The 288,358-nt window shown below is 44.0% G+C and overlaps 1 protein-coding gene across 3 annotated transcripts; it reads left to right on the top strand.

Annotated features, from left to right (window-relative positions):
- The first annotated feature begins 33,704 nt into the window (after positions 1–33,704).
- GLI2 (GLI family zinc finger 2) lies at positions 33,705–224,211 on the top strand. Of its 3 annotated transcripts, none has more exons than XM_048309894.1 (14): positions 33,705–33,923; positions 82,333–82,495; positions 155,510–155,615; positions 182,205–182,407; positions 184,085–184,276; positions 194,626–194,827; positions 196,928–197,141; positions 198,701–198,814; positions 202,212–202,343; positions 205,953–206,102; positions 209,720–209,884; positions 214,332–214,613; positions 217,667–218,003; positions 219,046–224,211. In XM_048309894.1, exons 2-14 carry the CDS (start codon positions 82,363–82,365, stop codon positions 221,400–221,402), a joined length of 4,587 nt encoding a protein of 1,528 aa, XP_048165851.1. In that variant the 5' UTR covers positions 33,705–33,923; positions 82,333–82,362; the 3' UTR covers positions 221,403–224,211. The 3 variants fall into 3 exon arrangements, with proteins under 3 accessions (XP_048165851.1, XP_048165852.1, XP_048165854.1); XM_048309895.1 differs by lacking the exon at positions 33,705–33,923 and adding an exon at positions 75,779–75,918; XM_048309897.1 differs by lacking the exons at positions 33,705–33,923; positions 82,333–82,495; positions 155,510–155,615 and adding an exon at positions 179,870–179,902.
- Positions 224,212–288,358: the final 64,147 nt, after the last annotated feature.

Consider the following 288,358-nt stretch of genomic DNA (forward strand, 5'->3'; position numbering starts at 1 on the left):
AGCTAACTTGGTGCTTGGGGAAGTTTTCAATCGGTTTTGCCAGGGTTTCCCTCGGTGGGAAGGCACGGACGGCTTTCTCCTGCCCCCTCCTGGTGCAGCCCTCAAATGTGGCTCTGGAAGCAGTAGGCTGGAAAAATGGCACCTTCATTTTCCAGGGGATTCGCAGTTGGCGTACGTGGCAAAGTTGGTCTGTTTTCATGGCACGAAAAGGAGGTGTTATCATTATTTTTATTTTTTAATTTTTTTTTTTTTTTTTTTACTTCTTGGCATTGTAAATCCAACTGAGCTCTGTGAAACAGAACTGAAGCTGGGTCTGGTCAATGCCAGTCAAGTGGAAAGCAAAATTTAGAGTATTTCAGGTATATGATCTAATGCCCTTCATCGTGGCAGTACACTACCTTAGGAAATATTTCTAGATTTCTTTTTTAAGATGGTGTGATATTTAGCCAACCAAAGAATAATGTAGTACAAACAATTTAAAGAAGGTAGATAAGATTATGTAGTCCCTATATCAGGGCTTTATTCTAGGGGATAGCTGCAAATCCAAAATTTCTCCTCAAGGGTAAAACTTGGCAGTGGGTGCAGTGCTCCCATCCTGCACTTGAACAAAAGGCAGTCCCTGGGCTCTGCACTCCATGGAGGGACGGGGCTGTTGGCTGGTGCCCAGACTCCTAAGGTCTGCAGCACCGTCGGGTGCACAGACCAGTGCAATCTTTACTTTTGTAATGGTTGCCCACCAGTAAAGCAGTAAATCAATGTCTAATAAGTCAAAATAGCTACTGTATGGAATTGTTTCACACTTAAACCCTTCAGCCTTTTGGATGGAGCACAGTTTGAATATGGTTGAACACAAACTAAAACAGAGCTGCCTAAAAGTGGGCATCTTAAATCTATCAGTCTCTCTTCATATATGCATTAACTTATTTAATTTTTCAAAATGATTATCATTCACAAAAACAGAAAAAATATATACAAGGATTTTCAGGCCTTTTGGTTACCGTAGTTTGAAATAAGTCTAAGATCTTCCTGTCAGTGGACTCAAAACTGTGTTCTGCTCTGGATGTAAGTTCTCTGGATATCAGTATGTTTCTGGAAAAAAAAATAGTCACAAACTGAGAAATTTTAATCACAGAAAAAGAACTGATGAAGAGTTTCTGACTGTTCAGTTAAGTATCTGTTCCCTTATCATGCCTATCATATGCCTATTGCAGAGGTTGAGTCGTCTGAATTTTCTTACGATTTGGAAACAGCTTTTTATATATATGTAAGTATCAGCCAGCTGTGATTGTGCTGCATTTGCAGAAGCTGTTTATATTTCCCGGGAAGGTGTTGAACTTTCCATCAAGTCCCACATGGTTGTCCAAACTGTTGGGAGCACCCTTTCTGCACAGCCATATCCCAAGCTGAGCTGAAGTAGGTGCTCAGGAGGGTGTTATCTTTCTTCAATATGTGTTTGAAAAACACATCTTGTAGCACTAATGATATAGATTTGTCTCTTTTAAAAAGAATACCCTTTTCTAGAATGTATTTTGGCTGAGTAATTTCCATGTGAAGTTGAGGAACTCAGCTCCCTCTGGGTACCAGGCTTACTGTATGGAGTTGGAGAAAGGTGAGCGACGCTTTGTGGTGCTCGTGGCTGTGTAGCTGCAGCATTGGAGGAGGGACAGAAAACCACATCATTTCTTCTACATGGACAGTATCAGAGACAGGAGAAAGATGCAGGACTTCCCATTTTGTTTTATTCATGTCCAGTAGTTTTAAGGAGAAGGTCTGGCTGCACAAAGCTCTCTCTGCCTGAATGTTGTTTTTTAGGGAAATTTCCAGAGAGTAATTCCTTTCAATAAGTTTCTCTGGATTTTTCCGTTGCAGGTTGTATCTGGCCAGTTTTTGAAGGGTTGTAACTCTGATCCATTTTGATACTATCTGGATCCATCAGTGTAGCCGTTAAAGCTGAAATGCATAAAGAGATCTGAACAAAGCCACAAAAATTTTGGGAGGTGAATCATTTGTTCACCACTCAAAAATTCTGTCCTGGGTGGACTTTTGAAGAAAATTTTCCATAAATTTATGTTTATATGCAACAGACCACAAAGACAAAACAATTTCAAATCAAACAAAACAGTTTAGTCAGACTGATGAAAATAACTTTTTTTTTCATAGTTCTTTTCATCAACAAACAGATGTGAACTTCACTTCAGGGCAGTGTGAATGTTTTTTCTCCCTTCAAGTTCACCTGGCAAACTGAAAAATTAGTTATTTGTACAGGCTTGGTTGTGAATCATCTTGACTCAGATGTGTCCCTGCTGGGGAGGACACGTTAGCCTCTGCCACCTTTGCATGGTGCTTTGAATTTTCAAGTTCACCATAATCCAGTTTGGCCTCAGATGACCTGAAAAATACCATTTCTCAAAAAGCACTTGAACTGCTACAGGGCTTCAGGGCAGGTAAGTACTGAGATAGGTATTAGATAACCAGAACCTCCATTTCTGATCTCTCTGACACTGGGATAATGAAAAGCAGGCAGATGTACCTCCTAGAGTAACTGAGCTGTAGAAGTTTTGTAACATCACGTAATGTTATGTTCAAATTTTCATTCTATTGGACTTTCTGTGTAACAGAGGCCCTACCTATGCTCACTACTTTTAGTGTCGCGACCATGACTTTTACTTGACTCATGTAGAGAAATGATAGCAATAGGTAGGACCTCAGGAGGTAATGTAGTCCTATCCCTGGCTAAGCAGAATTAGTGTGATAGAATCGAGTATTCCAGTTGAAAGGGACCTACAATGATCATCTAGCTCCTGACTAGTCTGGAGCTGATCCTTGTGGGTTCTCATTGCCTCCCAACTCAGAACATTCTGTGATTCTGGGGCCAAAAGTTAAAGCCTGTTAAGGACATTGTCCAAATACCACTTAAACACTGACAGTGTTGGGGTATTGACCACTTCTCTAGGAAGCCTGTTGCAGTGTTTGACCTCCCTCTTGGCAAAGAATTGCTTCATAATGTCCTGTCTAAACGTCCTCTTGCAATAGTTTTGAAGGATTCCCATGTTTCCTACCCCCGGATCTCAGGGAGAAGGGATCAGCACCTCTCTCTCTGCTTCCCTTCCTCAGGAAGCTGTACAGAGCTATGAGGTTGCTCCTTAGCCCCCTTTTCTCAAAGAAACTGAAAGTGTTTGTGTAAAGAAGTCTTAAAAACTTCAGTGATTCTACAACTTCCCCAGAAAATTAGTCTGCAATGCTTATAACTAGAAACAATTATTTCTCTGTCTCACATGTGGGGGTGTTCAGTTTTTTTCAGTTTTAAAAAATTTATTTTTAAAAATCCATCCTAGATGTACAGTTGTTGGAGTTGTAGTACTATCAGCATGTCCAGTGGTTAATTAGAGTCACTTTATTATTAATTTTTAGCTCACTTTCAAGTTTGGTTTAAAAACCTCTTCCTATACTAGATTGCATTGCTCTACCAGATTAGAGGTAACTTTCTTGCAGACATCCAGAGATTCTGCACTCAGAGAAGACCACGCAGTCATCACATTTTCTCTCCCACATGTCATAGACTTTTATATTTCATGCTGTTACCCAATACTTTGCATTTGAATTAAGCATAGCTTTTATTTTGGCTAAAATATATTTTCTGGAAAAGCATCTAATTTTGATATGAATACATCAGGAAATGGATAATCAATCATTTCCTTTAGAAGTTTGTCACAGTGGTTAATCGCTGTCACTGTTTGAAAAATTGTGACCGTTTTGAATTTCTGATTTCAACTTCCAGTTACCGGTTCTCATTATGCTTTTCTCTGCCAGATGTAAGAACCCTTTAGTATCCAGTACGTTCTTGTCTGGAAGTAACTACACAGTGTAATCAAGACATCACTCATCTTTTTCTTCACAATAAACTTAGTAGATGGGTCTTTAAATCTCTCATGGTCAAGTGTCTCCTTCATTCATCAGGTCAGTCTAACGCTTGTTCTTTCTTGCCATTTCAGTTGTTTATAGAGTTTGGTAAAAACTGGACCAGGTTTCTGTGAGATGTTGTACTGTGAGGAGATAAAAATACATTACTGCTCACTGCTTCCTTTTTTGTGGGTATATGGATCATGGGAACAACTTCTCCTTTTCTATAGTCTTTCTGGTATTTGTATTTTCATGCTGTGTTACTTGCCCACTGTGATTCCCAAACCATTCTTCAGAATCACAGCTTTCCAGGATCCATGGTCCTATCAGGTTTATTTTGCTCTCTGCCTTATAGATCACCTTTGTACCGACTTCATTTCATTCAAATGGGCTCCCTTTAACAAGTGACCCAAAATACTCTCAGCATTAGTATTTTCTCCTCATCGTTATTTATCAGGCTGCTAATATTTGTGTCAGCCATCTGTCTATCAGTGCTGACTTTATATTCCCTTGCAGAGCATCAGTGAAAACGCTGAATAGCGCCGAGTATACTTCAAAGCCCTGCGGAAAGCCAGTAAAGAATCCTCATTTGATGATGATCTGATTGACGCAGCTGGGTTTTGAGTTATGCTAAATAGCCATCTCTTAGCCATTTAACATAAGTTTTCTTCATGTTATATAGTGTTTAGCTAGTAAGTATGTTATGCACTAAGTCTAAAGCCTCGAGAAAGCCTGCTACATCTGTACAGTTGGCTTTTTTTTTGCAGGCAGAACATGAAACCAGTTTTATTTGAGCTATTTTCCATAAACCCACGTTGACTGGCAGTAATTAAAATCTTGTTCTTTCATGTTTTAGCAGTTCAGTCCTGTCTCAGTTTTTCCACTTTTTTTACCTGGGATTGATGTGAGGTTAGCTGCTCAATAACTCCCCTGTAATTGTACTTGGTTTCCTGTTCTCCCTCTCTCCCCTTCTCTCACTTTATCTCTACCTCTTGCTTTTTTTTTTTTTTTTCCCCAGGTTACTACCCTGCTTGCAGTCACCTGGAATCCCTCTGATATTAAAATTTATTAAAAATTAACATTAGCAAGCCAGAGTTCTCCTCAGTCAAATATTTTAGGACCCCTGGGTGTTATTTATCCAGGCCTGCTGATTTAAAAATGTTTATCTCTACTGGATGATGTTTAACATCCTGCTTATTTCCTAATGGGCTGGAAAGTACTTATTCAACCTTGGTCTCATATAAACACCATCAAGATATTACTTTTCAAAATACCAAACGGAAACATTATTGAACAAGTCTGGCTTTTTGTATTGTTTTTCGCAATTTTACTGTATGCAATTCAGACACTCCTCAAAATATCCTGCTCAACATTGCCATGGGCCAGTTTTCCACAATCTCTTTATTTTCCAGTATCAGTTTCTCTTCACTTCAGACAGTTGCTGTATTTTCCCCATTTGTTGAATCTTTAAAACACTTTTGGTTTACCACTGGAGTAGCTGAGCCTTAGCCAGTCTGTCCTTGATGATGCTGATGGACTGACTGTTCTGAAAGAACTTCTGATTTCCATTCATGTTTTCCTCTCTGATTTCTTCCTCCCACTCACCGTTTTCTCATAATTTTCCTCAGCTGGAGGATATTAGGCATTGGGAAGCACCAGCTACAATTGTCTTAATTTTGTCCACTTTTAATTACCAGCTTTTACGATAATGTCACTTGCCAGCTGTATGACTGCTACATTCTCTGTTAATCAGAATGAGTTGCAAAATGAGTAGTTCATGTTGGATGCAGTATTTTTTCCTGATGTAAATGCGTAAGGGCAGGTTGTCATCCCATCACTTCCTCACTCTCATTTGGATGAACTGCACTGCACTCAGGTTTAACAAGATCGTTAAGATTTCTCCAGAAACACGGGTCAGGTCTGGGAATTGTGCACAGGATTCAAGCCTGAACCTCACCTTCTCCGTAGGATAACAGACATCAAGCTTTGCTTTTCATTTTGGCCTTATCTCACATTCGGTTCATTCCACTCTGCCTAAATTGCTCCATATTCTGATGCCTTCCTCAGGGCTCACTGCTGCAGATGGTGTATTTATATTAACTTAAAGATCGCATTCCATTCCATCTTTCAAATGAGATTAATATATTTTTCAGGCCATTGTGGTTACCCGACCTGACCTCCTATAAACGCAGCCTATAATTCTTCACCCAGATTCCAGCATCTGGTCCTATAACTCATACTTGAAACACAGTATGTCTTTTTTAGAAATGCATCTCGTGGACATGTAAAGCCTCTGTCACTTGGATATTTTTCCTTATTTAGAATAAAATCCAGTCTCTTGATGGTGTATAAACATCGCACTACCTATGGCTGTTTACAAGGTGCAACAGTGTCATACCTCTGTGTTTCAATACCTGCCTTCTATGTACCTAAAACACTGCCCTTAGTTTCCTCCACGTGGGTGTTGTCCTAGCCATGAACATGGGATCTGGAAGTCACCGAGAGTTACAGAGGCTTAATGAAAGATGAATGATAAAAACCAAAATAATCCAATTATTTATGGTGCCATCCTTCTTAGACACATGTGCAGGGGTTGACTGTCTGTATCTCTGATTGCTATGTTTTACATTTCTGTAATGTCTTTCAAATGAGGATGGAGATACAGCTGCTGGAATTAGGAGGGCATTGTCATTTGCTCTGTGAAATGGACACACATTTTTGTATGTGTGATTAGTGTCAGAAAACAGGAACTGGAGTAGAGTGTTCAGCATCTTTACTAGTACTCTTGGGGTTTACACTTATTTTTTATTTCATTTAATTTCTTTTTCTGCGGTGAGATTTTACACTGAACCCTAATATACTCCTGCAGAATGGCATTCTCCTGGGCCTATTTGAAATTCTTGATCTTTTCTGCATCTGTTTAAATCCTGCATTCATGCACGTACAGTACAAGGTCAACCCTTTTGTTTGTTATTTTTATGGAGTTTAAAGAAAGTCCAAATACCTGACCGAGGTACCTGTCTGGTGCAGCCTTGTGACAGTTGCAAAATCCTCAGGCTCGGAGAGTCACCTGATTAACTGTTTCTTGAGGAACACAGGGAGCCATAAAATCAGGGGTGCTCTTTGCAGCTAACGGGTGGTTCAGGCTGGCTCCCCACTGATCAGAATGCAGAAGGTGCTGACTTGCCTGCTCAAAGGAAACCAGCCAAGAATATGTTGCCGACTTGTGCTCCAAACAGAGCCCTGCGTACAGGGAGGTTAAGAGCTCACAAACAAACCACAAAGCTTAGCTCTTCCTTAGGTTTATCACCTTCAAATTCGATCTTACCCCACAGCATAGCTGACCAGCTTCAGAAGATCAAAGGGTATGCAAGTAAAGATGATCTGCCAAGAATATTTTGGGTTATTTCTGCAGAAGTTACACTTGAGTCCAGGACTGGCACTTTCCAACTCAGTATTGAACCGAGCCTCCAGTTCAGTGTTATTAGAGGTGTCACACTCCTAGGGGGTTGTTGCTCATCTCAAACACAAAGCTGTGCTGCCTGTTGTGCAACTGTCTGCACTGCTAAAATCCCAAGAACTTGCTCATGAAAGGTTTAGTTTTGGAATGGCTACAGTTAGCCCTGAAATTATAATTCCTTACAATTTTTATCTGCTTCTTTTTGTTTTTCTTTCCAAAAGAGAAACTCCCTTCAGACGTTAGAAGGGATTTTGTTATATTTCTGCTACATTTTATTGGTGTGAATCTTTGGGGAGAGGCTGATGTCTAAAGGAAATTTATTATTAAGAACTAGCTATACTGTTTCCCAGCAGTGAGCTTGTTACTGACACATCTTCGTCTAAACTCTGTAATTGGTAATTATATTTGTCTGACCTACATTCTTCCACGTAATTGTACTGAGATATGGTATCTTTCAATTCCTCAGTAAAAATGTCCACACCAGTTGTGAAGTGTTGCTGGGCAGAAGCTTTCACCCTCAAAAGGCAGTAGTATTTTTGTGGTAGGGGGTGCATTTTTTTTAAATGTATGTAGCACTAGAATCCTATGGGGGTAAAAAGCAATGTTGAAATAAGTTAGATATAATGACATGATTTTTCAGAACCTAGGAAACTAATGGTCAATTAAGTCCCAGTGGAGGGTGTGTATTAGCTTCCTAATTTGTTTTGGATCCATGACTGGAATGTGTACGCACATGCTATTCAATCCGGAGCATTCATGTGAAAGATCCTTTGGGTAATTTAACAGCTACAAATGGTACTTCCATCTAAAATTGTTATGTGCTGTGTTTCTGCACCAATTGAGCCTTCAGTAACAGATCTGATGATCAGGTTAGAAAGTTCCCTCTCCTATTGACTTTATCATCAAAAAAAGGAAAATTCAGATTCCTTATAAGGTTCTTCAGAGAATAAAAAGCCTTCCTTTCCACTTAACAAAAAATTTTATTTCCCATAGATAACACGGGAAATATCTTCCTTACTGCTTCATCTCAGAAGTTTTTCAACATTTTGCACCCATGAAGACTGGAGGAGCTAGTGGATTATTAGCATTTTCTGGTATGTGGACCAGATAATTTGACCAAAAACCTTGTTACTGAGCCTTTCACTCTCTGTCTTATTGACCCAAAAATTTTTCATCTGTTCCTTGAGGGCTACTGAGAATTCTGATATTTTCTCCATCTGTTTCTCGAAATTTCCCTTGTGAGCACTCGGCATGTTTCCCTGTTCCTTCCAGATGACCCTCTCTTGCTGTTCCCACTGGGTGTCATAAACTCCATGACTCCTTCCAAGAAACGTTAAGGTGAGTCGCATTTTATTTATTGTGCTGAGTAATGCCATTAACACGTTCCAAATTGATCCATCAAAGAAGTCAGCCTGGAGAGCCTGCTCAGTGAGCAACTTCAGGTCAAATATTTAGGTGGGGCACTGCCGCTCACCTGAGCACTCTGTGAAGTTGTTATTGAAGTGTATCACCCAAAATACCCCTTTGGACTCTGCTGGAGTTGCTGGTCTATTCCATTAAGTCAACCAGCTGCTCCTTTTAGAGCACCCCTCTGAAATGTGAGCACAGGACAGGGAAATTGTTGTCCCACCAGATCATTCATCTGGAAGAGACATTATTAATAAAAGGTGATAGACTTCCCATTGATTTGATATGAAGGGATGTCTGTTTTATAGGTGGTTTGTTTTCTCGTGTTTTGAGCCTAGTGCTGAGCCCCTGAACACAGCCTGGCAGAGGTTGAATCTTGCTTTGGGGGAAGTGCAGTGTTGACACTTCCAGTGGCTGCAATGAATGCAGTCTCTTCGTCTGAGGGAACCCAACAAAGTGAAAAAACCCCAGAATCAGATAATTCCTCGCTATGTATTAGAAATATGCAAGCTGCCATCCAGAGAGTCTCAGAAAATTGCCTATTTGTCCTCAAGCTGTCTGTGGGGGACAAGAAACAGATATTTGTTCCCTAAAAACCCAAAGAGGTTAATTGAATAAAAAGTTACACTAAACCTGTTTCTCCTTACATATTTTGCTAGGTGACTTCACTGAAACTGTGTTGTTGCTCTTGATCCTGTTCTCTTCCAGCTGTGCATCCACCTTAGTCTGCACATACCATAATGTTTCATGATCCACCCTTTGGGAGAGGGGGGAGCAACCCTAACAGGAGTCCCAGCTGCAGGAGTGCTGGGCAAGCTGGAAGCCTGGCACACGGGGGAGAATGGGAAGAACAAGTCCACAGAATGACAGTGTTCCTGGTTACCAGGGAAACAATCCTAAATTGGAGCATTTTTTTTTCAATCAGAATATTTGTTTTCATTTGAAATATTTTGATAAGGGGTTTAGTATTTGATTTAAAAATAATTTTCATGGGAATGTCTGTTTTTAAATTCTTACCTTATTGAAAAATCATTATTTATAACATACAGATTTCAGTTAGAAAAAATTTGGTGAGCTAAGTCATTTTCATCTTTTCATAAACACCTAACCTTGAACATAACTTCATAGAAATACAGAGATCACTGATGGGGCTGGAGGGACTTAGAGGGGTCCACTGCTACAGAACAGGATTAACCACACCTGAATTTCCCCCAGCAGGTATTTGTTTAACATGCTTGCAGGGAAGCTCCCATGGTGGAGATTCCTCAGTCATCTTAGGTGATCTTACAGCTTCCCTACCCCCACAGTTAGTAAGTTTTTTCTGATATCAATCTAATCTTTGTTACAACTTTAAAACAGTTAAACACAAATGTTGACTTCACTCTGCAAAGCAATCTTTTGCATGTTTGCAGACCATTATGTATCCCCAGCCTCTTCCAAATACAGTAATGTCAACATTACTTTCTTGGTCAGAGGTCTATAAATCCATGACCTCTCATGCTTGTTCTCTTCATGCTTTGTATCTTTCTGGAAGCGTCATGCCCACGGCTCACATGAATGGTTTTATCCCAGCATGCACATTTCTGATTGCAGAAAGGATCCTACTTTTTAAGCAATATCTGCATCTTTTCCTTTGAGCTGAACAGATATCTCACTATATCCAAAACTGTGTGTTTAAACATATTTTACCCTTCATGCCTATATAACAACAATATTTTGACAATGTAATTCGTCAGTAGCATCCTCCTGTTAAGAGCTATCATCTATAATCTGAAGAAGTGATACAAATCTTAAGTACTCATAACCCTCTTGACTTGTTCATCGAAGATGATCTTACGTAGCCTTCACACCTGCCATTTCTCTGGCATTTTCCTCCACAGTATCCATTTGATGCTCATTAGGTTTTCAAGTTATTTTCCCAGCTTTTTAACTATGTGTGCAATCTTGTATTCTAAATAGGGTTGTTTATGCCCCATGTGTTTCAGTGAGTATTTTGGTAACAGTACACAAGCAGGCGATATATTTGTCCTACACATCTTTGTCCCAGCATTCTGCAGTTCCTTCCCACTCGTGCCTGAAAATTGGAGTACACTGGTTTTTTTCCTTCATCTCATCATTGTTGTTGTATTTTTTTTACCCTTTAGCATTTTTAGAACATAACATATTTTCATGTAAGTAGTGTTAATTATGTAACAGTAATTTATCTCAGATAAGATCTTTTATTTTTGTTTCAATTTGGCAATTAGAATGCAGAAAATTTCAGGCTTTGAACCCTGCCTTTTATGTCAAGTTGTCTGCCCACAACTGATGAGTATAAGTATCTTATTTGCTTCAGAAAAGGAAGTGAAAAAAGTACCATCTGCAAATTTATTGGGAATTTAAATATCTTGGAGGTATGGCTGAAGAAATAGATCATGGAGTAGTCAAAGAGTTGTTCCGTAATAGTGACCACAGAGTACTTTGATTCAACATCCTAAGAATCATTATCAAAGAACATCAGGAAGAAATGTAGATATTGCTTCATACACATCAGGTTAAAGCAACTGGCCAGTGTCTGATGGACAGAGAACTGCATGGGAGGGAACCTAAATGAACCTTTTTTGCTCAGGCATCACAATTTATTGGGGTTCTTGGAAGAGGTCTGCAAGCATGTGCATAAGGGAAAGCCAATACATACAGGCTACCTGTATGTCTAAAAACTGTTTATAATGCTTTTGTGGGAACTGAATAATGGTTGGAGAAGAGGAAGGACTGTTGCATGAATTAAAATGGCTTAAAATGTGTAAAATGGAGTAAGTGGCAACTCTGACAGTGGACTGCTACAGGGATATGTAGAAATGTGAATGGCAGGTCTCACAGTTGAATACTACACAGATGTGTTTTAACCTCTGATCTTATAACCATTCCTGTGTTCTAATTTAGTCAGTGCACCACGTGCTTGATCCAGGACTCTTGACTGAATGGTCAGTCTTACCTCATATGTTCCAAATATGTTGCTTCCACATGAGCTCCTTCTTTAATGTGACTTCATAGAGATGGTGTTTGTTAGGGAACCAAAACCAGTGGGGACTCAGTACTCTACTGCTTCGTTAAGAAGCTCAATTTCTAACTTCAGTATCAATTACAGCAGACAATTTAGTGCTGGGTACACAGAAGAGTTTGATCCAACATTCCCTGGCTGCCTTCCTGCAAATCTGGATATTGATGTGGTGTCATCTTTAGGACATGGATGTTGTATTATCCTTAGGAGATCTTACTGTGGTGGTACAGAGCAAGCACACTAGGTTTCCCAGTAATGCTGGGATGATCTGTCGTGCTCTGCTTTAATCTTATGGAGAGCATCTCTAGATATTCATCTATCTCTCACCATCCCCCAGGATACCTTAGTGACAGAATTATCACAATCACAGACCATGATTTAGGAATTCTTTCCGTGTTGGTAGAACACCCTAAGTCCCATGTTCTCTATGAACTGCCACGGCACTGCTGTGCTATGGAGGATGTTACTCACTGCACTGTATCTATTGCTGGCAGATTTGACTGCCCTCATCAAACCGATCAGCTGACAAATAGAATGTATTGCCTTGAACGTCAGAGTAGATTTTTCTAACTAGGTCTAGCTACTGAGCATATGCAGGAGCCAGAATAGCAGTTGCCTGCCTTTATTTCATCCTCCTCCTCTGACAAAGCTAAACTAGCTGATGCTCCCTACCCAACGTGATCTTTCAGGCCTTTTAGCATCCTCTATTCAAACACTTCTAACTCTCATAAAGAGAAGTCGTAGCTCCTTCAAGCTTGCTGGGTGGGGATGGCGAAGAGGAATTATTCGGGGTGGGTAGACCCTTGCACACATATGACTCAATGGATATCATGCATAACCAAGAAATATAACCTCTAAATATCTTCAAATATGTACCTTTCTGACCTTGAGCAACCACAGAACAGTATTCTCTTGACAATCTAGGCTGTGCATCTAGAAAGGAGTGTAACTTCATCAGTGTCCAACAAAGCAGAGTCTTTTGAACTGTTACTTTGAAATGCTAGCATTGCTGGCTCTCTGCTGATCTGCAGCAGAGCTCCTTGGTGTATAGAAAGTCCTAATGACACAGAACCCTGATGAGCATCACTCTTACACGCAGCTCAGCATGGCAAAGTTTTGTTTTGGGAACTGAGTTTTTCGGAGAGGGGGACACTTCCCAGGGGTACACAGTGCTGAGGGACATGAGAGCAGTGTAGTGCTCTGAGTAATGCATCTATTTGGTGCGTTTTCTTCACACAGCCAGCCTTAAATCAGTCCCCAGATTTGGGCTGAGGGAAGAGCATTTCTACAGCAGGTACCAACACCTGTCTCTGCTTCCCGTAGTTTAGTCCTTTTCTGCAGCATGGTGCACAGTCCATTTCCAAAGACTGTATGTTCCAAATCTTGTCCACTGTATCCACCTATATTAAGTGGCCAAATAACAGTTATCAGCATTACTAATCTGAGATCACCCACACAGTTTCACCTACAAATGCCCATGAGTCACAGTGAACCACCCCCCACCCCCAACAGGCTGTGTCATTAATTTATCCTGTATTTGTCATTTTGCATGGTCCAGTCTTGAAGCTTTAGATCTTCAATGCAGAAGTTTATATTGGGTTTTGAGAGCTGGTTTGTGATTAGAGATGTCTAGGGCTGGGGGGAAGGTAAAGGAGAAATATGTATTTCTTTCCTTACTCTCATATACCATGGCAGGGACTGTAGAAACCTAGTCCTGATGACCCAGCTACAATGTTCCAATTTGCTTTTTCCTCTCCCTTGAAGGACTGTAGCTCTTCAGCAAAAGGTAAATAACCCTTTTTCCTCTGACCCAGAAATACTTATATGAGTCATAATGTTCTAAATGTGCCTGTTGGTGTAAAACTACATGCTGATGTGAAATCATTCTTTGGCTTTCAAGGTTGTTTCAGAACAAAGTGGATTATAATTCTTCACGAATGTTTTACTTTATTGTCCTTAGAACTGGGGATGAAGGGACCTATATGTGATTTTATTAACACAGAGCAAATATCTGACTGTTTACTCCCAGTCTCGTAACTGCACCCTGGCGAGGAAAGGAAGGGGAGATGAGGAAAGGAGACTGCAGAGATTTAAGCAATTCTGACAAGGACAGAAAAGAAATCAATGCTTCTAGAGAGGCTCTGTCTCCTAAATTTCTCTATAGTGCCTACTGTAATCCCCACAGAGCAGGATCTTCAGAACTATTGGAGAGGCCACTGAGACTTGAAGTCTTTTATAATTTGTCTTCCTGAGCCAAAGAGATTCCCCTCAAGTACCTTAATGTTATTCAGAATAATGTTATTCTGACTCAGTTAAGCAAAGGGAGCTCACCTTCTAATGAACTCAGGTGGACACAATGCCATAGCTGAAACTTATCTTAAAACCTCAAGTTCCTTGAGACAAACTCCTTTGTGAGTGGAATTAGAGTAGGAGAGAAGGGGGCAGACCAAACTGAACAATTGCTGGGAATATGAAAATTATATAGGGCCAATAATATGTTTATCATAAAGAAGAGCTGGCTAAAAGCTGTAGGAGGACAGTGACAGCTTGCCAGGTTTTCTTGTGGGTTTTTTTATCACTATTTTAAAGTTTCAGAAAAATTATCTGTTCTATAGAAATAACACTTTGAGATACTTTAAAATATATGGCAGCCAGAATAGCCTCTTGCAACTTTGGAGGTGTTGTTCTTTCTGTCTCTGGAGAAACTGTGACCCTGCAGGTCTCAGGTGAAACTCCTCTGTAAGTACAAACGTCTGTCTCATGTGGGCTTTACAGAGTTGGGAGATGCTTAGCTAGCTTTGGCAGCCTGGATCTGAACCTTGAGTGAACACAGGAGGAGAGGAGGAGAGTAAAGACACTGTCATAATTATTCAGGAGGTATTTAAGGCAGTGCCATGGACTCTATTGCCTTGTGTTCCTCTTTGTAAGCACAGCCATGAAAACAGGAGTTCCTCATCCAGCTGCAGATCTAAACTGGAGTTATGAGTACAGGTAAGCAAAGTGTGAGGCAATCCTCAGTGCACCAAGAAATTAGGACTAAAAAAACAATTGAATCATGACAGACTGCAAAAATTGCAGATGACCATGTTCACACACATGAAGGTTTTAAAGGTTTATATGTTCCTCTTTCCTCCTGTATTGAAATCCACATTACAGGCCATAAAATGACTGTCAGAAACTTAAGAGCAATAGCAAAGGGTGTGAAACAAACTATAACATATTTCTGGCTAAGAGCAAGAAAAAGACAGTTCTGCTGATGTCCAAGGACCCTGTGATGGCCAGAAATCTCCACTGGAGAAAACTCACCAGTGGCTCCTGGGAAGCAGATTATGGTGCAGACTACAGAGAGGGAGGGGAACCAGCAGCACCCATCCCAAAGAAGTTCTCTCCACATTCAAGTATGGTTGTCAGGTTGAAATTTGGGGCTGTGCGTGGATACCCTGACTATGAACCAGATTTAGCAGTTGGGAAGACAGCAGTACAGGATGTTAATGATCTGCTTCAGGCATGAAGCAGAGATGAGGAGATCCTGCTTCCTAATTCTTGTGTTGATTTTCTAGAATAGTGAATTGAAGAAGAAGAAGAGAGAAAAAGTGATCACAGAGAGCCTTGAATTGTGCCTACACCTGAGGGTGCAGGGATCTGGGTTTTGCTATGGAGAAATGATCATTAGAAAAGATGATTTTGAGCCAAGATCAAACAGAAGGGCTGTAAGCAGCAAGAGCAGTGTGATTTTTTTTTCCCTTGCAACTGTTCCTGTGCATACTGTAACTGCTGTACATTGGTGCCATCTACTGCCTGGCCTGGGGCTGTCCCTGCCTGGATCTCTGAGGGCATCACCAGAGTTAGGTGTAGTGAAAGTGCAACATAGGCTGGAAAAGCTGTACAATTCTCTGTTGATGCCCTGACATAACAAGAGAAATCCTAATTACCCATCCTGATGAAAGCTGCACTGATTTAAAGACAACGGAGCTGTAAACCAGTGATACAGCCCACTTGCCTTGGAGGTAGGACAGAAACCATGGGTGAACATCTCTTTGGCCTGAAGGAAACATAAAGGAATCAGCTGGATTCCTTAACTATGTCCATGTACTATGGCCCAATAAGTCTCATCTAATCCCATAGAGATGCCAACAGCAGTGAGACACTCTGAGAGGCAGGGGAGGAGATCCTGCAGCTTTCGCAGTGCTGATGGTATATGGCTGCTTTCCTGGGGTCAAAGCAGAGGTTCATGTGGCATCCATGCCAGGAGACTGGCACTAGAGCATAGCCCCCAGCTCACACGCTGCAGCCACTGTGATTGTCACCACGAGCAGGCCACTGTGCACTTCTGAAACTCCTCTTTGCATGTCAGGGCTTTTCTGTAGTCTATGTCTCTCTTTTAATGTCATTACTGTAACCACCCATAAAGCTTTCCTTGTGATCTATTAAGCTGCTGTTCACAGTTGCTGTAAAAATAATACATGTAAGGGGTGTGTCCATCAGCTGGTCTGAGCTGCATAGCACAGTTCACATCATCACAGCTAACTCAACTGAGGCTACTCCAGAAAACTTTGTCTGTAGGGAAGGTGGGAGAATGATGCTAAAATGTGAGAGAGGTTTTGGTTGCACATAGGGTTATGCTATCAGGGAACTGAATAATGAAGCAGCTGCTCACATGTGTCAGATATTGGCTCCTTAAGTAACCATAGAAATTGTGAAACCTCTCTTACTCTAGCAAAATAATTCAGATTAAATTTTAGTAATCTTCATGTATCTTGAGTTGACGTATAGGATCCTTATTAAGAGCCTGTGTGCTGCCTCACATTCAGCAGCAGTGGTGTTTTCAGTGAGCAGTGGCATCTGACAAAAAATCCAGAAATTCTGGCAAGGACAGAGAGAAGCAGAAAGAGAAGCTGGAAGTTTCCATGACAGGAAGAGTCTGACCTAAGAGGATGGAAATTCAGCAGGGTATGCTTTGTGCCTTGTATCCTCAGAAAATCTTACAGAGGAATGCTTCATAAACTTCAAGGACTTTAAAATCTGAAATTAAATGCCTCTATATCACATATTATTGATGTCATTCACTGTCCAAAGAAGTTTCTGAGAGATTGAGAGGTTATGACTGACAGTCAAATGACTTAGACACTCAGGTGTGCACTGCAGCATCCAAATCCTCAGGAGCTGCTCAGGCTGGTAACAGTGCTCTCTTCAGGTGGGACAGCCACAGGGATCAGGAGCAGGACCTGACATCCTGCCCTGGTAGAACAGGAATAGGGTTAATATTCCTCTTAGTCCAAGGCATTTGTTCTTATGAGCCATCAAACTGAATATTTACAGGGCCCTTAGCACCACTGTGGTTAAGGGTTTCATCAACACCCTGTGCCCTCTTTGTGAGTGTGCTCTCCTCCTTTTACAGGCAACAGCAGCCAAAATCCCGAATCCCAGGTTTGTGACCAGCCGCCAAGTCAGTGCCCAGGCAGCAAGAGCAGAGCCAATAGCAGGAGAAAAATGCCATCTTCCAATAGACCTGCCCAGAGGAAAAGAGGAAGAGTACTTGAAGACAGACATGGTGTTTGCCTGACTCCAGTTCAAGGTGAAGCCTCATTTAATGGCACAGGTCTCTGTTTACTTTGTGACAGAGATTGTCTGGAATATTTTCAATCTGTGGGTAAATGCTGACTTTTCTAACATGTCATTCTGAAGCCTCGTTTGATCATTATGTTTACAAGGTAGTCTCATAACTAAAGATTCTTTTAAGTGCTTATGGAGTGCCTGAGTTCCAAAGGATCTCTCTTAGTTTCCTCTGCTTCAAATGAAGGTCAATACCCCTCATAAATATCCTAAAGGCAGTTCCTATCCAAGGATAAAAACTTTTGTAGGTAAGAATGTATATATTTGTTATTATGGAAATTATAATTTAAAACCACACAAATAACAGGGGTTTCATTCTCTTCTTTAGAAGTTATGGAAAATTGCCTTTCTTAATAATTCAGTTTTATACAAACTGAACATAAACTCTTTCTGAGAACATGAGAAAAAAGAAAGAACGTTTTCTCAGAGCTGCAAATCAGTGGAGACTGCCTTTCAGGAGAAGAAACTTGAGTTTCCCACTGGGAGCTGATCCCACATATGACTTTTAGGAAGACCAGCCATGGCCACCAACAGACACACCGTCAGAGCCAAACATAAGCCTTCGGGGGAACGTGATCTGACAAGCAGCTGCCACTGCTGAAAACTTTCTCTGTAGACCCTGACATCTGGCTTCTTCAGCTGCCAGGCTTGGCCTCCTCCAAGGTGCCACAGGAGACAGGTTGCTGCAGCAGGTAGGAAACTGGGAGGACAAAGATCACAATTTGATGTGACTGGGAAGTAGGAGATCAGCTTGGCTGGATGTAAGGCTCTAATTTGCAAGCCCTTTGTGTCACCTTTTATTTTCTACGGGTTTGCTTATGAGTTTGCAGTTCTTTATGTATAAATTATTTTAGTAGAAGAATGGAAAGGAATGGGAAGGGCTACGCCAGAACTTTCAATCTATGTTTGTATATTCAAAAGTTTGATATAATTTGATGTGGCTTTAAATCAGAGCTCCAAATGCAGTACCTTGTTTCATCTGAAAAGGATGTGCATGCCAGCATTAAAGGTGTCAGCAGAACAAAATTAGATGGGACAAATGTGTTAGTGGTGAAGGTTGACAAGGTGATGGTCTCTTGAACCACCTGAATATTGTGGACCTGGTGACTGGAGACTCTGCTGATCTCAACATGGCAATGTTCTGGTCCACATCTGGAGCTCAGCTCCCTGCCAGTCTGAAGTGGCTTCATTTGACACACAGACCATCAGCACCTCAATCCTTTATAAGGTGTGGGGGACACCAAGATGAGGCTTTTTCAGATACTGAGTAAGTCAAGATTTCATTTCAAGAGGGGGTCACTTGAGACCTGGATGGCGAGACAGGGTGAAGGGAAGTTCATGTTGCTACACTAGGTGTGACTGCAACGTCACAGTGAGAGCAAGGTGTTTGTTTTCCCTGGCTTGCCAACTGCTGGCTGTACAGGGAAGGAGGAAAAGACCAAGATGAGTCACTCTTTGAAAGCAGGATTTCTTACTTCTTCCTCTGAAGTGCCTGTTCCCAGTGTGGGAGACAGGCTAGGTCACTGGTTTCAGAGAGGAAACTACTTTGAGTTGAGTCCTGGCACTGTGCAAATATCAGTTTTCCAAAAAGGTTTAAATGGTTCTGTGCTTTATAATAATTTTTGCATATAATTGACTGTACTGCTTTGTTCAAAACTTGGCTCCTACCTAGACCTCAGTGAGGAGAAAAAGTAATTGCCTGAGTTTAAATACTCCCCTGTTTATAATCCAAACACTGCAGTATGGAACCATTGCATGAGAACTGGGAAGTAAACCTGACTACAAGCCAGCTCCTCGCAAATGGGAAACAAATGTCAGCCTTTCATTATCCAAGACAAAATGTAAAGCAAACAGCTTCAAAGGTAATTCACTTTTTAACCTATCTCATTGAAGGATAGAGGTATTCCTTGCAATGCAGAAGAGAATATTTACAATAAATACTTTATAATGGCGAAATCATAGAATGGTTTGGGATGGAAGGGATCTCAAAGATTATCTAGTTTCAAGCCCCATGCTTTGGACAGGGACACCTTGCACTCGACCAGTTTGCTCGGGGCCCCATCCAATCTGGCCTTGAACACTTCCATGGATGGGGCATCCAAAACTTCTCTGGGCAACCTGTGCCAGTGTCTCACGACACTCAGGAGTGAAGAATTTTTTCCTTTTATCTAATTTAAACCTGCCCTGTTTCAGTTTACCGCCATTGCCCCTTGTCCTATTACTCCACAACCTTGTAAAAAGTCTCTCTCCAGCTTTTTTGTAGGCCTCCTTCAGTTACTGGAAGGCTGGTACAAGCTTATGGGCCTTCAGCAAACATATTTTATATCCAGAATACAGCATTATCGCCAGGAATTACAAAAGGTTAAACAGTACCTTTTAATGTCTACCACGAGATGGCAGAGTTGGACTTAGAACAATTACATTTTTGTGTGAACTAATAACTCTGAAACTTCAGACTAAAAAAAGTCTTTGTGTCCTGTAGAAAAACAAACAAACAAGGGCCAGTCATTAAAGAAACATCTTCCCATGGCATGGAATTGCACATCTGTATAAAACCAATAGTGGTAAACAAACAAATCATATCTGACTTGACCTGAAGTTGGACAATGAAATATGGGCTCCCTCCTGAATACCCTGCTCACACTGGAGGGAATTACCTGGATGGTGACATGTAAGAGAATTGAGGAGTGATTTGGTGGTACCTCTTTGTTTTCCAGGGTCAGGCAAAGCAAAAAGCCAGCCAGAAGCAACTGAAAATTAATTCCAAAAATGCCAGAAATGCACCTGATGCAAACATGCCAGTGTTACCATTAAACTTCCAGAAATACATTTACCATAAAGAAAAAGTTGCTCACTTCTTGAGAAGTGCTGACCCTTACAGATTGTCTCTCCTAAGCAGCTCCCTCCAAAAATAGTGTCATCCTACAGATCCAGTAGTGTCTTCCCCACAGAAAAGTTGCTGTCTTCAGGGGTATCCTGAGAATCAGATTTCCTGTGCTTCAAAATGGTGGTATGTTCCCCAGGATGACCAAAAGAATCATGCAGAACCATATGGGGAAATTTGGCTGTGTATACACATTTTAGGGCTTCGTTGAAGCCATGTGCAGTCTCCCTTAGTTGTGTGACATTTTGTTGCTGGGTAGCTAGAAGGTGACTTGGGCTGTGCTCAGTTATCACATCGATGGATGCTACATGGTGACTTTTAACAAAGTTCTGTCTGGTTCTGTTGTATGTGTACCAGAGCACACACACACAAGAGTAATGTTATGAGCATCATATTTGGTATAAACACATTATATATTAATGTTATACATTTATGGCCAGATGCACTGCCCTTGGGAGGTTAAAATGCCAACAGAGGGTTACTTATGCACGGAGAGTCTTGCCTGTGCATCTCCCACTTTTCTGAAATAGGTCGTTCCACTCTTGCCAGGCTTCACAAAGGGTTTTTTTAGACATTTAAGTGCGTGGTTAAGGTGCGAATTTCACTTTCCCACTAGGTGGCAGATTGTCATAGTTAAAATCCTCGTTCTGGCCCGTTAATTGAGCATCGTCTTCTTGCCAGCTTTGTAGTTGAACTGTTTCAGGTACAAATACATTGGCACCAGAATAGATATGGTGATGTGCTCTTCACCAATTTGTTTAGAATTCAACAAGTTCATTTACTTACTGATGGATCTCACCTGAGCTCAGTCTGACATTGCAGTACCTGCACAGCACGACACATGGTTCCTGAGAGATGATGTGCATACGTCAGATGCGCTTTGCATCTCCACAGGACCTGCACAGCTCCTCCGGGGCTCTGCAGGAAGGAGTGTGTTGGCCAAACCACTCTCCTACAGATCTAGGACGTGTGGTGTGGCTCTTTGGAATTTCTAGACACAGGACATCTCAAAAAGCCCAGCACTATGACACAAACCAATTTTTTTTCCCTCTCTGAATGCTAAAGGAATTGAACACTTTCTAAGAGCTGGTAGCTCTCCTGGTTCCATATTCCAGAGTTTTTCAGTTCCCTTTTCCTTTGCAAGTGATGAGCTCCTTTCATTTGGCCAGGTCCAGGACTTCAAAAAGTCCCAGCAATAAAATCTGCAGTCCTGTGCTTGCATGAGGTTCTCCAGGTTCCAGTTCTGGCTTCAAAATTCAAAGCAAACTTTGCTATAACTACCAGATTTTTCTTGTTTCACTCAAACCCATAAATGGTTACAGATTCCTGGGAAGGTAACTTTGACTCACAGGACACTTCATCTGGGTGCAGATTTTTCTCCCCTGGAATTTGTTTTTTATAACCTTAAGAAATTCTGCTGGGGCTTGTGCTAGTGTCATTCACTGAGTTTAATAGAATTTTTCCTGCTTTACTTAGGTGCAGCATCAATGACAGTTGGTCCTGGTGACTTCTCCCTTACCCATGGTTAAGTTTGCTGTAGCGCTCTCCTGGCTCCGCAGTCTGTGCTGAAGAAGAAGATGAGCTGCTTAAGGGTCAAAGTCTCTCCAGCTAAAACTACAGCACAGATTTCCCCAATCAGTGTTGGGGATTTAAGGTCCATTAGCCTCAAAGAAGCCATTGGCACCTGAAATTTCACTTCTGAAGGAACATGTGTGAGCTTTGCATACAAAGGCAAATAACAAATTACACTTGTGGATGTGTCAACTTTGTCATGTGCTGTTGCTTCAGCAGTGGGGGCCTTTTAACAGTCCCGGAGAGGTGTAATGTACTCACACCTATCTGTATCTGTTTTCCTAGCTCTAGTGCAAGTCTTTCAAACTTTCATTTGAGAGGATCAATGCTTCCTAATAGGTTTTCAAGGGCATGGAGCAATCTCTCACTTTCCTGTGACCTAGGTAAGGACCTTGGCATCTCACAGAGTTGATTGGAGCCTGTTACAGCTGGACTGACCTGTTGTACTGTAACAGCATCAGACACATAAAGGTCACACAATCTCTTTTTGAGAGGGGGAACAACGCCCCAGACTGTCTATGTCCTGGAAGGTGGTGATCTCACTCTTCACACATGTAATTTGAATTACTCCTGTTGTGGTGGATTAGCACTGATTGGACACAATCATCAGGGCACTTCTGGTGCCCCATGCTGCTGGGAGCTTCCTTGCCCTTGTTACATGGTAATCTTTTCCATGCATTTTGCAGATGTCAAGTTGCCAAAGCAATTCTGTGAGTTTGTTTGTTCTTTCCCTGCCCCAGAATCCTACTAGTTTTTCAGTGTAAAAGGTGGATTTGCAGATCCATCTCTGGGGGAGGGTTTGGCTCTTCAGAGAGCTGTACAAGTCCAGCAAATACAGCCGGGTGGAAATACTTCATTTCCCCCAGATGCAGCCCTTCCTTCGGGCTCCCAGCCTGCTTCAAGCCCATTCCCATTTGTGTCCATCTGCAATTTGCTGCAAGTCTTTTGTTGCCAAGTATTTTTTGACTGCATACAAACAGAAGGTCCCTAGAAACTATCTGAATTGATCTAATGGAAATCTGAAGACCGTGGCAATGAAAAGCCCAGTTATATGGCAGTGACAGGTTTTCTGTGCATAAAAAGCTTGTGACTAAAAGTCCAATACTTCATAGACTGCAGTAGTGGGAGCTTTATATCATTTCCAGCTCACTAATAGTGTTGCCAATTCTCATGATTTTATCATGAGTCTCATGATATTCTTCTTAAAAGCTTAGTTTCTGAAGTCAGGCAATTACATGAGAATCTTTCTCTCTCTCTCTCTTTTTTTAACATTCTTTTCTTAGCAGCAAGTTTCTAGCCCTGATGCTTCCAAGGGGAAAACAAAAAAAGAGGAAAGAAGAAAAAAAAGAGAAAGCTTTGAAAGATGACCAAGGTTTGTCCTGAAGACTCAAAAACACCACGAATGCAAACCAAAAGAGGTACACAGATATTACTGTTTGCTTGTTCCTTTTTAATCTTGTGGGTGTTTTTAAAGCCAGCCTTATGTCCAACTCATGATTTTTGAATGCCTGGGATTGGCAACTCTATTTTGACATACCTAATGCCTATGTGTAGCACTGGAAGTCCTGTTGTGGTATTTATTTTTAGAAAGGCTATTTTAGCTCATTTGGCACATTTTTTATAGCTTCATCTACCTCGTGTAGTTAGACTCATGGGGCCAGATCCTTTGCTGGAGCAAATTAGAGCAAGACCCGTGATTTAAACCATCTGGAGATCTAGCTCATGGTGCAGTCATCTGGCTTTACTGGCAAAGGGATACAAAATATAGTCCCAATAACATTTTTAAAAACTCCATAAACTGTGCCTAAAATAGTCTTCCGTCGTTCTGGAGCAGATGTGGTATATACAGAGAACACAGGATGGAAAGCTTCAGAGGACTTTCTTGATGCTTGTGAGAGTGCATCCCCGTAGCTCACTCCATCAGGTCTGCTTCTCATGGGTTTTGTACTCTCCCCATGCACTGCGCCGCAACTGAGCTGCTGCTTAAGCATGTCTGTGTTGGGTGCTGTAAAATCACCTTCACAAATGTGATTTCCATACAGGGAAATACCTACTGCACTTCCTTCTCTTCATAACCTTTTACTCATTGCAGTGGAACCATGTAGCTTAGCATGAATGAAGGAGCCCCTCAGAGAGTAGCTCACATGGAAATTTCTTTGTGCTGGGCTCCCAAAACCCTCTGAGGTCAGACAAGGTCAGTGCCACTCCGGAGTTGGATACCTCAAGGACCACAGAGGAGCTGCAGGAAGCGGTCTTGGTGACTCAGCTGATGGCAGTCCTCCTGCTGGGTCAGCATTGAGCTGATGCCCAGCATGACATGAGAAGGCAGTGTTTGCTTGGACTTCCTTCAGATAAAGTGCAAGGTGGGGTCTCTGACCATTTCTTTCCAAAAGATCTTACAAACTATTTCATAGGAACAAAAATTGGTGTACTCTTTCAGGAGACTGAAGTAGTCAAAGAAATGTGATAGCTAATTCAAATCTAGGAAAATGGATTTAAAAAAAATATGCAACTCATTTCCAGCCCTTTTTCCAGATGTTCTGCAGTAAAACTCCCCACAGCACCATGCAGACCTCCTGAACGTCACTAAACCCTTCCCCTTTGCTGGCAGCACTTCATGAGGCTGAGCTCCCCTTGCTGAGCTGTAACCAGTGTTGACTGGAGTTGTTTCAAACTGCTCTTTGACTTTGATTTCTGTGACTGTGTTGTCACTGCACTAGAAGCATGTGAGCCCCTCTCCTACTATTCAGTGATTCCAGTGACAGTCTCTGAGAAAATTAAACATCAATGCTCTGAGTCTCTGCTGTATGTTCTGCTCACTGTCTCCAGTTGCTTCGTGGAAGCTGACTGCTTTGCAGCTCACAGGAGCTCTTTTCAAAGGTGGTGTGGGAAGGAGGCCACTGCTCAGCAGCTCAGTTGCAAATTGTGCAATCCCTGAACCACACTTGTGGCTGGAACTCTTCGCTGGGATGTAGGATGGCCTGTATCTAGGATGGCCCATTTCCTCAGGGACTGTACCCATGCAAGGCCCAGGGCTCACTGTGGTCTTCTGAGCTGCTGGGTTTGTTTATTGTGGGCTTTCTTGTGGTTCTGCTTATGTCACTCCTTGATTGAGTTATTCTCCTACAATACAGTTTGAGCTTTCCACCTTTTGACTACAGCGTGTGCACTGTCTCAGATTATATCAGCTCCAGCCTTTTTCTATGTTTGCTTTGAGTTTTTCTCTGGACTCTTCAGAACCTTAAATGGCTTTGTCCTGGGCAGTTAACTTTTTAGAAAAGCTGGACAAAAAGGGCATTGGCTAGAGAACATTTGGAAAGGAACTGAGGTGGGCTGTGCCTAACACCCCTGGGAGAGTGAGGGACCTGATCCAGGCTGGTGGAAAGTGCTCTGCTGTAATACTTTGTAGATTCACCCTCTTTTTGTCATGGTCTTCCAAAGTGTCACCACTTCAGATGCCAGCTGTGATGTCCTGTGAAAGCTGAGGAAAAGGCTGGACAAGGACAATCCTTCAGGGTGTACCTGATTACTTTTACCACGATTTATTCTTCTGCGGTTGGAACAGGGAAATGTAATTTAGTGGTGTAAGAAAATGTTGACTGGGTTAAGTGTGTTCATTTCAGAACGCTGTGGTTTTCAGACAATTTGGGGGGAGTGTGTTGAGAGAAGTCTCAGGATGTGACAAACTGTTGGGCTGCACTAGGCTCCCATGAGCTACCAGCCCAGTTCTGGGGAACCCTACTGCTCTTTAGGGATGCTGCAACCAAATGACAGAAGGACTTTAAACAGTATTCTTTCTGATATTTGGAATATATTCTTAAATTGGGACTACTGGGCTGTACTCTGTGTTTGTCAATTTATTTAGATGATCTTTGAAGAGAGGACTGTTCTTTGCATTGATTAGAATCTCCATGGTCAGTATGGATGTGTTCATGCCATAAGCTCCTGGCTGGGGGAAGCTTGGCTCTCCTTGGGGCTGTCTGGGTGAGTCATTCTCACTATGTTACATTTAGCTTTTGGGTTATGTTGTATCAGCTCTGCCAGCTGGAATTGAGAAATTTGCAGTGATACTAGAAGATTAATTGTCTATTAAGAGGTCATATTATCAAAGAGCCAGATTTACCCCATATTTTTATATCAACATAATATAATGGGGGTTTTTTTCTCCATGTTTTATGTTAAATAATTATTTGATTGCTGATTCTGAGGAAATCAAAGATTGATAAACTACACATTAGTAGTATAACTTCTCTTCTTGTATGTAAAATTGCTACTACAGTATATTTTCTAGGATTTGTTCACTTCAAATTTTGGAAGTCTTTAGGGATGGAATTTATTTCGTCTTGGTTTTTTTATTAGTATAAATATTGTAATTTTCATTCTGTTTTGGAAAACTTTATTTGAATCCATGCATCCAAATGACTGGATGGTTAGGAGGTGGTAGAAATTAATTTCAGACTTGTGGTGAAAGTTTATATGGTCCTTGCTAGTCACCTTCTGCTGATGCCACTGTTCTGTAAATATATTAACAGATCTAAATTGTATTGGATAAATAAATAGCTACTGCACTTAAGAGAAAGACACTTAATATTGCAGTGTGATTCCAATGTACAGAAGTTGCATGTTTATCCCACTTATGATTCTGGGACCTAGTGTGTACATTATGTTCCACTGGAACTTTATCCCATCTGCTTAGCCCATGAGACATGCACAGATCACCGGCTGTGTGTAAAGCCAGCAGGACCTAGGCTGTTTTGGAAATGTTTGGGATATTTCTGGAAGAGAGAAATCATATTAGTATTTTAGAGCTCCCTTTCTGTGCATTCGATCCTAAAAACCAGGTGCTTTAATTCTGTGGAAGTTTGATGCTATGTGTGTTGCAATGGAAATAACTTTTGTCTCTGTGGATGTGTAACTTCATAGCATCAGTCCCCTAAGTATATGTAACATTCTGCCTGTAAACCACTTCTTGTACAGTCAATATGCATATTTATTGGTAAAACATATGCACACTGTCATCTGTCGAATGTTTTACATGTAACCCAATTTCAAATAAATAGAATAAAACAACTGCATTAGGCTGCAGTACATTGGTAAAAAATATTTATTCTCATCAGAGGGAGCTCTGAAGCTCACGAGTGACTGTGGTCCCTAACACCAAGCCCAATTAAATAGGGTATAGAATCTTGCCACGGTGGCAGTTTGGGTTGTATTCCCCCCATACAGAGCACAAAGTAACACATTAAGTTCAGCAGCGAATCCAGAGAAAAGGGGTATCCAAGCATTAATCATTCATTGCAATGCTTCATGAAAGAAATCGCAGTGAAAACAAAAGCAGGAAACTCAACTATTCTGAGAAGCACTTTGAGATAGCACTAGTTTCAGCTGCCAAGTATTTGCACTATCAATCAAAATATATTTATTTATCAGTTGAATCATATATTAGAACTCCCAGCTATGCAGAATAAGAGGCAGAAGAGAAATATTGAATGTATACATACAAAAATACTGAAGCCTACACTTTCTAGAAATAATACATAAATGTCATTTGCTGACAGAAAAACAGATTGTTGTAAAAGGAACTCCAGCAATGACCTGACATCAGAATCACAATTTCCTGTGTCACAGGTTAGTGAGAAATTGCTTCTTTACAGCCTAACAATTCAAGGAATAATGACCTAACATTGTTCCACTGTGAATTGGGGCAAAGATATATATTTTTGCAGGTAGCAACAAATAAGAACAAACCTTTCAAAGAACTAGAATGCATAAATCCTAAAGCACACCAGAGAATTCACCAGTTTTGACGTAAGCAATCTATAAAAAATATAACCAATTTGAAATATATTAGGTATGATTGCAAATGTTCCTTGTCTCTTCAGCAAAACTGGGCTGGACCTCTGTGGGCAGTACATAAGAGTGTTATTTAGAGATTTGGGGTCCTTCTGATTCCAGATGTCTGTGCCACTCATTTATTCAACAAATGTAATGGAAATTCACATTGGCTTGATAGAGTTTTCAGACACCTCCCGCTGTTCAGCCAGCAGTTTCGTATATCTGTGTCCACATTCTTTGCTCATCATCATTAGATGTTAGTCAAGATTTACAGTAAAGGATGGGTATTTTGGATGCTTGACTTGAGATAACTCACAGACGACTCAGTTTTGAAGAAGGCAGGCTACCTCCGAAAATCTGAGTACTGAAAAATTGGAGCCTTTTCCGAAACTCTTAGTATTTATACAACTTTGGCTGTTGTTCTGCAACCTCTGGAGGTGGTATCTGGAGAAAGGGGCTCTGAGATGAACTCTGAGATGTCAATGATATGGTTATACTCTTATTTTTAATCCTTTTATTGCTTTACAGCCCCCTAAAATGAGGACTAGCACAAGAGTTCATGCTTTTGCTGAAGTGCCATCCAGCATGGAAGATTTGTAATTCCTCCAAAAGACTTAAAAAAATTGTTTACAAAAGCAAATAAGATGAGATCATTTTGAATGCTTTATATCCCCTTAAAGTCAGGACAGAATAAAGCAGACTGAGCTCTGGCAAAGGATTTTTTTGGGAGACAGCATTATCTAGTAGCCTGAATTTGGGTCTATGAATTGGGATTTCCTTTCCAGGTGTATCAGGGATTCTTTATCTGGCCTTGGATTAGAAAAGCATTAGAGATCCTCATTAATACTTATAGAACTGTAAAGTTTAAATGGATAAAGTTTTTTGGCTGGGGGAAAGCACAGACTTATTACAGACACTGGCCACAGTAGATAATGCTTCAGCAGTCCAACCTCAGGACAAATCACTGCAAATTATTCATCAGTATATATACACTGTGTGTACGCAATCCGGCATCATGTGTACAGCACCAGGTTATACATTTTGTACCGACAAGGATTTCTATTTTTCTGCAAAACCTAACAAATTTTCTCTTCCTGGAGCAGAATGAAAAGTCTTCTTGTTAGTTTTCCCTCACAAAATATAAATATAGCTTCCAACAAATCTCATTGTCTTCATATCAGTGTCCGAGTTAGCTTTCTGTTCATTGCCAATTCCAGTTGTTTGCAGTTCTTCACACAATGCCATTTACAGGTATCTCAGTTACTATTCTGTGCATTCCTGTGCCTGCTCTCTTCTCCTCCCTATAAGCAGACAACAGATTTCAAGTAACCCAATCAACCCTGGGCAAGAGAATTGTTATCTGGGTCCTCATCAAATCAAGCCTTTTGCTGGGGCCAGATGAATCCCAAAGGAGCCCTTCGAGGCTGCTGTGCTGCCCTGCTCCCTTCTCAACCCCCCAGGCAGGCAGAGCCCTGTAGCCCATCTCCTGGCTGGCAGAGGGGACTGCAGTTAAGAGAGACAGGGAGAAGAGGAATAAAGAATGAGAAACTGCAAAGGATTATGAGAAAAGACCATCCCTCAGAAGCTGAGGATTTTGTTTTCACATATATGCCAAAGAACAGTGCTTCTGCAGGGTCACTTGTTTTCCTTTCCCCACATAAGCACAATGCACTGCTGCTTTTCTACAACTGGAAACACTGCAAGAGGCATAACTTATCCCTAAGCTTTTCACATTAAACTTTCTGTAGTTTGAGCTTGGAGTTGCCAGTCTTAGAGCAAATTGTGCTTCCTTTTTCAGACCTGAGTGAGAAGGGACCTCTCACCATGTGACAACAGGCTGGGTCTGTCAAGAGCAGCCACAAGTGCAGCACTTCTTGAAAACCATGCAGACATGATGGGCTCTGTGCACTTTGAAGAAGCTTTTGTCCTTCTGCTAAGACAGGTAAGGATGGTGTGTGTATCCCTAGTCCATGGTGAATGCCTGTTCAAATCATTCACCATGGGGAATGCTCATTTGCTTATCATTTTATAAGCAGAAATTTCAGTGTGTATAGTCATGTGAATAAGGTCTTGTTTTAGCAGGGCACTTCAATTTGAAGTTGGATAAGATCTTGCCTGGTCTCTGAAATGACAGGCGGGCTTCCAGGCCAGCTTTGCAGTAAATAAAAGTACCACCTTCTTTGCTGATGTAGCATAGAAGTATCATTGCGAAATCACAGAAAACTCTTAGAAGAATTTATGGCATTAGTTCAATAGTCATGATCCAATATAGATTAAACCTGGCAAAAATGGAACCTTCCAACGCAGAAAAAACCTCCCAACCCCTGCCCCGCCCCCCCCCCCCCCCCCAAACCAAACCAAACCCAAAACCAACCAATCAACCAAACAAAACCAAAGCAGTGACTATCAGGAATTTAGCATTGAAGTTATAGTTTGAATATACTGTGAAGAGATTAAAAATAAAATAAGGTTTAATCACAATGTAGAATGTAGAAAGATGGCACCTGCCTTGAGAAAGTTAACACTGGAGCTTTAAACAAGAGACAACACATACATGAAGGCAGATAGGAATCAGAGCTGCATATCATCCCCATGAGTATTGTCTCACTGTCTACCCACAATTATGATTTCCCCCAGGTAACAGGGCGACTTTAAAAAAAAAAAAGGAATTTACTGTGCCAAAAAGTCTTTCCCATTCTCTTAGTAAAATTCTGAGCCAGCATTGCACATGACATTGTTAATTCATTAAATATCATTGTGATTAATTACATTCGATAGATACGAGGTGCATTCAGGTTCAGTGCAACTTCATTGACCCCAGAGCTGGTACAGCTGTTTAAATCAGGGCAGAACTGATCATGTACTACTTCCCACTTGGACTTAAACCAGACATCATAAAGATAGGAGTTGCATGAAACATGGTTTTAGGCTTCTATCTCCTAGTGATCAGCCCACATGTAATTATTTTCTACATTCTAAAAGAGAAGCATATTTAAATGTGATTTTTTTTTTTTTCTGGTAGCTTCTACCTGTGAGTATCCTTTGGAATACTCAAATGGGCCTTTTAATTTATCATAAGGATTTATGAGGATTTATAGAAATAAGTTTTATAGACACGAACAGAACAGAATGGAGCATTCCCCGTTGGTTTTTCAACAGTTTTCTTTTAAGATGTACTTTAATAAAGAATTACAGTCCTTTTTCAGAGCTATATCAAACATTTTAACAGCCACGTTTGTGCCTTTTGAGGCTAGTCTAACTTCCACATTCTTTCCATTGACCTAACAGAATTGGGACAGATCCCAGATTAGCAATCCTGGACCTGGTGGTATGTCAGTCTTTTATCATTGTGAGGGTTTTTTTTTTTAAATTGTGATTAAAAAAACCTCTTTCCTTAGTCCTGAACATTTTGGAATGTGTCTTCTATATCCACATGATCATGCTACAGCAAGATATAGTAAGTGCACGTTGCCATATATCTTTACATCCCTACTTGGTTTCATCCCTATATCAAGTTGTACAAGAGCAGGAGGGAAGACCAGAGGGAAGGTTTGCACTTTGACCCGTTGTTCATATTTTGGTTCTTTTATGTGTACCAAATGTCAGTCATTCTGTCATCTATTTAATCTCGGACACCTATGGAAGATTAAGAGAGGACAGTTCAATGAGCAGAGCAGGAGAGGGAAGGATAGATGAGCTACAGCAGGCAGATAATGTAAAAGCCGACTCAAAGTTCTCAAAAAACTCCAGCCGTCGCCAGCCATCATCCTTCAGACAAAAAGGAGGAGTTTCCATTCAGGCTTAAAAATCTTCATATTTTAAAGGATTGACATGTGAGGATTCTAGAAGGGAAAACTGTCCTTCTTTACACAACTCTGAATTAATCCTTTAATTCTTCCTTCTTTTGATTTTAAGTATGTTCTTGGCCAACAGTCTGGATGTACACATGTTTATAACTGTGCAGCAAGAATTTAGAACATACCTAGTGTTAATGTTTTGCCAGCTTGTCTTTTTGATCCGTCCAAAACCCCCTTATTCTAACCAATCTCCCAAGCTGCCAGGTCATCTTTCCCAAGTAAAGTAACCTGGGAATAAAAGTGGGCTTTGTTTTTAGGAGATCAAAGACTTTTTTTGATCCTACTTTTGGTAACCAAAGCCCCCTCTCTCTTGCGTGGTGCTCCTCAGTACAAGGTGCAATGAAACTCCTCTCAGCACAAAATTATCCACTTGGAAGGGGTAAGGTTGTGCTGCTGTGCCAGCATGGACTGCATGTGTTCCATGGAGAGAGGAGGGAATTTCTTTGGATAAAACAGTGGGTGCATATTAATGCGAGACTTTGACCCCCCAAAAAAGTTGCAATATTGGTGGTTGGCAAAATAACCTGTTGCCACACAATCCTTCCCAGCCTATCTGAATGGAATAAATGGGATTTGGGAGTGTATGGGGAGCCAGTTGTCACCTTCAAACACCAGCCTTCTAATGCCATCCAAAAAAGAAAAAAAAAAGAAAAAAAAAGAAGAGAAAAAAAAAGAAGAAAAAAAAAAAGGTATGTGTGCAAATTTTCATACAGAAGGCACCCAAATTGGTAGCTGGTTTTTAGGATTAAGACTGTAGTGTGGACCAGTCCAGCCAGGTCACTTTGCACAGGCTAGAAGAGGAAGATTTCTGAGTGGTTTGTGCTCATTTTCCACTTGCCCGGACCTGGGCTGCGTGTCGGGCAAATCCGCTGGCAAATGTTAACTCTGCCCAAGGGACTGAAAGTGAAGCTGGGGGCTGATGTGGCATGCGGTTGCCATGGTACTGGCCATAATCCTGCCGGAGTCAGATACCCTGATGATACAGCGAGTTTGAGCTTGCTCTGGAGTACAGTGCGGTGACCCTTCCCAACAGCATCTGGTTGTATTTTAAACTTTTGATAAATTCCATAGCCAAAGAAATCAAAACAAATCAAATAACAAGCCCAGCCTGGCCAAAGTCCAAGTTCAGGCTGCTGCGTTTCTCATTGGTACTGCTGTTTAATATAGATCGGAGCAAAAGCAAAGATATTCGGGCTGGGAGCGGGGCACTTTTTGGAGATTCTTTCTCCCCTCCTCGTAGCCTCGGTCCCAAAACACGAGGATTAAACTAGGTTATCGCGCTCCGGTGAGGTTGCTTATCGCGTTTAGGGAAGAGTCTTTAATGAATGCTTTTCTCCCCCTAGATGTTCCTGGCGGGTAAAGCTGCCCGTGTGCGGAGATGTTCCGCGGAGCTCTGCTGCTCCAGCCCTGCTGGGGCGGGGGCTTGAAAAGTCGCGCAAACTCGCGGGGAAAAAGCAACCACCAAAGTTGGAGGAAAACCACCCCCAGCTCCATCCCCGCCTCTGCGCGAGCAAATCTGCACAGGCCGAACTTCTGCTGTTTGGGGACGAGGGGGGCGGCTTTCCCCGAGGAAGGGGGATTTGTATGGGTTCGCTGCAGATGCGCTCCAGCTGAGCGGGGTGTGCGGGGGCTCCCGGCGCTCCTGAGCGGCGCGGCGGGGCCGGGCTGGCCGGGCGGATCCCACCGCGCCCCACAGAAAGCCCCGCACCCAAAATGGTGCGGTTCGCCGAGGCGAGGGGGCGATCCGGGATGAAAGGGGCTGGGGGGAGGAGAGAGAAGATCCGGAGCGGTGCGCTGCTCCCGCGCCGAAAGGGTGGGAAGGTTTAGATTTCCCTATTTTTTTTAAAGGGCGGGTGGAAGAGAAAACAGACCCTAGAGCCAGTTTTCCTCTTGTGTCAGGGCTTGAAAGCGTTCCAGCGTCTTCCTGCAGGCTGCTCAACTTCATCCATCGTGTGTGTGCATGTTTGTGTATATCTATTATATATATAAAGTACGTGTACGTGTGCGCGCCGTGTCCCGCCGGCGGCCCGGGCAGATGGGCAGCAGGAGCTGCCCCGCAGCGCCCCGCACCTCTGCACGCCGCCCCCGGCCCTCCACAGCCCTTCCTCCCTGCCCGCCTCCGCGGAGCTGCTCCGCGGCTGCAGCCGGGAGAACACCGCGCCGCCGCCGGGATCCGCGGCAGCTTTTGGCGAGGAGCGGAGCGGAGCGGAGCGGGGGAAGAGGCACAAAAGGGAAGGACGGAGGGAAAGTCCCTCCCACGCCCCCCTCCCCCAAGTTTATGATGGGGGTCCGGAGGAGCAGCGCTGCTCCGCGGCAACCGCTCGTCTGCTGAAAACTTGCTGCTCCGCTTTTTGGGTAAAGTTGATGCTTATTGTGTCTTTTCATTGTGCTTTTTATTCTTTTTTTCCCCTCCTCTTCTCCCGCTTTGGTTGGAGCTGCCCTGCGCCGGTGGGGGGTATGTGTGAGGGAGGGTACAAATTTGGTGAGGGTCTCTCCTCGCAGCGGGTGCCCGAGGGGGGCCCGTCCCGTGTGTCCCCCCCACCTCGCAGGTGAACGGGGAGGATGGGGTCGCGCGTGTGCCCGGTGTGTGCCCCCCTTTCCCCGTCCAGACCCCTCCGGGACCGTGCCTCCATGGCCATTGTTTTTCCCGGGGGCTGCGGTGACAGTCCCAGCCCCGGGCTGCTGCCAGGACCGCCTTGCCCTGGGTCCCGGAGGACGGCAGGGCTCCCCAAAGCCAGCATTGAGTTTGTCTTTTTTTTCAGAAGAAAAATGAAGTTGCCCCCTCGCCTCCTTGTCATCCCCCCATCCGGGAGGGGCAATCTTTCGACAAGTATATTTGCTGAGGAATTTAAAAAATTCCCTGCTGCAACTTGATCCCTGTGTGATGAGGAGCGGCTTGGAGAGACCCGGACTCCAATCCTATTAAGGACTTAGAGAGTTGAGAGTTTTTCCCCCGGACTCGGTGGCTTTAAAACAATCAAGGAGGAGGGGAGGGAGATGGGCTCATCTAGATGCCTTTTCTGTCTCGAGTGATTGCCATCATTTCCTGGGAAACCTGACTTTTCCAGCGCGGGGGCTTAGGATGATTTATCGGTGGTCCTGCTGCCGGCTTTTCCGAGGTTTATGGGCTTATTTATTTATTTATTCATTTACCTAACCTGCAGCCTGGGCTTCAAAACTTCCCGGGCCGGGGCTGCGGCGTAGCCGCGGGCGCGGTGCGGTGCGCGCAGAGCGGTGCCCCCTCCGCGGGGCCGGGACCCGGCTCGGCCCCCGGTACAAGGGCAGGGTGACCAAATGTTCAGGCGTGGGGGGTCACCGCCGGCCGGGCCAGCGAAACTTGTGTCTTCCTATAGCTTCCCTCGCATTTCATACTGCCCCAGGTGCTGGAAAACTTCGTGCGTACAGAAATTAGCATTTTATTGGCGTATCGTGTTTATATTTTTACGGCCACAGATAAAGGCACTAGTTGTAAAACCTTGTCCACCCCTGCCAATCCCCTTTTCCCTTTCTTTTGGTGTTTTTTTGTTTGTGGCTTTTTTTTTTTTTTTTTTTTTTTTTAACAACTGAGGCTCTTGGGATGTACAAGAATTTGAAAGTAAGCGTTTGACTAGCATGTGCATAAAACAGCATTTAAACAAATATTGTATTGGCATGTGCTGTGGAGTTGGTGCCAAAAAAGTTAAGTAAATAAGCCATGAAATTCAAAATACACACAAGTGGAATAGACTGATTTGTTATAAGACTTGCTGATTTTATCTGTTTGTTCAAGCCACCTTGCTTTAAGAAAAACTTTGGAGGTCTTTTTGGTTTTGTTTTGGGTTTTTTTTAGTTCTAAACCTAATATACTTCGTTAGAAAAGAAACTACATTCACCTGGAAAAGAGGATCTTGCTAAATAATTAAATAATTGTTTATGCTGCTGGGATGTTTGAAATGCCTGATAATTGCTGCATCCAGCAACTAGAGTTGGTGAATTGATTTGGTTCAACTTTTCTGATGGGTGGATATGGTAATTTGTATTTTGGCTGGAACGTCAGGAAATGTTGACACCTGTCAAACTTTGAATTGCAATAAAAATGTTGTATTGAATGTTATTGCAAAACTGACAACTTTTAAGAAGAGAATAAAATTCATTATGGCTTTTCCACTGTAAACAACTCTTGGAAATTTGTCATTTGATTGAAAGCATGACCTATCTGCAGCACTGAAAAGTGCCTGATTCACTGAAGATGAACTTGTTAATCTATGGTTATGTGTATATCCAACCTCTGGTGTGTGTTTGGGAAAGAGTTGATCTTTAAAGCAAGTTGAGGTAAGATTCACTTCATCTCAAATGTTGTTATTGCTTAAAGTATGTGACTTTGAAGTGCCCAGAAATGCAACTGCTGTTCTTCAAAGGAAAACAGATCTCGAGGACTGTTTCCAACTTCCTTTCAATGTCTTTCTTTTTTTTTTTCTCCAGTGTGTCAAAAGGGATGTATACAGATGGACAAATACTATTTGTGTTAGGTCATTCAATTAGAGAAAAATTAGAGCCATAGAAGAATTTGAACTAGATGCATATGTCAATATAAATCTAGCATAATTTCATTGAAGCTGCTCCAGGTTATACTTGGATAAAAGAGAACAGAACTTGACCTCAGACATCCAATACATAGGAGCTTGCATTCCCAAATGTTACACTGAAGTCACATTTAGAAAAGACAGCCTTCTGGATGCATATATTTAATGAGCTGTATTTTTTTGAAAATGAGCAGCATTGTTTTGAAAACCAGTTTAAACTTTTATGTCAAAGAACCATTTTTGTTTATTCTTTCTGTGATTCTAATGATCTTACAGGTTTATACCACGACTTCCCTTTCAGTGGCACAGTTGTATAGAAGCTGCACAGGCTCTAGGGCTGTGTGATCAGCTGTATACAGACAGGGTTACGTGATCGCTACAGTTTTGTCTGACTTGAAAATATGTTTTCATGATCCCGATACTTAATTTCTATTGAGAACCTTTGAATTTTTCAGTCCTCTGGACCCATCTTGTTTTTATTTAAGGATAGGGTAGAGCATATGACCTAATAGCAGTTGCATTATTCTCATTCTCTGTTTGCAAGTACAGAGGACACTCGGTTAACTGCTTGCTCCTGGTTTTGGTGGCCTACTGTAAGCCAGTTGTTTGCCCTGTAGTCTGAAAGGTACACAGATACTTCATGCTTTTGTATTCTGAGAAGTGCTCTGTTCATAGTGAAGTTTCCAGTGCAGATTAGTGAAGGCAGTGGATTCAGTAAGCAGTCACCAAAATCTGTATGTATTTGTGGAGCAAACACCTATCTATTGCCCCATCACAAAGCCTCCACTCAATAATCTGGCCAAGGATTTCAAGGCAGTGAGTTTTTTCAAAGAAGCTACTTAGGAACATTAAATGTGACTATAGCATCAAACTAATTAGTTGCCACTCCATTTCTATGAAGCTTCTAGGGCTTTATAGAAATGCAATATTTGCACTTCTCACTTGCTGCTAAGGCATTGAGGTTAAGCGGTCTCTGCTTTTTGTCCGCTTTCTTACTGATGGGAAAGATTCCAGGGCATTGTTCAAGAGCTGCACAGGTAAATATTTTAAACAGTTGCACATTAGGACAACTTGCCACAAAGCATTAAGTGGTATTTAGGGTTTGCTTCAGCTCTGTTGCCAGGACCCTTTTAAAGAAAACCAAAACAACAGGAGGTATTTGGGAATTAATTAATACAACACTAAATAAAATAACAGCAGACAATGAATCCTTGTATGAATGACAGCAAGAAGGCGTTGTGTTAAAAAGGCAGATAATACATATGTGCCTATGCATATCTACATATATGTACACACATTTGTGCATGTGTGTGGAATATGCACAGTTCTCAACCTGTGCATACAGCAGATCCCATATATATGCATCTTCTAGAAACTAACTGGTGTTTGGTGTAAAAGTAATGGGAATTGCATCTGGCATGGCAATCTTGATAGTTTAAGAGGCAAAATTGCAGGTTTCCCTTGTGAACAAGTGACTGGAATGGAAATAGTGGGTAATCAGGTCAAATTTTCTACAGACCAGTTCCAGTTGGGAACTGGTAGAACTTTGTAGAAAATGTTAGGTGTGCGCAGTCCAGGACAGGCCACAGAATTTTTGTTCATTCATTCTTGGCTACTGTAAAACCACACCCCATACCCTTTAACTTCTTATAAACGAAGTGAACCCAAATACTAAAGCTGAAATGTGTTGCACAAAGGTAACAGGAAAGTTGTCCCATAATTCAGAAGGTCAGAGCTGTAAAAATTGTTTCGGATTTGTGAATATTCAGTACTACAGAAAAAGAGGCCTGGGTGCCTGGAAGTGGACACCCAAGTTAGAAATAAAATGAAAATAAGCTCCCTTGGGTTCCCATTGTAATGAGTGGAAGCGTTTCTGATACCGTTATGGGCATGACTGCCCAAATACATTAGTCACTGGTGAATCTTTTCTCATCGTTTCACAATTATTTGCGATTGGCTGACACCTTTCTGCAATTATAAATATTCTAAGAGGAAACAATACAAATTAGAACTGTAGGTACCAGGATCTTTGTACTGGATGTATTTCTTTTTACTTTCTAAGTGTTCTTTTTCATATGAAAAGAGTCTTGCAGCTTTATCCTTATTCAAGTCTTTTCTTTTTGTATCTACTGGGGAGAAAACCATTAATTTTGAGGAATGGTGAGAGTAAGCCTTAAGCTGTCTTTGACATTTTAGTTTAACTTGAATAGGTTAATTTTTTTTTTTTTTTTTTTAAGAAAACAAGTTGGTGGGAAGTGTGTTTTAACTGTGAGCGCCCGATTTCGACCATTAGCATAAGAAAAAAAGTTTTAGTGCATTTACTATTGTATTGAATGAAGAGTTCCAACAGTCAGGGAAAAGAAAGTAAAAGGCTGTAAAGAAATGATGGTCTATTCAGATTATTCAGCAGCCCAGAGCTCTGGTCATCTGCCTCTGAAATCTGTGATCGGGATATCACTTTTATCTTCCTGTGCCTTTCTCTCGCCTTTTTCACATGTTCACTTTTGTCAAGGTTTATTGATCACGTTTTCTTCTCTGCAAATCTGTGGAAAATTTAATGAACCAAAAACAACTGAGAAATAAAAGGAACTTTTTATTCATTAGCCACTAGATTGAATTTTGTTCTATAGTCACTACCCTCTTGCCTCTCATGTGCCTCATTGTGTCATTCCTGCAGTAGTTACAGTATGTACAGTGGGGATGGCCACATTATTAATTCTCTTCCAGGGAAAAGTTTGTTTAAAGTTGTGAACTCATGGCAGCCCCAGCTCTGCTCCTTGGCTTTTTTCTGCCTTCCTGACATTCGGATTCTTGACTGTGGTGCTTCTGTCACTAAACCTTTAAGTGTGTATTTCGTAGAGCATTTACCTCTTCAAGAATTAAATGTATTTGCTGCCTAGCAATTAAATCCAAATTTAAATGATTGCAGATTAGTAGTAGTTATTTACAGTCCTGATTGTTTTGGTGCTGTGATCCTTGTTCATTACACATCTGCTTTGCCGTGGTGCTGCCCCAGAGCGCTTTGTGATGCAAATGCTTTTGTTAACTTACAAATAGTTTCAGTATCTAGATCATCTCAGGTGACATATTTAAGTCGCTTCTTTTTTCCCAGATGGACTTAAAAAGCTGTAATTAAATGTGGCTTCCAGTATGATTAAGCTTTGCTAACATTTTCCATGGAACGATTTACTTGAACTCTGGCACTTTCTGAACCTGTCACTGAAGATTTTTCAATAAACGCCCCTTTTAACATTCATTTCATTTCATTTAGTGCAGCTTGTAAGTGTAGGGAAATGAGTCAAAATGAAGCATATATCTGCCTGAGAGATTACTTGGGTGTTTCTTGATTCTAAAGAACTTTACTGCTACTCCATGTTAAATGCTAAGTCTAAATCCCAGGGGAATCAAAACCATAGAGTTCTGTAGAATAGTCCCAAATACTCTCCTAATGAATAGTAGCATCAATCCTGATACTTCTAAGGGATGAGCTAAAAGCCACAAAAGGAACTCTGGATTTGAGCTTGTAATTTCAGCTACAGTGATGGCACATCTGTGACTGCATCTGTTTTCCTGTGCATGGAGTGACTCTGTTCTGTAGGAGTACACAACTGCAAGCTTAAACTGCCTGTAAATCCAGAGAGAGGACTTTGTGCCCAGCAGAATGAACCCTGCTGGGAAAATCTGGGCTTCGGGGGGTGGGGGGGAAGGGCGGGAATAGTAATAAAAAGTCTTCTATCCCCTGTGAAATGTAGGATTTTAGTGTAGATAACTCATTCAGATGGAACTAACGTAATCTCTCCAGAGGAAGACACCTTCTCTGGGATGCTCCGCTACACTGCGGAAGCCGGTGTGGGTCCAGCCCCTCAGAGATGAGCACCCTGTGGCCACAGTCCGTCACCCCCGCCATGAGGTGGCAAATACCCCCAGCAGGGGACCAGCTCGTTCTTCCCAGAGTCTGCAAGGGATGGTCAGCTGCACATCTTAATTCCTGCAAATGCAGTGGAAAAACTTCCCGTGTTACAAATGCAATTCAGAAGAGTGGAGATGCTGTAATATTACAATGCTGTGGCTTATATTCATCATTAGGAGCTTTAAATACCCTGGAAGTTAAATCCTGTTTTGTTTAAATGTCCTGTAGATTTAGTGATTATATTCTATTCGAGCAAGTGGATCACCTGGAAATTGTTTAGCACTGTGTTAAGCAGTTCGATTCTGTCGCCAAAATTCATTGAAACCTCCTTGAAAACATCTCACCAATTTTTTTTTTTTTTCAGCTTGGAAAGTGGCATTCCTAGCTAGAATCAGTGTATTGCTCCCCTCCATGCTGACCTGAGGAGCTCTATTAGAGCCCTTTTATCACACCGTCTTTAAAAGCAAGGTCTGTTGATTGCAGCGGTGTTAAAAGAGCATCAGTTCCCAACACCAAGATCGCTCCTTTTCAGAGCAATGCTCAGCAATGCTCCTTTGTGCGGTGGACAATGCAATAAGTCAGACAGGACTTTCTGAGCCACCTCTATAAGGAACTGTAAGGGCTGCTGAAGTACACTTGTGTTAAGTTGAATTGATTGAAATTTAATGGCTGTTAGTAGCTATGAATGGTAATGATTTTCTAGAGTATCTTCACCATGCTTGACATTAATAACTGGAGAGTGTGTATGTGTGACGCTAGTATGTTATTCATTTTTAAAGATGCTTTCTCCCAGTCCTCTTTCCCATAATTTAGTTGTTTTGATGCTTCAGAAAAGAAAAAAAATCTGGGCTTCGAAGAGCACGTACATCTTGTCAACATAATTTTGTGCTCAAGATTTTTATTTTTTCCAATTCTAACATAAATCAGACTACAATATAGTGAGAGTGATGAATTTGTTTTACATGCCATCATGAATTAATGTTATGCAAATAAAAGCTTTACAGGTGCCTTGATTTACTTAATAATTTCAAGTTCTAATATTTAAGCTCATTCATTATGTTTGAGTAAAAAAAAAACCACAGCATGTTCATATTTTAAAACGTGAAATGTGAGATTTGTGTGCATTTGCTGTGTGTAGTTGCTGTGTAAGCACATTTGATGGCTAAGAAAGAATCAATCAGTGTTTGCATTCGGCATCCTATGCCTGTAGATGTTACAGAGACATTTCAAAGAGAATAATCAAATATTTGTATGCAAGGAGAGGAAGGTGATGGTAAAATATCCTTCATGGATACAAAGAAGCAGAAAACTGCCAAAGAAAAGTTTTTTGGCCTTCAGAATTTGAGCAGGGCAGCACGATTTTGCTATGCAAAGTGGCCTTTATTTCATCCTGAGCAGTTTGCTGCCAGACCTGCTGCCTTTGCCGCATGGTGAAGATGAGCTGAGGAGGTGGTGAGAGCTGTAGGCATCCTGGGTCAAAGGTGAATGCGAATGTGATCGCAGGGTTTTCAGGCTTTGATATGATTTTTAGTGGGCTTCCCAAAGGCTAAGGACAAGGGGGAGAAAGTTTGACACGCAAATACATCTTGAATCTCTGAAGATAAGAATAGATTTTGACTTTATTTCTCAAAAATTGAGGTCACAGTGGTCTGATGACAGGCTGAAAGCCCATCACTCAATTTTTTTGTTTGTTTCTTACTTTTCTTTATTTTTTTTTCCAAATGAACAGACAGATTCTTATTTTTGATACATTGTACACATTGAGTTAGTGACAGCATATCCCGGTTTTGAAGTTTGTGGCCCCAGGATCAAGGTTTAGCACCAACATTCAGGCCTCCCTGCCTGAGTGGCAGTAATTTTACTGATAATGCCATGGAAGAATCAAGCCTCTTAAATCTGGTAACAGTGAATTAAAAGTGAATTTTTACAAAATGCATTTGCTCCATGCAACAGGGTCACGTGTCTCTGTGATTGCTGCAGTTCATAGCTGTGGGAGTAGGCTCAAAATTGCTCCTTGACCTCATCAAGCCCAGGGGACCACTGGCCAGGGAGCAGAGTGGTACTTGGCTTTTAGTAATTTTGACAACTTCTCCTTTTGCTCTGTGTTCTTGAGGAACTCAGAGGAGAAATTCATTAGGAGGCACCATTCAAGCCAAGGATTTATCTGGGTGTTAAAGGGCCATTTGGGAAGTGGCACACAGTGTATGTACCGTGATCAAGTTAATTATGTTGCTTTGGCAACCCCAGCTTTGGTATTTCCTGGCTAGGACTCGTTGATGGAATCATATTCCAATATCTGGCGTCATCAACACTAAAATCCTCTACAAAACCAGGTCAGTGTTGTAAAAAAGTAGCAGAAAAGAGATGGAGGATTTTTCTGAAAGTGTTAACAATTCATTGTTTTACAAGCTTTGTGTTGAAGTAAGTTTCTGTTTAGAATTTTAAAGTATAATTCCATTGTAGGAAATACAGTAGCAATATAATTTCTTTTTCAGTGGACTCCAAGTAATTGTTTTAGAATTCCTTTTGTGGAGAATTTCAGCATTTTGAGGTTTTGTTTCAATTCACAATAAGTCAGATTTGGAAATCTTAAATTTCTTTGTAACTGCAGTAACTGTATTCTTAACTTGGCTCTCTGCTTCTGAGAGCTGTAAGGGAACACAGGGCTGAGCACAGCACATGTGTTACTGAACCACATCCATGGCCAATTTTTTCATCTTTGATTTATTATGTGTGCTGTTGGGGGTCTTTCCCCCATTTTTTTCAGAGAAAAGGGAATGAGGGGGAAACACTGTGTGTATTGGGGTTGCATTATCTCAGCAAAGCTTGCACCAATTTACAGACCCTGCTGCAGCCCTCTAAATCTCCATTTTCTATTTGAGAAAACATTCCTACTTCTGCATTTTACTCCAAGGCCTCTGGCAGGGCTTGGTAAAATTTAAACTGTATGTTGGACTTCTTCTGAGAAATTCACTGATACTGGAGGTGAGTTCATCCCTCTGGGACAAAGCACATGGGGGAAGTGGGCGGTGAAAGGCAGGTCTGGATCTGTGTTGAGAGGACGGGGATGAAACAGGGCAGTGCTGGCAGCTGCTGGAGGTTGCACCATTCTCCCAGGGGCATGCAGGGTGAGGGATCTTCCTCTTCTCCGTTCCAGAGGGCATTTCCAAGGTGCAGATGGCAGGGGGATCTTTGCCAATGCGTTTATTTCCTTTAATCTCTTCTCACAGTAGAGAGACACCCAAGAGTCAGACTCCATCCAAGCTGTTGAAGGTGGGAGATAGATGGGCTTTCTTGGTAGAGAGGAACCCACAGCTTGTGAGCTGCCCACTTTGGGCTGGCCCGTTTCTGGTCACTATGGGTTCCTCTGCACCAGTTGGTGGCTTGCCAGGGAGGAGCTGCCTCAGATTAGGCTGGAAACTTTCAGTGCATTGGGTGCAGTCAGATGATGACATGCTCCAGCTGTCAGGCTGAAGGAAGGGGGCCCAAAACAGCTTGGGACCCCTAACCTTGGTCATTTTGGTGTCTTCCTTCTTTGCTGTTGAAGATGCAACTTTGCAGCCTAAGGGGACCGACCTCCTGGCATCACCCCACTCCCTCCTCCTGTTACTGCATGTGGAATAACTAGTGCCTTCATGGGATTTACCAAAATCAGATCTCCAGTGAAGTGTAGGACCCGCCAGTGGAAGTGAAGAAGGCAACCACTCAGGATGTCTTCTTCGAAGTGACTTCTCTCTCTTTTCATCAGCCATTCTCTTCTCCTGGCGTGGTGCAGCCCAGCAGCTGCCACCTGGGACTGGCTGGCTGTTAGCCCTGCTGTAACAAAGCAGGAGCAGTTGGGGTTTTTTATCTGGTTTATTTTTTTCCTCTCTTGCTGTGTGTTGTTGGTTGCTAGGATGAGGTCTGTGGTCCTGGTGTGCTTTCTGGGTGTGCTAAACCACTTGCCCCACGAACCTCCCATGTAGGCTGGACTGGGAGTCCTTGGTGCAGCAGTTCAAACAGAGTGCAGTGCTGCAGGTGCTCTTTTGCTGGCTGATTGCTTCAAATGTCACACCTATCCTCGGCTTGATGTCTGCACTGTTTCAACATCTCATGTAAGCTAATGCAGTTTAGGCATCACCCGTTTCTCTCTCTGTCTCCCTGGAGGTTACAGATTTCCAGACACCCTTGAGATGGAGTTTTAAGGTCATCAGTGGCATTTTTAGGTCACAGAACTGCAGGACCTTGTCTTCTTGCCAGCTAATCAAATGACTAATTAGTTTGTATATCACTGCTGTTATCTTTCTCTCTAGCTTTGGTTCAGCTCTGCAGGATGAAGCCTGCTAGGAGATGACATCTGAGAATTATTTGATTGGAAACTTAGAGGCAGATATGGTCAAGAGACTCCATATGAGCAATCACTGGTGCCTGTGTTAGTCTCTGTACCCCAATTCATCCACGTGTGTTAAAACATCTGCCAAAGCACAGTATTTAAAAACAGCCTTGCTAGAAGCCTTTTTATGATTATGGCAGTGAATACACAAAATACACAACACTCTTAATTCCATTGTAATTTGAGTAATTTCCACAAGACTGTATTTTTAACAGAGGTAGCTGTGTACATATACTTTAATTTATTTAAATCTATGAGCATTTTTACATCAGGGCACTTTATCCTGCACCCTCTAAAATGCTCACAAACAGGGACTTGGGCAGTGCATGCCTTTGTGTGTATCACAGCCACATTAACCCACTTTATTTCCCACTTTTCTCAGGTGTTGATGGCATCTGGTTGTGACAGATGCTTTCTGATAAAGCCTTCAGATCAACATGCCTTGGGAGACACCAGTGCTCTGTGTTGGTACTTGCAGACTGTTGTATCCAAATACTCTTCTTTAATTGTCTTATTAAGTAGAGAATTAAGCTGTGTGCTTTGACTGTTTTGGTGCCAGTGGTTCTTATTGCAGGCTTTGGCACGGCACCACGTTGTGTTTTAAAGAGACAGCATCACTTTAATGATGTGGGAATTGAGTTGGAGGATAAAAATCCGCTGAGAAAATGGCTGACTGAAAGTACGGTACGTAAAATCTGATTTTATGTTCTTCCCCTCAGACTATTAGGTGGGGGGTTTAGTTCAAATGCCTGTGATGATTTAAGAAATAAAAAGCAGAAATTCTCCCTGCTGCCAGACCACAGGCTCCTCAGTGCCAGACTTGCAGACGAATGTCACATGTTGCTGTATGTTTTGAAAGCATACCATGTGTTATTCTTTAGCTGTCTCAGTCTTCCCCCCCAGCTATATCATCTTCCCCTAGCCAATCTCACAGAAAAACTTTTAATGGAAAAAACCTTCCTCTTCCCCCCCGTCCGGCACAGACCCCAGAATGTGTTCCCCTGTACCTGTCATTCCATGGGAAGGTTTCTGCCTGCAAACTTGCAGAAGTGATTTTAACTTGACTTCATTTAACTCTGCCTCTTATGCTTTAAATCAGGCACTTTTGACACTGATACTGCAGCTTATGTTGTGCGTTAGGATCAAGAGCTCACAAATGACTAAACATATGGTTAAAACTTTTTTTTCATGAAATATAATATGTTTCAGTTTAACTCAGCTGTGGGTCTAGATAAGAAACCTCCACAGTTTGCCATTAGAATAATTGCATTTCCAGAAACAATTTTTTACTCCTTCTTTTCTACTGTCTTGGATTAACGTTTCCTCCAGCTAGTGACAGGACTGGACATGCAAACTGGATTACAGCATAGTGTGAGTAGTATGAGCTGAAAGTGCTGGCATCTCACTCTGTTGCCTACAAGGTTAAGTGGTTTACTGTGAGGTTGCAAGAAGTAAACTGAAAGTTAAAAGGCAAATTAATCCGGGTCTCTTGGGTTCCTCCAGTGACGAGAGCGGCTCCCAGGGCATTTGCCTCTCAAATGTTGTTTTGCCCGTCCCCCCAACCCACAGCAATGGAGCTTTCCCACTTATGGCCAACTTGTGCTTAGATGGGAGGTCAGAGTCCAGCCACCCATCAGGTACCTGGCTGTCACTCCGGCAGTGTGGCCACGGGATGCCGCTCCTCCTCCTGATCTGCGGTGCCAGGATGAACGTGGCAGAAAAGTTGGCAGCAGCAGCCTGGTGCTGTGACTCTCGTGAATGGTAAAGGCTGCTTCGCATTAGAGCTGCTCCCTGGGGCTGCCTCCTGCGGGAGGTCTGCTCCCAATTTCAGCAGGGGTAGGAAGCAGCCAGTGCTTGTGCTCGACATCTCTATTAAGTTCACTGCACCAAAAAAAAAGGGCTACTCAGGAGAGCTGCTGCTTGGGTTTCTGCAGAAAAGACATTGAGTTGGTCCAGTGGCAGAACTTCAGATCACATCTCTGATAAGCAAGAAACTGCTGGAGAGTTGTGTTAGGATAAAGGATAGGGCTGGGAAGACCAGAGCAGATGGTGCAAGGGATCATACATGCATCACACCTATATGTGCTAGCTAGACCTCTGCTGAAAATTCATCATACTTTGTTTGTATTCCTTCTGTTTTTCCTTTTTGTTTTTTTTTTTAAACACTGCCATGAATGGGATTTATGCAAGCACCTGTATCCAGCTATACCGTATAATTGTAGGTGGTATTTCCACCAGCCTATGAGCTTAGGTGCTGGGTGTGCCATCTGATGTCCCAGTTTGCAAGTGTACTGGTCGTACTGGGGACTGAATGTGTCTGCTCACTTACTGTACACAAAAGCTTAGATTTGAATCCATGTTGAAAGGCTGGACCACAGCCTGTGTCTTGAGTGTGTTGGGCTTGTAATTCTCTTTTCAGTAGAAATGAAAGATTTATTGGTTTTCTATGAAAACAATAATAGAAAGTTTGTGTTTCACCTTTAGGTATAATTATGAGTGTGATGCTTGAATGATGAGGTGTACTGTGTTCAGAAAGAAACCTGGCACCATCCCACATGAGTGCAGGGTTTCCACCAGGCTGTGTTTCTGACAGATCAGTTTGACAAGTCCTGTTTGGACTGTGACCTCCTTCCTCACCAGTCTCTCATGTTTGCTGGGGAACTGCAGTGCTCAACTGTACTCAGCAACCCAGCTGTGTTGTAGTGGTAGAAATATTGCTGAGACATGGCAAGTGCCTGTGCTGGGACCACCAGCCTAAGGGAGAATGACTCTTGTGTACTGAGTTGACTGTATAGCTTATGTCTGTGTGGAGGAAAAATAGGTAATATGTTTCCCCTCTTGCACTCACTTCACCAGAGTGCCACCACTTCTCAAATATGGTGGACAGTGGCTTAGCCACTTCATCCACCAGCTCCCTCAGGACCCACAGCTTAGTCCCTTAGAAATACCAGTGAATGTTGCAGCTCTGGCCCCCCTCACCAAGGGCACATGGCTGCTCCTTGTATCCCAGGTTCATGGCAAAGAGCTAGTGAATGATGACTGCTTTGTGAGACCAAGTGTGACCAGGAGGGCACTTCCTGCCTTGTGTGTTACCAGTTCCCTGTCACGTGGACCCCTGTGACCTGTTTGTACTAACGTACAAATGTAATTACTAATGTAATGATCTGGAGCTATGCCTTGAAACCATGCAGAGCTTCTGCTGGAACAGAATGGTGACTTACCCTGCAGCCCTCCACAGACAACCAGTGATACACACTGTGCTTCACTGTGCTTCATCTGCATACAAGTAGGTAGGGGCTGTTCAAGATAATTGCTATAAACTGGAAATGTCCACCATGCTTGGGATTTGCATGCTTGGGACAGACCTTTCCTTTGTAACGCTGTCATGGTGGCACATGAGAAGTTACCTGAACCTGATCCCTTTGATTTATGAAAGAACTGGTTGTAAGTTTGAGTATTTCCCATGGGGCTTCTCAGAAAGCAATGCTTTCCCTGCCCTTTCCTTATCTGACAGAGCCCTTCCTGTGGCCTGCAAAGATCACCTTACTTTCGGGGCATTTGTGGGACATGCATGTATTACAGTTCTAGTTGGTAACAATGCCTGTGTGGATTATCTTAGAAAAACTATTGCATTACTATGTAGGAAGTTCATTGAACTTCCATGGTCTATTTTTATAAGGGAGATCTTTGCCCTAAATTCATTGCTCTTTAACAGAAGATCCAATGCCCCAATAGAAGAGGAGGGCTGGAATGTGAAGTTATCAGCCCTCTGCTCTGCTAGACCTGTGGGCTGGTACAAAATCACATTTAGCTCCCAAGCAGCCACTTGGCTCACGTGTAGTTAAGGGACGTGAAGGTGTCCCAAGGAGACAGATGCACAGACAACCTGGTTGCAGCTGGGAAAATACTGTGGGGGAAAGAAGGGATGTAAGGCACCAAACCTGTAGGAAACCAGTCTTCATTAGTTCTGCAACTTTTCTGACTACTTGTGCTCTTTTATTAACTTTTTATTATGGCAAAAGTGACTAGAATAAAAATAGTCTAGGTGCCAAGAGGATAAACAGTGAATTAAAGGGATTAAGTTCTGAACACTTTCTTGCTTTTAGAAAGATGTTATAAGATTTACTAGCTTAAGTTAAATTTACGTGACTGAATTACTTCTTAATTTAATAATGAGTTTTGTGGGGTAAAAAATCCGATCTGTTTAGGTGTTTTAGAAAGTCTTAATCCAGAATACATCGTAACTCTTTAGGCCACTATGGGAGAGTAGAGCAGCTATCCTTTGTGTCATAAGCTAAATGAGTGCTGACTGGGATTTGAGTCTTCTGGAAGTCAGCATGACCTGCACGTGGTGTAGGAATTGATAGCAACTCAACATGTAAGATAGCAAGGGAGCTATTACTAATGTTGTGTTAGTTATATTGCCAACAGTGATATTTCTGATTGTTTCAGTTTTCATAAACTCTTGAGATACTTTTAGATAACTTGTTGGAGTTTTTTAAGATATGAAAGTCTTTGTTTTCTAAAGACAGCTCATGGAAAGCTGATGACTGACAGTGGCAATTCTGTTTGAGGTCACCTGCAATAAACTTCTCTCCTGACACCCGTCGATGTAGTCAAGCCAAGCTCCTGCCCTTTATAAGGGTTCAGGGTTGCTGGCAGTTTGTGTTGGTTTCCTCTGAATCCACAGTGCTTGTGTGTGGCTCTTTCTTCCCCCCACAGCTCCTCACACAGCACACTTGCATGTTGGACAGAGTCCAAATTTCCTCCCTCCTGGGGATTCCTTTGCTGTTAATTTAAGTGATGGCAAATGCAAACTTCTTGCCAGAGCTTGCTGTGTGTTTTTTGGATGCTTTTTATAGCTGTTCCCTGAGGGGTCAGCTTTTGTCCTTCCCCACCACGCTTTCTGCTGTGGGGAGAGAGGCCTTGGCTTGGAGCTGATCAGTCCCACCTGGCTTTGAATGCATCTCTGACATGGCTTCAGGACCTTGCTGTCTTCCACAGTTTTCGAAGACTTTTGCTTTGTTGTTGTTTGTACAGAGCTGAGCTTTATAATAACTTGAGTGGATATGTAATCTTAAAAGCAGAATAAATCATTCATGCCTATAATAGAGTGCGTCTAACTTGTTATTAGATGCTTTTCTGCAGCACTGTGACCTGATGATTTTAGATGCTACATGAAAGTTACAATTAGGGAGAGAGATAACTATTTTTAATAGGTATGCAAAATAGCTTTTCTCTTCAAAAGTAATGTGGTGAAGACATGGTGCTAATATGAGACAGAGTGAATGTGTTGAAGAGAAATGAGTGCCCATCTGCTGTAAGCCTGAACTGTATATTTATGGGATATCTTCTCAAACTGGGGATATTCACATAGATCAGAGCACAGTCTAGAAAAGCACTTGGTCTCCTTCCAGGTAGACCAGCAGCAGCCAGGAAAGCTGAAAGGCAGGTCTTCAGTTTGAAGTCATCTGTGCCTCTGCTCATTTCCCTTCAAGGGGTCTGCCCTTGTCACCAGAGGGGACTTCAGCGCCTCCCCCAGCCACAAGTTCTGCTTCCCAGGGTTATTCTCCAAGGCCTTTGTCCTGCTGCGAGGTTTGTGCTTGCACAATTGAGAATCCGTTTAGTTGTGGTTTTAACCCCTGTCAGCTGTTTTCAGCAGTCCTCCTCCGATTTGTCCAGACAGTTTTGTTAAAGGAGCTGTGCAGCAGGACATGTTCACAGGACAGGGAGGAGCAATGCTGGCTTTATGGAGATGCACATGTTGGAGGAATGTCATCTGTTTATGCTTCATTTTGCACTGGGCTTCTGCAGGACACTGTTTTCTGTGATCATCTGGGCTGTTGTAAAAGGCAGAGCATTTGGTTTAGGACTGAGGTTTGTAATGCCAGTCACTGCATAGGCTTGGTGTCCCATTTCCTGTTGAGTTGAAAGTGTCTAGTGGAATCAGAGAATCATAGGAATGCTCTGCGATGTCACCTGGTAAGCTAGTCAAAATGATGGTGAAGGAGTTCTCCTAGATGGAGAAATAAACCTTCGAGTCTGGAAACAGTGTGGTGGGCAGACTCAGTGTTTGGTGAAGGTGACTTGTGGAGAGCATGCAAGAAGCAGCACAGGACTTCAAAATAGGATTCAAATAGGAAGAACACCAAGATTATCTAGGAGAAAACATCCAGAGGAGTGGACATCCAGGATGCAGCATCTATTGGAATACTTAGGTCCTCAGGCATTAATAACTGAGCATGAAGATCTTGCAAATTTGCTGCTTTTGGTAACCTAAAAAGACCCCCCCAAAAAACAGTTTGGTTGCTTGTCCTGTGCTGAGACAGCAGATGGGACTGAGGACATAGCACTAGTAACTGCAGAAAGTGTAATGCATTCAGGTCTGCTTCACTCCATTACAATAGAGGTTGACAAATTGGAGAGAGTTCAGGAGAAAAAAGAAGTAACAAGAGAGCTTGAGGGATTGACTTACAAGAGAAGACCGAAAGAGCTGCATATAGATAACTTGGCTAAAGGATGACAAATGGGGTGGTTGAGATATAAATCTACAAATATCTGAAGGGTGTAAACACCAAGGCTATGAAGAATTATTTAGAGTGGTACAATGGGGTGTAACTAGAAGTAATGGGATGAAATTTAAGAGAAGGCAAATTTCAGTTGAATAATGGGAGAAGCTTTTTGACAGTGTGATGTATTAAGCCGTGGGCTGCTTTTCCAGCAGTAGTCCTGTTGCTCACTATTTAGGGCACAACCCTGTTTGCTTAAGAAGCTAGAGTTTTCTGGAGTCTTTATTAAGGACAGTTTCAAATCATGCCTTTTGTGTTTTATGCATTTGATGCAGAGGCATGCAAACCATACACCAAAGCTGCTGTGCCTCTCCACACATGCACCATGTCTGGGTGTGACATAACAGCTCTCAGTGTTGTGGTGGTGGAGGTGAGGGCAGGGGTGTGAGCAACCTCTTGAGCCATAGCTCAGCCCAGATGGCCCCGCTGGCATGGCAAGCTTGGCCAGGTCAGTAGTATCTGCTCTTTGATCAGGACCTTCTTTTACCTCCCACTCTGCTCCCATCCAGATGCTGTGGTGTTACCTTTTGGGGGTTAGTTCACTTACGGTTTCTGGAATAGATATCAAAGTTATGCTGCAGCTCTACACCAAGAAATCTCCTACTTCGCTACAAAGAAATCAGGACAAACAAGATCCCATTGATGCACGTGGTCTATGATCTTTTATAAATCTACAATACTGTACCTTAACTTTTTCTTTAGAAACTCCCATTTCTTCTTCTGCTTTTCAGTTCACTTGAAATGCAAACTAAGGTCAGAGGATCACTTTCCTACTGGCAGAACACACTGCATTGTCTGTCATTTTAAAATGTCCTCCACAGTAACTGAGGAAAGGTTCATTTCTCTACTCTTTATGCTTAAGAGTGACTCTTAAATGCATTTTGCTTGTCCTTATCTAGAAGGGCTAAATTAGAAAATTAGGTAAACTAGCTGTGTAAATCAAGTTAGAGTATCTCAACTAAAATGGTAGTTTATCTTCGGCATGGGGAAGATGGCAGATTCATGTGAATAGAGAAACACATGCAGCTGTAGCACTTAGCACGCACTGGCAACTTGGCTATTTTGTTGAAGAGAGGGAGGACAGAAAACTTTAAAGCATTGGCATTCTTGGAGCATAAATGAGACAAGAGCTGAAAGTGTCTTTTATAATTGTTCTTAAATGTGTTTTGTATTGCTCGTGCTGTCCCTGAAGAGGTCTGTGTCGGTACCCTTCGGGGAAATTTCTGAATTATATCCTCTCTCAGTCTGTGGGAAGAATGAACCGCTGAAGGGTTTCATTCTCCTCTACATGGGAATGAATATTTTTCTTGCTGAAAAATGCAGTTTTGGTCGCTTCAGAACTGGATTAATTTGGTGGATGCTTTTCATGGGGAATTTTGTATGTGGGGAAATGTCAAAACAATTGTGTCTTCATTGCATTCCCATCACTGAGAGCTGTGGTGAGAGCACACTTCTGGAGAGGAGAGCTTTGCTTTGAACCACTTTTCACATCCAGACCAAGAGTGGATGTGTGCTCAGGCCCCATCGTCTCAGGAGAGCAGCATAACCACTAAGCTACCTCAAGCTTGCCACCTTAATCTAAGTGGTTTCCATTCAGCAGAAATAAATCATTTATGTCAGTATGACTCCAGAATTATTTTTAAAAAATTGTTTGGTTTCACTGCTGTGCGGGAGTATCAGTTATCCTCCCTACCTTATTTCTGAGGCCACTTTAAAAAGGAATTTTAATTATGCAGCTGGGGGTCTCTAATAGCATTTGCAGGAGACATCATTGGTTTTTTTTTTTCCCTGAAGATTGATTGATGATACTTTTGCACCTCTATTAGTAGACTTAGGCCCAACCCATTTACAAGGCAGACTTTCCAGGCAGGCACTCCTCAAGAGGACAGTGCAAACCTGGTCAGGTTTCTTTTAATTGTTGCTGCAAACTTCTCTGAACCTTGCTAGTGAAAGACATCTTTGCAAAGCCAAGCCTAGAGCAACTGAGGGAAGTGTTTGGGGGGAAAGGGTACCCCGGAATAAACTGCAACAAATTTTGGGGTCACCATAGCAGTCCGGGCCACTTTTAACTTCACAGCAGGGCTGGATTATGATCTGGAGCATTCGGAGTATTCCCAGCCTTGTTGGTCTGGGTTGATAACCTGCAGCTGAAGGGCCAGGGAGATGGGTGGGAGCCATGAAGTCCCAGCAAGAGCAGCAGAAATTCATCTCCCAGAAGCCCTGGCTTGCAAGAGCCAGCCTGTGCAGTGTGGCAGACTACAAGGCACAGCAAGCATACTTTTTTGTCAGTATAAGAAAGGAAAAAGCTGCCCTCCCTCCTTATCTGTTGAGGGCAATGAAAAATCTTGAGCCAGTTTGTGCAGTGAAAGGATTAATTTGCTGTGGATGTTTGATTAATAAAGCAGTGGTTTATCTCATTACATTTCTCCATAGTAACTGCAAAAGAGTTTCAGATGTGCGTGGCCTTTCCCGCTCTCCTCCTACTATGAAACAGATGTCTCACTGACTGCCCCTGAAAAGGACAGATCAGCACCCAAACCCTCCTTCTGGTAGGACATGAGGAGAAGCCAGAACTGAAGGAGGGAGTCAGCCCAAGTGCAAGGAACATGCCTTTCTTTTTCTGCTGCTGTATGAGAAAACACATAAATGTGTGTGCATGAAAGCCAGGCAATGGAATCAGATTATTTTGACTTGAAATACAGTATTAGTTTTCTTCATCAGCATTTAAAGGTTGGAAAGTTTTTAGCTAATTTGACGGGGCAGTTGCACAGTTTCTTTACTGCCTTTTGTCATTTTCCAGGGCTTCTATCCTTCATTACTCCCATATTAGTGCCCTGCCTTTATCTCTTGCAAGTCCTGCTCCTCAGCCCAACACCGTGGGCCTCCAAGAGTAAATGTTTATAATGTCCATTTAGCTTTCAGTGAAATCTCTTCCAGCTTTCAAAGAAAGCTCTTTAGTTTGGTCTGCACAGATGTAAACTTTTGATAGGAGAAATTCCCTGTGTTCATCTAATGGCTTCAGGACTCCAAGTGCTGCTGATGTGCTATAGCTCAGTGTCCTTGTAACTTAATGTAAAAACAATGTGCTACCTCTGATTTTGAGTTTAAGCACTCCCTAACAGTGGATTTAGGCCTTCTATACGTGAAGCATATACTAACAGTACCTTATTTTTGTTTATGTATAAATAAGTTGTCTCTCCGCAAGATCTGTTGGAAGCCAAGTATGGGGTTTAAAAAAGGAATAAATAAGCAATGGAACAGTAATTCTGTCATAAGATGCATTGTGTCAACAGAAGTTTATTTACCTCTTAGAGTAGGAAGTGCTCTGACTTGTTAGAGTTTGTTGTTGCTTTCTGATGTGTTGGGTTCTAACATGGTTCTCAGTGACTTTTGTATTCTGTTTTCCCAAGAAAAGCCTTATATCATAGTTTCAGTTATTTTCCTTGGCAAAACTTAGTATTTTATTTATTGTTAGCTGCCATAGGTTACAGATGAACTAGCTTATACTTAGAACGTCATAGTTCATTCACTTACTTTGCACATTAATTTAAAAACTGAGGAGATAGCACGAGCCATAGGTGATGGAAGCTTTTCCCCGATGCATTCTCCTTTCACAACAAATCTAGCAGTCACTGAAGGGCTCAGGGATGTTTCTTTCCATCAACACTCATACAAGTATTTTCCACTCATATATCTCAAAGTGCTTTAAAGAAATGCTTGAATATTATATACCAAGATGCTTGTGTTAAGAAGCTGAGTCACAGATGGACAGTCAGGGGTATCAGCCTGATAATAGTGTCAGAGAATGGGGACCCTTGGCTCCCTAGGAATTAGAGCACTGCTTCATGGTGCCCACCTGTGTCCCACTGCAGAAGTGACTTAAGGTCTGCCAGCATTTCAGGATCCTGTATTCTAATGCAGAACAGATTTCCCAGGATTTATTAGGATGTCCAGAAAATCAGCTGTCTTTGCAGTACGTCCACTCTGGATGAATCATTACTTGTCACTTTTCTCTGACAAGATGGGAAACTGAGTGGCCGTAACTCTGAGCTTTGTCCTCCACGTCTCTCCTGAGGGCCAGGAGGAAAGGGCAGTGCTGGGACTGGGTTCATTGGTGTGTGCTGTGGGGTGAGGTGCAGCTCAGCACCTCTGAGCTAGCATCAGATAAGCAAGTGATAAGGCAGGCTTAGCAGTGTCCTGGCATCTCACTGACGAGGTTGAGCAGCCCAGTACTGGGTTGCCTTGGACTGGACAGTCCCAGTCCAGAGGTGCCGTAACGTGCTTCATACACAGCACAGCCATGTCTGCAAATGATTTCCAGAGCTAGCAGGCTGGGGACTTTCACTAGGTTAAAAGTCCCTTAGGAATGTAGAAATAGAGGTGAAATAATTAGCAACCAACCAGTGCTGGACCCCTGAATTGGTCTACCTCTGTTATGATTTACACCCATAAATTCTGATAGCTGTTGTAGAGACATGTGTGTATGGGAGCGGGGAGAGGAGGGGAGAACTGCTGGTAGTGATCAAACTGGATCTTAAACTCTGATTTGTGTTGAGCCAGAAGGGTTTAATTATATATATGTAACATGCAATGAAAAGCAACATGGGACTTGGGTAGACCATATGTCTTAAGTGCTGCTTGGGATGACTGAGAGCTGCAGAACCAAGCTTTAGATTTTGGAGATGTGGTTCAGACACAGAATTGTGCTGGTGTCCCTAAATTTTACTGGTTTTGAATAACATTTTTGTAGCTGAGGTTTGGCAAGTATGAAGCCTGAAGCCAGCTTAAGGAAAGTTTATGATGTGAAAATTAAGTTTTCTCTAGTAAGCTGCAGTTTGTCAAAACAACTGCACACATTCCTGTTGGGCTACAGTTTGGCAGGATGCGAAGATTGCATCTCTCCCTTTGAATATGCGAAGAAAATGGAAACCTGGCATTTTAATCTTGCATGGCTTTCTACACGTCTCTTTCAACAGCTGGGATAAGCTCCTCTGCTTTATCACACGTTTTCCCTTGTGTTATGAATCACCACCTTCTCTTCAGGCAGTTCACATACAGGATTCTTCAGTCTTTTGAAGTTCATGTGTTTGACTAAGGGGAGCAAGAAAAGGTTGTAAAGGGACTTGCCCAAGGATAAGATGAATCTCAAATTTGGTTGTCTGACAAGAAATGAATTGGAGCTGGTACTAACTGATATTTCTGGTTTTGGGGGAAATAGTTTGGGAAAATTCACTCAGTTTCCCAACAGAGCTCTTAAAAGGGTCTCACAGAAAGGAAATTCCATACATTTTTTTGCTCTGGAAGGGAAAAAAAAAAAAAGAAAAAAACCAAAACAAAACTGGTTTTAGCAGATTACTCTGAAATGAAAGAGAACAGCTGTCTGCCCCAACTCCCGAATCCCAGGGAAGGAGGGCTTAAAGCCGCCCTTAAGCTTCATGTAGGGCTTGGACTCATGGAGCTCTCACAAGCTTTGTGCTCCTGCCAGCAGCCTGGGATGGGCATCCCGGCTCCCAGGTGCAGAAGGCAGTCCGTGAGGTGGGAACAGAAGCTGGGGAGTTCGAGTGTCTGCCTGGACAGCTGCTGAGCAAAGAGGCAGTGTTCTGACCCACCCCATGAGCAGTTACCTCAAACTGGTGCACAGCCACAGACATTTCCAGTGTTGACAACCTGATGCTTTCCATTGGAAATCTCTTGTGACAGGAGCTCCTGAGCTCTGTTACACATGTTTTGGTGTATATGCAATGTGTAGCATATCGCTGATAAGGTTGTATAGTGCCATTAAGATTTGGAGTATTGCTGGAGCAGAGCTCAGTTGGGGAATCTGCTTTGGAAGGTCACTGTTTGGATAGGAGCTTAATGGTGGTACCCAAGCAGTTGTAAGCAGGTGATCAATAAACCAGAAACATCTGAGCTATTCCCTTTGCTTTGCGACCTCACTATTTTATGAAACTTGCCCCGTGTGAATTTGCTCACAGCTGTAAGAGCAATTTAGTTCCACTCATTAGTGATGAAGCAAAGGTCCATAATAAAAAAAGAAAGGATAATACATCACCTAATATATTTTCTTTCTGGGCTTGATGCATATGGAGCACTTTAAAGTATTAGTTGTTTTCAGATATAGTAGAAGTATTGTGTATTTTGGAAAACTTAACTGCCTAAGTAATAGGAGACCTCAGCCATACGCTTCACTATTAAATCTTTTCTGAGAAGTATGGAGAAACGTGTTTGCTCTGTGTGTGTTTGTGTGAGTTATGGGCTGTGCAGATCAGTGAAATGCAAATTAGCAGTCCTCTACTGTCCTGTCATATCTCGACTCGCAATAGCAGAGTTCAGAAGTTCATTGCTTGGGGGAGGCAAAAAAAGGAAAAAAAAAAAAAAGGAAAAAAAAAAAAAAAAAAAAAGAAAGTTTGCTCTGACTTACTTGTGCTTTTATGAAGACTGTCTGGAGCTAAATAACCCCTGGTGAACTTGTATCCTCCACTCCAGCTGCAGCCTTTCAGCTCCAACAAAGACCACTCACTAAATCCAGGAAATCGAGCGGCGCGTGGGTGAGTGGCTGACTCCGCATTCACACCCTGCCTGTGTTCCGGGGGGAGCCGCTCTGCCCGGCCCTGCGAGCAAAGCCTTCTGCATGTGTGCCTGGAAAAAGTAATTCCTCACCATCCACAGAAAGCTGCTCTTTCCATTGAGTTTTTCCAGCAGTGCAGCTTTGTAAAAACCACAATAAAAACACGAGGCTGCAGGATTTTTATTCTTTACATTCCTCACTGCACAAAAAGCAGCACCAAATGTTTTTCTGGAAGCAGGATTTCCAGCCGTGGAGCAGTGATTTAGGAGAGTAAGAATATCAGTTTCCAAGAATGTTTGGTTTGGAAAACTTTGAGATTTACTTGAGACATCTCCAATCTATTTCCTCTGCTTTGGTTACTCCGTTTCCACATACATTTATTTAGCCACTGGCTGTTGTTCTTTTACCTTCGAAAAATCTGTTTTGATGCCCCTAAACATCGTCTTCTTTGTTATGCTAAGGCGGGAGATAGAGCGGCATGCAGAGAGAAAGATAAAAGCAGTGTTGTTTTATGGATCCTACGCAGTGTACTTTGCAGGAACTTTAAAAATAATTTGCACACTGCTCCTCAGTGGGATAAATGTTCGCTAAGACCATTTACAAAACACGAACAAAAGAATATTAACAAAGACGAGTAAGCACAGATTTCCTCATTTCACAGGTGAAGAAACAAAGCTCTGTAAAACTTATTTGTTGATACAGGGCCTGCTCAGGGTTAAAAAGGGTGAGGCTCAGCCTGCAGGGCCGTCATGTCCATATGTGATAGTTGCAGTGAGATGGTGGTTTGAGGTGGCTGATTAGCAGTTTAGTCATTAGACTTTGCTTCGTGTGTAACATGACATGTTGGAGATGCGTTTAGGTGACATGGATTTTCTATCACTGGGGTGTAAAGACAACCCAGAACCTCAGCTGCCCCTGCCAGATGCTGTAAGATTTTGTATTAGGGAACTTTATATTTTAAACAAAAAATTAAATTTTCTGGTTCTCAAAGACCAGAAGTTTCCTTGGGAACTTCAGCACTGCAGCCTGAAATGAAGCAAGTGGGCTGTTGTGCCAAGGGGGAGAAGGTCCCCAAAGGAGCAGCTCTGGGGAATGCCTGACTGGCCCCGGTACTATCCATGTGCATTTTTTGTTAAAACCAGTGATTAGTGATTTAAAAATAGTTACAATAAAGCTTGTGAGAAGAGGTTAATGCGCAGTAGTTAGAACTTTGCACATCTCCTCCTGACTGTGCTGTTCTCCAGCTGCTGCCTGGTAGCCTCTCTTTGGAGGCAGACGATTTTCAGACTCGCTGTACTCGGGGCAGTGCTCTTGGTCAGTGGCAGATTCACAGGAATGCCATCAGCATAGGACCCAGAGCCCACATGCTCTGTCTGGAAACCATCACAAGTCCACCAATGCAAATGCCTGCCTTTGAGAGGCTGAAAAACTGTCCAAGGGGCCTTGTGGAGCCACATGCATGGACTTTTCTGGCCCCTCCACTGGCACCAGGATTCCCCAGTCTCTGCTACTTGTGAGAGAATGTATTTAGAATTTTTCCTCTGTAAGGTGTTGGTCAAAGGCAACTTAAACTGATCCAGCTGTTACAATCCTGTTTCCGTCTTTACCACTCTGGCACTCGTGTAGTCATACAATATACACATTCACATGCTGAAAACTGATCCTTTTTTTTTTTTTCCTTTTTAAATTCCTCCCAGAATCATGGTTTTTGGCAGGATCAGTTCCCTGAACTGATTGACACTGTGATTACATTTATGTGAGCACAGGAGAATGGGAGGGAAGATGGGGGCAGGCAGGACAATGGGTTCACAGCATCCCAGGATCAGTTTGGTGTAGGCTGTCTCCTTGGTTGCTGGAACAGGCTGCATCTGGGGTGTCTGGTGAAGCATAAAAGTGAAGATAATTTGTGCAGGAGAGTACAGCAAAAAGATCTGTTGATTGACCTCCCAAGCCAGTGGAGGTAATCCTGTACGTCAGCTACTACACAGCCTAAGTAATGCTGTCTCTTAGATTTTTTTATTTATTTATTTTTAATCAGTTGGTTTTACAGTGGTTTCACTCTACGTCATCCATGCTTAGTCTTGCTTCTGCAGTGTGATCCTGCTTATCAGTAACTGGGATTATTCTGCAGCTGGAGCTGAATCTCTCATTGAGCAGCTCCAGGAGCAGGGCTGGTCCCCAGAGGCTGGTCTGACCAGATGTACACCAAGAGTTTTGCAGCCTGCAAATGTCAGGCTGATGTTTTTTCCTTTTCTGACTGGACGTCTTTATGTCCTCATAGCTGTAGGTACAGCTGCCTTTTCTTCAACTGCCTACAGCATCAAGACAAAAATTACTTTGGCTTTCAGTGCTTCTGGCTGGGTTGCTATTCTCCCTACTCGTGTTTGCACGAGCATCCTGGGACACAGACTGACTGTCCTGGCCTAGCCTGTCTACGAGCAGCTCTCTGCACGCTCCTAGCTGTGCTTCAGTCATGTCTGCCAATGGGCTTGACAGTAAACTGGAATCATCTGTCTTGCAAATGGTCTTGCCTTTAATTAGAAAATCTTTAATGTCTTCAAAGTCACATGTGGGTGCCAGAGTTTGCAGCTCTGTAATGTAAGTTCCGTTGGCTTGCTGGTTTTAGGTGTAAAGTTTTAAAAAATAATCTCTTGAGCCTTGGGATAGCAGTTCCCATTGAACCCTGCTAGCAGATTTTCATGAGTTAATTCTGGCCAAAAAAACACCCCCTCTAATTCATATTTTTCCACCAGTGAAACACTAAAAAAGGTTTTCAATTCATTTTCTCATCTTCATCCCCAATGGCCAGCAGACTATTTATTGTCACTGTCTTTGTACAAGTGCTAATGTGTTGTGTTGTGTTGTGTTTTTCTGGTTTTGTCCTGTAGTTAGGTATCCTGAGCCTGTTTGTTCTGTGTCAAGCATTAGCTTGTTTTCTATTAATGACATGCTCTTCCTGGCTGCAGCTTTTTGTGGTCTGGCTGCTGCCACCAGGTGTTGTGTATATCGTGTGCTGGGTGGCACTGAGAGATCAGTATGTGACCCCAAACTGCAGCCCCTTTCTGATGAGAGGGCTCTGTGGGCATGCTGTGACTGGAGCCAGTGCAGAAACCATATAGGCTCCTTGGTGTACCCTCCCAGTCGCTCTCATCCATGTCCATCCCGTGTTATGGGAACCTACCTTGCTTCAGGCTCTGAAGGAGCTGTGCCAAAGGGCAGGACCTTGGTCGAGTTCTTTACCAATAAAGCCCTTGAACTTTTTTCCAGTTTTGTAGGAACTAGAAAAGCACAACCATGACTTAGCTCATGGGGTTGTGGAGGAGAGACATAGCCCAAGCCTAGATGGACCACAGGTCTCCTGTTTTCTTTTTCATTGCTATAAATTGTTCCTAAATATTATAGCATGAGGAAAGGATGCTGCTTCTTTCCAGAGACTAATATTCCCAACTTTGGAAAGCACTTTGTGGACAAAGCTTGTTGAGTTGTGCAGAGAAAACTATTAAAATTTATTAATGAAATAAAACAGCTTCATGAGAAGCAACACTTAGTGCTTTGTCTGTGAAGGAATCAGCCTTTTATGAAAGACTTTGTGTTCCCTGATTTATTTATTTATTTTTCCTTTGAATGAGCAAGATTGTTTAAAAAGGGTGGTGGGGAATGTCACTGGGGAAAAGCCCCCTCCTCTACTCACTCATCGATTCTTATAATATTAAAAAAATTAATTTAAATTGCCACTTTCCTCAAAATGAAGTGTAAAGCTTCCATAGTTCTGTTGTTTAATTTCCCAACTGGATATGAAATTAAGGAAATTGTAATTGTTTGACCTCTCGCATCAGGGAGTCTAGGTATTTTTTCGTCTGTTTCACCGGAGTACATCTATATGAGAATAATGGCTTCCCTAGAGGCTCCATTTCTCGTAAAATACAATCTAATGAATTAAAACATATCTCCTCTTCTTGGTGCTTTTTCACGCTGTGACCTGCCTTGGGTTTGAGTTCGGGGTGGCTCCTGTTGAATTGTCTGAAGGCTCTCAGCATACTTTCTCCTACTGAATTGTTCTTCCTGAAGTTTGCCCACTGATTACATCCCCTGGCTTGGGTCGGTTGTCTTTCTTACACGGTTCACTAATTTTTCCTCACTAAGCATTGCTAATGTGCCTTCCACAAACTTGCAGCTTTTTGAGCTTTGATACAGGAACCTTTCCGAATTCAGCAAAAACAACTAAAGAAGCAGGACTTTTTTTTTTCCCCTCCTTTCTTTGTGTCCTTTGTTACTGAAGAGGGCTGCAGATATTTAGCACCGTTTAAAGCCAGACAAAAAAATCCCTCTCATTTGGTGATTTCTCCAAAACACCAGTTGATTATTGTTGGCAAGGAGATCACACTGGAAAGGACTAGCTGTTCTGTGTGGTTTTGAGGCCAGAATACTGCTGGGATTGTCCCTGGTGGCTGGGTGGAGCTCGCTGGGTACCTGCCTGAGAGCCACAGCGTCCTCATGCAGCAGATGGACCTCTCTTGGAGGGAGGGAATAGATTGACACCAAAGAACAAAGCTATTCTCCCCCAAAAGGTAAAAACCAATACACTGAATATCACTGAGGAAGCAGCAAATACTGGTCTTGAGATCTCTGTGCTCTGTATGTCTGACCAGATGGATGCAAGATTTTTCAGGGGATTTAATATACTGTCTTTTAGAAAATAGCTGAGTATGTCAGAGTGTGAAGTAAGGGAAAATTCAATTCAAAACTGAAAAATGCATTCATTTTGAGGGCTCTTACAGAAATTTTTGTCCCAAAATCAGCACTGGGAGAGGTCGGAATGGAGGCTGAACTGCCTTGCCATCTGAGTAAGTGTATTTTGCTCTTGAAGAGAGAAGGTGAGCAAACATCAACTTCACTGATCTATTTAGCTCTCAGTGATTGTAAGGATGAGTTCAACTGGATCCATAATCCCTTGCTTAGCTCTTATTTCCCAAACAGGCCACACAAGTGGCCTCATGCACACCCATAGCAGCTGGTAAAACAGCTCTGCTTGCGCAATGGAAGAAGTTGGCAGGAGAGGACTGTCAGGAAGGTTTTGCCAGGATTTCATGGCAGAGAGGTGATTTTGTCAATACCACACAAAAATTGGTCCAGATCCAGTTAGAAGTCAGGACCTACTCTGTCTCCTTTCAGGTATTAGAAGCTCTGATTTATGTAGTATATGCATCTCAGCTCTTAATATGTAAAAATCTTGGAATTTATTTCCCTTTCTTCAATCTCATTGCTGTAAAAGGAGAGGAACTTTTCAGCATGCCCCAAAGAAGAAAGTGACAAAAAGGCCGGCTGTGGTTCAGGGCAAACCCCTCCATCCCAGGCCGGCAGAGGAGGCTCCTGGCAGTGGGGTGACAGCCGGGGTGCTCCATGTGCTGCCAGACCGCAGTGGTGTGTGCGCCGAGCCGAGCAGCAGGATCAGAGCCCTGTCCGTGGCCCACAGGCAGCTGCGAGGCAGCAGCAGCAGCAGCCAGCTCGCTGCCAGCACGGCTCTGGCACCGCAGAGAATCGAGCCCTTTGTATCTAACCATCCAGACCTAATACACTGACATGGTCGTCATCAGATACAGTTGACACATGTTTAAAGGGTATATCTCGCTGCTTTGAACAAGTGGGAAAGTGTTCTTGGACTGCTTTGCTCTCCACATTTCTACGGAGTTTCCCACTGTCCATTTTCCATAGTTACTTACAGCAATTAACTGGAATCCGGGGCTGTGGCGGCTGCACGCATAGTCTCTCAAACCACACCTGTGGCTTTTTTGTGTCACATATAATTCATGACTGAGTGATGCTTCCTGCCTTGTCATCTTTAGTCCTGGATGAATGAATGGTGTAGCTAAATCAGCTTAGCGCCGAACTAAAGCGGTGGTTCATGTTTAGCTGTGGCTCTTACACAAGTCGTGCAGAAACTTTATTTGTGTTGGTATGGCTGGGTGTTCACTGGAGGCTCCAGCTCTTTTGATATCGGATCCACTCACAGCTTGCGTGTCCTGCCTCAGCTTTATTTTCCCTTCCAGAGGCATAGATACTGCATGAATCATTGTGTCTTTGCAGAGGCTCCAATGGGCGAAGGTATTTGTGCTGAAACCTCACCAGGCTGTAATTAATCTGTAGACGAAAGGAAATGGTTTTGTGACAGCTAAATGAAGACCAAATAATGCGATGTGATGAAAGGTATGCTCAGCAGTCGGATTCAGGATCTGAAGTTATAAGCATTTAGCTTTATGGTGAGCTGAAAAGTGTTTGAAAAAAGAATTGCCTCAAGTCCCACTTAGCAGCAAACAAAAGCAGAGGAAAACCTGCATATAATTATATATTAATATGCAGAAAACTGAGCAGAGATTTAAAAAATTACACTGTATTATTCAGGGTATTTGAAAACATTTGGGAAACTTACACATAAACTATATGTGAGTGCTGTACACAGAAAGGCATGTGCTTTCTGCGTTAGATCTGTGAGATCAGCATACATGCCAGTAAACAGTCTGTCTTTTCTTTGGGCCTTAGTTATGCTGAGATAGAAGACATCTGATAACCTTTACAAAAATATTGCAGACTTTTGTAAATTAGTCTGAGGGTTTTGTTTGTTTCTTTCCCCCTCCTCCCAGACTTGAAATGTTTTGCAGAAGGAAAGAAGTTGCTGATCATCTTGTTTGAAAGTTAAATATTTCTCCAGTGAAAAGTTTGGGGGTTACCTTTTATTTGTCTTTAAAAAAGGAAGTAATATTTTAAATTCATGTTTCAGCTTGTTCATCATCAGTTACACCTTTGATGCAGATTCTCTCACATTACTTCATGTGTAGCTGGGATTGGTTTTAGCAAAAAGGCACAATAGTAAATGTGGCAGCTCCCCTGTAGTTTGCTGACTGTGACCTGTGGAGTAAACACTCAGACTGGTTGATGCTGAACATTTCAAGCAGCAGCAGCAGTGAATCCTTAGCTAACTGTATGATCTTCCAAAGCATTGAGATTTCTCAACTCCGCTTTTGTAGGATCACAGAATCCCAGAAATTTCAGGTGACAGAAAGCTGAGGGGGGCTCTCCATCCCCAGCTTCCAGCCCCAGTAGGGCCTGCCACCAACACTAGGTAAAATTGGTCATGGCTTGTCTAGTGGAGTCTTGCAAAGCTCTTTGAAAAGAGGTGCTTCAGCCTCTTGGGAGTGGCCTGGTCCAACACTGCTTGGCCTTCCTGGAGAAAACTTTTCTGAACATCCAGCCTGAACTCTCTAGGGAGTGTTACATCATTTGCCACTACCAGAAAAGATTTGGGTTCATTAGAGTTATAACTGCAGACTCTTTTATTACATCATGTATACATGCTTATTTTCTCTTTTATAGGCTTTGATAATGAAACTGCAGTTAGACTGTCTGTATTTAAGATAAAGTGAGATTAGGATTACCAAATTTTAATGAAATCTTCATTTCACTATGGCTATATCATAACTATACCTTAGCAGCATTAAGACTGTGACAGTATTGTTATTAGGACTATGATTGTTATCATCACTATCTATCTCTATATTCAATAGGAACATACCATTTTAGGTTGCTATCCCTAATTTTGATAGCAAAAAGCAATGATTTTTATGACTGGGCAGAGTTGCATACTGGTAGGAGAATGAGTTTGATTCTGTTATGGCTTCAGCATCATCAACAAAATTATCAAGTACTGTAAATTTACATTATAATTATGACGTCAAAAGCAATATAACTTGGTTTTCAGGTTGACTGAGAATGTGCCCTGGGAATTTGGAGGAAATATATTTTTCTCATTTGGAAGCTGAATAAGTCCAAACAGAAGTATTTCAAGAATATATATGTAGTTCAATGATGTTATACTCAGCAAGTATTTTATAAATAGCTGAAGTTTTAAAGCCAGAGCATCTCATTTTTGATTCCCATTTTATTTCCTTGTCATAAATGAACTCAGGACTCTGCACCTTTTGGTTTTTTGCTTCAGTATGATTTGCATCCTATACACCTACAGCAATGCTCACTTTTCTCTGAGGTGGGAATTACTCGTTTAAGTAAGCAGGTTGTAGATAACTCGAATCTTGAGAAGTGAATGTTGAAGGAAAAGCTATGTTTTCAATAATTTGGTTAAGAATAGGACAGTATTTTCAAAAAGTATAAAGAATTGGCTGCTGGAATTTTAGGGACAGTCCAGAATACCCTGTATGTGCAGAGATGAGCCAGGTATCTTAACTCCCTCTGGCTGTGTAATTTCTTTAAACCATCTTGTAATGGACATCCAAAATCCTCCAGAAGTGAACAAAGGTGATGCCTGGGTCACTCGTTGTTAGAGAAGATAATCCAAAGCTGTACAGGACACTGGCTGCTTCTCCAAGTCACCTGAAGGGGACTATTCCTCCTCAAACCACATCTTTGTACCTCTAGTGACTTAGAGCTTCAGAAGGGCTTCGTCTTCAAGATCTTTCTGGTTCTTCCTTAAGGAAGGCCCTTCTCAGTCCTGCCTTAGGGGTTTTCCAGGATGACTTTGAGGAGGTGGTGAAAGCAAAGGGCACAGTGGTGTGGAGAACGATGCCATCTCTCATATCACAGTGGGTATGTGAGTTCATCTGCTGTGATGGGAAGCAATAGCCCTTCCAGCAGCTGGTTTTGCTCCTGTTGTTGCTAGTGTCCAATGCCAGTCACCTGCTTTGGAAACAAATAGCACTCATTGGAGCTGGGCATCCTGGCTGTGCAGCAGCACGACTCTGTGGGTTTGCTTTCTTACCTTCATGCCTCTCTCCTCCCCTTCCCCCACAGTTTCTACTATGCTTTCTCTTGTAGGCGGCAATATAGGATCAGACTGCTTTTCATTTCCATCACTTTTCCCTGCTGTGACTGAATCTGTTGCAATTAAATTTTAATTGAGACGCACACTGCTTAAATAGACACAAGACAGCGACAGCTATCGCTAATTAATTTTCTTCCAAAATGACAACATTTAATAATTATATTCCTTGTCACTTACATTATTTATACAAGTTTAACTCTGGGAATTTTTTTAAAGACACGTCAGCTGTGAAAGTGCTTTATGGTGTTAATCTCCTGTAAGGCAATTGTGATTAACTTCAGAAGTGGAAGTATGTTTATGATGCATTTCCTAAAATAGTGTGTAGGTCTGCAAGTTTCAGGAAAGATTGAGGTATTTCTACAATAAGGTAGTAGTGTTTCTGGTTTCAGTATTCAAATCTAGAGAAGCCCTAATGGTAGTAATTTGTGCTCCTGTATTATCTCTGAACTGATGATCTCTAGGCACTTTCTGCCTAGAATGAACAAGCTCACACCTTCTGCAGAGATCCCTCCCCAGTTTCTCACTTCACCTGACCTAGCACAGAGCGATCATCTGCTGCCCCAGCTTGCAAGAGTCCTTGCCCTCTGCTACCTTGCTCTAAACCTGGGCAAAGAAAATGACCTTTTCGTATTTTAGTCTGAAGAATCCATCACTGGTTGCTGTCAGACAGGGTGTTGGATGAGTGGGACCATTTGTCTGTTGCAGTGTGACAGTCCTTAGGCAGTGCTGTGCCGATTTGGGGATTCTGTCTGTGTTTGAATACATCGTTGCTGCATCATGGCATGACTTCGGTGTTTGCAGAGAGGTGCATCATCAACCTCCAAACTTCAAATATTCACAAAACAGGTAAAAATTTCTTGGGACAGCAGTGAGGAGAATTATTCCAGCCTCTCCTGTGGGGATGTATGGTCGTAATGTTCCCTCTGCAGAACAAAGGAGCTGGCTATTGAAGGTGAGATGCAACAGCCCTGGGGTTTTACTGGCAGATCAGGAAACTTTGGGAATGACTAAAGAGTCTGAGAGTGGTTTTTTTTTCTCAGTGAGGGTCCTGTCTAGGGTGAAAGTTTAAGCTGGAAGCTGCAGCAGAGGGATTTTCTGGGTCAGAGAAATAAACATGGGAGGGCAGGGCAGGTTAGACTTGGATCTCTCGGAGGGCCCAAGACCAGTAAAAGTCAAAACTAGATGTGAAAAGTGACTGCAAGTACCTGGGTGTGCATATTTTCTCTACTAGCATAGAGTAACTCTTTAGATATCTTCACACCTTTCTGGTCACTAGCAAAGTAAAGCTGCTCTGGGAACAGAACTCTGGGAAACTTTGTGTTTGCATTTATTAAGGATGTTGGGGATTAGTACTGATGCTGCAGAGCAGAATGAGCTGGATGATGCAACCCCATTCCAGGAAGGCTCAAGAGAGAAGTTTTCCAAGGATGGCAGGAAAAGCAATTGTACTGTGTGCTGCTGTGATCAGAGGAGGCTAAGATGGTGTGGATCTAGAGGGCTGATCAACTGGACATTTATAATGACTCAGCCAAAGGAAATTTGATTATATGTGTTAAATGTGTGTATAATGAATCTCTTTTGTTGAACATTTGGGACTGTCATAATTATTACATAATTTCAGCATTTTTTTGATGTTATTTTGATTCATTTTATAGTGAATATATAGAAAAATATCCAAAATCATTTTCCTCTGTATTAAGATGGGTTTGAATGAAAAGTTGTCTGGTCATCTGTCTATCCTCATGTACTGTCACAGCAGCCAAATTGCATTACAAAAGCTTTTCATTGTCACTTCACTTTATTTTCCCCTCATCCTTGACAATAGCAAAAGAGACTGGGCAATATTTAGTGCTATTTTGGTGTCTGTTTGGTTTCTTGTGCAGTGTTGCACAATGGCAGGGGTAGGTAAGCCAGGAAACTGCATTGAGGATTTCTTAGAAGCAATGGAACATTTTTGCACCTTTTTTTTATCACATCTCTCAGTAGGCTGTGGTTTCCTACTCTCTTCTTAAACAGGTACTGCAGTTAATTTATTTTGTGCTTATTGGTAATACAGTCACAATGCTTGTCAGAGACACAGGTCTTGGTGGCACAGTGAGGTGGGACGACAGTGTGTTCCTTCCAAGTGGGCCTGTTCTGGGAGCTGAGGTCTGCTCCGTTGCACCTGAAGGAACAGGAATCATTTATTCCTCTAACAGATAGATCTCTTCCTATGTGTGTTTTCCCTGAAGTTATTTACACACGATGTTTGCTTTGAGGTCTCGCCTGCTCTGTAATTTGCATGTGGTGCTGGAGTTGCTGACGGTTCGTTCCTTTGGTTGCCGATTCTCACGGTCTGAAACAGGCCTTTAGCTGCCAGGGCCCTTGGGTGGCTGGGGGGGCTGGAACCCAAAAGGCCACAGGTTTGGTAAAAGCTGTAAGTTCTCTGCATGACACACAGTATGAGTGGTTGTGTCCTGGTCCCAGCCAAAGGGCCAGGCAGCAGCCACGTGACCTTGGGGCTGTGTTGTATCATTGCACTGCTCAGCAAAAGGGAAGGCCTAAGCATTAAGGAATGTTCACAGCTACCAGTCCTGTATTCTGAAAATCTCAGTGGACTGCAGCCATGAAAAGCCAGCCCAGCATGTGCTTCAGGTCTGTTTCTCTGAAGTCATCTGCCTGGACATATTCTCTAAATAAAGACCAGTCTTTGGTTGCGAGAGTGGTAAGGAAAGACATCTACTGTTTTCTCAGCATGCCACTAATGTTTGGGGGATGTCCAACAACTTTTGTTGTCAGAAGATACATCTTCTCTGGGTTTTTTCAATTAACATTTATAAACATTTATTGGCAATAAACCTATGAAACTGAGTTTGCAGTGAAGATAATGGCTCCAAAACATAAAGTATGTTGAGCTGTCTCACTTATAATACATGAAAGGCTGGGAAATGCCCAAGAGGACAAAGTGGTACCAGATGTTGGGTAGCTATGGATATGGTTTGGAGACAAAAAGTTGTGTGGTCATCTATAGCTGATGATAGGTCCTCCATCCTTGTGCCTTCAGTTCTATGAAGGTTTGGACTCAAAAGGATGACTGTAGAGATGGGAAAGAATAAATGTTTAATTGCTTCAGTGGAGAAAAAGCTAACTGGCTTTTCAGTTGAGTGCTAGGTTATGACAGCAATTAAAATGCATACTTGAAGAGGTTTTTCAGTATTTCTAGTGTATAATTTTGAATGTCAAGATTCCATGTCACTGTGTGTTGTGCAGAGAGCAAGTGGATATAAGTATAATCTTTCTTCTGGTGAGGGAAAAGCGAGTTATGATTAAATGAGTTATGCAAGTGATTATTCCCTTACAGGAGGAAAAATAGAGTTAACTGTGGAACCATAGTACTTGTAAAAACAGAGCAGGTGTGTTCACTAGTTCCTGATTTTCTGAGGGGATCTGGTTCTTAACTTGGAGACCTGTAAAAAAACAGAAGGCAGCCCAAGTTAGTAGTTTCAGTGGTGAAAACTAGTTATGAATGAGACTGGGAGTGGGCAGATATGACCAAACCCACCCAAAGAACACATATTTAGGCCCTGATGGAAGCAAGTGCATATGCATTTGCTGAAGTCTTCCTGAAGCCAATGAGATTGAAAGCATAGTGTGGTAGGCTTTGATAGGCTTTGAAAGAGGAGACAATGGCTGAGGCAAAACAAAAGAGCATGCCATCAAAGGATGTAAAGCAAAGTGACAGGAAAAAAGTGACAAGCTAGGAAAATGTTCTTTGTTCCCACATTCTGAATGGCTGTGAAATCAGCTTTGTGCTCATTAGAGCCAATGTAAAGGAACTTGCTGTAAATGAAAATGAATGGCTTAGAGGCTGGTGTTTTGAGTTCAGATGTGTAGGTGAGTGGCAGGAAGCTCAAGGAAGAGCCAAACTCTGAGACACTGTGCAGAAGGAAGAAGCAGGAGTCAGAGGTGGCCTAGAGGTAAAATCTTACAGTGGGGTTGGAGGCATCTGAGGACCACCCCAGGTTTCAAACTTGGATAACAAACAAGATGCTATCCACTTCTACAGCATTTGGCATCCTTTGCTACCTTCTAACCACGACCAGACTGCTATGAGAGATATTTGAGAGACAGATTGAAGTTTCTGTGTGGTTGGAAGGAATTAGGTCCAAACTAGGTCAATCTGAGAGTAAAATGTAGGTAAGATTTAGTGGAGAGAAAGCCCGGAGGCAACTGGGCTTTGAATACAGCATAGCTGTGAACAAGAAGGAAGATTGAATGAGTTATAGACACAAGTGGGATTTTGGGTTTAAGAGAGAGGCAGACCAAGGCAGACCAGGGAAAAGAGCAGAAAAAAGAGAGAAAGAGCAAGGAGAGCAAGAAAAGTGGCTGTGACATGGTTTAGGATGGTTGTGGAGGAGTGAGGTAATTAGAGAAAAGAGTAGAAACTTTAGGAAGAGGGAGGGAATTGTAGACAGGAGGTGAAAGAGTTATCTTGTTTTGACTGTTTTCTCGAGGAGGAACTCTAAAAGCCTGCATGCAGAAAAAAGATATGGACATAGAATATAATTATCATGTGCATTGATATACGACAGAAATAATGTACAGCAACTGCAAAGTAAATTGTAATAGTTTCAGTAAATAGTTATATATTACTTATAACTGGTTTAGTTATAACTAAACAATAACTATAACTAAAACTAGATATATGTGTGTGCAGACACACATGCTTCTATAAAAGAGTTCTGTCCCGAAGAATTAATATGAATCCTTTGCATTTTGTCTTAAATTAGAAAGTAGCAAGGAACAAAAGCAAATGAGGAGGCAGTATTTACAGAATCTTCTCAGGCTTGCCTTAATGATTTGGGTCTTATGTAATGAAACAGAATCTTTTTTGTGTCTAGTGGTCATATCAGTCACTGGGCTCTGAAGTCTGGTATAGCCTCTGAAAATCTATGGGGACTCAACAAGAGCAAATGCAGTTTCCATTGCTCAGCCCCTGGCCTGGCTACCACCAAACACAGTTCTTGTGCTTCACTTGCTTCCGCTGCGCAGTCGTGTACACACAACGTGGTTCCCGAACCTTTCCTCTGAGCCATAGCAACCTGCTGACATTTGCTAAAAGTTCACTGCTGGTCTGTGTTTTGTTCCAGTAAGTTTTGGGGACATGAGATATTCCGGCTCATCAGCCCAGCTTGTTTTGTATGTGTAGCAGACTCTGCAGGGCTGCGGAGGACCCGACCTCCTTGTATTTCCAGTCTTCTTTAGGTTGTGGAGACTCCACTACTGAGGTTGAGAAGGGAGGTTTTACCCTTAGCTTTTCTAACAAGAGAATGAAATAAATTACAATGTTGTTTCTTTCTTTTTTTTGATGCTGGCAGCTGCTTACCAGATCAAGAAACAAAGTGAGTTCTTACAGGCTACAAAGTGAAGATTGCATGATATTCTGTTGGTGAACGGTTTTATAATCTGTCTCAGTAATCAAAATACTTGTAGCACAGTAGACATAACTGCATAGTGAAGGAATGTATATTCTGCAACATTGCCATTGGCAGGACATAAACACCTGTCCTAAGTCCTTATCACAGAAGAAAAAAATAGAGAAGTTGGAAGGTAGAAATTAGTTTGGTTGTCAGCAGAGACATACATGCTAAAATTTAATCCTTTTAAATGCAGATGTTTTGATCTGTGAAGGTATGGCAAACCAACCATTAATAATACCCTGATACATAGGTGCACAGAGGATCAAGGTGCTGATCTAGTGTAACCTTCTTAAACCCACCCTGTACTTAAAACCCATGTCCTGTGATAAGTCTTAGACTACAGCAGATCTCCTGGAAAAATATCTGAACACGATGTCAGCTCTGCCGTGCTAGAAAGTCTGGCACCAGCCTGAATCTAGTTCTCTTTTCTGTTGAAACTGGGAGCCTTGTTTCTAATCTGAATTTCTCCAGTTTAATTTCTGTCTCTTAGACTTTGCAGTTGTGTATGTGTTAATATACTGATCAAGTCATCCTGCAAGTGCTTCTCTTTAGACCTCTCTTTCATTTTTCTCATGTGAGGCACAGGAGCCTTTGCAATTTTTATCTCTCTGCTTGGACTGTGGGCACCAGAACTGCACATACTGTCAATTCAGGGTTAGGCAGAGGCATTACAGCCTCCCAAACTCTGTGTAGACAAACACATATTGCTTTAATCATTTTAATATTGGTACCCTCCATAGAGCTTCTCAGCCACTGTTTGCCTGCCACAAACTTCAAGTCATCTCCAGTCAGCGTTTCACACAGTCTTCATTTTAATCAATTATTTTCCAGATGTGTGGCCTTGTATGTGGTTGCTTTAGAACCTGTAATCTTTATCTAGGCCATCTAGGGATGGAGAGCGTCTCACTGGTACATACCAATCATCTTTATTTACCTTGTCAACAGCCATTTGTCACTGACAGGCTTCATGACTCTGTATTTGTTTCCAGTTCCTGATACACAAAATGATTGTAACTCTCCATTCATATTAATGTTTCCACCAGAATCAGTAATACCAGTCAGGACTAATTTGTGTATTAAAGGAGCTATTCCACTTCTTGTTTATTACTTGTGTTCATAGTGTTACAGTCTACACAATTAAGGAATCTCTTCTCTTTGAGTCCCTTGGTACCTTGATTAATTTTAATCTTGACATCTTGATTTCTGGCTAAATGAGTGCTCATTTTCACCCTTGTCTTTTGTCATTAGCTTAATACCCTCCTGAATTCTTTAGCCTGTCTCCTGAAAGACTTATTCCCATCCACTGAAATGACAGCCAGCCACATTGTAGTCTCTTTTCTCTGTAGAAGATGGACCCGTGCTGCTGAAAACTTAGGGGCTCTGCCATTCAGTACTTACTTAACTGTTAATTTCTGGAAAAATGTATCACCTTAAAACTCAAGTCACAGCTCGCAGAAATGGAGTACTCTTCAAAGTGTTGATTTCATTCTCCCTCATATAATCCTTGCAAGAATTCTTGGTTGTTCTAGAATTTTTGTTTACCAGCATGCTTGTGTCCTTGCAGACTAGGCTTTGTTGTGGTTCATGGGTACATCCCATATAGCTCTGACCTCTCCTGCTACAGCAACTTTCAGGTATTTCAACAGTTTGGGGATTTTCAAATGCTAGTTGTGAGCATAAGGCTGACCTTGATGACCTCCATGGGTCCTTTCCAACCCTGAATACTCTTATGTTCCTCTGAGAAACTCTTCTCCCATTCTCATCTGGATGAATTTTTCTCCATTCCCCAGTTTATGAACTGCCAGCCATTTTATGTGGTCTGCATCCTGCCTTCAGCTGGCAACTGTAGTCTATATTATAAAGACAATATGTGGAGTGGAATAAAGAAGTGTGGAATAGCAGCCTGTGTGGTGTGTGTGTTCAGCAGAGGAAAATGAGCCAACTGAAGTGTTGCTTTTTTGTTTTTAATTACATTCTTGTTTCCTTCCCAGGCTTCTCTCTTCTGCATGCTTACACGTGTGCCTCTGGAGGGAGAATTCAATAGGCTGATGAACAGAACTGGAATGTTTAAAAATAAACCAAAATTTTGTAATGAAACATGTTCTGAAGTTGCTATAGGGATTTTTGCAAGGATGCAGTCCTTTCATTGCTCAAAATAAAGATTTTCATTTCTTGAGCCAAATGAAGGGGTTGCTTATCCAAGCTTTGGAGCCTGTTCAATGTCATCTGGATGGACTAGTCACTACAAGACATTATTACTCATCCCACCCCTACATAAAGCAAACCCATTAAACTTCATTGCATGTGGTTTGTATTTGGGGTTTCATTCATAAGAGTTGAAAGTGCCCAAACTACTGCAGCACGGAAGTGAAACCCTGTGAGGATTCTCCTTCAGTCACCACCAAGCCAACAAAACATTCACTTCTCAAAACCTCCCTTGAATCCAGTATCAGGGCAGCTCTTGTCCTGTTAGCCAGATCTCCTGTGCCACCTCTTCTCCGCTCTGTGGAATCTGCATTAACATCCCCATTCAGAATCAGAGTTTCTGCCCCTCTTGTAGTATGTGCAATTTACTTTTTTAGTATCTTTTACTCATGAACCTGATGAAAAGTCAATAGGTTATTAGTGATTTGCAATTAGAGTCGAATTTTGTTGTAAACAGTTTAATGGTCCTCCACCCTTAATACAGTCTGTTATCCACCCTGTTTAACTGTAACCCACCCTGGTATAGCTGCCAAGCACCACAGATGTTTTCTCTGACATGTTAGTTGTTAGAGTTTCTGCTCTTGTTGGAGCATGAAGACTTGATGAAGGGGGATTTTTAGGGGTTCTATGTTTTCTTTTTTTTTTTTCCCCTATTTTGGTGTGCAAAGGTTTCCTAAAATGAAAACAATACTTCTTCATTAGATACATGTGTGCACACATAGGTACTATTTGTCTTTTTGGTTCTGTTTTTGGAAAAAACCCAGACAATTGTGTAACAGGAAATTGAAAACTTCTTTGGATTTACATCAAAAACACAAACTTAGACAACACTTTGCCACAATTCTCTCACTCTTGAAACAAAACCAAACAAATAAAAAAAACCCAAGTGAAGATTCATGGACCAGTTATAATGGTGACGCATCACTTTTGAGCAATTTGTGTTTACCTGGTGGCATCATCCCATATTTTTTGCAGCATGTTAATGCAGAGTCTGAATGCAGGAGTGTCTTGATTATCTACTTTGACGGTTTTTCACATGTCGGAATTCACTTAGTGGGAATTTTCTCGTGATAAGACATGTAGGATTGGTTTTGTAAAATTACAAGCATGACTTTGTTTTCCTGTTCTACCACAAAAGAGTCTTCCCTCCAGCCCCCACTCCTCCATCTTCTCAGTTCTTCCAAAGAAACAAAGATAACTTCTGAGGGAGAGGAGGGAAAGTCAGGTACCCCAGTCTGCATGTCTGGGCATGGACCACTGCTGATGCTGTGTCTGGCTTTGAGCTTTTATGTCTGTTCGTGTGTTTTGATGATGTATTGTGATTGTTTATAACCCAACATCTGAAAGGTAACTTTTTTTCAAGGCTCTAAGGTTGGCAACTTGAAAATATACTGGAAGTGGGGAAACTATTCAAATGTTCTGCTATTTTATAAATCAGACTTGTTTGTAATGAAGCAGCAATATTGAAGTGACATTAGTGTTTGTGAAAAATATGAACACCAGGCTAAACCCAAAAAATGGGTGAAATGTTAATTTCTCTATTCAGTGTCATCTCCCTTCCAACAAATGCAGCCCAGAAAGTAAATGGCTTTAGAAAGGGGAAAATCATTAATGTTGCAATTCAGTGGCCTCAGTGTTGGCATTTGGTGCCACAGTGTCCTAGGATAGCCTGGTCTGTGATTGACATTCCTGAAAGATGCATCTCTCCCACAGGTGCTGTGCCACCTCTGTCAGCCCTGCCCAGGATCAGGGGTCCCAGGGGCTGGGTGCCCCTGTGCAGACGCTGGCATTGCACCCTTGCTGTCCAGGACCCATCAGTGACTGGCTCCTGCTGGAAGGTCTCCTAGGAGCTGCTGAAGGCTGGTTCTGGAGCAGGTAGCTGAATATTTACAGACCTTCCATATGGTGACAATTTCTGAGTGCCACCACTAACTCCACTGTCCTTGTTTGATATAAGTGGAAGGCTGCTGTGGTCAATGTAAGTGGGGGGGACAGCACTTGCAACTCTTTTTGAGATGGTTTCCTTTCACATTGCTGGCACCAGCTGGAGCAGTAGATTCTTTTTGTGCCTAGACAAAGTCTAGCTGCTTAGCTAGACTTAAAGTCTTAGCTGCTCCATGTACAAAGAGTGAGGGAGCACGCTGGAGGGCTGCATTCTTTGAAGCTGTTTGCAGGGCATGTTTCTTCCATCAGAGACCCTTCCATATCACTTTTCTTCCCTGTGTCTCTCTTCTGTCTGTGCACTGCCTCCCTGTCCTGTCCCTGCCATTAGAGATGTCATGTTGTGCCTTCCCCTGCCCCAGCAGTGTGTGTATCTCCATCTCCCATGGAATCAGGTCTGCATGCAATCTCTTGCTTCCTCTTTTCCATGCTTCTCTTCTCTGTTTCCACAGGGTTTGATATTGTCTGTGCTTCACTCACTCACACTTTTCAGTAAGTTTTTAAGGTCATCCCTCTATCCCCTTATTTCTCGTTTTCCAGGCTCTTCTCCATCTTTCAGAACTTCCTGCTCTTTCCACATCCATCCAGTCATCCTTGCAAAGATCCCTCCTTCCCTCATGCCTCCTTCCCACCCTGCATTTTTCCTTTCTTTACATTCCTGGACAGAGTTGTGCCTGGAATATCCCAGGATTTCTGGAGCTGGTTGGAGGTGATGTTACTACAGTACAGAGAGACACTACCAAGCACCAGGCAGTTCTGGGTGCACTTTGACCCCTCACAGTATTGCAGAGCAGCTTCTTCCTCGTGCTTTTGGTTTGCTGTTGCCATATGGAAATGGCAGATGGTGTTGATCAGGAAGTTAATCTAGAAGCGTATCCGTTTCATGCCGTACGCGAAGGATTTGTTCATTAAACTTAGAACTCTAATTTAAAGCCAATTAACAGAGTGATTTGAAGAGACTTGTTTTTGAAGTTCAAAAGAGATGCTAAGTCTCTGATTTCAGCCTTAGTACATTCCTGAACCTGTATAACTATTGCAGTGTTGCCAACTCTACTGGGGGTATTTTTTGTCTCTTTTTTTTGCCCTCTTCTTTTCTTTTAATCCCCCTTTTCATTTTTTTGAGTGATACAACTTTTGCCATGGGCTGGAACTGTTTGGTGAAGCTTTGTGAACACCCAGATTTCTCAGCAATTTTAACCTTACCTTTGGGAGTAGGCAGGCAGAACTTTTGTGTCTTCCTATCCTGTTTGCTGCTAGCACAGCTCCCTCCTCCCTCCCTTTGGCAGCCTGGTATTACTCTTCTCTGAGCAGGAGTCAGGGCAGGGGGCAGAAAAATAGAATAAGCCCTGAGTAGCTCTGTGCCCTCCTAACACTGCTTCTTTCAGCATGGGTTTGTCTCTGCTTCCTTTCTTCTCGGAAGCTGGTGGGGACCCACCACAGAAGGTTTCTCGAGGGAAAGGGGCAGGAGCAGCCCCCAGACAGAGAGCTACTGCCCCAGTGTACAGCTCTAATTTCCATATGTAATCGACCCTGTAGGACTGGCCCAAGCGGACCATTCCTAAGAAATATCAAGATGGGAAACCTTGTGTCAGAAGGACCTCAAAAGTGATTAGTTCTGCATTAGTATTTATGCTGCTTTTACCTGAGATTGATGTTCTGTAAACAGTTGTAGGTCCTTCAGCAGCAGACAGCATGTTTGGGTAGTCCCAAGATTTAGTAGTGGCATTTAGACAGAAAAAACTTTCTTTAGTAATTCAAAGCTGTTGCTGATATAAAAGAAAATAGAGGGGTCAAGTTTTGCTGTGGTACAGAGCCTATGACTTCACCGGGTTAACTGCTGCTACTTCCCTGTAATTGAGAACATAATTTGGCTCAAACCCTGGGAGACTGAAAAGGATCACAGCAGCCACTGTATTAAGCCAATGTTCAGAGCAGTTGGCTCACACTGAATTTCATAAGTAGATCATGTATTCAGAAGGCTTGAGCTGTATGACACAGTCCAGTGCAAAAGAAGAGGTGGTGGGAGTATGTCCTTGTTTATCTTAACTAAAGCAGCACACCAGGAAAAGCTGTGAAACCTAGGATTGTAGGTATGGGGGTGATGTGACAGAATTGTTTCAGTGTCTCCCTGTGGGTGTGTGAGCACAAACCTGGCAAGAGCTGTGCAAAGGCTGCCCTTGGTTATCCCAGCTCCCATCAGTCTTGCCAGGAGCTGCATCTTGGCTGTGGTGCTGGTCTCAGCATCCAGCACATCTCCAGTGTGTCCCTTGGAGGTCGTGCCTCCTCTTTAGCACCTCTGGGGCTGTGCATGGGGAGGTCAGGTAGAGATGAACTCAGACTGAAGAGAGAATACACACTGGTCTGAGAAAGCCCAAAATATTCCCAAAAGTCTGGAAGCATACTTTGGAAATCCCTTTCTGCCCCTACCAGTGGGCTACCAGGCTTGAAGGTGGCATTCAGGATCGGACCTATGTCACACTGTCAGTGGCAGTGCCTGCCCTCTGCCACATAAGATCACTCCCATGGTTCTGCTTAATCTTTGAGCAGAAATAGCCAAAATTGGTCATTCATTTTTCACAGAGAAAAAAAAAATTATGTTTTCTGCCCTGTCTAGGGGAGAAGAAGGGGGTTTCCTGATAAAGAACAAGCCTGAAGAAGGACATAATGCCTTTTACAAAAAAAAGGTGTGCAGAAGGTATGGCTGATGAGTTTATTCCTGAGTTTGCCAGCAGTCCTATTCAGGCTGATACCCTCCAAAGGAGACTGGAATTTTCGGACAGCACTTTTGACCATTCCTCAAGCACTTAGCGGGAGGGATTGTTTTATTAGGAAAGTTTACGGCTTCTTGTTTTCCCTCAAAGGCAAATGTGACTTTGTTGTTTTTAATTCTGTTGGGATTTCTCCCTTTTAATATACAACACAGCTGTTAAAATAGCTGGCGTTGTCTAGGGCAAATCATATAGCACTTTCCTTGTTCAGATCTCAGATGGCTGCCTTTTTAGTGTCACTGCAGAATTATATTACAGGGCATATGAATAGTGCTGGTATTAGTGTCAAAATCAATTACCCAACCCTCCTTCTGCAGAGAAAGCTACAAACCTCAGGAAAAATCTGAGTAATCCATTCTGGTTTTCTAATTCTGAGTAATGACGGAGGGCAGAGAGTTGTGCTTGAATAAGTGCATAGGGTCTTTCTCCACATAGTCACTCCTAAATGCATGGTCTTTACAGGAAAAAGCAGGCTCCCTGTGAAACCCTTTTTCATGCCAAATGGCTTGCTGCTAAGATTAATCTGTCATTGAATTTATAAATTCTGTGTGACACAGAGCAGCAGAAAAAGTTTAGCATCGAACAGAAAGCAAAGTATGTATTGCTTAAAAAATGAATGTTGTGCTCCTGGATAGTGTGGATTGACTGCCTCCACCAATATATCTTCTTATACTGGTAATAAAAACACTTCCATAGCCTTGTGCCTCAAAGGATCTCAAAGCACTTTGCAAATAGGGGAAAGTACTATTTCCTATTTTATGGCTGTGGAAACTGGCTGCAAGAGAGGTGTTAAGCTTTTTGCCCAGGGACACTGAGACTGTAGCAGATCCGTGATGGGGACCTAAATCTCCAGAGTTCCAGTGCTGTTTCCTGGTCACACGTTGCACCGCTGGGAAGTCTGCTGGTCACCAGCTCTTGGCCACTGTCTCTGAAACCTCAGAGGGTGGGATATGAAATCCCATATATGAGGTGTTGGTCCTCCTTTGCTCACTGGTCTCTGTCCGGTCTGTGGGCAGAGGTTCTGAGCAGAGCAGGATCCAGCAGGACGGATGCTTGTGTCTTCCTGGGCTGGGATGGTCAGCTCTGGCAGTGGGGTGCTGTGAAAAGAAAATGACTTTTGGTTGCTGCTGACTTGAGGAAAAGCTTGGAACCTCATAGTCAGCCTGCTCTGCCCCAGGCACCTTTACGAAGCAAAAATAATTATAGACTTATTACCCTAAATCCTGTGAGATCAGACTAGTTGCACTTTTTTTTTTCTTTTTTTTCTAATCTGGTATTTGAGGATTTACCTGTTTAATACAACCACTTATTACAAACACTTGAATATTTTTTTTAAGTCGTAATTCATCTGAAAAGAGAGCATTACAGCTGCAAAGACCAGATTTTCAAATACAGGCATGATCTCCTGCCACATTCCAGTTAGATAAATGACACATCTGAAAAACTGGGTCCCTGCTGAGGTGTCTGTGGCAGGGATTTAGAGATTTTGCTTCAGGCATCTCTCTGGAAAAAAAGCACGGCTCTAACCTGCATGTTTCACAGAACAAGTCCTGTTACCAGTTCCTTCCTTCCCCTTGCTGGCTGCTGAGCTCTGCAGTGCCTGAGGATGGTCCCTCACCCCCGGGGCTGCCCCCAGGGTCAGGGTACCCGGAGAAGGGGGGTCGGGGTGCGAGGGCCAGCGTCTGGTTTCAAACAAAAGTGCAAAGCCTTGAAAGGAGGGACTAAGAAGAAACAGGTGGGGGGTTAGTAACAGAGCCTCTGAAGTTTATTTGCTTAACGAACAGAAGCCCAGGCTGTCAGACCTAGGTCAAATACTCCTGCAGTTTGGGTGTATTTATTTCATACGTGGTCTGTAACCCAACCTGATTCCTGGATTAAACCACTGTAAAGTCCTGGCCCCCAGGAACCCATCCCATGTTTGCCAGCAAGCACAGCACATGCCGGGGCAGGACCTTGAGGGGCCACCTCAGTATTCATTGGAGCCTTGTGTCATCAGTAAAGCCTGTAATTGTGGGTCCTGTCATTTCCAATGTGAGCTTCGCAGTTTATGGCTGCAGACTGTGGCCGCAGATCCATCACTTCGTTGCCCCATTAACGTGAGCCATGCCTGAAGGCTCCTGGGATAAACTGCTCAGGCTGCAGCACACAGCTGCTTGGTGGGATACCACTCTCCTAGAGCCCAGGCAGTGGTGACAGTCCTCCACAACCACCGTGCACAAGGTCCTTCCCAGGGTGGGAATTCCTGAAATTTTTGTGCTTTAAAGTTTTTAGGAGAGTTTGCCTTTTAATCCAAGATGTTCAGGAGTCAGTCAGTCCTCCAGAGCAAAGGGAGGGAAGTTTTGAGTTGGCACAATGGCGATAAAAAATATCAACACATGCAAAAAAAAATTTTCTGGTTTCCCAGATATTTTTCGCCTGATCCCGTTAATTCCAGTAACAGCCAGCGTTCTCCAGAGTATTTCAGGAGCTGAAAATTTTGCATTTGAAACTTGCATGTGAAAAATTGCAGATCTGCATTAAAATTAGAAAGGAAAGAGGAATTAGCAGTGGGTTTTCCCAAGACCAGCCTGAGGCTGGTAGTGCCAGGTAACTGTGCTGGTTATGTGCAAGCAGGAGTCAGGTGGAGACATGTGAAATAAAACAAGTTAAAATGAGGGGAACAAAAGTATTTGCATTCAGAAACAAAGTATGCCTCCTCATTTAAGATAAACCTTGTTTTTACACTAAACTTGGGATACCCATATGTTTGCTTTTGGGAGACCATTTAAGTCTGAATCGTGCAGAAAAAATGGTCAAGCTGACAAAAAGTTGAGGAGCTGCTACATTTTATCAATTTAAGTTTAAAAACCCAGGTTATTTTTACTTTGGTATCTTCTTGTTTTGTGGGTATTTCACAGCATTTAATCCACCATTTCTAATGGGGGTAAAGCTGTAGCTGATTTTCAGATGCAATTGCTCAGTACAGAAGAACTTTTATGGGAGAGAGAGAGGGATTGGTGTTTTTTAGTCCTCACCAGTGAGAACATGATGGGATGTGGCAGACCTGCTGTGGCCTATCTGTAAGCACTGCTGAAAAGTTCTGATCATGACACTGGTTCCAAACCAGCGCACAGCATAAGCACCCTCTGTGGGACAGAAAAAAACCCATTTAAAATATATGTTTATCTGAATTGTATTGGAAATTTTTAGCTGATTTTTTTCTTAGGAAGGTCTAGGTCATGTATAGGATGGATAAAGCAGTTTTATGTGTGCTAAATATTTGCATCTCACCTATCCTATAATCCTGGAAAGCCCTTTGGACCTGTCAACTTTACTGTGTAGACCAAGTTTAGCTGGGGAAAGACTGTTTTTTGGTCTTGTTCTTTGTAGGTCTGTGAGAACACCCAGCCCTTTACATGGTTGCAGCCTTTGTGCCTGTGACTGCTGTATTGGCTGCACTGCTGGAGTTAGAAACCCTGGAATTCCTCGCTGCTTGCCGTTTGCTTTTGAACTCTGCCAAACCATCAGCCTTCCTCATGGAGCTGATTTTGCCTGTGTTGTGAGTGGTGACCAGAATCTGGTTTTGTTTTATGTCCTGTAGGGTTCCTGAGCTGGAAGATGCCCGTCTAAGATGGAAACTTCTGCTTCAACAGCTGCTGGGAAAAAAGAAGGGAAAGGTGCTGTTCTGGAGGGCAATGGCTTTACAGAGACGGGGAAGAAACCCGCTCCTTTAGCAGCAGCAGGAGCAGCAGTGGCACAAGGAGGTACTTTATGTTTTCCACAACTTGAAAGCAGCAGGGGTGTTTTTCATTAGACTGTAAGAATTTAATAAGTATGGTGGCATCTGTCTTCCTGTGAACATGCTGAGTTTATTGGGGTTCTTGGCTGTCAGAGGAACTGGCAGCTGTGTCACTACGTGGCATCTAAACGTCACTGGAGTGTGATGGGTCACCACCACTCCCAGAGAACTGGGCTGGGGTGAGGGGTGGCTGCTGGGGAGTTGGGGCATTCCATCAATGCTTGCCACCAGCTGACTGGTGCTGCGTAGTGTTGGCAGCAGTGTGCCCTCCACTCCTCCATGGTGGAGTTAAAGAATGGCTGGTGAGACTGGCTGGAGATGGGGAGCACCTCATTATCCTGGTCAGGAGGGGGTGTTGTGTGCCAGCTGCGATCCTGCTAATGAGCTAAACAGACTACATGGCCTTCAGTCATTGCTGCTGGGATTTCATGGTTAGGGAGGAGTTTGGGAATGTCCAGACCCAGTGCAAGAATGCTCACAAAGAAACCTCTCCACTTGTGGCATTCCTGTTCAAGTCAATGTGTTAAGCAAGATTTTGGTCTTGCTGCTGTTGGAGTCAGCTGGGAAGCTCTTGTGGACACCGACGGGCATGGAGCCACTACTGGTGGGTGTGATTCTGGTGTGCAGGTGAACGTGCAGGCGTGGTGCTCCTGCCTCCTGCTGCTCGCTGTGGCAGGCAAAATACACCCCCATCTCTGGCACACGTGTGCTGGTGCATCTCCAAAGTAGTGCCAGGGCCCATCATCGTGGCACAGCTGTGGGCAAGGCTGTGCCTGCTGGGGAACCACCACAGCTGCCCTTGCTGGGGACTGGGTGTCCTCTCTGGACAGGGTATAAGGAGGCAAACTTAGAAGAGGCTGCACCAGTTCAGATGTGACAAGAGACACCCCAGCTGTGTAAACTTCACAGGCAGCTTTTTTTTTCTTTTTAAAATATACTTTATTGCTAGCCAGAGTCTACCTCAAAATGAACCTGTCCCCTCCCCTTCCTTCACTGCAGGGTGGTTTTCCATCACCCCAGGAGAACAGAACGACTCTTCCGTGAGCTCCTCTCTTTCTTACCTAGCTCAGCTGGAGAGTTCGAGTTTTCTGTTGCCTGAATTTTGAAGATAGTTTCCAACCAAGATGGCTTAGATCTGCTTTATCTCTCCTTCTTTTTCATAAACTTTGCTACTCAGGTTTCTTTTTCACACTGACCTGTGAAGATTCAGATGTACAGAATAAGGTAGGAGTGGCTAGATTATAACCTATCAGATTAGTTCATGTGTTTGATAAACTTTTTCTTAAAAGCAACCATAAAGTCTTCTAAAAAATTGTTTGGGGGGAAACAGTTTTGTGCTCCTGGATGGCTCTGAGCCACTTTCCTTGTGAACACTGCACAAAGTGCAGAAAGGAAGACTTGCCAGGAAGCAGAAATAAGGGAGACAGCAATGTGCAGAAGTTTGGCATCCCCAGCACATCCCTGAAGAAACAAAGGCTATAGGAACTACTGAGGCAGCTCACTTGAGGTATCATCTCAGTGACTGGCAGACCTGAAGGGTTGATTGGCCCCAACAAGCATGTGCTAAAATTCACAGCCTGTAGATAGCTGTTATGAATAAACACTTTCTCCCCACTTGGCACTTGGCACTTGCCTTGGGAGTGCCTCCACTGAGGAAGCAGTCACAAACTTTCCAGAGATCCAAATGAGGATGCCCTGAGGTGGAGTGTCCATCAGCCCAGTTGGCATCCCTGGAGACCTAATTGGTTTTTAAGCGTCCGGTGTAATATGTTCTGTTAGCAGTGTGCTCTCACCTTTGGAGAAAAATGATTTATGGGCTCAATATTTCTCCTTTTATTAGGAAGAAGTGGAGAAGTAAGTTGAGGATTGTTTGAAGATGTCAGGAGAATTGTGATGAAAGCGTTGTGTAATGAGATGTAAAGAGTGAAATCTATGTCATGCTGTGAAGAAAAGTGCTCATAAATGACCCAAAATGGGCAGCAGTGGAGCAGCGTGTGGTCGAACGCTGGCCCCGGGACTCTGCAGGTGATGCATGTGCTCTTGTGGTTCGAAGGGCTTCCCTTTGAACTCTGGCTAGACATAATACAGGCTCCTGAAAGGGAGCAGCATGCTTGTGCGTGTGCTTGGAAGTAGGAGAATTAATACAAAGTTGTCTTCTAACATGAGTTAACTGCAAGGTGTGATCTAGCAGGTGATACCAAAAGGCTGGGTAGAGATGAGACTCTACTTACATGATATTCATGCTAATATAACGTTTGATTCCCTAAACTAGAGTAATTACTCACAACAGGCCAGAACTATGAGTATTTGTGCTCATATTTTTCCAGAAGAAAGCAAACGAGGCTTGGAGATTAATTAGGAAGTTCAGCTTGAGATGGGGATCAGCTTTAAAGGGTGGGCCTCTGAGCTTCCCACCCTGCTTTGAGGCCATACGAGCAAGTCTTTATTCTCATCCAAGACAAACTCTTGATTTCATTTATTGCAGAGGTTTTACTCTTTGTACTAGCACATGAGAAAGTGGCAGTGAGGCTCAGCCAGTGCTGCAAATCACCAAGCTGCTCTCCAGAGCCAAACAACTGTAATTTGCAACACATTTCTTCTTTATTCTACTGAGTCACGCTGAAGGAGTGCCCTCATAGCATGTTTTACATGTTTCTCAGATCATAAAGTTTTCTTTTTCACTTGTAGGAATTAAAAGATTGATGTGGTTTTGTTTATAATTAATGTAATTGAAGGAATAAGCTGAATATTAGTTAAATAATTGAAGAAAAACTATTTAAATATATTATTATTTAGACTGTATTATTATAAGATGCTATGTTCAGTCTGCATTTCTAGTTCCCTTGCTTTGGATATTTGTCCCACATGTTTCCAGCCTCTAACAAATAAGGTTATGGCTGTGGGAAAAGAGATCGATACTGTTGATGCTGCCAGTAGCGAAGAGTCCTTTTGTATTAAAAATTTGCATCCTATATTTTTAGTCTTCTGAAGCTGCCATTTTAAACATCATCTGAGACAGTTTTTTATAGTAACTCATTGATCAGATGTTCAGAAATTGGCCTCACAGATACGATATCAGGAAGTCTCTCCTAATTTTCTATTTTTCCATAAGTCATGTTGGCCAGCGCCTCTTGTCTCTTGCAGTAGGGGCACACGTGTATGTGTGACTGAGATGGGAACTGTTTATAATGGCAGTGTGTAGGAGCTATAGACGAGTCAGATCTGCAGAAGAGGCTCTCCTTTTGTTGGCTCCACTTCTGGAAGGGCAACTTGTAACAATTTGAATTCAGAAAATCCTTTTGTTGAATGCAAAAGTCCATATTGCTGTGTAGGGTAGGAGGGTTTGGTGCACAGCACCGCATGAGTGAGGCTGTGTTGTGTCCTCCAGGCTGGCACTGGGACGTCCTCTGTACCTACAGGCATGAGGAAGCCTGGGCACATGGCTGTAGGGGAAATTTAAATGAGCCACTCTTTCGAAGGCAGAGATATTTAGGAAGATGAGTTTCTCATCTTGTAATAAAAATTAAATACAAGTTTTCCTAAATGCTAACTGTCTGACTTTAACAAGGCCCAGAATGCACCTTTCCCTCTCCACGCCACCCTCCACATGACACAAACTCCAAGTTCCCAAACTGATGGTGTTTATGTTTGAAACATTTTTCTGATGTCTGGCTCTGTCAAGACTAATTTTAGCATTTCTAAAGCTGGGTAAAAATACAGCCTCATTACTTTGATGTCAGAGCATAGTTTACTATTAGTATATTCTGGGGTTTATCATTTTAGTCATGTTTAACACAGCTACAGCAGGCATGCACTATTAAATCTGGCTTATTTTACATTCCTGTCCGAAATTATTTATTTGGAACAATTTCCTCTCTATCAAAAGACACGGCTAATGCTGAGTTTTAATGTGTTATTTACACACAAAATAACCTATTTACAACTCAGTATCTGCCGCAGGGAGAATGAATGGGGCAGTGCTCCCTTCATCCTGTTGTATCTGAGTTTAACAATCTGGATTGCTAATAGAACCATTTATCACAGGGTGGTAATTTATTTTATGTTAGCTGCACAGGTCTCCCTGCCTCTGATCTATGGAAATACTTTGTATATAATGAAGTTCAACAAGTCATTTGGTGTAAACATGGGGAAGCCAAGCTGCAGAACTAGTAAGACTCTGGCTGTGGTTTTTTTTTTTTTCCAGGAGGTAACGACTCTCCTCTGATATTAAGGCTTCAGTTGATGAAATACAGCTCTTTGCCCTGTGTGTGCTGTAAAGGCAGAGTATGGGGCTTTTCTGCAGTGGATCAGAGATTGGGATGGAGTTTGGTCACTTGATTTATGGCCTGGCAGGAATGCTTAGTTCTGCAGAAGTAGCACACTCAGCCCTTTCATAGGCAGAGGAGAAGGGCAGGGAGCACCTCCCATCGCTCTCCAGAGGTCTTCCGTAAGCAAGCCCCAAGTGGCACTGGCAGGGAGTCCTTATGCAGTTCAGCTTGTCTTAGTGCTAGATTATGGGAAGACCATGTAAATGAGGAGGAGGAAATGCCAGCATCCTAGCAGACCTCAGCGCCCTGAAAAAATATATAGTTTGTGTGGCCCGAGACTCAGACAAATTAGAATGAGAGCAGCCCCAATGAAGTCATCTCCTCTGTCCACCCTGGAGAGGCAGGGATCTTCTTAAATAATGTTTTTCGTTCAGTTCACATTTTCCAGGAAAAGGAACGTCAGCAGTACAAGCACATGCTTAGCTTCCCTGCCCAGCACTGCTTTGCTGTGTACAGCTTACAGTGCTGAGGGATGTGTTTAACAGAAAAGCTGGGATTGGCTCCCAGGGAGAAGGGGGCAAGTGGTTAAAACTGAATGATGGGAAAATCCCCTAATTCAGACTGAGAAATCCTCCTGACAGCCACTGTTGCTTCTCGTGCATCTACTGCAGAGTTCAGTGGCCCCCACCTTGGGTAGGGCTTCAGTGCAGTGCTGCCACAAGAGCAACAGAAATCAAGAACTATATTTCATCTCTGACTGTTTCTGTCAGCCTTTCAAAAAACTAATTCTGTTGGGTCTTAAAGTGTATTTCTTTGCTACTGTAGCCCTTCTGAGTGGACAGATTGCCTACAGTCTCTTTTGTGTAGCCACTCACGTCCCTTTGGGCAGACTGGTGCAGTGCTGAGACTGTTCCTCCGTCACAGGATATCAAAGACAGTGGCAAGTTTGCCAGCTTTGAATCATGTTCGTCACCTGACAGCTGCTCTTTGGGATAGTTTAGAAGGATTCATGTAGAGGTGGATGAAGTTAAAGCCATGCTGCACCACTGTTATGTTCCATGAGCAGTATCTGGTGTGTGGGCCTGGCAGAGAGCTCTCTGGGAGCAGCAGGTTTAGTTCTTCAGTTACGTGGCAGAATTTTGATAATTAAGGTTGCCACAAACTGTGCTACAAAAGCACATAATCTCTTCTGCCTGCCCTTTCTCCTTTATCCATGGCTTGCAATGCTGTCTCCCTAGTCTCTTCTTTAAAGGAGTCAGCAATACATCCTTGCTAGGCAATCCTTTGCTTTGCTTAAATGAGTGATTGCAGTCTGACTTCCTGGGTTTTTTTTCCTCATGGGGGAAACTCCTTGTCCAAGCCTCTCTACTGACTTTGTGTGGTAGCCAACCCTGTGGGCAAAGGTGCAACCCCAGAGTAGATAACCATTAATGTTTACAGACTTTCTGGTTCAAATTGTGTAGCCCTTAGATGATGCAACAGCTTAATGGTTGGACTTGATGATCTTAAGGGTCTTTTCCAGCCTAAATGATTCTATGATTCATAACATCAGCGTTCCCTGATTGTACACAGCTCCCCCACACTGTCATAGCAAAAGTTCCTATAATTTCAGCCCATTACAGATGCAAAGGCACTTTTGAAGACAGAGTAATTTTATCTCATCCCTAACCACACTGCAGGCTTGAATGCCAAGTTGAAGAGCTTTTATGAATTTAAAATAGAAAAAGTTATTCTTCACAGGCTGGGTCTGGCACTGGTGAACCCAACGATTAAGTACCACCTGGAAGACCTTTGTATGTTGTGAGTGTATTATATTTTCATTAATAATAGTTGTAATAATAATTGCGTCCACGTTTCTATTATTTTGTAAGCTCCAAAATTTTATTCTGGCAAATACTGATAAGTCTTCTTTTCTGTGGACCCAGCTTAGACTTCATTAAAGTGCCCCTCATAGAGTACCTAAATATAACCTTTTTAACTGGTGCTAAATTTACCTATTGTGGATTGGTCATTTACTGTCAAGTAAGAAAATCCAATGGTGATAATGGATTTTCTCCTGGATTGTCTCCTCTGCCAGCACATCCCCATAGTTTGAAATTTTAGTATCTCTGACAGCTTTTTGCCTGAACATCTGTGAATTTGCACAGGTTTGATAAATCAATTCTCCCAACACCATTCATTAACCATGGCATTTCAGCCTGCCATAATCATGGGAGGACCAGGGATGGGAGTTATTTTGTCTAAAGTTGGCTGCCCAAGTGTTAGGTGTCTAGTTTGGGATGCTTTTGCATTAGGGTGGAGTGAATCACATTGTGCAGGTGCCTGCTTTATTCCCTTGAGGGCTTCATGCCTGATTTAATGTTAGGTGGAAAAATCCCGGACTTCCCAACTTTGCCAAAATTGCAGAGTGGGGTTAAAGTGAGGAACTAAGGTGGGACTACATTAATCTTTTAATGCCTTTCATTCATGTTTGTCAGTCCATAGCCTTATGAGCAGTCTGGGAGCCCTGAACTGAAATCTCACGCCATGGCTGCTCAAGTCAGAGGCAAACTCAACACCCAGATGTCAACACAGCCAGGGGAGCTGCTTCCCAGAGCTGCTCCCGCTTTACACCAGCATTGGCAAAACTAGTGTTTTAACAGCCCATTCAGAGATGGGAAATTTAAAATCCCCACTAAAGAGACAAGGGAAAAAACCACAGCAAATTCTCAAGGCTACAAAAAGCTCCTAAAAATAACCCAAGTGGAGGAAGTCTATTAATGCAAAAGTAAATAATTATGTTAAGGGAAGCAACTAGAGAGGCCAGTTGTGTAAGTCACTTTAAGGGGAACAAGCCTTAGATAAAATCCATCCTTTTATCACACAGATTGTCTACCTTTGGATGCTAAATAATTGATGGGGTTTGGCAGAGCATTCTATGGCTGCCTGCACAGAGCAGTGGGACTGCTCCCAAGGTCAGACGAGTGGCAAAGAAAAATGTTCCTAGAAATGCTGTGCATCCAATACCAGCAGCAAGAAAGAGGGCTTGTATTCCCGGCACCTCCTAAAGAATTTGTGCATGGCCTTGAGAAGACATCCATAGACCTTGCAGTGAAAAGAGGACTTGGCATTGTTCCTCAGCTTGTTAAACTGCCCCCCATGAAATCAGGTGGTCTGTTTTCATGGTTTCGTGTGGTGATGAGTGAGGTGCAGAGGCCTGAGAGGACACAGCCAGTTCCACTGCACTATTTTTATTATTTTTTATAATTAGAGAAGATGAATTGTGCTGTCTGGTGGCTTCTGGGAGCCCAGGGCTTGTGGGGGGATTTCTTGCTTTGTGCAGCCCTCACACTGCCTCAACACTTCAGCCTCTGTCTGCGTATGAACATCCTGGCAAGGCAGGCTCCCATTCTGCAGACAGGAAGCACAGAGGATTTTTTCCAGTGCTAAAGTGGCTGAAATGGATTGAGCTGTTTCAGAGGGATGTCAAGAAGTGATTATCTCTGGAACTTCAGAAGTTCATATGTGGTGTACATGGGACATCAATGATAGTAGAGAGGTCTTAGCCCAGATTCCTTGGTTCACCATATCCACTAGAAAGCCCTTCCTCTCTCAATGATATGCCATGTAATCATGGTCAGATGACTCAAATTCTCATGCCCATCTGCCAAACGGAGGCGTTGTTTCTTTCCCTTCAGGAGAGCTGAACACAAGTTGTCTATGCATCATCCAGAGCCTCTGAGAACATCACGATGCAGCAGTCAGCCTCGTTCGTCTTAGTTGCATAAGGGTATGAAAATGCTCAGTAGCACAAATAGGATATTACTGAATTTAAACTAATTCAGCAGTGCCTTTGTCCAGTACCTAGCACAGTGGGCTCATAATTTGGGGCTACAGTTTTTTCCAAAACCATGTGAGACAAAAATTGCAGAAACTTTAAATTCTGAAATCAATATCCCATGAATTCTGTGTGGGGACTATGCTTGACAGGATGAGTTCTCTGTTCTTACTGGTAATGACAGAGAATAAAACCTCAGCCAAGACTTTAAATTTAGCTCTTGAAGGAATGAAGGGGATATAGTATTTTCATGCAAACTTCTTCAGGATTATGTTAAACTCGTGACTTTACATGTGTTGGAAAATGACCTGCGCTGGGTGTTCTGTGACTTCCATAGTGGTGTTGGGTTGAAATCAGGCAAACCTTCCTGGAAAGAACTGAGCAAAACTTGGGCATGTAGGCTGAGTCCAAAATGAAAATAAATAAAAAATTTGAATGTGATCCCACATGAACACAAACAAAAAAGTTTTCACACAAACTTAACTGAAATCAATTCTGCCTTTTCTGTAGTTTGTTAGAGAGCTCAGTGGGTGTTTTCTCCTCTCTTTTTTAATACCCCTTTTCTTCTCCTGGAATCCCAGATCTTTTTAAGGCCATCCCATTGAAAATTTTTCCAATTGTAAGTAAATCATAAATAAGAACAGGAACATTGAAAGCAAAATATTTATATTTACTGACACCAGTATCTGATTTTTAAAATACAGCGACATTTGGAGGGATTGAATGGTGCCATTTTAGCCAGAAAGCTGTTCTATTCTGTTCTGTTCTCTTACAGTGATCAGCTCCTGACTGACAGATTTTCAGAAAAAATCACAGCTTGCAACAGATGCATCCTTAAGTAAACAGTTAAAGTAGATGTTTTGATGGCTTCAGTTGTATTGATATAAAAGATCAGTGTCTGACATTCCTGAAAAACATCCAATAGAGGAGGTATCTTCTTCTAAGCCCCTGGCCCTTTGTGTGCTGCTTCAACAATAGTTTAATCGTTCAAAGAAAGCAGAGATTTTATGCACTGAATGAGATGCTCAGAGCCAAGAGAGAGTGATAAGGAGTCAGCACCACTGATCCTGGAGCCGGAGTGCTGTGTAATATTTAGATTTTTCCCAAATGAAGTTTTTGTTCTGTTTGTGAGGTGATAAAATGATCTTTCTCACTCAGTTTTTCTACCTGAGGCTCACCCTGGTTTGTGGCTGCTCTTTGTGGGATGGACCAGCAGCAATGGGGGGAAATTAAGCAGAATCCTCTCCTACATCCTGGCTGGTGTGAATATCCATGTCCTGTGTTAATGTGTGCAAGTGCCTTCTTGCAAGTGAGGCTTGAGGTTAAGCTAAATCTCTTTATGCCGGTTTGCAGGTACAGCTGGTGATGTTCTTTCAGAGGAATTTACAGCTACACTATAAAGTAAAACCAGAGAAACACAAAGGTGAGGACTTTAGGCATTGGTTTGCACGTCCCATTTTAATGAGAGGAATTATTATGTGTTGTGGGAAGCTGATCCGACTCCCAGAGGCTGCTTGTGTGAAGATACCCAATTTTTTGGTGGCTCCCTACAGTGAGGGCACAGAACTGAGCCTGGAGAAAATTAGTTTCAGTTCCTGATGAAGTCCCAAACTTCCTTCATGATTTTGGGAAAGCTGCTTGACTTCCCTTTGCTCCCTCATTTATATAATGAACTCGGGTTGTTCTTTGGGCCTCCAGGCCCATCCATCAGCATCTGGTTAGCATGTTTATGGTGTCGGTCACACGGAAACACTTAACGGGTCAGACTGTGGGGAGGTTGCCATTTCCCACTCTCCACCACCTGCAAGATGGTGTTGCTGCCCCTGGGTGCTGCCTTACCTTGTTCATATGTCTTAGGTGTCACCCTGCTGCTGTCCAAAGGGGACCATAAAACAGTTTTGCAGGGTTGGGGAAGATAAGGTTAAGTTCTTAGAGTGAAGGTGCTTTCAATATCTGTAGTGGAGAGACTGTTTGGGGGTACAGAGGTTGAGTGTATTCCAAAGGGCCATGCTTTCTCTGAAGTGAGAAAGTTTTTCAGGTGATCTTACATGGAACTCAGCTGGAAAACATCATGTTGTTAATAGCTATGTAAATATTCTGTATCAAAACAAGAGAAAATTATTTTTCTTAGCTTAAAACGTTTTCCTACATGCATAGTCTATGGGTGAGCTCCAAGTACCTGGGTGGAGTTTTGGACACACCTGGATGAATTTACAGAAGTCATGGAGAGCTTCAGGGTTTCATCCTGACCCAAGCAATAGACACCCAATAGACATGTATATTCACCCAGTCTAGCAATAGACAGTGACCTTAGCACAGTCCTTTGTAATTAGACTCTTGGGTGCAAGGTGATGGAAGGATAAAATCACTCTCATGGGATGACAGCTTCAGAGAGAAACTTAGTTTCAGCTGTCTTTCCCCTTAGTCTGCTGTGCACATGCATGCTCTGATACTGTGATCAGCTGCAGAGGAGCTGGCAGTACTCGTTTGGTGCAGTTTTTTCCCTTTGAAAACTCCAGAGGAACTTTCCTGTGCTGTTACAAAGACGTCCTTAAAACATCTTTTACTGCAGGGTCCTGTGTTTCAACTGCTGGAGCAGCAACTCTTAAAATAGATATGAGATGACTGAATGTGTGAAAAACATTTGCATCTCCTTTTCTGAGCTCTGTGCATTCTACATCACTTCTGCAAGCAAGTTAAAAGGGTTGAGAGTTTTGCAAATTTTTGGACTGCTTTTAATTCCACTCAGAACAATGTCTTTGCAGATGAAATAAGATCCAAGGCTATCTTTTGGTCACATGGTGTCACTGACACTTGAAACAGGCTGGATTTATATGTAGTTACTAAAAAATATATAGCAAAATTAAAGTTTCAGACACTGAGTTGACACACACTGCCCATTGTAAAGATAAGTAACGGCTGTTATAAGAACACTTAAATGGTTACCTTTGGGACATAAAAGAGATCTTTGAAGACAGTAAGTCTTAATACAGAAATATTTACTCATAAAAAATACATTTGGAATGGGGGAGGGGAACACATTTCCTATTAATGTGGGGTTTACCTTTTATCGCAGGTTGTAGCAGGTCTTTAACCTCTGTAGCACTTGAGTGAGGATAGAAATGAGCTTCTCTAAGTATCAGCCCAAAGGGCCTTTCCTCAGTGCCTGTATCGGCAATCGGGTTTTAGTTTATTCTTTCTTTCTGTGGCCATAATGAAAAACTATTCTTTTCCAACCTCAAAACCTTCCTATAGTTAAGTCCTGAGGGCGGAATAGAAATGTCCTCCTGAATTTGCTTCACTTAACCTTGTGTTTTGTGAGATACGGAGCTGATGGCCCAAACCAGTGGGGATTTGAAGGCAATGTCAGCTGAATAAGGCACGAGAAGAGAAGAAGAAACTGGCCCTTGAAAGCCATGGTTATAGATACCACAAAGAAGGGATGATGTCTCTCTAGACACTTCCAAAGGGTGCAGGTCTGCCCAGCATTCCCAATCTGCCTCTGGGTGCACATGAAGTGGGTGGTGGCTCATGTCACCTGTGAGTTTTCTCGTAACAGTTCTGCAGGTAATTTTGAAATTCTTTTTCCAGGCAATTATTATGTTGAGTGAGACAAAAGAAAATGCCAGGAATATTTGATCAGTGTGAACCCCATAACTAGGGAGAATGTGATTTCTACTTCAAAGTTTTGCAAAATTATTGCTTGATGGGGTAGGACACAAGGTGCCAGTGATCTCAGAGTAGTAGAGAGAAGCTGAGTGTCCTTCATGGAAACCATGGTGGATTATAGTCAAAAGGCTTTACTCAGATAAAATGGTTTACAGAGCAGCAGAAGTAGCCTGGACCAGTTGTGCGGGAGGAGGGCTGAGGGATGAGAGGCATCCAAAGGCCCTTGACCAGCTGCTATACAGAGGTGTAAGAAACAAGAATGTAACAGCAGGGTTTGAGCCAAGAGACATCTTTTTGTGGGATATTCAAGAGGAGAACTTGGTAAAGTTAGGAAATACTGCACACTCAGAGAAGTGTAAGAAGAAACTGGCTGGGTGCAGAAAAAGACAAAAGGTAGAGAAGCTGGAAAAAAGTACACATTATTGTGAAGATGAGGTTACCAAGGTGAGATGACTGGATTTCTGATGACCTTTTCTCTAAGCCCATGGCCCAGTGCAAAATTAGTTCTTCACATGCCAGTGACAGAGCAGAACGATTGGTGGGCTTTGTTATTCTTATTCCAAAACATCATGCTCGTCCAGGCAGTAATCATGTAGGTAAGTAACAGAAATTAGGTTTTGAGTCACATACTGACCTGTCTTTGTAGTTAGTACAGCATGTTCTGGTCACGCAATGAGAGAGAAGACAGATTAAATGAAAGGCAGGATTTTCATTCAGGAAATTGGTATGGTAATGACAGATATGGGGTCTTGGCGTGTTTCAGATAGGCTTCATCTAGCCTCTTCAGGTAGCAGATACAAGCACGGCGCTCACTTATATTCACCCAGTCAAGCATGAGGAGGTAACAAGTTCTCCGGGGAGGCTGGTATTTAATATCTGCCAGATGCCTGCTGGAGAATACTAATACAGATCCCAGATTTAGTGTGCCCTGGGAATGCAGATGGTTGGTAGCAACATGCCTGGCCTGACAGCCACATCTCCCTTAGCTCCATGGCAGAGCTGCCTGGATTTTTATCCCCTGCTATTTGGATTGTAAAAGTGATGGCTTGGTCAAAGAAGCCTTTTACTGACTTCCTTGGGAGGAAAGTTAGCAGGCAAGAGAGGGAATGACACAGGAGTTTCTGTTGGGGTATCACACTCATGGATGGCGGAGCAGCAACATCTTACCCTGGATGTCTCTTTGACCATTGTCTTGGGCAGGACAAGCCAAGTGCTGTGAGGCAGTGAGGGCCACAGGGAGGATTTGTGCTGGAGGAGAAGCTTCAGTCAGCTCCTGCAGTGTGTGTATTCCCCTCTGAGACCACAGCAGGGGCAGAGGGAGGGTGGCAGCCCTGTGGAGATCCCGCAGCTTGTCTTCAGGCTGCAGCAGGGAAGGAACTGCTATGAGTTTCACTTTCTTACCAAATAAAGGGAAACAAACCCCAAACCCCTGCAAGGCTACATATAAATCAGGGCAATAAAACTGCCTGTGGTCACAATCAAATTATACGGTCTAAATCTATATAAAAGAACTGGAGCAGGTTCAGTCCAGCACTAATGTCCTTCTTGCTGTAAGCAGTGAATGAGGGGTGAGGAGGAGGAGGGAGGGCGGGCACGGGGCTCCCAACACCAACACACCGGGGAAACAATTTGCTGAGGTGGTTGAACTACATGTTTTCAAAATCTGTTTGTGTCCATAAGAATTTAAGAAAAGGATGTCGTCTGCTTACTCGGTAACTTGTGTGTGGCCTGCGAGTGGTTTCAGATGCCGGGCCAAAACCAAATAATCTCTCCTTTAGGAAATTTGAAAAGTATGCATGCATCCCCAAAAAAGAACAGAGATTTTCACTGATGTCCCATGCTCCTGCCACAATGCCCTGTGTAATTGTGGCACTGTGTGCTGTTGAGATGGGGAGAGAGAGGTTGCTGAACCATCTCTGCTAGAAACAGATACCAGATATGATTTGGGCTTTCATGAGACTCTGAGTTAATAGGTTGTTTTTAACGGGAGAAAGGGATACCAGGGTACATAATATATCTTCAGAATTCAGCTGAATGCTGCAAAAATGTCCATATTAGGACATAATCTTCACTAGAAGTGAAATAACAGAACTAGTGAACTTTCACAGTATGAAGAACTTGTAGATGAAGTTGAAATTTCTGATGGTGTAGGAGAATTTTAAATTGAAGAGTTTCGCTTCTTTTCTGAGTACCCTGGTCACGCTGATGAGTTCATAAATCTCTGTGGTGTTTGACTAATATCCTGAGGATCTGCACTGTCCTACTCAAAAGTGGTAGCAGCCTTCAGTATTAATTAAGGTCTGTATTAGGGAAGAGCAGGGGGAGAAAGAGGGGTCTTTCAAGTCTGGCAGCCACTGCTTTCAGAGGAAACGAGCAGAGACTGTACATGCGCAGCTGAAAGCTGGCAAGACTCTCCACGTCTGCACAGCAGCTCCATGGGGCCACCAGAAGGTGTGAAAGACTCCTTGGCTGGAGGGAGAAACTTAAAATCTTCTGGGGAAAGAGGGTAAAAAAAAGCCAGGAAGCTAAAAGCAGTAGGAGGTTTAGGCACAATCCATTGAAGACCACTGCAGGCACCAAGAAATTTAATAACCTGTTATATTTATGTAGCGCATTTCATCCTCAAAGCATTTTGTGAACTTAATGATGTGCAAACTATGTGCACACGTATCCTTTCATCTGCCAACAACTGTAGCTGCCTTCAGTGTGAAGCCTCATGATGGCTGCTTTGCCATCACAACAGTATAGAACAGCAAGTGGAAAATGCCTAAAGTGCAGGCAGATTTAGGGAGGCAAAACATAACCTTTGGGCAAGACAAAGGGATTGAGAACACTTGTGCTGGCAACGTATGGCAACGTATGGTATATCTTCTGTGACTACAGTCAATCAGATCTTTGAGCAATCCCATCAGATAGAGCTTTCTGTCGGGAAAGCTGGAAAATTCACCTTAGCTGTCTGGAAATCTGGTCTGAGCTTTCTTTTGTGCCAACTGGCAGTCTCCCACCTCAAAAAGCAGTTGCTGGCTCTGACTCACATGAGCTGCTTTTCCACCTGAGATCCAATGGGATCAAGTGACAATGTTCTGCAGATGGCCACCTTGTGATGTTGTCCATTTCTTAAATTTTCCCACCTAATGGCATTCTCATCTCAAAGGAAGTGTGTTTATTTTGGAAAAGGGTCAGTAAGTGACCGTTAGAGATCCTGAGAGGTCTACAAGTTGATAGCATCTCAAAGCTGTCAGGAAAGGAAAAAAAAAAGCGCCACACCAGCAGTTTTGCCCGTTATCATCCCAAGGAAGTTCTGTATTGTCAGACACGATAGTTTTCAATGTCACCTGCCCTCTAAGAGTTTTGGTGTGCCGTCTAATCCCCCAGCTTAATCAGTTCTGCAGGGATGCACCATGATAACTAAAGATCATTTACCTGAATTGCTTTTTAATTTCTGGAATGGGAAGCTGCTTGTGCAGCAGGATAATTACATTATAATTTACAGCAATCCAAAATCAATAAATTTAGTCATATTGGTATAGAGAAGGAGGATGAAAATCCCCCCACCACTAAATTATTTCACACTCTGTACTTGATGTTCCAAGAACTCAACAATAAACTTTGGGGGATGGGAGAGAGGGTTGGAGAATCACTGGCCTCCTGAAGCTGGTCAGTAAATCAGCTTTGCCCAGCAATTTCTATAGTGAAATAACACATGGTGTGTTTGCAGAAGGGGGCAAATACAGTGGATAATGTCCTTTTTCTGATTTATTTTAATTATGGAATATTGAAGGAGAGAAAATGCTTTGTGCTCTCTGGCCCCTTATTCCGGTGGGGAAAAGCTGATGAGCCATCGCCAGCTGCAAGCTAAACCTGGGCATCTACCTGAGCTCTGCTCCCTGCCTGAATGTGACAGTGGAGTTGAATAATTATTGGGATGAGCCACTAAGGGAGCTGATGGGGTTTCAAGCTCTTGATGTCTTCATCAAGATGAGATTGGAAGCTTTCCTCCAAGTTAGTATTTTTTCCATATACAAGTTCTTTGGCTCATTGCAGGGAGAAATGAATGAAAGCTGGTGAAGTGCACTGTAAGGAGGGGTGGGCTGTGCGACATCGGTGTATCCTGAGCTTCCCTGTCCAGGAAGGACCACTTGAGGGATGGGTTTTTCTTTTGGAGTGTTCAAAACACAGCAGTGCTCTGGTTGCTGGACACACTAAGGGAGGAAGGATGACTTCAGTGAGAAGGTTGGTCTCAGTGGGTCTTTGTGCCTGCTGCCAGCACCTCTTTGGTGCAAGCCAAGCCCTGGCAGCACCAGTGCGAATGTAGCCCCTCCCTTGGCCACCGGCCTGGTGGTGTCCACAGCACTCTGTGTTTTCAAGGGTCCACCCAGGACTCAGGTTTGGTTCTGGTAGGTGAGAGGAATGGCAGATAGACACAGGTAGCCCAAACACACCCCTCCCTGATTTAAGAGAAATATTATTCGAGCAGATAGTTCAAAAGAGTTCAGTTGGGTACATGGCAATTGGAGCTGTGGTTTTGGTTTGGTTTTTTATTTCCTTTAAAATAAAGCTTCCTGGTTGTATTAGATCCCACCCGTGTCTTCACTGAGGTATGGCCTCAGTGAGGTATGGCTGAATTCATCTCACAGGAAGGTGTATTAGGTGTTTCTGGACTTCCCCCACTCAGACTGACTCAATTTTATTTTTCCTTTGAAACCACAGAAAAGCTGTCGATGCTGCACCCAAAAAAGGATGTTGTATGAAACGGAAATCACTTTGTCTCTTGTATTTGAGGAGGATTCTGATCTGGCATGACCTCATTATGGGTTAGGCGAGGATATTTCTGGAAATACTAATTAAATACTTTTTCCATCCCTTGTGCCCTTGCAGCAAGTGCAGACTTTATAACAAGAAAAAGAGGGGGAAAAAAAAAAAGCTGTCTGCAAGGAGTTTTTTCAAGCTCTTTCTCCACTCAAATGAAGGAAGTACAGTTACGGTCATGATAGCAATATTAGAAGCTATTAAACAAAGTTTTCCTAGTTGTGATGAACTAGAGGAAAATAATTATCTGAAAGAAGACAGTAAATGTGAGATTCTTTCTGTGCTTTTGTCTATGCCTGACTTCAGGAGTCTGAATAATTCTTGTTATTTCAGCAAGATCACTCTGGACTGTGGAAAACATCCTTCCTTCTGCAGTTTTTTTGCTTTAGTTGCTCCCCCCCATTCAGGTTCAGTGAGCACAAGCACTAGTGCACAGCCCCACAAAGGACCCTGTTGGCAGCAGCTGGTGGTGAGCTGTGGCATGGGCTGCAAATCTGTTACACTGGCACAGCCAGGGAGGAAATTCCATGGTACCATGTCCTGATGTGTTTATTAATGGATATTCTGCTATTTCTTATGGTGGTGTTCTCCTCCTGGGCTTACCCATTTTGCTCTCAGAGATCTGTTCTCAACTTGTGGCATTTCAGTGAGTTTTAGCAGCTCTGAATCCCACCCTGACCGTCTGAGCTATTTCCTATTGAGGTCAGTGGGAGTCTTCCACTTAACTTCAATGGAAGTTGGACTTGGTCACTGACAAAGTGTCTTCGAAAATCGCCTTCAGCAAATAAGCTTGTAAATGTTAGCACTAAAATAGCGACACGCAGGCCCAAATATATCTGTATTGAAAACACATGCTGTCAGATAAAAATGTGTTCCTACAAAACCTTCCGACATCATGATGAGGAGGCTGTAAAAATTTTTAAAATTTTTTAAATCATATATTTAGCACTTTGGTTTGCTAGTCTGTTGTGTGGCATATGGGGTTGAGTCTAACAAGGGAAACACCAGACTTGTTTGAACGAGTGGTCGGTGGCTTTTGTTTCCAGTTATTGTTCTAAGTCTAGAGATGTGGTTCTTCTTTTCCATATGAGTGTGAGATTTTGTCCAAATTTCAGTATTCCACTGGTATGTAACAATATCCAGTCCTGCATGTTGTTTGAAGTCTCACTACCTCCATGGAAATGAAACAGGACTGCTATGTTGTAGCCAAAGGAGGGAAATGGATGCTTTCTCACGATAACTTCAGGAATTGCTTCTTGACCTGCAGAAGAACAACCTTACCTTGGAACATCGCAAATGGAGAGAAGATACAGGGGAATTGCTGACATTTTTTCACTTTTTCTCTCTCTGTACTTCACAATGGCTAAGGTAAATGAACGCTATGGTTAGGGTGGCTTGTGGCAGCTGATGAGTGGACCATGGCTTGTCTGTCATCAGCATTCTCAAGTGCTGCACTTGAGTGATGGTTAAGGCAAATGGCACTGGGTGATGGCTTAAATGCCTGTTGTAAATTTTCGAGTCCCAGGAGTGGATTGATAACGGATAACTTGATTCAGAGCAAAGCAGGGGCAGGGGCAGCTGTGGATGTGGTAACTCCATCAGCCATCCCAAGCCCTGCTGCCTCTGCCTGTCAGAGAGCTAGGAACACCTGGCCTTCAGCAGAAGAAAATGAAAAGATTTTATCCTGGCTCATCTGAGATGACTTGTCTAACCCTCTCCATCCTCCAGATTCAAGTCAGTAATGTTTGGAAACTCCACCCAGCCACATGGGTGATGCAAATGCTGTTGTTTCCTTTGTTTCTGGCTCTCTTATAGAAGTAGGTCTTTGTAGGGGTCAAAATCAAAGCTCTTTCTCTAAAGTCTATTAAAATGAACCTGACTGTCTGGAACAGGGAAATATTTGTCTGGGTAAACCTTCTTGGGGAGCTAATGAAGCTGGAACTCAATGGATAAAACATTGAGATGTGCTGGAGTTTGCCCAGACAAACACTTGGACTTTTCCAGACCACATCTTTGCCTCCAGTGGGACATTGATACTCGTATCAAGGTGTCTTGATGGGTCCCTGTGTGTGGTGGCAAAAGCAGCCTTTTGGTGCAGCTTTGTTTGTTTGTTTGGTTGGTTTTTTTTTTGGCCAAAGCATCTGCTGTCTGTGCTCAGGACTTCAGGAGGCTGGAGCAGGGTGTGGAGGAAAGGTACTAGGACCCATCCCACTACAAAGGAGCTGAAGACATCCACAGTGCTTTGCAGATTGGGTGTGGGGTGGCTGATCCAGCCTGGGCCCATTATCTTGAGGGGAAGAGCACAAAGAAGCGCTGTGCAGAGATTTAACCATGCCACAACATTTTTGGCTTTGCAAGAGAAGGGGTCCCCTTCTTCCCCTTAGCGCGGGAGGCTTTTAAGAAGCTCCGACCTTCTTTCTCTCCAGCTCTTGAGCTGAAGTAGGGCTGTTCCTTTGAGTAAATGCACTTGTAGGATAAAGGTGCAGATGGTTCAGGTCCTGGTCACTACTGTTACAACATGCTGTGAGACTAAAGCACAGCTTGGCATAGCCACTGAGCCCAAGCCGATTATGCGAGAAAGTAACACATGAGCAAATTCAGGGTGAGGCGGAAGAACATTATGGGATTTAAAAATCTCAGCCCTGTTATTAATTTCTCTGGAAAAGGTGAACTAATGATACTACTTTTAATTCATTAGTATTTAGGCTAAAAATATGTTGGCTCTGAAAGAAAATTATAAAGTAAAGGGGAAGAGGTAATAAAATCTCCCCTCTTCTTCTCCTCCTCTTAAAAAAATGTTTTGCACAAAGACAATTCACTGATTAGAAATGAAAGTTGTAGTCCCATGGGGCCAGGTTGGAATTACTGCATACCACTTTTCTTTGAAATCAAGGCCTCCAACCTTAATGTCCAGGTGGGGAATTCCGGTGGCTTTACTCTAATCCAGGCAAATCTGAAATCCAACCCTGTTGGGAGGAAACAATGTGGGAAACAGATTCATCTTGATCTCGGCTTTGTGCCTTGGAAAATGATTAAGACCAACTGTTAAGCAGCTCCCGATAGAGTTCACAAACCTGCCGGCCTCTGTGTGACACAGATTTCTCAGTTCAGACTTCACCCCTTAAAATAACAGATGGAACTGATACGGTTAAACTACAAAGTGGGTTTCCATTATTCCCCAGTTGTTTAAATATTACTTCTGTTGCTGAAAATTATTTTTAATCCGATTTCTTTGCTGCAATTAATTTTTTTTTCCATTTTCTATTGTTACTTTAACAAAATCAAACCCAAACAATTTAATGCTACTGATGGGCTGCCACTGTCACTTCTGTGAGAGCGAGGTCCTGAGACACTAAATCCTGTGCAGCATCACGGAGGTCACACACATGGTCCTATCAAACTCATGCAGTGGGGTTCCTTCTATACCCTTTTTTCCTGTCTCGATCTCAGTCAAGATAACTGGTTTTATAGCAGCTTCTGAGGATTTCAAAGTGATTTAGAAAATCAAGTCCTTTGAGGTAAAAAAGTATTCATGTTCGGCACGTAAATAGAAGCGGGAAGCAGAAAAGCTGCTCTTTGTTAAAGCTTATTTTGGCAAATCCATGAAGAAAACCTAGGACTCACAAGTCCATTTACTGACATAGTTGTTAATAAAATGTCCTCCAGAGAACCTGCTTCTATAAGATTTCAGACCTGGTGAATGCTGGAAGAACATCCTGGCCTTGCAGAAGCCTCCTGAAAATGAACCTTAAAAAGTTTGGAGGTCTTTATGTTCCTGCAACACTGGTTAAGGGAGGGCATTAAGAAAATAGTAACCAAACATTATTGTAATCTTTGTTATTCTTTTTTTTCTTTTATTTATTGGATGTGGTTACAATCAACACCCATGGGTAGCAAAAGTTGTTGCTGGTTTGATTCTCGAGTAATTTTGCAAGTAGTTACTAGCAGATTTGTGAAGTTTGGCACCAGACTATGCTATTCAAGGGTGGGATTTCAAAAGCTTCCAGTGGAATTCGGAGCACAGATCCCTCCGTTTCTCCCCTGCAAATAGACGTTTTAATCTTTATAGTGGATTTATCATTATTGCAGTTCTGGCAAGAATGTATCAGCAAATTTTGTTTAACACCATTCCTCAGCATTCCATTACTTAAAAGGCATGGATTGCTTTGTTCTCCCTTTTTAGACAGCCCATACAGTAGGTGATTTTTAAAAGTGCGATTAAATGTTCAGTGTTGTGCACCTCTTTTACGCTATGTCAAGGATAAAGGGATTGATTCTGCTCTTCTTTTTATTTTTTATTCTGAAAATACTTTGCTAAAGCCCTGTGTGTATATATGTGCATGTGCTGGCCACCAGTCCAGCTCCATGCTGTAGGCAGAGTTCATGTCTCTTGTTAGGACCAGGAGGAGCCAAGAAACCAGAAGAACCATAGAATCATAGAATGGTTTGGTTTCAAAGGGACCTTAAAAATAATTTTGTTCCAAACCCCTGCCATGGATAGAGATAACTTCCACTAGACCAGGTTGCTCAAAGCCCCATCCAGCCCACTTCAAGAGATGGGGTAGGCACCACTTCTCTGCAAGTCCCTTTCAACCTTAAAATTGGGGCAGAAAGTTTTGTCAGTTTATCATGGGGGAATGTTTCTCCCATTAGTGGGGTTCTCAAGGTCAGGTTTGTTTTCCTCTTTATGAGCTTTTTTTTTTAATCTTTTCTCCAATGATTGCCCCATTTCACCCCTTGGAGTCTGCCCAGACACCACACATTTGAGCTGGACCTGGAGCTTTCTGGTTTGCATGGTGGCTTGAAGAGTCATTTGCTGCCCCCATTCCTAGTGTCCAGCAGGGATGAGCAGGGTAAAGCCTCCCACTGATCTGTTTGAGGATGGAGGCCGGGCTGTGCTCTGCTGCCTGCAGGTGGTCCTGATTCTCCTTGCAGGGTTCCAAGCCCCTTCTTCACCAAATAGCATTCCATACCCCATGGGTGTCAATGCTCTGCTTCCAGTGCGCTTTGCCGTGGTCCCTGCTGAGTTCAGTGATATTTAAGCATGTCCTTGAAGTTTTGAGCACAAAAGTTGGACTGAATGGGGATGTCAATGTAAAAAACACTGTAAGATTCTGGCTGGTTTTTCCCTTCACCTTTGCAATTTTGTAGAGTTGCTTGCAGTTAAGAATAGGCGTTTCCTTCTTCTTGCATGTTGGGAATGCAGTAAAAAACTGGAGCACGTAAAAGGGAGCTCTGTTAGCACCAAGCCAGAAGTCCAGCTCAGGAGAAGCTGGAAAGAGTTTGAGGAAAATTCACATCTGTAACTGAGTAGGTTTTTATATAGCAATATACATACTTAATTTATGCTTGCAGCGACAGCAGTTGTATATGCAAAAGCAGGCGTGCAGTTACATGTGCACTTCTGCTTGGGATTCCAGGACTTAAGAAAGAAGTGATTATGATCATGGATGAGTTATGCTGTAACGGCTCTTAGCGTTGTATAAGCAGCATCTGTATGCTGTATCATGCACATGTGAAACTATTTTTATTATATTAATTTGATTTCCCTGAGAGATTGCATAGTAAGCGTTTGTGTTTCATGGCTGCACAGAAACTTGTCTTTCAAAGAGTCCACCGTTTATGTACATGGCTCTTGATAAGGCAGGATGTATTGAGATGGTTGACATTTACATACTTACAGTTAGTATTTTTTGCAATGAAAAATCCAGTTTGTTTGCCCCAGAGGAGTTGCCTCGTGAGATTTTCATTGTAATCGCAAACATACGACTTGCCAATTATTCCATTCAGGTACATTTCTTAATGAATAACAAATTTGTTTGGATAAAGAGTTAGTCCTCTGTTCAATGATTATGAGAGAATGATTGGAGAAGATTGGCTGTGAAGGAGCTTTTGCAGTCACCAGTGTGAGATCTCTGTTTCTCTTTATTTATTTATTTTTATGTTTTGAACAATCATTTCCTCTTAGACTTCTCCCCATGATAAAACTCACTTTTCACAGGATGTAATTTCCTCCTTTTCCTGGTTCTTCTAAAGCTTAGGAAAGTATGGTTCAGCAGTTCAACCTGCTATACTGAGCTATGTCCTTAACCAGATGCACAAGACCTTGCCTCGGAAGCAGTGGAGTATATAAACTTCTCCCTTCCCCAAGTCCATCCTTTAACTTGATTATTTACTGTCAGGTGTTATCCATACAGATGTGCTCAGGTGTTTTAAGACTTTTTCTGAACTCTTGTTCACACTAATTTCTTATGGCAAAAGGTTCCCCTGGGGAGCCACGTGCTAAAATCTCTTACATTTGCAGGCAGTGGTGAATGGTGTGTTGCAGCTGACGATCTCAAGTGGAGACTTCAGGGTTGCATTTGAGCAGCCACCTTTGCTTCTGACTGTGTTTTTTCTTAGGCTGACAGCTTCCAGTTTTGAGACTGCATCTGTCACAACCAGGAATTTTTTAACTTCAAAAAAAACCCAGGAGGGCGGGTGCATGGATGATCAGCTCTTCATGGTTTTCATTCTTTGCAACACAATAGCAGGATAAAGAAATTACACGTGGAGAGATGGATTCTAAATAATTATGTTGATTCAGTATACAGAGATATGCCAAGCCTTGCCACAGAGGTACTGATGCTCTGTTTTATGTGGCTTTTACATAGTATAGAGGAAGCCTCATGAACACCACAACAGGCTCCTGAAATCTTCCAAGGGCCGTTCCAGTATCCTACCAGTCACCTTCCACAAGAAGTGCTCGGGGGAATGGTGAAAACAGGAGGTTGCTGAGGACTGCAAAGAAAATTCATGTAGTTTAACAGAGTGTAAAATTTTTTGCAGTGGTTAAGTTTGTTTTTGGCACTGGTAAAATAAATGTTCATATCTGAGTTTTATTAAAAGAATATTTAAACTGTAGAGGCAGTCAAATGTTGATGTATATCTCCTTGGTGGGGCTCTTCCCATTCTTTTTCAGGCTCTGGATTTAATAATAGTAATGTTCTTGTCGTATATTTTAGATAATGGTCATCGTATTTTCTTGTCTCCTTAGAGACACTGTGAAAATTAATTAGCTAGTGTTTATAAAGGAGGAAACTCAGATTCTGTTACTCTGACTAATTACTCTGTGAATACCTGTATTGATTTATAGCAGGAGTGTTCCCAGGACAGGATGATGTTTTGCAGGGAGAAGAGCATCCGTGTCTGGCCAGAAGTGCCCTGGGTTGACACATGCTCCTGGTTACCCAGCCAGCTCTGACAACTAATACTGACAAGTACCTGATACTTACATATGCCACCTTACCTTCTCCAGGCTCTGCAGGATGCATTCATTGCAGCTATTATCTCCCATGGTTTGTTAGACCACATAAAACATGACTTGAGGGAGTAGTCCTCGGGTTTCAGGGTCTGAAGGTCGGGGGAGACAGTATCTCCCCCAGATATGACAGAATGTAGGCCAATATATTTATGGGTGCGTGTGTTTGGGTGCATAGATAATGTTTGTACATGTCAGATCAGGAGAAACGTATTTCAATATGTATATTTTTCTTCCTGATCTAACAAGTACAAACTTCAACTGGTGGTAAGAGCACCACTTTGTAATTGTATTTAATAAGGAAATGGCCTGGAGCCAAGCTCCCAGAGATCCCAGTACTGCTGGGTTTGGGAATGAAGCAGGTCTTGGTCAAAGCTCTATGGTGCAGACGCATCCTTTCCCTGTAGTCCGTCCTGGCAAGGGCTCTGGCACCCACTGTGGGTGACAGGTATGACAGCTCCAGCTGGATTTTCTCACCAGAGAAACCAGATCTTCAGGCAAAAACTAGGCCAGAAGAGCATGAGCTGAACAGAAAAATCTAATGGCTAAACAACCACCAGATTCAGTGAACCCCTGAGTTTAGCATGTAAACCTGTTTTTCAGATAGCAGCAGCAGCTGAACTTCAGTAGTCCAGACTGCAAAATCCACACCAGCCCTGTGCAGAATTATCCTGTCCTGAGGCCAAGCTCCCATGCTTTAGCTTGGTACAGACAAGCAGATTCCCATAGTAAAGGATGAAAGCAATGCATTTGCACCAAGGGGCTGGAATGCAAACAGCAGTCAGTGGTGTAAAGAGCTATTAGCCCTGAACATACCCAGTTTAATGGCTTGCAGTGCTCCAGGTCATGGTGCAGACCAGAGAGTGTACAGAGCAAGACCAGCTCCTCTATGCAACTTGTACCCCATTATTTTCCTGTAACCAGTCCCAACTGAAGGAGAGTGTATCCCAGGCTAGGTATGTAGTGAAGGATGAGTATTTCTGCCTGCTATGACTCAGAAGCAAAGTAACAGCTTTGGTCTGGCAGAGGTGGAGCTGGGTATATGTTGCAGCCCAAGCATAATAAAGGTCTGGAGGCTATAAGTGGGGAAAACCATTCAGTCCTGACTTGGCAAAGCTCTTTAAAAAAGAGCTCTTTGCCCCAAGCCACAGAACCTCCCAAATCTCAGTTGGTTCCCAGAATTCAAACACCAGTGTTCCTACAAGAAATGAACACACACAGTTCATTTTAATAAGGACTGAATTGGCAGCTGCATGGAGTATTAGTTACAAGAACATAATAGACACAGTAGAGGGAATCTTTAAGCCGCTAAAAGTGACTACAGGGAATATCCTGTCACTCCTGGAGTCTTTTTCCTTTGGCTTCTTCCAGTCATGCAGCAGAAGTGTGCAATTCCAAGGAGGTGAACACATGAATGCCTTGTCAGTGGGATAGCACTGCTCTTGAGGCTTCCACCACTTCCTAGATTGCATTAAGGACTGTGCTTTGCTGCAGATTTTAGAGATATCTCTGCTTTTGTCAGCCTTTTCCATGTCTGAATATATTCTGGGTGTTGTGACTTTTCAGCACAGCGTGGTTTTTGTGTGACTCTTGCAATACTGCCTCATTTAACAGTAATGTGGCATCATCTTGGTTCTGCAGCCTCAAGGGTCAGCTGTGATGACTCAGTTTCTGCAGGGACAATATTCACCCTCATAGAAGTTTGTTCCTGCAGAAATTCTTGAGTGTGTGTATCTATACATGTATTTTCATGGTTTATTCTTCTTTAAGCAGCCTGAAATCTTTGTGGATCACAGACTAGATGCAGTGAAAGTATAGATGTGACTCATTTCTAATTTTCTTTGGGACTTAATGGCTTTCCCTGTTGGAGCAAGATGTATGTTGTAAAAGAAAGGCCTTGGATGAGATACTATTTCTGTGAAGCTGAACAGAGAAGCTTTCCTGAAGCCACATAAAATCTGTTTAGGGCATGCTGGAGGTGGTGTACAAATGAGCAAACTTAAGGCTGGAAAGGTTAAGATCGTGGCATCAGAGGAAGAACCTGAAAATGACAAGTTTCACTCCATTTGAAAGCATGTAAGAGAAGAAACCAAAGTTGCTGATTCTCCTGATTTGGCCACTAAGTACAATGCTCATGTACTGCTGCAGCAAAGTGTCTTCATCCGAGGCAGTCCCCTGTGTTGCCTGGATAAACCACTGAGGATTAAACCACAACAAAATATCCTCGTCACTAAGTCTGCAGATCTGGAGGGGAAAGAAGTGAGGGATAGAAACAATGGATGTTTTTTGCTGGTTGCCAAGATTTATAATGATGATTACGATGATGATGAGTAGCTGAAGGAATGTTGCTCACATTGTAAACCACTGATCTCCTGACACTCATCAGCAGAATTTCAGCTCTCAGATATTTTAGTGCTGGGGTGTTTTCTATCCTTATCCAAGTGGTTTATTTAATACAGCTGCAGCCAAACTCCCAGCATGGTGGCTTCCAGCTGCAGAGCCTGTGAACCCCCTCCCCAGGCTTCCCTGAGCGGCTGCTGTGCTGAGAGCCCAGCACAGAGAGGCAAAGAGGTGGATGTCTCCAAGCAACATAATCTTGTTTATCTTTTATTTATTGCAGGTATTTATACAGGGCAGGTCTCTCTGCTCCCGGCTCACAACTTTGCACCAGTGGTGGCTGCCGCTTGCCAGGCAGAGGCAGGAGGAAGGCAAGGGAAGGGACATGAATAATGCAGTGCAACATACTTATCGACATTGTCAAGTTGAGCCTCAGATCAAGTTCAGTGGGTAAAGAAGAGGCTTTGAATTCCTGCCGTACTACACATTAAGATTCAGATAACTTGATTTCGTAGAATAAGTGAGTCCAAGAGGCTGAAACACAGGAATACTGTAGACAAAATGCACCTAGTTTTTTTCTTTCCTTTCTTTCCCCCCCTCTTTGTGTCACTAGCATGGGATTTGATGTGGGGTGTAAATTGCCTGAAAAAGATTAGCTGGCCATGGACATGCTGCTTCTTTCTCCACTGCACATCTCTCCCACCCTGCAGGACTGCTGCTGTGTATGCTGAAAGCTTGTTCTGTGCCTTCCAAATCCTCATGTAAATTTTTGCACTTCTTTGATATGTACCATCATTTGCAATTGTCAATGCAAAAGTAATAAACTATTCCAATTAGTACATGTGGGGTACAGTGCAGCTCCATGGAATGGCCATCATGCTGCAGCAGTGGTGGAGCAGCCCTGCCTGCATCCCTGTGCTCACAGCAGCCTGGGCTTCCCTCACTGCCCCAGTCAGCAGCAGGAATGGCACAGACTGCTCAGGCTTAGAGAACAGTGATTTATGTATTTATTTATCTATCAATTATTTATCAGAACACTGGACTAGGCCTCAAGAGTTATGTTCTGTCACAAACTACTCCAGTTGTTTTGAACGTGTCATTAGGGCTGGGATTTCCTTAAAGCTGGTGGCAGCAGTTCAACTTTTCTGCTGTTTGAAAAGAATGACAGCGAGTCATGAAGAACATCAAGGGGTGGGGAGGAAAGAAGTGAAGAGCAAGTTAAATTAGCACTGAGTACTTCAGAACCCCCCACCCTTCATGTTCCTATTTTCATCCCTGTGTGACATTTTCTTACAGCTCAGAGAGCCCTGAAACATAAACCATCCTTAGCTGCAGTGACTTTGCAGCACTGTGGACATGAATAACTTATTTCAGCAAAAGTTTGGTATATTTTTATATACATAAGAATGCATGTAATCTCATTTTAATGTAAATTGCCAGTTATGTAAACTGCCCTTGTGTTTTGAGTCCTGGACACCAACATCCCTATGCCCCAGCTTTTGTTGTTACACCTTGGTTTGTCCCGTGAATTTGGGGAGACAGGTGCCAGTCCTGGGCTCTGAGGTTAGGAATTCATCTGCAGCTGCTCGCTCACAGTTGTTCCTTAAGGCACAGTTCAGGGGACAGTTATTGATTGATACTGCTTTTGGCTGCAAATAGTAATTGCAGACGAAAAAAAACCCAACGAAACTAGTAAAGCTAGGTAGAAGCCAGCCTGGCCCTGGTGTGGTGTGAGGTACTTACTAGTTTATGGCCTCTGGTTTTTAAATGTCTGTGCAAGGACACCCCGTTGTGTGTATGTGTGTGTGAAATTAAAATGGGATTGTTACTCAGCCTGCATTTTAAGTGCTTAACCTCTCCATTTTGTCATCCTTCTGCTTTGTGGGAAAGCTCATACTCTTTAAATTGTATTTTTTATTGGGGGCGGGGAGAAGAAGTCCACAGGGAGTTTTGTGGACAGTTCACACTGTCAACTCAGCATTTCTGCACACTAGAAAAATATAAGTCTTCACAGTCAAAAAAAAAAAAAAAAAGCCCCTGAAGAAATGATCTTAATTCTAAGCAATTTTTTTTTATTTAAATGTGAAGGGTCTGGGATTTTTTTTTTATTCAAACAAATAAATATTTTCCAGAAAGCAAACATCATTTCACTCTGTCTATGGCACACAAGGGAAAGAAAGAAATGATTACTTGACCCCAGGACAACACGATGCTCTTTTTTTCTCCGTTGTCTGGTTGTGGTGCAGGAATGTGCAATCTGCAATCAGAACTGGCAGATGCACAACTTTTGTTTGTAAAACTGACTCCATTATTCCTGCTTTAGGGGTGGACTGGCCGAAGATGGTTGGGATGCTGACAGTTTCTGGCCTTCCTGTTGAATCATCCATATATTTGGCCTGGACTGAACGAGCAGTAGCATCGCTAAGCTCAGATCCAGGGCCTTGGGAATCAGAGAGCAGCTAGCACGTTTTAACCATTGCTTTTTAACATTAGTTCTCATTATCTCAGCCTTATCATGGTTTTACTCCACCCTGTCCCTCAGTTTTGTTTTGACAACTGCTGAGACTACAAACTTTCTGGACCAGGGTCATCTTCTCACATCACATGCAAAGAGTAGAGCAGAGGTGGATTTTACTGCAGCTTTACATAGCACTATCACATTACAAATAACTATGATCTAATGTTATATATCACCCTAGAGCTAAAAATCCCAGCCACCCACCAGTACTTAGCTATATTTTACTCCTGATGGCTTGTGCTGTGCTGCACCTCCTGCTTGTATCACTCTAATGACTGTCTTCCCTTATTTACCTTCTCAGATGTCTGACCTAGTCTAAGGTGATTCCCTTAAGGTTAAGACAAAGACACTGGGGACAAAACTGATGTGTGATTATGTAATTAAAGCCTGTATTAATTTATGCAAGATAGTCTGAGCAGCCCAAACTTCTGCATTTCTTTTGAAGTTCTTGAATCAATCTTCCTATTTGTCTAGCAGGAAATACTTTTTTTTCATCATTTTCCAAAGTGAATTTTTTTTGTTTTCTTAATAGAAAATGCCAGTTCCACTATGCCCAAAAATGATATTTCTGTTTCCTTTGCAACCACCCGTGGGGTTTGAACCGCAGACCTACAGCACAGTAACAGAGGTCTCTATCGTGTGCTAATTAAAGGGATTCAAACCAAAGTCAGACAGAAGGGGAAAGCAGCAGCTTGGGGCCAGGTGTTAAAAAGGGGGTTTGATTCAGGGACACACCGCATCCCTCCATGGCAATCCCCAGCTGATCTTACTGCCACTGGCCTTGCCTGTTTGTTGCCTGTCTCTTTCCAAGTCTCCTTTGGAAACTTTCCCTTCCCAGTGGGACTGTCTTTCTCCCCCTCTCTCTCTGCTGTTATTAATCTCTCTAATTGTGTAAAACATTTTGAGCTGTAGTTTCCATAAAGGATGCTATGCAGACTAAAGTTGGTGCTGTATATATGAAATTGTGATCTGTAATTTGTATTTTTCTTCACTGTATAACTCAAGTTTATTAAATAAGGACGTGGCTGGATGTAGTTCTTAATATCAAGTAGACAATGCAGTTTGGTTTTACCATTTCCTTTTGCTGATCCCTCTTTATTACTTGTCATCTCACTTAGAAGCACGGAACATTTGAATTATGGCTTTGTGAGCATCTTAACAGTAGGTCAGAGATGCAGGAGATGGAGAGGAGGTCAGCAGGAGTGACTTGAGTGTCTGTGACTCAGACTGACCAGCAAATTCCCTGGGAAGAGTTCAGTTTCTGTGAATCTCATCAGTCTGTTTATTTTATTTTACCCTCCTAGTACTTGATTATTGCTAACACTTAGAAATCCTGCACTTAGGAATCATGTTGACTTGGAGCCTAAAGTACTGAACAGCTCATTACTATAGCAAAGCTCAACTCCTTTGTGTCTCATGACACTTCTGCAGCTCAATAACCTGGTTGGTGGCCCTAGCAAGGCCTCTGATTCTACCTTTTTGTTAGTATAGAGAGAAAAAGAAAAAAAGAAGAAAAAAAGGCATTAAAATTAAAGTCTCGTGACTGTAATGAAAAGGTTATTTCCCCTTCTCTCTCAAGTTAAGTTCTGTGCAATTGCAGCTCACTTTGTCCTGTCCATCTTGTAGTCTCATTAGCTGCTGGGCCACAGAGGAATTGAGGAGAGAGAGTTGGGGGTTTTATCTGCATGCCGTACCAGTGTGGAAGATTCAATGAGATGATGGCTTGTCATTTTTTATTAATGAGTTGGAGCCTGATTCATTATAGATGTGTGGAATGAGCTCGGTGTGGCTGCAGGGGGAGGGGAGGGACTCTGCCAATGAAGAGGTACCCCCAACGTGGGTCTTCTCCTGTTTAGCCTTAAGCAAACTGGCTGATCAGTGCTGCTTTGCCGTCGTGCTGCGCGGCCCTGAGTGAGCGCACGGCTCTGCTGTCCCACCGCCCAAACCCACAGGTTCCAGCATATGACAAGTGGCCCCAGAGGAGAAACAAGTATTTAGTGATGCTCAGCAATTAGGTGTTACTAAGAAGGCAGTGTCCCTCAGGGTCTGGCTCTCTGGCAGGTTGGTGGCTGAGTTTCTGTTTGAGCAGTAGATTGGCACGGTGGATTAAATCATGTTCTCGCCAACGGAAGCAAATAGCTGTGTGTCCTTCAGTCCTTCCTTGCATGCTGGTGGCACGAGTCACATGTTTGTGTGATATGTGTGCACAGAAATACATATATATACACATGTGTATATGCAAAAAAAGGAAACTAAATATGTATTTGTATCCAAAGCCATGTGGTCAGAAGAAACCATTTGTGTTCAGAAGGAGGTATGTCAGGTGCTGGGGAGGTTGCGAGCAGGTGGCCCTCTTACCCTGGGCAAATTCGAATTCCCTTGAGTAGAAGTGGTCACTGACATTCTGAGGACACCCCAGCCACACCACCAGAGGAAAACCCTCTTGGTGGGCACAGGCAGAGGTCGGGTTGTGCCCTGCAGCTGCTGCCCTTTGCTGGTTGCTCCCAGCTCCGGCCACATGGGCAGGCTGTGCCCATCGTGTGCCTCTCCCTTGCTGACCACACAGGTCTCTATGAGATGCTTCCTTGCAGGGGAGGAATTTGGATAAGCAAGGGCTGTTGAATGTTGGAAAACAGGATTAAATTCTTAAGGAGTATTTAAGCCCAGTTTAAAGAGTATTTAAACCAGCTTTTAAAGCCCAGCATAGGCTCTTCTCCTTGCACAAACCTAATTAATTCCATTTTTGGTGCTTCCGTGTTTCTGCCTATTGCTAGAAGCCCTGAAAAGCTGCAAGAGGGGCTCCTCTCTCACACTTTTTGTGCTATTTCTATGGATCAAAGAAGTGCAAGTAAACATCCCAGCTTTTGGAAGTGTCTGTGACAATAATCTAGCCTTTTGGAGAGTCATAAAGTTGTAGCTAGAGGCAGGATAGGCATCATTTAGATTGCCTGTTGCATTTTATTTATTATGTGTTTAAATTTGTAAGCTCTGTGCTCTTTTCAGAGGGGTGACAATTCAGCATTAATCTCAGCGCAGGCTGTCAGAGTCATGCCGTTGCAGTTATCTCTTCTTAATCTGCAGTGAAGGTCATGCAGATGGAAGTTATCTGGCTGCTCTTTGTACACAGAAAAGTGTAAATTCTGCGTGTTTTGCAGTGGTCTCCCACTGGGAAGGTGTGGTGTGACCCCCTGTGCCATGCTGGTGCACCCACCTGCATACAGATTTATTCTCTATATCAAAACACCGAGAGCGAATAAGGGAATATTCTTGAGCATCTTGGAGGATCGTTAATTTAATAGCTCTTGTTGAATAAGGGAAATTTTTCCCACTTTGCATTTACACTTGCCCTCAGATAAATTCTGGCTGAGGTTACGTTCTGGTGATCTGCAGAGGACAGAACATGCTGTTTTCCAGTCTTGTTATTTATAATCATGCAGTGTGGTTCAAATATTTTTAGAGGTAGCTGCACAACTGGGCACACAGGGAAATAAAGATATGCTGCTCCTGTCTTTGGTGAAAGCTTTCTTTTCCAACATTTTTTCGGAACCCACAAGTATTTTGAAATGGTTGGGAGTACTATGTAGAAACTTAAATAAAAACTCAGGGTTCTGTTTGTTATTCTCTGTTTGCAAGAAAAATAAAAGATCAAACTGTCCCTGCCGTAGAAGTGCAGGCTTGAATGGGTTAATGCAACAAACAGACCTAAAGGAATCTTTTCCCCTTGTAAAATATGCAGCCATAGTGACAGCAGTATTCCCAGAGTCAAGTTATCTTTTACATTAGTGAATGCTCTTCCTAAAGCTTTAGCTGGGGTAATAAATGATTCATGGTAACCACACCTTTGTGCACAGACGTCCACTTGATGTTCAGTCCATATGCGACTTCAAGAAACCTTGTGGAGGAGCTCCACGGCTCCAGTTCAGCAGCTTTCTCCCAGTAACTGTGACAGGGAGAAAGGCATTTGAGTAACAAATGTAAGTCGAAGGGAAAGGTTTCTCTTCTGCCTCTTAAAGTGTAAATTAGCAGTGTTTGTTTGTGCTTTCTGTGCAGCCTAAGTTTGATGCATGTTCCTGAGAGTCTGGATGTGGAGAGGAGGTGGCTGAGTCTATTCTCTTCGGAAAAAAGGAAAATAGGAAGGGAACTTTAAAAGTTCTGTGTTTCAGTTCTCCAAGCACATCCCCAACATGCAACTAATGAGACCTCCCAGAGCATCGGTGCAACAAGACCCTGTTTGCAGAGGTGCTCCAAGTCAGATAACATTCAGAGGTGGGCTGGAGAGCAGGTCTCCCATTCCCTGACCTTCTGCTCATGCTGTGAAGTGTCCAAGAGTGGGCTCCTCCCAGACCTTTGCCTATGTGCCCATATGCAGTGGTGGACCCAGGCTCCTTCTCCTAGGAGAAGGTGGCTGACCCAGGTAGGATCTCAGCTCTGGGCTTTTAAAAGCCAAGGCTCAGTCCCTACCACCTCTGTAGTTTGTCCTGCTGAGTTAGTAATTTGATAATTAGTTGTGTCTCTTGATAGAACATACTAGATGTGTTAACTGGACCTGACCCAAAAGCGCACAGTCTATGATAAACCGGTTAAGCCACTGGCACAGTTACAGATGCACATTCAGAGAGTTCTTCATCTGATCTGGAGGATGGATTTCTAAAATGGTTGGGAGAAACAAAGTAGGCATAAGGTTGACCCAATTATAGAGTGGATGTTGTTAACAGGACACCGGAGGATGATTTATAACACTCATTTGTGCTCTGAGATCCAGTGAGGAGTGGAGAGAGGAGGTATCAAAAAGCAGTCTTGGACTAGCCTGAGAAGTTTTTCAGCAGTTCAGAGAAGAGCCTAGAATTAATAAGGACAGCAGACATTCAGGAATGACAAATACCAATGAAGGGAATTTGTCCCAGTTCATTTAGTTTTCTCTGCAGAAAGATGTGGGGGAGGTTTTTGGTTTTGATCTTGAATCGACTTCCAAAGGGGTAGTCCGTATGTTATTCCCTTATGACTGTCCCCTGCTTGAGAAGGAAACGTTGTGCCAAGTGTGCAGCTGACTTTCCCAGAGCCACGTTTCAGAGTGCCACACTCTCTGGAGCAGCATAATGTATTGGAGACCTGTGTTTTATGTATCTCTCTCTCCAGCAGTTCATGAATAGTAAGCACAGTGGGTTTTACAAGGACAGGTATGGAATGGCCTCCATTGCATTTGAGTAGAAAGTACAGCAAACAATTGACATAGCTCAGTCTTGGGCATTTGCTGGTTTAAAAGCAAAACAATTTCCAACAATTGAGGGGTCTTTTTCTTAGCAGACCAATCACAGACTTTTGAAGCATGAAATGAATTTCACTGGTCCTTGCCAATAAGCTTCTTTCTCTCATATTGGTTTTTATGAAATGGCTATAATCTTTGCAGGTAATGAATGAAAGCTACACTATGAAGTCCCACCTAACATCCTTCTTCTTGATTTATGGTGTATTGGTCCAAATAGTAAGCTGATAATGATCGCAAAATAGCGATAAATCACTATGGGATGATGTATCAGAAACAATAGAAAATGTTCTGGAGGAGGAAACTTGGAGCCATTTGGGGAACAGCTGGGTGTTCTGCAGATATGAAAGATACCAGGGAGTCCTCAAAAATACAAATTAAAAGAATCTCTCCCTTTGTTTCCATCAAGATTGGGCTGTTCCTTGCTTCTGTGTGAAATAAACTCAAGACATTTATGATGAATTAAGGTTCCCACACCCCCAGTGTATCAAATCTAATTAGAAAATGCTGGTGGAAATCAATTTAGGCCAAAATCTTGTCTGGATCTGAAGTTGAGATCTGGACGTGATCATTCCAGTTTATACAGTTCTGCAGAACACTGGTATTTAGAGCGCGCTCCTGCCGAAAAAAATGACCCTTCTGGATAAATTTATGCATTTAATAGTTTTCTAAAGATGAAGCAAAGTAATTTTGCTGTCATGTATTGCCTCAGCTTCCAGCTAATGCACCTTTTTTTGTCTATCAGATGTGTTTTCAGACATTCTGTATTTTTTTTGTTGGGATCATAGGATCATAATACATTCTGACTCAGATGTGCTTTGTCTAATGATGTGCCAATAGGTAAAATAACACACAAAGCAAAATCATCCCTGCCAAATGTAGTTTGAAGACACCGTGGTGTCTCCTGAGAACCAAAAAGTTACCCAATCTTTTGGGGACTTGATCTATCCCAAGCAGATCTTCCTAGAAAGATTTTGGGTTAAATTCTTTCTCTTGTCTTGTCTTGTAATGGAAACTTTCTTTGGACTTGGTGCTAATCATACCAATGAGCCAGCTCTGATTGGTACTAGCTTGCAAAAGGCCTCTTTTGTTCTTGTTAGAGTATCTAACCTCTAAATCTATTTAATACCCTTTCCCTGGTTGTCCATCATTATGACACATGATTTTCCAAAGGATTTACTATTAGTTAGCAGCACAGGGCTTTCTCCCTGGGGTAGCAGCTACTTGCAATGAAGAAAATGCATGTTCGATGTAGCAATTTGTCTTTTTTTATATATTTATTATAAGAGTAAATGAGTTATTGTGGGGGACTTCAATATTATTGCAAATTAGGTGCTACAAGCCAAGCCATGCACATTTGTTATGTTTCCAGGCATACACAGCATGCATAGCAGTTCAAAAATCAGCAGTCATATTATATCTAGGCCTTTTCCTGGGCAGCTGCTACTTCGCAGGTATTTTTGTAGTGTGACTGTTCCATAACTCTGCTTACTTCAAGTGAAGGGAGGGGGGAATCTGTCACAAAAGTGATTGCTATAAAAAATGTTTTGATGAGCATGAAGGCATGAATTATAAAATCTCTCAAGATTTAGTTTCTAAAGTAGGTATGGGCTAATGAATATACAGAGAGCATTGCTTGTCGTATATTTCTTCTATAACAGTAATTTATTAACTGGTTGGTTTTTTTTTTTACTTGCACCTTTCTGTATGTACTTGTAAACTGGAAACTTATTGAAATTATAAATTGCTTTTCTATTCAAAAAAGTGTAAAGATTCAAGCAAAGTACACAGCATCAAATACTACCTGACGTCTGCTTCAACAAGGGACATAATTTAATTGAACTTTAAATCATCATAATTAGTCAAATGTTTTGGTTTCAGCGGCTCACCAAAGCTGAGGTATCTGTTTTGAGGAGGGACTGAAGGGATTTCTGCCCCAGGTCAAGCTTCTGAGTTTCTGGTGTGTGGAAAAGCAGACTCTCACCAGAAAAATCCCTTTTTGTGTAATTTCATCTCACAAGGATGCAGAAATGGCCAACCAGGCAAGAGCCCCATGTTCAGATCTTCTGCTTCTCAAATTAAACCCTTTTTTCTAGTTTGGCCATCAGATTAATCCTGGATTTAGAAACTCATCTGGATTCAAACTCAGTTTCTTTTGATGTTCCTGCAGGACGGGTGGTGTCTGGTGGGAGAGGAAAGCACCCTGTGTACAAAACAGTAAGGAAAAAAATTCTGAAAATCTCCCTAGCTCCAACAGATTTCAAAAGAGAGGAATTGATAAGAATGTGGAGCCCTTCTGCATCTTTTATCTTCTACTTTTCCTTTTTTTTTTTCCTCCCAGGAAGAGAGCCCAATGTGTCATGTTTCGTGTAACACTGGTTATATTCATCATAGGTGACCTGGATCATTTGTACTTGTGGTTTATAGTCTCTCGACATGCATTGTTTTCTCTAGCTTGAAATATAGCACATTAATGAGGAATGTATCTGTTCAGATGTACGCAGTCAGCTCATGAAAGATGCTTTGGTAGCTCTTAGACTAGTTTGTCAACAGCGAGCATTTTGGCAGCTGCAGAGAAAAAAAAACATCCCAAATTCATACAAAAGACCAAGAAAATCTGACATTAAACTTTTGTGAGCCATGTTTACACATGCGGAAGCTAACTTTGTAATTAGGCACGTTGTAACCTCCCTAATCCAAGCTCCAGTGAAGCAGCTGTCATTTTACAGTTAAATGCGCATCCACTTCTGATGGGCATGTATCGATACTTCTGTTCCCCTTGTGCTGGAAGCAGACTGCAGCTGGGGTAGCCAACAGCCAGAAAAGGTACACTAGGGTTGCTCACGGTGGTTCATGTCAAGGAGTCGAGGATGAGCATGTTTGGTGAGAGAAACCAAGGATCTGGTAGCATGGTGGGAAGCCTGGGGAGCTGGTGCCTGCACCGTGTTGTGACCTGCAGCATGGAAGACTGACACTAGCCTTCAGTCTGTGTGGGGTGGCCCATGCAAGCAGCCTGTTCCTCTTGCTCTGTGGGACCCCCCCATTTGTCCTGTGCTGTCCCATTGAGCACGAGCAGCCAGTTCTCAGCAGTGCCCAGCTGGGCACTGTGATGCAGTGGCTCCCTGCATGCCGCTTGCTCGCTGTTCCTGGTATTTGCAATGGCTGCAGTGGCATCTTTGCTCCTCCTTACTACAAAAAGGGGTCACCTTTTACTGTTTTCCTTTACAAGACCTGGAGTTGTTTGGTGGTGAGAACAGAATTACTGGGAAATGGTGGGGGTCCTAAATTTAGCTCTTTATTTGGCCTCAGGTTATTACTCTGTGAGTACATGCTTTAGCAGTGCCTTGGAAAGCTGTTAGTGTACCGGTTTATAGCTGTTGACTTCAGTAAGCATTGGACTAGGACCTATTTGCAATGTGATATTAGATCTACAGGAGCATTGGGAACAATTTGGATTGTGTTCCCAGTTACCAAGGCAAGCTGGAAAGACCTTTCAGATAAATTTGGAAAGGGAAAAACATTATTGTTATTTCTCTGTCAGACAAAGAGAAGAAAAAGAATTTCGTTACTGAGAATTCGTGAGGTTTAAGCAGTTGTGGAGTGCAGTCCTATCACTGCACATGAATGTAGCTTTTTCTTATTAATACACAATCATCCTGAAAGCTGTCTCAGTTTGGCAGAAATTATTTTATTTGCATGCTGGTGCCTTGTGTATTAATGGATTATGGGTGCCAATCTGGAGTGGCATCCTAAGGACAAACATGACAAACTACATCTTGAAATCTATCTAAACTTGAATAGTTCAAATCTCAAGAGGCAAAACTCTGTTATAAGTATTCCTGTTGAGTAGTAACAAGTCATCCCATTAAGCAGGAGCTAGAAATCAGCATGTCTCTGAGACAGCACAGCAACATTTATTCAGAGACCGAATTGTGGGCGAGATGAGCAGCGCTGCCTTTGTACTTTGCTCTGAAATACTTATCCCCCTAACATCCCTCTGAGCTCCCGGGTTTCCAGAGGCCAGAGCTGCCTCTTAATCTTTGTTTGCATTCACCTCTCAAAGATCAGTATTTTCTCATTACAAATTGCTGTGCTTTTTAAATGACAATAAAGGTAACTTTTAGCCCGGAGGCTGAGCCAGTTGTTTGGTTTAACTGAACTAGGGGTGTATATTTAGGGGCTTTCTGATTCACCGGAGTTTGTGTGTATACATTCTTAGGAGAATCTTTGCTGTCAGGGACCTTTTTTTCTTTGTATAGAGACTCTATCAGAGCTTATGCAGCACACTTTGTAGGAGCTGAGGCCACAAGGATTTTCTCCCAGCTGTACAGAAATCTTTATTGCCTTTAATCATTTAGTATTCCACAGAAATAGTATTGTCGTCATCTCTTCTTTTTTTCCCATGCTCCACTCTAATATAAATGCATCTTTTATGTTCACAGATTTGACCAAACCAGTATGTTATTTCAGCTACTTTTCATTAACAACTTGGGGTATTTTGGCCGTGCTGTAGCTTTTTCTTTGTGTTTCTATGCTCCTTTACTGTTGAATGAAATTTAATACATTGCTTATAATTAGCAGTGAGGAATGTTACCCTCTCATCAGTTTGCTGCTATGAGGCTTGCTTAAAGATTTTAACAAAGAAAATATTCTTTACTCTTGAAATGCTTTGCAGTTCTGCCCAGGCTGCTCAAAATAAACATTGTTTTTGAACCAAACTCTTTCCTCCTACCCCCTCTTCCAAAACAAACAAAGTATCTTCAGTGGCCATCAGATAGAAATTTGACCCTAATTACATGCTTTGTCTATTCATGCCATGTAGTAGGGGTCCAGAGAGTGATAGTTTGAAACTGAATGCACTTTAACATAGCATCAGGTGCTGGCAGAAATACACAGCATGTGTGTTGAAAGGTTTAATGAGAGTTATGTGCTCTTGTAAGCTTCAATTTGCGTATGTGAAGTGAGGTGGATTTTTCTTCTATAGTGATTAGCTCTTCTGAGACATGCCCAGAAATCCTTACTCATCTGTAACTCCTGGTGCTCAATCATTGTTCATGTACTCGTGGTATAAGTGAACTTTTGCATTAGTTGAATTTCCAAAGACCATCCCATTTCCTGCATCACTGTGAGCTTGTTTCTGGGCTAAATCTCCAGTGCTCAGCTCTGCAGTTTTACTTGTCACCTCTTGCTCCAGAATCAGGATGCTGAATTTCAGGGATGGGGAAGTGTCCCTTGGAGCATCTACCCAGTTTATTTGCAGGTTAAGTCATCACACAATTGTTCACACTCCAGGACACTTCTCTGGGCAGTCTGGGAAGGCAGATGGTTTCTGCTGCTCATAGCAAAGGTACCCCATCAGTGGCTGGGTACCTCCAGCCCTGAAAGCACCTGGAAAGGGATCTGCCCAGTCTGGGCACTGCTCAGTGGGAATGACTCTGCTCAGTGGGAATTTTTACAATCACTGTAAAAATGGGAAAGCACTGAGTGCAGTGGTGGTTCCCTTGGGGTCAGCTGAAGGAGCAGCTTAGTAGATATGAGCATAAACAGCAGCAGTGAGGATATTAATTTGCCTACAGCTTTGCTTATGTCTGTGTACACGCAAGTGAGGTTGGTTGGTGTCTCAGACCTGAAAGGTGCTGCAGGTTGGTGCTGGTGTGGAAGTGCCCACATGTAGAGCCGAATCACTCAGCAGAAGGAATTCTTGCTCTTCCCTGTGTTTTTATGACCTTGTTGCACTGTCTCAGTTCTTATGCCCCCACTTCTCTTACTAAGCTCAGTAAGCCACGCTAAGGAGTCCTGTTCTTCCAAATTCAGTGCCTCTTCTTGAACACAAATAAAAACCAGTAACATTAATGTTGTTTCATTTCCCTTTGGTGGTTCTTTTTTGTTTGTTTATTTCCTTGTTTTGAATTCAGTTTATGACTTTGGTTTCTCTGATGTATAGGAAATTGTTATGGTAGTTGTGCACAGACATTACTTCTAGTCAGCGACCTAAAACAAAACAAGAGGGAGAGAGAAAAAGGAGGAGATTGTCTCTTAGTTACAAAACGCTAGTTTGTATTGAGAGAGACTCTTAAAGAATGCACTGTAATTTGTGTTGTAGATTTAATTTGTATGAGTCTTAAGTGCAACTATGCATTAGTGTATTTGCAAAAATTAAAACTTAGAGATGTGGGAAGAGACAGAATTTAGTTTCTAATTTGTGCAAACATTTTAATCTCCCTCTCACAGAAGATTTGTGAAGTCTCTTCAAGCCCAGAATGTTTAATTGTTCAAACAGAGCTTTTTCAATAAGCCCAAGGTAAACAGGGACAAACTCGCAAATGAAAATCACATCCTTGGCCTCCGTCCCTTTTTGACCAAACCTGCACAACAAGAAGCATGGCCAGCAGGTTGACAGAGGTGATTCTGCTGCTCTGCTCTGCCCTGCCCTTGTAAGACCCCACCAGGAGTGCTGCATCCAGTTCTGGGGCCCCCAGCACAAGAGAGCACAGAGGAGGTCACAAAAGTGGCCAGAGAGCTGGAGCATCTCTCCTGTGGAGACAGGCTGAGAGCGTTTGGGTTGCTCAGTCTGCAGGCTCAGAGGAGACCTCATTGTAGCCATTCAGTACTAAAAGGGGGCCTACAAAAAAGATGGAGAGAGACCTTCTACCAAGGACAGGGTGTAGCGGTTTTAAACTGAGAGTATGTTTAGAATGAACATTAGGAGGAAATACTTTACTGTGAGGATGGTGAGGCATTGGAACAGGTTGCCCAGAGCAGCTGTGGATGCCCTGTCGCTGGAAATGTTCAAGGCCGGGTTGGATGGGGCTTTGTGCAACCTGCTCTAGTAAAGATGGCAGAGGTGTTGGATTAGTTGATCTTTGAAAGTTTCTGCCAGCAGAAAACAGTCTACAGATCTGTGATTATAGGTTTTCTGGCTTGAAGCATGGATGCTGAATGTTTCAGCGGCATGAGACACAAGCTGTCTGAAAACAGCATGGAGTCTCAAACTGGACTTTCAAAATCTCTTAAAATGCTCTTGAAATAATTCTGTGAGTGTGCTGAGGCTCATTATACCCTCTTCAACCTGCTCTTAAGAGGGTATAGATTTGGAGCGTGGCTTGCCCTAAAGGGACTCTCCCAGACAATTTGGATACTGTGCTCCTGGTAATACTGAATGGTGTGCCATAAACAGGCTATTTTCTATTTTGCACGCACGCAGTCATCAATGGCTTCCTGCTTGGGAACTGTGACATTCAGGCACTTCAGCAGCAGCAAAGAGATGTAAACACATTTACGCTCTTTAAGTCAAGGCCAGAAGAATGTTGGCCCATCCCAACTAAGAACATAATAACTTGCTAACGAGCACAGGTCCAGCTCATGTACTGACTGAGGTGTTTTCTGGAGTAGCCCAGACTGGTTGCTGTAGCCAAGGAAGCTCCCTGATGCTGGAGTTGACTGAAGTAAGGGCCAGTTGCAAAGTCGTTGCTGCTCTCTTCTTTCCTCTGCTCTGTTGTGTGCTTGAGGCATGATGGCCATTTTGGTCACTGTTTATTCCAGCGTCGTGTTTATTTCCCAAAGTAACCTTTGGGTTGCCAATTCCATTTCATAATGAAAAGATGAGCAGAAATTACGTTGAAACCCACCATTAGGATCTGCTTGGACAAAGCCCTGTTATTTCATAATCAGCTCTTATGCTTTTGGCCCAGCTGCTTGGGAATCAGTTCTAATCATCTTAAGAAGCCAAATTTCTGGTTTTTTCTTGGCTCTGTCATTGCTCCTGCAGTACTGTTATGATGTCTGGCTCCAGTGATGGTTACAGTGAGTTTGTGTGGCCGAATGCTCAGGATGGAGCAATCATACCTAGACTATGCTAAAACAGAGGCTTCAGTGGAATACATCACCCTGTCCTTGGCTGACACCACAGAGTGACAGTTCTGTGTCTGCAGCACAGCAGTCTTGCTTTGTATTGGAGTCAGTATTTTTGTACCTTAGTGTGTGTAAGTGCCAGCAGGCAGCACTTTACAGGCACTTTACTGTAGTATCAGTGCTCACCGCTGAAGATTTCCAAAGTGCTCCAGAATAAGCTCCTAATGGCTGGGAATATGGGCAGTAAAACCTGACTCTGTATGCTTATTAGTTGATCTACTGATTGATTTTTAGTGCATTTTGAGGGTATGTGTGGTTTTTTTACAAGAGGCAGCTTGCTATTGCAGCTCCAGTCTCAGTGGCCTTAGAGGACTTCTGCACACATTTTACAATGGGTCTTTGAAGGCAGTGACTCATAAGTGGGTTTGGCCTGACTCCATGGAAAAGTGATTTTGATCCCTTCCAACAAGGGGCACTACAGCCAGTCTGTGTCAGCCAGCACACGCTCTTTTCTCCTTCTGTGTGTTCACATATCCTGTGAACCCATGACAAATCTGAGCATGTGTGTGGCAGTGTTTTTCTTTTCTAAGCTAAAAAATGTAGTAGCGATGGTCCAAGTCAAGCCAAACCTAAGCACTTAGATACTTTGGGAATGTTCCCATTATAACAGATAGGAAAACTTCCATTGAATGGAAGGGATTTTGCGAATATAAGTGAAAAGCGACAAATGGAAAGCTCATTAGAATATAGTCATTAATTCTTGAGTTAAATTAACAAGGTTAAATATAATTTAGTGAATTTCTCAGCGTAGGTCTGCCCAATCCATTAACAGGAGTTTAAAACAAACACTGTGATAACCACATTTCTTAAGAGCTGCATCAAAAGTGCTTTGGCAGAAGGTCAGCCCTGGATCTGTGATATTTTGGGCTATCCCATGCTCTTGGGACCACTTTCAGTGTTTAACATGCAGTGAATAAATAAGCACTCTGGAACTCTTTTTTTTTTCCTTTGTTTTTTTCTTCCCCTGAGTGTGAAAGGCTCTGAGAAATTGTATTGGCAGCAGGAACACCTTGTGCAGATCAGAAGAAAAACTGCTCTTCTGACTTGAGCTGACTCCTGCTAATTACATGGCTGGAAGATGGACCTTAGGGAAGCTGCCCCAGGGCATTGTCCTGGACAATCCCCACCAAATTAGGGCTGGTCAGGCCAAATGTGAAGAGAGTGGTGATTACTGAGATTATTTTCTTTTCAAACTTGCTCCTTAGCTCTACTTTACTGGGTGTTGGTTTTCAAAAGGGCCTTATAATAAATGTGGGCCATCTATATATAGCCCAACTTTTGTTCGTTTGCACAGTTCAGAAAGCCTACTGTTTGAGGTTAGCCTTGAGTAAACTTGTACCATTTACTTTGGAGCATTTCAAAGGGAACAAAAACACAAATCATGATGAGGCTAATAAGAAGTTTGGGTGTTTAGTTTAAATGTGTACACAGCAATCATTGTAGAGGAAGTCCTTCTCTTTGGGAGTACATTATTATTAAGCAGCATTGCTGTTTGCCTGGTTTTGTCTGGTCCGCAATTTGCATTCACTTGATGGATTGCCAGGGTCGGAGGTGCACTACTTGGGAAACACTGAAGTGCCGTCTCAGCAAACTCTTAAGAGGAAAGGAACACTAATACGAGCATTTGCCCAAACTCCTTGAGTCTTCTTAGGCTTCCTAAGGCTGTGCTAGATCAATATGACAGTTTGCTAAGAAGCTTTGGACATGCATTCACAAACTCTCTCTATTGGCTTTCTTGGCATGTTATTCAGGAGGTAGTTGCTAGTGAAACATGTCTGCTACCAGCACAGAAGATTTATACATGCATTTTCTTCTCCTGCTAAGTGATTTATTTACTAGCAATAATGCCTTGCAGAGCTGCTTGGTCCAGTTTGCAAGACTCATTATGTCGACCCTCAACAATCTATAGATGAATGGGATCACTATCGTGCTCTTTCTCTCTCTGGTTTCCCTCCCCCTCTCTCCTTTTCCCTTTTTTAAAACGGTGGTCACATGGTTCCAGTCCTCCTGTTTAATGGAGATGATCCCAAGCAGATGAACATTTCTTTCCATATTATGCACAGAGGTAAGTTCTCTTGTGCCACTTGTCTCAGAGCAATGAGGGGTTTGCTTGCTTGCTTGCTTTAATTGTAGTCATTTGCTTTCTGACTGCTTACTGTCAGTTGCTCGCAAATGGATGGGCTTACATGGGAGACAAGTTATATGGCTTATTTCTTGTGATCTACAGTCCCTGCAAAATAGAGCAAAAATGTAATTTTGTGGACGTTTGTAATGACAAACACTTTGTACTGGCCTTTGCTCACCGAGCACTCAAATCTCTTGTTCTTGGGCCACCAGAATCTCATGCTGGTGCTTTTCAGCCTTTCCACTCACTGTCTGGCTTTAATTTCTGCATCTCCTGAGCACTTGGTGAGATTCAGCTCTTCTGCTTCCCACTGCAAAGGATGGGAAATTGGTTGCTCCAGTAGTTCTCACTGTCGATCCCTCTGCTGGGGAGGTGATGCAAAGGTGAAAGGTGACCAGATTATTCACATTTTTATCTGTGAAGCACTATTGGTGCTCCTCGTGTCATGTACAAGAGCAATGGAGGCAGTCTGGGCCTGGATGCACCAAGTGCTCACCTTCCCCTTAAAGCCCTGTGGCCCCACATGCCAGGGAGATGCTGGCCCAGCTGTGACAGAGCAGAATTCTCAGCACCTGTCATGGCTGTGGGCAGTGGGGCCTCTCCATCCACCATGCACTGAGTTTTCAGTTAGTGGTGGAAAGTGCAGTTCAAGATGTGGGTCTTGCCATCTTTCTGGGGAGTGGGGTCTTTCAACTTCAACTGAGTCTTTGTTTAGAGAGGTCCTCAGCACTTTTGGCACCATCTCCTTCCCCAAATGCCTCAACAGATATATGATTCCTTGGACATGTGATTTAAAAATGTTCCACGGCATCTTAAACTGTTTCGCATTTTATTAGCCCTGCCAATTTCTAAGCACACCTTGAATAAATTCATAGTTGGTGGTTGTGGCGTATGTACCTTGGCTACCGTGGGTGGATAAAAAATGTTTTATACCCCGGAGGAGCAGCAAAAGTGCGAGTGAGCTCCATGCAGCAAGGGGAGCGAAAAAGTTGGATTAAATCATGTCTGTCTGCCTGTGGTTGAACTAGCAATGAGGCATTTTCAATCAGAGGTCAGGGCTGTGGTCACATTTGTGCTCCAGTTTTCGCTTGCCATAATTTTCCCTCATACCAGATTCTCTGTGAAACACCAGAAGAACCGAGACACTCTGTGTCTGACCTTTTGGGGCAGGATTTTTCAGACAGTCCTGTTTCAATTGAACTCGCTGCCAGAGCATGCAGGAAGGAAGCGACATGTGTTAGTCATACGCCCTGGTGTGTGTTTAGCATCCAATTTGTGTACTGTCCAGGAATAACCTGGCATAATTCTGTAAAGCTGGACTCACGCTTAGATGTTTTGATGTTTGGGCTAGGAGGGGATTTCTTCATACATGAAACAGGCTTTCGGCGCTCGGGAAGGATCAATACCTTCCCCCAGGGAGCTCAGGCAATGAAAATATTTTTGTAAAAGATACCAGAGCTCATCCTGCACACGAGCGTCTCGGGCTCTGTGAGCGTATTTCAAAGCTGAAGTTTACCTGCCCTTACCTGCCTAAGCCCACCACGTGGGCACCTTGCCCCGGCTTCACAGGCACATCACACCCCAGGACAGCTGATATGCGCCAGGTTGGGGGAGCGTGTGCCACAAAAGGCAGACTGTGAGAGGTGTGGGAAGAGCCTGAGGCACGCTCGCCTTGCTCACCAGCCTTTGGAGACAGCGCTGGGGGCAGCTGCACCAGGCTTGACATCTTGAAACAACATTAATTAAAAGTAACTTTTTAATCCTTGAGGGAAGAGAAACTAGAAGTGACAGTCTCCTGGCTACAGCCCTTCGGTTTTAATCCCAGTTTTGACTTTTTGCCGGGGATCAACAAGCCACACAGAACAAAAACATATTTTAAAAGCTTCTTTCAAGGCAGATGAATGTTAATCATGAGGGTGGGATTTTTGGTTGGGGTTTTTTTGTGTGTGTTTTGGGGTGAGTTTTTCCTTTTTTTCCCTTTTTTTCCTTTTTTTCCCCTTTTTTTCCCTTTTTTTTTTCTTTTTTTCCCCTCTTTTATCTTGTTTTTTCTTTTTTTTTTGTGTGTATGTGGGTTTTTTGGTTTGGTTTTGGTTTTTGCTCGTTTAGTTTTTTTTGTTTTTTCTTTTTGACTGCTGCTGGTCTGAAGGAACTGGAACAGCAGAGTGCCTCACTTTAAATGGGTATCATTCTGCTCCTTTATCTAGGACAATATTTCTGCTCTTCGTCATTCACAGTCGTACATTCTGTCTGGCTATTTTTGGGACATCAGGCTGCTGTGCAGATTGGCCAGAACTTCGTATCTCATGAGCATGATGGTGGGACAGTCTGTGTGAATTCTCCTTGACTGTGGTGCTCTGTGGTGGGAGGAACTAGGATGAGCCAGTATTTGGATCCATGCATTTGTGTGTCCTTGAAAATGCGTTCTGAAGCCAAGCTGGAAGTAGAGTGATGCAAGAGAGGTTGGAGATGCTGTTTCTCTTCTTGTTACAAAATCCCACGCTGTTTTCCCTCTGACACACCATGCTAGTCAGTACATTTGCTCCCTCACAAGACCTTGGCCCATTAGTAACACGGAACACTTCAGCAGACCTTCTCTTCCCAGCTACCTGTTACAGCAGCAAGCCCAGGATTTCCAAATAATCCATTGATCCAAAAACGTGCGTGTGCAGTACTGCAATTAACATTCCTTCTGAGTGCCTTGCATTAAGCATCTTTATATGTGTCTTGAAGGGAACCTCTGAGAGATTGTCTTTTATGGAGGAGTTATAAGAGATTTCTTATGGCTGAGTTCACCTATAGAAAATACAGAATTGTAAGTCTATGTAGTTCAAGAAAGAAACTGAATTAGCCAGACCCAGACAAGAATAAGTTAACAGTACTCACTGAGGAGCCTTGAGTGGAATTAGAAAAGAGAAAAATGGCATGCTGATAAAAACAAAAGCTTAAAAACTTGACAACCTTCCTTCCCCCATCCCCATCTAATCAGTCCAGGACAGAGCTGGAGCAGGGGTACGAAGGAATGCGGGATTTACTTGGTGGTGTATCTCCTCCTTCCCTTCTTTATTTGACCCTCTTTTAGAGGAATGTTTAGCAAAGCTGTTTATTTTGCATAAACCCAAGTAATAATGTGGCCCCGGGTGACAGGACCTGAATGAAGATGACAGCAGTTTGATTTAACGATTAGCCACCTGACCCGATAGCACCTCTGGAATCTCAACTGCAGAATAAATTCCCATTCTTCCCACATGGGCTGCATGTTAATCACGGGAAGAAAAGCAAAGGGTGGTTGCAATAGGGCCATTGTTCCTGGAGGCGAAGGCTTGAAAAGAAATTGCCCGTTCCTGCCTGCTTTGTGCTGGCTTCACGCTGAGTCTTGGACACTCAAGTTTCTTTTACTGCTTCTGTGTCCCCCCTCCGCCAAAATACTGGTTTCCAGTGGGGTAGATTCAGTTGAGTTCGTTCACCAAGGGACTTGCCTTCCCCCTGAATTACCACTATGTAGTTTCTAGTATTTGTTTCAGCTGAAAATCAGTGCTCGCAGCACAGGAGTCTATTTGCAGAGTTAGCGGAGCAAGTCGCTAAGGAATCCCTGCTTTTTCCAAACGTTCCCTAAAGCAGCTTAGCAGAGTGGTAGGGCTTTGTTTTGAAGGAAACCAATTTGGGGAAAATCTTGCTGTGCTTTTTGTTTTCTCCTTCCCCTCCCCCTGCCCTCCAAACTCTTTCAAAGCCCTTGCATTAAGCACGCCTGCAATGGTACAACCCTCGCCTTAGCGGGCTAATATTCACTTACAGTTCAGCCTTCCAGCTTGGTAGCACAGGGAGAGATGTGGCAGAGGGGAATTAAAAAATGATTGCAAAGTCAATGGTTTAAAGAGTAATTACAGAGTCATTAAAGGTTATTATGGGGAAATGTTCCGCTGAGCAGTGATTAACATTCCTGATACCTCAGGTTCACCATAGTTTGAGGACACAAGTGAGACAAGTTGCTGAGGTCTCTGCTGCAAGGGGATGGAAGTGGCAGTGAGCCTGCAGCTCCTCTGGGGCTGGCAGGCTGCTGCCATGGCTGGGCACTCGCTGCTGGCCTCCTGCCTCCCCCAGGGCCACCGGCCCGGCCAGCAGCTGCACCAAACCAATCATACCAGCTCCAAACTACACACGGCCATGCTCTGTCCCGGAGCAACACTCGCTCAAGTTGGCTTCTGGCTGCTGATTCCAGCCAGCCATTCAGACCTGCCTCAGTCCTGCTTTGATTCCTCCTGTGAAAAAACCTTCAGGTGCATCAGGATTCAGCTCTCACTCAACATGGCTCCTAGAGGCTTGCACGCTGCCATTTACACCTGTAAATAATTTTGGAGGTTAAAACTCCCAGCAGGCAAATGCTTAAAGTCAGAACCTGAGCATTGCCCTTGCATGCTCACTGCAATGTACTTATGTGTGTGTCACCCCAGTGCCCAGAGCTGCTGGGCATGAGCCCATGTCCGTGACATGGGTGGGCCTTGCTCTCTGCCCCTTCGGGAAGCTGGGAAAGTCTGGTGTCCCTCTGTGCTGTAATTGTGAAAGCCTTGAGGTGCAGCGAGAACAAACAGTGCTGTCTCTTGCATGTTTGCATTTGTTCATATGCAGTGAAAAAAATCTACAAATCAAAGTCAGGTGTGTTGTGTCAGTGTGAAAAGAGTGAAACACTGGCCAGAGTCCCTGATGTTTTATCATGGGGAAGGCGAAGTAACTATTTAAACAGATAAAACACTTAAGTAAAACAAAACTAAGTATTAATGGCAATATTAGCAAATTATAAACATTTAGGTACAAAGCAGGTACCACTCTTCCCGCTCAGGCACTTGGCTTCTGGTCTGTGCCGCTGTTTGGATTTTCTTTTGAGCCTTGAAAAGGGCATTAATATGTTGCCAGGAAATACTATTTCCAAGGTAAATTTAAAAAAAAGAAATGGGCAGAGGAACCCAGCTGGAGCCCTGGGATATGCAGAGGCAGACCCTGCCAGAACCCGGTGTCGGGGCAGGAATGTGCCTGTGCTTGAAGGGGAGCAATGGATGAGTGCATCCAAAGCGGGTCTCTGGAGCAGTGAGGAAGACTCAGACTTTCTTCTTGGGTAACATAAAATGGGATTTGTTTTCAAGGCTAAAAAGAGATGTATTAAAAAAAAAAAAAAACAGGGATGATAAAAAAACTATGTTTTCCCCTCTGAGGGGAAAAAGCAGTTAGTTTGCTTACCAAGCGACACCTCAGGAGGAAAACACTGACGCCCTTTCACCACACCGCTGCCTGTGCGTCTCCCTGGGATGGAGAGACAAGGCACGTCCTGCCAGCCCAGCCAGCTTCCCCAGAGACCACAGCCCATCCGAGGAGGGAGGCTGTGCTCTGAGCCTGTCCGGACAGCTGGTATTCATTTATGTTTTACAAGAAAGCCTCTCACTGCAAATAGCTTTTGCAGATCTCTAAGATGTCGGAGCAGCACAGGGAGGGAGGCCTCACTTTTGGCTGCACGGGGCTCACTTCTGCAGCACTGCTCCACACCAAGCCCCGTGTTCTCCCCATCAGATCCATCCTAGTCTGCTGCCAGTGGGGATTTTCACACTGCCGTGACCAGAGCTCATCCACATGCATTCAGTTAGTTCAGTGGCTTTAATTATTCTGGTAGACTGCTTCCACCATCTCTTTGTAGATCTGCGACATCTGAGATGGGGAGTGGCGAAGGCAAGAGTTTGTATCCTGGGCTTTTGAGGCCCAGCAGTGGCAGAGAGATAGCCAGGTGTCCTTGCTGGAGCGTGGTGCATGATAACTGCTCTGCATCTGAGCTAGTGGCAAATCTGAGGCCATCAGCTCTGCCAAAGTGGCAGGGATTGAAGTGTAGCCTCTTGCTGGTGCAGAAGAGCCAGCTCCCAAACCAAGAGTTGGTTTGGGGCTGGGAGTTGGGGATTGCAAGAGGCCACCCTTCAACACACAAAATAGCAAAAGGGAAGGACCCCCAGTTGCTGCAGGCATCTGGAAATATTCCTTACCTGTTTTTTTCCCCCACTGATGGAAATACAGGCAGCTGTAGATTAGCTCATATGTTTAGCTGCACAAAAGACATTGTGGGTAAGGAAGACCTGACTCAAGCAGGCATTGTTGTTAGTGCCAGGCTGGTCACTTCCCAGCCTCCCCCCTGCCACCATGAGCACTCAGTTGCAGGGCAGGCGTGGAAGCAGCTTCTCAGTGGTGTTCTCACATCCTCGCAAATGTTGCAGTTCAGGGACCAGCTGATTTGCAGGTGGCATGACGGGATTTTTCTTCCATGAATTTGTAGTCATTTTCTGAAATGATGCATCCTTTTAGTGCAAGCACCATCCAACAGCAAGCAGTGCCACAGATAGGCTTTGAACTGTGCAAGAGAATGCCTTTAATCACTGTAGCCTGCGTCCTCTCTGTGTTACTTGGTGGCTTGCGGGTCTTCCATGGGAAGAGACTGTGATCTAGCAACCTGTAGTGCTGTCTTCATCCCAGCCACAACCTGCCGAACTTCCTTAATTGCCTGTTTTAATTTTTTTAACTGATGAGCATAGGTTTGCTCACTCTCTGCATTGAGCCTCATCACAGAGGGAGAGCTCTGCGATGCTGGTCTCCTCTGAGAATCCAGGATGTGCTGTCTTCTCTGTTGCCTGCTGATGATATGGAATCCTGCATCCATAGTGAGCCAAATGTATAGCTTCGTGGTGGGAGTCCTTTCTGCAGGGTTTACCCTTTCTGTTTGAATTTCGGTTGCAGGGGACTTGCAGTCCCTCCCTCAAACCTGTCCTCCAAGGAGCAGTATGTTTTACCTTAGAAACAAGATGCAAACACAGAGTCAAGTTCCCTGCATAGTCAGTAACACCGATGATGCTCGGTGCACTGTGTGAAATGCCTGGGGCTGTACAGAGCTGCTTTGTGCAGACCTGAGACCTGCTGGCTGTCCACTTCTTTGAAAGTATTATGCGTGTGTGATGGTGCATGGGGAAAATTGAGGAGTTGGAGGAAGGGCAGGAACCAGGTATTTTTGTTCAGGGGCTTGCCACATCTCTGCCAGCTCAGCCCTGACCTTCTCTTTCTCTTGCCTTTTCCTGTTCTGTCTACCTGGGAGCAGCATTCCCTGGGGCTGGGAATGCAGATGGGTGCCAGTGGGAATCTGCAGCCCCTCTGAGTTCAACCCACCCAGGCTCTGAACACGGGTCTCCATGGGTGAATGATCAGTGCCTTAAACAATCGCACTGTGCTCTCCCAGCATCTAATTACCAGGACAAAACAGTGCGTAATAATAGATATTGCAGAATAGCTTATTCTCCTGGAGGATTTGATCCAAACCCCAATGATGTCGGTGGAAAGACTCCCATTGATTTCAATAGACTTTATGTCAAGCTGTTAGTGTGCTGTTGTCTGCTTTGCTGTTAACTGCAATATGCTTTTCCCAAACTTTTTCATTTAAAAGAAGATCTCCGTTTCATAAATGATTTACTTGAATCAAGGAAGTGCCATCCTTTTCAGAGCAACTGTCCCTCTGTCTTTTATTGTGGTGCTGATTGCTAGGAAGATAGCATTGGTTTTGAGTATCACCTGGTTTAGCCATAGTAATGTCAACTGGTAATTGCTTGCATTTTTTTATGTTCCAGTAAGTAAAGCTGTGCAGGAGCTTGTCCTAATATCATACCATTTCAGGAGCTTGGCAAAACATTTTGTTTGCTTCCTCCTCTGAAAGCACACACGAGGGCTGACATATACACTACAACACTGTTCTCCTGTGCTCTCGCTCCTTGTGGCTGCAGTCTCATTAACATTGCTGCATGTGAAAGACTCCTAAGACTCTTTTTGTAAACTGAAAGTTTTTTCATCTGATGTTTTCATGAGTATCAGGAAAATATTTTGATATAAACTGGTGGAGGAACAGTGAAAATTGTTATAATTTGTATTACATCTTTTTAAAAAATGTAATGCTTTACAATTCTTATTGTCCTGTGGGATTCCATCACCACACACTACTCTAGGAAAAAATGCTTGTGTGCAACTAACACAACCATGTCCCTTAAAATGAACCATTTTCTTTAGGAAACTAAAATTTAAAAGTAGATTATGTTCCTTTGCTGCTTCTTGGTTTGACCCTGGTTAGCAGGAGGATGTGAGAATACCATGCCTTGGTGAAGACTTTGGCTTAAGGATCAAAATGCAGAGAGTGAACCTCAAAAGTGCTGAGGCAGACACAGCCTTGACCATCAGGGAGAAGTTATTGGGAGGAATGGTGCACATCTGGTAGGGGGAATGTTTTGGGGTACCTGAGGGTGGTGGAGTTGTGTCCAAGAGCAGTGGTGATGTCCCTAGGAGATAGAAAAGGGATTTGATGGGGGAATTGATGAATGCCGATACCCTCAGAGCTGGGAAAACCCCTGAAAGGAGCTGGAGAGGAGCCCAGAGAGGGAAAAGTGGGACACCTATTGTCATCATGTTTAGGGAGACAGTAGAGAGGCCAGAAATGAAGCAAAAGGAAAATACTGAGAGAAGGACATTCAGAGCTGCCCCAGAGGAGGGTGCCTGGGAGAGAACAATCAGTGGGTGGCTTTATCCCACCAAGGTGGCATCAATGCAGCTTGTGCAGCTGCTGAGCACAGTCCTGTCCCAAACCCAGAATTTCATGAGCTGTCAAAACCAGAGGAATAAAGTACCAGGAGGGAAGGTTTCACTGCCTCTGTTACCAGCTGGGCTAAGGAGGAGTGGGTATCAGCACAAGAAGAAATCTTCTTTGATCCCTGCACTGGAGCTTATCCCAACTCAACAGGGAATATTGGGCTGTGTATAAACTTCAAACTACAGCCATCCTTGCACATGAATACACAGGTGCCTGGGTGGTGTTTTCTATCTGCTGGGCAGCCAGGCCTGAGGGACAAGCTGCCCTGAACACCACTCTCAGCCTGACATGCCAAGTCCAAGAAAAACAGCACACTTTGCAGCCAAGAGAGACAGCCAAATTTGTCTTCGAACTACAAAGATTTGGAGCAGGATCCCTGCAAGGGGAAGCTGGTTCGTCACGGTTCAGATGATTATTCAAAATGCATGAAATTTGCGTGGAATTTCGTTAATCTGCCTTTATAGGAAAATTCCTTTCCCATTTCCTGAGGGCAGGCCTATATTGTTGAAGGCAGCATTCTTCAGCAGGGGGATATAATTTATTATAAAGGATCATGGGTCAAAGTATCTTAACCTAGATCAAGGGCAAGGTCTGCGGGGACTGCCTGGAGCCTTTAGTGGTAACTCACAATAAAGAGCCAATTATAGAGTGAGCGGCTGACACCAAACCCACGCCGTGGCTGCAGACAGCAAATGCACCCACTTGGGTTGTGCATGTTGGGAAGGGAGAAATTACTGTAGGTTCAAATTCTTGAGCTGGGTGACCATGGCTACCTGGCTAATTACCCCTTTTGAGAGAGAGATCGGTGTTGCTTAACATTCACTATATTTTTCTCAGTAGTTTAACCTTGATATCTTTCCTGGGATTAGAGAGTGATGAAAGGTTGAATTATTTGTCTCTGAACTCCCACCGTGAGCAGTCCGACTGTGTCTGTTCAAGTTCCTGGTTTCTCAATATAGGTGTTGCATCTGAGGGTGTAAGCACTAAGATTGTATCACTCTAAACTACTTTTATTTGCTTGGGATACATTTTACTATTTGAAAGAGTCAGCAGTTCCAGGAAAAAAGAATAGACAGGTAGGGAATCCCGTGCAATTGAAGGAAAACTTAAAAATTAAGGGGTTTACATACATATGCACAGATCTCTCTCCAGTCTTTTTTTTTAAAAAGCCATTTGCAGACAGTGGTATTGTTAAGAGATTCTTATAAAACCGAGGCAGCCTTTTTTTTCTCCTGTTCTGCTGCTGGGGAAACTGAGGCACATCTCAGAAGGGAAACCTCTGAAAGGTCATTAAATACGAAGGCACATCTCTGGCTCAGGACCCGAGGTGGGAAATTGCGTGGGGGGAGTACTCCAGAGTATGATGGTAGGCGTCTTCTGGTCCTTTCCCCTCTCACTGCTGTAGATGGGACACCATGAGCCTTGTCTGACCTGGTGGAGCTACACAGAGGTCCTTTGGCACTGCTGAGTATTGCAGTTTCTGGTCAGGAGGTTGGGAGGAGGAGACTGAATGTACCATCCACTTCTAGGTAGTAAAATCTGCTTATTGCGCTGCTTTGAAAAGCCAAACAAAACTTGTAGAGTTATGTTACATTCCTCTTTTGTGCGTACTTTTGACATGTCCAGCTGCTTGGCCAAGGCAGGTGTTTCTGGGTGCAGCCCTGGCGCACAGAGAGCTCTGCAGGGGAGTGAGGGCTGCGGGAGGGCGGAGATGTGTGGGATGTCTAACACTGCTCTTAGTGCCAGGCTGTGTTAGGAGGTAGTAGCCTCTCCCCATGTCATTAAGTCTTATCTTGGCCACAGACACTTATTGGAAAAGGCTTTTTGCAAGGCTGAACTGTAAGCAATAAAACTTGCATTCTGATACAGGCATAGTGCACTTAGGTAATAAAAATAGCCTTGGTGTCAAAAGGTTTCAGTAAATGTGGCTAAAGATATTAGCAGGCACTGCATTCGCCTTTCATTTCTCTATGGACCCAAGATGAGGTGAGGTGATAAAAATGGTCATTTTGTTTCCACTGGGAGCCAGAGTCACAGAAGTTTACTTAGGATGGGGAGGGATCAGTCCTGATGTTTCTCAAGGCAGATCATCTCTCTGCTCTCTTGCCTCCATGACAGCTCAGATATGCTCCCAGCTATGATGGTTTAGTGTTGAGTGTCCCAGTTTGGGCAACAGCATTGTCTTTTCCTCTTGACCCAGGGTGGAAGGCTGAAACACAGGAGACTGCCTGACAAGGGTGGATGGAGACTTGGGCCTGCCTCTCTCACCAGCTCTGCATGACTGGGGTGTGTTGTGTCACTTGAAAATTCAGGCTATGAAAAGAGGGATAGCTGCGCTGTGATGGAGATAAGGATATGCACCATCATTTTGCTGAATTGAGAGCTGTTTTCTGAAGCCTGAATCTGCCATCCAGTCACAGCTGGAGCTCCCTTAAGTCAGTGAAACTGTTTGCAAACTGTATTACAGGACATAAGCAAGCGTAGAAAACTTGACTTACAAATACAAATTAAGGGTTTCTTAGGACCAGACACTGATAAAAAAAAGAAACATATCATGTAGCTGAAGGTGAACAAGTTAATTTCCCTTATTTCCCAGCTGCTAACAGATTTCTTTCATGTGATCACACAGTTATTTGAGTCAGAGAGAAATGTATTAACCAGTTTGCCTCCCCTTGCCAGTTGTATGTCAGTCACATGGCATTTGCCAGGGGAGGTGATAGGAGTACCTGTGATTTGGATTATACTCTAGAAGTCCCTTCTTGGCAGGGAGCTGTGGTTGCAACAGCTTAATAATATTAATTAGCACTTGTATGTACTGTCAAAGCTGTGTTTGGCAACTGTTTTGGGCTACGGATGTGGCTTGCCTTGATACTAGATGAGATAAAGTCAAGAGAAGATCAGAGAAAAATGCATCCTGAGAAATGGAGAAAACCCAGTAATACGGAAAATTGTTGTGCCCCCAAGTATATTTGCTGGCCAGCCAAGTAACTGAAAATCTCGTAGGGATGAGTGTGAATAATTAAACATAGCCATAGAGATTTGTGGCCATTGGCATTCAATTAGCAGTTTAGAAAGGGGGCTGCAATAGCCTGTCGTCCCTTTCCTTCACATCACAGCTTCCCCTGCTCTATTTCTTCCACCTCTTCTTTTCTCTTTACTAAGTGAACGTGTCAGGATAAGTACCACCTGATTCCTGGAGAAATGTAATAGGGTGCTGTGAACTCACCAATGTGGTTAGGTGTGCCATGACTTCCACCAGCTGTGGCTTTAACAGCCCAAGTGATGCCGACACGAATTTATCTGGGCACTTTCTTTCCTTCCTCTTCCTCAACAGACCCAGCAATATTTCAAGGTGCTGATGCCTGCTTGGGCCTGTTGTCTCCTGAGAAACAAAGGCACACTTCTTGCAGTGTGGTTTCTTTCCCTCCCCAGTCCCTGACCCAGATCCCTTCTCCTTTCGAGCACACACAGGCTGTTTGTTTGCAAGTCAAGAGTTGTGAAATCGGGGTTGGTGCTGGGAAAATGCTCATTCAGGTGTTCAAAGGCATCTGCTGCTGGAGTTTTGCTGCTCAACATGCTCCCAGGCAGCAGGTAACCCACCTGAGGGATGTATTCAGTTTATACTGATACCTGTACTTGTGGTAGGAAGGAAATACACTTCTGGATGAAGGAAATATTCCTCAGATTGGGAGTTGGGAAACCAAGCCTTCATGAGAGCGCTGACCACTGCCAGTGAGGTGGCACAGGTGACGTGACATGTGATGACATGAGTGCAGAGATTAAGGCACTGCAGCTTTCTTAGCTGTCAATGCAGCCTCATTCACATGCATTAGAAATTCACGTATAATTTTCAGGAGGATAAGTGGAAAAGTTCCTCTAAAATGACTCTCAACAAGAGTGTCGCCAGCTCACAGGAGCACTCATGTAGGCCATATTTGAGTTATCAAACCCAACAGCTAGAGGCAAATGTCAGCTTATCGTAACTGCTCTGTAAACAGAAATCATCACGTAATCTTTTGTCTCAGCCATCACATGCAGGTGACAGCCCGGGAAGCCTATTAGCAAATGCCAACACACCCACCACACCGGGCGAGTTACGTGCCTGGGTTGAACACTGCAAGGAGAGCAGTGAGCCTCAGCAGGGGAACAGCAATGAGTCACCTCAAGTCAGAGAAGTGCCAAGTGATTTTCTCGTGGGAAAAACTGAGATCTAGCATCACTCAGGGGTTGAAAACCTCTTTTTTTTTTTTTTTTTTCCCTTTAAAGTTTCTTATTGAAAATATCATGCAGGATAAAAGAGGGGCACAGAAAGAGTGCATATACCCATACCACTCTGGATGGGTGTATTACAGGCTGAATTTTTCCAGAGGGAAGATAAATTATAGAAGTAACCTGAGCGAAATGAATACCAGAGCTGGGAGTAAAATTGCAAGAATTACAGTACATACTTCAAAGTAAAGTGCTTGTACTAATAGCCTGATAGCAGAACCTGTTTCAAAGTTAGAAGTGTGTTGTCAGTAAAACACAGTGTTCACAGATGTTTTGATCTGCCACTACTGCATTTCTGAAGAACTTAATATACCCATTTCTGCTGTTGCCCTAGATTGTGGGCTCAGGTCACAAGTGGTTGTGTAGATCCCATCCTGAAATGGCACAAGGGGCTCCAAGCAGTGGGTCAAAGCAAATCCAAGGGTCTTCCCCAAGCCTCTCCTGTCAGGATGTCTGGCTGTTTCTCCTGAAGGCACTGAAAACGAGAGAAAAGTCAAGTATGACGCTATATCCATTGTGCAGTGGCTTTTCAACTCAAAGCCAGTGCTAGTGTTGCTTTCAGCAGATGATGAATGAATGAATACATTAAACCCTAAGTGATATCTGAAGCTGTTTGCCATAGGAAGTTCCCCATCTTGCAGATCTCTCAAGGTATCTTGAAGTTATCAGCACACATCAGCCAGCCTCTGAATTGAAAATGGGGAAACAGCTCTGATTTCTGCTCACTGATAGAGGGACATGCTACAGAATCACCCAACTTGGAAGTGTAATGAGGTCTTTTATGTATGGGGAATTTGCTATCAGTAATAAATGGAGTAAAAAAAGAAAAAAGAAAAAGAAGAAAAGGGCAATACATTAACCACAAATTAATAAAGCCATCCAAATTTATGCAAAGCATGAGGTTCCAGGGACCTGGGTCACATTTTGTGTGTATCCTTTAAGATGAGATATTTTTTTGTGAGAGAGACTCTCCAAATTTTATTGTGGGCTGAGGGGGTTGTCGTGATCATTAAGTTTTTTCAGTGCAAATGTATTTTGCTTAACTCTAGCTTATCTTAAGACTCAGCTTAATTTTAGTCCCTCACATTGTCACTTCTAACTCAAGAGAAAGGGGTTTGCACAGGTTGCCTTAAATAATAAACTGCACATAAATGAAGCAGCACAGTTTTGTGATCTGGCCAAAGTAATCTGCTTTACTTCCCAAAGTTATGGGATAGATTGACTGGCTGAATTAATATGAGGAGTGATACAGGATATTTGAACTCTTGTCAGTTATTTCATTCTGCTTTTTCCCAGCAGTAAAATGGATTTGTTCTGAAACCTGGAAAAGAAAGAAATAAACTTGGCAGATGTAGCCAGTTTATGATTTATTCTGCGTTTGTAGCCTGATCCAAAAGTCACTGAAGTCTACAGAAATCTTTTGGGGGATTTCAAAAGGAATCTCATCAGACTCTTGATTAATATGCTGGGGAATTGGGGGGCACATGTTTGGGGCCAAGGGAGTCTTGCAGATCTAATCCCTTTTTTTCCAGGGTTTGCATTCTCTTGGTGTACATCCTTTCATGCAAGTCTCTCAGTGTTCCCTGAACCATATGTATTTGGATTAAAAGGTAATATGAGAAGTGCTAGGAAAAGCTGGAGCCAATTCCCATTTTATTGCAGGAAGGCCTCGAAGTGATGTGAGGAGGGACAGTGTGTCTGACATCTGGGACTGTGGGAATGTTACTTAGTGGCTGCAATGGAGATGGGGGTTTCTTGTCAGTCCTGTATCCCTCGTGTCCAAACTCCCGTGCTCATGTGCCAACTGAGAAAATTCGTGGGTGGAAAGGAAACGGGGGACGAAGGAGGAGAGGTTTGGATCGTGTGATCTCCCAGCACGAGCCCCGCTGCGAGGGATGCTCAGCAGGCAGGCGGCTCATCTTGGGGTGGGGGTGGAACAGGGCAAGTCCCAAAGCCCTGTGCTCTGGTGCAATTTGGAGCTCAGTTTCATGAGGCAGTATAAGTGTGTGTGACCTTAATCAAGCTGATTAACCTTGCTGAAGCATCTGGAAATGGAGACGAGAAATAATTGTAGCAGAATTTAGCATGCAGCATCTTTGAACTGTGCAGTTATCTGCAGCCTTTTCTAGATTGGAAAATTTCCAGATTTTTGTAGGACGGGAAGGGCCACTATGTAATGTATAGAAACTAAACAAGCTTTGCATCTTGATTTATTCCCAATCTCATTATTGTGTGACAGAATCAGTTATCTCTCAAGGAGTGGTATCAGTTAATGTTTACAAAACACTTGCAGTACTTGGGGAAAAATGCATCACAGAACTGTGTTATTACTTGAGCTATTTTTTGGATGGTACCCTAAGTCTGAAACCCCCTCCTTGTAACTGCAGCCATGTTTGAGTGTACATTTTGAGCTCTCAAATTCCTTTTGGAAGAGCTTGTCTTTTAAAACCTTACTATTTTTTTCTTTTTTTTTTTTCTCCCCTTAAAGTGGGAGGGAATCACAGATGATCTTTCACATGATTCTTCCAACATCCAGTCATTCATCAGCAGAGACTTAAAGATAATAAACTTTTTGTTTCAGGCAATTACTTAATCTCGACAAACTCCTGTGTTAAGCAGGGCTATTAACTGAGCAGGCCATAAATCAGCCTGTTGCCAGGTGGGTGAGTCTCCTGAACTGCAATCACTCTTCAGGACCTTCCAGAGACCCCTTACGGTCTTAAGCATCCTCATTACACAAGCAGCATGCTAACAACCAGCACTTTGCATGAGCTGCCCGGAGAATCTACTGCAAACTGCACTGGGACCATTTTTAATACCAGTCGGAAAATTTTCATACGAAGGCAGGATGATACATGGGAGTTATTAGCCTGCACCAAAACCACAGCTGGGTAAAACAGATAACTTCCTCACCCCTCTCCTCGTCAGACCTTCTGTGTAGTTAAGAGCAGCAGGCTGCCTTATGCCTGGTTAAAAGCCAGCTCATGCAGTATCCTCTCAGTCTTTATCAACTAGGACTGCTTTGGGGACCAGTGTCCTGAAGCATGAAAGCTCCCAAAACTCTTCTCTGAAGGCTACCTAGATGCTTATCACCTGGGTGTAAGTACAAAAAAGAAAAATACCCAGCCCTGCAATTTTACCACAACTAGTAGAAAGCAGACATCTTTTCTTCCATTTCTAGAAAGAAGTTTGGTCAAAATTCAGAGCAGACTCTGCATGGGATTTTCCCAGACTCTATTTGTTCAATTTTACAAATTATATAAACAGACCTTTCATCCGAAGGGGAAATTTTTCAAGCCATTGCCTATAGGAACAGTTTGATTTCAGTTTGTTCTAATGCCTGGAGGAGCATATGTATAAAGAAAGCAAACTGACTCCTGTGGTTTGGATTAGAGAGGCTCGAAATGCCAGTGCTGAATTTGAAGTATAGCCTTGTCCTGGAAGATTGAGCAAGTCTTTGTGGCACGAGGCAGCACAGGTGTCCCCGCCATGGCAGCAGGCAGCCCTGCAGTGGCAGAGACCATTCAGGTAGGTCTGTGCTCAGGGCGGGCTGGCGTGCCCTTTCTTGTTGGCATTGGCACCTGAGCTTTCACAGCATTTAGGCTTCTTCTTGGGAGTTTTTCTTCTGCAAGGCAGCTTTCCAGCTCCTGCAAGTTGTGTTGGCTGGTTGAGCAGACAGCTTGTAGTGTGCTACCTGATCGAATTGGGGAAGTGTATTTAGTTAGCAATGGCCTGTCAGCCCAGCTACTCCTCACATGTTGAAGCAGCCATGCCCCCCAGGACCAGCACTTGGAAGCTGGGCTGTGAGCATCAGCTCCTGGGAAGGTGTATGTAACCTTTCCGTGAGATGTACTCCTCAGTCCAGTCAGCCCTGCAGTCACAGAAAAACCTCCTGGCCACTATAATGGGGTGTGCTGTGTTGTGGGGACAAGTGGCCAGGGGAGGTCAGGCCTAATGCTTTCAGTGGCAGCTGGGCTGGAAGTGGCTGCTGATCAGCAGCCTAAGGGCTTTTGCTTTTTTCTTCACCATCGATCTCATGGTAAACTGTTTCAGGGAGTTGATCCAGCCAAAACCCTGTGCAATAAAATTTTAGGTGATTAGCTTTCAACTGGATGAACTCTCTGAGCTGGCTCAATGTGCGATTGAGTGAGTGCCAGTGCCACGTCAGGGGAGGGGTGTGAATGCGTGGATGGGGGCGTGAAGGCTAAAAGACATCTCCATCTGTAGATCTTCTCCTAGAAATGTGGCTTGGGATGACACTCCTCAATAAGGTTTTATTTACATGAGTGGAAGGTGCATGGTCAGGGGTCTGCTAGATGTGCTGCTCAGATGAGTGTTGTCCAGAAGGTGCTGTGTGATAGCTGATGTGCTCTCCCTCCATCTTCATTCACTGCTTTGCCCTTTGGTACTCCACCAGTCTTGTGGTTTCCAGTCTGAGGTTGCTCAACTTGCCTGTCCCTCCACATCTCACCAACAGAGATCCTGGGCTTGGTCAGGTTGGAGGCAGCTGAGTGCACCAGTGTCATCTGGTGCTCCTGCTGCCTCCTGGTCATAAATGCCAGTTAGTGCTTTCTTCCATAATGCCTCAATCTCATGGCAATATACAGTTTAGCCTTGTATTACAGGTGACCTGAAGCAGTTGCACTTCAGGGAGCCAAGGAAAACTCCTTTACAAGTTTGGAAGGAAAACTGCTCAGATGTTAAATCAAGCTCCAGGAGGACCTGAGCCATACTGAACATCATGTTCAGGTAACTATGAACTCAGGCTCTGGTTCTCTGCTCCCCAGAGTCGCTACTGCAGGAGGCAGGACTGCTGGCAGGGCCACATTTGCACATGCATCAAATGCATTTCTCTCTCCTTTGGATACCCAGAAAAAGAAACCTGTTGAGGACTTGGGATGTCTCTCACAGCCAGGTATTGGGGACCATGGGAGAAAGGCAGGGGGTATTAGGGAATACTCTGGGCAGTCAGCTGAGGTTCACACACTCCCCTTTCACCAGCTGTCTTGAAATGAGGTGGTTCCCACAATGAAATGAGCTTTAGTGTGAAACAGGCAAGGTTTGTCATCTGTTGGCCTGGTCCCAAAGCAGTCAGGGGCAAATCCTCTTGGCCCACTTTTCTTGGAAGTTGCTAGAGCAACTTTTTGGAGATCAGCTGGAGGTGCAGGCAGTTGCTGAATCCTAGTGGCTTCCCAGGAAGCAGGATGATAACAATTTCTGGAAGACTTCTTTCCTTAAACCCGCAGGTATTTTTTTCTTCTGTGTAAGGATCCCTCCTTTCTTGAGAGATCTGTAAGTTTTCTTAGAAGTTTTTGACAAACTGATTTTTCTCCTACTGCCCGTCCAGGCAGGCATGAGCTGAACCACCATCTGGTCTGCCCCACCTCCCTGCCTGCCCCTCACGTGCTGGGATTTCTTCCTTGCTGGTTGGGATTTTTCTTCTTTTTTTTTTTTTTCTTCTTCCCATTCTCTGGCAGCAGCTGTTGGGAGAACAAGCCCCAAGATCCATCTGGTCCTTCGAGCTTATCAGGCTGTGTCTTTTCTCAACAAAGCAGCAGTGGCCGTGCTTTCATACAAGAGTTACATCATATAACAGCAACTTGCTCGAAAAGCAAACCGCCTTTTATTTGCTTGTGCTGCCTTTCTTCCTTTAGAATTGCAGCCACAGCCAAACCACAATGTAGCTTCAGATCTGAGTCAGTCTAGAGAGCTGCTTTTCTCTTTCTCTTTTTCTTTTCTTTCTTTTCTTTTCCCCATTTTTTTTTTCCTTTCCCTCCTCTGCTTTCTGGAGTTGGCACAATCCTGTGTTATTAGGACATAAGCTAGCTTGTTCTAGTGGAATTTCCTGTCTGATTTTAATTTCCCCCTCATTTTTTTTTCTCCCCTCAAAGTGAGACAGAAAAGCTTTTTAATTGCACTGCCGTAGGTTGGCCTTTTGGGATATTATTATTCTTATTAAGTACTTCCTGTTGGGAGGTGGCACATGAGTAGAAATAACAAGGATCTCAGTGCAGTCAGGGCTTGTGGCCTCTTTGTTTGTTAATAACTGTCAGATTGGCAGCGTCCTCAAAACACATCTTGGCCTGACAGCCTGGCAATTAAGTGATTTTCAGGACTCTCAGCATTTGCAGCTCACCTGTGGAATTAATAAGCTGCATTAGGCCTTTCCTTTTAGGTTTCTTTTCTGCCATTCAGTGGTCATATCGCCTTACCCAGCTAATACAAAGCTAGCACTAGTGGGAAAGTCTCACTCTGGAAATGCTCAGCATGGATGTAGAAACTCCTGATCAGTTATGGTGGGGTAGACTGGTACATCCCAGGTGGGATTGGCATCCTGCTACTTCTCCAGCAGCGACGTGTGAGTGGAGCGGGTTTCCTTTGCAATGGAAATGTGCACTGCTGCTGTTTCAGATTTCATTGTGTCCCAAAGAATTCAGTGCTTATTTAGTAGAGAAAGGCAATTTTGATTTCTTTCTAATTTTTCAGGAAGCACAAATGCTCAGCAGTCTCTTTCAGAAACTTCCCATTTCAGCAGATATTGTTGAAATAACGTCAAGGCATTTCAACTTCATCAATTTCATGTTCTTGTAGTCTAAAATATATAGATCTTAAACCATCATAATATCTTTTGTGCTGCTTCTGACAGAAGGTGCAGGTACTTGGAAAACATTAAATGATGTAAAACTGTTCTGCCCTAAAGCTTCCCCCAACTCCAGCTCCTTGGGACTGAAGAAGGTGGCTGGTGGCAGCAAGGCTGATCAAGAGACTTTTCTAATTACTGCTCTTCGAAAAGCCATCAGAGATTCGGTATTTGGGCACCCCACTGCGGGACTTCCTTGTGCTTGTGGGGTTCCTCCAGGCTGCAGGAGAGCTCTGCTTTCATCTTATTTACTCTTCCCAGAGGTATAAAAAATAATGGTTTGTCCCCCCTAAGGCTGCCACTTATCAGTAACCTGAAGACCCCAGGAATTCTTGTAGAATAATAGATAATGCATTGCCTTCATGCACAAATGCTCATCTGAATGTTTGAAAATACTTCTACACACCTGAGTATATTTATCCCCCCACACCATTTTGAATTTTTTGAAAGTTTTGAGTACAACCTGTTTTGCAAGACCAAATACAGGACTTCCTATGTCAGCAGGCTTCAGACAGAAAATTCCTGTTTTCTCACCAAGAAGTGAAGTGCCCCATTTTTGGTCAAACAAGAAAGGTGCTGCAAAGCCAGCTGCTGCATGGGAGCATGTTGAAGAGATTCCTGGTGTCCTCATGTCCCTGCCAGCAGCAGCTGTCCCTGCTCCTTTGGTGGATGCGGCAGGAAAGCCCTTTATGTTGAGTTTCAGAGATGGTAGATAGCAACTAAGGAATTTCAGGGTTTGATTTTTTAATGACAATTCTGTGTTCTTATAGAAGATGTCAATGAACTCTTCAATTTTTAATCCAAATTTTCCATGTAGAGGGAAAGGTCGTTTTTAGCCTCACTGTAATTGTTCCATCTCTTTTGCCCAGGAAAAGACTGACAGTTTTAATGCCCTTACCAAAGGTCAGGCAGTGTATGGGAGAGAGCTGAGTGGAGTTGCCAGGAGCTTCAGGATGGGCTAGACATTGAGCTGAACAAGAATATCCTACTTCTATTAGGGCCTGAGTTCATTTAAGTGCGCTGCCTTCTTCTTGGGGTGGGGAGGAAATTTATGGGCAAATTCCTTCAGTGTTACCTCGAGTTGGCCACGGGGCTGCGGGGGGAGCTCGCTGATCTAATCTCGCCGCATCCCAGCTGCAAGAGCCAGCTCGCCCAGCAGCCGCCTGCCTGCCTGCCCAGCTTTTGGACACAGCCCGTGCCTCAGCAGCACTGCCCGATTGCAGGAGCAGTGGCTGGGCTGAAACGTGTTCCTGGCTGCACAGCCAGCAGGGCCATGTTTGTGTTTGCCATGTGCCAGTACCTGTGTCCTAGGTGGGGGCTGGGTAAGGGCACCCCTCAGCATCTTTGAAAGACATTTTTTTTTTGTTCTTCCACCTGAGCTGAAGCAGTAGAATAAACTTTGTAAGAAGACAAACTCCTCTGGGCCATCCCCAAGAGGATGGGTGGTTATTGTGACTGCATCCGAGGAGGTTTCCTCTGGGATGGCGGAGAGGGACAGCCTTCCATTTGAAGTGTCTGAGGGAGATGTTTGCTGTCTTTAATGGATTTTATAATGGCATTTATTATGCAGGTAACCCCAGAAATGGGCTTTACTCTGTGTCAAGTAAGTACTGTGTCCACATGTGCATCTGAAGTTTGCATCCCTGCAGGGAGCTGAGCAGGGAAACCGACGGCTCCTGGGTCTGTGTGTGGGAGTGAGGTGCATGCAGGGGCTCCAGCAGTACTGAAGCAGAGAGACAAGCCTTCTCATGTTATCCTCTGCTCCTCACTGAACCTCAATTTCTGAGTGTGAAGTCACACTGACTCTGTCCTGAGGGTGCTTTGAGATGTCAGCACAATAATGCTTTTCAAGGCTTTTTTTTTTTTGGTGATTTTATAGCTGAAGGGCAATGTGTTTTTTATTATTTCTTGTTTACTTTTCACATATCTGCATCCCAGCAAGGCCCCTTCTCCTTCCAACTCTGCTACAGGGTATTTACCATTACTTGAGCTGTTTGCCTAACAGAAGTTAGTTGTGTGATCTTTATTTCTTACCTGGATATGATGCTGTACCCAACCTACTGTTAAACTAAGCATCTTCTCCAACATCCTGAAATGCATTAAAAGAATAGTTTTGTAAATCAGGCTACCGCCATCTTTCTGCATTAGTTTTGTTAGAAAAAGAGAAAACTGGTTCTGCATCCCCTTGAATGACAACAGCTGGCTGGATGTATTTCAAAATGGTCTGTAGTGCCTGGGGCAGGACAGAGGTCTCCCCAGATGATCTGGTGGGGGCCTGCCTCTCGCTTCTCCTTGCTATAATGATCTCAGTGGGCCAAAATTAATATTTCCTATTACTCTTCTTGTGTAGTTCCTCTTTTATTTTTGTCAAAGCCACTGAGCAGGTAATAAAACAACAGAATAATTAACCAGTAATAATTGAAGTATGCTGTATGAAAACCAAACCAAATGCTAACAAGCCAAACAAAAGGAAAGTAGGCATGGTGCAGCCGTGTTTATAGTGCTGTCTGCTGGAATCATTATACACGTTGATATAATAATACTGAGCACTTAATTACCACATCATTTTTAAAGTGCTGTATAAACATTAACCAAACCTCTGAGGTAGGGAGGTATTATTATCTCCATTTTAAAGAAGGGAAATTCTGACAAAGCGAGGTTAGTCAGTAATTTAGTGTCGTGAAGACAGGCAGCTGATGGGGTGGGAGAAGGGGTTGCAGCTCCTGCCACAGTTTTGGAGACAGAAAAGCAGAGCTGCTGAAGCACCTCCCATGGCTTTTTGTGAAATGCATGGTGCTGCCATTCAGGGAAGGGACACACTTGCCCAGACACCTCTCTCTACTTAGAAAATTCTCAGATTGGTGTAGTTAGCCACTGCATAAGTATCCCTTTTTGAGGGAGGCACGCAGTTGGTGTATTTTGCAAAGTAGATAAACATTAAAGTGACTCTCTCAAAGGGGGACTGAGAGGCAGCCACCATAGCCATGTGTGTCTGTTCCTGCTCCTTCCCATATTGATCTGAGTGGTGGTTCTGGGAATGGCTATCCCTGCAAAGCCGTTAATATTCTGCATGGTGGTATATGATTTCATCCGAGGAGAATCCCACAGACGCATCAGCGTGATCTGCTCTGTCATGTTTCTGTGACCCAATTTTCCCTGTTCTTTGTCTCAGACCTTCCCTGACCCCAGGCCTATTATCCCTTCCAATAATTCACCCAGACCATTATTAATGGTGCATTAACTTCGGCTGGCTTTCAGTGAAGATGTTTTTCTTGTGCTCATTCATTCGCTCAGCTCACTTAAACAGCTAGATCATTATTCTGGGGACGTCACACAAACACAAAAACATCTCCCTTGCCGACACCTACAGTCCTGCAGCACTTTGCCAGAGGGGCGGCCATCCAAATACAACAGTGAAACGCCCAGGAGGGACTATCAAAGGGAGTCAAGTAGCCACACACACACTTAGTCGCTCGGGGACGGGTTTGCCTGCCCTGCTCACACACTGAGACTGTCCAGGGATGCTCAGAACCCACCAGCTCTAGGAGACCTCTGATGTGAGGAAAATCACCACAGGAAAGCTGGGGAACAAAGCACGGGCCTGTCTTTGCTGTTTCACAGCCACTGTTCTTGTTGGATGCCAAGATAACATCTCTTTAAATATATGCTGTGGATGAGTAAAATTAGGATGTTAAAAAGTGTAACACAAAAAACAAATGCTGCCTAAAGTTTCTTTCTCACTCGATGCTTTGGGCTTCTCTGGGAGAAGGTTGAGTGAAGAATACTTCATGTTTGTTATACCTTAACCTTGTTCTTGAGAAAGAGAGTAAGATTTGGACATCTGGGAGAAAATGTGGGCACCAAGAAGGGCCTTTGCAGATATCAGTTGGTTTACTATTATCTTTTTCAAAGAAGCTAGACCTGGGAGGAAAAAAATAAGAAGCAAAAGTTGTTGTAAGCTGCTGTGTCGCACCATGCAACGTCCTGCTTTCCCCAGTAAGAGGGATTTGGCCTCTGACAGCACGGCTCAGTTAACCTGTGGAAGTACTGGTGAACTCTCACAAGCATCCTCTGGGACATCCCTTTCCTGTTTTTTCTGTCAGTTGCTTGTGCACAGCTGCTAATGACACCTCAGTGACAGGAGAGTGTGAGCTGTTGTCTGGAAAAGTTTTTCTCCCGCTAGCACAAATCAACCCAGTACCCCAGGGCTCTGAAGCCTTTTACAGATAAAGTTGATAAAGTTGCAGTTTCTGCCTGCTGTGATTGAGGTTCATTGGTAACCTGCTCTTGTTTGACTGTGTAGACTTGTGCAAGTTATTTTACATTAGCCTGCTTCAGCCCCTCTCAATTAAAAAAAACAGGACTGTGTTTCAAATGCATGTTTTCTTCCCTTCCTAAAGAGACGTGAAGCTTTGTTTGTCTTTGCAAGGGAGCTTGTGATCCCTTTATGAAAGCTGTGTCCCATGCATCACTGACTCCATAGGAGATCAAACCAAAAGGCATCTCAAGAAATCAGAATTTGTGTTTCCTCTTTTATAAGATGTTAATTTTTTATGGGGTCTTTTTGCAAATTTGTTGAGAAAGGCACAACAGGTATTATCCAGACAGTGATATTTTACTTTTTTTCCTCAACAAATGACTTTCACTGTTGATTGCAAAATATTTATGCACTATTTCTGATGACAAAGAAGCCTACTTACAGGCTGGACTGCTTGTTCCCACAGGAGACTGTTGGACACCCATAGGAAAGCTGTATATTTTTTAGCCCATGTGGTGGCCTGCACAACTCACATGTGCTTCAGATAAAGCAGGGGGAGCCCAATACTTTCCATGGGGTACCAAGGATGTGGGGGGGACCTTCAGAATCTCTTCCCAGCCAGTCTTGCTGCAGCACCCCAGTTGCAAGTGGCAACTTCTTCAAGTCCTTTCCCAAGGGCTTTCTGAATTATTTTTGTCAAAGCAAACTGCAAATGAAACCCACTTCAGTGCCGTGGGGCCTGACTTCTTTTCTTAGTCTTTTTTTTTTTTTTTTTTTTTTTTTTTTTTTTTAAGCAAACATGTGTAAGCTGAAGTATTTGGAATAGAAAAAGCTTGCTTGACCCTTCCTAATTCTCACTTTTGAGCTCAAAAAGAGATGCTGCTATGAGTGATGTCAAAACAGCTCCTTTGCTTGCTATGCAAACCCATACATGCACTCTGTGTTTCTCTTGAAGCACAGGTTTATCTGTAGAGATAATCAAAAGCCTGCATCATCCTCAAATAAGGGCTGTTTCTGATGCCTCCCTCCCTGATTCCTGGGATTTTCGGCAAAGGGACATCCCCTTTAAACCTGCATTTCTGCCTCATATCTTTTCTCTTTGAAGCCAGAGGGTTGGCTGGCCTTTGCATAGACAAGGATGAGAACACAGCAGTGGGAGGTCTGTGTCTTGCTCATAAACCTTGGCCAGAAAATAGGCTCCGACAAGTGGGGACAGGTAGCAGCGTCTTCCCCCTTATCAAATGGCACAGCAGAGCAGACACATTCCTGCAGGAGCCCCGGTGGGGTGGAAGGTGGGGCCTCCTGAGAGTGCCTTGTGTTTTGCCGCCCTGCTTCACCCTGGGAGCTGCAAGCCACCGACTTGGTGTAGAACTGTGTTGTTTCTGTGCAAAACACCCTGTTCTCTCATTGTCCCTGCCCCTTGGGTGCTGCTTTTGATGTGTTCTTCAGCTTTCTCTTCCTTCAGCAGGAACCAGAGAAAATGTCTGTCTCTGGTTCCAGTGCCTGGGGACTTTTGGAGGTGCCATGTCACGCCTTTGCACCTCAGAGTATTGTACTGCATGGCTTGGTGTGGCCCAACCTTTTCCTGGGGAAAAGCTTTCCCCAGGCCTCCTACTAAAATCTCCCTCCCTCTTGTGTAAAGCAATCATCATTAGCTCTAATTGGGCAGCTTTGGGGTTAAATCTACAAAGATTGCTTGGGTTTGGTAAATCCTCTGCCACTGCAAAGCAGATAATGCTAAACAAAAGATTGCCTTGATTAGATTAACGTTGGCAAATTCATTGCCCTAATCATCATATTGCCCTTCGTGTGGCTATTCAGGAATACATCACCGTAACTTACTTGAAGTAATTGAATATAATTGTCTTTTTAGCTCGTATGTGTAAAACATCCATCTTTGTTAACGGCATGTGTTGCTGTCCTGCTGCCAGCTCACAGTCCTCTTCTGGCGGGGTGGGAACAAGAAGCAGAGCCAGGCTGACGTTTATGAATTGGTAGTTGATTGCCTATAAAACCATTCATTATTTCTGACCAAGCACCTGGAAGAGAATAAAAAGGAACAGCACCAGCCACTGGAGCCCGTAGGCTTGTCTGGTGCTCCCAGGCAGAGAAGCAGAGGGGAAGTCATGAAGGGGAATGTTGCAAAGGGATGTCAAAAAACACAACCCTTTCCCTTGCCCTTAGTGGCAGCAAAGCACAGGGCACGTGGTGGGGTTGGAATTGGGCGTGTGAAACAGATACCCAAGGCAGAGGCATTGCTGACCTTCCCACGGGCCAAATAGGTTGAAATGCTAAAAACAAACCAAGAGTGCAGTGGGAGGGAGAAAGTTCATGGAAATTTTTCTTCCATTAATAATCAGAGGTGTGAGGAGGGAGAAATTCTCTTCAGATGTCAATTTTATACCAACAGATAGCTAGGAAAGGAGGCCAGGCAGCAAACAGCCCATGTTTTCAATTTCCCAGCTCTCCTGAGTGACAGGGAAAGACTCTTTTAGCACAGAAATTTCCAATATTATCTCAGCAATCAATCATGTAGAAATGCACAGTTACAAAATAAAATATAGCTGGTCTGGCTTTTAAGATATTCAGTTTGACCTGTTTTTAGTAGTGTTATCATTATTAATAAGTTAAATTGCCCTAGGGAACAGGCCAAAGGATATGGGTAACTCTCCGCATCATTAAAACTCAGCTGCAATGGCCAATACAGTTTCAGCCCAGGTCAGCTCTCCTGCACTCTGTGGGTTGACTCAGCCCCAGACCTGTCCATTAGAGGCAGAGTGGCCACCCTGTTTTGGGAGGTTGCTAATCTCCACCTATAGGGATGCCACCAGCAGCACTGTGGGTTGATCCCAGGACCACAGAAGTGTTCTTGCTCTTTTTGGTTTATTTGTATGGTATAAGTATGGGGTGAGCACTGCAGGAAGCCCAGCCTAGGGGCTCAGGCTGGAAGAGATGTTTGTGTTGTCTGCCACTGGATGTCTGTGCAGGGACAGTTGATTTTGTGACCATGCTTTGTAGTGATGATGTAAAAGCTCCTTGCCCTACTTCCTCTGGTCCCCACAGCACCCCTGGGTTGTGGCAGCAGCTGTGGCCCGGGAACAGCAGTGTCCCCAGGGAGGAGGACAGCAGCTGTAGGTGTCTGCCCGCCTAGGCTGGAGTTTGAGCTGAGCATGGTTTGGGGAGACCAGAGGCTCTACTGCACTGTGTGAGCAGGGGATGGGGTGTGACAGCTAAACTCTGGTACATTTTTGACCTGGAAAAACACTGGTTGCCTCGTAAAATGAAGACTCCCTACAAGTGTCCTTACGTAACACATCGTCCCTGCCGAGGACGGTTAAAGGGTGAATCTTCCTCCTGAAAAAGCAAATCCTGAAGGATGCAAGTTCATTCTCTCCCTGAGCTGCTTTAGGGAGAGGAGAGGAGGGGGGCAGAAGCGGGGGAGGTGGTTAACAGTTACTCTACTGTGTCCTGACGTTAGGCGAGCTGCAAAAATGCTCCCAGTGTATCAGGTGGTGTGAGGTGCCAGCCCTTTGCTGGAGCACGGAGAGCAAGTCTGCTGCGGAGCCTTAAATACTTTCCACCCTGACTACCTTAGCTTAACGCCTTTCAGCAGAGTTGGCAGGAGGGTTGTTTTTGTGTAGTCTCTCACCTCTCCCAGCAGCCTGGCTGACGCGCCTGTGCCGCGCTGTGCTCAGGGATTGAGCGCTGCAATGGGAGTAGGAGCCACAGATCCTCTCACTGATATGCCGGGAAAGACGTATATGAGGATTACACGCAGGCTTGGCGCGACGGACCCGAGCGGAGCGCAGCCCCACCGGACAGAGTCGGCGTAGCTCTGGTGCAGCTGGAGTCACAGATGCAAATGGCTGAATTTTAAGTCTTTCATAGAAAAAGAGTTTGGCGTTTACTGAAGTTTGCTGAGCGACAGCAAGAGACTTGGCCCAAGCCTTGACATTTTGGTTTTGGATGGTGCTTCCCCAGTCTCCAGAGAGATGGTACCTGTCGCGGAGGCAAGTCACAGTGAAATACCGAGCACAGGCTGGGGTTTGAAACGCTCACTTAGGAGGTTGGGTTTGTTTTACTTTTGGTCTCCAGTTCGACAGAAAGGCCAAGAAGCCAGAGAAAGAATGGTAAAACCTGCAACAATATTAAGTAATCTTTAATGAAGAACTTCTGACTGTTTGTAAAGGCAGAGCAAGACCAGCCTTTTATCCTTAAGCCGATCGCTGCCACAAATGTAGAAAGGGGCACCTTTACAGATGCGCGGAGCCCTGTCAGAGGGTGATTGTACGGGATCGCTGTTGCGGTTGTGCGGTATCGCTATCGAGGCTCTGCTAATTGTATTTCTTTAGCTTCGGTAATTTTAGCAGGAAAGGCCCAGGCAGCCAGGCAGCATTGTTGGGGTGATGAGGAGAAATAACCTGATGAATTTTCCATCAGCTCAACTCACTCAAATATTCTCGCCGTTAACTTTTGGGGTCAATAATAAATATTAAAACCTGTAGATTTAATAAGTCAATGTAGGTGTTCGCTGCCTTTTGAGACCACTTTATCTTTCCATCAAAGATGAAACAAGCTTCTCAAATGAATAAAAAATAGGGCCTCAAGTGATTACAAGTGAGAGCAATTTGAGCTCCTCTCTCAGAACCTGGCAGTAGGCACTTCTGAGCCTCTTCTGACTGCCTAGACATTCTGCTTTGGCGCAGCTCTTGCTGTTATATTTTTAGGTAAATATTTTCAGCTTGTGTGTACAGACCTTCAGGAACAGTGTTTGCTGCCACTCCAGGCTTGAGGGACGATGCAGGTCTAGATCCCACCAGGCTCTGTTGAGTCTGATTTGCGTTGCAAGTCTAGTTTTCCTTGGTGCTTGCTATAATCTCCTCAAGTTCAAAGAGCGCTTAGCTGCTTGTCTTTGTCAAAAACCCTGTTGGAGATCTTTTATGTCGAAGATGTAGGATTTTTCCGCATGACTTTGATTATTTATTCATTCCACTTCTCTGGTGTATGATAGCGCTGATATCATGAAGACCCCTTGTCTTGCACTGCTCTTGCTCTGAAATTCATGGAGATTTAGTGCCTTTGAAATTGTTTTAAAAGGGAAGGAAAAGTTTTTGAAGTCCCTTTTTTTTCTTCTATTCCCCATAACAGTGCCGCAGCACATTTTTCCGGCCTTCCATGCTCCTTTGCCAATTGACATGCGCCACCAGGAAGGACGATACCATTACGAACCTCACTCTATCCACGCTATCCACGGGTAAGTCTTACATCTCCACTCCCGTGCCTTGCTAAAATGTCAGCCACCTGTAGTATTCCGAATCCCTCTGCTAAAGTCCCTGGGACTTACTGCCCTTCTGGCAAGCTGGCCCTACTGGCCACCCTCCACCTCATTGTCCCCATCCAGTGACAATGCTGACCTGCCTGGCAGGAGGGCTTCACAGCTCTGTTAAGACTATAGAAGTGCCCTATAGCAGCAGGATGGGAGTATAGGGCTTTTTTGTCATTATTCAGCTCAGGTCCCGGGAACAGGCTTGACTTGTGTTTTTGCACCTTCCGTGTTTCTTACATCATGCCTTGCCTGGGTCATTTCTGTCACCATCTTGGCAAAGACCCAGCAGCGCTCCCTCTCTTTGGAGACCTTGTGTACCATTCCTCCGTCCCTGCCAGTTGTGGGGACGGTGGCAAAAGGCTGCCAGGAATGCCGTAATTCAGTTTGATTTCACTGGACAACAGCCCGAATGGGCTGGGCAGCATTTTGTAAAAGCAGTAATAAGTCAGGTCCTCATGGGGGTGTCCGTGTCTCCTCTGGAGGGGCAGGACTCTGGGTTTTGGTGGTGACCTTCTCATGAAAGTCTCCTCGCCCTGAGGCAGCTGATGGGCAGCAAGCACAGAGACTGGTGTGGGGCTACACCCTGAGAGGGGGTTCGTGGTTAATCTCCTCATCCAGGACATGACAGCTCAATAGTTCTTGATGTCTTGAAGGAGATGTTTACAGAGAGATCTGTTTTCACCTCCTGTAAGCTTTGATCAGGGCAAGGAAAGTGGAGCCAGCAGGGATGTGAGCAGAGGTTCTAGTGACCATGGGGCTGGAAGTGTTTCTTCTAGTCCCTGAAATGCACCTTCCCCATGAGAGGTGAGGAGCAGCGTGATGCAGCTGGCAGTCCCACAGCCATCCCCAAATCCTTCAACCCACAGCTGTAACACAGGGCTCAGACATCGGCTGAGGAACAGGTCCCAGAGCACTCAGTGTAGGGGAACCACTGAGGGCCAGAATCATTTTGCAAGAAGAACAACTCAGGCTCATAACTTAAAAAAACTCTCATTTGATCCCCTGGAGTCCTGTTGCAGTCTCACTGTTGCAGGGGCTGTTTGTGGAGCTGTGCTGCTTCTGAATAGGTGTGAGCAGGGGAACAGTCCCTGGGAAGCAAGTAATGCAGACAGCAGCAGCCAGATCTGTGGAGCCCCACAGCTACCACAGCTTTATTCTGCTTCCAAAATACTGCAAGAAATAAATGATAGGGCATTCCCATGGATCCTACTAGAAGACAAGTCATTGTCTTTTTGGCTGGCAGTCAGTTTGACTGGATGTTTAAAGGGGCAGAGCAGCTTCTTCCATGCTGTGCGCAAAGGGGAAATGACAAAGCAGGTTGCTAACATGGGAACTGGGGGGGATTAGGGAGGCTGCATGAATTCTGGCTGCGTGGAGTTCTGGTCTTTCATGCAAGTACATGCAAAAATTGTAGAAAGAAGACAGAATAATAACTTGCTGAAAGATAGTTAATAAGCCAGAGCTGTGGCTAATAAAGAACATACAGAAAAGTGTGATATTCAAAAGAGGGGTTAGAAGAGAGGCTGGCAGATGTTCTGAGGTTTGTCACAGGTTATTTGTGTGCCCCACTTGGTGCTCCCCTTCACTCCTCATGAGGAGGTTTGGGTGCACTGCATGTACCCTGGGGCTCCACAGCAGTTTCTGTGGTGGGGTCATAAGGCAAGGTCTTCTACAAAATGCAACTGGGAGTTCACCACTGATGATATGTACCTATGAATCGTGTCCCCAGTAACCCCAGTATTTTATCATATTGGTGTTTTCCAGCTGATCAACCCTGGACAAGTGTACAGTGCTGGCAGATCAGGTTTCAGTTCATCTGCACCAATATTAATAATCTACGGTGTTAGCAGCTACCACGTTTGTCTATCAGTGGACCAAGCATGTCCTGCTTAGTATATTAGGTAGAGTTGTTGGCAAATACCTGTTGCATTTCTTCTTTGGGATTCCTCTTGTTCCCAGCAGCTCCTCTCACAAAACCAACTTGCAAGGTACTGGAGAGAAAACTTGGTTGTGGGTCTTAAAGAGGAAACACAGTCCTCTTTGAAACTACCTGGGCACTGCACTGAAAGATGCCTTTGTGGCTGGAGAAGCACCAAAGCTGAGCAACCAAGTGCTTCTTGGCTGTGGCGGTTTTTTAGGGTCGAGGGAATGACACTTCCGTTTGGCTGTTTGTCAAGTACCCTGCACTATGGCACAACCACATTGGGAAAATTCTCTGCCGCTGTGGAGTTAGTCTCTCAATCATTTTACCTCTTCAAATTTTATCTGCCAACTTCTTAAAATCATGTCTTGCCCTTTACTCCTCTAGTTTTTTATTCTACTTCTCTTTCGTCTTTCTTCTCTCTCCTCCAGTCTCTGCTATGGTGGTCACAACGTAGCGCTCACCATCCTCACTGGAGGATGTCCAGTGTGAAATCATCCAGACACGGTGGTAGATCTGGACTAGAATATACATGACTGGGTGCATGGCTCTTGTTTAATACACTGGGTGGACTCCGTGGGCACAGATGAGCTTCTAGAAGTTTGTACTCTGTCCTGGTGGTGCAGAAATCAATCCTCCTTGTTTCAAAAGTAAACAACTCTTAAAAAAAACCCAAGGGCATGTGCATATTTTCACTCTAGAAAATGAAGGCAAATGTTTGGAAGAAAAATTGTGTCACTGAGTTTTGGCTTTATGATTAATGTGATCGGTGCCTGACAGAGAGCCCCCAATTCATCAAGTCTGTATTCTACCTGTCTGCCGTCTTGACGGTACCAAATTTATCTAATTACGTGAACATTGCACGGCAAATTAAGTGCAGTGTCATTTGTTGCTAACTACGGGGTCTTATTATCTGCCTGCTGCGTTATGTCAAAGGTTTGTTTCCTGATTGCTCGATGTGACCTGGCAGTGCATTCCTCTTCATCACTGTTTGCATTTGGCCTAACGAGAACATACATTATTTTATCTCAACTGGAAGGAACTCATCTGCAAGGCTTCTGAACACTCTTGAGCAGAACCACCTGTGGACCCTTTGCTTGGGAACACAGATGGGAATGTGGAACACTTGAGTAATAAAAGACCCCCATGCCAAGACGGCCCTGAAAATCTTGCTGTGTTTCTCCTCAGTGTTGTCATTCCTTGTGTCTGAATGACTTTCTTGTTAAGCAGCATGACAGTAATTTTCAGGACTTGAATCTTCTTCTAAATCACTGAGCATTTGTTGCATATGTCCAGAAGCAGATTATGTTGGGGTTTCCTTGAAGTCTACTTCTAGAGGTTTTTTTCAGATTGTTTTGGTGTTTCTCCAGTCATTAGGACAACCCACTTTTCTCCACTGTTGGTTTTACTTATTTGGTGGTGAATTTTTTGGACATCTTTAACTTTTGGACTTCTTTTCTTGGTGTTAACAACAATTTGACAGAATCGTGGTGCTTGCTTGGCTTGTCTAGAAAAATTATCTCATTTAGATGGTCCTTGAGCTCTCTGCAGTGCAAACCAACAGAAATATTGCAGATTCAAGATATTGTCCTGGAATCTGATGATTGTGAGCCTGTGGTAATACAGAGAATAGAGGGAGTGGCAGGATTGGAGTCCAATGGACACTGCAAAGGATGTAATGCAGAATGGAGTGAAACTGAATATGGGATGAAATCTATTCCAGGAATGTAGAACTAGAGCAGAATGAATAAAAGAAATTGTATTGATGCATATAAATTGTATGAGCCAAGACTTCCACAGCGTAACATTCATTTAATAGTAAGTAATACTCCAATACTCAAAGGCTAAGAAAAGACAGAAAAATAAATTTGGAGGTTCTGCATTTTTCTGGAGATATGGGATGAAATTACAGAGCCACATACTGTTTTTCCCTGTGATCCTCTCTTCCAGAGCACAGGATGGCCCAGGCTTTGTGGAAGAGCAGTGGTGGGTCTTACATGCATTTTCTGTAAGCAGCTTTTATTGATTTGTCAGAATTTCACTTTTCACAGTTGGCTGTAGGTCAGCACTATTTGAGTGAAAGTTGTCAGCGAGGTGTGTCTGCAGGCTCAAAGCCAGAGAAATTCACTTCATAAGTTAGCACAGGTTCTTTTCTAACAAAAGGGGTATTTTGTATTTTAGCGAACTTCTTCACAAAAACCTGCTCCACTGGGGCCTGGTCTCTGCAGTAACTCCATCTGCTTTAAACTAAGGGGGCTCAGCATCAGCTTTGCAAGAACAAGCCCTTGACTCCAGAGGAAAGTTGCTGGCAGATATGGGAGGTGATAACATGCTTACCTTTTTTATTTTTTTTTTTTTTTTTTTTAAATCACAACAAAAATAACTAAAAACTCCTTAGCTCAGCTTAAAAGTCCCTGCCAATGCAAGAGCCTTCAGGGCTAACCCTAGTAAACAGCATGCCTAGGCTTGACTCAGCAAGAAGCTTTTTGACAGTAGCTCCTAAACTGTGGTTAAAACCCATCAGGCATTACGCACTGTGACAAACAAAAGCAGCCTTGTTTTTCTACCAACATCCTGGTGGTGTTTTAGGATGCAGTTCTGACATTATTTATTAACAAAATATTGTTGTTGCTCTTCTGTCCGCACATCAAAATAGTAAAAAAAAAAACAACCAAACCCTGAGCTGATAATCACAAATTCCATGGCTTTCATAGGGACTGAATTGTCCCGAAGACCTAAACATAGAGACAATTCCATCTCCATAATAATGTGGAGTTGCCCTAATTTCCCTCTGGTAGGGATTTTATCTCATTTAATCAAGGATCTTCCTCCATTTCCCTGAGATCTTAATATGTTATTTCAGATTTTTCCTGATATCCAGCCTACACTTTTTTTCTTTATCTGATCCTATTACCCCTCCTTGTTGAAGTTTTTTTCCTTTTTACTCTGTTAAGCATTACAGAATACCTTTTCAGAACCAGTTAAAATGTTCCTGAGATGTTTAGGCAGGGTGATTCACAGGCAGAGGAGTTGACTGTTAAAGTTTTTGAAGTTTTTTTGTTGAAGTTTTTTTCCTTTTTACTCTGTTAAGCATTACAGAATACCTTTTCAGAACCAGTTAAAATGTTCCTGAGATGTTTAGGCAGGGTGATTCACAGGCAGAGGAGTTGACTGTTAAACTTTTCATCATAAAAAGACTATGTCTCAAGTGTTTACAAATTTACCAAATTTAGTGTCGAACCCAAGATTTTCCATGTTGAATATCTGTTCCAGTCTGGTTCTCTCTCTCCTTTGTTGTTTTTTGTGAGATTCAGCCAAGGGAGGCCAAGTGGGGTTAAGGGAAAATATGTTGTTTAGCCATACAAAAAATAATCATCATCATCTTATAACTGCTTTTAGAAACACCAGTGTCTCTTGCTTTAGAGTTGGAATTTGTTATTGTCACAGATGTGTCTTGTGCTGTTCCCATTCTACAAAAACACACACAAACCCCATCAATTTTGTCAGATAGGAATCCTTTGAAAAGTCTTGCTTCCAATACATGCATTGAAGTGATGTCAGAGTTTTGCAGTGAAATTTTCCAAGTGCCCTGTGCCCCTGAGCACGCTTCAGCTGATCCTTGCCAGGGCTTACCTGACAGTGCTCCCCATTCTCTGCTGAGGCCTCTCTGCCATCCCTTCCATCCGGGGGGATTCATGACTCCATGGAGGAGAGGAGCCGTTTGCAGTGTGTGCTCATGAAGCTGCCTTTGTGCATTATCAGGTGTGCATAGAGTGCCTTCAGTTATCCTTCGTGGGGTACCACTCCCCCGGGGCTGCAGCTGGGATCCTGTCACGCAGTTCGGGATGGGACCCCTGGTGATGGCCATTCCTGCAGCAAGGATGCCGCTCGGCTGAGCCACAGAACGTACATACCAGTAAAACCCGTGTGTTTTCATATTTACTTTGCTACTGGAGTAGAAAATCTTTGGCAGGTCGTGATTGATGGTACTGTGCTGCTTAGGAGACAGAGCGGGCTCCCTCCGGAGTCAAAGCAAACAGCTGCTCAGAGAGGCCTTCTTATGCGTTTTGCAAAGTTTTACGACTTTCACCGAATAGATACATTGCTCATTTGGGAAACAGGTTTGGGGGCTCCCACATCCAATTTATTCTGTCCCCTTCTTTCCCACATGCTTCTTTTATTTATTTAAGAAAATCAGAATGTGCAGGTTTTCAATGGTTTGCAGGGGCTGGTCCCCTCCAGAAGGCTGGCTCAAACCTCTCCCTGGCCTGTAATTAGCAGGAGTCTGTTGCTTTTAGGTGGCTCTTTGGTAACCTACAGGAGGTGATTTGGGGGACTGTTAATACCAGGATTAATACTTGATGGTCACTTGATCCATCTCCAGGAGACCACAGATGAAATACTAGGCTTCTGCTGTCATGTTCTGGGAGCGGGAAAAATTACTTTAATTCCATCTGTGCTTTATTTTCCTCATTTCTAAAATGTTATCACAGTAATATCCTTTTGATATCTTGAGAGCTAAGACTTGTTTGGCTTCCAAGATTGGTCCTGTAGCACATTTTCAGGCACCAGGGAAGAAGTATATAGCGCTACCTGCCTGTGCAGAAACTGAGAAGGTACATGCCTAGCATCTTCTGGCCTCAGTGGGACGACAGGCTGATCAGGTCTTTGGAAAATGGGGAAGGCATAAACCAAAACACTGATCAGGCCTAATATGTTTCTGTAGGCTTTTTCAGTCTCATAAACTATTCTGCAAAACAAAACAAACCAAAAAGCAAACAGACAAGCAAACAAAACCAAACCAACAAACCTCCACATCTTTCTCTTTTGAATCTTGTTAAAATTTTTCAAGCATATTCCATTATGAGAGAGATTTACACATCTATGCTGTTCTTTAAATTCAGGATATTGTTGTCATGTGTGTTTAGTTAACCAGCCTTCAGAGTACTTTGAGTAACTGAAACCTGAAGTCCAGAGGGACCTGAAGTGGTTTCAGACTCACTAAGCTGCAATGAAATGCAGATTGGGTTTAGAAATATTTGGGCTGGATCTCCAGTTGCCGAATGCTGTGACATCGGGCTGGAGTGAGGGGCCTGGGTGAGCTCAGATGGAGTTGTGCCCATTTGCACTTAGTGAAGATCTGGGCCACTGAGTTGCTTGTGCTGTGAAAAACTGCACCTCTCATTTAGCCTAATCACCGCCAGAAGAGTAAAAATGGCTAAGAGGTTTTAGTACTGAGAACAAAAGCGTGATCTTTGAGGTCTTTTATGTAAACCTCTGGCATGTGTTCATTTAATATGATGTCACTCTGTAATCCACCATTGCTTTTAAATGTCATTCTCAGAGCTTCATGTCAGCGAGTCTTAAGTAATAATCCCTTTGCTTACCTCACTTTATAGTAGATTAAAAGTGACTTCATGCTTCCACCTTATCCACTGTTAAGCTTGTGCTTTAGGAAAAAAAATTATTTGAACTCTCTTCTCCTGCTGCTTTCTAAAGAGTTTCTAAACAGAGAGTGCGTGTCTTTCAGAAGCTATCTCCATAGGATTGCCCATTCTCCACTGCTTTCAGCATCTGTGAAAATGGATAAATGTTCAGTGCCAACTTCCTGCCCTTTTAAACTCCAGCGTTCCGAATTTGTTTCTCAAGTTTTCTCTCAGCTAAATGGGGAGCACTGCCCTTCCTGGCCTCTTCTTTTTCTTAATCCTAAATAAGTCACCTCTCTAGATGGTATTTCACCTCTCACCAGCTTTTGCGGTCATGAAGACAAGAGATGCTGAGACCTGTTGCAGCGTTCTGCTCCTCTGTAGCACTTTCTCTTGTACTGCACGGGGGTCTGTGGGTTTCCCCTTGTATCTCCTGGTTTTGTATCTCCTGGTTGAACTTTTACTCTATCCTCTAGCAAATCCTTTCTCAGTATATAAAGCTCTCCATGCAGTTCTCCTGGTCCACCCTCCTTTTTTTCTCTCCCTGAATTTCACCCGTCTGCTCCTAGCACACCTCCTTGTGTAACACGTCCCTCCAGATATTTGCTGCATGTTGTCATATCCTCCTCCCTGCTCTAATGAACTGGCCAGGCCGCAGCCTGCAGCATACAGTCAAATATCAATCCACTCAGCCTCCTCATTTTCACTGTTTCTCTGAAATCCTTCCAGTGTGTGTGAAGATAAATGGACAAACCCCATCCATCCCATTGGCTTGTGGAATGAAGCCTGCGGCACATCACTTTTCAGAGGCTGGTTAATCTGGATTCCCAGCTACCAGTGGCCATGGGGAGCAAATTACACAGGGTGCCGAGAGAAAAAAACTAATGGCAGGAGTGCTGGCTTGTGATACTGGAAGAAAAATGTAGGATTTTTAATGTCCATACAGAGCGGAAATTTTCAAATCTCATCCAAAAGTTCCCCCCACGCAGCAAAGAGCAGGGAAGTCAATTTACCCTGGATGGATAAGGACTGAGTCAATTCTGCTGGGATTAGAACATGTGGTTCGAAGGATCCTAGGTATTTTGGGTCTGATTCTTGGACCACCCAGATGGCTGGGGTGAAAGTTAAAGAAAAAATACTAATGAAAAAAGGACCCTGTTTGGCAGAACTGTGGATCTGGATACCCTGTGTGCAGCTGACACCATGCAGACACATCTGCACCAACCAAAGGGCAGAACTGGGTGCTGTTACTCTGGCAAATCTCAGTCCTGCACATCACTCCTGCGGGAGGGTGTGTGTTTTAGCGGGCTTTCTAGATCCCTGACTCTGACACTAAACCACATAAGTATGTTTTTCTTCTGTGTGCCAGACCATTTTGAGAATTTGTGATTTTACACAATTTTCTGCCTTGGAGACTCTTGATTCCTGTTCTTTTATGTTTCACCATTGATACTAAATAGCTAACAGCTAAAATTTAGAGAATTTCTCAAGGGTCAAACTTTTAAAAGTACCTGTATTATTTCAGATCATAAATCCCAGTGTACTGGGTCTGGCTAACAATGTTTGAAAGTGGGTGTTGTGGGTTTCAAAATAGTGTTGACTCTTAGGACTGGCTTGTCAAGTGCTGATAATGCAAAGGCTCAATGTCTTTTTCAAACAAGCTGGATCCTATTTAAGGTCAAACTACTCCAACCTCTATTGAAACTCAGGACACTAAAGCCATCTCTAGTAAAGGAGTTAAGTACCTAAAAATTCATAAAGTGGCTGGAGTGAAGTTAAGAAACACAGACATGTTAATGAGGTGCATTATGCTTGTGCATACTTGGAGCCCAGTGTGCATGCCCAGGCCATGCAGCTCCTGCAGGACCAGTGGGAGTGTTTTCTGCCCTGTCTCCTCTCTGTTGTAGAAGCATGCACATGGCAAATCTCATGGGAGGATGTGCTATGGAAAAACATAACCAAGGTTTAGATTATATCAGTTGGCCAGGCTCCACTTCAAGAGCAAGTTTACTGCATTCCCTGCTCTCACTTTATTGGTGTGTGTGGGGTTGGTTTTTGATATAATTGATTGTGGTAGCTGATAGTGAACCAGGAGAATGTGAGCCTTTTGATGATTTTTTAAAGCAGATACTTGGTGGGGGGGTGGGGGGGTGGTGCCTTAGAGCATGGTAGGAGCTGTCCTTTTCCACCCCCTGGGCAGCAGGAGGACCTGTACCATGGTTTCCCTGCTGCTGAGCACATACTGTTAGCTTAAATGTGAGCATTAGGCTCCACCACCACCTCCTGCCCTTTCTATGGCTGCACTGGTGTGCCAGTGTTTCTTTTGCACAGGTGTAGCCTCCTCACAGCAGAGGTATTTCTTCCTGCACAACTCATTTTGTGTCTCTCTTGCATCTCTTCCTACTCTGCACACATGAACTGAAGTCACTAATAGCAGCACCTGGGTGCAGTCAAGCAAGACTGAAAAAATATGTTGGGGCTGTCTAAAATGCAGTCACATTCAGCTTTTGGGGTTTAAGTCTCTCAAAGAAATAAATTTATGTTCTTAAATCCTGTAAGGGCCTTTGAGATATTTTCCCTTTTGATCCTGTGAAAGCATCCTGGAAAAGAATTTGTCTTATTTCCCCTCTTGCCCCTTTCCTAGCTAGGCTTTCCTAGCTTGGTTATGGAGCTACTTACATGGCTTTTGATTTGCAAACCAGCTGCTGGACATGGTACCTGCTGATTGAATGCTTCATCTGAAAGCCTCTTAAGATCCCACAGAGTAACCACACATCCCAAACTACCACTGGTAGAGGAAGTCTACCAGAGTGTGGTTAAATACATTAAAAATAGGAAAGTTTCAAGCTTACAGCTGCATTAAGGTGGTGTTCTTACATGTGCATTCTTGTTTGAGACTATTTGTCTTCACTGTGAGATAAAACACTTGATTTCATAGGCTGTCTTTCATCCTCACTCAAGTGAAGTATGATATTTTACAAGAGAAAACTGCATTGTAGATGACAGAAAGCAGAGTGTAGAATGATAGGGTGGTGAAGGAATTAATGCATTCAGTCATCAAATCAGTAAATTAAAGGAAGATCAATCTAATGAGGACTAGCAAGAAGGAGAAAATTTGTAGAAGATACTTGAAAAAAAATGATGAGCTGATGATGCAGAGTGTCACACAGAAAGTGCTCTAGGCCACAGAACTCTTTTAAAACCTCTTCCTATTCAGGAAAACATGTAAGTATATGTTTAATTAGCAATGCCTGTTTAGGTCTGTTGACTTCAGAGAAACTTAAATGCATCTTCATATGCTGTCCTGAGGAGAGGTGCTTTTCTGAAGATACCACAGAATAGAAATGTTTACTAAATCCTGCTTTTGTATTTGTGCTGTAAAAATAGTTCATATCGGTGGTTTTACTTGTTCCAGTATGGACTTGGCTGTTGACTTCAGGTATGCTCATGAAAGGCTTCACTTGATGATGATTTCTTTAGATGATTTTTGCAAAGTTTAAGTCAAGGTTGAATGAAGAGGGACTCTAGAGCTCTGGTGGTTACTTCCACACAGCATTGCTGTGACTCCAACATCATCACAGAGGTCCCAGAACTGGTGTCAAACAGGGCAATTAAAATGTCCAAGTGTCTACTTCCTAGGAAAACCAAATTTTCAAGGAATTAGCAGTGTTTGAGGTGCTGCTTTGGGTAGCTGATGACCACTCAGGTCAGACTGTGTTGGTCTGGTTTGTTTGAAAAGACTCTCAAGGAGTCAATGATGTTTGCAGTTCTCTGGGAGTAACTGAAATAAGGCCTTTGCTGCTGTTTTACCCAGATCACAAGGCACCCATTTTGTGATGGCATCTTTTGGGGATCAGGGTACAACATGAGAGTTGGTATATTGGAGGGACCAGGTCAGGGTGAATAATTCTATTTTCTGTAGACCAGCTGGAAGGATTTTGCAGTTGGTTCCCAGGGCAGAAATCATATAGAAGTCATTTCTATTTTTTTCCCTTTTTTCCTAGTCCCCCAGCCCAACTGATGCTCTGTAAGAAGTATTGCTAGGAACTGATGGACAGTGAGGTATCTGCAAAGTTTTATCCAGTACATTTTAATGCTTAAAGAGTTACTACCTGTTGGTATATTATTTCCAATAATATAGAAATAGAGAAATAGTCACGGTGAAACCAGTGTCAGCAGACCCCAAACTGCTTTATTCACTTGAAAAAATAGTAGACTCCCAAAGTCAAATAGATTTCTATCCATCTTTGGAAAAGAAATTAACAAACACATAACCCAACCATTTTTCAGGTTAGGCCAGAGAAATTCCAACCCTCACTCAGGATGTGGGATGACCAGAATGTAAGAGACTAAAATGGAATTGAGCCAGCTTAGATATTTTACGAGTCATGTTTTTTAAGGGTTCCAGAGGATCTTTACAGAGGACAAATGCACTGGACTTTTGGGCTTTAGTGGATAGGAAGGATAACTGCTTCATATTCCTCACCAGAGCATCGTCACGTGGCCTTGCCTAGTGAGTCAAAGGGAAAGGCATTCTCCCACCACCACCACTTCCTCTGTGTCCTGGGATTTTCTATGCAAGTTGTCTACTCAAGGCTTGGCTAGGTCTTGACCTCTCTTGGCATGCGAGAGCTAAACCTGGTATGACTCCAGACTTCCCTCGACCGCGTCTGGTTTGAATCGTGTCAGTGCCCGGATGAGTGCTAGCACAAGAATAAGAATCTCTTCAAAGAGTTGTTTGTTTGTTTGTTTGTTTGTATGTTTAAGAGATGGTTTCTGCCAACTGTGAAGAAGGTAGGAGCTCTGTGAGCTGTAACTTCTTTCCCTTCAAGTCCTGACGTGCTGCTGGAGTTCAGGGTTCTGTCAGCCTGGTTTCTCCTTCCTTGATCTCCGCTAAGCAGGGTTTGCATGTCTGGTGAATTGTGTGACGGTTTCTGATAAGGATGGATGGTGAGCAGAGACTTGGGATTGATTTCTGTGCAGGTGTCAAATTGCTTCAGGTATGTCACTCTGGTGCAGCATATTTGGTGAGTGACCTTTCCCAGGGTGACTCAGTGAGTAAAGGGCACAAATTGACGGACAGAAAATTCCTTAAGGTGTTTTGTGCTGAAGAGCAGATTGTGCTCCCTCCCAAAGTCTTGCACTAGATGCAGTGGTTTCCTATCCCTTCATTTGGTTTTTGACTACATTGCCAAACTGGACTTTTTCCAGGATCTGGTTTCTGTGATTGACTTCATTACTTTGTTTTTCATAAACCCAACCCTTCCTGCTCTGTGTTTATTGGTGCTCTTCTCCCAGGCAGGGCAATTTTGTGGTTCTCACATTCACCAGCAAAATTGCTGCGATCTACAAACTTCTAGTGTGTACATGTGGGGGGTGTGTGTGTAGTCTTCCTTACCTACCAGTGCAAGGTCTCAGTCTCAGTCTAATCTCCTGCTCCTGTTACCATCCTCACTGGGTGAAAGCTGGGCTGGAAGTAGTCTCCCGGACTACTGTGTGCCATGGTCTGCACTCCCCAATCACATTTGAGCTTCAGTTGAAAGAGCCAGTGGCGTCCAAGAGGAAATCTTTAAAAATTAACCTGTAGACTTTTAGAAGCTTGAAGGCTGAAGGTAGAAGATGGACATGGTGCAGCCAGGCAGTGTGGCATCTTGGGAGGTGTTACAAGAACTTGACAAATATGCCTGTAAAAATCCATGGGTACAATAGCATGAGCTGCATTTGTTGTTAATTTTTGACTTGTCAAACTTTTGTCCTCCTTCACTGAACAGCAGAATGAGAGCTTTCATGTAGGATTTCTGTAATTAAAAGCTTATCTCCTGCCAAGAGGTCCTTATAACTTCTTGCACTTGCTCTGTCCCTCAGATACTCTATGACTGACCTTAGAAAATGGCCTGTGCCTTTTTTTTCATTGGCTAGAAACTCCTTTATAGTAGGCATGAACAGTTGTATTAATCCTTGTGGTTTTCACAAGTACTAAAAGTGTACTGCATGCTAGATAAGAGTAATTATATTGTCATTAGATCATGAACAGCTTTACTGTACTGTGATGTGACGTGCACAAAAGGAATTGTGAATATTGGCAGTTCAGATCTGGATAGTTGAATTTCCTTGGTTACTAATAACACTATAGATTATTTAAACCATAAAATATTTTTTTAAATCCACATTATTTTCACCTGTTACATCCTTATTTAAATAAATCAAGCAGCTGATAGAACTAAATAAAAAAAAACCCCAAAACATGCAAAGTGCAGGATCTTAAGTTCTATTCTCAAAGTAAACTTCAAGATAGAAGAATTTCTTACTGAAATCCCATCAGCAGCCTTTTCCTACAATAAATGCATGTAGGAGCTTACACCCCACTGAAATCAGCTTGAGCTGCAAGTGATACTTGATGGTGCAAGAACATGACTGATGGGACTTTCAAAAGCTTCTACCACATGGAAAACCTCACTACTGGGATTTCAGCATAGCTTTGATTTCCAGGTTTGGTTTGTTTGCCACTGAGTTGTCTAAAATGAATAAAGAAATCCACTGCACCTGAGCAGTTCTGATTTCTCATTTCCAGACCACAGTACAATGGCCCTGTGTTTGCCTTTTTCAAAACCAGAGAGAAATGTTTAAATAACATTTTGTGCTGAATTATTAAAACTGCTGCAAATGTTTCCATTAAAATTTGAGTATGTTTAATATCCCTTCTCTTGAATTTTAAGTAGAACCAATACTTGGTGACTTAATTGCCCAGCAATATCTCTTTTTTAGTTTTTTGCCTTGTATTAATAAAATGAGTGTATTTACATAGTTCCAACCTAAGCACATCTCGTTTTACTGACTAATTGCCTCATTTAAAGGGCACACAGTGTTAACACCTTTTGGCTTGCCTGAGACTTTACATCATGCTGCATGCTGAATCCCATAGTGAACTTTATCCTATGCAAAAGATAAATCATGTTTTCTATCCTTCTTGATAAAATGTTCAAAAAAACCCCTCCACAACTCTCTGGTCGTTTTAAACTGTCCCCCCATTGAGGACATTGAGGTTGTGTTCAGACTACCTAGAGTACCATCTCAGACAGAGTCTGGCTGCTGTTATGGAAAGCAGTGGCTGTAACCTGTGAGTTGAGCACCTGCAGGTGCCCATGCATCCATCTCTTCCTCGGCTCTGCATAGTTTGAGTGTGCAGAAACAGGGCTGGGGGTCTCATCCCTCTCACCACTTAAATGCCACATAAGCTGGTGTTTGGTGAGATGCAGGAAGGGTGATTTTTGAGGTTGTGAAGTGATGAGGATCCTCCTGCTTCTGCCCCTGGATCAGCAGTAGAGGAGGCACCAGAACTGTTAGTGTGAGGAGGATGTCTGGGGGCCTTTGCCAGCACTGATGCTGTAAAAAACCCCTGTTTTTCAGGAAGCACCCCAAACCCAGCTGAAATTCCCTGGAAGGGGAAGCATAAAGGGTGGCTGTGCCTCTGCCATTGCAGCATTTAGGAGAGAAACAGCTTCAGCGACTTGGCATCAACCTGGTGCTTTTGGGAATTAGATGTGACATTTGAGGTCAGGTTGGCATAACTTAAGGGTCATCTAAGGACTGGAGATACTGAATTTCCTACTTTTACCCAGCTGCGCTTAGTGCCCAGTTTTAACCTGAGTTGAAGGAAGGTCTGGGGTATCTTGTATTGATGAGAGGCCCCATGCAGGCAGAGAGCAGTGGCCAGAAGTGAGGCCATGGCACAGCCCTAAGGACAGAAGCCACTGGAGGGTGGTGGTGTGGTGATGAGCTGTCTGTGCTCAGGCCTTCTCTCCTGCCAGGCCGATGAGCACCAGACCTGCTGGACACCAACACAGCCATGGTGGATATGCAGGACCGGGTTCTCTGGCCTGGAAGGGCCATGTGTGTGTGTGTACATCACTCTCCAGCTACAATGACAACAGCTCTTTGAAATGCTTTTCTGCATTTGCATTTGCAAAAGCTGGATAAGCCTTTTTAAAAAAAAATCTGATAAGTAGCAGGCAATTGAATTAACCACTGTTGACTGTATTGCTGTCTCTTAACAAACTCCATCTGTATGGTCTCCCTTTGTAGACACAATTTTATAACTTAATTTCCCTACCAAAACATCAGTGTTTACTTAGTAAGAAATCTGTTCTTTGTCAGCTTAAAACAGTGATTTCTTTATTACCACTCTGCGCAAGGAATGACAGCACAGAGTTGGCACTGGAGCAAGTCTGGTTGAGTCTACAGCGTTGTAATGGAAACAGGGTGAACTGAGGGTCAAGTATAATGGGATTTGTATACAGAAATGTGTCTGCATAAGGAATAGCTGCATGAGATAAGAAAGATGAGGCCTGCAGGTCTCCTGTTGCATGGTGTTGGGAAGAGGATATTGCTGTAGGTACACAGCTGACACAGGAGATGGGGTTACCTCTGCACTGGCGTGGCAAAGCTCCCTAAATCACTCGTGCCTATTCCTGTGCCAGCTGATGTTGGTGGGTGTAGGATGGATTGGGGCAGTGGTCAGGGATTACTCTAAGAATATTTTGTTTGTAATTTTTACTGATTTTGGGAAGCATAAGGGTCAGTGAGGGGTTTTCAAGCTGTTACAGTCTGTGCCCTCCCTAAAAATTTTCTAGCAGAGTTGTTGAACATAGTATAGTGAATTTGGCCTGAATAGTAAGAGGCATGCAGAGATTTTTTGCTGTATTTCACAGCCCCTACAGGGGTTTTTAGTGATTCCCAAGGGTTTTGCAAACCACAGGTTGAAAATCTCTAGTGTAAACTTCCAGCAGTAAACAGCTGGGGAACATCAGATCCGTATTCCTGACTTGATAAATGTGTTATATTTTCCTATGCCGTTGAAAAACTGAAAGAATAGGAGAGCAGCTGTAGTCAATGACACCAACGGATCTGGGAGCAAAGGAGTTTTGCAAGGAAGATTTTTTGGGTGGTTACATGGCAGATGAGATATAAAACACCTCATCTTTTCTTACCATGAGGTGATGATTTGGGGGTGGGGGAAGCATCCTGGCTCCTTTGAAGTATGTTCAAGTTGTACAGTGCAGTGAGCAGTGCTGGGGTTTTACCATAGGACTGGGCTTCTGTTTACTGCTTTTACCTTCTCCTGCTGTAGAGCCTTTCTCAGTCTTACATTGCAGGCTAGAGCTGGCAGAGAAATGCCAGTTGTTTATTGCAGGCAGTTGGAGAGAGACTCTGAATTATTTTGCTTGACTTTTCCCTATGGAAAATTAGACCCTAGCAGAATGTTGTCCAGATTTTTTAAAACATTTATGTCTCATTCATGTTTATTTTCTTCCTAATGATAAAAAAAAAAAAAAAAAAAAAAGAAAGGAATAAAATGTGATAGGTTAAAAAGAAGAAATTCATGTTGAAGTGCTGATTTATTGTTAATTCTCTTATTTTGTACAGAAAAGTCAAGATGCTTCCAAGAATAAAGCTTTTTTGGAATAAAAGGGTTTATTCCCTTCAGTCATATCAGTGAAAAACTTTTACCTAGTACTGCTCTTCACTATATAATTGCTTGCTTTTCAGCATACTCGTTGCAAAGCAAAGGCTGGTTAGATCAGCCAGTCTGCTGGATCAGATCTTACATTACATCTTGAGCTCTTTGAGTGCCATTAGCATTTCCTTTTAGAAGTGAAGAAATATTGACAGTTTCTTAGGTTATCTCGCATTTTACTGCACGTTAGGGCACTTCAAAGTCTTTATGTAGTGATGGGAACTGTCATGAAGTAGATGTGAAAAGGGCCTTTGGTCCAACTAAATCTGTCAGCAAAAAGATTTAGGGCAGGTGGTTATTATTAGAAATCAATGTATTTATTATATATTGTTCAGGAATATTTCCCTTTGGAGGTTACTGTGAGTGCTATTGCTGTTTAAAATGTGTCAAATGCCAGTAAAATTAATTCCTGCAGAAAACCCAGGGAGCCCCAGCCAAAAGCTTTGTTATTATGGGAAGACACGTCTCTTACTCCTTTGTGCTGTGATGCACCAGAGGCAGGTACACACACAGCACACCAGCAGAGTGCCTGGCACATGTCTGTGTGTGTGTGAGATGTATTTCTGTGCAACTATCACAATCACCTCTATGTACTGACAGAGCTCCTCTGACTGCTGTGTTTGGAAAGGCTTTGTAGAGATCTGTGCTGTACCTGTTCCCATTTTGTTATATTCCCCTTTGTAAACTATGGGGTTTGGTTACTTCTGGTTAGTTACAACAGCTTACTGCTGCTTAGGGCAAGTGTGTCATCTTTCTAAAGCTTGAACACCAATGGTTTTGTCCTGTACTTTAGAAAAGAGAAGCAGGACATTTCAGGGTTTTGTAATTAATTGGATGTAGGTTTTCCTTCCTTGGTGTCTTGTTTAGCTATAGGATTTAAGTTATAGGACCTTGGATTATGGGAAGAGGACATTCCCAATAGAAAAGGAGCATATTAGCAGAAACATTAATGCTGGAAGTTGTTGTCCTGGAACAAAGATTCATTTTCCATTCACCCCATGATTTACAGCACATTCCAACCAAGTGATTTGGCTATGGTCTTCTGGCAAAACATTGTTTGCCCTTTCCCTGACATTTTGCATATAAAGAAAAGTTATGAGCTTCTTGGGCATTCAAGGTACCAGGAAATGCAGGAGTCTACCTAATTTGTTAACATGAAATTATAGATGTCAGACACAGACTCTGTTAGTTAACATTGGTTAGAGTAATGCTGCAGCCAGTTGATTGTATTACAGTCATGATGAAGAGGAATGGTCTTTTTTTGCTTTTCTGGGATATGACAGGTATGGAGCCAAGGCAGATTTAAAGTGTAATGAATGAATAAGCATTTTCTGTGGTTTGCCTGACTCTTCCATGAGCTCCGTTGCTGTGGTGTTGCTGCCACTGTCTTTCTCTTTCCTCAATGGGTTAGGGCTGTCATAACACGGAAACAGACTTTTCCAAAGTAGTATAGGAATTGTCTTTTAAATGCTAAACCCATCTGTAGCACTTGAATGTTATAACCTTTTAAGGGAGAGAAGCCTCCACCCAAAAGTAGCATAGGAAGAAGACACTGGGCAGGGATAAAAAAATTCAGATTTCTTCCCCACAAACATACACTTCCATTTGTTTTCCCAAGCCCAATGTCTTCACAGCTACAAGCAAAGTATTCACTTGAAAGTGCTAATATCCTCAACATGTGTCCCAAGGGAAAACATTGAGATGCAGAGAAACAGCTGTGTCACATCCGACACATCTCTCTAACACCCATTTCCCACATCCCCACACCAGTGTTGACTCCTCTCAGATCTCCCTCAGCTCTGCCATCAGGATCTGGTCTGTGTCTACACCTCTCCCCATCTTTTTCCCCACCAATTCCCACCAGACTTGCTCCTTCAATCCACCATGCCACTGCCTAGCCTTCATCCCCTCCCCACCCTGAGCCTGCAGCGTTTTGACACCCCAGCTCTCAAATTTTGTGACTATTGGAATCAAGTTCTCGTGTCTGGTGGTTTCAAACTGAAGCTCACATGCCTCCAGGTTTGCACTGCTCCTTAGCTTTGCTTTCTTTCACTGGCTCCTGTACTTCTATCCACACTTTCCTTCATGTCTTTTCTCTCACTTTTCTTCCTTCTCTCCGCCTCATCTACCTTCCTTGAAGTTCCCCTTCTTAAAATATGCTTCTTCTCTGAAGGCTTTCATCACTAATCTCTCAAGAAACTATCTTAGAGCCTCATCTGCTGTGCTTTGATTTATTCGTTGTGCAGTTTTTTTGGCAAGTATCTCACAAGAACTGAGCTGGTCATCCTTCTACCTCCATTCCTAAAGAAAAGCTTGTGTGAAGAGGTGGGCTTTCAGAACTTAAATTAAAAGATCATGTAAGTAAGATAATTGGAAAAAAAAAGGATATTAGGATCTGAAACAGAATGTTTACTTGCTTTGATGTGCTTTGGGAACATATGTCTGCACAGTGGGTTGTGTGGCTGATTAAGTATGAAACAATCCAAGAAAAAATCACGACTATTAAGCTTAAATCAAAGATCTCTCCCTAAGACACTAATTTGATTTGGGTTTGAAGGTCCCATATCAACCCTAATTTCTACCTTTGATGTCTTGCTTCTTTGTGTGTTGTATAATGGAGGGCAACCTTACTTATAAAAATTTGCGGTTTTCTTCCATTTTAAAAGCAAATATTGTTATTGTTGTTGTGTTGCAGTTGTGGCTACAAATGTCAGCCAAAACTAGACCCATGTTGTGGTAAATGCAGCACAAATGCAATAAGAAACCATATGTGGTCAGGAGAATTTTTAATCTGAGAACCAATTCCTGTATTCAAGCTCTCAACTTTGCTCCTTCCAAAAGTTGCCCCTGTCCCCTCTGAGGCTGCCAACAACCTGCAAGCTTAAAAACATTGTTAACTTATGGTGAAACTTAGATGAAAAAAGGTTTCAAGCTCTAAACCAAAACACTTTTGATTTCATGATTAAAAAATAATATATATCAGGTGAAGTCAAATAGGTTGATTTGTTCTTGGGGTTAGATATTTTAAATTTAGGATTGAAGTCAGGTATGTTCTGGAATGGTCTTTCAAAAGGAGAAATGAAAGATGTTTACACTTTTTTTCCACTTTTAAAACCAAAAATTTTTTTTTTTTCACCTGGAGCAAGAATTTTAAATTGACCTCATGTGCTAGAAGTTGCATTAAGTCTAAGGGATGGGAAAAATCATGCAAAGAAATTGTACCTGCCTTAGATTATGATACTGTGTAGATGAAAAACATAGGAGTCACGTTGGAGACCTGTTCTCGTTGCTCCTGCCATCACTGGCAGAATTTGCTTTGATTTCAGTAGTACAAGATTAGACTGTAGGCATGGCAACTACCACTGCCAATGGATGTGGAGTGGGATTTTCATAGTGTCTACCTAAATCCTTCTCAAGGCACTGCCCAAACCACAAATTCACAAATAAGGGATTTCCTGTTCAGAGATTTGTGTCTGTTAAGGCCCAATGGAACTACCACAGTTACCTGATCTGACACCTGTAACACTGGCCATGGGATTCCCCTCTTTAATTTCTACAGTGGGAGAAATTACTATTTCCTACTATTAAAACTCCAAGCCTTGCAGTGCACTTAAGGCCCATCTTTTAGAAAAAACATCTAGTTTTGCTGTACAGTCTTGTTGCAATGCTGAATTTACCAATTCCATCCATAAACCCATCTGATGGGAACTTACCCTTGTTGTTAAGAATATCTTTTAAAACAGATGTTTTATTGTTACAAATCTTTTATTATTATTTTTATGCTTCCTTTTTAGCTCAAAGACACGTTTGAGGAGAAAAGAGAAAATACAAACTGCATGAAACATGCCCAATAAATTTCTGCAGAAAAGCTGTCACAATTTTTGTCCAGATTCACAATCTCTGTAACATCTTATAAGTGAGAGCATTAACTGCTGAATTAGCAAAGGTAGCTCTGATTTTCTATATATTCATCTTTCTGAATATGAAAAAAAAATTATTAACCTTATTTTAGAGCTGAGAAGATACAAGGGAAAAAAAAATTACTTGTGCTGTGCATCCTGATGGAGAGGGGGCTGGGAGTTGTCTCTTGAGTCCCCATCCCGATCTCTTTGTAGAGGGACACATAGGCTGGTTCTCCAAGTTGATAGTTTTATATTCGATCATCAGGTCACTTTAGTGGGTAATTATCAACTTGTTGCAGTGCTGGGAGAGCTGGGAAGCACGAGTGATTCCCCATCGCCTCATTACCAGGCTGCCCCGCGCTCCCTGGCAGCGGCTGGGGGGAGAGGCGGCTGCAAGGCAGCTCTGTGCTGCTCCTGCAGCACATCCTCTGCTCTCCGAGCTGAAAAAACGGCAGGGAGGGAAATCTTTGTGAATGATCAAATGCCATGTGAATTTGATAGTCGTGGCCCAGGTTTGACCTCTGGAAGTTACCTTGTTTTGAGGGACCTCGTGGGGTTTGATCCTGAGGGTACCGCACAACTGTTGCGACCTCTCGCCCTTCCTGTTGTAAGGGACTTTACATCAGAAATAAACAGAGGTGAAGCTGAGGGGCTGGTGAGAGCTGTTTAGACTGAATCATTTAGCATGAATCCTGGGGCACTTCAGGTTTCCTGTTGAATACAGGTTTGGCATCCCATCCATTCAGTGTCTGCCATGAGAGCAGTCCATTTTTCAGTCATCTATATGGCTCTTCTCCATCTCCTTCAGACAAAAGTGGTGTTCTGGGAAAACAGGACTTGGAAAAATGGGCTAGGAAGTTTTATATAAAACAAAACAAAAGCAAGGGTTTTTATGTGGGGTTTAGAAAGGATTGTTGGTTTTAAGAGCTTTTTTCTTATGGCAAAACTCTACCGGGCTATGGTACTCCTCCCCGTGAGTAGTTCTGTTCCTTGCTTCTATGTCTGTTTAGCAGCTATGCATTTCTTTATTGTAGAACAAAGCAATTGCCTTCAAGTGTCCATATTCCATTAAGCATATGGAAAAGTATTCAGCCCTTTGTTTTCTGCAGAATGAATTTATTTGTCACATAAGTATTAATTTAGACTAGTCATGGAACATTAGTGCTTGATAATTGTCTGCATTTTTCTGGGGTTTCTTTAACTGGTGGAGATTATTTCAGAAATGTGCAACTTCTTTAACTGTTACATTCATTGCTGAGGGCCCCTTGCAGAGGCAGCAGACTCACAGCAGTGGCGAGATGCGGTGAGATGTTGCTTCATCTCCGCCACGTAGGATTTTGGGATTGCTGATGCATGTCCACAGAGGGAGAGCAGGAGAAAGACACCCCAAGGCCCTGTTCAAAGCAGCCAGCACAGATTTTGCCAGTCCCTGTGGTTTTCCCTACTCAGGAGCCCAGCCCAGTTCCTCAGAGAGGATGCTGCTCCTCTGCTGTGAGACCACGAGGATTCTTTCTTGGCACTACATCCAGCAGTGGCATCAAAGAAGAGCACCTGCCAGGCTCCGAGGCACACACAGGAACATAGTGCTCTGCCTCACTGAAAACCACAGGCTGAGGTTTCTTTGTCTTGGTTTTCAAAGCAAACTACCAGCTCCTTCCCCCAGACTTTGGGATAAGACTGCAGAGCTTCAGATGAGCTGTCACTCCTTTCAGCAAAACCCAAGAGGCAGGAAAATTAAGCAGATCTCTTTTCCCCAGTGAAGGACTGTTAAGGAGTGACCAGGTCCTGGGAAACCACCAGAAGTCTCCCAGTGACCCACAGGCAGTGTGTGTCTCATCTCAGATGCTGGTATCTCTTCTTCTGCTGATCGTGCTCCTCTGCTGTCATGTGTTACCACTGCCTCACAGTTCTGCTCTGCAGGTAGCTGAAGACAGGGAAATTGTGCCAAGATTTCTGTCCTCCCAGAGGGGTCATCCACTGTTCTGGTAAAGACCTGCTCTCTAAAGCCTTTAGCTGCTTGTATGCCCCCACCATCAGCATGAGGCCCAGCAGCCCTTAGGTGGCATCAGGTAATATCTCTCACAGTTCAGTGTCTCCCTCTGTTAAAGAGCAGCAAAGGAAAAGCCTCTCCTGGGTAGGGGAGGAAATGAATCCAGGCTCATGTGCTTTGTCAGAGATGCAAATTGCTCTACAAGTCCTGAGCATTAATTATAAAGCCTGGGCTTCTCGCTGGAGCCGCGGGGAAAACAGGCCCCTGGCTCACATTAAATTTAATGGCGTTTGGACACCCAATTCCCTTAGCCTATTTGAAAACCAGAATCCCACTTTCTCCAGATATACATGTGGTCCAGTGAAATCCCTCATCCCACTGCAGACGGCAATGTTTTTACAATGTTGTGTTCAGCAAAGCCAAGAGCTCTCCCTCAGGTGGTGGGGTGCTTTCCTCATGCTATCTGTGGGATCCAGGAAAGAAGCATGGAAAGCAGAGGTCTGGGCAGGGAGCTCTGTGGACAGGCTAAAGAATGCAGCTCTGTCACCGTGGTTTCGTTGCATGGGCTGGTTCACCACACCAAGCTGAAGGTTGTCCCACTGCAGGGTGTGGGGCATGGGCATGGAGAGCCCTGCATGCCCTGGATGTGAGCTGGGCATGGGGACAGAGCTGCCTTCCTCCAGCACTGCTTCATCTCTCATTCACTGCCTCTAAAGAGCAGGATGTGATGGTTCTCCTCTGCAAGGAGCAGACCTGTGAGGATACAGCTGCCTCTCACTGTGTAGTTGCAATGCCAGTGCGATGGCTCAATGTGGGACATAGGAATGAGATAAGAAAAAATGCAACATGGAAAAAAGTGGGAAAAAAATTCAAACCTTTGGGGAGTTAGGAGCAGAGGATGCCCCTGGCTGAGTGAGTTGTTCCTGGTAGGCATCTCCAGGAAGCCACGTTATTTTGCAATTTGCTGTGCTATGGGATGTTGTTTTGCTAGAATTGTAGGTGTACAACAGTGAGAGGTGATATCTGCCTGGGAGGGCTCACAGGAGCCAGACCTTGATGGGAGTATGGCTGTCCTAGTCCACAGATGGAACAATGAGCAAGGACAGGCTTTAAGCAGAGCCATAAGGAGCTGCCTGCTCTCTAGCCCAGTCTTTGTGCACAGGGCCAACTTCATGTTCAAACACCAGCTGGGTTTCCAGCTGCATGCATTTTGGGGAAATTCTTGATCTTTTTCCCAGTGTTACCTCTTTGTACAGGGTGGAGTTTTCCTATTCTGAGGGATTCCAGCATTTCTGCCTAATTTAGCACAGAGAAAATGAACAGCAAACCCTTCATATTGTTATACGCATTTTAGATGTCGGCCTCACAGTTTGATCAGCAGAGGCTCCGAAGGCTCGTAAACCTGGTAATACATAGTTCCAGGACTGCATCAAAGAAGTTCACAACCCTTTTGGGAGAAGCTGTGAGTACTGATGAAAGAGGGAACTTATTGTATATGTAAGAAAACTTCTTTCATGGCTTATGTATTAAGGCAGGCTCTGTGGCCCAGGGAAGATTGGGGCTGCTTTTAATTTACATCGCCCCTCACTTATATTAAGTCTTCGTCAGAAGAAAAATTAGTCAGATGTTTTCTTAATGACATCATTTTTTTTAATCCTGTTTCATTTTTTCCAGATGAGGCGGTGGAGATTATTAGAAATGAATTGAAACTAAATCTGGAACAGAGACTTTGATTCACTTCTCCCTCCTCCCCGGTAGAAATAAATTGGTCGGCTCCGTGCTCGGATGCCTTTATTAGCAGCCTCGACAGAAACCAGCCCCAGCGGCCTCGGCTGCAGCTTCCTGAGCTCGCTGCCGCCACGGCTGATGTCATGGCGAGAGGCACCGGAGAGTGACTTTGGTCACCCCATAATTTTGGTAATGGAAGGCCATGGCAACACAGGTGGGGAGGTTATGAGGTCTGAAATAGCCATGCCATCATCAGTTTGTCTTTCAGTGTCATGAAAGAAAACAGGGTCGATGCTGGTGGGTGTTCCTCTGGCAAAACCCCGGCCTGGGTCTGATGAGCCACCTGTTTTGGTGGCTGTGCATCTCCACAGAGCCTTTATGTGTGATGGGTTTTCACTGCCTGGTATTTCATGCCACTGAGCCACAGTGTGTATTGCTACAGGAAAGTACTTTGAACTATAAATATTTCAGAAAGCATTTAATTTACTACCCATCAGCAGAAAGTGTTCAAAAAGCCACAAGGTTTACTAATTTATCGGAAAGACAGAGAAACACACAGAAGATCAAACAAAGACAAACATGCTCGTTAAACTGCTGAATAAGTATGCAAAGCTTGTATTACATTTCTGTGTGGTTTTGTTGATATGCAAGTATTACAAATAAATTGAAATACACCTGAACTGTTGATAAGGCAGGGTGGGACTGAGATCCTGAGCTGCTGGTGGTGTGTCGAAACTGCTCAGACCATCATGTTTGTAGTCTGTGCATGGAGAGACAGATCTTACATGCACTCACTAATGGCATATTTGGATAGTCTTAGTGAAGGGCCTTTGTAATACCCTCCCTTAGATCAGCCCACATCCCAGATCCCTGACCTCCAAATCCCTGTTGTCTTCTGTGCCCAAGGTGCAGCCCCCCAGGGTGCACATCCATGTCCCTCAGCTTTGCCAGAGCACACAGCCAGGGACGAATGCTGTCCCTGCTGTGACCTGTGTGTCAACACCAGCTCTGCTTCCAGCAGTCTGTGAGTACAGAGGGAGCTAATACAAAGCAGATTTTGCTCTTTTGTTTTGCCTAATGACAGGTCTGCCTCATTTAGTTTCTAGCTCAGATTTTCTGCTTCTCAGGTCAGGGTGAGTAACTTTTCCTCCTTTGCACCCTCTGTGGTTTGTCTAAGACGCTGGAGGGTACAGTAGGGCACGTGTCTGGGAGAAGTCTGCAGACTTTCTCTTCCATCCTTTTTTACCCTTCAAAAAACTGCTTAAGCACTGAAACACGCATGTGACTTTTGTTACCTGCTGAATCCCCCAGCATTTTCTGACTTTATTCTCAGGTAGCACTTGGGCTGAGGAAGATCTGAGGGATTTAAGAGAGGCGGCCCCCAGAAAGCATGCAGTAAAACCTCTCATGAACTTTTGCCCTCTGAACCATACCACCAACCTGTCAAGGAGGTTTGTGCTGGCCGTGATGGATGCAGGAGGTTGGGCTGCTGCGCCGGCACGGGCCAAGCCACGCGTGCTGGGCTGAGCAAAGCACAGCTCAAGATCGCATAAGTTCTCCTTGCAGCATTTCCATCCTTGCACAGACTGCCCTGTCCAGGGCTTTCTGCATGTGGCAGCACTAAACATCTGGATATCCAGGGGCAGTGAGGAGTTTGCAAACCCCAGGTTTTCTTCAAATATCTTTGTGTGGCTAGCCTCCCTGTGCAAGGAGGTGGGGTGGGATCTCTAGCACAGGGTGTGTTCCATGCCTGCTCTATGTGCAGGCACTGCCTAAAGCAGCTCATGCTCCTTTCCACAACAGCCCAGCTGGGGTGAGCCACCTTGCACAAATACATATTTAGTGCAATATTGGTTCGTGTCCACGGGAAGTTTGGGAACTTCAGACTCTGCATATGCCAAGAAGGGAGGGTTTTCCCACTATGCTTGAACTCCTCTCTTGGGGACGAAGGTAGTGGGGCAGGACAGAGAAGGGTGGCAAGCAGCTTTGCCTGCTCTGGGTGGCTGTAAGTGACAGCGTGTCTGTTTCCTTCCCAGGCCTCCTCCTCTGAGCGGCAGCCCTGTCATCTCCGACATCTCCCTCATCCGCCTGTCTCCGCACCCCGCCGGGCCTGGCGAGTCGCCCTTCAGCCCACCACACCCCTACGTGGCACCCCACATGGAGCATTACCTCCGCTCTGTGCACAGCAGCCCCACGCTCTCCGTCATCTCTGCTGCCAGGGGCCTCAGTCCTGCCGACGGTAAGACACTGTGCTACTGGTACTGCAGCGATTTTGTAGCTCACCAGAACTGAAATTCCCTAAAACCCGGGGATTTACAGCTGCAAAGGCTCCGCAGCTGCTCTCTGAAGTGGGAGAGCTGTCTCTTTTTGTTTTCTTTTTTCCCCTTTAACTACACATTTGTTTTGCATCATCGCACTGAGAAAGCAGAGCGTGAGAATAGCTATTACTGCTGGATCATATTATAAATATTTTGCTTAAAGTACGTTCCTTTCTGCAGCACTCTCTTTCTCTCTTAGGAGCTTCCCTGTTCTTATGTCCCTACTGGGAGCCCAGCTTTCCCCAGAGAGGGTCACAGTTGTTCTGGCTGCCTGACCTGGCTGAGACTGATGTTGCAGGGGAGACAATGCCAGCTGGGTTAGCCCCTGTTGGCTTTGTGTCTGGGGTCAGGGTGGCTCTTGAGTGAAGGCAAGGGGCCATACTTTCTTCCTCCTTACTCCTGAGCTGCCCCACAGCAGTCTTCAGGGAAGGTGAGGATGTGTGGGAAGCTGGCTCTGGGTGCAGGCAGAGGTGATCATGCTCTCTGAGCCCTATCAGACCCCACGTTGGGGAGATGGGGACAAAGAAATCCAATAGGGAAAGGGGAAAATGCACGACACAGCTTCCACTTGGCAAGGTGTAAGTCATGCCTTACTTCCTCAGAAGAGCTTCATTACACAGTTGCAGGTGGCTCCTCAGTGCCCAGGGAAGCTGGGCTTTGGGGACTTGGTCTCTGCATGCCCAGCAAACCCAGCATGCTTTGGCTCCTAAGCTGCTGCAGGGGCCAGCGGCCCTTCAACACTGCAAAGCAAAGGGCACCAGAGAGCAACAAGGCCCCTGGATTAGTATCTGGCAACATGAAACTATCTTGTATGACTAAAACAACATCACTATAGTGATGGGGACATGCATATGTCTTCTTCCCTCCCCTAAAAGGTCATCCAAATTCTCAGGCACCCGCCACAGGGAGGTCTGATGGGTGGTGCATGGGTGCGTTCTGCCCTGTCCTCTCCTTCCAAAACCAGTTTCATTGTTTGCTGCAGAAGAAAGGCATTGTGGTTTGGGTTGCTTTTCTTTTCCTCTCTTTTTTTTTTCTTTCCTTGTTTAAGGTGGTGGTAAATAAGTTAATGGGGCAAGCGGGTGGGGAGGCAGGTTTGAAAAATTACAGCTGGGAGAAAGTGAGTGTAATTGGCTTTGGCAGCCAAAATGGTTTTATGCTGCCAGACACTAAACCTAGCTCTATGCATTAGACCTTGGCTTTAATTTCCTCATGCTGCTATCGGGAACTGGGCTGCATTTGTCTTTCCTTCCTAATAGGCAGGGATGTTAATGCTGACAGGGTTACTGCTGTCGGCAGCCTGGGCCCTCTCCCCCCTCCCAGGGGTGCTGGCTGCGTCCAAACTGGAAGATTATTAGAAGGGGGAGCGAGAGATTGTTTATAAATTTGCGGAAATGGAGGAATGCAGAGGCCCCAGCCTGGTCTCCTTTGTCCGCAGAAGCACGCCCAAGCGCACGTCACACGCGCCCTACACGGAGCCGTGCGGCTGGGGCTGGCGGGGGGCGCGGGGGGAGACGGGGCCACCAACGTCAGCTCCGAGGTCTAACACTGCGGTGGGAACCTTCTCCCCATGTTTCTCTCCTCGCTTGCGGCTCCAACAGTGGCTCATGAGCACCTGAAGGAACGAGGCCTCTTCGGGCTGCCCCCACCACCACCGGGAGCCAACCCTGCTGACTACTACCACCAAATGACGCTGATGGCTGGCCACCCAAACCCCTATGGGGACCTCCTCATGCAGGGCGGGGGAGCAGCCAGCACAGCCCACCTCCACGATTACTTCAGCCCCGTTGATGGTGAGTAACAGCTTGGGTTCTTCCTGGCATGGCTGAAATTTTGGGGTAGATGGATGGAACTGCCCTCCAGTTGAAGGTTGCTTTATGTGGTCACTCTGCCCTGCTGTAACCTTTGGGTGCTGCAGTATAATTTTTGGCTTAAAAGGTCACCTCCTTCCATAAATATATATAAAATAATCATAATTTAAAATATGTACATCCTGGTCTCTTAGGGAGGATGGCATGGCTGTGGCATGGCTGTCGCATGTGTAGGAGATAGGCTGGTCCAGCAAGCTGGGCATTGCTGCTGTCCTGCTGCACTGACCATGGGGGACCAGAGCATGCCTGGGGACAAGCTTCATCTATAGCTCCCCATCCCACTCTGTGTTTTGACTGCTTGGTGTCTGGGGTGAAGGTGGGCCATGTCCATGCATAGCATGCACAGTGGACTTCTCATCTTGGTTGGGACCTCTCAGGTCTACAAGGAGAGAAAATATCTGAACAGGGAGACACGCTGGAAAGAATATAATAGTACTTTGTGCAAGGAAATACAAAAAAGCAGGAATGTGGTATTTGTGATAGCATTGGGTGTTACAAACCCAGAAAGCTCTTGCTCCTGGCTAAATGAAGAAGAAACAGAATCATGTTAGGCACTGCAGTGCTGAGTCACCCCTGTGGCCTGACTGCTGCCCTGGGAAGAGACTATCTGGAAGCATATATGAGGTCTGAATGATTTTTAGAGCTGTTAGAAATGTCTTTCCTTTCATTTCATGCTACATTTTGCAAGAACTGGGGTTGTCAGATATTACAGAGGGCAGTTTGGGGATTATTTCTGCTGCAAGAAGGCGAAGTCTCAGCTCAACTTTCAGATTCGGCGTCTGTTTCCTGGGATGTCTTTGGATTTGCCTGTGGACCATTATAATTTTTGGAGTGGAGATCTGCATCATTTCATTACCGCTTCAAAGTTTCTGTTGTTGAGCTTTTAAGATGAAAGACTTTGTGGTCTTGCTGCTTCATAAAGCGACTGGCTTAGAATGATAAAAGCTGTTCTGGCTGTTCAGTGATGGGAGTTTACAGATATTTCTAATGGAAAAACAGTTTCTCATCTGCAGCTGCTGTGGAAGCTTTACCTGAACATTTTATGCTGACAATTCCTAGATTAATTTGGAATGTGGTTCCCAGTTTGAAAGAGAGAGCACATGCTCCTTGGTACCATCCTGCCCTCTAACACTCAAAATATATCTCAGGCTTCTCTGTTACAAAGCAGCTGGTCAGTAAGACTGCTCTGTCTTCCCTCCCAAGGGTTAATGCCTGTGGTTATAGCAGATGGGTGCAATCGAGCCCTGCCAAGTTCTCCTTGGGCTCATGAACAAGACTCCTTCCTCCTTGCCTCCTTATTAGTCCATCTCTGACCAGCAGTGCCTCACTGAAGTGCCAGATAAACAACCAGTGAGGGAGGCAAACACAACTGTTTTCATGGTGGTACAGGCTGGCTCCCAGCACACCAAGATGCTCATCCTCTGGTTTGCTGAAGATCAATCTTTATCTGAGGTACTGAAATACTCCCCTTGGCAGAAGACTCTCATACTGCTTGCCTTCTCCTGAAAACAACTCTACAGTGAATCATGTATCAAAGGTCTCGGTTTCATGCAGCCAAGCTCATAACCATGATTCACTGCAGAGCCAGGGCTCACCAAGCATTTATTATGATCTTTTGGAAAAGCTTTGTTGGTGATTAACTGGAAAGCCTTTTCTGGGCCTTCGCATGTTCTGCATGAGATGGAAACTTTCAAATATTACGAGAAAGTGACATGAGACACTACTTTTTAAGAATGTGTAAAGGAGCACCAGTCCAGTACCAGTCTCTGGTCCACGTGCCTGCATTTATCCATCACCCGGAGAAAAGACAGAATTGTACATTATTAAGGCAGAGAGTAAAATGGATAGCTCTGAAATGCTGGATGAAGAGCCAGTGTCTCCTTCTCTTTTTAGAAAGTTATTTCAAAAATTTAAATCAGCAGGGCCTAAGTAAATAGTTGAACAGATAATTTAATAAAGCATCCTCTTATGGTGTTTTTCTGAGACAAGAATATCAGTAGCATGCATAAACCCCCAGTGAGTCACCATCTCACTGCATCTGTCATTCAGAGAGCCCTTTTCTTCCCCGGGAGCCCAGGAACATAGAAACTTTACAAGAACTAGTTTGCTAAAAATGTAGGTGGCTCTTGTTAAACCACATGCAGCACCATCATTCATCTGTGATAACACTGGCACCTGCAGAAGAAAAAGCAGGAGATAAGCATATATTAATTGTGGCCTATTCAGTATCACGTCACTTCCAGACATCTGCAGGCTGGTCCATGGGAGCCATGGACACTGGGAATGGTAGCTCTTCCACAGACACATACCTGGGCCTTTCTGGCTCCTGTAATTGCATTTCTTGGAGAATTTCTCTGTGTCTTCATGGTTTTTGTCAGTGTTTTTCATTCCATCATGTGTCTAAGGTCAGGAAAAATAATAGAATAAGCTGGAGCTTGTTGGTGCCAACCCTGTGCCAGGGCTGCTGAATGTTCACATGGTGACTAAGCTGGGCTGCTGGGCTGCCCAGAGCTGCATCTCTACTGGGTTTTCAGTGTGCAGCTAGAAGTAGTTAAATCACTGAAGTAGACCACATTTAAGTTCTACGTACCAGACTGCTGGGGTGTTCAGGCCAGTTCCAGTGGAGACTAAACAACCCTTCAGTTAGTTCTCCTGTTCCATTTCCTCATCCAAACAGGGACTTGAAATCCAGGAGTGGAGTTTGAATCCAGGCTTAATCCCATTTTCTGGAAAGCCTACACTTTCAAATCAAAAATTAATCACTTTCCAATGTCATGGCGTTGCTGATGGGGTACATTTGATAGTATTTACAGGTTCTAGTCACCAGATCAAAACAATCTTTTGCATTTCTTTTTTAGAAGTAGTGCTACATGGTGGATTATTCCAGGTGATGGAGTGGTTGCGCAAGAGCATCCCTGGGGCAGGAAAGACTGGTGGGGAACACAGTGACCCTGGAGATGGCTACAGCTTTCTAAGCATGTTTAGTACTTCCAGCTGTTTTTTTCCCCCTAGGCATAGGGGTTCCTGTGACTACTCTCAGCCCTTCAGGAGAAGCCATTTTCTCTCAGGAGGAGTGTATCCATACTGACTCAGTGCTGCTGCTGTTATAGCCTGTACATCAGCAGATCTAAAAGTGCTGTACAAAGCAAAGCCATTCCATCACAAAGAGAAAAGAAATCAGTGAGTGGAATAGTGGTAGCTTTAGGAACAAGATCCAGATCTTTGGAATAAGATTCTTATGGCCAGGGTGAAAATTAAAGATCATCTTTAAATCCATCACTTTGAGCAAGCATTGAGACTGTGATTGGTTGACCGTGCTGAGTCAGGGAATGGGGAAAAAGCATCTTGAATGGAAGTTAGGTCCAGGGTAGTCCCTCATGTCCGGAAGGCTGTATAGACATGTTTGTGCAACAGTTACCAACAGCAGGGATGACCCTGCAGTGCTGTCATTTTGTTCGGTTCTGGAGCTAGAGGGGGAATCCCTGCCCTGGTTTTTACTGCCTGATGCTAGGTAGTCACAAATGTCTTGATTCACAATCAGCAGTTTAACTGGCAAAAGGCTTTGTTCAGCCCAGCATAGCCAGCAGGCCAACAGCTGGCACAGTTGCCTGGGATGTGGGCAAGTCATTAAGCAGGACTTTATTTCCCCAAATCAAACAGTGATTCAGCTTCACCAGCCTCTTTCAGTCAGTGTTGTTGGAGCCTTTCTGCTTGAAGGAAATGATTTAATAGCCAGCAGGGTAAGGAGCAGGGCTGGCAGTGCAGCCTGGTGGTGACTGCAGTCGGCAGGCACGTGGCTGGGAGAGGTGAGCTCAGGACTCTCTCCAGCAGGTTCATGTGGAGCAGCTACACGGGACAAAAGCAGAGAGCTGAGCCTCATGGTGACCTAGATAGGAAGTGCTTCCCCTGGGGCTGGAGGGACCAGCAGCCCTGGGTTTGCAGGCTGGATGTGTTGGATCACAGATGACTTCCAAAACAAGCCCGCTGTTGGCTACTCTGGGTAGACGGCGCGCTCTGTAGTCGCTTCCTTAAAAACTCTCAAAGACTTATTTTTTTGTTGTTTTCTTTGTCTCAGCATAGAATGGAAACTTGCTGAAATCTCAGAAAAGGTTCAGAAAGCGGGAAACAATTTCCCACCCATTTCTAGCCAGCAGTGCTGTTTTTCTCCCCAGAAAAATATGTGCAGAAGAGAGAAGAAGTCCCAGAGCACCCCTTAAGTGCTGTGTCTGGAATCCTGCTGCACTCTGGTTTCTAAAGAATTCAATTTACATATGCAAGTTGGGTCGACTAAACAGTTACCTTGTGGATTGGGAGTAGAAGAATGCAGCCTTGTCTTTCAGTGAGGATTTGAGGGAAGCATTAGTATTCCTTGAACTGCAAAGTTGACCGGCCTGGGGAGGGAAGAAAGAAGGGTCCCAGGACAATGTCTGGTGCCAGAACAAATGTCCAGCATCTGCTGCAGTCTAAAAAAGAGGTGTGTTGCCTCTGCAGAAGGAGAGACGGGAATAAGGAACTGGTTACAATAAGAATGTTTGTAGTTTATTGCTGCTTATCGATTAAGGGACTATCCTGTGTTTTTATGGGGCCTTTGGATTTAATTTGATGATGGGAGTGGGATGGGGGGGGATATTTCTGTACACTTTGGATGGAGTTTTCTTGGTGAATGGTGAGGAAGAGGGACCATTTTGATAACACTGTATTTATCCTGGGGCTTGGCCAGGAGATGCAGGGGAAGCAGTGGCTCTGGCTGGGTTTCAGTGAGGCGGGAGGAGGGCAGGCAGGGTGCGAGCCATCTGCAGCCCATGTGCCTTACAGACTCGTCTGTTAGGGAGCAGATTCCCCTGGTGACCCTGTACAGTCGAGATCACAGCAACATGTTTGTCTGTAAAGAGTTTCCTTACCCTGAAGATTTCCTTACCCTGAAGGAGCCTCGAAGGAGCTCCCACTGAGTGCCTGGCGTTTCCTTTCAGGAGGCTTTGCTGCCACTGTTTCTAGTGTGACATAAGGTCTGACTTCTCCCTCCAGAAAAAAACATCTCTTGTAAAATCCGTCTGGCCCACGGCCACAGAAGTGGTCGGAGCAGGAACCTCTGCTCCCACATCCCAAGTGAGTTGAGGTCTCATCCTGCCTTTGGGCACTGGGATTAGGCACAGGAGTCAGTCCACAAGCTGCCATGTGTAAGAGCTGACCATTTGGTCATCACTGACCTGTGGATTAATCTAAATTTGGGAGGAGTATCCCAGTTTCTGAGCAACTTGTGGATGTGATAATTCACAGGCACCATAGGAAAGTGCCAAGGATACTCTTGCCTTCTAGCAAAGAAATCTGGACTTTCCTCCCAGCTGGACTGGGCTGGGACATTTGGCAGACACTGCCAATGTCACTCGAAAATTCAGCCTTGAATTCTTGCTAGTTTAGAAATTAGATGTTTAAACACACACATCCCAGGAGAGAAATGGCTTTTGGTTGTGAACTGTGGCATTTACATTTACCCTGAAAAGATAGTGCCACTGTAAAGTCAGGAACTTTTCTACTGAAAAGTTACTCCAGGCAGTTTTGAAAGATTTCCTAAAATATGTGAGTTATATTTATTCTCTAGCATGTAGACCAGAGCCCGTGACAGTCACTGTATCGGGGTCTATGTGTGAAATGGTAAGGAAAAGCCCATGCACAACAGTTAAAACACTCTAAAATGTATCTGGAATTGACTTTTTGTAAGGAGAGGCACCAGGGTCAAAGGCTTATGGTAAGTTTTTTATTGTCCTTCATGAGCTGCCATCCACAATGCTGCCACCAATGCCCAAAGCTTTGGGCTCAGCCTGTGCTGTACCCTTCCATTCACCAGTTCACTTCTCCTCCTGACTTGGGAGAGAGAAGGGGACAGTCTTTTGGCTTAAAAGTTCCTGTGTCTTACTCCAGGCCCAAGGATATTTTTGTTGCTTGAAATCTTAAACAGTTTTATTTCTAAGCAGGTATCTTTAGCTTTTGAAAAAAATAAAAAGGAAGTCGGATTTTCACATTTAGAGCTAAGTTTTTTAATATACACCTAAGAAATAAAACCCAAGATGTTAGTATGTGCATAAAAACGGGTGCGCCAACATTCTATGTTTTCAAAGTGTGAGAGTTAGTTTGAAAGTAAAGATGACATACCTCAGATAAGCAAGTCTCTAGGTCAGCTTTTAAACTCATAGTTATTCCACATTCCAAAGTCCATGGAAAGCATCTGCTGACTTTAATAGATGTTTTTTCAAGACAGAACGTAGAAGTAGCAGATACAGAGCAGCCACCACCTACCTTGAGGATGCTGTAAAAGGTACTTGGCTGGAGACACTATCTAACACCAGAGGAGGCAGCAATACAGAGGTCTCATGAAGTTATCTTTTTTCTTGTTTTGCTGCATGGGCTTTGGCCTATCATTTCTTTGTGGGCCTGGGTGACAAAAAAGAGGTTTTTCCATATCTCAGTAGGATTCAAGGGAAAAAAACCTGAAGGTAAGAAAGATTTCCATCTGAGGTAGAGAGGCACAGAGAAATTAATTTTAAAAACTGAAGTACTGATAGAGGACTGGAATGAATTTTGAAATAATTTCCTACATTTATTTCAATGTGTGACTGTTTCAAATTCATGTTAACCTATGATGATTTTAGGTTTCTGAACACAACAACTTTCAGAACAACAGAAAAAATGCCAATTTTTTTTTCTTTATAGGAGTGTTGATGGGGGCTACTCTGACAGTTTGGGAACTTGCCCCAGCATGTTTTCCAAACATCAAAAAATTCTTTTAACTAGCCCTGTTCATTCTGAGAAGTCAGCAATTTTGAAAGGGGAGGGGAGAGAGGACTGTTAGTGATAAATGTTCCCAAAGCTTTCCATCTGTGTGTCTGAAAAATGGATCCCACCTTTAGCTACCTCTCTGGGCACAGACCCTTCTAAAGCAGTTGTTTGAGGTTTTTCTTTTGGAACAACACTGAACTTCAGGCAGCAGAGGACTTTGCTTATGTGGCTCAGTGGCTGTCAGTCAGCCTGTGCTGAACACCTTGCTATGTACAGCTACACAAATGCTGACCAGTGCTGCTGCCTGGTACCATTTAACATTTGTACTCCATGTCCTCAGATCAGGACATTCAGGTCAGGCAAACTTTATTATTTAGAACAATCCCAGTGTTGTTAATCTGCTTTTGAATAATAATTTTGAAAAGGTTCTCTCTTCCTAAATGCACTAGTGAGCATTTCTTCACATGCTTAAACTCCTTTTCCGTTTCCCAGACGATTCTCTTCCCAGGCACCTTGGGCAGGCTGTCATTAAGAAGAGAGGAATTGTTCATCCATAGCACGATTTTAGGTCACAGCTTTCTGTGGAAGCCCGCAAGACCTAAGAGACTTTTGTGTAAAGCATGAGCCCAACCTATTGGATCTGCTATCAAACATTTCAGATAGCCCACAGTACCTGCAGGATCTAAATTAGACTGGACACTAACGCAATGCATATTACTGGTTTTGGGCTGGAGAATTCCCAGGCGAGCTTGAAAATCTGACAGCTTCCCGCAGAGTTTTACATGGGGAAAAAACTACATACCTGTGTGCAGCAGGGAGGGGTGCCCACGTCGTCTGCACTGCTAAAACCCAGGTTTCTCTTGGACATCAGGTCTTCTTCCCTCTGAAAATTAATGGAAACCAATGGCTGATCCAGCATTGTGGGCATAAATCATGTGAAGGAACAGCGAGAAATGAGTACAAGGCTTTTCTTTCTATTTAGTAATTTATCAAGGGAAGTGGCACATTAATAAACAGATCTCCCTTGAGATGTGGGAGTAACAGAGATAAATATGACTGTCAAATCTGGCCTGCTTCCTTCTGTTAGAGAAGGAGGAGACTGTGGGAATGCAAATGCAGGAAACAGTATCTATATCTGGAAAGACACATATTATTTGTAGGACAGAAACACTGACAACTCATCTGAGATGGGGCCCCATTGCACTTGGTGCAGTACGTACAGAATAAAATACAAGCCCTGTCTAAAGGAGCTCATCTAAATAGATGACACTGGGAAATAGGGACACAGAAAGAAGCAGCAACTTGCTCAAGGAGGTGTGGCTGGGTAGGACTGGGAACAGCACCCAGGCCTTTCCAGGTTGTGGTGCAGGTTCCTTACGGCCAGAGGACCATTATGATCTGAACGCAAGCAATCTTCATGTTGTTTCATCCAGGGCTCTGGCAGGGCTCAGATTTCAGGAACCAGATGTGAAGTTTGGCAATTCTCCATTTCAGCCCTTCAGGCCAACCTTTGCTGAGGGAAGTTCATTTGCTCAGTTTGGTTTTGTCCGCAGTGCCTCTCCAAAGTAGCTGCATCTTTTCCAGCTTCCAGGGAAGTGCCACTCAGGGCTAGAGTCTTCCAGCTGCAAGCACTAGGGAAGTTTGCGCCCAGTCCCTCGAAATCATGGGACAGCTTTAACACCCATGAGGTGGTTTTTGTAGACTGCTGCGCTTTCTGTTTGCTGCCTGATCTTTGATCCATGTTTTCTAGTGTCTTTCTGCCCCGTGAGGCTGCACAATGTAATTATACAAAATATTATAAGAATGTGTTCAACATACATGCAACAATCTGATTTTTAGGAGAAATTCCCAATATTGTCAGTATTGCAATAAAGGCATTGCATCTTGAAGCTTCTTAGGTGTAGGACAAAAGTCAGAAGAGTGCTTGGTTCAAGTACCGACTTAGCCTTGGATTTCCAGTGGGACGTTGGGCAAGTCATTTATCTTGTGCCATGAGGGTCATTATGGGGACTAAGAGGATGGTGATACTAAACCCCATTGATTACACAGCACCCAGGCATGGTAGTGACAGAGCCACTTTGGTGCACAGGCGAGTCATGTGGAGACTGCAGCTCAGCCACTGGTCTCAGGGAAATGTTGACACAGACTTCTGTGAGCCAACGCAAATCAAGGAATTGTTTGATCACACCGGCAGAATATATTTTACCTCCTTCTACATCCCATTCACCCTTTCACATACCAGCACTGTCATCAGGACGGAAAGTTCATGCTCTTACAAAGTGCAAGGTTTGTACCTGGTGGTGTTCAACCAAAATCAGTGCCTTCAACTAGCTAGAGGGAAATAGCTCATATTTCCTGTCTGGGTAGTCTAGTGTTTTATTCACGGTGTGTAATAGGATATACTCATAGTACGCTTTCTAGGGAGACCACCACTGGAAAAGTCAGGTGGTGATACATTGCTGTGCTCATCAAGGGAAGGAGCTGGAGCAGCTGAGCCCTCCTGCACCCCTGGGTGGATGGCAGGGATTACCAACCAGGACCCATTGCCAAGTGCTATATTTTACCCTTAGAATTTTTTTTTTTTTAAATTCACAATCCAAACAACTGCTTGCTTTGGAGGGATGAGTCATTCCAGGCAGGGTTTCGATCTGGTACGATGGTACTGGGGAAGGTTGTGATATGGCCCATCTGCAACTCCTGTCTGTGCCACCCCAGAGATCTGCAGGTGGGTCAGGCCTGGGCAGAGTTTCCTTTGGGTGAAGTCAGTCATTCCAGTTAGCAGTGCCGAAACACCGAGGGATGCCAAACTTGTACAGTAGTAACCCATCATGTATTGCAGATCCATAAATGGGCCTGGCAGGGTTGGAAATTACTTCATGCCTGAATGATTGACAATTGCTAATAGGGTCCAGGCACTGGCAGGTCCCCTCGGAGGGGGAGAGCTTGAACTTTGTGCCTGAGCTGCCAAATTGCTTTCCTTAAAACTCTTAATTTACTTTCAGGGTTTCTGGAGCCTCGCCTCCTTCATTAATTGGATGGTCAGCATTGTGCTCATGCTCATTTGGTTTCCGTTCCCCCCGCACGCAGGCACACACTCACCATTTGCAATGGTCTCCCCAGCTTGGATGTGCAGCTCCCCTGGCCTGCTGCTCCTGACACCGAGTCAACGAGCACGGCTGCGCTCATGGAAACCTTGCAGGGCTTTCTCTCTTTTAATTTTAAGTTAATTTAGTGCCTATGAAAGGGGGTGATGGACAGGATTCTGTACCCCTGAGGACAGCAAAGCAAGCAGGCGCTCATGGTGCTGCCTGACCGCTGTCATTCAGCACCCAGAAGAGAGGAAAACTCCCATCAAAGGGCAGTTGGTCCCTGCGCTGCTCCTGGGTCCTGAACATCCCACAGCAGTCATGAGTGCAGCAGTTCTCAGGACTTCCAGCCCGTCTGCAGGAAGGGAGCAGCCCACTGGTCTTGTCTGACAAAATCTCTCTTTCCTGCAGTGTCCCGGTTTTCGAGCCCACGGGTGACTCCAAGATTAAGCCGGAAACGAGCCCTGTCTATCTCCCCGCTCTCTGATGCCAGCATTGATCTCCAGACAATGATTAGGACCTCCCCAAACTCTCTTGTGGCATATATCAACAACTCCAGAAGCAGTTCAGCAGCAAGTGGCTCCTACGGCCATTTATCTGCCGGGACGATCAGGTAAAGCTCTGGGATCAGCTCCATTCAGCTGAGGAACCATCCCCACGAGAGAAAGGATGATCCTCCAGCAAGGGAGACCTTCCCTTCCTCGCAACCTCTGCTTTTGTGCATCAGGGCTGTGTAGTGTAGTAATTCAAGGCCCCCATCTGGTTTTGCATGTGGAAGGGTATTTCGTGGCATATGGGGTGGGGTTTTTTTGGCTGGATTGGGGTTATTGGCTACCACATTTCCAGTAATTACAGTATGATCATGCCTCCCCACAAGCAGAAACAGATAATAAATTTATCTTAAAAAATGTTCATTGTGAGCAGTTGGACTGGTTAAGAAACATTTCGATTTAAGAGATTGCCCCAAAGTATTCTCCAAATTATTGGCCCACATTCTTAGAAAAAATGTTGCCTGGGTGGATAGAAGAGCCTAATTCTAAAAGTGTATTTAAACCAAATCTAAACCCTTGAGTCAAGTTTTGTTCAAATCTTAATTAAAAAGCACTTACATTAGGCAGCTGACTCTTGTCAATTCCTACTGTGATTGCTTCACCCAAGTTTCACAATGTTATTATTCTTTTTATTACTTAACTGTTAAAAATGTTAGATCTAATTAACACTGATGTTGCAAAGCAAGGGTTATAAAGATTATGCATGCTTAAAACTTGTGGGGGAAAACAGAGATGTTGTTATTAATAAGTGTAACATTAATTATGTAAGTTACTTTATCCAGCAGCATAATTTAGAAACTGACTGTAAAATCGAACATAAGGCTGACTTGAACACATTGCAACTTCTTATCTGGTAATCATATTTTTTATAGTCTTTTTACCTGTCATCATTAGCTACACATACCTGTAGCATCTTAACTTATACTCAGATATTAAGAGTAATGTCTGGTGTTTTTAACAAATCAGTATCTGGGGACTGACCTAATGATCAACTTCCGGCCTCCAAGAGAATAATCAACTAATAATAAAGAATTTGAAACCCTTCTCAGTGTTCTAAAAATATATCCTAAATGTCAGGATCTGTAAAATGAGTTACATATATAACAGCATAACTGCCAGAACTTTGGCATGAAAAGACTTTTTTGTTATTATTTTAACAGCGTCTTAGGGGCAGGAATGAAATACTCTCTCCAAAAGCAAAATTGGTAATTAAGCATGTTTCTAATTATGGCCCCATTCTCTGAGAACTCAGACCCTGGGCAGTTTTAGTGGTGTGAGAGAAAATACCATGAGGGTAAAGGTTCAGGACAGCCACTTCTTGAAGGTGGCAAATAATCAGTTTTTGGGCTGAATGTCTATGGTTCGTGCATCACATGTCTAGAGTTACCACAGAGCATCTCCTGTGCTTCTCTATCTCTGCCCAGTGAACTTGCCCCTCGGAGTGAGCCCCTTTTTTCCAAAAGAAGAGCTTTGTTTTTACTGCTCTCCAGTGCTGCATCTTGTCTCAGACCTGTTGCCCCAGTTACTGCCCAAGCAGCCAGGGGCGAGTGGTGTTCCTGGTCACTGCTGACCTAGATTGGAGATGAACCAGTGACCTACATAGGAAGGGTGACATGCTTTAGCGGTCCCCTGAGCCAGCACTCCCCTCACCTGAATGCAGAGTAAATTGCATAGTTTTGGATTATATTTAATGGATACTTATTCATCCCTGCTGTAATCTGTGCCAGGTGAGCCAGGTGATGCTTTTTTTTCATATCCAGGTTAGCATAACCCCAAAGCTGCAAGTCTGCAGAAGAAGTCTGCCTGGGAAAACCCAGGAGCCTTAGGGGCTGCAAAGCCAGATGCGCCCAAGTCCCATCCTCTTCTGCACTCCCTGCCGAGGGCTTTTGTTGGTTTTTTTACATAGGAAGCAAAGAAATTACAATCAGTCTAATGCTCGGGTGAAAATGATTCACAAGTTTGCTGAAGCATGTGCAAGACAAACCGTGACTTTGCAGTAAAGCAGGCAGTCAGGTTTAACCTGGCATTGAAGGCGTGTAGCTGGGCATTGCAGCCTGGCTCCTGGAGTCTCCAAGACACCATAGTTGAATCAGTCACTAGCTAATTTGATAAATATTGTTTAAAATAACTCCTTATCATTTCTCTTTCTCCTGTTGCTGCAGTCCGGCATTCAGCTTCCCCCACCCGCTAAACCCCGTGACGTACCAGCAGATCCTGACCCAGCAAAGAGGCCTGAGCTCAGCCTTCGGACACACTCCTCCCCTGATCCAGCCATCCCCAACCTTCCCCCCGCGGCAGCACATGGCAGTCATCTCCATGAACCCATCACCGGCACAGAGCAGCAGCAACAGCAACTGCATCTCTGACTCCAGCCAGGTAGGGACAGCCATCCTGCATGGCACATGTGGAAATGGAGGCACATTCTCCATGGGATGTAGGCTTCCCTTCATGGTGGCTGTGGGAGTTTTAACAACTCTCTTTTTACTCATGCTCTCCCCTTATGTTGCTTTTTCTTTTTCCTGGCAAGTGTTTCTGAATTAGTCACAGACAAGTTTTGTGCCCATCTCCCTTCTTTGCACCTACCCATGCAGAAACCAAAGGCCTTCATCCATCAAAGTATTGAACATGATATGCAAGGTTCATCCCAGGCAGGAAATCTCCTTGAACACATTATGTCCTGTTGAAATTGAGGGAAATCAGTTGCTGTAGTGTTTTGCAAAACAAGCACCTATGAACCAAGCTTCTTCAGTACCTTCACCAATCCCTCTTTCCTTTTTTGTACTCATGTGAACCATGACGATGGTCTTAATTTTTAGCATGTAAGTGCATCCTATGTAGGACCTCTTCACATTTTACTTACTGTTCCTTCTTTTTCGGTAGGTTTTCTCTCAGTGTGTCCCTGCTGTTGATTTTTACTGCTAAATTTTGCAAAACCAGGGGCCAGATTTTGAAAACCAGGAATGAGATCCCACACCTTAAGTACATCTTACAAATATCTGTGAGCACACAAGCGCGTACATGTGTGCACAAGCCCTCCACGTGCACTGGGTTAATGAATATGCCTAGCATATTCTTAATCATTTTTCTTTTCCATTTACATTCCTTCGAAGTCTAAATTGCATTGCTTTTCTCCCCAAAGACTTATTTCACCATATGTCACACCCATTTCAAATTGTTGTTTTAGTTGTATCATACTGAACTTTTAAGACTGGTTTATTGTTTTAGGGTTTCTCATGGCTGCTGCACTGCAAACTCTGTTTGTTATTGCAGGTTGTTTGATTGATTGGTTTTGTTTTCTCCTTACAAACTGGCTACCAAAATTATGTGGCTGGCAGGAGTTCTGCCTCTGTTTAATAATTTGCAGGACCAATCTTGAGCAATTAGCAAGAGTATTTAAAATGTTAATGTTCCAATTTTATGCACATACAATGGGATGTTTTTTCTCCTGAAGTTGTTCTTTTTTTTTAAGAGCTTAGCAAATTACACACATAGTCTTTCATGGACTCAGCACGCCAGAGCCCTCACATATAACTAGAGCCCCCTTGCTCCCCCCAGGAATTCCTTTTCTCAACAAATCATTTCGTCACATTGAGAAATAAAACTGTGGCTTGGGTGGGGGGTGTGTAAGGCTTTGATGGCTATGCCATGGACTGTATTGCTCTGGAACAGAGCAGCAGTGGCGAGGCCAAGCTCACTGGTGAGCCTGCAGAAGCAGGGGCTGCCCTTGATTCTTCTTCCCTCTCTCCCATCCCTTCTGCCTTGCACAAACCCACATGGGTTGGTTTTCATATGAACCCCAGGCCAACCCTGCTCTCCCCTGCCACTCCTGAAGCTCAACCATGACTGATTTTTAAGTTAATTTTTAATGAGGAAGTGGGCCACTGTCTGTCATCCCCAAACCCCGGTGCCATTTCTTGCCTGGTTTTCTTTCCTAGAGCAAGCAGAGCAGTGAGTCGGCCGTGAGCAGCACCGTCAATCCAGTAATTAACAAACGCAGCAAAGTCAAGACTGAAGTTGAGGGCTTGCTCCCAGTGTCCCCAAACACACAGGTAACCACCCTGCTGTGAGCCATGTTGTGGCGAGCTGCTGGGTCTCATCTTCGGGAACGATCCTCTTGGCATCTTTTGCTGCAGGTGGGAGCAAGGCAGCAAAATCTGCCAGGTAGGTGGGTGTATCTTGGAGCACAAAGCCCAGGAAGGTACAGGGCAGAGCTGCAGTGACTGAGTGAAGCATTCTGTGGGTACTTGGGACTCTGCTTGCTGTTGCTGTGCTTGGATAGGAAAAAAAGGAGAGAGCAAATATATCAAGTGTAATAACATAAAAATGATGTCTGAGTTTTCTGTGCTGCAAAGCAAGCAGTATAAACGTCTCAGAGCAAACATAGATTATGAGGGAAGCTTGCATGTAGGTAGAAAGCTTGCAAAAAAAGGACAACTTCTTGATTCAACAAGGAATTGCTCCTAGAAACATCCTTTACACTGGTGACACAACATTTGACACCAAGAAGGGCCCAGAGGCCTTTGCTTTCTTTCTGGAGCTCTGTGATTGCAAACTGTTTAATGGCTGACAGTATCCATCTGACCGTCCTTTATCACAACTGTAAACTATCAGGAGTGCTCTGGGCACTTCATTTTCATGAAATATTAGGCCGTGTTATTGTCAAGCGAATGGAAGAGTTGATGACAAATTTCTCCTTCTGCCCTGGTTCAGGAGCAGGTCTCAGCATGATGCATGGGGACAGCAACGTGTGCAGTCATCAGGGGGCTGGTAAAATTGATGAAGATAGCATATCAGGGAAAGATAAACATGCTGTAGTCAGCACGATTAGGGCAAAGAGGCACCTCTCTGGAGCTTTGAGTTTAGGAGTGCATCTACACACTGCTGCAAAATCACATGCCCTGAAAAACCAATCTGGCCACCGCCTGGGCTAATAGGGTAGTGTGTTTATTTCTTGCAGCAAATGAAAAAATATTTGAAAGCTATCACTTACTTTCTCAAAGTATGTGTAGCAGAGGAGCTGTGGGACAGACAGCTGCTTGCTCAATGGCTGCCATCCTCCATGCGCTGCTCCATGCGAAGCCGTGTGCACCCAGTTTGGGAGCACTTGGATAGCACCAGCCTGGCTCACTCCTGTAGCCCTCCTCCAGGGTTTCATCCACTGGGTCTTAAAAACACTGAAATTAGCACTGAATGGAGCGGGGGAGTTGTCTAAAGCAGTGCAATGGGATTTGATTAGAATAGCAAGGTGAAATTAGGAGTAGGAAAATGCATGCTGATCATCTAGTAGTTCCTAGTGAGGGGGTATGTGAAGTAATTCCCTAAGGGAAGTGTAGGTTCCACATCTTGCAGCATTTCAGTATTGACTGGGAAATTACTAGAAGGTACCATGTAAGAGACAGCCCATTCTTGGCAAGGAGAACAGGTTAAAAAACTGAATGTAGTGGGTGTCTCCTTTGGTCTAAGCAAGAGGAATTAATTAAATTTAGAAATGCTTTTTCTGCAGGAGACTGTGCTGAAAAGTTGTGTTGCAGTCAGTTAGTAATTGACTGATCCATTTTTTGCTGACTATGAAGTTCATCCATCCCCAAAAGTGTGTATGTTTTGTTTTGGAAATGCTGCATTTGGAACACCTCATGTGAGTTGTGGTTTGGGTGTTCGCAATCCTTGGCCAGCCAGTATCTCCCATGATGGTTTGTGCTGTAAAAAATGCAATCAGACAAGATTTGTGGGACACAGTGAAGTACCAGGCATGAGGGACCTGAGTTACTGAACTTCTACAGTGCCACAAGGGCTCCAGTACAGATTCAGACTAGCATTGAACTAGCTAGAAATGAAACAAGTCAATCCTTTTTAACAAATTAAATTGTTACAATTCCATTTTTCCAGCAGAAGGTATAAAATTTTTGGCAAAAAAAGATTTTTAGTAGAAAATGACAGTTGTCTGGGGACCGCACTTTGTATGGAGACAAACATTCCAAAAATAATAATGTTTACAGCTCAACCAAATAGGAATTGCAGGAAAAAGAAGTTGCTGTTTGAACTTTCTCAGACTGTTGCTCTGGGCTCTGGTATAGTTTGAATCTCCAGAAGTCTTTCTGTAAATTACTACAGTTTCCTGTCCCAAGAGCCACCTTGCAATATCTTTTTTTTTTTTTTTTAATTAAAAGCTAATTAAAACAAATCTCTTTCTGCCCATATCTAAACTTTTGAATTGAAAAGTCACTGCTGGCATGTATGTCATGAGCTAGTTAATGAAAATTGTGGAACTTTGGTACAGCATGTCTCGCTTTCCAAGCCATATAATGCTGTTAAGTCGTTAATCATTGCAGCTCCCCAGTAGGCATTGGAAAAGTGTTGGTGGGGAAGGAGATGGCAGTCAGATAGGTCTGTTTGGGCAGGCCAGGGACAGTTTGGGTTTGTGTCTACACACATATGGGTCCAACTGGAGCACCAGATCATGAGGAACAGTGTCTGCTGTGGTCAGTCACCCCAGATGCTGCTGCCTGCTTTGTCCTACGCAGCAGTAGTAACTGGGAGGAAAGGGCATGAAGGGGGTCAAAACCTGCAGGGTTTTGTCTTGCTAAATTCCCAAGCCAATACTGGCTGCTGATGGCCTTGTCTGTAGTGCAGGTGTCTGATGCATGCAGAGCTGACAATTGTCCTTACTTGGAGTTGTACTGATTATGTTGTCTGTTACTGTTGTGTAGTTGCCCATCCTCATAGCAGCCATAACAAAAATCTTCTGTGCTTCATTTAACACTGAGGAGCTGGCTAGACAGAGAAGTTAAGGAGAGAGCTCACAGTGTACCCAGCATTAAAGTAACTAATTTATGAGTCCAGAGTCCCAGGAGCTTTGTCCTGCAACCTGCTCTTCACTGGGTCTTGCTGAAGCTTTCCAAATTCCCTTCTCAGAGAAGTGCTTTGAGAGCTCATCACTTTGTCCCTGTGGAGCATCCTGCAGGCATGAATCTTTGGGTAAGGGTTAGGTATCATTTTCTCATCTACTGAGAGATGCAGAAAACAGGGGCCCCCTGCCCAGCCCATGTCAGATGAGTCTGGGCTCTGGGCTCTGACTGCTCTGTGGTTTCTTCATGCTCATGTTTCTCCACTCTGCCCAGATCAGTTGTTTTGCTCCAGTAGAGAACACAACCAAAGGTCAGAAGCCAGGTTTTTCCTTTCTCCAGCCTTTCCTGGGACTGCCCACAACCTGGCTGAATCCAGGCACTGCAACAACAGTGGCTTTGGGGTGCCTCGTGTCTTGTAGTCAACTCTGACCCACTTCTGCCAAAACTCTGTAGCTCTTTATTTCACAGTAATCATGAATGTTATGTAGCCACAACGAGCATGGTTTTGTGATCAGTTGATACTTGCCCTGTAATCTATGAGTGATGAAGGAATTCAGATGAAAGAAGTTCACCTTATACAATGCACCGTTATGTGTTGCAGGAGCATCTGACAGACCTGAAAGAAGATCTTGATAAGGATGAATGTAAACAGGAGCCTGAGGTTATTTATGAGACTAACTGTCACTGGGAAGGGTGCACAAAGGAATATGACACTCAGGAGCAGCTCGTCCATGTGAGTAATGGTTGGGAGGAAACCCCAGCGATAAATTTGGGTTTCTGTGCACTTGTCCTCATTTTTTATCACTAGCTGCTGTACAGCCAGAGCTCACCCTGGGAGCTACTAAAGGTGCAAATCAGAGATACGGTGTGTAAACACTGCCAAAGCAGGTCGCTGCTCCCGGAGGAGTTCAGCTGAAGGAAGCCTCTCATAGATTATATGATATTGCTCCCTTCTCAGCTGCTGAGGCTGCACTTCCAGTCTCCCTTGTGCCTGGCCCAATGACAGAAGGCTCAGTGCAGAGGACCTGATCACAAAATGGGGAAGGGGGCTGAGCCCTTCCCTCTTCACTGGCCATATTCACTCAGCCTTCCCACAGAGCTACACCAGCTATGGGTCAGGGATCGTCCATGCTGTCCTCAGTCCTAGTCCAGGCTGGGAAAGCCTTTTATGCTGCTGTTAATGAGCTGTGGAGCCATATCACTTAGAGGCTGTTGACCTGCTCAGCTCATCCCTCCCACAGAAACAGAGCACCTTCAGAGTTTGGAGACATGCTCCAGTGTCTGAAATACAGAAAGTGGGTTGATTTTCTAAGGCTTGGGAAACATGGCTTCCATAATCACAGTGATGTTCCCAAACCAGTGTCAAAACTGCTCTCTGAAGGATCCCCAAACTAAGTCATTAATCAGATTTTCGGTTCTAATTAATTCCAAGAACCTTTTGTATGCTTTGCTTCATCTTGGGTATCCACCGTTTGGTTTCCTTTGGCTTCTGGGATCAACAAATCCCTCATACTCTGAGAAGTGCCTGTGAAATCAGACACAATCTGTGTCTAAGCCCCATCCCTGCTCTCAGCCCAACACCCTCCCAGTCCTTATTTTGGCTCTATGGTGTGAGTCCATTTGTTTGAAGCCAGCCCATATCTGCTGGGAATTCACCAGCCCAGCAACCCTGATGCTTGCAGCAGAGTTATGGATTAAACAAATTTTGCAACAGGAGCTGCTGCCTTCTCATTTTCCTTCAGCCTTTTGCTGCCTTATTCAACTGGGCTCCCAGCTTGCCAGGGGCCACCCATGTGGCTGCCTTCCCGAGGGCTTGTGTCTGCTCTCTCCATTTTTTATATACCTTCATTTCAGATATGTTTAGATGCCCCCAAATAGGCATCAGGCACCATTTGCCCAAGTTCTGCACACAAACATTGTCCAGAGGGACCACACTCTGAATTAAAATTTTGGGCCCATGCTCTTCTTCCATCTAAGGCTAGTGCCTGCCTGCCTCTGCCAGAAGCCAGAAGGTTCAGTGCATCAGGTCCTTGAGTACAGACAGATTTGGAAACAGTTTTCAAGGTCAATTAAGTGATAAGGTGCTTAATGGGTTGCACATTGCATGCCATGGGGTGTTGCTTTTCTGGGATTAAACCACAGCATGCCTGTCAGATGGGCTGGGCTCACATTTGTTCAGTAGTTTTTGTGTGTTTCCCTCTCAGATGTAAGAAAAACTAACTCTGCCCAGAGCAAAGTGCAGAGCACCAGGCTGCTCAGCACAATTTATTTCCAGAGAAAAAAAAAAAAACCAAACCAAAGAAAAACATTAAAAACATTTGATGAAATATCCCAAGATTTTCCTAAATTTGGAAGGTTACAAAAATTGAGTCTTCTGTACTGTGATTACTAGCAACATGGAGTTGTGGCTTTGGGATGCCCAAAATACACATGCAAATGAAATACAGATGTCGTGGGCCAGCTTCTGAGGAGGTGCCATCTCACCATGCATGGAAAAACTGTAGTTTGTGTGCAGAGCAAAGTACCTGGGCCAGCAGGGTCTGTTCCCCATACACGGTGTGCTTGTGGGAAAAATGCACGTCAACAGGGAGCAGCAGGAGTGATGACATATTTTTGCAAACATACTGCTGCTCCCAACCTCAAAGGTCACACTCAGTTTGAGAGAAGCCCAAGCAAACCCTTCAGCCACGTAGGGGCTAAGGAGCTGTAGCTGAAGTGGGGTGAGCTGTGCAACTCCTCCTACACTATGTGATGGGAAGCAGATGTTGCCCAGACCGGGATTGAATAGTCCTGAATGAGGGCTAGAGTTCCCCTTCCATAAATGTTCTTCCTCTGGCTCAAACAAGACCAAATGGACAAGCCTGTGCACTCCCACACTCCAGCATTGCTGTTTGTAGTCTTGGTTGCAAGTTAGACTCCCACACAAACAAGAGCCTGGAGACATATCTTCCCAGTCTGGTCTGGACATGGTTTAGCATGTCCATGGGCCTCTGGGGAGGTTCATCAGATTTCCACCATCTGAGGCTAAAATCTCATACCAATGCCATGTTGTAAAACCAGAACTGTAGGCAGTAGAACTCCAAACCTGTACGAAACCTCTCCCAAACCCAGCCTCTCTCGACTCTCCCAGCACGCAGCTTTGGCTCTCAGTGTTTATGTGTGGTGCCCAAGAGACCAGCTGAGCCCCACACACCTCCTCTTGTCCCTCAGTAGAACTGGGACCCCAGCAGGATCCTGACCCCAGGACTGGACCGCAGCACACAGAACGCTGAGACTGGATTCAGCTGGGACTGTGAAGGCTGATAAATCTGTTTTAATGTACTTTTGTGTCCTCATGCTGCCTCACTGCCCCAAGAGAGTCTCATCCCTAGCTGCAACGTGTGTGCCTGGCCTTGGCCAGGGGAATGAAGGCGGGGGCTGGAAAAAATCTCAGCACAAAAAAAGCCAAAACCCAAACCCAAGTGGTTTATTTTAGGATTTCCTGTCAGTGAATGTCGTCTGAAAACACAGGAGCGAGGACAGGCATTATTTTTGGCAATGAGACCCCATTCAGAGAGACAAGGACGCCACGGGAACGGCGCTGCCGACAGGCTGGCCTCTGGCTCTGTTTATTTTCGGCAGGGCTTCATCTGCCCTGCACTGGGAAAAAACGACCCACTTCTTCCTACCAGAGTGGACGAAGGCACCATTCTGGGTCTGGCTTTTCAACACTCCAGCACAGAATTTCATGGGCCAGAGTAATTAGCAGTAATTGAGCTCTCCCTGGTGCATAGCTCTCAGATGCTGTCATTTCCTGCCAGCCACCAGCACTGGACAGCAGGTGGATGTCATGGGGCCAGCATATGGGCTTAGAAACATAGGATCGTTTAGGTTGGAAAAGACCTTTAAGTTTATTGAATCCAGCCAAGGCTTGTCTCCTCCTGTCCACCATCCTCCAGCAGTGCCCCAGGAAAGGGTCTCAGGTGTGTAAATGAAGCACAGGAGGGTTCAGTAGAGACAAAAATTATTCTGTCATCCCCCTCAAGAGTGGCATCAAGTAGCTGGGGACACACTAAGAGGACTCCCTCTCCCCGGCACCATGGGTCCCCATTGCTTTTGCAAACCTCCCATTTTTAGCTGCTTTGGACGCAGTGTGCTGGGTGCTGCACACCTTTCTCTGCAGGACACACCATACCACAGTACTGGGTCCTGTGTCCCTGGTGTTACCTGTGCACCTGGCACCCAGGTGCTACAGTGCTTGACAAGCATTGGGGAGAGAACATCTGGCTTTTGGAGCACCGTGTGACATTCGCTGGCATCAGCTCTTCCAGGAGTGACCTGCTTTTCCTTTCTCTCCTACCAGCACATCAACAACGATCACATCCACGGGGAGAAGAAGGAGTTTGTCTGCCGCTGGCAGGACTGCACACGGGAGCAGAAGCCCTTCAAGGCTCAGTATATGTTGGTGGTGCACATGCGAAGGCACACGGGAGAGAAGCCACACAAGTGCACGGTGAGCTGGCAGGGACATATGGTGCATCTCACTTGGCAAGTGGGACACTGGGCTGGGGTGGTCACAAAAATGTGTTTGCAGACACGGGCATGGCTTCAAGTAGGGCTCTACCAGGGCAGCCACTGGCACCAGCTCAGAGCCAGTCCAGCCCTCTGTGTCTGGGTTACAGCTACTTGCAGGTTAGACCCTGGGGACGGGACAAGAGGTCAAGGAGTGTGGTTGAGCAAGGTGTAAGTGGGCAAAACTGTATTTCCATGGAAAAAATTATTTCAGATCTACCACAGAGATCCAAGGCAACTCAGGACAAGTCACTTAAGGTGGAAATCCAGCCAATTTAGTTGCCTACTTCCAAGAAAGAAAGCCAGTAATACCACACTGTGGGGAACCGCCTAACCCTGGTCATGTCTAACTTGGCATTACGCACTACAGCTTCTGGGACTGCAAGATTCCCTCACCCACGGACCCAAGCATGCACACAAGCCTCTTTCCAGCATGGAAATCTAGGCCAACACATCCTACCTCTGCTCTCTTAATCCAGAGGAGAGGCTAAGCCATAGGTGCATAAACCCCAAGAAGATCTCAGTCCCCAGACCTTCTGCATACCAGCAGCACTGCGCCTAGGGTTAAACACTGCCTGAGGAAGAGTATGGGGTAGTATTTTGTATCTCAGCCCTGGGTGCAGGCTCACAGACGACATGGGAGAGCTGGGCTCTCCTTCTCCCTAGCCTCAAAATATTAAATCCTATATGTGCCTTCACACTTGGAGCCTCCCACCGCACTGCTGGCTGGTGTGGGGCAGCCATGGATGCCTGATGGGGGGCACAAGAGGGAAGCGAGGTACGGAGTTCAGTAACTGTGATCAGCTGATGGGAGAAGTGTTCACAATCTCCCTCCTCATATGCTCCAGCCCTTACTCCTCCCAAAGGGCCATCCCTGTCTTTTGATATCCTCTGCTGTCTTCATTCTCCTCTTGATGGCGTTTCATATCTCCTCTGCTGTCAGGATTACACTGTTCCTCTCCCCAGAGTCTCAGGAATGAGTCTCTTCCTGCTCAGCAAATGTCTGAGCCCTCCTCCCATATCTTCCTCCTCTTCTGCTCCATTAGCCACTTACGGCCCTGCTCCCTCCCTGGCTCTGCCCCAGCTCCTGCTTACAAATATTAGGATATGTATGATTTGCTTGCTGCATGACTCCTTTATCAATCTTCCAGCCTTGTGTTCATTTAATTTAGAGCATAAGCTCCCCCGAGGCACAGGGCCATGTCCTTTGTTTTAATCTTCTAAAGCACTTCGCCCAGTCTAGGGCTTTACCAATCTTCCTTAAAAGTATCAAGAAATATTGATTTTTGGTGCATACAAAGTGAGCACTGAGGGCAAGTATAGCCTGCCCTTGCAGGTAGAGGGACTCAGGAGACAAAAACAGCAGTGGCTGCATGCTCTTCAGTGCTGTGGTGGAGCAGGAAAAAACACTACTGCTAAATCCTGCCTCTTTCAAGCCTCAGTTGTGTCACACTGGAGCAATGGCAAGGCTGTGTGTGAGTCTTAAGTCATCCTCTGCCTGCTGGAGAACTGCACACCCTCCATATGCAATATGTTGAAGCAACAACTGGACTGAACTGGAGAACCACCACTTTCCAATTGTCTGGGATAGTGGCAGCTCTGCAGACAGTGCCCTTCTGTGGCAGAGGATTCCTTGTCCAAGTCTGGCAGTGATTTTTCAAAGCAGCATTTGTTTCAGACAAGAAGTTTGTGGTGTACATAAAGCTATGGATGAGCCCAATTGCAGTCTGGGATTTGGTCAAGGATTATTTCAACAGACGACAGCCAGAACTCCCACTGACATAATCAAATCCACACTTAAGAGTGGGTACAACTGCTTTGAACATGCACAGGCTGCTTTGCTGAGAAGCTCTTATTTGAAAATGTGGCCCTAGAACTTCTGCTCTTAGTAACTGCGTTTTTGTGTCAGTATCCAGCAAAACTAGAATGGACACGTGAGTTGTCTCATGCTGAGTTCCCTTTGTTTTCCAGCAAGAGGAATGATGTATTTCAATAACTGTAAGCGACTTGAGTTGTAAAGGATTGTTTGTACAGGGCAAGAGAAGAAAGAGATATACTGTGCTACTTCAGAGTTGTAGCATGTTCTGTGGGACAAATGGGCTAATGAAAGTTGTCTGAGGAAGAGGAACTGGATCCATCCCACCCTGACAAAGCTGTGGAAGGAATCAGCATGAGCAGAGCAAGTCTGCCTTACATCCACCATCCCTATGCTAGACCGTAAAGGGAATCTTAAGTAATCCTACTTATTTTCCAACGCAACAAATTTACATGGGATCAACCTGTGCCTACATGCTTCATGGGTTTCATGGGCTGCCTGTTTGCCTCCCTCACTAGCAGTCAGTCAGGTCCTGTGCATGTGGAGCACAAGGAGACTGGTGCTGTTGCTATTGCATGCAGGTGCCTTTGACCAGACCTTTGAATGTGTAGAACCACTCAGCTGCCCATGGGAAAATCAGACACTGAGCATGACCTGTCCTGCTGTGGCTTCAGTTTCTTCACTGGCCAAGACTCAAATAGAGCAGTGTGAAGTCTTGTCACAACTGGACTGAACTTGCAGACACATTTAAGTGATGTGACTAAAATACAACACATACATTACAGCAGGAGGGGCTGTTCGTTGAAATGTAAGGGGTGGTTTTTGTATAGGAAGTACAGCCTGGGCTTTTCAATGCTCCCAGCTGAACTGGCAGTGCAGCATTTAGCTAGAATTTGTGAGGGAGCCTTGCATTTCTTAAAACCTCCCACTTGTTTTGTCAAAGAGCACTTAAGAGCCTCCTCAGTTTGAGGTGAAATCCTCCCATGCTGAGACAGGGCAGGTGCAGAGAGAAACCTCCAGCTCAGTCAGAGTGGAGGGTAACAGGACTTACATCACCAGAAGCCTCTCCACATCTCCCAGGCTGCTCCTTCTCGTTGTGTGGGCAGCTGGTTTCCTTCCAGGAGGAAGGTTCCTGGCCTGTTTTGTCATCCAAAAATCCATCTGTCTTCAAGACTGAGAGTCTTGTTTTTTAAACTGGTAATGTCAGACAGCCTGACCACAGCATCCTCCAAGAGTAGACCCAAGCTGTAATTTGGGAAACTTTAAAGTTTGCTAGATTTCTGTTTGTGTGTTAGGGAATGGTCTGCCCGTTCCAGTGCTGGTGGTAGTGAAGTTGCAGGGCTGGTCAGACTGTGGAGAATCTGTCAGTTCCCTAGGTGGGAAGGAGGGGGCCCCTGTTTCTGAGTGTTTTAGATGCAGAGGAGTGGCAGGAGGGGCTAAGAGAGCTCTGGGAGGAGTGGAGGGGGTGTTTAGCCCTGCTGGAAGAAAAGAGTCACTTGTTGAAATGTCAGGTGGGTACCAAACAAGGAGTAGCACCTCAAATATGACTCACTGCTGAAACTCTCAGCCTGCCTAGGGAAGCAAATTCTCCCAACAAAGTGAATGTTGTTCCCTAAAACACAAGCCCTTTAAAAGGAAGAAAAAAAAGAAAGAATGAGAAACAGATGAGAAGGGTTTAGGCATGGGGAAAATCAAATTTTTCTGGTTAATTAATCACTCCTCGTGTGTTTTTTTTACTTTAGTTTGAGGGTTGCTCCAAAGCCTATTCCCGCCTGGAGAACTTAAAGACACACCTGAGGTCCCACACTGGAGAAAAACCTTATGTCTGTGAACATGAGGGCTGCAATAAAGCCTTTTCCAATGCCTCGGACAGAGCCAAGCACCAGAACAGGACACATTCCAATGAGGTAAGCCTGGGCTCACCACAGCTCAACGGAGGGCTTTTTTTTTAAGTTTTGCTGACAATAAACATACACTTTACACACTGGACTCATGTAAAAAGAAACCTACTGTAATGAGAGGTTTATCTTATTTTTTAATGGGATTTATTTTGCTGCGGAGCCAGACCACATTAGCTTTATATTTATGAAAGCTGTGTCTGAAATCATAAACAGATGTTAAAGTATGCAAACTTTTTAATCGACTTTGGAAATTAAAACAAGCATTTTCCAAATTTATAATTTTTTATAGCACAGATAGTATTGTACAGTTGTGCAAGTGGTGTTTAATATTACTGTGGAGCAGACTTGCAGTAATATAACAGCTACCCTGGATCCTGATGCTCTGGAAATAATACTCCCTCCATCGTTTGATGTACAATGATAGAGCACAATGCAATGCTTTGTTAACCTTGGATAATTAAGACCTACTATTAGTAGTTGGGGAGCAGAGGAAATTGCCTTTATTGTAACACATGTGATGGTCTGTTGCAATCAACCACGGCCGATGATTGAAATTTATATTACCACTAATTAGCTGACAGGGGAAGAAAAAACAACACTCTAAAGTTCTAATAGTGTTTTCAGCCATGAAGAATTCAGTCTGTAGCCTAATTTGCAACAGTTAAATATAGACTATTGGAGAATGGAACACAGTTGCCACGGTTGACAGCCTTTTGAAGCAATGCTGTGTCTACAAAGGGCTTGTTGGGAGTATTTTTATCTCTGGCATAGAAGTAGTCAGTGATAACCAAAACTCTGTAGGTTTCAGAGATTCTGTTTGAGTCAGAATAAGGATTCGAAGCCTAGAATCCTCTTCCATGATGCTGAGATGGACCTGATGAATGACCAGGATCCCAGTGTTTTCTGAATTGGTTTGGGTATGAACCCAAATGTCAGGATTGTTCTCCACCAGCAAGATATGGGTTAAAATTAACCCATATCCACACTTAAACTGGATAGTTTGGGGTTGTTTTAAGGCTATTCCAACCTTGAGGCCAGGAGGGACCAAAAAGATAGGTTGCAGCCTCTCGTCTGCTCAGCATCCTGCATTCCCAGTAAGTGGTGTTTGACTACATCATTTTTCTATGTTAAAGCATCTTCCCCTGAAAGGTAGCCAGTTGTGGTTTAATCTCACATTTTAGGTGTCGGAAATTGCTCATTCTCCAGCCCTGGATGCTTTCTCTGCCTTCCTCCAGTGCTGGATCCAATGCCCCTTTCATTGTTGATATTTCCACGTCTTAATTTTGCAGTGTTAAACCACTCTCCATATTCTCACTCATAAGTTGAATAAATCAAGCAAGCCACTGAAGATTTACATTTTTGCAACATTTTTTCCTGTCTTAAAGGAAATTTGCATCTCTCTTCAATTCCTAAGGATTCTCATGTGAATGGATCAAGACTGCCAGTACAGCTTTCAGTGCTGGATACCGACTGACTCACCGCAGTCTGTGCACACTGACAGTATGTGAGCGACTGTTTTGCCCATAGATCACTTGAGTTCAGATCCCTGGAGCTTTACCAGGAACTTTGCTAGGCAGGGCAGTTTCCCATCTGAGCCAGCTAGTGTCCCATGTCCCTACATGTGGAATATTCATTTTGAATGTGTTAGTAAATGTAATTTCTCCAGTGGATTCAGATTCCCAAGTGATCCAGATCAGGAACTGCACTGGATCTGGGATGACTGCTCACTTCATCTGAGCAGAGCTTGAACACACTTGAAAGTCTGATCATTTGGGTTCCCCTTGTGCAAGAAGGTGAGGCTGTAGGCCAGGAGCATCCAACTCCGTGTCTCTGGTGGACCCTGATATAAATACGCTGATACTTGGCACTAGCTCTTTTCAAACAAGACAAATTAAAGACTCAGATAACAGATAGGGATTTTTATCCTCTGCAGTTGCTTCCCCTGAAGGACACCAAAGCCTTCTCAGGAGTAGGAACAGCATAGCCACTAGTGGAGGATTTGTACCAGACCAGCTGGCCTTGCCATGGGAACTACAAGGCACTGTCACTATCCAAATGATCTTACATTTTGCAGTCATGCTCACTCCTGAACTGCTGTTCAACCCTGCTTGATGCAGTACAGACACACCCCAAGACCTGTGGGAGATCTGTAGATGCATACAATGGCTCTCTGGGCCATATTTTTGACACCCTCTTTTTGAGGAACGTATAACATGATCCTTTACAACAGATGGCATCCCTCACAGCAAAGCTCATCACACTGGGCAGCAGGCCCAGGCAAGGGTCCTGCATCCAGCTGTGGCCATGACCACTGGCTTAGCAAACTGTACGGAGACCTTGGCTCACAAAACCACACAAATGCAAAGCAGAAGTTTGTGGCTGTGAATATTTCCCATTACCCACTGTTAACTCTATTGTGGTTCCTAGCTACCTTCTAAATATTTTCCTCTGCTTGCAGTGTTTACTTGGAATACACCAGTTTCAGAGTTAGTCATCCAAGTCTTCTCTAAGGGGGAAGTTCCAGTTTCCCTGTATTTGTCACTATCATTGTGTGACAGGACGTAGGTGTATGGTCCAAACATGCTGAAGTTCAAGGCTGGGGATATATTACCACACTGGCTTTTGTTTGATTGTTGAAATGTCATACACACTATTTCATTTTAAACTTTCAGTCACTATTTGAATCCCTTCAGGGGCTACCTTCAAAGCTACACCTGGAAAAGGGGCTTTCATCCTGTGACCACTCTCCAGTGCATGCACAGAGGAGTGGCACGAGTTCATGGCCAAAGACTCAGAGAGACATCAAGCTGAACAAGGCTAAAACGCATAAATCCAGTTCTGCTTAGTGCATGGGGAGTTCTCCAGTTCTCCCACCCTAATGAGTATTACCCTGTGTGTGCATGAGAGTAGGAGGGAGGTTCCTGAGATATCTAAACTCAAGACTTCACTAGGGTGAAGATGTCACTAGATGTCAGAATCTGGATAACCCAGGGGATAGATGAAGGCACACCAGTGAAACAGCAGTTGTGCTCAGCTCAGTTGCAGGGGGCATGACCTGATGAAGAGGGTGATTGAATCCTCTTAGGTAGAGTGTCTGCTGTCCAAGCAACAGTGATCCTGTTACCCTAATTGCTGGTGTCTGAGAAATCAGAACTGTTGAGCCTAAAGGATATTTATAAAAAATCTTTGAGCTGTTCATATACAGGTTTTTTTTCAGCACATGTGGTGGGGGTTCTGCTCATTGTAATAATGTTTAATAGCAGCAATAATATTTCTATAATGCTTGCCCAAAAGGTTGCATGATATTTTTAAACAAACTGTTTTAATTTTTGTGCTTTGGTTTACCCAGCTTTAAAATATATTAAATATTTACCTCAGTGGGGTGTTACGTGGATTTAGCTACGTGGATGTGCCAAGATCAGTCAGGAAGCATGCTTTTGAATAAAAAACAGACTTTCAGTGTTTTTCACGTGATTATGCTGGCTTCCTGCAAAGAATATATATACTCCTTTGTATTTTTTCACTTAAGTTTCTGGACAAAATTACAAAACAGATTTAAAAAAAAAAGAATAGGAATGGTCATTTTGGGTAGCCTTCAAATAACATGTCTGTTTTTTCTCATGGATCTGTCCTAGTGCATTGGCAGAAAAATACGTAGAGTAGCTGTGAGGCCAAAAGCAGAACTTGTGATGAATTCAGAGCTTCCAGTGCAGCAGCACCAGCTCAAACAACTGCAGTGCTAATACACTTTGGAATTGGAGACTTGGTAAAATAAAAAAAAAGTTAAAAGAATAAAAGTATCTGTTTGCTGACTTCTGTTTTCAGAAGCATGGCTTCAGCCTTGTTTTCCTATGGCAATCAATGATTCATGAATTCGGGATAGAGTGCTGTCGTCTGAAGAAAAACATTGCATGCCTGTGGTTTGTTTTGCACAATAACAGATTTCAAGGTGACAGGTGCTGGAGTGGTATGATAGATTGAGTAGGGTGAATCCAGTCTGGCTTGAATTCACTGGATTTCCATCAGCCAAAAGGTTTCAGACATCTTCTTGGTGTAGATCCCACCTTAGCAGTGCGAATGTGTTATGCCCAGTCTGCTACATCACCTCCCTCCCATCCTTAATCAGGAAACATTCCTGTGGCCACCCGAGCAAATACATACGTGGGAAAGTAATACTAGGAAAGTATTTCATGAATTCTTAGCTGTCTTTTGATCCAGAAACTAAAAACAAGAAGTTTAGCCAACGTGAAATGACCGGCCAAGTCTCTGTGGATCAGCAGCAGCCCATATATCACATCTTCCGTATCTCAGTCTTACAGAGTCCTGTGGAGCAGATGCTCCACATTTTGCTGCTGCCTGCTGCGATGCTCATTGTATTTTCCTGGCCCATACACTGTACCTGGAATATTTGGGCTTATTCTAAATATAACCCAAGATTTGTTTGTACTGACAGAAACCCTACGTCTGTAAAATCCCTGGCTGCACGAAGCGGTACACAGACCCCAGTTCCCTCAGGAAACACGTCAAGACGGTGCATGGGCCTGATGCTCACGTCACGAAGAAGCAGCGCAATGACATTCACCCGAGGCCACCTCCACTCAAGGAAAATGGGGACAATGAGGCAAGTGCCAAGCAGAGCAGCAAGGTGTCCGAGGAGAGCCCCGAGGCCAACAGCACCACGAGGAGCGTGGAGGATTGCTTACAAGTCAAAACGATAAAAATGGAGAATTCTGTGGTAAGAGCAGTTGCTTTTGGCAGAAATGACGTGGTTCCTGATCTCTCTGATGCAATAGGGGCATGAAGCATTTGTATTCCATTTACCTCTCTGGGCATGTGCCCTGCAACTCTAGAGTTCAAGTCCAGAAATGAAACTGCAGGTCAGGGCACAATCCAGTACGTTTTGCACCTTCCTACCCAGCATCATAAATTCCTGCCCTTGTAGTTATGGGGGCCATGTGATGGCCCGTGCTGAGCTTGGCATTCCTGTGCTGTGAAAGTGGGTAAAACCCAGGAGTGTTGTGGTCAAATGAGCTTTACCTACCTCACCAGTTTAAATTGAGAAATGACCACAGGGCACAGACTGATGAATGCTTCTTGAAGCAAAGGTCCTGGCTTAAGCAGTCCCGTTTTTCTTCCTCCCTTCGCCTTTCACTCCTTTTCTTTCTAGGCTGCTGCTGTTTGATGAAGCCAGTGGGGATAAAACTAGATGTTTTATTTTTGTTGAGTATCTTAAAGCAAGTTCAATTCCTTGATCCTGTCCACCATGCACAGAGGCACAATGTCACTGGGGTTGTCAGGGACCTCTTGAGATCATCTAGTCCCACCTCCCTGATCAGTCCATGTCTGCTAGAGCAGATTACTCAGGAGTACACAAATTCAATACATGACTTCCAGCTGCCATAGAAAATTGTAGCGGGATGATGGGGCAGGAGAGGGAAACTAGGAATAAACATGGAAGCAATGCTGTGACCCACAGAGTACAGGCTGTCACACAACCATAACCAAGCTTTACAGCTCCATGAGTGGACACCAGCTGAAGCAAAGACCACTTATCAGTTTTCTGGCCATTACAGCAGCTCCACAATTGGCTGTAGTGTGGTCAGTGGTATTAAGGAGCTGTGTATAGTGATGGGTTCAAACACATCAAGCTTCTTACACCCCATCCAGGGTGGAGGAGGAGATGGAGCATTGCAACACACGGATCACTTTTGCCTTTTGATGTTTCTTTTCACTTTCGTACCCAAAGTTCTGGTTTGCTGCATCAGCTCAGAGTGGGACAGAGTATGGGCTGAATACAGAAGAAAAGACCTTCACCTGCAAAGGAATATTCACATACTCCCCAGACTTCTCACTGGAGCTGAAAGGACATTGAGCTCCAAAATACATATTTTCTTGATTTGAATCCAGGCTAAAAGATTTTTATTCCTGTGAAAAATATGCCCTGGAGCTACAAAGATTTTCTCAGAAGGGTTAGGGGATGTGTTGTCAGACAAATTACCAGTGAGCAGCATGTTTCAGTTAGGGAAAAATTGAGTATTTACACATCCAGAATGTCTCTAATCGACTAAAGAAACAGTTTACTGTGATGAGGCTCTGTACTGTGTTACAAAAGCTAAATGTGAGAACCACTGGACAGAATGACCATTCTCCAATACTCTTCCTCCATGTGTTTTATTGGTTTTTCCTATGTAAACACTGACACAGTTACAGCTCCCCACCCTGTTTCTCCTGAAGGTATGGGGTTGTTTTCCTAGCACTCTGTGCTTGCAGGGTTCCAGCCAAGCCATCTCACTAGCAGCAGGGCCGTGGTTCATGTGTTTATCTTCACTGTCCCTCTCTAGCACTGCATACCTCACTTGTGCACATCTAACAGGTGGCATCTCATCTGGTGGGTCCACATCCAACTCCTGTTTCCTCATTAAGGTCGGGGTGGTGGGAGGTTCCCATCACTGTTCCCATGATTCCCAGGCTCCTTGTTTTGACCCATCTTTATGTGTCACCCCAAACCCATGGGAACAGGTAGAAAGTCTCTCCTAGGAGCTTATATTTGTACCCCTGAAGAGGGAAGGCAGGGAAGATGGGGTATGGGAGTAGGGGATATATTGGTAATTTGTGCTGTATTCTGCATTTCCCTCTTCCTCCTTTTTACTAACCTGGTCCTTTTTGTTAATGCTGTCTTTGTCCTAACAACCTGTTCTTTATTCCCACTTACCCTTCCTTACTCTACCTTCCTAAGGACAGTCGGTACTAAGGTGAGCAAAGAAATCCTTTGTATTAAAATAGCTGTATAAAGCATGATCTCCTGCAGATCTCTGTCTCCATTTAACCCTCACAGGGTGGAAGTGGAAGTATGTGGGGCAGTGGGGAGGGATAGGGGAGATCTGCTTGAACACAGAGAAGGAGAGGATGCAGTGTTCAAAGATTCCCTTTGCCACCTTTCTCCCAGCGTCACAACTTGCCATTAAATCTTGGGATTGCAGTCTCTATCATCTGGACTGAAGGGCAATTAGAGCCAGTCAATCCTGCTCATGGGGGGCTGCTATGGAGTAAAGTAAGAACACTGCAGCACCCTGCATTCCCACCTTGGCCCAGGGCAGAGTATGTTGCCTTTTCAGCACTCCCATTTTTTGCTGGAGCCTGGGCCTGGAGCAGAAAAGCCAGGCATCCTGTTTGGTAGCAGCAGCAGAGCAAGCTCAAACTATATAGTGTCTGCTGCAAATAAACTACCCAATGAGAGTAGTTTACATTCCTAATGTAAATAAAATAAATATGGTGCTTATCTGCCTTATCTGCAAGTGGGAGTTTGCAAACAGTGAACCAGGTTTTTATCTGGTGGGGAAGTTTGTCAGCTAACCTAATTATATGTTAGGGTATTTTAAAGACAAAAATACGTTGTGTCTGAAATACTTAAGCCTTGATCCTATGTTGGATAAGCCAGTGTTTGCTGCAATATACCTTGCACAACCAGGTGACGTGCTGCTTTTCTTCGAGAAACATCTGTCCTTCTTCTTTTGGAGGAAGAGCATTTGGTTTCTCTCCATCCTGCAGTTGAATCACCATAGTTTTTCCAGCTGTGGGGTGCTGTCCCATCCTCCTCTCACAGGGAAGGGGCACCTGCCTTTTGGAAGAGCTGAGATCCTGCAGCAGGGAGGGGTAACAAGAAAGGGGAGACCCTAGGACAGGAGCTCTCCTAGCCTCCAGGACTAACACTGAGGATGTTGGGCTCCTGATTTTTTTCCATCAATGTTTTCACCTGGCTAACTCTTTTTCCTCTTTTCCCTCCCCAAGATGTGTCAGTCCAGTCCTGGTGGCCAGTCGTCATGCAGCAGTGAGCCATCACCCCTTGGCAGCACCAACAACAATGACAGTGGAGTAGAAATGAACATGCACAGCGGGGGAAGTCTGGGAGATCTGACGGCGTTGGATGACAATGCTCCTGTCGTGGACTCAACGGTCTCATCTGGTAACTCGGCAGTCAGCCTGCAGCTAAGGAAACACATGACGACGATGCAACGACTTGAACAGCTCAAGAAAGAGAAACTCAAGACAGTTAAGGATTCCTGCTCATGGGTGAGCCCAGCTCCACAAGCCAGAAACACCAAGCTGCCTCCCATCTCAGGAAATGGTAAGCCCTGGGCCTGGACCATGTCCTGTAGGAACCTCCCAGAGTTTGACTCTGGTTTCATAACCAAGAGTCTGCCCTGGAGGAATGAGGATCATTTCTTATTGCCTCCGAGTCCTGCTTTGCTAGATTAAGATGTCAGGTAAAACAGACAGCTTGGGTGTAAACACAGCTATCTGGTGATGTGCAACAGAAGCCCAGGTGCTCAGTTCTACGGATTTATGAAGGGAGACAGAGGTGTTGGTGTCCTTGTTTCTGAGCTTGCCCAGAACCTAGACACAGCTGTCCTCATTGTCCCTGTTACAGTCTCAAGACTGCTTGCATTTCTTTCAGCAGTAACAGTTCCCCAAGGGCTAATATGCTTCCTAGGAGACCACTGGAGCACAGCAGCAATCCAAACAAGACCTCCCTCCATAATCTTGCTCTGACAGGCCTTTTGTCACTTCAGAAGCTCCTGGCTATTGCCTCCAGCTTCATAGGCTTGTTTCCCACTGCTGGTAATTCCTGATAAAAGCATCTTTATGAACCCTCTAGAGATCCTCTAACTTTTCCAAGAAGTCCCAAGGCATGGTGCCTGGGTTATACTAGATCTCAGAACTTCTTGGGTTACTCTTGGAAGAGCCTTTGAATGTCAGCCTTCGGGCTCTCAGCCTGCTATCCCTGACTGCTCTGCATCTGTCCCAGAGGGCAGCTGTGGTTGCAGCTATGTTCTGTCCCTGTGGCACTTTTCACACCAGTCCAACCTTTGTCCTACTGAGGGAAGCCCATGTGGAGATATTTCCTCAGAAGCTGAGTTTAAGGGGTGTACATGTTACCAAGTCTCTGCAGTAGGGACTTCTTCTTTCCTCAGACTTCTTGCTCCTTTTGCATGAACATGGAGCTAGAAATGAAGCTTTGAATTCACTAGCAGCACATGAAACTCACCATCACTCCCATGAAATATTTGGGGGTGGCTTTGTGGGTCTGTATTCTGGCACCTAGAACACTACCAAGTGAAATTTCTCAGCTAACTAGACCTTTTCCTTCCCTGCAACCTTTCTCTCAGGCTCTGTTCTAGAAAATAGTGGTGGTTCTTCTGCTATGCTGCCTAACCCCAGAATAATGGAGCTGTCTGTCAATGAGGTTACAATGCTGAACCAACTCAACGAGCGCCGTGATAGTACAACAAGCACCGTCAGCTCTGCCTACACCGTCAGCCGCAGATCCTCAGGGATCTCCCCATACTTCTCCAGCCGCCGTTCCAGTGAGGCTTCACATCTTGGGCACCGCCCCAATAACACAAGCTCTGCTGACTCCTACGACCCGATTTCCACGGATGCCTCCCGCCGGTCGAGCGAGGCGAGCCAGTGCAGCGGGATGCCAGGACTGCTGAACCTCACACCAGCTCAGCACTACAGGCTGAAAGCCAAGTATGCTGCTGCCACAGGGGGCCCTCCTCCAACCCCCCTGCCAAACATGGAGAGGATGACCCTGAAGAACAGGATCTCACTTATGGATGGACCAGACCCCACCTTGCCCTCCATCCGCCTCCCGCCAGGCCCCAGGCGTTGCAGCGATGGTAACACTTATGGCTACCCATCAGCTCCAGCATTTCCCCAGGAGGTGCAGGGCAACTGCACCAGACGGGCAAGCGACCCAGTGAGGAGACCTCCCGGAGACCCCCAGGCTCTCCCACGAGTTCACCGCTTCAACAGCACCAACAGCGTGAACCCCTTCCATCCTCCACATGCGACAGACAGGAGGAATTTTGGTCTCCAGAGCTACGGGCGCTCAGATGGGAGCCTGCCCCGGCATACCTACTCACCCCGACCACTGAGCATCAGTGAAAACATTGCCATGGAAGCCATGTCTGGGGAGACAGACGCACCCATTGGAGATGATGACATTATGCTGCCAGATGACGTGGTACAGTACATCAAATCCCAGAGCAATGGGACAGTGGCTGAGAGCACTTCCATGGGGTACAGCAATGACATGCAGAACTTCCAAGGAAGTGGGAAGCTGCAGCCTCCAGCCTTGACCAGCCAGCGCAGGATGGCGGTGGCTGAGACAAGCATGAGCCACTTGGGACCCATGATGGCAGAGTGTTCCATGAGTTTTGATACTTCTTCAGACATGAATAAAAATAACATGCCTGTCCAGTGGAATGAAGTCAGCTCAGGCACAGTTGATATCATGTCCAATCAGTCAAAGCAGCAGTTTTCACAAGGGAACTTAGCAGTGGTCCAGCAGAAGCAGAACTTTGGTCAGTACCAGAACTACAACCAGCAGCAGATGCAGCTGCCAGACAACAGTATGAATGTAACACAGCAGAGCTTTATGCAGAGAAACATGGGCATGGATGGGCAGAGGCTAAACTGCATGCAGCTGCGGCAGCAGCCCATGAGCCTAGGTCCCAGCATGAACCCTGACATGGGCTTGCACACAGGGTATAACCAACCTCATCAGATGCTGAGCCCCAGTGCAATCAGTGGCAACCCAAATCAGATCTCTCCTAATTGTAGCAACATGGCAGCAAAGTCCGGACCCCACCTTCACCCTCAGCAAATGGACATGGCAACCGACCCTTCTTTGATGGTCAGGAGCAACAGTGAGCGCACAGTGCTGGGACAGGTCATGCATGAACCAAGTCAGCAGAACTACTCATCTCAGCCAAGCCACCTGAACTTCCCTGTGGCTCAGGAGACCTTTCCTCAGCCCATCATGACCTCCAATCAGCCCAGTTTTGAGCCTCAGCAGAGCATGATGGGTTCAGCTGCGCAGGCGTATCCTCCTGGCATGATCCAGCCTCGTCCCCCGCTGGAGCCAAACCCGGGCAGCAGACCCCGAGGGGTCCGCACCACCCAGCAGCTGGGCTACATGAGAACTCCCCATCCTATGAACACCATCAGCCCGGGCCAGGAGACGACGGAGGCCATGCATAAAAGAAGCAGCAACATGTTGGTGGCACCAGCCCAGCAGTGTGCGGACGGCACGAGGGACAACAGCTTGATGTACTATTACGGCCAAATCCACATGTATGAGCAGAACAACGGCTTCGAGAACCACGCGGACTGTCGGGTCAGGCAGCAGCAGTGCACACAAAACAGCAAGCCAGCCACTCTGCCTTCCCCAGGAACAAACCAGGTGTCCAGCACAGTGGACTCTCAAGGTCTTGAGCCGCCCCAGATAGATTTTGATGCCATCATGGACGATGGGGACCATTCGAGCCTGATGTCGGGAACCCTGAGCCCCAGCATCCTGCAGAATCTCTCCCAGAACTCCTCTCGCCTGACGACTCCACGAAACTCTCTGACACTGCCCACCATACCTGCAGGGATAAGCAATATGGCAATAGGTGATATGAGCTCCATGCTAACCACGCTGGCAGAAGAGAGTAAATTTCTAAACATGATGTCGTAATGGTAAAGCACAAGGCCTTGGTGCTATCCAAGGGGCTCTGCGTGAAGCAGTTGTATGAATGTGCTTGTCAAAAATAATGTTTCAATAGGGTAGGGTTTTTTATAACTGTTAAATACATTAAAGGATTTCAAAATGAAAATTTTAAAAAGTCTGTGTACAGAATTATGTAAACTATATGCAGGCAGTACCACAAGGGTGCACCTCTAGTATTATTTTTTTGGCTTGGTTTCCCAGAGCACTGAACAGTATCACCACCAAGCTAGGAGCCAGCATGAGAGTGGTTAGAGATGAAACCCTCCCTTCCGGGAAGCCCTGTAAAATAGCACTCCCCATCATTTTCCATTAGTTACATTTGCAAAAAAATTTCGTTTTCAACCCGCCCCAGAAAGAAATGGGAGGATGCGGTTTTGGTTAGAATAAAAGCCATACTACATATTCTGCTCTGATGAGAGTAGGGTTTAGTTACGTCTCCAAACAAGCCCTCTGCCAGCAGTATTGTTTTATACCGTAAATACCTTTGTACCTTGCAAAGAGCAGTGATTCCAAACGGCTTCTCGGCAAAGTGCCTTACCATGCTTTCTTGTTAAGTAGCCAAGGCCTCTCTCTTCCTTTAAAAATCAAATATAGTGTATTGTCAGAAGCGTATATAAAATGTACATTTATAAAAACATAGTGGTGTTTCTGAGAAAACATTGGAAAGACACATTGATGAGACACATAAAAGGTGAATGCACACTTTGATCAGATGTGTTTACAACGTGGTTTATATCATGTGCAGAGTGGAGCAGAGGCCGGGGAACAGCAATCACTGGGAAATAATCCCCTGTGGCAGGAAGGCTCTGGCATGCAGACTGACACACATGCATAACTTTGCACCTTCTGAACACAGTGACTTTCTGTGAGTGCCCCACATGCATCTTTAATGTCAGAGTGCTGGAGCACACATTACCGTATCCCTTGGAGCTTTGCAGCAGCTTCTCTCTCTGGCGGGTTTTCCATGCTGAGGTGCTCACATAAAACAAGTGATGGTGATGGAGAGAGTTTTATGATCATTCCAGCCGAATGTGCACTGTGGCAGCATTGGGGGAGCAGGTTAATCTGTGAGGGTTCGTCTGTGTGATGTGCTCAATGCAGAGCTCTGCCTGGGCTCCATATGCACAACAGGAGCCTGGCTGCACTGATGTGGGGCCAAAACACCCTGCCCCACAAGCAGGCTTGTTGGCATGCACCCAGTGCTAGCTTAACATGTCCCACAGCATGAGAAAAACTGTTGTATCCAAAAAATATACCACAGTCAACCCAAGTTGTTCATTTGACTAGCAGACTGCACCTGCAGCCTGCAGCACCTGCACTAGCAGACTGCACCTGCAGGACCAAACATGTGGATAGTCTCAAAACAAGTATTTGAGTCAGAATAGTAGCTTGGTCAGTGAGAATCTCTTGGAAGCATCATTGGGGAAGAGATAGGAGGAGCCTCCCAAAGCCAAGGTCTCCACCAGAGTATAACTGCTCATAATAGTGATCAGCTGTTTCCAGGTCAGTCCCACCTGGCACTGAAGTTAATCTTTGTTGCATTATTATTTTTGCTGTCATTAGACAACAGGGTAGAAGCAGTGGGGTACATGTACTTGGGAGGAGGCCTTGCTTAACTTCAGACAGCGTTGGACAAGGACAACTCTTCTCATCCTGCTCTCATAGCCTCAAATACTTTGTACCCCATATGTTGAAGGGCAGGGAACAACAGGTTCTTACAGCTGGACTGAGTAAGCATCTGCAGAGCTTCACTCTTTCCTCCCCATCTCCCCGTCATATCAGTGTGATGTTCTCATTTGCACCTGACTCTGTCTCCTGCACAGGACCAGGACAGCTTTATAAAGGTGCTTTCTGGTGTCTTTGCTTTCCTTTTGCACAAACTGATCACTGTTCCCAGCATGACCAGGGGCTGACATGAAAATGCCACGTGTTACCTCCAGGCAAACTCTGCGATATCAGATAGGCAGGAGCTGTGCTCGGCAGTGGTGGATTGGGACAGCTTTGCTGCTGGGTAGCCCTGGGTATGGCTGGTGCGAGGCAGTGCTGCTCAGCATCCCGCAGTCTCATCCATCCTCATCCCAAATGCAGAGGGTGCACACAGGGTGCTCTCAGCCCTGCCCTTCACCCCTCAATGACTCCTGCTGATGTCCAGGGTGCATGAGGACAGGGAAGCAAAGCAAAGTGCCTGGCTGTTTATTTGTGTCTCCTGTGAAAGTTGTGTTTAAAGGGATTTTTTTATAGTCTGCTGTATATATTCTCCTGCAGTTACTGACCTTGCCCTTGCCTTTGCCTTTGCATTTATGAAAAGAGGGCAGTACATGTTTTAGGACACTGTATGTTGTCCTGGACGCTTGGAGTACAACTGGGCATCTCTTGTGCTGAGATGGATCAGGCTTTCGTGTGTCCTTCAATTGCTAATCTGATTTTTTTTAACAGCTGCATAGGGCAACGATGGCTACTGAGTCCCTCCTCACAGATATCTCATTAGCAAAAGTTCAAATACAAAAGCAAAACCAAATCTCCAATGACTTGAGATTTTTTGGACTTTCCAGTGGTGGTCTTCCTTCATTTACTGAAAAAGTATTATAATAATCTTTCCAGCACTGTATATATTATGTATAGAAGACATCATTACTAAAATACTGTAGGTGAATTGTTCTGTCAAATTTATATCTTAAGAACATTTTTAGCTGTTTTCTACATCATAAGAATGGAGGTAACATGCTGAACCTGTATATAAACCTTTTGTACATTAAAAAGTAATTTTTTTTCATAATTCATTGTGTCTGTTGTTATTTCTTTTCATTGGCAAATGGTGGTTGGTCTTGGTCTGTCGTTACCACACCAACACAGTCAGTTGGACTCTGGTGGTGCTTAGGAACAGCAGCAGGGACAGCACAGGAGAGGGATTCAGAGCAAGGACTGGACAAATTTGTCAACCAGAAGATTTATGATAAAAATGGCTTGTTGACTGACTTTAGTCGTTGTCCAAAAGGAGACAGAAGTAGGACAGATTAGCAGAGCTGTGATGGGCCATGACAATGGCAAATTGAATATTGGGTTTGGAGAAAGGAGAAATTAATCTGTGTATTATGTGATGGGAAGCAATTATTGGGTGAGCAACTGATAGATACATCAGTTGTGATCTCGTTAGAGTCTTGTCCAGCCTGTGGATGAGAAAGATTTAATTTGGCTGCAGCAAGAGTCAGCTCAGCTACTCAAGAGACTGATTTTCAACTTGTTTTTGTAGAGGTGGGTTGGTGTGGACAGGGCTAGAGCTTTAAGGGAGGGTGAGGAGGCTGTTCACAGGTGATCCTCATGGGCACAGCAACGAGTTTGGAATGAAAGCTGTTGAGCAAAGCAGTTGGCCAGTGAATCAGTGAATTACACTTGGTACAAATGAACCAGCAGTTTCATGCAGAAGCAACTGAAGGGGATGCACTCCTTCTCTGCAGGATCCTTCCTGAGCTGATTGGCAGAATCAGGTATGTAGAATCAGGTACATATGGGACAAACCCTCACCCTGTCTTCAGGATTCCTACATATGGGACGAACCCTCTGGGTTCCTTCAAAGTCCATGGCAAGAGATTGGCACATCCCTCTTGGGAAATTAACCTTTCTTGTTTTAGACACCTAGAATGGGGCAGACTTTCCTCTGAAAGACATGTGTCACTCTCCTCATTGATTACAGAGAGACCCTGAGTAGCCAGCTTAGATGCCTTCTCCAGTGGGGCAAGGTGAATCCCGTGCTCCTGTGGATCTCTTACACTGATCTGGTCACCCTCAGCATGATCTGAGGTTGAGTCAGTGAATGTGTTAATGATCCTGTTAGTCTTTAAATCCATTGAATAAATATCACACCCCTCTGTACTGTCCAAGAACTACAGAAATCACAATAAAAATGCAGTAATATTATTAAAAGGAAATTGTTCAGATCTCTTCTATTGACAAAAGGCTTTGGAGACTCAGATCAGCTCCTACTGCTTTTCTACTTCAAACACTTAAAGTAGGTTTCTAATCTAGATCAAATTTAGTTGGTGTTTCACTTCAGAGTTCAGTCAGGGCACACCTCTGCCTGTGTGAGAACATATTTATTACTTAAACTGGGCTAAGATTTCCTAGGAGCCCACCTGAGGTCATGTACCAGCATGTGTATTTTTACTGCTTCACCATCCTGGAATAAACAAGGAATGAAAGGCTCATTGCTCCAATTGTAAGCAGGTAATAACCCTTCTGCAACAAATGTTGTTTATAAGCCAGGGCTTGGAGTTTATACTACTGTGGCAGCTGCATAATATTCAATTAACCTTCTTTTTAATCAATCGTATCCCTTATGAAAACAAACCATCCTAACAGGTCTGATTCTGACCTTCTTTGGTGAGTGTTAACCTCACTCCACTCCCAAAACCAGTGGGAGCATAGGAAGAGTAAGATCCCACTCTGGGTAAAACCATCACAGCTCTTTAATATTGCACTAATATCTCAGGTTTTCCTGGAGGGGAGAAAAAAAGCCCATAAAAGCTACTGTTGCTGGATCTGATTGCACTTACTGAGTACAGAGTCATTCCAACAGCTCTTTATTGCAGTGGTCTCTGTAGGGATGACATAGGGGCTCTTGTTCTTTACGAGCTGTTGGATCTACTTGGAAGCGCATACGTGTTGTAAACAAATGGTGTGTTTTATATTATTGGAAGGACTATTTATGACCAACCAAGGCCTCTTGCAGACAGCCATTTAACTTGTAAGTAAAATGACCTAACACTTAAGAAATTTAGAAGCTACAAAACAACCCATGTTGTGGCCAATACACTTATTTCTCTTTGATTTATGATTCATGTAAAACGTGAAATGGCCATATTAAATATGTTTGGTGTAAAAAAAAATGAACAAAGCGATGTTTTCACATATGCTGAGGGTTTGTGACTACTGTAGCTTCCTCCAATTGTACCAGCACTTCTGATTCATTACATGCATCCCTTTGCTTCCCTCTTTCCATTTTCCCCACACTGACCTGTCAGGCAGATATGTCAGGGGCGTAGTAGCATGCCTGCTGTCACCTCTGGAAGAGCTGCTGCACACAACTACAGTGCACTTGCTGGAAACATCTCTCCAAGTGTCGATGGCTTACCAAAAAGCAAATTCTGGCTGATACCTTTGTCTGTCGGAGGCTGTTTTACCATCCCACCTTTACCATCATGTGTAGGGTGGTATCAGCAGGCAGCAGAAGACATAGCAACACACCACAAAAGGCAGCTCTTGCACCAGGAAGCAGGGAATGGGGCTACATAAATCTGTGATCGACATTCCTCTGTCTAGCCTTAACTTACTAAGTACAGCCCAGGGTAGCCTTCATAGAAAAAGGATGTTTAAGGAAAGACTTTGAAGCAGAAGCTTGGTCTGATGCTCTGAATGTCTTCTAAAGGACTTTCTTTTTCCCTTTCTCCATTCACTGTACAGAAAGAGTACAGATGAAAACAACCTCCACAAATGTCACCTCTCCCCTGTCGCTATGCCTCTTTGGGAAGGACCCCAGTGTGCTCTGCCCATACAAACATCTTCTCTGCCAGGCTTTGACAGACAGACAGTTGCATTTTTTGACTCAGGAGTATGAGGAACAGCTTTCCTGACACCTGCAGAGTGAATCATGCAGAAGAAGAGCACACATTTCACAGCTGGATGTTGGCCAAAGCACTAAGGTTTGTGCTACAGAGTGGTAGTAGTGGTTAAAATAGATCAAATGAAATGAGGAGAGCAGGAGGGAAGGAAACAAAACTCTGGACAAAGCAGGGCTAATTTTCCTCATGGCTTTGTGTCTCCCAGTGTGTCTTCCACTTGGAAAATTCCATGGGCCATGAAGTGTAACTGGCTGTGACAAAAACAAAACAAAGAAGTGATGCTTATGAGGGTGTAAGAGAGATCTATCTTTTAAGAATTTAGATCTGTAGAGCTTCACACAAAGGAATTCTGGAACAAGAGCACCATCTTTAGCTCTGTTACCTCTTTTTTACCACCACTTGGTTGACCAGTCGTGCGAGCAGCCATCCCCTGAAAAGGTGGTGTGACCAGTGGCACCGCAGTCCTATGGCACTTGGAGAGCTTCAGCCACCTGCCCCGAGGGAAACAACCATGGCAGTGACAGCAGCTGAGGAACACACCTGGGACGGATTTGCAGCAAGCTTGGAAAGGCGCTCCAGCCCCACGCCTGGAGTCTGTAGGTGGGCTGCCCCACCCTTTGGCAGCACCAGCATCCTGCCCTTGGCTGTAGAGCTCAGAGCAAAGGCACTCCAGGCTCTGCGGCTCAGCCAAGCTGCAAGAAACAAACGTGCTTCTCCCTTTCTGCCACTGTTACTGTAGAGCGAGAACTTGGTAATCTCCAGGTGGCTTCATTGGGCCCCTTCCCAACTGGAAAAGCAGCCCTCTGAGAAGGTACCTGCTGCACTTACCCATCTGATTGGCATCTGAGCAAAGTGTCTCCACTGACTCAAAACTGATGTACTCTTTTTTTTTTTTTTTGAGCAAAATGTCTTGATACTAATCGTTTAACCTCGGTGTCACTCATCAATAATGACGATAAGTGAAATTCGATGAAATGCACAGAGGATTAAACATCACTCCAGGCACACTGAAAGAGGGCGGCGTAACCGTATCTGGAAGATCTTAAGGAGGGGTGAGAAAATGGGGTTTGCTCTGCAGTCCAAAAGGCTGAACACCCTGTAGCACCAGCACCAGCTGAGGAGGGTGCTCCACGTGGTGATCCTAATCACATCCTGCAGGCCAGTGAATTTCTCTTGTTAGCAGCTGTCCAAGAACCAAACAGGTCTCACCTTGCTTGAGGAGCTCTCAGGAAATGATCACTTGTCTTAGCAATGTCAGGAGATTCATCAGAGAATGTGAAAAATGTTTTCAGGGAATAGAAACTGGGGCTGAGCCAGGTGAAGGTTTCTACTTAATTGGAAAAAAAAAAAATAGATCCCAGCATTTCCATCATTAACTGGAAATAAGTGGGAGCATTTTGAACAAATCAGCAGTGGTCTATGTGTTGAAAGCACCAATGATATCAATGTGTTTGAGAAGCTTTTCCTAGAGAAGAGAGCCAGCTTTGTGGTCATTGAACACTTCCAAAAAATGGTCTGTATTTGCCCAAATTATAAGGGAAATTTAAAATCTGAACCCATTCAAAAGCTTTCCCAAAATTTAACACATACTAATAATACATCAATGACTTTATCCTAAAAACCCTCCAAATCTTAACCTTGAATTTACAAGAGCATGTGGTTGAGACATGATTTCTCAAGTAGTCTTGTAAAAAAGTGACGTCAAAAAGATTTTCAACTAAACTATAATCTGCGCATTTCTTCAATAATGTTTTAACTGTCATTTACATTACAAAAAAAAAAAGATTTATTATGCAGAGACCTGGGCTGGTTTCATCACAGGTGAATCAGTACCAGAAAAAGTTAAATCTCTCAGGAGCTCACATGGAGTTCTTTTCCACTCCTGCTCTTTCTACGGAGTTGTTCTGCTTGCAGGAATTTGGGATGGAGCAGATCCCACAAAAGAAAAAGGTGTAAAATAAAGTGAGGGGCTGAGGGCCTTTTAGATTAGCATCATCCCTCCTTTTGACAGGAAAAACCACATTTTTAGTGGTGTTTAAAATTATTCCAGGTAACACACAAAATACTGTACTGTGTTGCAATTAGATTACCTAAGGTAAAATCTCTTTCCCAGCCCTTATTTAAGTGCTGACAAAGTCCTTCAGGCAAAGCACTGGCCCACAGATGTTCCAACAGATTCAGCAGGGCTTAGAAATGGCTTTTTTGTGAATACAACTGGCGAACAAAAAAGGTATTTTCTCCCCTCAGAGTAAACCCCAGTGATAGAGAGGAAGAGGTTTATTATTTTAAGATATTTCGAACACCTGTCGTACTAATGAAAATAAATTGACATTTTTTTGACTAAAAATAGCAGGAGAACCATCAGGGGATTGCAATTGTAAACTAGCTCTTGTGTACATGCATCAGTGTTCTCTATTAGAGTAAATGAAAACAACTCAAATTAGGGGAATAAAATCCTCAAATGACCTGGGTTTTTGGTCATTTGTTTTTTTCTTAACAAATTTCGAGCCTACCATTTCTCATAGTTAAAACACAGAGCACAGAGCACTCATGGGCGAAACTAGATCAACCTCTGTCTCACAGAGCAACCTGCTGCTTCCTTTAAGAGTGGGCTGGTTTTTTTGAGTTTTCCTACCATATCCTGGAGTTCTTGTTTGGGGTTGGGTGTTTGGGGTTTTTTATTTATAAACTTGCATATGTTACTTTTCTCTCAGGGGAAACCTCCCCTTTGCCAGGAAAGTGGCCTTTGTCAAGCTGGTCAACCAGCAATGGGAAAAAGAACAAACCAACTTAGTTTAGGTCCAAGGCCCAAACAATGCCAGTCACAGGTGTGTGCCTTCAATGGGGAAGTCAGAGCTTTCCTTCCACCTCTGCAACTGTGGAAATCCCACTCAGAACACGAAATTCCTGTAAAGAATGTGACACCTGTTGAGAAAAGTCTTTTCTTTTTCGCTGGAAGTTGTAATGAGAGACACAACTGATGCCTTAGGTTTTAACTTTTATATTTTTCAAATCCTGTACTGCTTAGTATGTAACTCTGAAACTCCAGATAGCCTGTTAGCTACTGTTCTCTCATGCTGGTTAGACATAACAAACCCTCTCTGGGCCTGAACTCAAGGACACCTTGTTGTCCCAGGCCCCAAAATATGTAAACTAAAGCCTCTGACAGGGGGAGCAAACTTGGGGTAATTACATCATTGCCTGAAATTATAATTGGAGAATTAACCCTGATATAAAAATGGACGAAACTTATAAAAGTATGAAAAACTTGTGACCCAGTGTCCATCTTGGGTGGAGCCCCTCAGAGGCTTTTGACTGCACAGAGTGTACCTTTGAAGGCCCTTCAAATAAATACCTGCTTTTATTCTCTTACTCTTGTCTAGCCTCTGTTTTCAGTTGGCCGCTTTAAGCTCACGGCTGTGAGCATTAGAGAATCACAGAATTATTTAGGTTGGAAAAGATCTCAAAGATCATAAAGTCCATTAAACTTGAATGACCATAAAACTAACACAGCCAAATCCACCACCAAACCATGTCTTGAAGCACCACATCTACACATTTTTTGAACACTTCCAAGGATGGTGATTCCCACCACTTCCCCAGGAAGCCTATTCCAATGCTTGACAACCCTTTCAGTGAAGAAATTTTCCCTAATATCCTCTCTAAACCTCACATGAAATGCAGCAGAAAGCAGACAAAGAAGCAGGAGTAGGTCTGAGCTTAGTGACAGAAGTGACAGGCTGCATCCACTGAAAGACCACTAAGATGTACAGCACAATGTGTGACACCAAGCACGTGGAGCCTTCAGAGTGTGCTCAAGGTCACACTCAAAGAAGGACAGCTCGGTATGTGCTCTGTGTGTCAGGAAGCAGGAGATGGAGCAAATCAGGGTATAGCCCAGTTATGTGGGACATTTAAAAGACCATTGGAATGTGTTGGAGGCACAATGACTTTGGGTAGGTTTTTTTGGCAGCCATAGGAGATTATTTTTTTGTTTTGCAATGTACTGGATGAGACAATGTGGGTACCATCAAGGCTTCATCTCATTTAAAAGTTTATTTTAATGAAGTCACAATAAGGCCTCCAGCTGGAAAGGTTATTTATTAACCTCTTATTTACAAATTGAGCCCTGATTTGAAAATTAAGGCATTGTAATTTAATATTAACCCACATGTCAGAAAATAATGAGACAAACTACAGGGAAAATTGCATTCCATATTGCAAAAGACCCATTTTATTTATAATGACCAGGATTACAAGTCATGCCAACATTGATGGATCATACTTTAAAAATCTTGATAGCTCATTCATTTCTATAATTATATTTATTACAAATTAAATAAGTTGCGGACACCCTTGATATACAAAGAGACAAAATTAATTTGTGAATCAGTATTAATCTGTCATCAAACTAAATGAACTCCCTTTCTGGCAGTCTACTGAATATAATGTACTGTACCAGACTTTCCGTGATCCTTGGGACATGAAAGCAGTGAAACTGCAAGTCCAAGCTGTTGAAGGAACACCTCTTCAGTTGGATGTATGTGATTTCTCAGTACAGCTTTTAAATCAAAAGATTAGACCACAACAGAAAACTTGCCTGACCAACTTCTGGAAAGCAAAACAAAGTCTGATGTTTCCAGTCACATCTGTTCTTCGCCTCTGCTCAGAGCAGGAGTAAGATGCAATGTGCAGCTCCTCAGCACTTCTCCTGTGACCCCTATACCTACATCACACTGGAAGCTGAAAGGCTGGTACACTGCTGCTTCCTTTCCTGACCATGCAGGTCCTGAGGCCTTGGGGCAAACCCCTGCACTGTGGCAGCAGTGAGATGTTTGTGCTGGAGGTCCGCCTGAGCAGCACGGGAGATGCTCACTCCCCTCGGCCGAGGGAGAAGGGGAATGCTCAGATGTTCCTGGATGAGATTACAGACCTTAATGCTCAACAACTGCCACTGTGGTTAGCCAAAACCTGTGCCCATCTGCTCAGGGGTTTTGTGACTGGAGACAAGGAGTTCTGCCAGCTTCAGGAGAACTCAGGCTTTCCTCCAAAGGATAAATTTGGAGAGGGAAAAGGAAAAAAACAAAGGACAAAGACTCAATGCTGCAGGTTAGAGCACATAGTCCCAGTGGACACAAGCAAAGTACAGTAAGATGGGTTGTGGCTGCATGTCCCCTTGCCTACACCATTCCTACCCCAGCATCATCCAGACCCAGTGCTGACAAACTACTGCTTGGGCTGTTCCTCTTCGAAATAGGACATGACTCATCCTAAGGCAGTGGAAGTGTTGCTTGTCTGTGGAGGAGGAAATCATCCCTGTGTTTACAGACTTATTATTTTTAAATTTCCACTGTATTATCTCATCCCCTTTCCTCTTGTGTTAATCATCATCAACGCCTCTTGAGTTCATCATCTCAAAGGCAAATTTCCAACTCTAGCAGGTTGGACCCCATCTAAAACTGGCCAAAACAACTGAACTCCCCTGCCATAATGTGCTGATCTCTCCCTGTCATTTAGCAGCTAGGATCAACTAATAAAGTGCAAGATGCAGAAATGTCATCAGAGTTACCTACCCGTAACTAAATAACTTTGTAATGAATGAAAGGCCATTTTGAGCTGCAGCCTTAAAGACTAACTCCATCTCCATAAAGAAAGAAATATGACTCAAGCAGAGGCAGCCTGCATGCGGCATTAATAAGCCTTCTTTGTGTTTCTGTAGGAAAGACTGACATCAAGTGAGTTGTGTGCTTGCATCATCCTCACATTATTTTCCTTTAAAATTGATAAGTCCTCTTCAAAATATTCCTGCAACTTAAGGTCTGCTTGCAGCGAGCAGGTGGGCCCCTTCACTATGAAACAGAGAGTTCAATAGGTGTTTCTGAGCTCAAAAAATTGTCTTAACTTAGCTAGAGAACAAGAATGGTACCTGGTTTAGTAATATAACAGTAATTAATTCTGACTGTTCATAGAGGAAAAACTCAGTGTTGCCAGAAGAAATAATTTATACATCTTTATATGACAGTGTTTTTCCATTCACCTTTTTTGGAGCATTTCCTTCAAAAGACATTAAACCCATACATTACTATTTAAAGAGCTTAATTCAACCCAGGCAATAATGATCCATAAATATTCATGATTTTGTTTTAACATTAAAATAACATCTGTTTCAAAACATCTGCAATCTGTTTTCAATGCTTCGGTAACATTTAAATTAACTGTAACTAATACAATAAACCACTATTAGGGATAATGATAATGAAGGATGCCCTATTAAGAGACATGAACAACATGGAATTGAATGAAAAACAAAATGGGGGGTGGAAGGGATGAACCCAACGGTCAGATACCAAAGCTCCTTGGAACTTAAATCCACCATTCTGGGAGAGTTTCCTGTGTGCAGGACCATTGTTTAACCATCTCAGATACTGCACCTCTGCTCCACTTGGATCTTGTTCAAATTTCCACTGCTAGAGCACTAATTTATGGTGGAGGCAGTGTGACTACTTTTAACACTGGGGTGGAAGGGAGACTCACTCTCTCCAGCTGAGGGGGCCTGCAAAGTATTTCTGAACTGGGAAAGCAGCTCACAATGTGCCCAGGGCTCTCCCAGCCAGATGTGCTTAACAAGCCTGTTAACCTCCCACCCAGCAGCGTGATGTCCCCGTCCCCAGTGAGTGCCGATGGCTGGTGACTGCACTCACGTCTGTGCCGTGCTCCAGGCCACGGGGTTAACCAAAATGATTAACTTCCCCTCAAAAGGGGCTATTGTCTTCTGCTGTGATGTCTCCCTGTGGCCAAGACAGATGACGTCACTGCACATCTGTATATCGTTGCAAGGGTGAAGGTGAAGGTCAGGCTTGTGACGGTGCTGGGAAGGAAGGTTCTCATCCTCTGCCGGCGGCAGCCAGTGGGCTGACACTTGGCACCCAGCTCCATGAGACCTGCATGGACCTCGTGCCCACAGCCCCCAGCTGGAAAGTTTTACTTTCATGGAAAGCCTCAATGGGTCACCAGTCATAAGTTAAAAATTATATTTAAGGGGCTTTGTGGCTTGTTTAGTTTTTTTCAAGTCAGCCCTTCCTCTTTACGTCTCCCACTCCCTGACAAAAATCCAGGAGGCGTTTCTAATGTCCTGGACATAATGTAAAAGGCAAAAGAATATAGCAGCTGGTTTGCTCTTATCTGATGATTTTTTCAAAAGTAAATTCTATGTTAAAATACATTTTTTTCAGTCAAAACAAAGCCGGGACTTGCCACACATCTGTACAACCTTGATGCAATAAGAGCAGCTGTTTACATTGTCAGGGTGACATCTTTTTACACCAAAATGCCCAGGCAATCTAAAGAGACCATAGCATGGCTACAAACAGCTCCAGGAATAGCCCTGGAGGCTGTTCATCCTCGCTGGCCCGAGTGCTGCACCCCTGGCAGACACCCTGCATCCTGGCTGTGCTCCCAGCCCCTGGCACCGGCTGGACCAGGTCCTGGCGGGCCACCACGGAGCCGTGCCTCTGTGCCTTTCCAGCAGTGGCAGTAGCCCGTGGAAAGCAGAGCATAAATCCAAACCATTTAAAGTGTGATTAAGACTTCCCCTGATTACTGCTCTGCATGATATTGAATGCTTCGGCTGTCGGTGATTTATTGAAGTAATATATAATATGCTGCATTCAGTTAACAGTCCCCATCAAGCACAATCTAGCTGTAAAAAAAAAAAAAAAAGAGGGAGAGTCAGAGAGAGAGAGAGAATGTGCTTTAACAGAAAATCTCCCTGGATTTAAAGGAAATTGAAATATGTGCATGGTAATCTGTGTCCAAGGCTTTTAGCACTTTAAAAAGTGCCAGTTGCTAATACCACTGGCTAAAATCAGCATTTCTTCAATCGCTAGTGGTCCCAGTGCCATCCTCACCCACTCCTTCCCTCCACCACCATCAACTGGCTCCTTCACCTGCACTACTTTAGCTTTTTTTTTTTTTTTCAGTTTTATTCCAGAGTGAAGTTTCAGTTTCTTTAGCAAATGAAAAGCTGTGCCACAGTGTTTTTTGAATCACCACCCAGCACCAAATCAGAGCAGAGGAGGTAAAACTGGAGGTAACTGTAGTCTGAAGGGGAATAAACTGGGGCTGTCATTAAAAGGAAAAAAAAAAAAACAAAAAGAAAAAATAGCAGTATAAGCACTCAGTATAGTTCCAGTGCTTTAAATGCTTCAGCTTTATAGCAGAAGTAGCTATTAGTTATGCAGGGAAGAGGTTTATTTATTTTCATATATGGTACTTAATGCATTACTGCTCCTTTAGGATCTAATTCAACGAGATACCTCTGCAGTGGGCTAATTTTAAGGTGTCATCTTCAATTAACACTGATCTCAAACACGAGCCTTCCAAAATAAGGTGGCTGTCTTAGAAATTATAAGAGTATAAATAAAAGGTTTTATTTGACATTTTCTTTTGAGGATCCATGCCTCCAAGCTGTTGTGTGCCTTTTTTTCCCCCTCATGAAGGCATAAACTTTGGAAATTACTTTTTAAAACCAGCAAGAATGAAAGCAGATACTCTCACAAAAGCACCCTTACTCTGCAGCCTGGGGCTTTCACAAAACCCAGATGTAATGCCCAGAAATCATAGGCTTTTCGGTGCACTACTCAAGCTTCAGCAAAACAAAAAATGGCACCTGAAAACACATACGGGGTTGGGTTTGGTTTCCCTTCTTCAGTTTCTAAAACTGATTATAGAGGCCCAGTAGCAGCTCTGATACTGATGATAAGGACTTTGCTTCAGCTCTGACGTTCTTCACAAAAGCCGCAGAGGTGTTTTGTGCACTGCAGCAGAGAGCTGACTTACAGTCAGTGTGTCGTGGACATCGGTGCCCATGTGCATTTCTCTCTCAGAGAATGAATGGTTTAGGTGACAAGGGAACATTCTTGGCATTGCCCTGGCTTAACTGGCAGAGAGAGACACCTCAGCTTGTGTCTTTAGCTGTTTTCATTCTGGATGCCAGAGAGACATCCTCCATGGCGACTGCCAGGAGACACAGTCACTGCAACAGGGTTCCTTCCCTCCTGTCAGCTGAGACCTCAAGCACACAGAGTTCAGCTGTTGAGCTCTAACATCTCTAAAGTACACACTGACAAACAGATCTTTTTTTCCCTGCAGTTAATGTGGGTGCATTTTGATGGGAGCAGCAAAAGTGCAGCCCTGACCTGAGGGTAGGCACATGCCGACTGTTGAGGTCTTGCTCCAAGGCCCTGGAGCCCTAGAGCTTCTCTGGAAAATGTCTGTAAAAATATTTTAGCCTAAGCATAGTATTTTCCCTTAATTTCACTCTAAGCAATGTCATCAACATTTTAGTTTGAAACTTTCCAAATTTAACTCAGCCCAAGGTGCAGACTGTTAAAAGTCTGGCAAAATTGTTGACTCCTGGGTCTCCAAATGGGAAGACTCAAGGCAGCCTTGCAGAGAGGTGGAGGTACCAGCTCTGCTGATAAGCTGAAACACCATGTGCCCCCTGAAACCCAGAGAAGTGTCACCAGCCCAGGACCTGGACATTACAAACCTCAAAAATGCAGTAGCAAAACTATTGCTATTTCTCAGCCCAATAAAGCAAAAAATGCATATGCAATAAATTGCCTTTTTTTGTTGTTTTTTTTCACTGTTTGATTATCCGTCATGATAAGACATTACTTAAAGCAGTGGTGACACTGTCTAATCATTCTTGTGAAATATAGACTTCTCTCTCCACTTCAGACAGAGCCGACATTAATACACATTTATGCAAAGCAGAGCTGGAGCTGTCAGGGGCTAATCTTTACAAGTATGATAAATGATGTTTATTTTCAGTGATGGAACGAAACACCCGGGCTGACAATAATTGTAATAAAAAGGACAGATCAACTTCTATAAAGTGATTGAATTACCAGTCTATTGCATTAATGCCTGATCTTGGCTCTGTCATAAACCTGCTTTACCTTACCAACGAGCACATTAGGAAACATCCACCTTCAAATAGACACCCTGTCCTTGACCTGTGGGAATGCAGGAGAGTCACTGCTGGATGCAGGGTTTGGCCATCCTTACTTAACATTTGTTTACAGGGAAGTATTGTTTCCGCCTCTTAGGCCAAAAAAGCAGCAACCTATCTCTCCTAAGCCTTGCAAAAAAGTTTCAAAACCTCAGCAGCTGCACTTGCAGATGCTAATACTGAATTTAGTGGCTGCAGTGCAGGTCAGATTCACCCACATCCACAGGGACCAACACAATGACTGTGGATCACCAAAGTCCCCCCGAAGCAAAGAAGTGGAAAGAGGTCAACCTTCCCAACCTTCCCCACCCTCCTGGGCAAATGGATGCTACCACCAGATTTCCTGTGATTGCCCTGGCTGTGACATGAAGGAAAAATAAAAGAAACTTGAAGTCCCTTCATCCATGGGATGATCAAAACCTCTCATAAGTAACTGGGTCACTTAACTGCTTTGTAATTAACTCTCTCATAGAAAGTTTAAACAGCTTCAGTTTCCAGAATGGGACAGATGCTGTAGGAAACAGAAGGAAAGAGACAAATAGAATAAAAGTGTAGCTATATCTGTGTATGTTTATAAAACATTCATGCATCTATTGCCCCGTATTTCCCTCCAACTAGGATTTCTGACATAAGACTAAAACCTGAACAGGAAAGATGAAATTTGGGTTCATCAACAATCCCTTACAAAACAATACTTTGGAAACACTTCCTTTCAGGTCAACTGAAGCATTTGTTTGCATTTTTTGATTATTTCTTCTCTTTTCCATTCCACTATATTTGTATTTCATGTATATTTCATATTTTGAGTATTCCATGTTTCTATTCCAGTCCAGATTTGTATAGTATTATTCTGTTTCGTAATTCATTTTGCATTATATCATGTAAGAATTTGTACTCTGGTGTACATTAATGCACAGTGGTGCCAAAGAGAAGGCATTTGAGACTGAAAACTTGAAATGTGCCATTCTGACAGCTGACTGCTGACTGCTGTGAATTTATTGAAATGAGTTATTCTGATTTTTTTTCCCTAAACTTAAGTTTGTCCAAATTGACACACTCCCATGGGGATGGCTCAATTTTAGCAGAGGAGCGTTTTCTGACAGCAGACACTAAGCAGGAAACTTCCAGTCTTTCTCAGCTGCATGTATTTGTCAGGGTATGAGCGTGTGTGCTGTGCCCCAGGGCAGGACTCCACTGGGACTGGGAGCTGATGACCACAGCTGGGCAGCCAGAGCACGGATCACAGCCCGGATGATGGTTTCCAACAGCCCTGGCTCCCGCCCAGCTGATGCTCCTGAAGGTCCTAACAGAGAGAGTTGTGATTTTGAAACAATATTTTTAAAAAAGTAAATAGAGCCGATCTAGAGATTTTGCTGACTTTACTGAAGAGCATCTCCTGCATGAATTTTTTCATGAAATAAACTTAATTTCTGCTGGATCTGTCTGTTCCTAGCATTGCTGTCACAAGGTTTCAGGCTCTGCAGATGCACCTGCAGTCAGGAATGTGACGGTCCAGCGTGCAGTGTGGCTCGTGTGTGCAGACCTGGGAACATCTGGGAAGCCAACTTATATGGCAGATTCCTGGGATGGTCCTTCAGCCACAGGGAGAGAGGAGGAAGGTGGGCAGCTGGACTTGCTTATGCAGCTGGTGCCATGCAGGGGCTCAAGGCTGGAGACAATTCTGACCAATGGATCGGGGACAACACATCCATGAGTGCAAATATTCCCTGCAAAGGGCAGTGAAAGCTGAAACCTCAAGTGCCTTTTACTCCCTCCCATTTCCTACTCTGAACACTGTGATTTTCTAAATACTCCACTGTTATAATTATTAAAAGGGGATTATGTGCATTGGATGTGCATCTCATAAAGAGGGCAGGAGCCTCTAAGTTAGATCATACCTCAATTTTACATGTCAGGTAACACGATATATTCTACAGGGTGAACTATTGTCAGAGTAAAAATCAACCTCATTGGCAGCTAAATTTTTTTTTTCCCCAGACAGCAGTGAGAAAAGATTCAACACAGTCCTGACCATTCAGCACTGCCTGTGTCTACATTTTGATGTCAAAAATTCTTGAGGGATGAGTCAGAACAGCTTTAGCTGCTTCTGTCATGTCCCACACATCAAAAAGACATGTAGGGGTTTGTTGCCCCATCATCCAACAATGTCAGCAAGACACTGCCACCTCAAAGTGTTGCTGACCCAAATGTGCTGGAGCTCAAAAGCCAGCTATGCAAAGTACACATTTTATCTAAAAGACAGAAAAAACTATTTATTTTTGAAGTCATGTGTTTGAGATTTTCCTCTGTCTGGCCTTAGCTCAGTATTTCTGAGTGCACTGCAGAGTGCAGAGAAAGCCCTTGACAGAAAAGGGGTCAGAAGCAGCCAGGCTACTGCTCCCACAGCTTTGCCCAAAACAGCCTGACCCACTCACATTCCAAATGTTACTGGTGGGTTTTGCCTGAGAGAAGGAGAGAGCACTTGCATAAGCTGCTCCCCCAGCAGGGATGCAACAACCCTGGAAAAGGGCATCATAGAATATGCTGAGTTAGAAGGGATACATCAGGATCATCGAATCCAGTTCCTGGCCCTGCAGAGGACATCCCAAGAATTCCACCATGTGCCTGAGAGCATTGTCCAAACACTTACTGAACTCAGACAGGTGCTGTGGCAACTTCCCTGGGTAGCCTGTTCCACTGCCCAAACACCCTCTGGGTGAAGAACCCTTTTCTAATATCCAACCTAAACCTCCTCTGACTCAGCTTCCTGCCATTCCCTTGAGTCCTGTCCTTGAGCAGGAGGAGACAAAACACAGAAAGCTCCTTCACTGGCACAGACCACAAGAAGGGCATCTCACTGCAGCACAGAGCAACCATGTGAGGCTGGGAGAGGGCAGGGCCAGGGTGTCAGGGTGCGGGTGCACTTGCTCACAGGCATTGCATAGTGGAGGGGAGGTGTGGGGCTTTTTCTGGGACTGCCAGAGCAGGGAAAGAGGCTTTGACACTCGAGAGGGTCAAAAAGCAGCACCATCATAAAAACTGTGCAAACAGCAGGAACATTTCTTTAATAAGTCTCCAGACAGATAAATCACAGCTTAAGGAGAGATTGCAGTGCTATTTATTAGTCATTTGTGCATGATTTGCTCACTCCATTGGTAGTGGAATTTCTTTTTTGGGTATTTAATTTTCATCAGAAATGATTTGTGTGCTGCACAGCAGTTCATACCGACACCACTGCCCTGCACAGGCACCTGTAAACAGCCACCTACAGACGGCTCCAGCCTCCAAGAAAAGTGCTGACAGTGACCTCCTAAAGGAGATGCCCCAGTGGTTAAATGCATCAACTTTCACATGTGCCTTTCCTATTTTTCAGAGCTCTTAGGTTTCCTTGCATGGCTGAGCAATACCCATGAGGTAGCACGCACTCCTTTGAGCTGGATTCCCCATTTCCACATACCAGCTTCACACTGGGTAACAACATGCTGGGTGGTAATGGGTGACAAGGCACAGAATGAGTTAGAAGGCTAGTGTAAAGGAAGACAGGAATTATTAAATACAAATAAATTACTTTCTAGAAGACTGAGTTAAATGCCACTGCAATTTGTACCCGCTGTTAATCCAAGGGGTTGAGTCAAAGCTGAATTTTCTTCCTGTATGTAGCATCCAGCAATAAAACTGTGACAGGAATAAAGTAACAGTGCAGAATCTCTAGAGCAATTTTTTTTGTAGAGAAGAGATCTTGCTATTTGATGGTTCTCCAGAGCAAATATTCCCAGGTTTCGGAGAAGTAATTAGCTGTCTCTCAGAGATACTCATTATGGGACCTGATGTTTGGTTTGACTGCATATATTGCTGGGCAATTTTTACATTCCCACTAGCAAAAGGTAGCAAAACAAGATCTTGCATGGTTGGCAGAAGTTTTCAAGCTCTCCAGGACTAGCAACAGCAAAGACTAGCTAGACTTGGAATAGCTTAACTTACTTACAAACTAAAAATGATGTCTATTTCTTGTTTTTCTAATAGCTCAAGACACATCCAATCCTTCACTCAAAGCTCCACTTCTCAGAAGCAGCTGTTAACCAAAGGGTTTGGACTTTGGAAGCCATTATCTGAGAAGCATGAGGAACCAGAGAGTAAGGATCTGCCCTCATGTAAAATCCACTTTTTACCTTATTCAGACACACAGAGAAATTCGGTCTCTAGTCTACTCCCTGCCCAAGTCCTTGAACTTGCAAGGACTAGCAGATGTTCATTAGTGCATTGGTAACTAGAGAATTGGAGGCACTTGTCAGCTCTGTGTGTGATGAATAAATGCTGGAAAGTTTCTGCTGGGGAATAGTACTGGTTTGGGGCCAACTGGATGCACTCAAGAAAAGTGTGTGAGGGGTGGGGGAGTTTGACCAGCAGTTCCACTTTGTTGTTATTATTAGTTTTAATTGTAACTGTGAGCTGCCAAACACCTGAAGCTATCTACCCCATACCTAAACTTTAGAAATAGCAAATATTTGGGTGAGATTAATGATCTTTTCAAGGTTTTATAAAGATTTGGCTGCTCGTGGGCATGTGTATAATGTCCTCCTGCTCCCTGGCACCACAAGAGCCACGACGTCACAGTAAACCCCACAGACCAAGAGCCAAAGAGAGCAAAGCTCACAGGGGAGCACTGCAAGCACCAACATCACACATGGTCATAACATGCTTCCCAAACTTGTCTTCAGGCTTGTGTTTACCTTGCAAGTCCAGGATGTTTTCCTGCCCTGCAAATACCCCTCCAGAGCCTGAGCTCACCACCAAACCCTCCAAAATCCAGCAAATATCTCCCACCCCTGGCTGGCTGTCACTCACACGAAGTAGTTCCTTTTAAAAGGAAAGAGTTGCTTTCCCCAGCATTGAACTATGCTGCGTGTTTCCCAGGCTGGGCTGGGACTGCAAACAAGGTAACACCGCAAAGAAAACTCCTGAACAGTGCAAGGAAACAAAGGCTTGGTGGTGGAGAAACTGCTTCGCTTTGAAAAACTCAAACATTTAAGCGCTCTTTGGTAAAGTAATTCAAAAATGCAACACTGGCCCAAGAGGAGAAAAGCCAGTGCAAAAGACAGCTGTGTGAGCCAGAGCTCTGTCTGTATGGGGGAGTGAGTAGCTCTGTTCAGTCTGTTAGCAAGTGATCTGCTGGAAGCTGTCTCCACACACAGGCATCCGGACACAGACACGCACACACACAGAGCTTTGATATGTGGGTCTGACTCAATCATAGCTGGCAAACACGAGGGCTAGATATGCTTGAGAATGACGCTTGACAAAACTATACCCCACAACAGAGAACTTGGTTTCCCAGAGTAAAATAAAGCAAATAGTGGCCCACATCTGGATTTCTTCTCACTCTCACATCACTCTGCATTTCCTGCTTAGAACTGGGATCTCCCCAAGAGAGGCTTTTCTTGTGGTATTTCTAGCTGGGACTGGACGCACCACAAATCTCCTGAGAAGGTCTTTCCTTCCAAGATTCATGAGCTGGAGGCTCATGAAGCACAGATAGTTCAGGGAAGTGATCGACTGTGTGGATGCTTTCCAAGCTCTCAGCCTTTTGGGGGGTCTGGTAGCACTCACAGAAATAGAGGGTCCCCTCTCACCCCCTTCCCACCCGCATGGACACTTGACATTACAACTGTCTGGAAAGCTCCTTACTTCAAAACATTACAAGGGAGACAAGAAGTCCTGCTGTGTCAGAGCAGGCAGGGCTTGGAGAGCTGCCTGGCTGCCTCAAGGCCATGCAGCAGGAACCCCAAAACTGCTGGTAATACACCAAGAGCAGAGGGACACCACCAAATCACCCACCTGCTGATTTCCATTTCTGGGGGATACCGGCTTTGCTCTGTGCTGGGAGGTGAGCAAAGTCCAGTGGGACTCAGACCTTCCCTTACAGGAAAAAAAGCCCTCACATCAACATGAGCTGTTCACTCCAGTCAGTTCTGGTCCAATTCACCTCCATTGCACACATACCCCTCTCTGCTGGTCTCTGGGTTTTCTGAAAAGGTACAAAACAAGCAGTTTGGACAGCATTTAGTTGATTGTGGGATACTTAGGATCTCAGTTCCCTATCCATAAAAACAAGAGGGAGAGAGAAGCAGCAGCATTTCCTGGCTTCCCTGGGATCTTGTGAAGATTAATGCATTAAAGAACAAAGTGCGTCAAGATTCTCCATAGGAAAAGCAAGTTAGGTCAGTGTAGCACTGAGGAGGAGTGCATTTCAACACAAGGCTTGTTTATTCCATATTGTTCCTGTCCAAGGGAGATTTGAAGGTTCAAATTAAAGCAGAATAAATGCCTCTCTCTGTGCTCCAGAGGGGACTGCTCAGCATGTGGGCATCTAGGAATGCTCCCAGGAACAGGAGTTTTGGAAACTATTGTGAAAACTGCGGTCAAGAAGAAGAGAAACCCCTGAATTCCCCAAGTAGCCTTTACTGCAAACCACCCAGAATTCTCCTTATAGACAGAGTCTGGTGGTTGCAGACTTCTCTCCTCTTTGACCCAATGCACAGACCGGAGCCACATAGTCTGAAGGGGCTCAGCCTCCAGGTCTCAAATATGTCCTTCCTCTGTCTTGCTCTGTTGTGGCTTCAGGGTAGCTCACACTGACCCCCCCAAAACCAGCAGGCACCTCCTGGCACAAACTTCCTGCAGGGTTAGTGTTAGACACCCCTTTGTTCTATAATCCCACTCCTGAAGCACACAACCCTCCTTCCTTCCACTTGATCATCCTTCGAGCCTGAAGGCTTGTGTCTCTGTCTGTCCTGGAGGAAATCTCACTCTAACAGTGTGTTTTGGCACAGTGTGCACTGGCCAGGGTCACAGCACATGGGGACTGTGGTATCATATTTTAGCACAGGACAATGGGGCTTCCAGGACCTCTCCTTTTCACACAAGGCAGCCACTATTCCAGAAATGTGGAGCCAGCTGGGAGCTGAACACCCTCCAGTTCAACCTGCAGCATCATGCTGCATGTTTATTTCCCTTCTGGACCCATGAGATGCATGTTCCTGAAAGGGGACCTTTCTCTCCAGGGAAGTTACTACTCTATGTTCAGGCTTCCTTTGACTGACAAAAAAAAAGCACCTAAAATTCAGGTTCACCATTTCTCAGGATCTATTAGGAAATGTTTACCATTATCATGAGCCTATCTGAAGAAAAGTGAGCTATTGCTATTTAAGCACTTATCCTGGACAACTCAGCACAGGACACACTGCCTCTAAATCCTCATGCTGTTAAAACAACCACCTCAGAGCTGCAGGAACCTTCCAAAGTTACTTCAGGTACTTTCAGATTGAAAGGTATCAGTGGTACTTTCAGCTAGGTCAGACCTTCTGTCATACCCCCTTTCCCAGTCAAGATTGGTGTGCTTAGGAAAATGCTATGAGCCAGTGTTGTGCATCCCAGTGCAGCGCTGGCATCACAAGCACTCCAGGATGAGACCAGCCCTGACTGCTGAGCTGCACAGCTTCCATTCATCCAGTTTGCCCAGAAATGCTAGAGAGAGTCCCTGCTTTCACGCCATCACATGCAGCTCATCCATCTAGACTTCAGATAATTCAAAGAAACATAGCTAGCGCTTCCACCCTCCTCTGAATTACAGAGGTGTGCAAATATGAATCCAGGCAGGACGTTTGAGTGATGGGATGCTGACACACCCCCAGTCTGCAGCACCTGTCACCCTTCATCCTTTGAACTATTATTTTAGATAGTGCAAAAAATTCCTAAGGTGAAATGTGATACACTAGAGCCAGGGAAGAGCATGGAATGCTGAAACTGGTGCCTCACTCCCTGCCTCAACCTCCCACTGGGGGTCCAGCTTCCACAAAGAAGCCTGGAAAGCACAAACTAAAGCAAGCAGGTACTGAAAATTCAAGCTGGTCTTTGGTCTAGCAGGAATCAAGTGTCCTGGGTGCTGATCTGTGGTTGATTAATCAGTTTGCCTGGATCTGCTGAGCCTGAACCTCAAGGAAGATTTGGATAACGGGGAAGAGCACACAGAAGACGTGTGCAAGGGGTAGAGGTAAGATCAGGAAATACTGGTGTCTGAGTGCAGGTGTGGGAGTGGGCTTCAGATATGCAATAAACTGTAGTCAAAAGGAAAAACACTTTTCCTGTCCAGGGGGTATTGCACAAGAAGTCAGGGGCATTGAGTGCAGCAAAAAAAAGATTCAAGCTAGACAGCAAGAAAATCTCTGAAAGGATAAGGGTAATGCAGACTTGAGGGAAGCTGCAGAATTACCTCATTAGAGCCATTTAAGCACTGGTCAGATGAATAAACACCTGTCCAGCAAGAGCCAGGTGGTTTTGATCCTGCCTTCAGGTGTGACTTCTTTAAGCCACTGCCACTCCTCTGATCTTCCAGGGTGTGTGAAAGGAGCTCAAGCACACCAGTCATCTGAGGCAGCTGTGAATCCTAGCCCTGGGCTGTCACTGGGAGGACTGCAGATATCAATAGGAAACCCGTCTTTTGAGGTGTCAGGGCTCCTCCTGCCAACATTCTTGTCCCTCTGTCCAGGCTGGGCATGAATCCTACCTTGGAGTAACTCCTGCACCTGGCTAAACCTGCTGTCAATGAAGATGTGTTTGACTTGTGGGAGGGAAAAATCAGGGAGCTATAGGGAGTTAACATCAGTGGAAAACACTAAAGGTACTGTCACTGCTATGCAGGCAGTGCAGGCTTGTGGGCAAAGCTCACCAGCTTTGTGACAGGCTGTGGTGATGCTGGACTGGCATGTGGTAGATGCAATCAGCATGAACACTTCCCCTGCCTCCCTCTTTCTTTTATTGGGTACAGCCCACTTCAAACCACATTCCCCAAGACCAATCAGTAAAGGGTCATAAAATACCCACAGATGTCAAAAAAAGTGTGCCACCAGTGCCTGGCACAGCAGTTGCAGTGGCTGGTGAAGAGCAGGACCCAGTGTTTGCAGGGTGGCACCCGTGCTCTGCCCAACACCCCATCCACCCCTCACCTCTCCCCCAGCTCTCTGCAGTGGCACCTCTCTGACATTTGGATCTGCTGCAGTCTTGGCTAAAACAGAGGTCTTTGGTTTTATACGACCTCCCTTCCTTTCTTGCTCAACTGTGAGAAACTGGAGGATTTTCAGCCAAGCTCTTCTCTACCACCTAGTGGGAAACAGAATTATTCATGTCATGATGAGCACAGAGCAGAGCAGGATTTCTGGCGTGACCCTGAGCAAGCCCTTTACAGCCCACACCCACTGGGGACATCCCAATGGCCCCGAAGGCCAGAGCAGCCCCAGCAATGGTTTCTTTCCTGACTGTCAGTAGCACCCTGGCTTAGGGGCCAGAAAAACTTGTTGGGAGAAGTTGTCCCCTCTATTACTCACTATTTCTAGTGCAATTACAGACTGTTCAAGCCCATTTTTCAGCCAATCACCAAAAAAAGGGCACCTGAATTTGCATGATCTCAATGCCTCTCAATGCAACACCCACATACACATACAAATAAAGCTGAATTTTCCTCTTGTGCCTAACCTCTCCATGTTTTTCTGCCTCCATCCACCCCAGACAAGGTTTGGGCATCAACCACAAGGCCCCGAGCAGCCTCCAGAGCTGTGCTTGACCCCACAGCACCTGAGCACCAGCCATCGGCGTCCAGCCCCGTGGCGATGCTCAGAGGAGCGGGGCTCTGGCCAAACTCCAGCACAGGTAATTGCAGTCTGGGCACTTAAATTCCCCCTGCAGATGCAGCCGCCTTCATTTCCTGTCCTAAACTGTAGGGTAGTGTTGCAGCGTGCTGTTAAACAGCTGCCATGCGCTACCCAGAGGGGCTTGTATTTCGGCAGTGGGTGGGTTTGGCACGCTTCAAGGATAGTGAGAGAGCAGGCAACAAGGGCACTGGCTTAGGCTGCTGCTTGCCTCCCCACCTTCCCAGCACGGTTTAGGCACTGCTGGCTCTCCCTGCTCTTTCTCACACGGCCAAAATCCAGACACCACCTTCCCCTTTTCTGGTAAGCAAGCACCCCATGCAGAAAGCTCGGCTTTCCTCCAGCAGCTGCCAAGTGGGAGGAGGCAAAGGGTTAACGGTGAGACCAGCGAGGGAAGGTTCTCCTTGCAAACTGGAGACCCCTGCGAGTTTTATGGGGAAGGCTCATGGGGGTGGAGGGACACGGCAGGGGGAAGAGAATTTGCTTTATGGCTTTGACAGGAACTCCCATCATGGTATAATTATGGAAGCGAGAAGTCTGCGTGTAATGAAGACCATATGCCGTGTTAAAACACACATGCACAAATATTAGGCTCCCGTGAGGCCTGCGGGGGAGCTGGGGAGGGGATCAGGAAGGGGTGGGGGACCCAGCCCTCCCCCAGGTCTCCTTACAGAGCTTCCAGCCCAGCCACAGCCAGGGCAGTGGGGATGTGGAGCGGCTGAGGAGTCCAGTGCAGCCAAACACAGCTTGTTTGGGGTAAGAAACATCCAGTTTAAATAACATTGAGTAGAAGGAAGAACCTTGATGCCAAAAAACCGGGCTTTCACCCTGAATTTCTTCAGACAGCCCGAGAGCAAGGTTTCCTTCAGCAACAGTTTTTCTCCAGCTCCTACTACAATTTTTTCCTTTCCTTTCAAACTATGCCCTCAGTGCTCTTCCCTCAGTGGAAAACCTCTGCACACAGCTGCCTGTGGAGGCGACCAGCCCTCCTCCTCGCCCAATCTAGCTGTGCTGGTGGGAGCAACAGGAGCCACGTGACATCCCCAAGCATCTCCTGGGCTGGGGAAGATGACTTCAGCAAGCACCAAGGCCACCCAGCTGCTGTTTGAAGTCCCCATGCCATCCTCTCCATCACCCTGCCCACGCCTTATAATGTAAAGCTTTCTTGGCTGCAGCATATTAATCTCTCCTCTCCTGATCTCACATGTCTTCTGCTTCACATCTCCCACTCACTGTCTTTATGGGTCCTTTTGGCTTCTTTGAGGCTGTTTCTTCCTTTGCTGGTCACATGCTTCCAGGATTACTTTGCTGCTCACTTTCTGCATCTGTCACCCTGCGAGTCCCTGTGACACCTACGCCCAGCAGCACACACTCAACCTCAGCGTGCTCAACTACCCACCACATCCCTCAGGGAGCATCCTCCATATTAACATTCATATGGATGGACACAAGCTGTCCTTCACAAGCCTTAAATGCACTTACTATGTCCATCCCCCCCACCTTTGTCCACCCTTTTCCCTGCTGGGAGGACAGACTCCGGCCTGGAGCAGGTGATCCTGGTTTTCCCCACTCTGGAACATTTTCTCCCTGCTGGTGGTGGCTTAACTGGGAGTCCCTGGCAGCCAGCCTAGTTTGTTCTTCCAACTATTTTGCCAGCAGAACGGGAGCTGTTGCTGTTGTGTACCAGGGCTGGAGGTGAGAGCTGTGCCGGAGGTGCTGTGGGCAGCGATGCCGCTCTCCTTGCCAGGCAACATCAAGGGTGTCCAGCTGCAGGTCTGGCTGGGGTAAGCAGGGGAATGCAAGGCTATGGGAAAGCAAAACTGATTAGCTCAACATAAGCTCTCCTTGCATCAAAGGAGGGAAAAACACATCCCTCTGTCTCTCTGGTAGAAAAGAGAGGTGACAGAAAAAATCCCATTCTCTGTGGAAGAAATACCAAATGCAGCAAGGAATAATTTCAACTGGTTTCACTGGGACCAACAACGTGCATGAGAAGAGAGCCCATAATTTGTATTTGCCTTATATTTCATAGAGCCTCCATATAAAATACTCTTTCCATTCATCCATACATATAGTATTGTCTGGCCTCCTAAAAAAACGTAGCTGCTTTCCACCACCCATAGATGCACTACAGATACAGAGAAGCACAACTCCCATAGCACTGCAGGGCAGTATAAGAAGGTCGTCCACTTCAGGAGGATGAATTTCCCAGGCATGAAAAGGTGATCCCTCCATGACTACAGCACAGAAAATGCCTAGATGAACGCTGCTGCCAAATGCATGCTCATTTTAGGATGTATCTGTCCTCCTCACTTTATCAGTCTAAGTTCTTCCCTCATGTTTCCCACCTGCATCTGCTCTGAGGCAAAGCAATCGTGAGCATTCAGTGTCAGGAGCAAAATTTTTAATTTTCGCTCTGATTAAAGGTATCCCTGACCACAGTGGTCAGAAGTTGCTGACAGTCAGGGCTCATCCTCCTCGACGCTCACCACCCCTACGCAGCAAATCCTCCCCTCTGCTGCCTCTGTGCCTGATGAGAAGCGGAGCCATCCCCAGACAGGCCCATCCAGCCCAGCTGTGATGCTGTGAATTTTCCAGGGTTCCTGCAAACTTTTACATCCATTCTTAGCGGAGAGAGCTGTCACATGGAGGTAAGTCACAGGTGTAGTGCTGTGCCACGGCCTCCCTCCGCTGGGGACAGCAGGGCGAGGAACAACCTCTTCTCTTCCCAGTGTCTGCTGCGATCCGCGATTCCCGTCATGCACAGTGTGTCATCTCCCATGAGTGCCTGCCTGTTTCTGCCATCTGCCGTGATTTATAGAAAATGGGCAGTGATTAATAGCCCAGTCAATGCCGAGTGAAGCCATTTTCTTTCATTTACCTGCTCCCTGACCTCCCTGCACAGCCCTAGACAGGGGCTGGGAAAGTGTATTAATCATGCACTTAAAATATATTTAAAAGGGGAGATTGGCTGGGAGCTCGGTGGTATTTATGGAGTCATTTTCTACAGAGGATGCAAGCTAATTTCCAGATAAAACAAATGGGCTCTTTGAAATGGAAATGAGTCACTCAGAGGTACTCAATGTTTGGTCCTTGAGTGATGCCCCAAACCCACACTCCTCCTGGGGCTCTCTGTCACCTACCTGAGTCCAAGTCCAGTGGCAGCTGCAACTCTCACACACAAAGGATGGGGGATGCCACACCAGCTCAAAGTGTGAGCATGGTGCTAAGAGGTCTTTGGCACCAGAGAGGTCTGTGCTCCCACTGTAGCATGGTAACAGCACTAGGGCAGGGGGCTGCAAGGGTACAGAGAGATCCTGCCAGGCCACAGTCCCCCTGAAGAGTTCTTGCAACAGAGAAAGGCTGCTTGGGGAAAAGACCTTGATTTCTTATGACATGAGCTGTATTCCTAGAGCACTTGGAGGCATTTGGCCCCTCTCTGGACCCACAATCTGAACAGTCAGTAGGCAAGCTCCAGGACACCTCCCCAGACACAAGGCAGGTTGTCTACATGAATTTTTATGAGCTCCAAGCAGCACAACTGACCCTGGCGTTCCTCATCCCTCAGCAGAACCAGATAACATTTTGGAGATAAGCATTAGTGACCCTTGCTTCCCCAATCTCAGAACACGAGCCCACATTCTCCTCTATCCTCTGTGGCACAGACCCATGGTGACACATCTGGAGTTGCACCCTGCAGAATCAGAGGTGAGGCTGGAAGGGAGCACAGAGGGTCACCTGGTCCAACCTCCCTGCTCAAGCAAGGCCACCCGAGAGCACATGGCACAGAATCGTGTCCAGACAGTTCTGGAATATCTCCAGTGAGGGAGATTCCACACTCTGGGCAACCTGCTCCAGTACTCAGTCACTGCACAGTAAGGAAGTTCTTGCTCATGTTCAGGTGGAATTTCATTTCCCCTCCTTGTGCTACAGCCTTGGGGCAGCACCATGTGCACAATGTCCCGTCCAGCTCTGTGCAGCCTCCCAGAAAATTCCGCTGTGCCATGGGCCCCCAAAGACAGCTGGGGTTGATAGCAATAAAACGAAAATCCCCCTTCAAGCCGAACAAAATTATTGAATTATTCTCACCAGTCAGAGACCAAAGGTTTGTTGACAACTTAATTAACTGTGTTTGTAATGAATTTTTGGCCACATACAACAGACTAATTATCAAAGCAAACATTAATCTCTTTCTAGGCACATCAAAGTATTGAGAGCACAAAATATTTACATAAGTCTCAGATAAAATTCTTTGCACTAATTCTAACATAATTAAAATTATGTTGGGGCTAAGGTAATTATGCAAGGTGCTTATGTGGCATAACAATGTAATACAAGACAGTGCTTATTTTTACCTAGAGTCAATCAGCAAAGTTCTCAAACAAATGTAATGTCTAGTAAATACGTTTTCAAGGGAGAGAAAACAGCACCACTTTTGAGCTCGGTTAAGGCATTTTAAACGACCCACTAAGGCTGCATGAGATAAGCACCTACATTATTTGTACTATCTGAGCTTTTCCCAGCAATAACTAGACATGAGTAAAATTGGTGAGTTTTAAAAAGCCCTTGCAGCATTTCCAGCTCCCTCTGTGCAATAAGTGATGGTTTGCCTTTTCTTTCCTTCCAAGTGCTGATCTGAATTTGATGGCTGAGAAGTAGAGCAGACTGTGTCTATCCATAATTTCCTAAGGGATGCCCTTCCCAAGAGCAGGGTGCATGAAAGGAAAAGAGAAGAGCAGAAGGGAAAGGGACCAGTCTTTTTCTGAGATGAGCTGCGGCAGGACATCTCTTTGGTCTGGAGGGGGAGTCACTATGACACCAGGCAAAAGTGACTTTCCCAGATATCCCCATGGCTGCAGAAACTGCCTGGCCACAGTGAGCTCAGCACCTGCTGCACGTGTCACCAAACAACTGCCTGCAGTGCACCAACTAAGCCTCTGCATGAGAAAATGACCACAAGGCAAGGTCATTCCCAGGTCCCACCTGCCATCTGTGCTGAGAGTCACTTCTACTATCACAGGAGGTGACCTAGTTTCAGGAAGCAGGTCCCAGAGATGTTACCCTCCATCCCCCACCATGTCCTTCTGTCCCTGGGACAAGCACACCTGCGCTGCTGTGACCTAGGGCCTTGTGGTGTGGGCCATGCAGATAGTCCATGGTGACCCAGAAAATCCTTCAGCTGATGAGCTGAGAGGGCAAGTTGTCTGGATGCAGAAAAAAATTTAAAATGCTGCCTTAGATCTGCATCACAGAACTGCAGAGACTTGGCTCCAGAGGTCCTTGACTTGCTTCATCCTGATGTGCTTGTGGCATGTCTGCCTGATGCTCTGACCCATCAGAACGAATCTCCAGCAGTGGAGGTGAACAGCTTGTCACTTCACGCTGGCACTCCCATTAGAAAGCTGTTAGAAAGGTGTGTGATCTTCATGCCCTGCCCACCGGTGGTGAGCAGAGGTGAAACTTTCATGGGCACAGCAGCTTTGTGGATCTCATGGGCATCTCCCAGAATGCCCATCCGGCACCTAATCCCCCTCCTGATTCTCAACAAGGAGGGTCACCTCCATGTGGGTTGTACTGGGCTGGAGCCTTCAGCTGCTGTTAAAAACTGCCCGTTCTTGACAAAACATGGAGCTCAGCTCCCTCCTGTCCCACCACACTGGCTAAACCAGCAGCAAGGCCACAGGGACTTGTGCTACAGCACCATTCAGTAGCTGCACCCAGTCCCAACACCATCCCCACTGCAGATGTCAGGGCATATGTTCCTGTTTTGCCAGCTACTAGAATCAGCTCCTTTCCATGGCCTTTGGAGACATTTGCTGGAGGAAAGGCTGCCTTTGAACAGATTTCTGCCTAGGTTTCACTTCATTAATCAAATCATTTTTTGACACAAAGCACCAAGGACTTGCTGGGGGTGCAAGGCCAGAGAGCGGGGTCATGCCAAGTGGCTCTAAGGGGCTGTCCAGTGCCAATCCCACAGACACAAAACTTTGAGGGAATTGTTAAGCTTTCAGCTTGATTTGCAGACTTAAAAAAAATTAACAGGTAAGTTTGGAGCAACAACAAAAATGATTCTTCCAGTATCAGCTGGTGTTACTGTCCAAAAGACAACTAACTTTACACCAAGAAAAAGAGAGAAACATCTCAAGGTCCTCAAAAGGTGACAGAGCTATAGAGAGACTATCTGAATTTCTTCCATAGTGGTGGGGCTTAGCCTAGAGTTAGTCAGAAGACAAACCCTGCTGTTTGGCCATATGAGTATGGCTCGGCTAATTGTCCTGATGAATCTGAGGGTGGGACAGAGAAAGTCTGGTCATTGAATCTGTGTGCAGGAGAGAGCTGTAACAGCCTTTCCTCTCCCTGACTCTGGCCAAACAGTTTTGGCATTTGTTCAGCATTTGAGTAGGTGAAGCCAAGTCTGAACACTTGACAGACTCCAGTGCAGTGCTGCTCCTCAAAGTCCACTTGCCCAAAAGACAACTCCCACGTTCCTCAAGTTTCTGAGCAGCTTTGTGTTTGGGGTTTCCTTAAAACCTTCAAAGCTCCTACAGGATTAGCACTTGGCTTAACCTCTGGCAGAATTGACAGAGGCTTTAGGAGCTGGAAAGATTTTAGGGCTTTGTCCTTGGCCTCTTGGCAGAGGCCAAAACTTTTATATTCAGGTCACCTTCCAGCCAGAGAGTTGCCAGGGGTGCTCTCTAGTAGCAGTTTGCAGAGAGAGGAGAGAAGCAGTGTGCAGATGTTACCCTCAACATCTGGAGCAGCTGAGATACAAATACAGCTGAGGAAGGAGGCAAGCTTTTGAAGTACAGGGAAAACCAGAAAACATTAGCTAGGAGAGTGGCAGGCTACAGTGTGATATCTTCTGCCCAGGTTGCTCTCAACAAAAAGGCATAACAATTTCCAGTATTTGTCCAAAGACATTTGTGAAAGCTGTTCAGCACACTGCATTTTAGCTGCTTGCAAAAGGGAGTGCCCTTACTGTGGTAACTCAGCAGCTCCACATAGTTTTTAAGGTTTTTTTCATCCTGACAAAACTCACTTTGAGATTAGGGGGTATTAGTCCCATTTCAGTGATAGGAAACAGAGAGACTTCAGGTGTCTAAAGGGTTTTTAGCACTGGCATAGAGGAAGTTACTCAGCATCAATGGAAAAGGTGCATGGACAGCCCTCTGTATTTTAAGAAGTTGTGATAACTCCAAAATCTGGACCAGAGTATGGAGAGGGATAATTTTAAAAAGTATATTTGTAATCTTTTCAGCATTACCATTTCAAATTATAAATAGTAAAGACTGGGAATTAAACAGACTATTGACATTTCCCCACTATCTAACAGGGAAGTAGTCTGAAAATCTGGTGGGAGAAGGGCTTGTAAAAAATGAAATTTAAGAAAAAACAAAGTCAGCAACATTTTCCACTTCACAGCTACAAAGACTTTTGGCCTTTTCTCAGAGGAAAACAATAATCTCACGTTATTCTCAAATTATCACTCCCATCACCCTGAAAATGATGGGATTTATTTATTTGACTAAAAACTACAAGAGAAGAAAAAAACTGGGGGAGAAAAAGGTCTAGTTCCAGCCTCTACACCAGCTGCTGCCAATAGCTGCCCCCCTTTTGAGGCCATACATGAAGAAAAGGGGTCAGGGTAGGATTCCCAACCAGGATGGACCAGATGCTGCATACCTGGGTCCCAGGAAAATTCCCAGGGCAGTAACCAGCCATCTGCAGGTTCTGAGGATACCCTGGACTTCCTTACCTCCAGCCTTCCTCAGAGGCACAAACTGCTGATCACACCAAAAGCTGCCGTGGGTCCGGGAAGGATCTTGGCGGGCCGGGACCAAGACTTGGGCTTTTCCTTCCAGCTGAATGAGACCTAAAACTTTTTTGCCCGCTGCAGAGCAGAAGAAAGAATCTTTATTCACAATTCCTTAAGCCCCTTGCGGTGAGCAAGCGAACCTAAGGCTAATCCTTGCTGCAGGGAGGAAATCGCCCGCAGCCCCGCTCCGGGATGCGCGCAGCGACAGCAGATGGAGCTGCGCGACCGCGAGTGGGACCGGTGCAGCTCCGGCTGCAGGGCTGCGGAAAGAGCCCCTTGGGGTGTAAGGAGAGCCGGGAAGTTTCTGCTCAACGCGGCCTTTTGAAGCTCTCCTTCCTTGTCACAAATAGAGAAAGGGAAATGTTTGTTTTTAAACGAGGTTGGGAGAGAGCAGAACCTGCTGGTTTTTGCAGGAAAGACGGATGCTCTGAGGCTGGGAGGTGGTGTTCAGCTCCGGCCCCTCTGCCACCACAGACTTCATCTGCAGCCTTGCCTGCATCACTCAGGGAGACACAATTTTCCCGGGAACTCAGGTAATTGCCAAGCAAATGGACTCTGGAGCATCCCAGCTCCTACTCCCCCACTTCCCCTGGCAGCTCCCCATGATACCCACCATCCTAACAGCTCCTGCAAAAGCTTTCAGAGGTAGCTAAAAATGTCCTTCTGCTTGTAACCAAAAGGTAGAGCCACAGCTTACCTAGGGAATTTGGGGATTCTTGGGGGCTGCCCCACAGGGCAAAGTTACAGTTTACCGGCTCTGAGCCCCCTGAACAAAGAGCTCTGGTGCTGGCCCCAGTGAGTGTTCCAGTGTCCCCAGAGGTGCTTCTTTAGACATGTTGCTTTGGTAGGTTATAAAACTCCCTTACAAAGTGATTACAATTAACTGAGGCTTTATAGATGTAAAGTGCTCTTTGATGGTGTTTGGCTCACAGGAAAGAATGAAAAAGATGACTGATGCAAGTGTGCCATGGCCAGCAAGGCCAGGCTGACCTTGCAACAGATTCATTCATCCTCCTACCACATGCTCAACACACCAGCGCTCCAGATTGTGAGAAATTTTATAGAAGAATAAAGCAGTAACCGAAGTGTAATAAGCTCACACACAGCCCTCCTTAGCTTAATTTTTAACTGCAAGAGTGACAATCAAGCAGCAGAACAAAACATCTGTGGGGAGTGGTGGATTTGACATCCTCAACGGACCAGATCCATGTCCTCCTGTGGGATTTTTCGGGGGTGGCAAACTCAGTTTCTGGGGCAGGCCTGGCTGACACCCCAGCATCTGACATGGGCATAACTAAAACATTTTTAAAAGAAGCTCATTTAAAGATAAGCTGTATGCATGCTGTTAGGTTTAACTCACTGCCTCTGCAATAACTGCAGTGCAGTTACATGTACACTATGCTGAGCTATCACACCATCCTAAGAGCCTCAGCACAGGGCTGGGTCCCACCCTGAACTCTCACAGCAGCCCTGCACACCCTGGCAAGCTTGGTTGAAGCTGTTCTTCAGGCCAGGTCCAGGCCATCCCAATTATCATCTAATTTATGGGCTCAGGGCAGCCAAAATGGGAGAAGGTTTTTGCTCAAGGCACATGTGAGCCAACATATGACTGCAATGGCTCCTTCTCACATTCACATCTCTGGAGTGCTTCTGCCACACAGTAACAGCAGGGAACTGGCTGTTTTCTCCACGAGCATAACCACAGCCTAACATTGCATGAAACACGTAGGAACAAAAATAAAAGCGTGTTCTAACCATGTTGCAGCTATTGTTCTTCCACAGGATTTTCATCTCGTGGCAATTTCTGAGGGAGTTGAAGTCTTTGTGGTTTCTTGCATTTGGGGGGAAAAGAAGATCAAAGCACAACACCCTCTGAGATCTGGCCTGGGAAACACTGTCCCCAGATGACTTGGTGTTGTGTGACATTGTACCCTGCAAAACAGGCTTTAACAAGGCAAGACACACAAGTGACTCAGTGCTGGCTGCCCCACCATGGGGGTGAGCAGCAGGACAAGGTGGGTAGAGGCACCTGAGCCCTCCATGGGGTGTGGCAGAATGGACAGCTGTGTCCTGAGTGAGGGCAGCACAATGTCCTACAAAGCCCATCCTTTGAGACGTCTACCCTGCTGTATCCCAGTACCATCTGCCCTGGGACAGGAAGTCCCTTCGCACCCCAGGTCAGCTCCCACTCACCAAGAAAGAGAGATTTAAAAAAGTTTTTTGAAGGAAAACGGCCTGGAGAATTGTGGGCTCTCACAGTGGGCATCTCCTGGTGCCTTGCCCATCTCCACAAGCCGTAGGCATCCAGCCTGTGCACTTCCACCACACTTCCCTGCAAGGCCCCAAGCAACCTGACCCAAAATCAGCACTGATTACAGCAGGGAGTTGGACCAGAGACCTCCTGAGGTCCTTCCAGCCTATTTTACTCTGCGACGATACTTTTGTTTGCCACGGGCGGTCATCCCAGGCCACCACTACATCTTTTTATGCACTGCTGTAAAGGCTAAACCACTTGGTCCTCCAAACCTTGACACAGAGGCTCTGCAGGCAGATTTCTCCTGATATTTAGCTTATCCCTTCTTCCAACTCAGCAGTACAGATCACTGCCTGAGCTGGAACAGGATCTAGAGGAGCCCATGCATCACAGCTGACTCAAGCCCAGCCTTCCCAGGATTTCTTCCATTTGAGCCAAACCAGAACAAACTCACATGTCCCAGAAACGTTTTGCTACAATTGACTAGAGATGATGCAGAAAATCCAAGGCTTAACTCCTGAACCCCTGTTCAGTTTGCAAGGCTAAAGCCTGAGGGAACAGACATTAAAGCCCTTCATACAGCAGCCTCAAGAGGCAAAGCAGAACTTTGAGCCTGGGAACTTTGATCACTTTGGTAAACAAACAGGCAGGGATTGGGAGACTGGAGAAAGACTCCTCTAACATCCTGGTCTGCCCATAAAATGAAAGAATAGGCTGTACTTTTAAGAACTTTGCATGTTTTATGACATTATTGTCTGTAAACCTTCTTAGTTTCCTCAGTAATCAGAAAACCGATGCCTTTAATAGAAAACGCAGTGTACCTGCCACAAGAGCAGAGAATGAAAATTGGTCTCCTATGCAAATAATTCAATTATAATCAAGCACTGGAAAAGGTCAGGTTCCCAAAAGGATGTATGTTTACATTTTAAATAAGGAACTGGGAAACAGGAACAATATGACAGCTTTGCTGCTTGGGAGCTGTGACTTGCAAAGGTAAACTGCAGTTTCACAAGTGGGCTCAAGGTGTGACAAATCCCAGTGGTGGCACCATGCTGCTTGCTTTTTCTTGTCTTTTTTTTTTTGGGGGGGGGGGGGGGAGGGGAGGAACTGCAAAAAAGTTTTATTCTTTTTCACAAAATCATGAGGCTGAATCCCAGAGAAGGTGGCAGGGTTTCTTGTTTGGATTTGTCCTGGGTGTTTGCTTAGTTGATCTGAAATCAGCACAAGCAACTCTGAAGAAAGCAGAATTTGTCCCTTAAACTCTTCACTGAAGATAAAATAGTATCTAAGATGGGTCCACATCCTCAAGTATGAGGAGAAATCAGCTCCTTATAACTATATTTTTAACTCCTTTTTGTCCCCAGTCATGGATTGTTGGAACAGTCTGGCTTTAAGTAATTTAAGCTTTCTTGGAGTAACAAAATCAAAACCACTAAATATTTTACTACTTATAAGTAATCTGTTACAGGCAAGTAATGGAGTCCTACTATAGCTTTGAATTAATGTATAACTTAAATAATCACTAGCCTAGTGCTGGTGTGCTGGTTTACGTCCAGGAAGGCTTTAGGCAAAAGCAGGGCCTGATGGGGATGGTTGAGTAATACAATCTAAAGAAAGCAAGCCTAACATAAGAAGGAAAGCAAGCCCAGTACAGAGAGTTATAAATATAAGAGAGAAAATACATAAGGAAATATAAGAAATCTTGCTATAAGCAAAGACAAAAATTTCCCTCTGTCACCTCCCAGGAGAAGCCTCAAGTTTTGAGGGGTGCAGGCTGAGCGCATAATGCAGCTCTCAACTCCCAGCTGCAGGAAGCGGTGGAGACTGGAGATGATTTGCCACAAACACCATGTAGGTGTAAAGCACTCATCTCAAGAAACATTAAAGTGAGCTCGAGTGCCCAGCAATGAGCCATGACTGCTCCACCCCTCTGAGAGCAGGAACAGCACTCTCCCAAGCCATCCATACGCACGCTAACACACCCACTTGGAGTGGGCGCTCCCAGAGAGAAAGCAGTACCCATATTCCCCCATCCATGCTCAGCTCCTCAAAACACAGAGGGATCTTTCAGGAGTGTTGTGCCTGTGACAACTTATCCTGAGGAAGGCAGCAAAACACCTCCCAGGGGACACGGAGGGCCCTGTCCAGGGACCACTCGTCCAGCCTGGCCCTGCCCTACAGGTGGTATGTTGACAGCTCTTTGTGGTTCAATATGCTTTTCAAAGCAAGACAGGTAGGGATTATGCATGATTCATTTTATCAACATACTTTCAAAGTGCATTATCAAAGTATTTTCCAAGCACAATTTTATAGGTGGAAAAACTGAAAGACACAGAAACCAAGAATCTTCACTTCACTTTTGATATACTAAGCTGGATACATTCACGGATTTCAGTGTTTCTTTGGGAAAAATCCATGTGAGGAAAAAATGTATATAACCATGATCAAGTGACAGAAGGCACTCACATGAGTTGGTGCCTCTAACTCCTGAATCAACTCCCCTACCCCCAATTAATCAGGATAATCACCAAATTTCCAGCTCACTAAAATCACATTAAACATTACAAACTTTCCTGAGCACTTCCAAAGCTGAATAAAATTTCCACTTCCAGATAAACACAACCAGACGTACAGTGCCTCCTGCCTGAGGCCAAGCTACCAATAACATTGTTCTTTTACCTCCCCTAAGCAGTTCAGGGCATTTTAAGCTTCGGGAGAGTTTTGGCCCGGATATGTCCCTGCTCCCAAATGCATGTTCACCTTGTACCTCAGCGTGACTGCAAAGGTAAAAGGACACAAATCCATATGTCAGCAAGGCTCGGAGCCTGCCTCCTCTCCTCACACACCCTGCTGAGGTTTCAGCTTTCCCTAGGAAAGGCAGGGATCAGCTGCACCAAGCACATTGGATCAGACTGGTTCTTTGCCCAGATGCAAATGTCAGAAAGGGAGGGAGCACACACCGGCCAAAACTGACCTATTGGAAATGTAGGACAGACCTGCCAATGCAGGAAAACTCAAGCATTGAAAATACCCAGAAGAAGAAAACGGATGGCCTGGGGGGCTGAGTAATAGAATGCCTTTTTCTCCTCAGAGCCCAAAGGAGAACAAACACTCAAGACAAACAATCTTGCTCCAGCTAAAAGAGGGATTAGGGACTACTTCCAAGAGGAAAGACCCAACAGTAAATTCAAAGAGATTCAGCAAGGATCACAGAGCAGGACCTAGGTCACTTGGACTCTGTGGTCTTTGTGGGTCCCTTCCAACTCTAGATATTCTATGACTGACAGCAGTTGTTTACTATGGGCTCATACAAACTTCAGTGGGGCTCTGTTTGCTTCTCCTCCTCTCCTACACGTTACCTAACACTGCTGTGCAGCATTTAACAGCCGCAATCCCAGACCCCCAGAGGTGGCTGCACACCAGCAGGGAGAATGTCTGCACACAGCACATTAAATGCATATGTCTCTGTCTATGCATGAACCACTCTCCAGGCTGGCTGCAGAACGACATCTGTGTGACACCCAGTGCCAGTGCTGCGCAACCATTTGAGAAGCCTGAGTGAAGAAAAAGCACAGATGTTTTCCAAAATCCTTCAGGACATTCTGACTGTTACCAACAGCTGGGCAAGCTTTCCCATGGTAACATCACAGCAGACAGGAATGCAGAAGTAAAGAAAAAGCTGGGGCCTGAGCTGAGCTGCCAGCATTCCAGCAAGAAATGTTATTTCAATAAGGAGCACAAATGCAGATGCTATTTCTGAGCAGAGCAGAATCCTTCCCTACCAATTCTTTACATGCAGCTTGAATTTTCTACCATCTCTCCCATAATAAATGAAGTTATTTGTCCGTGTGATTTTTGCTACTGTATCGATATTCCCACAAGAAAAAGAAAAAACATAGGGCAGGCTGAGATGCCTCTCGCACCCAGGCCTCTGTCTGACTGCCATCACTTGGTCTCCACATGTGGTGGGAGATCCACAGTCCACGGTGGGCCCTGTGCCATGCAGAGCAGTGGGGTGCTGGAGTCAGGATCCAGCTGGGAAGCTCAGGGACGGGAGCCCTTTGCATGTGCATTTTAGTCGCAGGTGCTCGCAGCAGCAAAGCCATTCTGCAAATGCTAATCTTGTTTTCTCACACCCTGCCTCTCCATTACAAAGACAAAGGCTTGCCAAGATCACAGTGTTTGCTGAAATGACCAAAGACCTCAAAAAACTTCCCTCCAGCCACACAGGACCAGAGGACCAAAGCGACCTCTCTCAAACAGACCTTCAGCATTCCGAGGAACGTGCAGTGTTTTGCCACATCGTTTGAACAAGTTTGTTTCAAGAGGTGTGCAGAGGAAGGAGAGGCAGGTACTAATGGGCTTAGCTCTGTGCTGGAAGACATGTAATTAAAGAGTGAAAGCCAAATTATATCTCAGCGCCACATATTAACGCAGTATTTTCAAAAGCTCGGAGGTTGTGCCCACAGGAAAAAAAAACAAATGTACTTGGAGCAGTACAAACCTGTATGGTCACATTACCACAGCTTCTTTCCATCTAAGAAAAAAACATCGTAGCAAGTCAGTGCAGAAGAAAGCCTTTTGTTTTGGTTTGGTGGTGTTGTTTTTTTGTGGGGTTTTTTTGTGTGTGTGGTTGTTTTTGTTTGTTTGGGGGGTTTTTTTGTAATTAAGTTCGTCTTGCAAACAAACAAAAAGTGGAGATCGGCTGGATTTGTGGGAGAGTAACATAGGGGAGCCCAGAGCTACACACTGCACCTAAAAGTCACTCTTTCTGTGCTTTTCTTTCCTCCTCGTCTTCAACTGCTCTGTCAGGCCCTATACACAGCATCTTAATACAAATATTCATGTATCATTAATACAAATATTTATTCTATTTATTCTATGGCACTAGAACATAGGAGTCCTCCGTCACAGGCAGAGTCCTCACTGGAATTAGTGCTGTGGAAATGTAGAAGCACAAACTAGTTCCTGGCCACATTAGAGGCAAAAGCTATCCAACATGAAAAGTTCTGCAGGACCCCACCAGTACCTATGGAGCAGAGTCAGAAATAACTTGTATTCCTTATCTCTAGTCCATGAGGTCCATAGGCAGAACACATAGGTCCAGCCCGCAGAGTTGCTTTTCTGGGCATGCCACGTCTCTCTGAGGTTTGGTCCACTGTCCAAAGTGCTTCTACTCTCTGTTTTAATTGAGAAAAATGCAGAGAGCGCCTCAGGCGCCGTTTGTACCAACCTGCAAAGCAATTCAGTTATAGTTTAACTTCTGCTTGAAAATGAGGTCAAGAGGTGAAGCCTTCAAGCCAAGGAGAAGTCCTCCAGCAAGCATACAGTTATTGGGTGCAGCACAAAAAAATCACCTATGCCATCTCTAAGCACAACATTATGATTCATCACGTGCACAAGTCTTTGCAATCTGTTGAAGACAGCTAATGTCCCTGGAAGTAGCAGCTAAATTGGGTAAGAATGTGATGACTTTTTTTGTATTCATTAGGTGCTTTCTCCTACCAGATATAGTACTGGGCAGCAAAAATTTTGACCCAAAAGAAGCTGAACTGGCACATCAAATCTCGCAAGGATCTGTATGCCCTCAGCTCAAAGCCATCACTTGTTTTCACTCTGCCAGGGCTTTTGGGACTCTAAAAATCTTCTAAGGCGTTCAAAATACAACTTTACAGACTGTGACATCCCTCTCTCTGTTCTCTACAAGCAAGGAAAGCCCTGCTGCTTCTCACAAGTCTCAGAACATGGCATTCACCCTGAAAAGCACAGAAGACCTCAGGCAGCTTAAGCAGAGAGGTGCCTGCTGTTGGAAATCTGGTCTTGTTGAAGGGGAAAGGAGCCATGATTGAGATTTGCTAAAGCAGGGCACTGTACAGAGAAAAGCACAGTACCCACTACACTGCAAGAGAGCTGGGTACAAGTGAAGCAACCAGATGTGGCGGTACTTCCACAGGACTCCATCCAGCAAGAGACATGTGCTGTAGCTGACAAGGGGACATTGAAAATGCTGAAGCTGTGAGTCAAGGCTTCATCTTTTATCTGATCTCACACTTCTGTCACTTCAGTCAGTATCTTAACACAATCTCAAGCTTTTCTTGGTAAATATTTCCACAGAGCAGCAGTGGTGTGTGCTAACTCTTTCCATTTGCCCTTTGTATTTCCCAGGGTTGCAGGCGATTTCCCATTCATCGAGGCTGAGGAGGCTCCCCTGAGGATAAAGCCAAGCAGAGCATGTTCTTTTCTCTCTCCCTTTCCCTGTGGTGACAGTTCTGCCCTGCCCTTCCCATCCCTCAGCCCAGTTAGACAAGTCAGTCAGTCTCCAGCCTGACCCTGCTCTGCACATTACCTTCCAGCATTTACCATGGCACAACAAAAGTGCATTTCTCCAGAAAAACTCTGCCTGACCCACACCTGTCCATGGATTCTTCTCAGAACCCATTTTCCAAGCTGGGTGGAGATATTTCAGCAGGCTTAAAATGTTCATGTGGCCTTCACCCACAAGATCGCAGAATGAGCCTACAACCCTTTGTATTTCCTGGGATCCATGGAAAAAAAATAGGGATTTGACAATAACATCTGGGTTGTTTACAAGGTATTTCTGCATCTTTGAAGAACTATTGAGCTTGGGAAATAGCTGTCAATCTAAATAACACTAAAATGGAAGATTTCTCTATCCATCCATCTCCAAACATCTGGGCAGATCTTCAGCTGATGTAAATCCATGTAGCTGTGCTCAGTTACTCCAGCTGAGAATCTGGCACATGTCTTATAGTTCTTCCAATATTAAAAACACATTCTCTTTTTATGTAAGCACAAATATTTATGTGATGTTATTTGCACAATTTTGCTTTTTTTGGTGCAGATTAATGTCCCCCAAAGAGATGGGTAAGTAAAATCGTTGCAGCACTCAAGCTTTATTCAATCCCTGGGTTCTCTGTTTCTTCTGATTCTTGTTTGCATCATTGTTTTAATGATGTGAAGGGTACATGAAAAAATCCATGTATGGGAAAGGAACTGATGAAAGACCAAAAGCTGTTTACAGATGAAATGCAGAGTACTTAATGGGGTTAATACCAGCAGAGCCAAATAAGGCCAGCTGAGTTACATGGGTGCCATTCTTGAATTGAGAAGCAGATTTTGTGCATTTCTAAATCTTATGCGCCAGGTCACTGCATTGGAATATATCCACAACCATTGAGATAATGGATATATGCTCATTTACATCAGAGGATGAACTAGCCACTTATCTATATATGGAAATGCATTCATCTCCCTGAGATTAACCCACAAATTTGTCTTCAGACTTAGGTCCCATGAAGTTGAATTTAAAAGCTCTGTGTCACTGTAGCACCCCAGCTGCTCAAAGGATAAAATCCAAGCTCTAATAGTCTTCTGCAGCATCCCTGCCCTGTAGTCATGCAGGAGTCTGGGAAAATCTTATTTCCCCAGCTGCGAACCTCTCCATCAGAAGACTTTTCTCCTGACTTTCACTGCTTTTTACATTATTTGATGGCCATCTCTTGATTACTAGGGCAGACTTGCTTGATGACTTCTGAATCTGGACTGCAGTTCATCACTCTTTTTCACAATGGTTGCCGAAACAGCTGCATGTTAACTACTACATAAATCTCCTATTTCCCCCAAACACAGACAGTTTGGAATCTTCTTCTGTGTGACCATAGAGTTTTTCCTTCTCATCCGTCACACTAGATAAGTTATTAAAAACAGTGCTTTTAATAAATCCCAGAAAGTTATGCATTTCCTGTACATGCCTGGCTAGCAAAAAAGGCTCCTTTTCAGCAGTGCCACGTGCAAAGCTTCCATCATCTGCCAGGAAAACTGTACCTGTACTCAAAGCATCAGAAGTGACTGAGCTAAAAGAAGAACCTGTGCATATTTCCTTTACCAACCAACCTCCAGCTGCTTCAGAAAATTTACTAGGGATGAGATTTCTATGCATTTTTAAAGCCCACAGGATTCCTCTTGTCAGCATTAGAAAACAATCTTATTGCAAAACCCCTCTCCATCTTGTCTGCCTACAGAAGGAGCTGGATAAGAGACACGGTTTACTTGGTCTGTCACAACATCTGGAAGTCATAGTGACACATCCAAGCAAATGAGAGCTGGAGACCAGCAAGTTAGGGACAGAATGAACATGTCTAGCAGACCCTCTCCTAGGCACTACTTATCATGAGGGGAGATAAAGGGAGCCCAACAGGGAAATACAGGTGCAAGAAAAGGGAAATGCAGGTACGTTCACCATCATGTCAAAGGTCCTGAGTTCAATTTGTGTTCAGAAGGAGAGATGAAAGTTCATATTGATCAATGTGTACATTTCTGTGCAGGAGTTAAGGGAGATATAGAGAAATGCTGTTAGGAACATTTAGAGAGGTAATAACTCCTAAGCTTTATTTTTAACTCATCAATTGAGTTAAAGAATGGTCCTCTCAACTGGCATACTTTAGTACCCTAGTAGTCATGGTTGCCCTGAACTTAGTGGTGACAGCATCATGCCTTGCAAATAAAGCTCTGTTTGTATATGGCATTTCTTCCATAGGGGCTACTGACTGGCAGAATTTCTATATTTTCATGTTGCCTCTTTTCCCAGCTCAGCATCACACCATGTGAGATGCTCCAACTTGAGCATCATGATAATGCATGACAGCATCAGCATGAACTACAGTTCTCACTTGATTTTATCTATATTACATCTTTTAGGTCATCTTTTTGCTCTTCCCTTACCCATCAACACTGTAACCCTGTTGTAGGAGGCTACTGCATTTGTCAGGTCTGATTTGTCCTTAATGAAGCCACATTGGCTGTCACCAATCACCTCCTTGGTTTCCACATGCCTTAGCCTCATTTCCTGGTGGATCTGCTCCATGATCTTGCTGGGAACAGAGGTGAAATTCACTGGCCTGTAGTTCCTTGGGTTTTCCTTTTTTCCTTTTTTAAAAATATGTGTTGTATTTCCCCTTTTCCAGTCAGTGGGAACTTCACCAAACTGCCACAACATCTCAGATAAGATGCACAGTGATTTAGCCCCTTCATCCAACAATTCCCTCAGAATATGCAGATGTGTCTAATCGGGTCCCAGGGATTTGTGCACCGTAAGCCACTAGAGTGAGGCACTAAGTTGATTTTAGGGCATTTTTCTTCTGGCTGAAAGTGTTTTGGGGTTCAGGTTATTTATCAACAGCTTTTAGGGTATTGGAGACAAAATTTGACTCAAGTGATGACATGCAAATTTGGGATTAAGGACCAGATCCTGCCCCTGAAATGCTGTCTCTCAATTACACTGGAGAGCAGCATTTGAACAGGGGAACAGCCATCCCCTGTGCAGACTTTCCTTGGAAAAGGCACATTAAAGTGATTGATTTAAAGTGCAAAGTTTCCTCCATACTGTGGAGACAGTATGGAGCTGTGGTAACAGAATAACAAAGTACCTAATTTGTGTAGGTCTTACATAAAGCTTATATTGTTTATAAAGAGTTCATATCAGCTCCTAAAAGCTGGACAGGCAGCCTGTCTGCAGTGCAGACAAGCAGCAATGCCCATCTGTATGTCTGCTAATCCCATATTTTGCCAAGACCACTGAGTTCTAGGTAGGGAATAATTTTAATTTTTTATACCCAGAGGAAGCAAGGAACTGTTGTAAAGGCAGATCTGGGCCCCAGCACGTGGCCCAAAAACTGTAGAAGTTTCAAAGGCATCTCTCCATGGCAGTTACCTACGTCAAGTTATTGCACTGAATTCAATTCAGGCTGAATTTCAGGAGCTCTGAAGTTGAATGAGTGCCAGAAATTCAGCCTATATACTAAAGGGGTCAAAGAGCAAGTACTGCATAAAATACAATAAATTCTTTTGGTCAGATGGGCAACCAACTGGTCTTGATTTGACCCAAACTGTTGTAGAGCTTTGTTGCAAACATTATAGTTTGCAACGCTGAAATACCATGCAGGCATTTCATTTGTTTTTACCCTTGGCTGTTATCATCCCCCTGGAGCTGGCTCAGGCAGAACCAGGTCAGTTGGTTCCAGTCTAACCTATCACAGGGAGAGGAAGAAGGAGGGACAACTCATTTGCACTGTTAAGCAAAGCCAATCTTTCTATGACCATCTGCCCTGCTCTTTTGCTAGGTGACTTTTTCAAAAAAAAAAAAAAAAAAACATAGCTAGGAAGAAAAAAGAAAATACAAAACCCACCCAGCCTGCCTCCCCTACTTAGCTGCCCTAATCAAAGGTTAAAAATGAACTCAGGCCAATGAGATGGAAATAGAGAATAAACACGCAGAAGCATCTGAGATTTACTACTCAGATAGGACTATTTTCCATAGGATTTGACTAAGAATTCCTGGCAGAGGAATGGAAGGCAAATCTCTGTCCTTTGAATGGAATGGGGATTTTCAGGTCTTTCTCTGGCTGAGTAAGTGTAGGCATGTGCAGCTTTCTGTTGATGTGAGCAGATGTAAATACCACGTTCAGCAGTCAAAGGTTCAATGTAAGCTTGCTGCTTTCAGAGGAGCTCAGATTGAAACAAAGCCCATAAAGGTGGCAGGAGCCTTCCTTGGCTCAACTGTCTGGTCCAATAGCCTAGGGAAGCAGCATGTCATCTGAGTATGGATGATCTGCTCACTCTGAGTTGAGAGTTTTCACTGAAATTCACTACGAAGTTTGCAGGAAAAGTTGCAATGATTAGGGACAAAAGGTGCAAATTCCCCTTACTGCCCCTCATTTCATCTAAACAGCTCCAGACCTGAGCAAATTCCAGCTCTGCAGCCTGAACCCTCAGGAGATCTCTCTCAGCAGTCATAGACACATGTATGTAGCTCTCAGTATATGCCAAACCTATTTTTATACAAGAACTGTTGTCATTAAAGCAGTTAGTCTTTCCTAGTCTGGGAACACCATACATCCCTAATTGGCATGTCACACAGGTAGGATATCCTTAATTAAACCCCATATAATTAACTGTGCATCTCATGCCACTCTAGGCACCTGAGCAAGATCTCTGCAAGGTGTTGTTCTAAGACATATGGATGTATCCATCTGCTCCAGGCTAGGGTGTGTACCTCCAAAACCCCTGCCTGGCACAGTCTGATCTCATTCCCACACACCTTCAGAGGAGAGGCATTCCTTTGACTCAGCCAGCCACATGCACCGTAAAAGCTTTCCTCAAAGCACAAGAGACCAAGTCCTCAACTGGTATTAACTGGTGAGATCCAGCAATACGATCCATTTATCTAACCAAGTATATTCCTTGGGACTGCATCGTGCTTGGCAGCAGCCTCCCTGTTCTACATGTGCTCACAACCAGCACAGCCCATGTTCGATGGAGGAGATTTCCAGCCAGAGCATTGTTAGGAGTCTGGGATTTGGAGGTGGCTCAGCAAGTGAAACATCCCACATGACTTCAGTTCACAGCAGTGGTCAAAAGCAGATCCGTGCATGCTGGCTGTGCCTGAGGAAATCCAGAACAAACAGCAAACAAGCCAGACCTTGCCAAGATCAGCAAAGGGAGGCTATGGCTCAGCCTTTTACAGTGTACTTACTATGGGGCCATCTGGGCGCATCAAATAGAAGGGTGAGAGAGAGAGACTTCGTGGATGCTTTTGGCTGAGCCATGATGAATCTTCCATTTGTTACCTCCTTCCCTCAACATATCTAAATTCTTAATATGATTGATCCTATTAAATTGCTCAATGGGATAAAGAAACCTCCTATTTTCATGACACAGTTGCATCACAGATTCACAATGTGAGCTTGAAAGCATTCAACATCCTAATTCTTATCAGTGTACCCAAATTTCTATTTAGGAACCTAAATATCATGGTGAAATTTAATCCAAATTGACTACTTATTTTCAGACCTGCTGAGTCAAACATGGAACTAAATATCCCTTTGAGCCTACTTGCCGATGGCTCATCCCTCAATCATGGTGGATCCATCTAGCTTCAATGGGACGTGCAGGGAAAAATCCAGGCAGAAAATCTCATGTTCCCACATCTGGATTCCTATCCAAAGAAAAGTCCTCACCTGCAGAATGCTTAATTTGGTTTTTCCTGGAGCTGTGTTTCCATCCAAGTGCCATGCAAACTGGGCTGAAGAGCAAGCCTGCTGGACCTCCCATGCCCATCTGCCAGCTTAAGCATACAACAAGTCCATCTCTTGCCTCTGGCATTTTGCATTAAGCAAAGATGAGGACAGCAGCAAAATTCTGCTTTTACCCCACCTCTGCACATGCACAGCAAACTCCATGAATTCCATGAGCACTGAGCCTCCTCCCTTCTCTACCATAGACTCAAGTCCATGGGCTAAATCCAGGCAGGGTTTGACTTTAAAGGAACCGAGTCAACTTGATGGACATTTTGGGACAACATTCACTTTCCATGATTCTTAGCAGGAACCATCCCTCAACTTTCATGTAAAAGAAAACTCTGGCACACTCCAGAAAGGTGAGAGCCTCATTCTGCTCCCTCTCTTCCTAAACACCCCAGCAACAGTTCACACAGTGGCTGGAATCAGTCCCATTCCAGACCACGGCCACTTCTTGCAGTTTAACTCAAGTTGATGTTGAGTCACCTACAGCTCTCCTTAAAGGAGAGACAACTCAGCATCACTAGCTCCAGCTTTCTGAAAATGTCCTGCATTTTTCCTAAATTACAATGAACCAAGAACATTTTCTTGGCTTTCTTGTAAACAAAAAGCTAACCTAGGTTCTACTCTTCCATCACTAGAATTAGAAGGGTTAGCCAACAAAAAGCTGAGCTAAGGAAGCAAGCACAAAATTCAGGAACTAGTTCATTAAACCAAAAGCTGCTACAATATTTTGACAGACTTTTAGGAATTTTCTAAATGCAAGACAACTACTTGAACTTAATACCAACAAACACAACCAAGGATTATTTAACACCAGCATGGACATAAGACAGCTACAACAAACACCACTCCTTCACAAATCCTTTTGACCTCCAGCTTCTGTTCAGGTCTGTGTCCTCAGGGACATCTTTGTGTTGCTCTGTAGTGTCTTCACACTGAAGTTGGGAGCTTTTGTCTTTATCAGTCTGCTGTGCTAAATAATCTTCTTGTAACATTGCTTTTTCTTTTGGCCATGTTTGTAACAGAAATTCAATAGTCACAGGCATTATGAAAATAAGTGTGAGTGAAAACAATGATCCAAGAAGCACTAAGGCTACAAGCTACTATAAGGAAGCAATGACCTGAACAATCTCTTTCAATTTTAGTGTAAATATTTAAATTTTCACGAATAGGTAGGTTTTCATATACATCACTCAGCAACATTTTTGGGTGAAACTAGGGCAGGCAGAGTACAGCTATACACTTCTGAGGTGCATTACCTAATCTACAATAGCTATCCCCATGTTTGCCCCAAAATATTTATCTATCCATAATGCCTACTTTCTACTAAGATTGCAGGCTTTTGGATGGACACAGATCAACCTTTTGTTCCCCTGCAGTATTTCCTTTACGTCAGCCCAGCAGATCTTACTGCATGATGAGGAATCCTGACAGAAGGAAAAAGAGCCCTTCAGTGTATGTCAAAGTATCTAATAAAAGAAGTCAGTATCACAGATCCTGGTTGACAGAGGGGCAAAGCTGAGAAGGAGAGGTCATGCCTATCCCAGTTTGAAAGGGCAGGTTTGAGCAGCACAGGCTCCCACCTGCTCTCCTGTGCTTACCTGTGGAAAGCTCAGTTGGCTTTGCCTGGGGGCACGATAACTGCGGTGTGTGCCTGGGTGGATGAGATCATCCCTGCCCTGGATGATGCCTCAGGCAGGGTCACTGGCTGCTTGTACAGCAAATGAGGATGGCCTGAAGGCACACACTGCCAGACAGAGAGCTCAGACATCCCACAGATCACTTCTCAGAGCCAGGAGAGGGACTTCAGATTCCAGGTCCTGTTCTGTCTATATCCTCCAGTCTTCCAGTCCACAGGCATTTAAAGCACCCCCCAGCTAATTCAGAGAAGTTTTCTTTTCAAGGTACTGATATCCAACCTGAGGATAATGGTTCTTTAGCAGCAAAGAGGTGGTTCAGAGCATCCAGCACCTGTGATAGCGACGTTATCATCAATACCCTGAGTGACATACTGAGTGTGAAGCAGGGCATGGATGCTAAGAGGGTAATGATAACCTGCAGAGGGTCTCTAGATCTCTGTAAAGCCAACCCTCAAGATATGTGTACTCTGGAACAATGGGATTTAAAGGAACAACTAGAATTTACCAAAAAGGTTTTTCTTTTCCTTGTTTCGTAGTGATATCATGCCTAACACTGCAGCATGTGCTACAGTACACGATGACAAAAACTGGGCCATAGTGTAACATGTTCCAAGTGCTAAAAAGGGCAAGGACATCTGCAAAAGGTAAAATCTGATGTTTAAACACCAGAAGTTATCATTTAGGTGTTCTGATAGGAATTCTACCATGACAGAGACAGTCAGAGTACTTGTTTCAGCTTCAAGCAATGTTCTTTACATAAGTGTCTGCTGGATACACTACAAAGAATTGCTCTAGTCATAATGACTGTGGATTTGCTGTGCAGAGTTTGAAGGCATATAAAAAGTCAGATTCAACCAGAGTTCTGTACCACCTGTGCTAGTGCATAGAACAAAGGCATCAGTGCTACTAAGAAATTAATGCTATGGCAAAGCAGATATTTCACACAAGTTGCAGGTCCTGTTTCCTCAATATAAGGTGCTAGAAATGTGTCTGTAATAACACTGATGTAAGATGTGCTACAGGGCTTGAAAGTTCATTTGGTGTGAACACATTTTTTTCCTTGGATAAGTTCTCTCCTTGGATGAATCACTCTGAACAAGAGGTCCTAATCACCCACCCCAAATCAGATAATGTTCTTCACCTGGCTACAGCTACCTGGTAGCTCTTTCCCACACTGAATTCATCAAATTGCTAGTAATTCACCCACTACTGTAACTGGTACAAGTCAAAGGTAGAGCTTACTCTGATTTGATTCAATTCAATATCCAAGAATATCAAAGAAGAAAATCCCAGGTTGCAAGGACAGTTATCAGGACAATACTCACTTAATTAGAACAAAACCAACTAAGTTTGACAATAAAACCAACTGTAAGAAATTAGTCTTTTTGCTGCTTCACCAGTGTGCCCTTCACTATTTCATCCACAAAGATGACAGCTTTTTATATAATTTTCAGTGAATCTCAAAGGATTGGGTTAAACAATCCAAAACTTAAAAAGCTTTTCCAAGCTATTTGACCTTCTGAAGTCTGCAAGGTCTGGTACCAAATACTTAGTCATTTACATTTCCAGCCAAAAACAGAAGCCTAAAGACTCACACAGATGAAAAACAAGGTGGAGAAAGGCATGCCTAGGTCACTAGACTTGGTTACCCTGCTGATTGTATGGAGCTGCAGATGTCAACAGCCACCATTCCTTCTCATGTGACAGTCAAAGTGAAGTTTGTACACTTGAAGACATGGGTGTAACTACTACCAAAGGGCTTTTCCAATTGGTTTCTGCCCCAGCTTTGTTTTACAAGACAGCTCCATCCTTTTTGGAAATTGCTCACAAATTTCTTTAAGGATTCCGCTGGGAGATGAGGTTTTCTAGGCTAAGATTCAACCCAAAAGGTTTTAATTTTCACCAAATTGATTTGACAGTTTTTGAGTGGTGAAGGAATGGAAGAAAATACTTTTCCCATATGTTCCAGACAGAGGAGCACATTTGCTGAGAAGAAAGAATCCTTGAGGAGACAGAGGGGGAGAGGGGGCAAATATCTCTAAAGGATAAAAATATTCCCAGACACAACACCACCATGAGCTCAGCCCTAACCTTGCGTCAAAGAACACAGCAGCAATGGCATTTGCGTTTACACCAGCTGAGTATCTGGCCCATAGGAATGGAGACGAAAGCTTTCCATTAAAATCTTGGATAGGATACATCAGAATCTAAACAACATGGCAAAAGCCTTGTATGTTAAACTCCTTGTTTTTACTCAAGACTAAATACAGTGTATTCAAATGCATGGAGAAGACAATCTGCTGCAAGCCTTGCCTAGACGTAATGAGTCCCTGCAGTAAGATATCTCTGCCCAGACCTTCAGTAAGAGTCAGGACCCCCAGGGATCTGGGCTCATGAACCCCAAGGGTTTGCTAATGGCTTTGTGCTCCTGGCAGATCAGCTGCTGAGCCTCTCTGGGTCAGACCAATCCTCCTGTGTCCCACCTGTTGCCTCTTGGCTAAAGTGAGGAAATATGAAGCCCAGGAAGAAAATGGAAAAAGTCAGTGGTGAATAGAACTCAAAATTAGAGTTGCCCCGATCTTAGCAGTTCCAATATGAGAGAAAGACAAACCTTAAAACTATCAGCTTCCTGTCCTGACCGTGGAAGCCCATGGATCTATACCAAAAAACAGCCCACGCTGTGGTGCTACCTTAGGCAAAATTCATAAGGCTTGAGACATATCCTGTTAATAAGAGCACCAGGTTCTCAGAAGAACCCAGCTGCACAGCATGAAGCCCAGAAATTAAAAAACATAGTTCATCTCTTAACTTACTCTCAATAGAGCCTCTAAGGTTTGCAGATTCTTGGTGTCATATGCCAAGTCCAAGAAGTTCCAGTTTCCTCAGCTTCCAAGGAGATTCTCATCAAGAAATCATCATGAAGCTGTGGATAAATGAGACCTGGAGTCATGAGCAGCACACTCATTTTTATTTAATAATAACATCATTATTAAGTACCTGTGTCCCCAGTACTTCATCAAGATTGCCAGATGTCATGCAAAAACCTCTGCCTTAAAGAATTCACAATTTATAAAGATGAGCAGCAAATACAGGAGAAACTAGATGAGGATAGAAACAAAAAAATATATATAATTGAACGTCAGTTTGTAGTGAGTAAACCTATAGGTATGCTAACAAGTACCTGTGCATTAACTCCATCTGTGCTGCCCCCTTAGCTGCTGCTAGTCCACTGGTTCTTTCCATTAGTATTTATTACAGACATAGACCTTGGAGAAAAGATACCTGGTTTTGTTCTCTGTTTCTTACAGTCTCCTTTGAAAGCCTGCCATTGAGTTCTGCTGGACACAGGCTCCTTGTAAGTGCATGAGAACAGCTGCAGGACATTGAGGATGCTCATAAGCATTTGATAGGGCACAGGTGAGTAGGGGGCACCAGGCAGGTAATGAAGGGTAAAAAAAAAAGCAAACAAGGTCTGAAAGGCAAGACTCTCACATTTGGTACAGATAGACAGAGAGAAGTAATAATGAAAAAGAAGTGCAGATATCTTCAACAACATCATAAATCAGCAGATTTTCTTAGTGGTGATCTAGCATCCATACCTTTAGCAGCAATAGTCTGTGGGAGGTTAGATTAAAAAAGGAAAGCTAGCAGAAGGCTGAGAAGGAAGAGAAAAATGAGAAAAAGATGGGAGAGTACTTTCAACATAATAAAAGTAACAGCAATGTTGACATAGGTTATATGTAGCAGAAAATAGTCATAAAAATGAAAGTAGTCATTTAAGAGTCAGGAAAATGGTAGAAAACCATTGGGATGGTATTTTAAATCCCAGCAAAGTTTAACAGTAGCTGGTCCATGATGATGAATAACCCATTTATATTCCATGCCATGGACACCTGGAGACACGAGTGTCTGTAGGAAGATAAGACAAGTCTATTCTAAAACTTTCTCCAGTGTAACTACACCAGCATGAAGACACACGTGCAGACAGCTTACAAAAGCCCTCATGCTGGGGCAGGTTAGCCTGAGTGATAGATCTCATCCAAACAAAAGGCTTTTTTTACCATCTTGCTTTTTACACAGGACCTTTGCCAGCACAGCTCCACTGGATTTGAATGTATCTAACTATTGCTGGTCCACAGCTTAAGTATGTTCTTGGAAAAGACACCTGAGATCCCAACCCTGCAACAGGATTGGCAGTGTGACATTCTAAGAAAGGTTTCCTGTATTGCAACCTGCTAATTTACCTGCTATTTTCAAATCTTAGTGATTAAAGACATGACTCACACCCCCTAAGAGCAGTATGTTTAGGTTAAACACGATGGGGTTTTGAAAACATGTTAGGTAATAAACATTGGGCTTCTTTTTTAACTGCCTTTTGTTTAGGGTTGTCAGTTGTGCAGGCTGGAACTTTGATTACAGGTAAAGGTGATTTTTTTCGTCCTGGGAACTGCAGCCAGAGCCAGGTGTGTAGGATTAGCTCGTTGTATCCCCAGAGCAGAGCAGCACTGCAGTGTGAACCCAAGGCAGCACCTACAGTCTGCTCAACCAGCCACCCCTCCAGGTCCAGCCACCAGTGGGGACAGTGGCATGGGCCACACAAGGTAGTGACCCTGAGTCTGAATGTGGTACAGCCCTCTTTCCCAACCAATTAGAGGATTCCTGTGCCTGGCCGATGACTCTAGTGAGGACATGGAGCTCCTTGTGTGGCCTTGGCTCCTTACAGGACCCTATATGAACTTAGCTGAGTGTCTTTGTGTCCAAGTTTTCTGTCCCTCAAAGGGGACACTAATCCCACGTGGGACCTCACTTGTCTCAACTATCCAGAGCAGCTGAATAGTATGCAAAAGAGTTGAGAGCTTCACCTTCAAGCACAATTCAGTCATGGGTATAAATTCTCTTTCATTTAATTCAACAGCATACTTAATTTTGGTCCAGGATAAGCACATTGACTTGCAGACAAGCACCAAGGCACTAAGGTGTGATGAGCAGTACTTTGCCACTTCCAAACTTCTCAACCCTTGTGAGACAGAACCTGTCTCTACACCAAAATCAGCTACCCTGAAGAAAAACAGGACGGTTCTGTGCTATTACTGCAGGGTCTGGGCTGTAGGTAGGTGAGGAAGTCCCTGAGTTTAAACATTAGGACTATAGCAACCAGGAAAAGGCATCAGCATGAAAAGCAAGCCCCAAGCAGGAGAAATCACTAACTTGCTGCAGTACTGCAGTAACTGTGAGCACATATCCTCTGAGGACATCAAAAGTCTCCAGAAGAAACTGGTTACCATGAAGTTTTGTGGGTGAAAAGGAAAGAGAAATGGAACCCATAAATGGTTCCATTTACTTGATGATGGGGCACAGTCATCCCCACCCCTCATTTCCTGTACCACCAGCATATCAAGGATTGTGTTGACCACAGAACTTCTGAGATCAATCCTGATACCCAGCTGAGATGTGGAGAAAATCTTCCCTGGTTTGGATTTCAAGACTTGGCCAGAAGGGAGCAGAAGAGTCCTGCAGAAGTGCCCTGCAGAATGCACGCACTGGGCACAGCGTCCTGCACAGAGCCAGGCTTTGCTGTCAGCATGCGGCAGCCAGGCTCCCAACAGATATGACAACTGCAAGATTAAGCAAACTCACCAACATCACCTCACAGCCTAGGAAATCGTAGCTTTGCAGTTCTCTACATGTGTAAGTTGTATGCCTATAGCCATGCCAGTCCCTGAAGATAGTAAAAGTTATCCATTTCCTATCCCACTGCTGATATACTTTCAGTTTATAAATACATGTACACCAGAAGAGTTCAACCCTATATAAAAAGGACACAAATGAAGTCCAATTTCACATACTTTTCTAAAAGTGGAACTGTATCTATGCTTACTGGAAGGTCAGGTTAAGACCAAATCTCCCCTTCCCTACTGAGTTGGATGTATCGGTTCCTGTAATAAAATTTCAGTCAAGAATTGAAAAATTGAGTTTTAAGTGAGCACCATGACAAGAATGGCAAGAAGGAATCTGTTTCAAATAATTTCTAGTTAGAAACAATATTTCAGAACAGGTTTCACAATAACACAGAACAGTAAACACAGAAAACCAAGGTTTTGCCTTGTGCAGAAGGGTTTCCTAGACACCAGTTCACGAGGCCCTGTCCTGGACACAAGGCTCCAGTTGCTGTCTGGCACACAGTTGCAGAAGCAGTCCTGCAGCAAGTTTTACAACAGGTTTCTTGGAAGATCAACATTAGCAAAACATTCAATGTAAATATGCCAGCCTTTAACTGTTTAGAGACCTGCTCTTACAGCAGACTCATCCGACAGCAGCTCCCCTTCAAGCATGGTCCAGGTCCCTCTACACTATCACTGAAGAGTCAGTGCCTTATCTGGGACATTTTCAGACTTGTATCAGAGTAAAGAAAGGTCTTGTGTTTCACATCTGGTCCAAATTCAGGGTGACATTCTTTGGGAAGGCTTAGAACCATGGGCTTTTCTCAACATTCTCATATCACCTGTGTTAGTCACACTAGTGGATGTAGTAGCCAAGAAACTTTGGACACCCAACACAAGCATCCATGAGCATGTTATGGTCCATCTGCCAGAGAGCACTGTGACCACTCACCTGGATCAAACAGTTTCGGTGGCAGCTCTGAGCTAGCCCAGCTGATTTTGCCTGTGAAGGAAGGCAGGATCACATCAGCACAGGTAACACTCAAATCTTGACTGGGCATCTTCAGAAGCATGGTCAGGAACCCTATGGGCTGAGCGATGGATTCTGTTTATCCCCTAAATTCAAAGCGGAGTTAGAACACATCAAGCTTTCCTAACAGCAGGGCTATATACACAAAACTGGGTGTTGATGTTTACAAGAGCCAGAGCTCATTTCTGTTTATTTCTATGCGCAAAGAATAAAACGTTTAGGTACTTTTCCATCTCAAATAACTTCTTTATTGTCTTTTTGCCTCAGCTGTCCAAGAATGAGGGCTCTGTGTGACCAGAAAAAGGGAAATGCTTGGAAATCCATCTTGTTCAACTGTTGCTGTTCCTTGCTGACATTTAGCCCAGACAATGTGAGCACCACCCTCAGTTACACCCAGCTGGGCTCAGTGACTTCACTGGGAAGCCATGGTGCAGCACGGCTGCAAACAACAGCAAACACAGCTCAAGTATTTCTCTGTGGAGCATGAGATTGTTTGCTAGATTGATTCTTTGCTCAGTATATTTTGGGTGTAAAATATGTTGCTTGCACCTTGCTGCACTGCTCCTGATCCCAGGGGTAATGGCGCAGGGAAGAAGAGATGGGAACACAGATTCCCTCCTCCTGGCTCTTCCCCAGGCAATGCTCTCAACTCTGCTCCTCTGTTCTTGTAGCTTTGCAGGACCTTGCAAGCTAGAGGTGGAAGAATAGTCTGAAGAGCAGCCTACTGCAGCTGCTATCACTCACACCTTCCAAAATACCCAGTGTGATAGTGAATCAGAGAGGGGTGCTTAAGGGGGACATAGTAGACCCCGTGCAAAAGGATCAGGGACTCAGACTGCTTCTCTGCTGATCAAGTCATGCTGTTTCAATGCTTCAAATACACAAATCTCTGAAATCAATCAATGTGGCCCAAACACTGACTCAAACCAAGATATGCCCCAGCTGAATAGTAAAATGCAGCATCAGGTGAGGAATGAAGGCAGAAGAAGGGATCATCTCCCCACCAACCACCTCTAGCCAGAAGTGAGCTGGAACTGGCTTGGAATAGCCTAAGAGAGAGCTCTGAGCCCCAGTGCAAGAGCCACAAACCCCACATGTTGGGGAAAGAAAACCCCATCTGCACCTCCCTCCAGCCCTCCCCACACCACACCACCCCAGCCCCAGGGATCCTCCAGGGATCCTCCCACTGTGACATGGTTTGGTTCCTGCTGTGACAACCCAAGTCTCCACATGCAGGTGCCCAAGTCCTGGCTCTGGCCTTGGCTTTTCCCATTGCAAGGCAGGCTCCTCGTGCTGACACTTGCAACACCCAGCACGGAGCAGCTCCCAGCCAGGACCTTCAGCAAAGCCAGAGCTCTTATGAGTAACAGCCGGCTTTGCTTCACTTTGTCACTGGAAGCTCTGCTTTCAATTCTGGCCAGCCTTGCGCTGCTCAGCTTCATGTACACAGGGCAGAGCACGTCTGAGCTCCAGAGCTCTGTGTTTCAGCCTGCCCTGTCCAACAAGTGTCTCCCCTCACAAAAATCTAGACATAAATAAAAAAGTTTAACAGCTAGAACGTCCCAGTTAATGATTAAGCAGGGACAGTTGCACAACTTCCCCTGGAATGTCTATGTTGATGGCTGCGGTACACTGACGGGCTGGAATGGCAAAAACTGTCTGACAGCGAGGAGAGGATGGGGTCCAGGTGATGCAGCTGCCACAGCAAGACTTGGCAGGAGATGGGCTGTCCTTCTGCAGCAGGAGACTGTTCCCCCTGTTAGCGTGTCAGCCCCAGGCTCCAGGGATTTGGGGCACAGGGCTGGTGGTCACCAGCGTCAGCAGGTTGTGGGAGTCCTACCATCATGGAGAGCAGGAAAATAGGGCACTGCTTTGTGTTTTATACAGCTGGTTCACTTGCAGGCATGGGTCAGTGCAAAGCAAATGAAAACCTCATGCCTTAGTGTCCTCACATAGGAGTTTAAAAGCACACAGCACACTTATAAAAGGGCTGTGTCTCCAGGCCTAACCTATAAGTGCCAAGCAAAAATCCATCGAGATTGACGAGTTGGAGGATTTTTACAGCATTTAGCACATCTGACATTATACTGGACTTTAAAAAGCCTTTCAAGAACAAGGGCAAATAAATATCTAGAATAAATACAGTCAAATAGGAGTTCAGACACCCACCTCTTAGTTTGCATGGGCATGTCCTGTACTTGGAAATGTGGGAAGCTTTCAAGTCAAATTCCTGGAAAGATTAGCCTGATGCACAACTCCCAGATCCCACAGCTCATTAGGAAGAGGCTCTAATGCAACACCTTCTGAGCAGCCCATGCGCGTGCTGGCAAGGCAGTTTCCAGTACACAATTGTTGGAGACAAAAATCTGCTTGGCTGGTCATTGGGTCATTTCAGCTTCAGAGACATCACCCAGACACAGACAGCATCCACCCAGCGCTTCAGGGTGACAAGGAACAGAGAAACCTAATGCTGCTGCTAGAAAATGGGTTAGTGAATTGATTCATCTATAGGAATAATGTCCTTATGACACACCTTTTGCTGGTTCCAGCGGAGGGCAAAAGGGCACACGTGTAACAGCCAGCACAGCACGTGGGCTATTTAATGATGTCCTGCAAAGAAAACTCTCCATTGCCAACTTAATTACCTAAAGAAAATACATGAAATTCCCTGATGCAGCCTGCATGAAGGCCTCTGGAGGTGAACAGGTCATTTCCAGTTTTAGCAATTTTTTCCTCTAATAAATTTCAGATGGGGGATTGCTGTAGAGGCTGTTGAAAAGCAGGCTCACAGAGAGCCAAGGCAGAGGGAGGGAGGTGGTCCCACTGGCAGTGGTCAAGAAGGACCATTTTCAGGCAGACTCCAACTTGCAAGCTCAGAAACCACCCCATTTTTCTCATGCTGAAGAAAACACAGGTCTATGGACAGACATCTGTTGCCAATAATCCATCTGCACCACACAGATGCCTGACTCACCTTTAAATGAGCAAACTTCTCAGTCTTGAGACCAGTTCTGTCCCTCAGCCATGCCTTGGCCACCCACTGGTTCCTGCCTGGTTGAGACTGCAGAAATGCTTCATAACTAACAGCAATTATCATTCTGGTTTCATCACTGCTTTTCCAAGCAGCTTCTGTCTCTGCTGTTTGGAAACAATGCTCAAGGCTACCAGCACCAGATCAATAATTCATCTGTGAATAAACAACTGAGATGAAGGAAGATGGTCAAGGGAGGACCTTTTTGCCGTGGGAAGGTTTTCCGCCCCATGATAGGAACCAGAGACGGTCATGAGAACACAGGCACAGAGAGCAGAGCACCAAGATGGGAGGCCAGACATGGAGCAAAGGGAACCACGTGCTGGGGAGCATTGCTACATTCTGCTGACATTAGTGCTCCTCACCAACTTGTCTACAGTCAGCTGAGAACACATGATCCTTGTAGCCATGGGGGCATCATATATAGACCCCAAAATTCCAGAAAGAAAGCTGATGCAGCTTTCTTTATAATGAATTAATGTACACTCATAGACCACTCATCCAAGAGTATCCAAAGTACTTTTCACATGTTCTTGTTTCTTTCCCACGTTCTGAGAATTGAGCAAAAGGTTTTCCCATCTAATTTTTTCCTACCAGCTCATATGAGGATTTTTACCAAATGGACAATGTGTTTGCCAAGAGGTGGAGCACAAAATACTGTGCATTTGTAACAGTATTAGCCAAAGACTCAGATTTTGACAAATATTCAGCCCAATATTTACACGGGGCTGATGTCTCATAGAAATCTCAGCATGGGTCTCTGTCATGTATCCCCATCCTCACAGCAAGGCCCATCCCTCTCCAAAAGAGGGGAAAACAACACAAAACATACATATGCACCTACCTTCCCAGGAAGGGTCAAGGGGGCCATATAATGAAGAATACAACAGCATAAAACCTGCTGACTGTAGCAGAAAGGAATAAACATCAAACATCAATCTTTGAGCATCTGGCCTAGGACATAATTGGGTCTTTTCCCAGGAGTGCACACTGGAGGAAGGTAGACTGAACTTCATAAATGGCTTGGCTGCAAAAACCAGCAATACCTTGATAATTCAGAGAAGTTAAAGCCAGAAGAAAGCATACTACTTGTCAGTTCTCTTTCTAATACTGAAATGGCTTCTTCTGTTTAAAATAGTACTTTGGTATGACTAAAACATACCTTTCAGCAAGGACCTTATTCAGTAGTTACCAAGAGGCAGATAATCAATGCCATCCCATAGTAGTTTGGTTAATCACCCTCCCATTAAAAGTTATGCTTTAAGTTCCAGCATCACTCTTCACCTGCAAACCCTTCACGTTGCTGCTCTTTCCAGAAGAAATGGCATGCTGCTCTTGCTGCTGCTTCTACTCAGGGTGATAAAGTGAGCCTGCCCTGCCATGAGCTAAAGACAGAGAGAGTTTCTCACATCTCTTAGTGTAAAAAAGAGGCTTCTCCCAATGCCCCCTTTTAGGGTGCTTTTCTGTGCCCCATTCATTTTTTAAATTTCTTTTGAAAGCTCTAGAGAGGAAGGAAGGCTCTATGCCAGTGTCAATCTCACCTATTCCTGATAAAAGCAGCACAACCCAGCTGAACAGGCAACTGAATGATAGAATTAGAAGCTACAAATCTACTGAAATTTTAGTCACATACTTGACACTTCACCACCACTGAAATGCTGCCAATTTCCAAAAGCACTATTGGTGCTTTAAAACTACACTTCAAATACACACCAGTTGCTTTGGCCATGACAAAAAACACTGTAAAATAAAGTATGACACAGTATAATAAAACATAATTACTAGAACTGTGGAGATTAATATCCCCCCATTTAGAAGAAGTGCCTTTTTCAGTCTTTAAGAATCATATCTTAAATCCTTTAGCAACCACTTGATTTTATGGTAGTGCTGCTATGTCTGTGCTGCTGCACGTGATTCAGTCTTTCATACAGCCATGTACAAAAGATTATGCTTTGGTTATATTTTAACTGAAGCAAAAATACAAGTCATACAGCTCTTTCATACATGGTAGTATCTTGCTTGTGTACTGCAATTGAAGTGCACTCAGAGCTCATATGCCTGCTAGAGATGTCTTTGGTCAGTACACTTGGACTACTGGTAATGAATCAGTTATTAAAATCACTGTGGAGATCTATAGCACAAGTCACATTAGATCACAAAACCACAAGAACAATTTTTCTAGGTCACAGATAAATATATTTGAAACAACTGTTGGTTCTCCCCTCAAAAATGTTTGCAAATTCCTCAAGTATCTCATAAAATCTGTATTTCTCAGACTGCCCTGGCAGGGATTTCAAGTTTGCACTTTGTATCGTCACTGAGGAGTTCATAAAAAGCAGACTTCCTAACTGGACACACTTTTTCGCTTTCAGCCACACAGTGATCCTAAAGGCATTGCATTTTTTCCCTGGATCCGCCATAAGAATCAAATCAAATAACTCACAGCTTGTCACTAGATTAGAAATTAAAGATGAGCAGGAGCAACAACCAGACTAACAACTTGCTAATCTGAACAAGATGATCTGATCTTATTACAGGAAAGGTTTTTCTGGAAGCTCCTGCAAGAACAAGGGTGTTCATTGCTACTCCAGACGCTCTGCAGAAAAAACACCAACCTTCAGCTAGGTTTGTAATTGCCCCTCAGCATGAAAACTGCTGTCAGCAGGTGTAACTGGTGGGGCAAAGCTGAGAACTCGAACCACAGACCACCTTTGCTGTGGAAACTGATGTTGTCTTATACAGCCCATGTAAGGAGAAGCCCTGTAGGAGTGTAAGCACGTGTGCAAATCATGTCTGAAAACACAGCTGGCCAGCTCTATAGTCAATTATTATTCATGTTTTCTCAGAACAACTTAAGAGTCTCTTTAAGTGTGGCACATATGAAATTTTATGTACAGGTGTTTAAAGACTTAAAATTAGGACAGAGTAAATCTGTGTTTCATGGAGGAAGTCAATGCTCTGATAGGGATTATACATTGTTGAATATATTGATTTTCAAATATAGATGCTCAGAACTTTCATAAAACTGATTGCCAGCCCATTGTAAAGCAAGCACTATGATAAAGGAAGGAACACAACATTTTCCAGACAGTGTCAGCATCAGCACACCGCATGTCTTATCTCTAAAAAGTAAAACAGAAGATTTACAGCAATAAATTTCCAGTTACCATATCTGTGTGAATAATTTCCATCTTGTCACTAGACGAACAAACTCTATATAATACTGAGCAAATGACCAACACAGCAGTAAAATACCATTGATATTTCTATAGGTATTTGACAGCTGAAAAATGAGTCGAGATTATTTACTGAGCATTATGTAAATGAAAGTACTACCTACATGTAAGCATACACACATATGCATACATTATGTTTATTATGCAAAAACTTACCCAAAATTTCTTCAGCCATGTTGGTTTGAATGGATGCCATTCCCTTCTCACCAGCTGCTCTAAAGAGCATTCCTTGGCTTTAAACTGTAATGTGTTTATGGAAAACTGGCTACAACCAGCTCAAACAGGTTGAAATTTATGTCCTTTCTATCAGCAATCAGTCTCTTGCAAGGAAAGCCAAGGGGAAATGATCCTTGACACACTACTCTGGGTGGCTGTGAAAATCCTTCTAATTGTACACTACTCCCAACAATGACAATAAGTAGATACTATTTGCCAATAATACTGATTGCCATCAGTCTGGGGTTACTATACTTTCACACATATAAACTGCATCTCAGATAACCCATATATAAGAGTAGGAGTGGTTGTGAATGTGTCCTCAGTTCACCTCAGCATTAACTACTTCCCACAAAGTGGGAGGTGGAGGCAAGTGCCAGGCAAGGGGTTCAGGTATTGTGGTGATGCAGCTTTCCCTCATGATGCATTACATGTCTGTGGTCTCTTCTACTGCTAAATCACAGTGACTTTTCTGCAGGTGACACATGGATTTATATGTTGCTACTTTAAAATACCCATAAGATAAAGATGAGGGTGCCCACTGACATGTCTCTAGCTGGGCACACAAAATCCTCAGCCACTTGTCCCTCTAGACAGTTTCCACACACTGGGGAAGATAAAGGAGTGATATCATGCTGGTTTAGGTGGTATCAGGAGAGCACTCATAGCCACACAGTGGGCATGGCTGCACCGTGCAGCAGGCAGGGAGTACAGCAGGCTGCAGTGACAAGCTGAATCACAGAATCTGTCATTTAGCTTGGAAAAGACCTCTAAGATCACTGAGTCCAACCATTAACCCAGCACTGCCAAGTCTGCCTCTGAACCATGTCCCTAATCACCACATCTACAAGGCTTTTAAATACCTCCAGGCGTGGTGACTCAACTGAAATGCCAGACATTTCCAGCAAACTCGAATCTCCACAGACTAGTCCAAAGCCTGGCAGAAGTCCTGCAACAGGACTTTTTCCAAGGGAGAATCTTATCTGTGTGCATGTTTGCAAAAACATCACTAACTAAGGTTAGAAATTAGGGACCCACTGGGCCATTCAGACCAATGGGCAATATTGGTCAAGTTGGCAGCACAGGCAAAGACCTCATGCTGATGGAATAAGAAAAAGTGTCCTTCCTAGGTCAATGCATGTGCAGTTCTTTAAATTTAATGAGAAATTAATCTGCATTTTTATTTTCATTTCCTTGAGCTGGAGATAACACAGCCCAAGCAATGATTTGTGTCAGGTGTATTTTTTGTGGGACAAAGTTCACCTGACTTGGGGGCGGCAGTGACATAGGCTACAGCTCTGTTGGGTTTTAAAGAGCTTAAGGTGTTGTTTAGGCAAATACCTGCTTGACCTCACTGCTAGCAATCCAACAAGCCACTTTAAAACATTTTAAAAATAATTAAATAACTCCCAGAAGGATTTTGACTGATGCATGTTTAGCCCTTCTAAGGTACATTTCGTTTCCATTAAAACCTGCAGATGTTTTGTGAAACAGAAAGCTGAAAATAAAAATGCTTGGAATGGCAGAATCCAGGACCAAAGGAAGTCAAGATCTGTAAACATATTAAGAAACAGCTAACATCAAGCTTAACAAGGAGCCTGCCTGAAATTAGGCTGCAGGAATGCTCCCACTTCAACAGTATCACTCTGATCCACCTGAGCATAAAAAACTGCAGCTTTGCACAGGGAGACACTCAGAGAAGACTGGGGATAATTCCCCACTTTCCAGAAAAAAAGAGGGATACACTTAAGGAGAACTGGGCTCAACTAATTCAATCTCTAGCATTTAAAAGCTAATCACCAGTGTATGCTGGTCACATAGGCTCCTTCTGCATATCAACAGGATTCACCCCAAATGTGTGGGGAGACCTGAAGCAGGCTGGAGTAGTTACTCCATGCAAGCTGACCATAGTGGGATATGAAACCCCTAGCTTAGATACTTGACTTTTGGAGGAGTAAAGATGACTCCTAAGCACAGTTTGCCATTTTACCTGGAATGGTTTCAGCACCAGACAGCGCAGGACTGAGCACTTCCTGATCTGCTGAGAACAGGTCCAGTTTTCTTTACTGGGTAACACCATGGCTTCCTCCAGGCCGATACATCCAGGTTTTCTTGACATGGAAAACCAGACTGTGCATGTCAAGATCTTATCTCTGCCAGGTCTTGAGACACAGCATGATTAGGCACTGGGTCTGGCAGTCACAGTAAAACTACTTTTGATCCCATGCAGTTCCAGAGCCACTGCCTATTTTAAGTATTTCAGTTTCTCAGGCGAGGGAGATGGCATTTTTCTGGAAGGCAGATCTGTGTGGAGCTGTATTGCTGAATACTGAGGGTTTCTTTCAATGACATCTGTCTGGAGTGACTGTGGAATCCTGTTCAGCTTAGCTAAAGTTATCGTCTGACTACCTCCAAAATATCATAAATTCATCTTCAAGGAAACGTTTGTTCTGAGCACTGACAGCCTCTCTCTAATAAATGTCTTCTAGAAAAGGCAGAGTATAGTAAATCTCATTTTAAAAATAGGAATTATGGACATTTAACAAATCTGGATCTTGAGAAAAATACCCTGTTAATTCAGCATGTTTGGTAACAGCATTACACTGTCACGTCCCAGCAGATATTGTCATCCACCACAAGCAATGTCTGCATTCCTAAGTCAAAAAAACTGGCAAATATTTCTCTCTGAAGACTTGAGTCTAGTGCCTCATTCCTCTCATCAACCACCAATGTCTTCCTTAATGTTAGGAGGCATCTTATTTCCTTTGTACACATCAAACTTTTCCCCCATATTTTCCCCTCAGGAAGGCTTCACTCCTGTATGTTGAGCCACTTTCTTCCTTTCATTTTCATCGATAAAAAAAAATCACATCACCAGATACTCTTACATGAATAACCCAGATCATTGTTTTGCCTCATTATACATTGCTACAACATTTCGTTTCAGTGCTTAGATCCCATGATCAGGTTCACTGCTGGTAGAATTGCCTTTTGCCATTCCTAGTGTCTTTATGAACTTCTCTAATTTCACTGCTCTTTGAAAGAAGCAGGGTGTCTGGGTCAATAATTTCAATCTTTGGAAGGTCTCATTAATATTTTGTTATTTCTTGTGGTGTCCTTGTGACTATGTTGAGCTGCTATTCCTAAAACAGTTTTAGCCTATTTTATTCTTCCCCTCCAGGGATGAGAACACACCACACATACTCCTAGTTCACATCATCTTGAATCCATTCCTCACAGCACTGCACGCATTTTCAGCACTTTCCTCCATTGTAGCTCATAAGCCATAAGTTGTCATGGCTCGTGAAAATCATTGGTACAGCTTCACCAGCTGGTACTCAAACTAACTTCATCAATTGATGAGGGAACTAATCCATGCAGTTATCTCTTTTCAAAACAGTTCCATCACTTTATTTTTTCGTTTCTGTCTACACTTCTGATCCTAATGTCAATCTTCAAGCTGCCAGCTGAACTGTTCCCACTTGTTTCAGTATCACTGACAAACCCTTTTTGGTAACACTAACCATTGTCTGCTGGTCTGGGTACTTGGCTTATGCCCCTTCACTATTACCAAATTTAGCTTTGCCATTATGTTGCAGCTGGTGGTTAATGCCATATGTTAACATTCCTTTCTAATTAGCTTCTACATTAAACACATGTGACAAAAAGAAACCTTTTATTATTTTAGGCACATACTGCCAAGAAAAATTAACTTACAGCATAGCCTTTGTGTCTTAAGTGAGAATGGTGTGTTTATGGCCAAAATACCAACAAAGCTATGACAACACAACCCAGGCGATTACAGCATGAAATCTGCCTGCTGATGCCACAGGCTGGTTTTTTTTAGCTTGTGACTCAAACACAGGTAAAGCAAAACAAAAAACAGAGAGAAAAAAGATAAAGGCAAAGAGGGGATGAAGGAAAGTGTTGTTTCTCCTCCCCCCCAACTGCACAAGAGGGAGAAAGGCATCTGAGCAGGTGACTCAGCTAGGTCAAGGAGAGTCATCAAAGGCTGAGAATTTTGGCATCATGAAAATATTTTCCTGAGAGTTTAGGAGCCTAGAGCATCTTCAAAGAATTACAGACATAAGTTGAGACATATGATCCACTATCATGGTAAACCTGACCAGCTAGATCCCATGCAGATTCCATTTAAGACCCCTGTATGCTCTGTTATTGCTTTCCTAAGTCTCCTGTGCCTTTAGTCCACTTTGCCTCCTGTTCTCCAGCACAATGACACTTTGCAGAGATGACATTATCAAGTGTCAGAAGGTGCTCATGCAAACCTTGTTTGCTACATAAAAGAGTCAGTGAGAAAGAGATAGCTGACCTTCTCTCCAAATTTCAGTGTTCAGCTCAATACTGATGACCCCAATATTGCTCAAGTTATCTAGTGTGCTTTGTCACCTCGGTAAGCCCTGTTAGCTAAGGACAACCAGGAACCAGGCAGCACTCAGTCTGCGTGAGGATGGATGGGAGCCACAAAATCTGGATGCAATCTCATGCACTACATGTCTCATGGATATATATGTCTTTTATTAAGTCACATAAGGTGGCTAGACAAGACAGTCTGATTCCCACCTCTTTCAAGTCCTGCAATAGCCTTTTTGA

Source organism: Corvus hawaiiensis, chromosome 7 (assembly GCF_020740725.1).
Source record: "Corvus hawaiiensis isolate bCorHaw1 chromosome 7, bCorHaw1.pri.cur, whole genome shotgun sequence".
NCBI lineage: Eukaryota > Metazoa > Chordata > Aves > Passeriformes > Corvidae > Corvus > Corvus hawaiiensis.

Coding starts and splice junctions, on each gene's coding strand:
- GLI2 (XM_048309894.1), top strand. CDS start 82,363: ATGGAAACTTCTGCTTCAACAGCTGCTGGGAAAAAAGAAGGGAAAGGT. Junction 155,616..182,204: donor TCTATCCACGCTATCCACGG/GTAAGTCTTACA, acceptor TTTCCTTCCCAG/GCCTCCTCCTCTGAGCGGCA. Junction 182,408..184,084: donor GGGCCTCAGTCCTGCCGACG/GTAAGACACTGT, acceptor CGGCTCCAACAG/TGGCTCATGAGCACCTGAAG.